The following is a 266049-nucleotide window of genomic DNA, read 5'->3' on the forward strand; positions in this document are numbered from 1 at the left end:
GTTAAAGTCGTTAATTACCAGTTAACTTTCTAGGGTAAAGCTGTCACAGCTGGCTAGTAACTATGCAGATTGCATTACGGCCGTCTAAATTTAGAAATTTGCGTTAATTGGTTAGGTAGGGGTAGAGTCGGTAGACGGCTGAAACGTGAATAACGGTACTAATACAAGTTTCTGTAAATGTCTGTGTCTTCTAGCGTAACTAGACGTTATTCGTCTATGCATTTGTGGTACTAGATGCCAAAACGTCAGACTGATTCTTCGAAGGAACACGTGAGTTCATCTACATCTGAATAATTCCACGACTGCCCAAGAGCAAGACACGACAAAATTAAATTTTATGAATGTATAAATACTGAGAATTTGGGTTAGTTTGAATTGTTGAACAAAATTTAAAAAATTGCCAAATTTGCGTAGTTTAGATTCTTATTCGATGGTTTGGGTTATTTCGGTTAACGGATTAAGAGGAGGACATTTCATTCAAATGTAGCCAAAAGTAGACCTAACCTACACTGAAAACTGAACCCACAAAGTAAAGAGCAAACCTGACAACTGTCCTGCTTGTGGGCTGTTTGATGCTCTCATGACGCCTAACAACAGTAGCCCACAACATGAAGACAATTTTGGTAAGGCTATGTGTAAAACCATAAATATCTCATTAAAATATTTACTGTACAAACTACAGAACCTTGATCGGAAAGAGAAACCAAAATCGTTCGAGTTTTTATACTCAGTGATTATATTTACCACAACAATTGCTTTTAGAAGTTTTCAAAACAATTTTGATATCCAAGTAGGAAGCAAAAATCATGCAATTGCTGACAAGTTTTGTTTGGTCGTTTGCTTTAGTGTCTGCTTGTAAATTAACTGACCAAGTGACAAAGTTGAACATGTGACAAAGTTGAACATGTGACACATTGGCTACCAACAACTATTTATTTATTATTATTGTTGTTGGTAGGATAGGACTTTCATACGACTTCTTTTCATAAAGCGTTTTCTCTTTTCATTCATAAAATTTCAATGTTTTTAGTTTCCTGCATACCGTTAAAAAACCTTTTGCAAAAGTTTTCTAACAGCACTTGAGACGTCAGATCCTCTATTCTTTTCTGTAAAGAAATTGTGCTTTTGAACATTTTCTATTTTTTATTAATTGTAAAATCTTATAATAATAACCTTTAATTCTCTATCTTTATTCTTATAAAACCAACAAGTAATTTATACTTACAACGTGTAACATAGGCCTACGACTTCACAAAATAGTGCAGGCCATTAGGCTACACCTTTATTTTTAGCTCTCAATTGGTATTCATCGGAAAGGTTTGATTCCAAGCAAACCGTTTAATGGTTGCGTCACGTCCTAAGCTGATCTGGATAAGAATTGATTTATTGAATTGATAAGAAGAACTGACAAATTTTAACGTTTGGCGCTGAGTTATAGACTTGGGATTCGTTAATTTCAACCTTTACCTGATATTCACAAATCTCCTGTTGGCATATATTTAGTGAACACCTAAGTATCAACTAAATTCAAATTGCTACACTTTAAAATCTGAATCGTTCTTGTATGTGGCATGGCGGCGATACCATCAGCGGAATTCTTGCATAATGACGCACTACGTGATTATTTTTCTTATACTGTATATATTTACATACACTGTAAAATTCTAATTGTAAAGAATAATAATAAAGGTTGTAAAGAAAACGTTGTATAGGCCTACGTGTCTGCATGTATGAAATCACACATACCGATCCCAACAGTAAATTAAAATAAGATATTTAAAATAAGATTCTACGAGTGAAAGCTTACGTAGGTTGCAGAGAAAAGGTTGCAAGGTTGCTATTTTATTAAATATAGTATTTTTTTATTTTAATAGTAAAGAATGTTTGATTAGATTTTGAAATATCAGCGGATATAATTCATCAAAATCTTTAACACTGTGAGGCGCCAAAGTACTGTATGACTTGTCGATACGTCGATAGTACAACTGCCCATAGGCATATATTACAGGTTATACATTATTACAGTAATGTACACATACATACAAATTCTGTACATATATATTATAAATTCATAATTTCCATAATGAATTACGCTATGCTCTAAGTTTGGATTTTACATAATATTATTTCAAAACATTTTGATAGATAATTTTCCAAAGAATAAACAGGAAAGATCCATTTGGTCAACCAAATAATGTGTTAAAATGATGCAAATGCAAATATATAAGTTACTATGCAAATGTCTAGGCGATGTGAAATATAAAAACTAACAATTAGAATAATCGTAAATTAAAACTTTTGTAACAATCAAACTGGCCAAAGCTCGGAGGAAACAAGTATTAAAAAGTGTAGTGCTTTACCATTTGTGAAAAAAAAATAAAAAAGTATACTGAGCAAAAATTACGAATAAAGTAAGCATAGGCCTACATGTGGCCTAGTCTATTTATGACTGAACAAACTGATGCAAAACAAAACACACAACCTCCATAAGATTTTATTCATTGGCTTTACGTAATAGCTCTCCAAAAACCTATAAGGCATACGAAATATAACTGTTCAAAGTGTGCGTAAAGCGATATCAAAGAAGCAAATGCTTTTGAAATTATTAATATTAAAAAGCAAATTTATGATTAAGAAGTAAATATTGATTATTTTAAAAAGTATTTTCTGCTTATTAAAGTTTTGATTTTAGGGCTCCACTACTATGCTTCAAATAAAATATCTTTCATACATGTGGGTGAAATTATATAGAAGAAAATAACTTTTAATTATTAATATCTTTCGGAGAACGTGCATGTGCATATGCACAAAAATGTTTATGTGGTATGTTCTTTTATTCCGTGTTTTTAAATGTTCCAAATAATAAAAGGTTGTAAAGAAGTTATGTTTCGTTTTACAAATCTTTTTTCAGTTTTATTATCGAGTTCAAAACAATTAAAACATTAATATGTATCGCGTAAGCCGAATCGTAAGCGTAAGCCCAACAACCTATAGCATAATTACAGGTAAGATACCCTGCGGTTAGATGTTTAAATTATTTACTTATTGTATGGGAGACACGTCGCCACATTATAGTTACACTGTATTATGCTATACTAAGCAATGAGTATGTTAGACTAGACAAACACGGGTTGCCAGTGCTAACAATTGTATGGTAAATGCAATCATTAGTAGCCTACATAAGGCCACTATTAAATTTGTTATTCCGTATTAATCTATATGCCATATACGTATTATTCCAAACAACAAGACACCTGCAGGCGTAACTGATTTCTTGTGATAACAATTGCTACAACGAAACATATATTTATTTTTTGCGAGTACAGGTAATATTAATGACGTAAAAATGCAAACGGCAGTTGGAAGCCGACGTTAAATTGTTATAGATCTGGTACAAGACCAGGCCTGGACAACGACAAAGGAGGCTCGGTATATAAACAAAATAGAAAGAAAACAATAAACTAAAAACAATAACAACTAAAAAACGTCTCGACGATATGAATGTTACATCGATGTACTGCAACAGCGTTAAAAATGTTCGCTTAGAAGAGTTTAAGCAGACTTGAGTCATACAACAACATCACTGTAAGGCGTTTGATGCTTGCTAGATGTCGGATGGGCGGACGCTGCCGTAAAAGACGCAGCCTCTGTGTCAAACTTAAAGGAAACTCGGCTTTGTCGCTTTTCGCTGTTTTCCTTGCCATCGCCCGCCTTTGGCGGTTCCCTTGCGGCAGGTCGGAATCCGCCGTCCGAAGACGAAGATGAAGATGGACGCTGGCTCCTGAAGGAACTACTATGATTTGACTTCTTTTCTGGATACGAGGAAGTCTTATCTTCTTGCGTCGATTCCTCGTCGGTTCCGCGGAATGCCAAATTGGTCTCTCCTCCGGACAGACTTGATTTACGCCTGGACTCGAACTGAAATTCTTCTGCTGATCCGGATGAAAATGTGTCAACTTCAATATCTACAACGGCATGAGCGTTATTTTTTCATTCAGTCAATTAATGTATAGTCCGAACACGATTGTATTGACTCCGTAGGTGTTGTTACTTTACCTTCAAGCAGCAAGTCTTTATCGCGTGGAAGGTTGAAGAACCGAGCGACTGCTTTCGAATAAAAATGATCGGCAATAGTAATCGCTACCCCGCATAATATGCAAAAAATCCCTGTCAAGTAATATTTATAGAAGTTAGGTATCCTTAGAGTTATCACACTTGCTATTTGCCTAATAGTGTTAGAATTTTTTTAAAACCACCAATCAAAACCTACCCACGCTCAGACAAAGCCAAAAACACCAGCCAAGTGTTGGCCGGAGTACAACGTCTTTGGTGTATCCAAGATGCACTTCAAGATTGCAGTTATGCGTGGTGATGCTGAGAAAAGAAATGTTTGCCCCAATCATAAGAACACCGCAGAAGACGAGAAGCAAACCTCCATATCTAAGTACGGCGTGAAAGAGCACATTTGCAAGAATCCAGATTGCAAATGCAACCCTACATAAAAATCAAGTCAACTAATGATTGACCAACGCTATATATCAAGCTAACTAAACTAAGATAAAATATCACAGGCAAGAGAAAATAAATTTGCACAATATGTGAGTTAAAAAACTTTGCGTAAGACGCGAACAAAAATGACTCAATGACACGAACAATGATGGCACTATCAGAGTATTATTGTGTTCTTTAGTAAATAGCTACTTCATGATAAGAGACGTACGAATTGACGTTTTTGTTAAAAAAACGTTTTGCTGTTAGATATTTAAAACGTTTTAGATTTTCTTTTGAGTAGTAACACGCGTTTTCTTAATGACTGAAAAAGATAATAGAGAATCTAAAAGTCAAATGACGTAGATAATTCCGGCAAAACAACGAGCGTGCCATAGGTAACAGATAACAGCGAAATGGTAAACATTATAGTTAACGATCGTATTGGTTAACTTTAGTCGAGATACTGACAAACATAGTACAACATTTTAACAGCAATTACGAGACTCACCAAAGCATGTAAATACCGTAATGACCAGCCACCCAGTATCGTCTGCCAAACTTCCAGATCGAGCTTATTTTTTGTACACTGAAATGTTCAACCACATTTAAAATAGGAAAAGGAAGCCCTTTTCGTAGACTATTTGCAAATTCTTCATCTGTTTTCAAGTAATAATATTTTTCACTGAACAGCAATCGGCCACCAAACTCGCTCTTCGAAAAACCTGTGAAGATGTAAAGAGTAACAGTGAAATTAAATAGTATGATCAGAACACATTGAAAAAGCGAGCAAAACTTATAAAAAAACATATTAACTATATAAATTAAGATTAAGTCATTAAAGCCAAATCAGACAAGTGTGTGCACATCTAAGGTGATAATAGCACATTCGCACTTACCACTCAAAGTCACGTTAAAATTAGAAAGTCCGGCCATGAAACCAACTTTAAAATTTACCATCTCTTCGCTCTCAACCTTAAAAGGCATCAGGCCTTCAACAGAGCCGACATGCCAAGAATTTCCTTGTAAACATGCTGAAATATGATCACGCAATTATATTAAGGCCAGACGAGCACAAATGCATATTTATGTTTTATATCTTCCGTTTTTAATGCATTTTATTTTAGTAGCGAAATTTAGGGTATATAATTTGGTATGCAAATTTTGACGTGGGCAATACTGTATGAAACGTGACTATCTGACGATTTCGCAAAAACAATTAAAACGGTGTCGTAATATACGAAAATATCGTTGTCAAAATCTGAAGGCATAAAAATAATAAATGTTGTGTTTTCGGTGACATACTCGCATATACAAATGTGAGTTAATTTGCAAAAGACTTTCCTTTTTAGGAAAAAAGATTTGTTTTTAAAAAAAGATCTTAACATAAAAACCAATGAAAACATGCCACGAAAATCTTTAAGTTAACATCACAGTGGCACATTCAATGGTTAAATCTTCTCGCCATCCCGATCCTTAAATTGCACTTCATGAATTCAGCAAGCAAAACGTGCATTTGTTCTGAGAAGCGCAAAATGTCAACCTAGTCGTTATTGAAGATTGATTAATTTGACAAAATTAATATCAACCACACTTCGCGTATTTTTAAGAATTAATTTAGAAATGACAACTCAATTTCAGAAAACAAAGAAGGTCACATTCTTCGCCAAATTTTGGTTATTACAAGTCGAACGGACAATACCCGATTGTTGAAAAAAACTATTCACATCGAAAGTTGAAAAAAAAACATATATCTTTCAGAAATGATTTTCTGCCCAACAAAAGACAATGTCGGTAAACATTGAAAATTATATTGCTTTGTTATACTTTATCGATTGTTGGAAACGGTTTGCTCTGCAGTGAAACTTGGCAGGGTATGGCATTCGACTTCCTGGTGTTAAATAATATTTATAAATGGCCTACACAGCAGGTAATAAAGCAGTATTGTACTTGCTGCTTAAAACATTTTTGCGAATGTATAGCCTCATTAAATAATAACGTATGTCTATGCTATCTTTTTTAAAGATCAGCACGGGGTTATACGTACCTATAATGGTCGCGCCGATGAAAAAGCTTAAAGACCAACGTAGCAAGAAATAAATTCTCTGCGGAAAAACAAGGCAGACTAAGTGAAATTCAACATTTTTAATTATTATTATTTATTTTATTATTTATTTATTTCATAACCAATTACGAAAATTTTTTCTCTAACAAAACCGCATTATAGGCTAGCCTATACCTTTATACTCAACATACACTTAGGAGTCTATTCAATTTCTTACCTCGCGTCCTTTCACTCCGGGAAGAACAAGAAGGATCCCAATAAAGATGGCAATGAAGGCGTAGGCGAGATAGTACTGGGAGGTTTCACCGAAAACAGGAGACGACCTTTCCACGTAAAACGGAGGAAATCCGTCGCTCAAAGTCATGACTTATTTTAATTTGAAATTTTGTTTTCACGAAGTAGCCTGCATAATGCAAAAGAGTGACAAAGTCATTTTAATCCAGAAATAGACATAATGAATTCTAAAATTATTCCCTCGACGTTGCCAGACAAGATTCAATACTCGCCTGGGGATGCCTTAAAGTACCAGATTATATGTTAATTCACCAAAAATTAACATATATTTACACAATTAACGTATAAAATACGCGTGTCACTCGACATCAGTGGTACACTATATAACAAACGGCTGAAAGCTAATCTAATCTTTAGACAAATTCAGTCTACAGTCTTAACCGTGTCCATACCTTCTTAAGTAAAACATCTCAATAGCAAACTGTAGTGGTTCCAATGTCCTGACACACTGTTTATCAACATATGCCTTAGCAAACAAATTCATCCTGTTCAGTAAGCTATAGTGGTAGGTACAGTAGACCTGTGCCTCAGGTCTAATCACAACAATTTGTTTAGCGAAATTCCATCGGAATCACTCTAAGTAAAAGGACAGCACGATTCTAAAGTTAACGCTTAATTTTGTTTTTCTTGATGAGAAAACATTCAGCTTTGTGCTTCCTGAAATCGTGGTCGAAAATAAGCAGCAATAGGATAATCGATGCGTGAGTATTTGTAGCTTCATTTCTATATCTAACGACCAACTCGACTTAAGTACACAGAATCAATGATAACCTTTTAATCTAAAATATAATGCAAACCCTCAAAATCGTTAAGGAGTTAAATACCGTACTCCACGTAGTTGCTCAAAATGAGCTTCCATTTTAAAGAAGCCCAGTAAGTTAATGACCTGTAAACGTAGTTTAGTCAACAGAACTTACACAGTTTTTTAAATAGCTTGTCTGATAAATGTTGTGAAATGTTAAAAAGTTCGATTTGACACAGTTACTATATATGCCTGACATTGTTGTGCGTGTTACATATTGTTATTTATTATATCGTAAGGAAATAAATAATAATCAATAATCAATTTAAACAATTCAAGTTGTCGCGCAATGAATATATAAGGGGAATATTATTATAAAAATGAAGGTTGTAGAAAAACTAGAAACTACATAGGGAATTCTTGAAAAAAACGTCGAGCGGTCGATAGTGAGGTACCATCAGCAAAACTACATCACATATCTACCAAATGGCGTGGAACACGAATTTTTGATATTGTAAACAAGCGCATGGCATCCTATAATAACCGAAAAAGCAACCTTATTTTGTGTAGATTAGAGATAATTCGGAGGGAAAAACATGTAATTACCCTTATGTCAATTTCTTTAAAGACGTCAGTTCCTTTTGGAGTATTATCGTGACTGCGTTTAATTATAAATCTTTCACAAAAGTATACACATACCTTCACACGGATCCAGACTTACGTAGGCCTGTGCCTATTCGGATATATATTAGGTCTAGCTGTAATCTACATTTTACAGAAACTTAACCTGTCCTACTACCATATAACCACAGTTAGGATTTTCGCAAACGTGATCTTATCCCTTTCTTGTTTGTTTTTCCTGATTTTGCAATAAATTGCACTGGTCTTAGCTTTCTCTTTCTAAATAAAGAACTGTAGCCTATAACTAACCAGGAGGTTCCAGCATACTATCAACTCCAGCTTCGGTTGATGCAATAGAGACCCTGAGACTTTTTATACTCCCCCAGAAACTTTTTCACGAGGTTTGACGTAGTTCTAAAACAGAGCTTGGAAAGAACCTTTTTTCCACGGGACTATAAATATTATTTTCGACATTATCTTGCGGGGCCAAATTTATCGAACTGAGAGCAAGGACTTATCCGTAATACGGTGGAAATACGAAGAAAAGATTTGGAACGTGTATCGCCTTTTTTGTTTCCTGCTTTTTTCACAGTAACTGTTCGATCGCCGCTACACGAAGTATACGTAATCACATCCCCGGTTAGAACCGTCTTGCTAGTCCAGGCCTGATAAAGCTCAAGTGTATATTTCCCAAAATTAACAGCTATTAGACATTAACAGTCGTGAAATGTTTTATAAACAACAGGGCAGTCATGATAAATTACCTAAAGGCAAGTTGCTACATAGGCAATACTAGGCTTGGATTCAGAATTTAAATATGACTGTGTTATTTTTGTTGTGTTAAGCTTTGGTGAAGTCAATTAGTTTTCGTTATTTGTTTTAGCGGCTATTTAGCACGATTTGGCAGATACTTCAGTTTCGATTGTTATTAAGGACCAAAAAATGTAGTTTATATCAGAAGAGAAAAAGTTGTTTTTATGGTCTGAAGCTCGTTACAAATATCTAACTAACTGACCTTAGCAATAATTGGTGAAAGGGAAGGTTCATCTACTGTACAAAGCAGCTAAGTAAACTTTTTTTTTAATCACGTTAAACTCAGTTTTGCTGAAATAATAACGACTAGGTAAAAATTAAATTACATACAATTAAACAGACGGCACGCCGACAACGTACAGACGCAATCAGCGACAGCGAGACCACGTTTCAGACTTATTCTAGAAAGAATTACACTGGCAATGCATTGAGCATCCTATCTGTAAACAAAACGTGTGCAGAAAATGTGGTAGAATAAGATTGCAGACAAAGTGCGTAGATTTTTATTTCCAGGAACAGGTCCTTGTGTTGACTGATATTGGTCACGTAGCAAAAAAACTCAACTCATGCCGACAATATTTTGTCTTCACGCCATAAAGCTTGATGCAAGCGATAATACCTCGTTGGTAACTGGCGATTGGTAAAATAAATCATCTTCTCCGTTTGTTATACAAAGTACATTTCAGCAAGATTGCATTCGCCAAAAACAGTTTTATTTTATCGGTTAAAGACCTAAATTGGAGGTTACTCTGTGTATGTCATATGCTACGATATGGTTGAGCATGAGTTTACCATTTTCATATCTACAGTATTACCTTTTCTTGACTTTCCAGTAGATTTAATAATTCACTAGAATACTAGATGTAATGCTGGGAAGGAAATAAACGCCAACTGAAAATGAACACTCAAGGTATAGTGACATGATATAAGTATTATTTTAAAGTTCTGTTGCTTCTGGTCATTTTGGCTTTGTATCAAATGCAAACAGATCTCGTGACGATTAGGCTACACATCTCAGCGGCTAGTGCACACAATAACCAACAAAACAGGTCCAGTCATAAAGTCCGTTGACGAGACTCTTTATACTTTTCACAAAAACGTGATAGTTTATTTCATGTCAATGTAGAATTACTGCCAACTGTGAATTAAACCCTATTTTTGCCTTTTTTTCCAGACACGTGCATTGCCACCATTGAAATTGCAATGTGTGCATGTAAATGTGCGTATAGAACCTACAATTAGCTTGGCGTTCAAAAGGGGGTAAGCTACGCCGCAAAATATAGAAACTTAAAATTGATTTAATTATCTTGTGCCCAGCGTGATCCAGTCCAAAATGCCGGGTATTTTAAACGCGAGTTTCGCAAATATGGACGTCAAAATGCAAATACCACCCGCATATAGGAATTAGATTATACTAAAATTTGTCATCTAACAGACCAACAGCACATGAGATTTACAATTAGTTTTTATTAACCGCTTTTATGCCAAATTAGGTTTGTTTGTTCATAATTGCAGTATAATTCTGTAGCTAAGAGTTTAGCAAGTAGCCTAACACCGGATGTTTTTTCAATGCATGATTATGATTTATGATGCAATAGTTTCCGAAATCCTAAAGATGCAACAAAAAACATGCTGTTATAAATCTTGGTAGGCCTACTGTATTGCCATTTTTACATAATGAAATGTGCAATACGTTTTGTAAATGCAGGCCTAACTCGAATTTTTATAATTTTTTCAACGATTGTGAATACAGCCATTTAGCATCCTTCATAGTATAGTAACACGGTACAATAAACCTAGAACTACATCCCGTTCTTGAAAGAACAACTGAAAGCACATCGTCGTGAGAAACTGTACAACGAAAAGAAACGAGTAAGTTTCCGAAACCTAAGAGATCGGTTTGCTCGATTCGCGCCTCAACAACTCTTGCCAAGTTGAATAAATTTGAAGTGCCTCCTATGTAACTTAAATATAAACTGTTTCTGCATACAAAATTACTCTCCAAAAGGCCAAACATTTATTACGTTAACCGAAAATCTAACCATTTGCCAACAGTGCATAAAGAACGTAAGATTCATTAACGTTTCTTGACACAAGTATAACTCTCGGCGGGTGAAATGAAAAGCCTTGAAATCAAAGTAGACTTATTAGTAAATTGATATAGATTGCCAGGTGAATCACGTAAAGATCGCGTTTTTAGTGGCAAACTTCAACATCAACTTGATATCCATGACGTTTAACTTTGCTTTAATGAACGCAAGCAATCTTTGTCGAATTATTACTTTCTAACCTCTATGAAGCAAAAAATTGAACTAAGCATGTTTAAGTTACGTAGTATTGCATGGCTTAACAGGTTTGCGGAATGCAGAAAAATCAACAGTTGTCTTTGATTTGAATTATTTAGGCAGTAAATAGCATAATGTTGTTCCAGTGAGAGCATTACAGGAACTTCATTGTTTTAATGGACAAGGCAGGACAATATCTGGAGTGTTTTGTTGTCTTTTAACAACGATTCTTTGGCCTAAAACGTTTGTCTTGGGAGCAAACCTTTCGCTTTGCACGACATAAAACTAAACCTACATTGGTGAGGCATTGGTGACCGAAAAGCGGCCATGTCTAACCGCAAATGCGCCGCCTCAAACAACAAGTTTTACAGACACCGGAACTTTTGAAAATTTAGAGCAAGCTTGTATTTGAACTTGAATCCGGCCCAGAAAATCGTGGTAAACACTCTGAATGACGTGGCAATATGCAAAGAAGACAATGACTACAAAATTCTCGTATGTTTTTTTTTCAAAAAAACGAGCTATTGATAAATAAAAATTACTATTGCGCCATTTAAAATTTATGTCTGAAACGTGAAGTGAAACGGTCGTGAAATAAAATTGTGCGTCATTAGTTTTTCGAGCAATAGCTGGGCTTTGGTAATTTACCACACACTGGAATTTTCTGACGTGGCTGACATGCGTATGTGAATCGAAATAGGCTTCAATAATACCACTGGCGACAAGCATAACTATAACTATCACGCTATTGTGTAAAATCAAGCAAAATTACACTAAAAAGCTTGTTCATGAATTCAGTATTCTCAAAAATACGCATCTATTGTCCCATTAATGCAATCTAAAATAGTGTACGTTAATTGAATTTGTAACGTGAATATTCCTACAGATAGTTCGTAAAGGACGTGAATTAACTATTGGGCTAACCATTGCCGTAAATTGCAGTATTTTATTAAAAAAAAAACTCACAATCATAAGAATTTTCAAAAAGAATCTTTATGTTTATAAATAGTGTACATAAAACTCGGAACTATAACGAGTTGCTGTAGAGTGTAGTCGATAAGTCTGCAAACAAAGTCATAAACAGCAAGTTTTGCAAATGCAATACACGCTCTACAGAAAAACTTCGAAAAAGACTATGTTTGTGCAACGCTTACAAAAAATGTGCGAAAAGAATTCCTTAAAAAAAGCTCTTTTTAGGACTTTTATACAAACTTCTCCCGGAATAAGTTGTGAATATGGGAAGTTGGCCTTTTACTAACTTTCAGTATTTGGTTTTAAGACTGCCATATACTCACTTGGCTAAAATTGTTGCTTCTTTGCTTGCCACTCATATTTTATATGCTATCCTCTGCAAAAGAAATCATGGTTATGTTTTTTTTTATAAAACCTTGTCATAATGTTCTGAATACAAGTTTTTAAAGATAACACGCAAAGTTGCATCACTATTTTTTATTTTTTGCAACCAACTAGGCTATGGGGTATAAAAAACTTTTTTGATCGCAAGGTCATTTTTTTTCCACAGAAATTTGTCTGGCAAAGGGCATCCGGTTTTGGAAAAACAGCTTGCAAACGGTGGTGGTATTGTTGATTGCAAGCTGCGTGGTAACAGGTAAGTGCGTGCAAACTAACGCCATCTTCGAAAAAATTTAATTGTTTCGCAAGAGTAAATATAATACAAACCTACTAAAGCATTAAAGTTCTTTTAATTTCAAAAAAAAAAGATTTTACTGCGTATAAAGTAAATCGTGCGGTAAGTTTTAGGTCGGACTTTACAGACAACGGAACAATGAAAGTGCCAGGTCATGATCTCCATGTCATGTATTTCAGTATTGCATTTTAAACATAAACTTAAAATAAATTACTTTTCTGAATCGGAGTTTCCACTTAAATAACGTACAGTTTTTTTAGGAACAGGCGACTCCAAATGTACATAAGGTCAAACTTTTTGACATTGTGAAACGTGCGTTTCGGATATTGTCGTTTATACATAGTAACATCACGCGCTCAAGCACGCGTTCATTCCTAATGCATGGCCCTTGCACAAACGACTTTATAATTAAACTGATAAGATTTTATATGCAAATGTAAAGCAAAACGATGACGAAATAAATAACGCTTTACCCTTCGGTCGAATTATCACACACCCAAAAATAGCATAAAACACTTTTGAAAAATTTTTTCAAGGAATTGATTCGTATTTCATACGTCAAAACGCATCTCAAAAAAATCGATAATCAAATAAAATCGTTTTTTTTGTATCCTGGCATTGCCTGAGCGCAAAATCAATTTACACCATTTTAAAACTAATGTCTCGACAGACGCAGCAGCACATTAAATGCCATTGTTCCCCTCAAAACTCCATTCGCTGGAAGCCAGTCACCTAAAATCAACTAATAATTTAGTGCGTACCGGTTCAAACCGAAACCTATACAGATAATATGAATGTTAATTATAAAACAATGAAGTCAAAATTTTGAAAATTTTACCTCAGTTTAATGAACATGACACGGTCGACTGAATGGGGATGAGAGCGGTTGTTACGTGAAACCCTTGATTCGCCCTCAATTAACTTTCAAAATTGGTGATTGGCAAGATGTCGCTTTTGTAACGATTTGCAAGAAATCAGTTATTAAACTCGTTTATAAAAAAGAAAGGTTTTCGAATTAACTTTGACTCGGCGGAATTAACCCTTTGTCATGAAAGAAAGAACAATTGACTTGGAGTTTACTGAAAAATTTTATGCGACGTAGCAGACATGATTTTAGTTATAGATATTAAAGTTCTCACGAAATGATAAAATCTTTCCGTTTTGCCGTCAGATACCTTATTTAAACTTTCCTTTCTTCCGAATTTGGACCAAGATGTCATTTATGTGACGCTGATTTGAAAATGTCAGGAATTAGTCACCGACGCACGAAAAAATTAACTTGATAGTAAAACTGAATGAAAATTGGCACGATATTACCAACAGTGTTCCAAAGTAAAAAATGCTTCTCACGAATGTACATCATTTTTGCTAGTAAAACGTCACAAAAAAGCATAAAGCAATAGCGTCATGCCATGAATTCCCCAAGAATGACTTCCCCTTTGCAAATCACGTACGCATAACCACGTAAGCATTTTAGTCGGTTGAAGATTTTGTTATGCGTTTAAACAATCTCCGCAAAAAAGAATCATTAGGAATGGCAAAAAAATCGGCTTAAAACACCTTGCAAGAAGTGTTATAACAAAACGTGACGAGAAGAAAGATCGCATTTGCAAAATTCTTATAATTATATTAAGGCAAGTGCATACCATATGACACGTGACATCGTGACACGATCACATAATGTAAACAGGGACAATACAAAAAAAAAACGTTTACAAAATACTTATTTATCAAGTCGAATCGAAATTTCTAGCATCGCCGTTCCCAAAAACGAAATTCGTTCTTTTTCCAATAATACCGGAATTACATGACACTTGCAAACACCAAAAATTTTGAAAGTCTTTGTATTTTCTCTCGATAAGCACTACTTCACACAGACTAAAGGTTCTCGTATAATCTTTCTCCGTGTGTAATAAAAACGACAAAACGTTTGATGTTGAAACGCTACATGCATATACTTTCAGGTACAAACAAGAATGCGCGATTTGATGGTTGGTACAACAACTTAGATCACCCGGATTGGGGAACACCAGGTAAGAAAAAACTGCAAACTTCTTTTCAATCTTCCTCTACATGTAATAAACAAAAAATGACTTCGTTGACGAAGCAGTCGTGACTTTGAAATGCAGCAATTTTCATCAACGAGCTTTCTAACTAACGAGTGCCTGAATAAATGGGCTATCCAAATCTATTATAGGCCTTGGATTATCCAGAATCTCACCCGCAACGTTTGAGGATGGAGTGCACGTACCAAGGTATAAAAACTTACCGAATGCAAGGATGGTGAGCCATGCTCTGATGAAAACAGATGCCAGGATTCCATCCCCAAGCGGAAAATCAGTTTTTTTCGCATTCTTCGGTGAGAAATTAGTATAACGCTATTTAAGCATATGTGCAGAGCGCCGAAAAGCTAAAGTACGTATTACGAAAACTTTCCAAAATATCTGTTGACTAAAGTCACCCAATTGGTATAATGTTTATTTCTTTATCGAAACGTTACCAGCTGTAGCAAGAGAGTGATAACGACAGTGTAAACTTTACAAACCTTGCACGACAGCAAGGATACTGTTGTTAAGAAACGCAATATTTGCTTAGATACATAACCTACAGAAGATATAACGTGTATATGAACTAAACTTAGCAATAACATACACCAGGACAACATATCGGCGACGATATGGCGGACACCAGACGGGTTACATGTCCAAACGAATACGTCAACGTAGAAATTCCTTCGGATGAAGACGGTAATGCCACCATCGATGGTAACATTATCCCAATCTACAGATCTAGGTTTTTACCAAACACTGGGACATCAACTAACTCGCCAAGAGTTCTGGTAAGAGTCGAAAGCATATTAAACGGAACAAAGATATCAACTAGGTCCTTCTAATAACGTGTTATTTGTAGAGCAATGAGGTCACTGCGTGGTTAGACGGGAGTGTTATATACGGGGTAAGTCAATCCTGGAGTGAGCACCTGAGATCATTCAAAGATGGAAAACTCCGCGAAGAAAAAGGTTCCCCGGGGATTCCTTCTTTTAACCGCAACGACCTTCCATTAATAAACCCTACCATCGATTCAGGGCGACCCCCGCAAGCCCGTAATAAAGAAGAACTGTTAAGTATGTTTTGCTTTCGATCGGTTGTCAATTGACAGTTGAACGTATACGACCAACGACATAAAATCCTGTTAAGGTTTCGGCAATCCCCGTGGTAATGAGAACCCATTTCTCATGTCGGTCGGCATAATATGGTTCAGATGGCATAATTATATGGCTGAAAGATTCAGAAATCAAAACCCAGATTGGCCGGACCAAAAGGTACAATCACTTTTACAATTAAGCTAATTAATTTGCCATACTGCATAGAGTTTACGCGAAGATTGCATGAGAATAGGTCAAAATACATGGGAAAAAGTCTCAATACGGTTTTCAGATATTTGAGATGGCCCGTAGATGGACTGTGGCAACTTACCAGAAGGTAGTTATGTATGATTGGCTGCCGATTATGGCTGGAAGAGGCCTAGAGCCATACAACGGTAATGTGCATATCACTGCTACAATCATATTTCGCGCGTCTGCTTATTGATATTAGGTCTTTAAGTTTACATTTTTCCGCCTAACTTATATGTTTACCTCTAAATAACATTCCTAATTTGCCATTCAAACTGCGCTGCGCAGGTTACAACCACCATCTTGACCCAAGTGTTTCGGCGGAATTCACGATTGCTGCCATGAGAATAGGACATAGCTTAGTACCTCGGGCGGTAGTGCTACTGGAGCAGAATTGTTCTACGATCGATCCCCTGCCTGAAGCATATGTTGATTCTGCTGGTGAACCAGCATTGCGATTATGTAATACCTTCTGGCAATTACAGGTATCAAACAATTTTCAAAGGAATATAAACTCCAAAACGCAATTCCAAAGTTTATACTTTTCAGTTAGTTATTCAAGTTCTTACAGTTAGTATTAACAGCTTGTCATTGCAGGACGCTATATCCAAGCATGGTATAGATTCCATTGTATTGGGCATGACGTCACAGGCAGCAGAACAAACGGACGCAAGCGTTGTAGAAGATTTATCAGGTTAGTGTTAGACAGAACGACTTCACTTCACAGAATAACACTGATTACAGCATATGAGCAGTTTGAAACGAGCAACGTGTACTTCAACCTTGACAGAATTCTTGTATGGCTACTTAAAAAGAACCAGGACCGATTTGGAAACAATAACAATTGATCGTGGGAGAGATGCAGGCTTGTCACCATACAATCAAGCAAGAGTGGCTTACGGCCTCGATCCAGTATCCAACTTCACTCAAATAAACCCAAATCTTCCACAAATTGTACGAAAATCATGTTTCAAACAGATTATTACGATTATATTAATCTTACTACCGCAATTTGCTGTCAAAGGAGTATGACAGTCTCATAAAATCGATTTCCAGGTTATCGACAGACTCCGGCAGGTGTACAACGATCGACTCGACCTAGTGGAATTGTACGTTGGGGGGATGTTTGAATCAAACAACGACATGGTTGGGGAACTTTTTCAAGCAATTATCCTGGAGCAGTTCACAAGGACACGCGGTAGCGATAGATTTTGGTTCGAAAACACCGAAAATGGGTACGACGTTAAACCTTTGACTTTTCAGACCAAAATCTAAAACTTTGGTAATTCATTCCGGTTTTATTTCAGGCTTTTTAATGCAACGGAATTGGAAGAAATACGAAACACAACAATGCGTGACGTTATCACTGCTGTAACGTCACTGCAAACTAGTAATCTCCAGGAAAATATTTTCAACGTAGCAGGTAAAACTTTTGGCTCTGTACAAAGAATATTTTATAAGCATTTCACAACTATATAATTAGAAATCTAATCTATTTCATCTTCATGGTTAGGTAACTGGCAGTAATTAAACTTAAATAATAATAATAGGACCTAATTATTCGGTGTAACACCGTATACGAGGTATGTGTGCAAGTATCTTTAATTATAGTCTCTGTGTAGACTCTGTGTGCAGACCGATGGAAATTCCAAAGGCAATGTTCAGAAAGCCATGTATACCCAATAAAGGAATCGACTTTTTCGAAGGGTATTACGGAAAATTTGCTGGAATACTTATCCTCTTACTTCTATTTCCAGCAAGTAAGGCATAGTTGACTTGCAACTGACTAAAATAAAACTATCAGTTTTCAATTAATCGTGACTTATGTATTCTAGTATCATATTTTGTCATGTGCGTACTTGCCTGGAAACGGCAAAATGATATGGCGGTCATAAAGAAGCGAATGGCAGACAAGCAAGCTTTAAAAGCTTCTTTAAAGAAAAAGAGAACGAGTAGTCAGAGTTCAGAAGACGGGAAAGTCTTCTCAGGTTATTCAAGATTTCCTAAATCTCCAAACAGTTTTGGTACCTGCTAAAAATGAACAAAAATTCATTTATTTTATATTACAGCATTTGAAATTGAAGGAAAGGAAAAGTCAAGACGAGTACTGATTGTGCTTGAAGGTTCTTGCATCAAAATACTCAGTGTAGCTGGGACAGAATTACGAAGAATCTGTATGAAAAATTTTAAAGTAAATGTTTGTCTAATCTATCAACTAAACCTCACCGATGTTTAATGCTTATGCTGACAATGACGATTGTTGTAGTTATTTCCTATAATAATATTGTTGGTCAGATACTATCTCAATGATTTACGAGGATGTATGTTATTTTCATGAACAGAAATCATACCTATTCCTTTCACGCAATAAGAAAAAAGACTTAATGGTAATCAGAGTACCGAAGGAATATGATGTTGTACTTCGCTTCGTAGACGTTGAAGAAAGGTATTGTAACTTTTTTAATACATCCAAAGCACAATGCACAAAACTACTTCCTTAAAATAGATTTTATATAGATGGACGTTAATCGATTAAATCAATTAACTTTATCCGCAGGCAAGCTGGTTTACAACAAGTAAAAAATTTTATGACGAAAAACGATCTGCAACTTGAAACTTTCGAAATGGAAGAGAAGGCTTTAAAGGTGGAGGCAATCACAAAAGAAGCGAGACAAGAGATACTCGAATCCTTCTTCAGACGAATCTTTGCAGAGGTGAGTAATTGAGTATGTAACACCGAATCAACTTAAAACAATGGAGAAGGAAATACAAATAACATGAGGCTTTCATGATTTTGTGCTTCTGTTGTACAGGCATTGCAGCTCGAAGATCTTTCCTTCGAAAAAGGAAAAAATAAAACAATGGAAATCGCCGAGTGTGAATTGACTCAGGTCAGAGATATAAAGAATTCCTTTCGGTAAAAAGATTTGTACACATTCACTGCTACTGTATGTTCAAAGTCAAACTGGTTATGTAGATGGAACTGGCAGAGACAATGGGAATGAAAGCAGATTCGCTATTTGTAAAGCAAATGTTCCAGTTAGCAGATGTCGACAAGAGCGGTTATCTATCTTTCAGGGAATTCGCAGATTTGATTATTTTGCTCATGAATGGTTCACCCGAACAAAAAGCAAAAATGCTGTTCGACATGTACGACCTTGACCACAGTGGAGAAATAAACCGAGAAGAGAGTCATGATATGATAAGGTGGAAAACTTATAACTTATATAAAACTAACTATTGTGTATGCAAAATAAAGTCAGTTCATTTTAATACGAGCAAAGTGGCGTTAAATGCTAAATTCATGATATGTAAAGGTCGTTCCTGGAAATGGCTGGGGCAAAGTTAAGTCAAGAAGAGGTTAGCAAAGCAGTGGATACCATCTTCAGAGAAGCAGGCATTGAAGATCAAGATTGTCTTACACTGAAGGACTTCCAGTACGTAATGCTAAAGGAGCATAGAGATTCGTTTGCAAAAGCCCAGCTTTCGCTGCCAGGTATACGCCAAAGAAATTTTTACATTGCCATTTTGACAGCCTACATTGGTGATGGGGTTTCAAACCCACAAATATTTCATTGGCAGGTGTAACAAGATCAATACGAAAGAAAATGGCGATCAACCAAACTCAAAATACCCCACAAATGCAAAGACAGTTGACTCAAATGCAGGAAAGGTAAGAACATTTTCTAGGCGTTCAGGACCTCACGCTCATTAATGTATAAGCTTGAAAACGTCAAGATAAAACTCCTACAGTGAGGACCGAAAAAGGGTTGCAAATATTCAAATATCTTAAAAATATTTATGTAGCGGAAATACGCAAGTAAACGGAAGCAAGGAAGACGGTCTGAGAAAAAGAAAAAAAAGTGGTGGTGATACTGATAAACAAGGGTAGGTGGCAAATCACGGATACAAAATATGCAAGGTTATGTTTTGAAACCAGCGGTATACAGCACTTTTTAGGACAATAATCAACAACACTATTTGTAACAATCATTAAAAGCAGATTTATATATTGACGTACAGTAGTTTTTCAGACTTGATAGCGTAAATTTATCTTTCTCCTTTAAAGATGTTAATAAGAACACCGGTAGAATTTGATCAATGTGTTTTAATTAAAAAATGAATAAGTTTAACTGCAGATACTCATGCAACCCGCACATTTAACGTAATCCCCAGCAAATATAACATAACTAGGAAACCTAGAAGTATTTCACTTATTAAATATACTGAAACACTTGGCATAAATTTTTACAGTGAGCCATACGTGGACGCAGTTGTGGATCCTGAAGATAAGACGTTTTTCGGAAGAAGATGGAAGAGCCTGAGGAGAAGTATTGAGAATTACAGACGCCACATCTTATGCATGGTAATCTTTTATGGAATAACGATCGCCCTGATGGTGGAAAGGGCAACATGTGAGTATTCAGAGTGATCTTTGCAGTATCGTCAGATACTGTAGTCCCCTAACTTTGGCTTACGTTTTAGATTACGCGTTTGGAGCCGAGCACATTGGCATAAGGCGGGTTACTGAATGGGGAATCATCATCAGCAGATCGACCGCAGCAGCCATATCTTTTCACTACAGCTTTATTTTGCTGACAATGTGCAGAAACCTCATCACCTTTTGCAGAGAGACCTTTCTTAACAATTTCATTCCCTTCGATTCAGCCGTTGCGTTCCATAAACAAATCGCATACGTTGCCGTTGTAGAGGCCCGTAAGTTTGGTCGAGTATGGTACGAGCAATTAAGGCTGATCTCTTACTAATATCTGGCTTGATGTTGTAGTATTGCATGCTTTGGGCCACATTTCCAATGTTTATCATTTCTCCATTCACCCACTGCCCGTGCTTGCTTGTCTCTTTCCTAAAATACTCGTGGATGATGGGTAAGTAATAGCAGTCGGTGAGCTATAACAGATTTCTTGGTTATAAAACATCAATTGTGTTGCGCAAAGGTTACTAGGCATTCGATAAGCAGTTTGAAAATTTTCTTTTCATAACATGACGAAAATAGCTAAAGAAACAGAGTGGTAGATAAAGCATATAAAACAGGAAAAGTAAAATTTTCCTTTTAGGTCAGACGTTCCAAGATCAATCGTCTGGTGGTTCTTTGAAAGCATCCCGGGAGTGACTGGAATTCTCCTCCTGTTAACCCTTTCCATCATATACATATTTGCCAAGCAATTTTCCAGGCGCTACTGCTTTCGCGCTTTCTGGATAACCCATCATTTGTATTGTAAGGAAATTGATAGAGCATACATTTTACAGAAGGTTTGTAAAGAAACTGTCCTCTTTGTAACAACCATCAAATATCACAGCACTCTTGTATGTGTTGATCATTTTCCACGGAAGTATGGGAGTTGTGCAGTCTCCAGCATTCCATTTTTATCTGGTGGTACCGGCTGCAATGTTCACAATCGACAAACTGATCACTATAAGTAGATCGAAGATCCAAATATCAGTAGTTAAAGCGGAACCGTTGCCTTCAGGTAGATTGACTCATACATCTAGCAACGTAAACACGAATATGGTGATCAATGTAACATAAATAGATCCAACTGCATCTTATACAAGTCATATAATCCTGTATTTCTTTCAGGTGTTCTTAATCTTGTATTCAAAAGACCAACTGCATTTGACTACAAATCCGGGCAATGGGTTAGAATCGCATCCCTTGCACTCGGTTCAAATGAATATCATCCGTTTACCCTCACCTCAGCACCACACGAGGTAATCTAATCGCATACAAAGAATTATGCAATTTAAAGGTTACAAAAAACAAGTTGTATGTTTTAAAATAAGATTCAGTAGTGCCTACTGAAGCATAGTGATTAATGTTGTTACTATGGTATATTCTTAGAAACACCTATCGCTCCACATTCGTTCGGCTGGGCCTTGGACAACCAATCTCAGAAACTTATATCAATCAGCAATCGAAAGAAATGAAAAATTTCCAAATGTAAGTTGATGTAAATTATAAAATGTAAGTGGAAATTTCATTCTTATAAATACAAGTATATATGGCAAAGAAAAGACGACGAAAAGTTCCACATACAAATGGTAGAAATGATGAAAAGTTTATTACTGTTAAACCTTATACTATGCATCGATTTCAGCTTTATCTAGACGGTCCTTTTGGCGAAGGTCACCAAGACTGGTACAAATACGAGGTTTCAGTGTTGGTTGGGGCTGGTATTGGTGTTACGCCATTTGCGTCAATTATCAAGGATATTGTCCACCGGTCAACCACACATAAAGGATTTCAGATTACATGCAAAAAGGTGCGACAGACTCATCTAAAGTCAACTCTAGATATATTTAACGTTTTGAAACAAAGGCCTACTTAGCTTGGGTGAGTGTTTAGTCTTTGGGGTGAAAATTTACAGGTGTACTTCATCTGGGTAACAAGAACACAGAGACACTTCGAATGGCTCACCGATATTATTAAAGACTTGGAAGAAACTGAAGGAGGAGACCTTGTATCCACTCACATCTACATCACTCAGTTTTCTAACAAGTTTGACTTGAGAACGACTATGCTGGTAAGCTTGTCAGAACAGGGTAATGCGACTAGCTTTATACACATTAAGAAAATTTAGCCGTTATTCTTTTAATTATACTTCTATTTCTCGAGATAAATGTTATTGCAAGAATTTGATACAAATTCTAATTGTTTGAAGATACAAGCATAAAAAGATTTACTTTGTGTATAGTATATATGCGAGCGGTATTTCCAAAAAGTGGCCAACAAGAGCATGTTTACTGGTCTTAAAGCAGTCACTCATTTTGGAAGACCTCAATTCGAATTCTTTCTGGACTCACTTCAAGCGATGCATAAAGATGTGAGTATTATAAATTTTAAGCAAAAACATTTTATGCTGAACAAAATCCAGCACAACTTATAACAACAAAAAAAACTGAAACTTACTTATCACCAGTACACCAATATCACTGTATGCAGTAACAGTTTATCCTAATCCTAATCTAACAATATCGTAAAATATACCGTTCTAATTTCATCTAAAAGGTGTTTATTATTTCCATGCTTTTAATAGGTACGGACAATAGGCGTCTTCAGCTGCGGGCCACCGGGTTTAACAAACGGTGTGGACGAAGCATGCACAAATTTAAATAAGTTTAACAAAGCCAGATTCAATCACTTCTATGAAAACTTCTAAACAGCATGAGCTTCTTCCTGACATGTACAGAGTATCAAGACTAACAAATAAATAAAACTTAAATTTATGAAGAAATAGACGAAATGAAAAAAGTGATTGAAGCAACTGAAAGAAAGTATGAAATACTTTGCTACACTCACGACTTATGACCATTCATTAATAGTCATGAAGCCATTCTGCTGCATAATTGTACAAGTTTAATACTGGAATAAAGTGATCCCTGCACAGTTCTAAAGCTACGTGCCTAAAAATGGTATATAGTTCCTGATGTATAGCTTACAGTATATGTTGCCTTATTGTATATCAGTACTGCATTACTATAATAAATGCATTTGAAAATTGTGTATTTTTGTCCTGTATTTTTGGATCATGAAAATAGAGACAATGAAACACTAGACTCTAGTGACTAGAGGATAAAGCTTAAGGATATATCTGTGAGAGTATGAGATAACCCCACATAAATTAGATTTCTTACCTGCCGTTAAAGTGGAACGTTTCTAAAGTGGGTTGCTATATCCAATCACCATGCTTTATTTTCGACGGAATAAACACTTGACTTAGGTACTTCTGTGATATTCGAGTAAGAGACTGGATTTCAGCTTTCTTTTTTGTAAGCAACATTTCATGAATCTGGTAAAATTATATTTTGGGATAACAATGGCACATTGTGCTTTGTAAATTTTCTAAAGCTGTTATAGTCTGTTTTGGTTGAACTTAGTCTTATTGTAAACATTCATGATTACAAATGTTTACGACGTCAGCTAATATTATACCTCTTGTTGGATGTCATGGTGAAATGGAATATAAGGGCGAGAGAGCATATCTCTGCATTTCATTTCATCATTAGATGTTAAAGCCTTCACTGCATCATCTGGCAACTGGAGCCTTTGAATAAAGCAAAAAAATAAACAAAACTGTTTACAACTATTATTTTGTACATTATTCAATTAGGTAATAGACAGTATTGTGCTTCACATAAAACAAATTTTCCATTGTGATTTTAACACAACTTGCAGTTAAGGGAAAAACAACAGCATGCATAATAATCTGTTAACGCCTCCCTCTACAAAGCTATCATTAAGCAAAAGATCTCAGGCATTGAAGTGTGTTTGTTTTTTAGCTTAAAACTTTGATATGAACTTATGTCACTTGTTTGCACAAGCACACAAATACACGATTTTCTCTTTGACTAACCTTCTAATATCAGAAGCAAAAATGCCAATCCATTTCAGGAAAGGAAGTGATAAACTAGTAGCATCAAATGATTGCGACTGTCAAAATTAAACAAGATTTTTTGTAAAATTATAAGTCACACTATCGCTTATTGTGTACTGTATATGTAAATTATGTGCATCAAGTACTTTACCAGAAAATTAAAATTTAAATGCTTACCACTGAGCCAAATCTGTACACAAACATAATTTCAATACCTGTAAAATTGATATGAAGAATTAAAATACAATCTAGAAATTGGTTACACATATTTCGTTTGCAGTACACTAAAAAATAAAAGTGTTTTGTCCACCATGAGGGTCAGCATCCATTAAGCCAAACACTGGTATCTCCAACTCTTTCCATATCCTTTTAACCATCAGTCTTGTATTAACATCAGGAACACCTTTACCCTAACAAACATAACACATTTAAAAACGTTGAAAGTTTCACAAAAAGTCAATGTAAATGGTAATATAATCTAGAAAAGTTTTGTTTAGCAGTACTTGCAATGACAGTAATAAATATTTTTAATTAACAATTTAACCAACTGTTAAACCATTTCAACACAAAAACTGATAAACAAAGTAATTACTATAACATTTTTAGCTACTACAACAACTATGGCTCAAAACATACACAATGCCAATCAGTAAAACCTGTTTGCCCATATTTGAGTCGCGATTGTGACCCAGGGCTAAAGAAATGCTGTTTTAAAATAAGACTGCTTATTGTTGCTAAAAAAATGAACTCACTGTTATCATGACGCAGGGCATACTAGTTATCAAACCATCATCAATTAACCTTTGGAATGTTGCGTCTTTTTCAACAACAAGAACAAACTTTGCATGTACAGTTCTAAAGTTATCCAGCTTGTCAATCCAAGCAGGAATCATAACACCCTGAAACAAAACCAAAAACACAATTCGAGCAGATTCAAAAAAACGTAAGTATATTATTAGAAGACAGATCACAGCTAAGTATTAGAGTATATGTGAAACTGGTGAAAATCAGAAAGTTGATACAATAAAAAAACAAACTGTCCTATATTTTCTTGCCAGATACTATTTCCAAACAAACACTCACAAAGAATTTACAGCTGTACTTTGTAAAGAGGTGTCAAATATTTAATAAGAACATGAAAACAAACCGAAGATGCAGATAAACAGTCAACAACTTCTCCATCTGGGCCAGTATATGACAAGTCACCAACTACACAACCCTTTGATGTTGCTACAACATTTAAAAAGCGTCTGGGCACTTCTAGCATGCAAGCAATGTCATCAATAATATGATCAAGCATTGTTTGATTTCTGAAAAGCTTTAAGTAAAATATAGAGTTCAAGCTGACAGTCTCAAAAGCACCCTACATTTCAATTTGCATTCATAGGTTGTTTAATCATAATTTTTAAATATATTTAGTTGAAATATGTCCAACTCATGGCCCGCAGACTGCATGCGGCCCAGGTTAAAGGTTTTCGTTGTTGTGTAGACCCAGTAATGACAACTACTCTTTAAAGCAATTTAAAAAGCAGAAAACACTTGTCCAAAACACTCTGGTTGGTAGAAATCGATTTGAGCAAACCATTTTCGTTAAGAGCTGTGATTTTTTATACTTTTTGCTAAACTTAATCAGACGTAATAAACTATTCAATATTCAGCACTCAATGTACAGCACTCACATTTAAGCGCAGTGAAGCGTTTTGGTTGGAGACAATTAATTTAGTTTATCACAAGTGACCAAGGTTGGGGTAATCGTAATTGTTATTCATAATCAATTGCCAATCGTTAGCATTTTATTGGTAATCAAATTTATTTGAAAAAATTTAAGATTTGCTTGTAGTAATCTGTTGATTATTCGATTGTTTAAGCATCTAAGGCACAGTAATCGATTGATTACGTGATTTGTAGGATACTACAACGAAAAATAATCAATTTATTCATAAGAAGTTTGCAGTTCAATCAAATTGTAATCGATTTCCCAGTCATATGTAACAATTAACTTTTATCCCACGTAGAATTGCATTTAATCGTCAACTACCTGACAGCTTTATACGGCCAACAATAAATAGTTGTTTCTCAACATTTTGTCATTGTCAATCAAGCATCCTTTATTGTAGCAAACAATGCCACTGATGAATCATAATAATGTAAATGTAGAACAACATGCACTGCATAAATATGAATTGTAATGGCAAAACTATTAGATGGGGTTCGATTTATGGACATTTATCTACATTTTGCAATATTTTAAAAACGCTGCAAAGAGTTTTCTAGGTGTGGCATATGTAAAACCTTTCGTAGTCAAAAAATATCGATATATTTCAGTTCATGTCAAAAATAATGTATAGCAATTTTATGAGTTGTTCTGGAGTTGAAAATACTGCTTTATCGATTGATCATTCAATTATGCAATGCAATTGTGCAATTATTCGATTTATTCATCACAATAGTCAACAAAGGCCGAGAGCACATTGAGTAAAACTATCGAAATTAAGGTTTACTTGATTAGTGATCACTTATTTGATTACTTTGTAAACGTAATCGCCCAACCCTACAAGTGACAAGCACACTCACATGAGGTTCTTCATAATACAGATCCCTCTTTGTTGCTACCTGGTCAGACTGAAGTAGCTTGTATATCATAGACATGATCTTCAGTATCAGACCTGTAGATCATTTCCTTTTTTACTCCGAATAATGTGTTATTGTCAAAACTATTTTCTACACAAGTAACAACTTAATAAGGAATGAAACAAAACATAAATAGTAGTGATGAACGAATGAGATAAGTAAGGATAAGTATATTGACAGGTAGTTGCACTATTTGTCCCTACATAATAAAAAGTTTTTCTTCAGCATACTAATTGAAACTATTCTTTCATTGAAAGCCAAATGGTTTTTGGAGTTGTGTCTCCATTATTGTCATATTCCTTTTTAACTCTTCTATCGTCTGCAGCTTCTGCTCTGCATTCAAGTTTTTAACTTGTCCTGATGTTTCGTTTCATTGTGTCACCTTAGTAAGGCTATACTGTATTCATTAATTACCACAAATTAGCACTACAAATAAGACAAACAGATTTTCCCCAGATGTTAGCGAACATATAATCGGCCTCCTAGTGGTTCTCAAAGAACTTGTTCTCAAAATCTAAGTTTCTTTTGGTCATATTAAAAGTTATGTTTCACCTGTCAAAACTAAACTGAAATTGTTCAACACGAGCTGTATTTGACTGAACTATGTTTGATTAGTCTTCTGTTCAGCCATTATGTTTTATTATTCATCTCTTTGTAAAAGCATTAAAGAATTAACATGTTAACAACAAAGAAAAAGGCAGCTGAGCTAACCTCACTCATATTTTTTATTTAAATTAGACCAGATTGCAATCGGTGAAACTAACATATCGTTTGTTGAGCAACTTGTGTGATTAGTGTTTCCAGTTTCTAGCTATCATATAAATATCTAGGTTATACTGTACAATGATCTTGCAGGCCAGAAATAATTCAACATATAAAATAAATTTGCAGGCCAAATATTGTTGCAAGGTGAGCTGAGAGTTTGACGTATGATCATCTAAGCCAGTGTTTCTTAATCTTTTTCATCCCAGGCTCCACTTTTGCTATCAAAAAATTGTACGCCCCACCATCAGTAGCCATGGGGCTGCCAAATGTGTTTAAAAGCTGAGTCTAAAATTCCAGTATTTGCCCACCTCGCCCAAAATGCAAAAACTTTGGTTGTTTATGTCTCAACAACCACTTTAGAACACTCCGTAACAAAATGCAAATCTCACAATTATACATACATAAGCTAGCAATTTATAATGTACAATTTTGAAACGCTTTATAAAACGATTTTGGAAAGCCATATACCCATTTGTTGTACGTTTTTCTCAGTTATACTATCATTGATAAGTGGTCACAAACAAGGGAATGCGATGAACAAAAAGAAATAAAGGTACGCAAAAAACCTATGGCCTCCAGCCATTTGGTTCATGAGGGTATTTAAAACAATTGGTATCATGAGGGGTGGGATGATGGCCCTCCTCCTCAGTATGCTATTGAACAGATATAGTCACATTTTCGCTCAATTTCACAGTGAAAGTTGCAAAAAGTGTTACATATTTCTTTGTTAAATGAATGAATGAATTCACACACTACTAAAAAATTTTGCCAAGCCCCACCAAAATGTCTACAGGCCCCATGTTAAGAAACATTGATCTAAGCACTTAAGTTTTTTTCATATATACGAGTCATGTCAAGTGTATTTATAGTGGTTTCACTTTCCCTTACCATATGTCATTACAGTACACAGTATCCACACATTCCCAGTACACCTGAAAAAGCAAGCTTATGCTTGCGAAAGCTTGTATCGAAAAATATAAAGTTAACCTTAAGAGTGCCAAACTACATTGTGTTTCTTATTTTACTTTAAAATTTGGTTAACATGGTTCAGACAACATCAAGATATGTCATTAGTCATTGCTCTGAAGAATGACCATGTCTATATATATTTGGTTTTTGCATTTTAAGTTCTCACAATGTTGATCTGTCAGCCAACCGCTGTTTATGGCAATTATCATACACCTTTCGCCTATATATAAAACAGGTAATTGAAGCCATTACCTTATTACTTGTTTTGATGCAAAAAAAATGTTTTTAAAAGTAAAAAGTACTGAAAATGGCAGAAGGCTTTAATATCAAAGGAAAGCTTGATTACCCAAGGCCATTGCACAGCCATAAATCAAAATGTTCTTTCTGATTATTACGGAATCTTTTTAAACTGATAATTATGCAACATAAATTTGATTTTGCTTTAAGCAGTACCGCCGTTCTGGAACTATAATCTCTATGTTACTGCGTTACTCTAAGTACAATAGTTAAGCAACAAATGCAACAGAAATATGGTAACTAAGCATAATATTTCACAAGATCATTCACTTGTCTACGTTACACAATCAACATCTGTCCATACTCCTTGACATCAGTATGTACTGTAAGTTTACCAAATTTTTCAACAGAATTTTCCTTGGCAAATGATACTGTGGAAAATGTTGGTGTGGTGACCATCTGAATGCCGTAGTTGGGAACATATCTACAGTTTTCCCAAGTCCTTCTATTTCTACAAAACAGCAGAACTTTATTCGATTTTGAAGGCAATACTTACATTACACATATTATCATATATAACAGCCTACAGCACTAAGAACCAACCGAAGTCGTATGTTTGGGATGGATTCACCAGAAATCTGATGCACTACTTGGACGACAATATCTTCAAGGCGACTTAACACTTCTTCCCTGAGTATAAAAAGTATATGTTTATACAATATATTGTATTTGCTTGATTAAAAAACACTCTTAATTAGAAGGTGCATGAAATGATGCTAAAAATGACTGTACAGTACTTCCTCGATTATCCGTACCTCGTTTAACCGGCATTCAATTATCCGGCCGAGACATTCGATTATGACGTAACAAACTAACCGACTAATTCTAGAATGGAGAATGCATTAATTGTTGCATTTGTACTGGTTACAATTGTTGAATATGTCTCTATGGGTCCAGCAGCATATCCTTCGTAAGTAGTGTGAAGTTAGACCAGCCTAAACAATAAATACAGTATCGAGATGGCTTCATATTCGAGAAGTACTACTGTGAAACGAAAAAGGACAGTTTTATCTATTGAAGACAAGCTGATGGTGTGTGACATGGTGCGAAGAAAAATTCCTAAAACAGAAATTATGTTCAAATACAACATCGGAAAGTCAACTGTAAATGACATTTGCAAGAGTGAAGAAAGTTTAAAGAATTTCAAGATGGCAAAATGTGAACTAGGCATTTCAAAATCAGTTAAAGCAACCAAAACTATGAAAGGAGGAATGTACCATAAATTGGACAGTGCCCTTTATCTATGGTTTAGACAGCAGCGTGAAAAAGGAATTCCAGTGACTGGGCCAATTCTCTTAGAAAAGGCCACGGAATTTCACGACCTTCTTTATGAAGAAAACCCTAAGCCTTTTAATGCAAGTTATGGTTTCCAATGGCGCTTTTGCAATCGTTTTGGGATCAAAAGTCTTGCAATTGTGGGAGAGAAAATAAGTGCTGATGTTATCTCCGCTGACAACTTTGTTCGTTCTTTCGATGAGCTTGCTGATGGATATTCTTTGGATCAAGTTTTTAATTGCGATGAGACTGGTCTCTATTATAAAATGCTTCCTGGACGAACTTTGACTACGAACCACAGTGATCCATCTGGCACCAAAAAAGCTAAAGAGCGTATAACTATAAATGCATGTTCTAATGCAAGTGGCTCCATTAAACTGCCATTATTGTTCATCGGCAAAGCAAAAAATCCCCGATGCTTTCGTGGAATTGACAAATCGACATTGCCCGTTGTGTATCGACACCAGAAAAATGCTTGGGTTAATACAGTTATATTCAACGATTGGTTTCAAAACTGCTTCGTGCCTGATGTAAAGAAAAATCTAATTGAATTAGGACAGGAACCAAAAGCATTATTGATATTGGACAACTGTTCAGCTCACCCAAGCGAGGATGAACTAGTGTCCAATGATGGTAAGATTGTTGCTAAGTTTTTACCGCCCAATGTCACTTCTCTCATACAACCCATGGATCAAGGTGTTTTGGAGTGCCTGAAGAGAATTTATCGGCGGTCTGTTTTAAAAAGGCTGGTTTCTCAGACAGAGGATGATATGTTAACTTTTCTGAAGAAAATTGATATGCTGAGAGTTGTAGAAAAGATAGCAAATGCTTGGGAACAGATAAGTCCAGAGACATTAAGGAAATCTTGGCAAAAACTTATTCCACTCGACGAATCTTCTCTGGACGAAATCGCCGTTTGTTCCGAAAGCATACTAAATGCTGATTTCGTGGAACAATTTGCCGCACTAAACATTGAATTAGAACCCTCTGACGTTGACAGATGGTTTCAAGCTGACGGTCCAGGTTACGAACATATGGATGAGCAGGGAATAGTTGATCTTGTTTCAGCAGAAGAAGAAGAGGATATATGTGATGAAGAAGATGCAGATGAAACTACAGAAGATGCAACAAAAAGAGCACAATGCCCTGTTTCTCATGCAGAAGCAATGCGAATGTTTGATCAGTGTCTGACGTGGCTACGTTTTCAGCCAGAAGCAACGGTTTCAAACACTTCCACGTTAGTACAACTTCGTGAGTTAGCTGCCGAAAAACGTCAATCTTCCCGCAAACAATCCAAGATTGATTCATTTTTTAGTAGATTTTAAGCGTAAATTTTTTGTAAACTGCTACATTTCGATCAGTTTTTTACCATAAAAGTGCTGAGTTATGACATTTTTCTGTACATTACTGCATTAGTTCTCTCTGTTTCTATTTCTATGATGTAAAAATACAAATTCAATTATCCGTTTTTTTTGCTTATCCGGTCAGATTTTTGAAAACATTGACCCAACTTGACCGGATAATCGAGGAAGTACTGTACTAATAATGTATCTTGAAATTGTGAAAATGTGAAGATACTAAAATACTGATCAACAGGAATAGCAGGCCAGTAACTGTATTGCATATGGTATGCGGCAGCATGTTCTGTTAATTATATTACAATAGTTATTAGTAGGGCAACCAGTTTTTTGACCTAAAAATTTTAAATTTTGACTTTAAAATTTGCAAATTTTGACCTCATTTTGACCTAAAAAGTTTACATTTTGACCTTATTTTGACCTAAAAAGTTTACATTTTGACCTTATTTTGACCTAAAAAGTTTAAATTTTGACCTCATTTTGAAAAACGCTATACTGATAGTCTCTACACTGTCTACAGCAACTTTCTAATCCAAAACTTTATTTAAAAATGACAAAATGCTTTTCTAGTGTTGACTTTTTTTTCGTTTCTGCGTATTAAGATTGACAACTTGCAGTTTCAAATGCAATGACGTCACGATGTGACGTCACCAAACGCGCTGAAAATCCTTCCCTCTCTTTGTGGCTTTGGTTCTAAGTAAAATTTGCGGGACTGGAATTGTTTGCGGTACAAGAAAAGAGAAAAACGGAAGAATAATATTACAAAATGGTTACAAAATTACAAGTTTAATAGATTTTGACCTAAAAAAAAAACCTAACGAAACAATTTGACCGTATTTTGACCTAACGTAACATTTTGACTTTATCTGACCTAATAACTTCTATACCACACGTCGTACAAAGCTGAAATTTGTTTTGTGCTTGTTTGATAGCATTCTGAGCAGGTAAAAAAAATTGACCATATTGACTTTTGGTTGCCCTAGTTATTAGTTATTAACTATTGTGCCGCAAAAATCCAACTCTATTTTAATCCTTAAGATATTTATTTATCAATTGGGTATTATTAGCTAATGGTTACTTAGGTTTAACTATTACCATGTCTAACCTGACAATAATTAACAGCCAAGACATTAACAACAAAAATATATTGTGGTATAAAATTAATTGATTCAAATATAGTCAGTATATTGAGATCAATTAAAATGAAAAAGGTAACTTGAAGCAAATATCAAAGCAGGAGAGAAATGTGCTGTGTAAGGCAAAAGTGATCAATAATTTAAATGACAACCACAACCACATTATCATTCACCTGAAAGTCCGGGTCAAAAAACATCACAATCATGCCAATCTTTACAGTGCTAGGTGATCAAAACTTAAAACACAAATGATGGTGATTGTAAGAATGGTCTTATTTTCATTACATGCATTCTAAACAGAGCTCAATTTTTACATGTCTCCTGTTTTTTACATGTTAGTATTTTGATGTAAACTGTGTGAAAAATTAGGTTGCCATCAAATATTGCTATAACAAAATAATATAACTTACCTAGAAATTGGTACTGTATCATCAAGATTATAGGTGCACTTATCAAACTCTTGGAGTTTTTCTAAATTATCCCAAAAATTTCTTGAAAAAGAATCATAATTGTTTTGACTCATTTTAAGAAAAATATGGAAATTCTTTTGCAATTGCTGTCCGTGAGCTTTGTAAGTCAATTTTAATGAAATCTATACAGTCAAATGGGAAAAAAAGATAAATTTGTAAAACTGGCTTTTTAGCTTTTGAAACAATTTTATGCCTATATAAAAATCTTTCCATGCGTCTACATTTGAGGGACCACTTTCAGTTTAGCCTGATTTTTCTGAAAAGGTCCCCAAAATCTATTATTTTTACAAGTTTAGTGTTTTAACCTGCATTTGCAGGAATACAAAACATACAGGAGGTAAAATACTGTCTTGACCTCGGCATGATACAGAGCAATTACGCATCTTTGTGCAAACGTATTGAACTACTTGAAACCGTTATTACACCAATAATTTTTTGAGATTACTATTGGTGTAGCACATCTTTGATGTACCCGTAATGTACTCCAAATTGACCTGGGTAAAGATTTTGCTTGGCATCTATGTCACATTACTTAAACTAATTGGCACTTTGCAAGTTACGGCTGCCATTTTTGGGGGTGGTAATATTTCTTTGATCGCTTATACCTACAGTGGGAGTTGTGGACCCACCTTGATTGTTTTTAAATTGTAAGCATTCTGGGCACCGAATTGTAAAGATTTCACTTAGGTGAGTAGCCTATGAATTCCATTACAATAAAGAAAAATTTATTGACAGCATGCTGCTTAGTTCCGATTTTACAGCGGTTTGAATCCAAAGCACTGGACTTGTCCGACATAAGGTCAAAATGGTTGGCCAGCGAAGTATGCGGTGTGAAATATGTAAGAGCAAAAGTTTGCATGGTTTCTGTGTACTATTTTGCTTTGAATTTCAAGCAAAGTTTAAAATAATAAACTAAGAGTAAATAAAAATTGAATTACAACCCACGCACGCGCATATACTACTTGTATTTTTAGCAAAGTTTATGATACTAGATTAAAAGTAAATATAAACTGAATTACTATACTCACACGCCCCACAGATACCATGCAGATTCTTAGACATTCTACGTTGCCCCTACAAAGAGTTTGCTTTCGATGCCCTGGATAAATATGCTAATAAATGTAAGGCAAAAGTTTGGGCCAAGGCAACATAATACTTATAATATAGAACAGAGGTGGGCAAACTGCGACTGGCCGACATGTTTTTTTGTGGCTATTCTAGCTGAGTAGCGGTTTGGTGACACTTAATCACGCGACACTTAATCACGCGACACTTAATCACGCGACGCTTAATCACCGACACATAATCACTAGGACATTTAATCACGCGACACATAATCACTAGGACATTTAATCACGCGACATTTAATCACACATTTACAGTATCGGCTACCGATAACTAGGTAACAATGTCATGCCTGGGAAATGTAAGCAACTGCACGAAGATAAACTAAAATCTCGCTTGACAGGTAACGGTCAACTGTGTTTTGCACACACAGTTTCAGTGCCTTGTACCGCATTGGAATAGAAGGTTGAGTACCAGCAATTCCTTGCAGAAACGTTGCACGTTGCATTTGAATGTCTTTTTCAATTCCCTGTATGAAAGTCCGCAATGTCGGGTGGTGGCATTGAAAAAGCACTTGGAGACCAAAATGCCAACCTTCGACTGCATTTGTGGTTCTTGCAATGCAACCTGCCCCGGCTTCGTAATGATTCCAACTTTCGATTGGAAAGATGGCTGAGCCGTAATTTTCACCACGTCCCGGACGTCGTCTGCCTCTGATATATGTGTGTTCGAAATACGAAAGCAGCTCAGGCATCTTCTCGTGATCGGGCATGCTATCAGCTAAGATCAGAAATGACTCGACTACGTCAGAGGAAGGGACCATAGCTAAGGCTGGTAAACACCGAACAGTTGTTCTTAATTCGTCATCAGACTCGTAGTCACATTTCATGCCAATTTCATTAACTTTGCGCAGGACGCTTTGCGTTAGGTGAAAATAACAACTCCTAACATTTGCTGTAAGAAATGCTGTGCGGAAAGCACTTACTGTGGCAGTCTCAAAATCGAGCAAAACGCATTCCGGTGCAGCAGTGGGGATCATTGTTTTAATTGCATCAAGGATGCGATCGTACGTTGCTCGCGTTTGTGTTTGTGCTCGCAAGTGATTATGTGTCGCGTGATTAAATGTCGCGTGATTAAGTATCCAAGTCGCGTGATTAAATGTCCTAGTGATTATGTGTCGCGTGATTAAATGTCCTAGTGATTATGTGTCGCGTGATTAAGTGTCCTAGTGATTATGTGTCGGTGATTAAGTGTCGCGTGATTAACTGTCGCGTGATTAAGTGTCGGTACACCCTGAGTAGCAATATCCATTACTGTTCATTATCCATGCATTGTTTACCATATTTGTATTGACACTACTGATTTTGCGGTTCGCTGGTGTTTGTAGTTTTTCGCAGGTGACTCTTCCATTGAACAAGTTTACCCACCCCTGATATAGAATATAAGGCAATACGAAAAATGTGCAGTAGAAAATTGGCGCACAAGCCAACTTCCTGAAATAATTATACAAAAATTTTCCAGTAGAGTAAGTTGCATGCTTTGCTGACCAGTGACCACGTATTGAAACGTCATACCCAACAAATCCAGTGGGTAGGATTCAAAGTGCTGTAAAACAAAAGCAAAGCAAAATTTTTTTCTTAATTAGTAAAGAAGTTCACACGCTGCTCATTTGAGCGAAATAATTACAATCCGATGCGCAGGACGTTTATGTTTACAATCCGATACTCAGAATTAGAGTGGGTCGACAATTTCTATTGCTAAGTATAGATGATTGAAAAAACCTTGCCACTCAGACTGTAACTCAAAAAGGGTCTATTGACAGAGGCTAGGTTACTAGCAAAATTGTTTTTAACTTAACATAAATGTGATGTCAAATAAGCTTGGCTGGCTCAACAACTGCAATCACAATATGAAATCTACTGTTTTGTTTCTAATTCTACTGTACTTTGCCTATAGCTACTGTTTGCTAATAGCTTCATCATGTTCAGTATGGTAAGGTGGAAAAGAATGCCACTTAGAGATCACATGGCTGACTTCCAGACTGCAGAGTTTGACATGGAACAAGTCAATATTATTTTTGATGAGCAACAATAGCGGACTTTAGGTGTGTTTTTTTGCGCTTCATAACTGGTGCAGAACTTCTGCGCAATCAATTGTTAGTCTATAAAGAGATTGAATCAGTCAGCTTCCATGTAATTGCAGACCAAAGTGTGTCTGGACATTTTTGTGCAACCGCGCTTGTCATGTTTGGTGCACACAAGATCTTGCTAAAAACGACCTCACTCTGCAGTCGGAGTTGACATCAAACAACATAGCCAAGCTAGAGATTGCACATGAGAATAAGGAAAACCTATCTCAAATAGCTAGGCAAAGATTGTGTGAATGTATGACATCAAGCATTGGTCACTTACGGTGTGTATTGCAGTAAATGGATTAACAGGTACAAGCAGAGGTGGGTATGATTCCACACCCTTTTAGGAATGATTTCGAGAGCGACGCTCTTTTTTCGATGTAAGATTGAAACCATGAGCATGCTAGATTTTAAGAGTTATTCGCTCATCGCTCTTTTTTGGCACAAACAAGTGCTGTAAACCAAGAGTGCCCGACCAGTCAATCGCGGTCTACCAGTGGTCCACGAACAGGTCCCAAGTTGACTGCGAGGCCTTAGAAAAAATAAAGTTTTTTATGTGAAACAGTTTGTTTTGTGACTTGGGACAACTGTACGTCTACCAAATAATAGAGTAAGAGTTAAATAACTTGTTTATTCAATTTTTAATAGTCGTTGTGGACTACTGTTACAGTAAATTACTATTGTTAATTTGACGGTGTGACCAACACAACTTCTTATTAGTTGCTGTGTCAAACACAAAACTACTTAACCTCAAAATTGAATCATCAACCGATGACTATGTCTTTGGTAGCTAAACAATCCAGTAATCAACAGACTTCCAATGGCGAATCCTGACCAATTTATTCGAATAAAATTTGATTACCAAAAATGCTATTGATTGACTAACTTACACTTTACAAAAAACGAATCACCTTAACTTTGTTTATAGAAGGTTTTCTGTATGTATGCACTTGAAAGAGGTTAGGTTTGTGATGTCATGTCCACCTGCACCTACCTACCCTACCTGCATGGCGGTTCTATAGAAATACTTTTCACAATGAGCCGAGTTATCGTCACAAATGTCGTATTTTGCTTGATGTTGCCATTATTTTTATAACTTAATCAATATATGTTTTGAAAGTGAAGAATAATAAATTGTTGAATGTCAGCAACTGCAATTTTAAAAGGTTCTTAATACTCTAGTCATCTAATAATCATTTGCGGCATGTGTGACCAAAACAAAACTCTTCAGCAGACGATTCCAAGAAATTTTCTGTAACATTTACAACAAATTATGATAAGCAATTCCAGGTGCAGGTAGACGCATGTTTTACAATGCAAATTTGCAACATAGGCCTACTAAATGCGATGGTGTTTGAAAATATGCCGAAGTGAAAAGACAAGGGTGTGAGCCAAAAAACAAACGATCACCCAGCTGGAAAGTACGGCAGTTTTTAACAAGAACTCGTGCATGCAAATACACAAATTTTGGTGTGATGGCGTACACTGAACTAACTGAAGCTCCAATTCTTTGTTTATTTATTATAAGTCTACGTAAAGATAACAAAAGTTCGGCGTGCACGTTGATGGACCTCATGCGTACAGGTGCCACACTTTCCACTAGGTTATGGTTTCGACTTTATTTAATAGAAAATGGAGAAAAAATTAGAGTCTCCTCTTTTTAGAGAGAGATTTCTTCTCTCCTGGTGCGCAATACCGTTTTGGCCAAAAACCTCATGCTTCTGCCATAGGCTACCCCTTTGCTCTGCAGTCTGGCCGTTGCCTACGCCATTTTCGTACTGAAAGTGAAATGAACCGTAACGTTGGACATTTGACGAAACAATAGAAATTATTATTAAAAAAACGGACTTCTCTGGTCTCTGCACTGCAGCTCCACACTTTTGCCTGCTAATGTTGCAATAGCAGTTTTTACTGAGCACATGTTAAAATTGTCTCGTGACTTAAGCAATTGCAGCCTGCTGTAGGAGATATGAAATGCTAGTGGCTAGTGAGCTAGTCTACTGTTCATAACGTAATGAACAGCAGACTGTGATTGTTCGAGTAGCACCCTGCTGTTGGTTGCTGCTCTGTAATTGACAAACTGCTGTTAGTACCTAAATTAACAGCAGGCTGTGATAACTCAAGAAAAACTCTACTGGTGGATTTCTGCTGAAAACGGGACAGCTTACTATTTCGTTTATAACAAAGGTGTTCAAGGTTTATTTGAACATAAAATATGTTGTCTTCACTTACACAACCAATCTTTATATATTATAGCCCATTCTTTTCTAAAAGTCAAAGCATATATTCGGAAAAACACAATTTAACCGCGTATTTTGTTGAAAATTTAAGCTGCTATTAATCACGTCACCAACAGCAGCCTGACAATCACTAAGCAGCAAGCAATAGCAGGATGCCATCGGAAAACAGCGGGCTGCAGAACCCGCTCTTTTTGTCTTTAGGTTTCGACCCCGCATCGAATGCTGTCTGTCTTTGGTTTTGTCATCAGCGACTTGGTCAGCTATGCATACACAATAATTTCAATAAACCTCTTGAAAGGTATGATGGTGGTGTTTATACTTAAACAGTTTAAAATTTTTGAAAAAAAGCGGAGGATTCAGGTAACTTTAGATTTTACACTAGGTAGACTTTACATTTGCAGTTAAAATTACTTACCATTGAACTTTGTAAATCTCTCAATATTGAGTTTAGTGTTGTGATGATTTGCGTCATTGGCTTAAGTTAAGTTGTTTTTCAAATTATTTTAGTATAGTCAGCAGACTAAAATTTATTATTTAAATGAATTGACTTGACTTGAATTGGGTTTAGGTATGCATATGAGACAGTGAAAGGCGTTGTAATAACTCGAGTCATACTTTGCGATCACTTAACTTAACTCAAGTCATTTATCACTACTTAACCCTTCTTGCCCAATGCCCATGTGCCGTAAAAGTAGTAGGATACTGTCTATGTGTGACTGGGTCCCGGCATTCCGCCCAACGTTTTTGGCGGCCTCTATCAGCCAAACTATATTTAAAAGCCAGTGCGTTCATTCTTGCACAATCACACAAACAATTTACTGGCTTTCAAATTATTTGTTTGTACGCAACACTTGTTTCAAACGTTGGCTCTAATTTATCTTTACGTCTCCATTCTTTTCTTGTTCATGCTTGTTCTTGACTTTTCTGCTTTCCCTTTTTGCGACCGCTTACCAGCTATAACAACCTAGAAAAACATGCAATAGGCAAGTAGCCTATACGTCGTCTCAAAATCGTTTTATACGCCGTTACAGATTTGTTTTGTCAGGCTATTAATAACGCTTTTTTATTGATAGGTATTTCAAAGTTGCACAACATAAATTGCCCACTATTGTAAATTTGCGCTCCACGCATTTTGGGCAAGATGGACTAACGCAGAATTTTTTGACCAGCTTTTTAAATTTTTGTAGCAGGTTTAGCAACAGAAGTAGCTGATTTGGTTTGGCTGTCGGGATGCAGATTTATACGGTAATCGATTTGACACATGAATATGTGTTTACAACCTTGCTTTGCGGAAAGTGTTTTTGCATGATGCGTTTTACTTCGGCAAGCAATACCGCTTTGATTCCAGCGAGAACGTTAAACCATATGTTGCTGGCAATTTGCAGAAACACTCAAGCTTGGTAGACTTGGCAGTAGCAGGCTACTGATAGCATGTAGCTAACGAATTGGGCCGAGATTTTCAGGAAACAGGAAAGAAAACAAATATGTAAGCAGCATTAATAAAACTTAGAGTCGTTAACACGCAAGCCCAATTACTCCTAAAAGAAACTAGGTTGGAATAAGTAGCTGTGCTGAAGATACCAAACCATATTAAATCAACCCTGACTACAACAAGTTACTGCCTATGCAGCATCAGTCATATTCACAAGAAACATCGTAATCTATCCCTTAACTACGTTAATTGAATCAAAACAAAGGCGCGAATTTATCTAGTAGGCTAAGTGCAGACTTTGCATTTTGAGAAACATTTATTTGTTCTGTCTCTCTCGTCTTAATCACTGCATTAAGGATCCAAAAAAAATTAGTTTGCACTATTCAGTTTTGTGAAGTAGGCTATTTTTCTGCTTCTATGATGTTAAGCAAAGCTAAAGGTGACTTCCCAATTTTTTATGAACAAATATCCCGTTTTTGTTGTTCATAATCGAAAAGTTGCTGATAAACGTGTATCCAGAATTTATGACAAGGTTTTGTGTATTTATGCTAAGTGCAAACTGTAAAGTACAATTTATTTAGGCTTTACGGTAAAATGCCATAGATGTGCAGCATTAATAATTTTTATAATATATTTGTACGTGACATCTAAATAAAACACAAGAGTATATTTCTGTGTGTTATTTGAGGCCAACAATTATTCCAATAGCCCACCTTGGGCGAGGGACACCAATGAGAGCAGTTGATCACTCCAAAGATGTCTGCGCCAAAAAAAAGCTTTGCAAAAAAACGTTGTACACTATGTACAGTATACTAGTTGCTTTCAACTATCAGTTTATCAACGTCAAGATCCATCTCTTGAGATAACATTAGGGTATCAATTTATAGGCCTACTGCGATTGAAAATTATACACATGCATTTTCAATAGGCTATACTCCTGTTCCTGCCAATGTTTCAAAGAAAATGTTGAATACATGCCAAACATAATCTTTTAACAACATTGCGACCATATACAAATAGTAATGATGGTAATTTGATTTTTCCGTTGTTCCATTTCTTTGATTTTTTTCCATTCTTCTTTATGCTCACGCTTCAAAACGTATAATTCAAATTAATTTGAAATATAATCAACAGACTGAATGTATGCACAACAACGCAATAGAATACAGAAATGTAACAAGCGAAAGGCTCCAAACTGTACACACACAAAATGAAAATTAAAAAGAGAAAAAGAATCAAAATGTTATCGCTACTGATCAGCAGAGCGTTACTGCTTTAAACGCTTTTTTAATTTTCATTTGTGACAAGCGATTTATGGTTATATAACTTGGAGGACGCATACTTAAATATTTCCATAATGACTTCAAAGGTTACAAACAAGTTTTGATTGGACACAATAATAGACAAACAAAGCCTCTTAGTCTCGCTCTAGTGGTGCGTGTATTCAGAGAGCTATCCTTAATGTGCACTTTGAATAGGAAATGCTTTGAACAAAGTGTTACTTAAAATAAAACTAAATACTAGCTGGTGATATAGAACCGAAACGCCCATCGTAGGAAGAAACATTTTACAAAATAAAAATACAAAAGAAAAGAATAGGGTAACATTTGAAAGGAAACAGTTTATTGAAATTTATTTGTGGACAGTTAGCACTGAAACGCACAATCTGAAACGATCAACTTTTTCTTTGACTTTTCATTGACATTCATATAATGGGTATTTATGCCACCTTTGATTGTTTAAAGTGGGCGGTATCTTTGAAATCCTTTGTCGCAGAATAAGGTGTTCATTTGTTTGTTTAGTACACCGAGAAAGAATATCTTTGGCACTCAATATTTCCGAGTGGTCGGCCGCTAATGCTCTTGGATACACTTAGGGATGCACATTCTAGAATAACGAATTCTTAAGAACCGAATCTCAAAAGATTCGAATCCAATTTCTGTATTTTTTTATTTTATCCTAGAAACCGGTTTTTATTTATAGTTGAATGCTTTCATTGGCACACACAATTGATGTTGATTTGAGATGCAAAACCAAGTGCTACACGCGTTAGTAATTATAATTTCAGCTACATCGTGTCAATTTGATTGTTATCAACTTACTTATAACAGTTATCATTTTATTGATAACCTTGTAACCCCATTTGCGGAGGTGTAGAAAAAGCACGGATATATAGGGATTGAATGATTTAACTTTTAAACTGTTCTCGAATAACATTCTTCGAAATTCTTAAATTGTGATAAAAAAAAGTTGCAGAATGTAGTTAAGTAACCTATTCTTGTATTGTAACATCCTGTAAATAATTTAATATACACGAAGACAGATTTTCTTATAATCGCAATAACCTATCGCAAAGGGCTGATAAGTTTCCTTCCACAACCTTAGCGCTCTAGCGTCAAGTCTTGAAACAGAAAACCGCAAAATATATCATCATAAACTCTTTTGAACGAGGCTATACTAACAATCAAAGAGTTTCTGTATAAGTTAAATTTTCAAACATGTTTTAATTTAGCCAAACCTTTACCAATGGCATTTAAATCTGTTGGTTAGTACATGCTGGACCATGATTCAATAAAAAAAATGCTTGTAAGCGTCTTGCGAGTAAAGTCATTACAAAGAAATTACCATGTTAAGGATCAAACCATCAAGGACAAAAATTAGTAACAGAAACGCAAGCACTTGGCCTAACTCCCACGCAAATGTAGTTTGTACAGTTCAAAGCATTTTAGAATGAAGGTTACCGGAAGGTTAACGAGATGCCGCGCAGCTTGAATTTTTCAGCTGTCAATGAAGTAGCAAAACGGTTTACACCAAAATAAATTAATATGTTTTTATCCGTAAGTGTTTGCTAACCATCTGCAGCTAGGCCAATCGGTCAGGTGAAAGAAAGCCGTCAAACTATTGTCGATAATAACAAAAGAACAAAGTACTTACGATACAATGATATGGCTTATTCATAACTTTTTCGTCAAATATAGCAATGTTTGACCAGGTCAATCACAGTAATTACAATAATCGCACGTATACAAGAATTTTTCTTTAGTGTTTGGGGCGTAGTGCACTTAGTTTCTCGCATACACAAAGGAATTAGTCCCTGTACGTGCTGCTGATTACGAAATCCGAGTTGGTTACAGAAGAGATGAGTAAGAAAACGCCGAAGATCTTAACTCTGCCGATCCGATTTCGGGTTGGTGCCAGTTAAAACGAGAAATCTCATCACAGAGATTGTGGGTTATTTTAGATGAGTGCCATGCGGGTGGTGCACTCATGCCTCCATAAAATAACTTTGCGTGGGAAAGAAAAGTCACTCCAAACGATGTAGCTAGTAAAATAACTTTACTGTATAGGTGTAAAAACAAGTTAAGCGCAACGATCGTACACAAAAGTTACTAATTGCTAGTTACTTTCGACTCTACGATTAGTAATGGACTTCTAATGATGCTTTTGTTTTTTTGTTTAGTTAAGAAAACTTAAGTACGTAATGGTAATGATTTTGATGTTTGCTGCTAGTTGTAAATAGAGCTCAGAAAATTCTTATTTTAGTCTTACTTATACGTTTTATCATTTACCCCATAATATTTTTTTTGAGGCATCCCCTTTTTTGACAAAATATGAAATCGTATACGATTTTTGTTTCTTTTCATTAGTAAATCGGCTTAAGAATTTAAATGCTAATAATATTCTATAAAACTCTATTCATGCTCTTGTTAAGTAACCGATATGCATATGACGTTTTTAAATATAGACATTCTGCCCAGTTTAAATCATCTACAGAACAAATTTGTCTTCTGTTTTGATTAATTATTTAGTAGCAGATGTATCATGTTTCAAAGCAAGTAACGTACTCTTCAAAGACCATCAGTTATACGTTTAAAAGTCGTTTACCACTTATTTGGACGCATTATAACCATGTTTACGTTCTGCGCGGATTCGTACCGTTTGTAGTAAATTCGCAAATCGTCGATTTTCTTTTCACTTACAAATGAGCAGGATTTTACGCCGGGCTATTTTCAAAGGTATTTTTGCCTTTCACTGATTGGTTTATTGCTAAATTTCGAAGCGGATTAGGGGCAAGTGTGGCCTACACGATTATTGTATAGCCTCAGAAATGAAAGCAAGGAATTTGCTCTATGCCAGAACTTTGCTCGGTTCCTGTCATGTTTCGCTTGTACAAATGCGTACAAAACAAAATTTACTTGTTTTGAAAAGCCCATCAGACCACCAGAGATAACGTGTTTTTAGATGTAAATTGTTGTATTGCAAACTATGTAATTGTGTGGTGTTGGAATAACGACTTGATCTAAGTAAACATGAAAGGAAAGGAGCGTGTAATCTTTTAATTCTGTTGTTGTGTTTGCTTTGGGTTTATCCTTTTCTGCGCCGGTGCGCGTTCTACGTTAGTTTGGCCTTACTCTTAGTTGCATATGAACCGTGCTATCTCAATGAGCCATGGCAACACCATAGTTGCAGTCGGTCTTGTTATTTATGGATACAATTGGAGTAGTACTAGGTTTAATTGGGAAAAAATAATGGATTTAGAATAAGAACAGGGTAGTTGATAGATCGCATGCCGTAAAACAACTCGGCATTAGACATTGATTAAACCCCTTGAACAAAATGGAGAAAGTAAAAGACTAAAAAAATGAAAGTCAGAGAGAAATTTAACCCCGGCCCATCGAGTACATAAACGCTCGAAATTTGTTTTTTTAGGTGTAGAAGAAAAGTCAGATCTGTCAAGCACAGTGAAGGTACAAGCTACACTTCCTTACTTATCGGCGTAAATAGGCTATATATGCTGTGTTTATAGATTTGTTTGTATTAAGGTTGTAAAAAAATAAGCTTACCGTATTAGCGCGTTAGTAAAGTTAAATAAATGTTAAATTTTGCTCTTTGACAAAATGAATGGTGTTGTTCCGTATCCAGTCACAGAGAAGGGAGCAAGGAAACCGAAATGCGCTAGGTGCCGCAATCATGGTTTGATATCTTGGCTTAAAGGTCACAAGAGGCGCTGTCCTCACCGAGATTGCGTTTGTGCAAAATGCAAGTTGATCGCCGAACGACAACGCGTTATGGCCGCACAGGTAAATATTAAAACGATACATTTTAGAATCGTAGCCTATATACCTATGCGATATGATGTATTGTAATATGATAAATACTGGAATTGTTGTAAGACGTACGAGTATACGGTAGTATAAGTTTAGTTTATTTTTATATTATTATATGTTTTGGAGGTATCATTAGTGAAATAGTGTTAATAAGTTGTAAAAAATATCTCCCAAAAAATGAGCATAAAATAAGATCAAATTTTTATGTGAAGGTAGCCCTTAAGCGGCAACAAGCAGCTGAAGACGCAATAGCGTTGGGACTGAGATTAGCGTCTTCTTCGAGTGAAGAATTTCATGACATTCCACATCTGCAAGAAGATCAAGTTTACATTACCGGTAGGAATGACAGAAAAGGTGAAGATTGTTTAGAGAGTCCTGCCAGCTACAAAACGGAATTTTATGTCAACCAGCCAGGTATATGATCGCTTTCCATTACTATAACTTGCTGGAGTTAATTATACAGTAGTTGTTATTAAGTCCTTCATTCGGTCTTGCACATTGACAACACTTTGAAATACTTTTTTGATGAAAATTGAATAAACTTACTAAAACCTCCATTTAAGACCAAAACCGGAAAATTAGTGTTGTCGAAAAATCGGTTATTTCATAAAAGTAAATATAAGGTGTTATTACAGTATAATATCAAAATATGCGTTAAAGTAAATCGATTGAATTCTACTAATTCGCAAGGTAAAAAGTAAGTCACGATATGCGATGCTGCCGATTACAAAAAAAGTGAATTAGGGTAGGTTATATTTTTCTTTTGGCTTCATATATAGCCTATATCTTAGTTTATTTTATATCAGTTTCACCCAAAAAGAATTTTAGTTTCAAGAAATTTAGTCATTTAAAGCACGTAGCAAAATAAAATACCATAGGTCTAAATGTACGGTAAGAATATGACTTAAAAGATTAACCTTAATCTTTGTTGTAAGGCCATAGTCCGGTTGACGTCTGCGCATGCAAAGCGGATACATTATTTTAAAGCAACAATACATAAGATAAATGGCTCGACCTGTCAGCACGATTTATTTTTCTATGCTTCGTTTAGTCTCCACTCTCCAACTAGTATAGGGTCATTTTGCATGAGAGAGGCTAATTGGTCCACCACAGCGGACTACCGCATCTGACAAGATTAGAAAGTGCTTTTTTCAAGGTTAATTACTCTAAAGTAAAAAATCAACGTAGTTCTTTAGCTTACATATCAGCTAAAATACTTTTTGAAGTGCTTGGTAAAAATAAGAGAAATTCCTCATGTCAGCACACAAAAAAATCCAATTATAATATTTTGTTACAGGCAATGACGAAGGTACAGATTCCCAATCTCCAATAAAAACAACATCTTCGAGAAAAGAATGTTCCGAAACCATTTGGACAAATTGCACAGATAATCGTGACGAGGAAAACGAACTAGGTTCCAGTACTCTTGGAGTCAATAATTCTATTGTGTCTTCTTTCCGTCCCGGCCGATTATCCAAGGAAGAAATTCTTCAAAGACTTTTTCCAGAACATTCGATTTCAGTCCGCGGACTTGTCTTGCAAGGATGCAATGGAGATGTTGTGAAGGCTATTGAGCACTTTCTGTCCATTTCAGAGTCATCTCTAGCAAAAGAAAAGGGTTCCTGTTTAAATTCCCGTTTATCGAATAACACTTCACCTATTAATTCTAACGACTCGCTGCAGCTTGCAGATAAAAACGCAGACCAAGATCCAAAAAAAAGTCTTGGTGCAGTTTCTTCCGAACATTGTTTAAGAAAGACTCCGGGCGAAGAAATCTTGCATAATTTTTCACCAGTTAATGTGAACTTGTCAGCTAAAAATAGCAAGGAATTAAGTGGTGCCGCAAGTCTGTTTGATCGCGGCTTGAAACAAATAGAATTCCAACAAGGTCAAAAAATAACAACTTCTACAACTTGTTGCAACAAGGCTGTAATGGAATCGAAACATGTCAACCACAGGCCGTCAGTCGCAGACAGAGAATGTCATCTGCCTCGACTTTGTCAAAGAAAAGTTATTAAATCTTCAATCAATAACTTAACTATAGGGCAAAGTATCGAAGGTTCTCCGTGGAAGACAACGTTTGCAAAAAATTACCGGGATGAAAATTTTATTTCGGCGGATTTCGAACCCGCTTTTCCCGCCCATATGAATTCATTCGTCGATGCTTTAAAGTCGAGGAGTCAAGAAGATTTTTTTCGTTTTCCTGACTTGACATCTACACTTTCAAATTCCTTGGGTTCCAATGCAAAATTTAGGATTCCTGTTGCTCCCCTGCAACATTCGATAATTGATCCGTGTTTCCAATTTCCATTCTATTTTAATCCAAATCGTTATCAGCTTTTTCAAAACGGTGTCAATCCAAGCAGTGATCTTCAAACAGCGAGACGTGTCAGTGAGTAGCAATGACCCTGATGTAAGCAAGTAATACCGCTGGTTTAAAACATCTCAAATTGCATCGTTTAATTGGCTGCGCTATCTTTATTGCCTCTAAATATGTTTACTGGTATTCGGAAAACTTGTTTCTTATCAGATAAACGACTTGAAGTATCAATGGTATCCGCATACGTGAGGACAAAGCAATGGGCTTATAGTTAAAAAAATACCAGCCAGCATTTTTCACAGACTGCTTTGAAATTGCTATTTTCTACCTAAGATTGTGTAACGCTTTTCGCACAGTGTTGACAAGGCGGGAATGCGATGTGTAAAGTAATACTTTTGTGGCAAGCTCACAGCAAGTTTTCATTTCGTAAAGAATTGAACAAACACATTCAAGTTTCAATGGGTATTGAGCAGACCTATACTTTGAAACGTTTACTGCTATTTTTTCTCTACTAACTTCCCTTACCATGAGTTTATGTTACCTTTGCAATTATTGATGTAAAGTAGATGTTTATAACGCAAATTCATTCGTATATTTTTCGTGGTGAATTAAAACCGTCATGTTTAATCACTATTTTTGCGACATGGGATAAAAAAGAAAAACTCCAGTGCAACTGATAACGTTATTATGAAAACCACAGTTTAGGTTTTGTTTTTCGTAACTACGAAAGCCAAGCGACTTGCATATATACAAAAGAGCTTGTTATTTTTCTTGCTTCACACAGCAGACACCAAACGCATTAAAGGTCCATCATTCAAAGACATTTGCGATATTCAATCATGCAGGGCATAGTTTCTTCACAGCTCTGAATGGGTGGTTTTGGTTGTGGTTACTTCAAACGGTTTGTCCAACAAGGCTTGAACTAACAAAATTAAACCAATGCTTAAAGATAATATAAACATTAATACCCTTCAAAACTACGGGCTATTTCCAGAATTCAAACACGACTGTTTGATTTTAATTTTGACAAATATTTTATTTCCTGATTTCAAACAACTGGCTCAAACTTACCTTTCTCAAAAGTTTCTTCGTCTTGATTTTCTCCATAAGTAAAGACAACTGTGGCGGAAGCGTGAGGTCCGATAATAATATCAAACTCCACAACTTCCTCGCTCGGTTTGATCTCGGATGGAAATACATCGTAGCTGAGCGGAAGTTTTAGGAGGAGAGCTTCGGATGGATCACTGGCACCAAGTGACACGGTTCCGTTGTTATAAGATAAGGTGAAAGCTGTAATATAAAGTAATCGTGTCTAGAAGTGCGCTTACCAATGCGGTTATCAGGATTGCAAAACAACAGTTTAAAAGTGATTAAAATTTCATGCGATCAAAGTTCAAAGCCACAATTTAGTATAGCACCACAAAATATTTTTTAATAAAAAAAAACAATAGCAGTAACATACGTAAAATTAACAAGTTTGCAAATACTACCGTCTGCAATTTTTCCAACATCCAATCCAGACAAGCTAAAGCTGCGAGCGCAAGATGCTTTGGCCGGATTCGCTAATCCTATAACTACAGAGGATTTGGATTTAAGCATAACGCTGAAACATTCAGCAGTGTTTTGCCATTGCTGACGTACAACGACGGCATCTAGAAAAATTATAATTTCGTCAAATCTCTCATTAATAATATCATTTAAAAATTTTATCAAATTCAGTCGCGTATATGAGCCAACACCTCGAAACGTGTTCATATCTTAGGCATGATTTTGCCAGTCAATAGGCTATCATCAGGCAAGACCTTACCTTTTGGAAGATATGGCAGAAAACTTGAAAACGCGACGAGGAGTTGTTTTTGCCTGTCAAATCGATCAAATAAACCGTCACAAGAAAAAGACCAGGGCGTGTCGTGTAAAGTTTCGTAGATTGAGTGCGTCAAACCACGAGAATATTGAATGAAAAGACTCGCCAACAGACGAACCGCTGCAGTTGAAATAATAAAACAAACAGTTTCGGTTAAATTCTATTCGCTCTATATTGAGCGTTGGAGTGACTTGTCCATTCTCTGTTATTCTTATCCAATGAATTGATACCCAGTACTTATATAACCCGGACCAAGGGTAACTATTTGGTGCCTGCATATGGGCAGGGTACAAAATCTACATTAACATCCGAGGACATTGTACCTATTGCCGGGGACTGCCCCATAGTGTTGGGTAGGTCGTCTTCAAATTTCTGCTTAACGCCATGTATTTTCTTGTAGCAAGTCTCCATGTCGCCGTTAAATTCCACTTCATCGAAAACGTGGAAAGTTTCATCAGGAGAAAAACTGAAAGAAGTCACAATGATGGGTTTAGACGGCCACGACGGGGGAACTGCGGCCTGCAAAAAAATACAGTCCAGCAATTGTGTAACAAATTACCGCACATCTTTCATTTATAAATTGGACACATACGGTTTGTGTAAGTTACATATAACGACCTTTACAAGCTGTTTGAAGCCTTGTATCTGCTGGTCTATTTCTTCCAATGGTCCCCCGGTATCCTTAACACGTATGCCCCACGCGTGTACTGCGTCATAGGATTCACGATCTTTGACTGAAAACGACAAGTAGTGTTTGCAAATAGATTAAGGTTAATGTGCAATCAAACGTTGTCGAAGGTGTGACAAACAGGAGAGTCTTGTCTAAACCGGCCTTTTTAAAAGTAAAGGAAATGTCTTAATGTTTAGAAAAATGTTGAAACGCAACCTATGGCTTCAATATATGGCTTCGCTGCCATAGGTGACGATGTTCCAGGCCCGACAATCTTGTTGGTATCGTCAGCAATTCCACGTAAACGTATCTGCTGACGAATTTGTTTTACCGAGGCGGCGTAGTCATCCGGAAAAATGAGAACGTTTTGTTTTAAATCGGGTTTACGGGTTAATTCAACAAAGGGCATGGTTAGATCTACAAAAGATGAAACAATTATGAAATACTTACGCGTTTCCAAAAGCATAAAGATAAAAATTTCAAACGCTTTCATGAAGATACAGCTTTACCAATGCAACATAAAGCTAAAACATAATAATAACATAGAGCAATTACAGGAGAACTATATACTTACTTAGCTCGTGGAGTTTTTGAATAGAAGACGCCCAAAATTTAGCATAATCCGGCACCGATTCGGAAATAAACCTCACATATCTGTCGTCCTCTGTCTCATGTTCTTTCATCCACTGCCCCATCTCCGGTGTCCATTCCTCTTCTTCAATTTCAAGACCTTCCTGTGAGCAAAAACAACTTGTATCAACTTGATTTCCTTTTAAATACTTGTAGAAACTCGAATTCTTTGAACCTTTCGTATCCGGACGTATCAATTGTTATACAGTATCAATGAGACACATAATACGAAATATGTAAGTTAAGCAAATCCAATAGTTCCAGCACTTGGTTAGACGTTCGTTTTGTGATATGCAAAAAAATCAATATGGTTTCTGCAGTTGTTGCCTAGATTGCAACCACATGATATTTGACATCACTTCGACTCTTCCTACATTGTAATTACTTTGGAGTAAAACTGCATGCCACCGAGTTTAGGTGGTGCAACGACTTACCTCACTCCGAGGATAGAGATTATGATATCATACAAACACAACCAGGACAAATAACAAATCCATAGTCATACCGGAGTCTTGCTCGCCGATTAATAAATATAATTAATTAATTAACTAGGACAGCTAGATTCTGAAATGGCATTACAAAGCTTACAATTTGCACTTGAACTTGACATTTAAAAAATCACGGATAGCAATGACTTACCGCTTTCGCCTTTTCTCGTTCCTCCCTTTTCTTAATTTGATTCGGTGTGGCGTAGTATGCGTTGGGAGGCGCCTGCGCAGCAGCTACCAACTGAATGCTGTTGTTGACAAGTAGGTTGCTTGTGCGCTAAACGTTTTATAAAATATATCTGATACAATTTGAACTGTGAAAACAAAGACCATTTTATACCTGCTACGAGCACTAAAACTCTACTCCGTAGTATAGACTTTCCTTACGTAAACTTGCAAACGACTAAGATGAACGAAGAGAAATAAAACAATCAAAGTATTACACTACATCAGTGAGGTAGAAATACAACAAAAATATTCGTTCAAATCAAAGCAAGTACTCCGTAAGCTCGTACCTGTATAGATGAAATGTCCCCGGCAATATTCCAGTAGATTGTATTCACCCACCTATCCATACTATCGTCATCTGCTTCAATTGGGGCTGGGGCAGCAGCGGATACATCCCAGACCGTATTCCAAAAAACTAACTTAAAAACTGGTCCGAATTTATCGAACATTTTTTGATACCTGTAAGAAACGAACGGAAAATTCACCACTGGTACAATTGTCTTTCAGCTGATCAGTACATGACTTACCTGTCGGGAAAATGTGAATAAATTTGAGCACCGAAGGCAACAGTTTGACTAGAATCGACTTTCCGAACATCCGCTTCTAAAAAATCTTCATTTGCTTCATCTGCCTTGCAAAGTGCAGCCACCGCGCATAGAACAACTACACGGCTAAACATGGTGCTCTGCCAACTTTCAGAAACTACAACTTTCGCTCGATTTAATTAATTCAGGTCTGAATAACGCCAATCTATACAGCAGTTCTTCTTCCGGCTCAAATGAAGTCCACGAAGTTTTTTCAGAAACTGAGAAAATTTCCATAACCACAACGACAACGTGGGTTAAGAGATAAAAATCCATGGCGACACGTCACTGCGCTAGGTTGGTTATTTGCTGATGACGTCACTGGGGACAAACAAGGCTGAGAAATCATGCACCTGGTATGAGGATTATATTATGCTGACGTATCAACGCACAATAATAATTATAATCGCTAAAGAATATTGTTGAATACTGAGGTTATCGCAGCATGATGTTTATTTAAAGTCTTTTCAATGTAACACGCCAATGCTGTGAAAGGCTGTTCAGCAAAGCCCAATATGGTGTACCAATAAGATGAAAGTAACTTATTTTGTGGCTAACGATTAGTTTCCAGAAAAGAAATGGAATAACATACGCGGGCTTTGAAACAAACTAAGTTAAACCGCAAATGTGCCTCAAGGACGAGGAACCAACAACAAAGTTTCCCAACGCACGTCTCGTTTAAGAACATAAAAATAATTGATTATCACGTCACGATGTCCGAAGGATATAGCTTCAAGACACGCGGTATAATGACGACAGCCGTTTGAAATAGCAAAAAGCATGTCTTATATACACTGTACAGTCAAACATATACGATAATAAAGCCACGTCAGGAAGACGGCATGACTAAGCATGCCGTCAAGAGCTGAACAAAACTTGTAGAACAGAAACGAACTTTCGTCAAATGAAGGAAATTGTTACTTTTTCGCATGCACAATAACTACCACTACGTAAAGTCTGCAATGCAAAGTGATTAGCTGGCAACACGTAATACAAATATCGTTTAGATTAATTTACGAAACTAAAATAAATTTAAAACACAGATGAAAAACAGCCCAATATTTGTAAACCTGAAATTATAAAATACCTGCCAGAACATAGATACAGGACAGGCAGTAACCCAACTTAAACGTTCAAAACAAACGGCAGGCATAGGGATAGGGATAAAAATAATTTTGTGCATATTATACCGTCATCACTCATCACCATACATACTTACATAGTACTCAGAAAATTAAAAAATAATGCAACGAACAATCAATTCTTCCGCAAAACCTGTACTAATTGAAAATTTTTAATCAAGTGATTCGTCTGAGGTATCACCATCTGTAAGGTTTCCTTGAGACACCTCACGTATTGATCTTCTTGGAAGAATTCCACGCGCACTACTTGAAGAGCCTGATGTTGTTGCCAATTGCATCAGGTTATCTTGAAAAGGAGGATTTTGAAAAGACGTTCCCGCATCAGCATTTGCTTGCCCCAGCAAATTAGTGTTTAAACTACCTATTTGAAACGTGTGTTCAGTTGAGGAGCTTGGTGCCACTTTTGATGTGTCCTCCTCATCCGACATTGGTAGCTGCTTTTGATTGTTCAAGTACTTAAGCCTTGCCTGACGCACAAGCATTTCTCTCCTGCTACTCAGAACAATCTCTCGTTCATGAGGTGCTTTTGAAAAATGTCCACCAATTGCTCCACCTGGTGTTATAGGAGCTGTTACAGGAGAAATGCTGCTCGAAGTGCCAACATCACCAGGAGCTGATATGCCTGTCAAGGTAAGAAATTTAGATTCTTATCACAAGTTTTGAGCAGTCACGAATAACAACCTCATGGAAGTAAAAATGAGCAACTCACTAGGTGTCAGAGGATGTGCAAGAACACTAGATGGCAGTCTAGGAATCAAATGGTCAGATGTGGAAAAAGTTGATACATTTCGTCGTCGCAACAAAGAATCTATTTCAACACATTGTAATGAAGTGTAAATTAAAAGTAATATAATAAAATTAGTAAAATATACTTGAAAATGGTACAAGAATTTTTTCCTTGACATCACTAACCATATCAAGAATTCATTGCTCATGAATTTATCTATCACATTTTCAATAATTCTATTAATAATATAATTTCTGTCAATGAAAATCTTTATCATACCTAAACCCACTTCATAACACTATCAAAAACGTCCACCCTTTTTATCAAATAAAAGAGATATAGCCAGGTTGGTCAGCAAATCGTGTCATTCGTGTCTATGCTCTTAGGCGCTTGACTATGGGTTGGGCTACCTCAAATAAACGATGTCATGCTACTTGATCTACAACAGGATTTACTGACCAGGATTTTGATCCGGGTTGGATGGCATTGGCCTTTGATAGTCTGACTGACTGTTAGTTGGTTGCAGAGATGCCTGTCGAGTCTGAACTAATGGATCTGGAAGAGCAATGTTTCCTTCTAAAATGTTTTCCGAAGTAACTTCCACAGAGCCAGTGATCCGTAAATCGTTTGCTATAGCTCGTGCTGGTATCTGGTGTAAGTCAGGCAAAGTATTTTTGTTAACACTAAATACAAGAATAAGCCATGACTATCGTACTGTCTATATAAATAGATGTTAATTTTATTTTCAATGTGTGAAACTTTAGCATTATCATCGATGCCGATATGTCATAACATACTGTTGTAGTATCAACCTGGGGAAATATTTCTTGCACTTCCCGAACCATAGTATCCAGCTGGGAATTGGACATTTCCTCATTGAGAGAGTTTTGTCTGGTTGTTGTAACTATAAAATTTAACAGTCATGCATTTTGGTACATAATGATTTAATCTTGATTTTTTTCAAGCTCTCCGACAAGAATCCTCACCACAGTAATTACAAAGAGCAACTTTGCAATATTTTTTAGTTAAGTTGTAATGGTCAGTTGCTCAGTTGTACTTGTACAGCTCATTACACACCCATTGCCTGTGCTCCATGGGCAGAGTGCATTACTTCGACCGAAAAGCTGGGTAACCAACTCGCAAACCTTGACCCATCAAAATGCCAGAAGTTGCGATGACGCCCAATGCGTAGAAGAGGGTTCAAGCCAGCAGCTAATTGAGGCGGAGGCACCCTTCCTCCAGGGACATTGGCAGCTAAAAACAATGACAAATATGTTACTGTTACTACATATTTACAGATTATGTGTGAAAAGTAATATGGTGTAGGCCCTACATATTCCATACATTCCATATTCCCTACACTGTAGGGAATCACACACAGCTCACATAGTACTACTATTAAGTGTTTAAAATGCCGCATTGCTTCATTTACCATTATCATTGTCGTCATTGGGAATAATATTGTTGACTCTGTTAGCCCGAACATTGTTTTGTATATCCAGCTGTTTTCTGAAAGTAAAATTCAAATATCTGTGACACTAATTTTATGTTAGTAATACAAACAAACATAAAAACAACTTACCCGGCTACTTTATATACAAAAGCAAACAAGTACAATATTTTTTTACAGCAAATAGAAGTGAACAATTTGGTTACCAACATCTCATTAACATAGTTCCTAGTAATAAGCTTACTTATGAATTATTTACCTGCAAGTGGGACAAGTTGTGTCTTGTTCCAGCCAAGAACGAAGACACGCAGCATGGAAAAAATGGCCACATGGAAGTTTCCTTGCACTTTCCATTTGGTCCCAACAGATTGCACAGCGATCGGCTGCAGGATTATCAATAAATTTTCAGATTGTATTTTTTTCCAAATAATTTATCACAAATGGTGAGGAATGTATTTCTTCTTATCTTATCACAGTCTTATCAGATTATGCTTTTATGAGCAAAAGATAAAAAAGCAAGCCAGTATCATATACACTAAATTGGAGAACAAACAAAAGTACCAGATTACAGAACTATTTTAACACAATGGCAATACACCACCAAACAAATTAATACCAAGTGTTAGAAACTGTAAGTTATTTAAGGAACAAACACTAAAGCCAAGAAACGAGCAACTGTTTTATTTGCAAACATTTCGAGTTGTAATTTTAACTTGAATCAATAAAATCATTGCGAGGTTCTTGGCCCTTTCTGAATCAATACCATGAGTATTTATTTCTTCTTGCGTAGCAGCAGGAAACTGTGCTTCCATATTTGCAACAACTCTTCGATAATTCTTGTGTTTCAAAAGCCTTTTCCGAATTTCGGAGAATATATATCGCAGCTGAACAAAGTAAAGTTGCATTTGTTTTGTTGATTTGCAAGTATATGCTGCTCATGATTCATTACAATCATCAAAGTATTGGTGGTAGTTGTATCAATAACTTTTATAAAAGAATTTTTTACTGTAAAATTATGGTTGAGAAACATTTTTGATGTATCAACGAAAAACGTCTAGACTAAGGTTACAACAATTAATAAGCCATTGATAAACGGTGATTGTATCTAAATTCGCATTGCAATTTTCGCAAAAAATCCATAATTAATTATTGTTAAATAATTCTTTAAGTTTGCTGCATGCATGCATGGTGCCGTATGAATACTCTCAACAGATATACACCTATATATGACACCTCATATTATTCAAATAAATTTAATAAAGCACTTTTCTACCATGTAATTAAGGCTTAAAATATGAAGGTAATTCAACAACTAATTGAGCTTAAATTAAGAAATACGTAGTTGTAAGAATATAAGAGAAAGAATTTTGGATCAATTATGTAGTGGTTATGGTTCAGTTACATATTTAATCTAAGCACCAGCATTATGTACATTGTGACATCATAATTGGAATCAAATACATGTTATACGGTACATAGTGTCAAATTTACCTGTTTTGCAACACAATTATGGTAGTATCTGCTTAACCACAACAACTTTTTGAAAATATTACTTCTGATGTGTAAATGAGCACATACTGACAGCTATTCTTTAATTTAAGCCTTTTAAAATCAATTTATGTTTAGAAATCCCTCCTCACTTTCAATAATAATCAGTGGCCAATGTTATTGTTGGTGCATCCTACACTAGATAATACACAAACAAGTTTGCTTTGTTTATGGTGCTATACAACTTCATTCTTAACAATAATATAAGTACCTGCATGCAAATAACCAAACTAGCCATTGACAACCAAATATTTCCAGAAAATAACATATGTAAGTGATGCAGAAAATTCACAAACAGAGAAAGCAGTTCCATTATGAGGTCAGTGTGGTATACATACGTTGCCTTTCGCTCCCATAATTCTGCATGCTGCACGTCATATAAGTGGATAGAATAACTGTGACAAAATAAAGCAGTAACAACAACAACACTACTGCACCTTGACTTAATGGAACCACACGAAAACGTTTAACAAGTGTGGATTTATAAAATGCATTAGTCAATCTCATTGTACAAAGAGTAAAAACAATAAAACATAGTTTGAATTAAGCAAGGTTTCTTACCGCAGTATAACATGTGTAGTCTTTATTGACAGGATCACACACTCTGCTAACATAAAAGTGATTGAGTGAATGTCTTGATTAATTGAAGAAGCAGCAGAGAAGGGAAATGTACTTGTGACACAGGAAATTGCCAGAAGGATGCATGAACATAACATAAACATCAGAAGGACAACAACCTAAAATGAATGAAATTCCAAAACATGTACAAGTGCATTTCAAACAGGGACAATAAATTCAATGCAATAGTATCCATAGAAATTAAAAACAAAAGAATGCACCAAAAACATTCGGAATTTAGTGATTTAATGAGATTTGATGGAAAAATTTAAAAAATTGGTCATAATATCTGAATACTGGTCAAGAGTAAACGGAGAGTATTATACAGCAAAATTTGGGACCACATATTAATAAATAAAAAGGCAAATATCTCCCACTGCAATTACTTCAAATAAATACTCTTTCACAAAAATAATGATTATTATCTACCTAGAGTATTTATGACACTCTGCCATGGGGATTAAAATATAAGAATGCTTATAAATTCAGTCTTGTGCTGTATACCATGTAAAAGTTATCAAACAATAGGTAATGATGCATATTTTGAATCAACTTACTTTCCAGTGAAAACTCATTGGTGTATTTGGAGAAAAGGAAAGAAATTCAAAACGATCCTTTGATAGTTTGGTGAGAAACAATAAAAATGCAATCACAGTAAACCAGGAGACCCATACCAAAACCTCATTCAAAGATTGGACATTCATAACACCAAATATGAAAATGAACTTATAGAAGACAAAATTCCAAAATTTGTCCTGAAAAAAAAAGAGAAATTTGATAAAATTGTATGGTTTATGAATGCGATCAAAGTTGTACTCATATGCAATGACTAATGATGAAGCATGGTTATGAAGTGATATCTAAGAAACAAGCCAAATGAAACTCTAATCCGAACACTATGCACAAATATCAACCATTCTTGTTATTCTCACAAGTTCCGCGAATCTTGCAAGGAGATTCGAGTCAAATCCTTTATAATGCATTTTGCATAAAGTAAAAAACCAAGAGCAAAATGTTCAAGTTTTCGGCTGTACTATTTATCGACCATAAAAACAGTGGTTTCGAGAAATCTAGTTTTTGTATTACTTCTTTTGCTCATCAACAAGGTCACAAGTTTAAGGAAAACTTGTTTGTTCATCAGTTACCAAGTCAAAAATAAGCAAAGTCGGCAGATTTGCATTTGACAAATATCAAAATCTATATATAAAATATCTGTAATTTGTATTCTCACAAATCCAAATCTTTTTTCAATTTGGCACAACCTTATCATAAGTATATATATTAATTGTACGACTGCAGGTCTAGTTTTAGTCATTAAACTGAATAACACCTTCAAATGCTGTCTTTCAATAGGCCTCAGTTTTCCAAACACAAGTGTCTGGATCACTCGCATCACAAGAGCAAGAACACAGTATGTCGCATTTACTACAAGTATAAGACACAATGGTTCTTCCATCATTAATTTGAAGACCCCTATACAAATAGGAAATAAATTTTTTTAATTTAAATTTTCTAATAACATCATTCCAAATTAATATAATCAAACTAAAAAAATTAAGATTGATTGGGATTAATTAATTATTATTAATTTAATATTTATTGATTTATCAAAATTAATTTAATCAAATTAAAACAATTTAAGATTATTTGGGATTTTTTTCTGAAAAAAAAATACCATAGGAAAAGGAGTAGTTGCCAGCATTTATCGATTTTGCAATTTCAGTTCCAATAAAAGGTTCATCTGGTGATTTAAGGGTGCTCTTTTTGACAGAAAACGTTATTGAAGATTCACTATTTTTGCCAGATTTAGCACTGGGATAGTTCCATACTTCTGACACTACAAGAATTGAATAAAACAAAAAATATGCTGACTTCTATTAGTACATGTCACACCCTCACAGGTACCATAAAAGTTTTTAAAGTGTACTAAGAGTTAGTTATATTATCATTTGCCATGGTTCTTTAGGCATAGGTATAGATAAAAAACAAACTTAAATGCATTACATTCATCCTCTTTAGACTCCTTATCATTGTCATTAGGTTTGACTGGTTCACTGTGCATTAGAGATGTAGATGTCTTGTTAAGAGCTATGACGTCCTGTTCCTCAATGAGTGTGTTATTGGCCCAAATAACTGACAAAACCAACAAGGCTATACTTAGTATGACATATAATGATATGCTTGGCAGTGGAAATCTTCGGAAAACAATGGTTGGCATTTCTTCCACGCTTTGAAAATTTGACAGATATAAAACAAATTTCAAACTTAAACTTTTAACACTGCACAAAGAAAAATTATTGAGTTATAACACAGACTGCCAAGAAACAAAACAGAACCTAAACATAAATTACTTAAAGATGTTTAAACAGGTAAATAATGATTACAACTATGTTTGCTAAACACTGATGCTTGATATGCTAAATGTACACTACCGTTCTTAGCAAACAGCAAATATGCATCAATTCAGCCTTCGACTGTTTTGCAAATGGCAAATATCTTACAGCATCTTGTTTTTAAAGATAGGCGAGAGCGAGATACGTGCACCCACATTGGGTCAAGTAAACAGCACACCCATGAAGACCTGAATGGAGGAATGGGAAGGACATAGGGTTCCATTAGATACACAATTTATATTTGTATTTTTATTTATATTTTGGAACGGTCCATCAGGACCACTAAACAGGAGCAAGCATAACTATGCATATCAGCAGCAAGTCTATGCCCCAACACCTGAATAGTTATACAGACACAGACCTAAAGCCATATACAGCAGACCTCGCATAAGGGACAAGCTATACATGTTCAGTCCAACTGTATAAACCATAGGTCGGCAACCCGCAGCTCTTTTATCTCTGTGCTCTGGCTCCTGCGACTCAGAGCCAACGAGCTCATTTAGAAAAACTTAAATGTGAATAAATATTGGTGTTTATTAGTGTCACAATGTAATAACTTAATGCGTTTGTGTGATTATTATTCAGAATGTTTTATTCGGATGTGGAAAAATCTTATGTAAATACTACACAGTGATTTTCGCGGGCATAATACGCATGACTGCTTGCCACTCACGTGATCCCAAGTTTGGTTATGTTCGAGGTCGCATGTCTTGGATATTGGTCTTTGTTTGATGACTATGCGAATTGTCATCGTTGTAGTGAGAACTTTGTGAGGGTAACTACTGAAGTTTTTACGGGTAACTGTAAAGCATTAGTTCGAATTATATATCTAGCGTTAGGTTTTTTGTTTTAAGTAGTCAATTAGGTGCTGTGAGTAGGCTTTAGTTTGGTGGAAACGACATCAAATGGCTCTTTCAATGCTAAAGGTTGCCGACCCGTGGTACAAACCATCATAGCAATAGGTATGCATACTTCTCAACCCCTGCAAAATGACTCAAAATCCGGTAGATGAGTGACACTACGGGCCAGTAGACAAAAGAATCAATATATACTCAATCATTTGTTTGTTTCATACATAGAAATTGTTCAGTTTTCAAAGTTTTGGTTCAAATAGCTAATTTGCTTGATAAAGGCTTAAAACCTGCATCTGACAGCATGGTGTACATCAGGGGTGTCCAACCTTTTTGGCCAAAGTCGATTTACGAATGATTGCGCGGGCCACTTGAGTGTTTACTGCTAATTTCTAATTAAAACCCTCACACCAACATTCTAATCTCAGAAACACGTATTATCCTCTTTTAGAATTATAAGAACAATAAACATACCAAGATATAGTAAAGTCCACAAAGTTTCTACTACACGTCGACATTTTAATGTGAAGTTTGGCACCGTTTTTCTCTAACAAGTTTGGCAATATTCGGTGAGATGGACGATGTAGTAATGTGAAACGAGTTTTCCAAATGGCTATCAGAAATTAGTAAACAAACAATAAAAGTCAATTTCTCGGAATGTAAGCGGGTCATTCGGAACCTTCTCGCGAGCCAAATGTGGCCCGTGGGCCACGGTTGGACACCCCTGGTGTACAATGTACATAGTGCGCTCATAAGTCCAGTGTGTATGACTCAAAACTGTTGTAAAATACGAGCTATGCTACACTTTTTCAAAATTCCTTAATTGTGTAAACCGTGAGGAATCCATATGCTACTCACCTGAGCAAAATCTTTTAATCAAATGCCCAAAACGCTTGTAATTTAAAAAAGAAAAATCAAAGTGATTCAAAAATTTCCATTGTTAAGTATAGGCAATCGAAAAAATCTTCCCACCCAGACAATAACTTGTAAAGGGTCTACTACACCAGATCGTAAAGTTTGCTAAGTGCGCAATGTGGGATTAAATGCGTGTCTAATGGCTATTGTTTCATCTTGATTGAGCGGGGGATTTCTAACTCAAAAACAGAAAACTTTCCAATCTGGCTATTACATAATAAATACACAATTTGACCAGTCCAATCTCCGAATTAATTAGAAATTGAGTGCGTAGAAGTTTTGTCTAAGTCATTTAGTGCAAAATCACTAAGCATGGGTCGATACGAACCCAGAACAAAATAGATTTATTGAATATCGCTTGTACGGAAGATTCGGGCGAACACAAATACCAACAAAGGCAAACCCAAATACAACATTACTTACAAATTTATCAACTTCGGTAAGAAATGATGAGCTATTTTGCTGGCAAAGCTAGGGTCAACATTTTTTGATGAAGGTCAATTACTTGAGGATTGTGTTTGTCAAATCACCCTTTCATCAATAATTTTTAGCAATTAAGTCACATTACAAGCAAGATTTGGCAAATTTTTGGTAAAACTTCATCATTTGGTGCTGATACAAATAGATTCGAGATTTGTTCGTGTCAACCTTTATGATATTCGGATTTGCACGAATCCAAATAATCCCTAAAAATAACGCACTAAAAGTGTGCAACTGTAGCTCATAGAACTGTACAAGAAATATTGAGTGCGCCTATGCCAAACTCCCGCAGTCTGGCTGTAGGCCTACAGTTGATATTTGAGGCAAATTTCAACTTATATGCAACGATAATGGTTTTCTGTTATTGCCTATTGGTATACCACAAACCTAATATTCTTCGAAAGGTTAGGCCTAGCCTACTAGACCCTTTTCGAGTTACAGCCGCCGATTTTTGGGGCGACCTATACTTAGCAATGGAGATTGTCAATCCATTATGATTTGGCTCAAGTGAGTAGCACATGGATTCATTTATTCAAAAAACAAAAATAAGTTGTCTAGTTCTTATTTACGCACTGGAGTTGTTCGATATGGCGTGAGGATCCGTGGTTGGCGAAGCCTGCAACGTAAAATGTGTATGAGTTTGTGTGTTACCTGCGGTGCATGTGAATCTAGTAATTTAGTTAATTTAGTTAATATGGTCAAACGTCCTAAATCGGTGGTACACAGATTTGTCCCGAAAAAATGCGCACAAGCCATTATAAGAAACAAACAAAAAATAAACTATCGTCTTTTATGTACTTTTGTTGACCTATCTTTCATCTAACCATATGCTAAAGATAAGCTCATTGTATGTGGTCTGACCTCATCTGAACGTATTTTGTCAGGCAATTGATTTTAGGCCAATAACATGTTTCGTATTGGCTGTCTGAACTTTGTTGTGGCACGTTCTACGCTGGTAAATTCAAAAAACTTTTTATGTCATTTACTAATAATGGGTCTTAGTCTTCGATCACCAGTAAAACATTTTTAAATCTTCCGCAGAGTCAGAAGCAATAACGTGCGTTTGAATTTGGTAGATATTTATTTATTTCCTGTCTACAACATATCAGAGGTCCATCGTGGATAGAACTGGGAAAATAGAGCAAGTGGCGTATTTGCTGCAGTTAAGCGAATATTTAATGATGTCAAGTCTATAAATAGACGAGATGGCAACGAAGCTTTTGATGTGAATAGCTCGTGTGTTGTTGTTTGTTTGCTTTGCAACCTTTTTACAACAATCTTAGTGCTATTTATTATTTGTTAATGCTTTTTTTATCTTTTTTATCAGGTGTTGTGCCCCACATGTTTTGTTTAGTGTGCCAAGTATCTTGTCTTTTAATTTTTCTCAGGTGTTACGTCTCAGGTGTTACATCGTTTTAGCCTATTGGTGTACTCTTCGATTCTATTAGGTTAAGCAACGCAATTCGATAAGGGTTTATGAATAAGGTCATCTGATACAGAATAAGTTGAAAAAAGGACACACGCCAAAAAATTCAAAGAGGCAGATAATTGACTTTGATATTACACGTGCCTCGTGAAACAAATTGAGCGAATCATTTTTTTTAACATCTATACTCACCGCGTATGTTTTGGGGACCAGTGCGGCTAATTTGATGTTTCTGGTCCGCAATAAAAATCGCAGTGCAAATTTTTAATTACACGAAAAGTAGTTGCTATTATTTAAAACTTTTATTATTACTAAGTGCGGGTAGGTACCATCTTACCCCCAAGTGTGACTTATTGTAAGTTGATGCACAAGCAAACTTATAATTGGAAAGTTTCCAAAAAAGTGTGCCTATTTAGAACGTTTGACCATATTTACTTTTAGTTGTTTATTTTATACGTTGTTTGACATGTCAAACAAAATTTGCCTATCTAAAACTATGCAAAAAAATGCAAACATTATCTATAAATTTTACGTAAACTTCCTACACACTTAAGTCTGTAAAATAAATAGTCAGCTAATAATTTAAGTTATCTTCACAAAGAGGTTTGTTTGTTTTACTATTTGTTTAAATAATATGTAGTCTTATGCCACGACTAAATGCATTTATGGTAGGCTACCTACCAATGCGAGACTCTACCTACAATCCTGCAGTTTAAATAGGGACCACAAATGCAAAGACTATACACAGCATATTAGTGTATATATTCGACCATGGGTAGTTTTTTTCAAGGTGTAAGTCAGTCACAACTCTTTGAACATCATTAATGGGCAGGCGAGTACGATTTCTACAGCTGTCTGACTGTATAACGCTTTGCAGAACACAGAAAGTATGTAACTTAAGTAAGGAAAGTATCATAGCAGAGAAAAGGTCACAAGCACCACTGTGAAAAATGTTTAAAATTATTGTAGCGTGACAAAAAAGCTTCACTCATATAACGCCATAAAGAACGCCGAATTTCGATTAGAACCAATGAAAATTTTCTGGACTACAGATGAGTCATTCCATGTATAATCAACCAATTTTTTTAAAATTTGTAACCACTACTCTTGGATTTTGATAATTTCAATATATGTTATAGACCTTGGAAAAAGCCGAAGATTAAAAAAAAATTTTGAAAATATCTCAAGGCGTTTTCGAGTTATTCAAATTTGAAATTTTCGCCACACGATGGCGTTTGGTTAGTGAGTACTGGTCACGCTTCATGATTTTCTTTAATATCTTTATTTCTGAAGGTAGAATAATGAAACAAATGTCGAATTCACCATTTTTGGGGTCAAGGAATTCATTTAAGCACATAAAAAACCTATATCACCCCTCCTTCATGGAGTAAATTAAATTTTTTCATTAATGTCAAAGTTCAAGTTTACGATGCAATTACAAAAATAGCAATCGCATTGGAAACATAATTTTTGCATTTTTGTGTAGCATGGTTCATGTATTTTCATGTATCCAAAAATTGGAAACTTGTTTTTTGTGCTTTAGGAGTAAAGTTGGTTTTAACAGTAATCACTATTTTAAAGATTCTTATAAGATATAAAATGCAGATTTTCGTATAACTGGTCATGCATATATGCAAGGTTGCAATTCCAAGGCACCAACTGCTAGTGTTTAAAGATTATTCACCAAAAACATTAATTACTGCCTGCTAAAGGTGCACTCTGAGAGAGGTTACAGTAAATTCGAGTTCCTTTTTGAACTTCAATTTTGCCTACTCCTATTTTGATTCTTGACCTTAGTACCATACCCAACAAAAGATCTGGCACACAACAGTATTTAAAAGCTATTGCTCAAGCTAGTAACAAAGCAAACCAGTCACGGGAAATCTCCATGTGATGGTGTTGGAGGTTCTGTTAAACGACTGGTTAAGACAGCTAGCTTACAAAGACCTACATCTGACCAGATTACAACCACACAAGCATTCTATAAATATTGTTGTGACAACATCAATGGAATTGCATTCAAGTTTTTGCATTCAGAAGATTTACAAAAGGACAGGCTTGCAATGGCATCAAGGTTTTTATTAGGAAGCACAATACCTGGAACACGATCTTTCTACCATATTCAACCCCTTTTGAAATCTTCAATAGGATACAAGCGAACAAGTGATGATAACAAATTCACATGCATTCATTACTTTTCATATTGCAACAGAGATGATTTGCAAGTTGCTGTGAATGACTATGTAGCTTGCAACTATGATGGAAAGTGGTGGATGGGATTAATCGACGGAGTCTACAGTGCTCAGTTGGATGCCCAAGTGAAGTTTATGCACCCACCAGGTCCCACAAATACATTTTTTGGCCATCAAAGGACGATGTATGCTGGGTTCCTTTCCAGCAAATTCTATGCAAAGTTGCTGCACCGATTACAACAACTGGAAGATCGTACAGTATCACTGCAGAAGATTTAAAAAACAGTGATGAAAGCCTACACCGATAGAGAATGACAATTCTTTAACTTTGGTATAGTGACATGGGCATTTTATGAACAGTATGTACAATTTTGTACAGTCATGTTACTAGGCCTACATATTGACTTGGCAATTTTATATTGTGTTAAGTATTGTCTTGCTCTCTTTTTAAGGTATTCTTTTTACATTTAATATGTGAAAACTGCATAGATGTTAGAGGTGTACCCATTATGCTTTGGGAGGAGGAAAGACCACTAATATTAAAAAGTTGTGGGGGTTGATAACTTGGTATAAAGTATTTAAATAAGGGCCAATCTTGCATACAAATGATCGTTACAATTTGCTTTGTTACTAGCTTGAGCAATAGCTTTTAAATACTGTTGTGTGCCAGATCTTTTGTTGGGTATGGTACTAAGGTCAAGAATCAAAATAGGAGTAGGCAAAATTGAAGTTCAAAAAGGAACTCGAATTTACTGTAACCTCTCTCAGAGTGCACCTTTAGCAGGCAGTAATTAATGTTTTTGGTGAATAATCTTTAAACACTAGCAGTTGGTGCCTTGGAATTGCAACCTTGCATATATGCATGACCAGTTATACGCAAATCTGCATTTTATATCTTATAAGAATCTTTAAAATAGTGCTTACTGTTAAAACCAACTTTACTCCTAAAGCACAAAAAACAAGTTTCCAATTTTTGGATACATGAAAATACATGAACCATGCTACACAAAAGTGCAAAAATTATGTTTCCAATGCGATTGCTATTTTTGTAATTGCATCGTAAACTTGAACTTTGACATTAATGAAAAAACTTAATTTACTCCATGAAGGAGGGGTGATATAGGTTTTTTATGTGCTTAAATGAATTCCTTGACCCCAAAAATGGTGAATTCGACATTTGTTTCATTATTCTACCTTCAGAAATAAAGATATTAAAGAAAATCATGAAGCGTGACCAGTGCTCACTAACCAAACTCCATCGTGTGGCGAAAATTTCAAATTTGAATAACTCGAAAACACCTGGAGATATTTTCAAAATTTTTTTTTTAATCTTCGGCTTTTTCCAAGGTCTATAACATATATTGAAATTATCAAAATCCAAGAGTAGTGGTTACAGGGTCTGGTTGATTATACATGGAATGACTCAGATAGCCTAGGCCTAGCCAGATCCGATTGATAAATTTGTAGACTAGGCTGAGCCTATCTAGCCTAAAGTCTTAAATAGGTGCACCATTGGTTAGCCGTTGCACACCTACACACTTGAGTTAGCACGTCTCTAAACCCTAGATATATCAGGAGATCTTAGCGAATACTGCCAAGAAATCTACAACGATACAATACGATGCCAAAAACGTTTACAACAGAAAATAGAATCAAAGTACAGATAACCACCCACACAGTAACTCTAAAAGGGTCTATTCTGTAATATGTTGAATCAAGGCTAAGGACTCATTCAAGGACTGTCGGAATAATGTTGGCGCAAATTTTGTACGGCTGGATGATGGAACCACACAAAAACTCTAGAGAATGATTTTTTCACCATATGGAGCATAGGTCAAGCAGTCCGTTGTTAAAGATAGGCGGTTAGGTTAGGAGTAAGGCCATGCAAAAGTTGATTTGATTTATTTAACTTATTATAGATTTAGGTTATAAAGCAAATTTAGGTTACTAAGCTATGTTATAACATTTACGTTAGATTAACAAGAAGCTGTAAAAATACTTTCAAACGCACGATTTTTTCTGGTGAAACAGGTCTAGCCTAGTGGCTGTCAAAATTTAAGTTTACTTTGGCCAGCTTGCTCTTTCGCGCGGCTAAAATAAACAAAACTGGCACTCGCAACGGCTGAACTCTGAACAACGCATTGTAACTAGCCTAGAATCTGAGTAGCATAGAGGACTAGAGGAGTAGACCTAGGCCTAGCCTAGACCACTGTCATTCTGGAAAAGTTCTAGCAGAATCATAGTTTCCAAACGAACAAAAGTGTTTCCGAACCAATTACCTAGCGTAGTTGACTATATTATTGAGCAGGAGTTAGCCTATCCATTAATTAATTAATTATTATTTGTTGAGCCTTTAAACCAAATGCAGCAAAATCACAGTTACGAAAAGAACAACAGTGTTTTTCACTACAACATTTAGTGCATTGTTTCGTAAACCTATGAAGGAACTCCCCCGGAGTATGTGACATATTTAGTTTATCTTGGATTACGAGCTCAATGCTTATTTGGTTTGGAACTGTTACCTTAAAAAATACCATGGCAAGCATATTATCATATTGATATTTTTAGTTTAAAATTGACTTCGCGTAGAACAACAACAAGCAGGGACTTACCATTTTAGCAATACTTCATGCTATGGAAATAAGTAGCCTGCAGTTGTTTTATGCTACAGCTTACAGTGTAGCAAAAAGTGGAACGTCAATCACGTCATATATGGAAAAAATGGCCAGATGTTTATGCTATACACAGCACAGAAGCTAGGAACAATATAATGTTATATCTAGGAAGACTAACAACCTCTCGGTTGTGCATAACCGACCTGTGTAAAAGTTTCATAACGTATAGGCCTACTTTCCAGGCCACCTGAATGAGACTCCGATTCCTTGGATGGAGTTTATTTTATTGGGGTTTTTCTTCTTCCATTCAGGAACGCAGGTCGGTTCCATCTTGACGGTGACACAACGTTTATGTCCTGCTAAACTTTCAGCTAAATTCTTGTTTTATGGGCTAGTAATGTGTTTAAATTATGTTTTTTTGTAATTTTGATTTGGTGGCCATGCTGATGCTATAGTAACGTTTTTACGATCTCTTTTTATTCCGTAATGCACGTTTTTGCCCTCGAGTTCCTGCAACATTTACCTGTCTAATTGTGGAAATTATTATCATAATTGCTAATATGTTTGCGACCACCTGCGTAAGCACAATTTTTCGTCCCCCACATTGAACCTAAAACCTAAATACTCGCGAAGTTGGTTGCACGACGGTCGTGGAATATGTTACAATAGCATTTAATACTGGCGCATTTTACTTTGTTCAGTACGAAAGTCTGCTTAAAAAATACTTCACAGGTAGATAAAATTTAAGGCATCGTTTTTTCAAGTAGGTTCCAAATGTAAAGGTAGCAAAATCATTTTGATTGTTGATAATTCTCCAATAAAACGACTCTAAAGTTAGGAACGTGATGCAAAGAAGAAAGGTAAATCCTAATCGGCGTTAACTCAAATACGCTAGTGTTCGTTTAGGCCAGTGTTTCTCAAACTTTTTGCGATCGCGTACCACTCATTCGTTTTTTTTACTACACTGCGTACCACCTGGCTCCTGAATGACTTATTTTACTCAAATGTACCGGTATTTATAGTTATTACTATAGCATAACACCAATGAATAGCAAGAAAACACAATTTAGTTTGATAGATTCAACTGTTTCTTCTGCACAAGCTTGTCTATCCGGGGCAACTCATTACTCATAGCACTTCGAAAATCATGTTCAGCGGTACTCGGTACCACTTAAAAAGCTCTTGCGTACCGCTAGTGGTACGCTTAGGCTACCACAGGTTGAGAACCACTGCTTAGGCCTAAGTGGATTGTCATGAGGTCGTGCCCCGACATATTTCTGATGAAGCACTCAGTGAACGACGCATTATTAGCTTTCATTGCATTATAAATGTTTATCGTTCAGTCTTATTAAGCTAGAGTTAGAACATGGGAAAGCCGTTAACGAATTTTAATTTATTTCTTCGGATTTAGTTTTGATTTCCCATTACGCAAAAATGTGCACCGAACAGCCTAATAAAACCGTTGTTATTAATGGTCCCTGGGATGGTGTTTCTTTTGACGGTGTTTTCTTTTTACCATCCAAGTTGACATAATGCAGCAAGACCTTAAAGTTTTTGTCTGCATATTAATGTAAAAATGTAAATTTATTAATATTGTCATATGTTCGCTCTTTGTGTCTTTCGTTTTTATTTCTCTTTTAAATTAATATGCTTAATATGCCAGCTTTCCACCGTTGTTGCACCACTGAAATTTGTAACTTACAAGTTTCAAGCCCTCAGGGCTTTGAGTGTGGTTTTTGTCTGACAAGTCCACAACGAGGTTAGTAAGTAAGTCTATACAATACCTTTCGCACCCCCACAGTCAATGACGAAAAGTAAACGAAATGATACGGTACAATACGAATAATTATAATTTAATGTAAATAAATTAGATATTTCATTGGATAAGGAAAAAAGCTGGTGGAGCCCCACGGTTACCTCGGGAATTCCGGAAGCCACATACACCACACCACTGACTCGAGCCATTATGACTCTGATATAAATTTCCGTCACTTCCAACAACCACATCCATTAAAGATGAAAATAAAAGGCACTTGAAAGGTTATGGATGACTGACGCGAAAGATATTCTCGGATTTACAACTCGAAAGCATTGAGATTTTGGCTGTCACTATTTGACCGGAATAAATCCTACGTATGAAGCCATTTTTCACAGTTTCTTGTTAACCTAGCTTTAATGTTGCAACATAAACCTAATCCAAATCTATATTCTAATCTAAATGTAACTTCAACTAAACCCTAAATGCATTATAGGCAGGGTTGCCATACGGTCCTTATTTCTAAGATTTGTCCTTATTTTGAAGGTCTGTGTCTTCCAAAATATTTTTGTTCTTTTCTCTACGAAACGTCCTTATTTTTGTCTTATTTTTGGAGCAGAGGTTTCTATTTGGGCATTTCGACACCTATAGTATACCATTTTGTACCAAACAGATAACAAAATTAAGAACGTGCAAATACTATCTCGTTTTTTTCCTTTTAGGAACATTGATTGCCATCTCCTTTTGTGCACTGTGGTATTATTCTTCTTTCGTTTCTTAGTCGTCCTTATTTTTGAGTCCAGACCGATGGAAGCCCTGAGTATAGCTAAACTACCGTTATTTTCTAGTACCGTCATTTCTAAGATTTAAGACTGGTTCGATGAGAACGACAATAAAATAACAACCCTCATCAATACGAAAGCACTAGCTAAAAATGATATGGAAAATGTCATCATCCAACGAGAAAAGACAACGCTTTAGAACGCGAAAGCCAGAGCACAGACAAGAATCTGCGAGATCAAAAGTCCATGGTGGACTGACAAAATAAAAAGGTCTAAGTTCACGCAAGCCAAGATATAACGTTAGAAGTTTTTCTCAAGCTTCACAACAGTCTATGGCTATGCCAACAGGACAAGTCTTCTGTAGTGGCACTAGGCTAACTTATACGACTTTCACCATCCAGAATGGAGTGAAATAGGGCTGCGTCCCAGCTGCAATGCTTGTCCCCTTGAATCTAGCCGCTCTCCACCAAAGTCTTCCTAAGACAACTCTAAAACTGACCATCACGTATGGGGTTTGGTGACCATGCTCACGCTACAGTATAGCATCAGTGTTACCGTGATGCGTGACGTGAGTTTTGTCAGTCATGAAACATGGATGAAACAAAATGAAAGAATCTCAATATTTCCAACGGACGACGTCGCAATGGAATCAAATTTTTTTGGGAGAAACACAAATATCGCGTCAGGAGGTGAAACGGTGAATGTTCGCTTTGTACTGGCAGACAAGTAAAAGGTTTGGATAGAGAGTAGGTTATTACAAAAAATAATGTTTTGAGTGGATTTTCTCTTGTTGACTCTTCTGAATTCCTAAGTCTGGATGTTTTTGCCTTTCGTTTTATGTTAGTAAGTTGTTAATCCGTTATCACTTCTATGGTAATACCCGGTATTGTATATCCTTATGTCATATTTACCGAAATCACAGATATGTAATTGTTTGAACAAGGCGTTTTAAGGAAAGGCTTTCAAAAAGCATGTATAGCGACTTGGATCCGGATATAAACAAGGCAGAACTGTAGATAAGCAAAAGACAACAATAATTTCATTTTCCACACAATTTGCAGCCTATATTGTCTTATTTGATTACATTATTTAAGTATGTAAAGTAGCTCAGAGGTTAAGCTTTAAATCTTGTTTCGTTAAGGCATAAACTGGTTTCGATAAGGATCTAGTACGTGCTGGACCCTTAGCACATTTTAATCAACTAAAACTTTACTCAATTTACACGACGGCAGGGAAATGCGTGTCGGACACACCGTAGATTACGCAATCCAATAGTGTAATAGCGTAGTAAGTTGAATCATTCAACAAGAATATACAGAATTTCGTGGATAAAAGTACTCAAGGTTGTTGGTCGTTATAGAAGTAGAATACTAACAGTACACAGCGGTTGGAAAAAATCCTATTGATTACCTATTGTCCGTGATCGTAATTGATATCAACAGAAATCTAATTGAAATGCTTCAGTTTATTGTTTCGTACTTACAGGGCTTGAATGAAATTGTCGTAATACAAGATTTATTCAAACTTTTAAAGTCTAGTCACTCTCGTGTATTAATTAATGTGTAGTGGTTATAATGCGATTACTGATATAACTCCTTCAAAACAACAAGCAAATTCGACGAATTAAAACAACGTTGTCGCACTATTATCAGGCTCATACAGGCAGGATACGCATGACGTACTCATACACTTTGTTCTACAGTAGTCATACAAGAAAAGTTACGATTTATTATTTGCTTTGTACAGTCACTGCACTGACTGCAGTAGCTACATGACAAATCTATGAACGTGTCGGTCTCAATGAAGTTATAAACGTGCACCGGCACCTACACTACTCTGAAATGTTAATTCAAAGTATGTATATATGTACGTATGAAAGGTATGTAAATTATTGTGGCGGGTAAAAACTTATACAGCAAAACGATAAAATCAGCCGTCACTTAACATTTACAACACAAAAAATTAGTGGTTACATGACTGTACATAAATTCCTTTCTCATTAGCAATTCTATTTAATTCTTTTAGTTAACACAATCTTGCACTCGTACATCTCCAGAATTAAGCACTGTAAGGAGGAGGCTTATAGTCTACAGCTTCAACATCACTCACCAAGGGCACCTTCTGTATGTCTTCGTATTTAGGAGGCTGCAAGGGAGATTGTGTTTCAACATAAGCGGCTTCCAATGTTTAACGATCAACAACCCACAGTCATTACAAGTTTACAAGAAATAAAGTGCTACCATCTCCTTACCTTGTAAATTGGACCATTTCCTGGGTCTGCTACGAAGCTGATTTCAGGGTCACGTTGTAAACGAAGAGCCTAAAACAGCGTTTTGTCTTTACTATGTTCACCACAAAAATAATACTTTTTTAATTTAGACATTTGATATTATCTTGTCACCATCCACATACAATGCCAAGTAAATCATTCACTAAGTTTCCTGTTTAAATAAAGTAAAGAAACACGGATAGACACTGAATAAACAATGTTATGGTTTGCTGGAAATAGCTCCTTTGGTTACCTGTGTAGTAATGTCCTTGTAGCATCTGTAGACCATGGAGATCAAGTATGACTTTATGAAGAGCACAACAAAGAGAATGCTGAATACAATAACTGCTAACCAACGATCATCAATACTCAAAAACCAGTCCTTCCATTCTTGTGGCATATGACGACACTAAAAGATGAAAATACGCACTTACATGTCATGACATATATATATACTGTATATAGTTTAAACTGAAGGAATGAATAACAATAACAAGTTCACACACATTTATCTCAAGCTTTCCATGAAGCTACTAGTAAAAAGAAATAAAAATCAGTTAAAATCGTTTCGATTTAAATATTACAACAAAAAGATGTGAGGCTCATAAAAAGGTTGGGAGAATTTCTCACAGAGCAGTCAAGTTCTTACCAGAAAAATACCCCTACAAACCTCAAGTATGTTGATCTTGACATTTGGCCAGTAGAACATTAGGCTTCCAATGTACACAATTGTGCATAAGAAATTGAAGACTTGAACAATAAACAATGGAAGTAGGAAGCCAGGACGATTCTATTTGAAACCAAGCAAAACCTTATTAGATGAGGTAGAACTAAAGGCTGGAAAAGATAACTTAAGAATAAACTATGGGACCACAGGGAAACTGATTTTGTTCCTTCCAACCATTAACTACAAAAAAGGTTTATCACACACACATTGCGCTTGATAAATACCACTTTAAACATTAATGTTTTTAAGTTTTGATCTTAAGTGCTGCACATAATACAGCTAAACGACTTAGGATCTAAATTGTGGCTTTTGATGATACGATTATTGAAATTAAATACGCAAGAACAGCTTATAAGAAAATCAAGTATACATAATTACCACCATATAAGAACTAGAATGACCTTCTAAAGTTCTAAGTGTCACTTTTGGGCTTTCATGCTTGAGGAAACACTGATATGCCAGAGCATACATACCTTAACAAGACCATAGATTGATAAGCTTGATATTAGAGTAATGAAAACACCGTTTCCCAAACCAAACCAAAGAGCTGAAACAAAAAATAATAATTCCAATCAATGAAAACACATAATCCAACTATCACTCATATATTAACCAGTAAACAGTGCTTAAAAACTGGGCTGATGATACTCCATGTTGATGAATCATACCTCACTCATACCATTTATATCGCTCTTTACATCACAATTACCATCAACCATGAGCAAACAGAAAATATCGCAAATCTAGGCGGTTACCTTAAGATGGGGTGTACAAAAAGTTAATTTTAGTTATTTGGGGTTAAACTAAAAGTAAGTCCAGAATTGACAAAACATCTATATATGTTATGACTTAGATTTATCAAGCAACCTAGGAAAATATGCTTGAACCTACATTTTCATGGGAACAGTGGCAGCCCTAAATAAATGGTTTTTGCTTAGTAATATATTTATTATTAAAAGTAACAACCCCTTAGTTATGTTACAACGCTGTTATGTTATTATTTTATGACGAAACAAAGTGGTCCGGATTAACGAGGTCTGACTGTATACATATAAATGTAATTATGCAAGTAAAGTTATGATACTCCTTCTTACTTGATCTTTTGTGTGTATGCCAGTATTGATACACATCATCCTCAGCCATGTCATCTGGGAAAAAACTTTCAGGCTGAACAGCGTTTGACAACAGAAGTGATGACATGACGATGCTCACAAAGCCGCCCACCTGTATATTTAATCATTGAGAACAGAAGTTCAAAACATCATAAAGCGCAGCTTGCAAAAAGATTCTCAATTGAATGGCTAATATGGAATATTTTCCAGGGAAATGCACAAATCGCATTAACCAAATATATACACATGGCCTGCTTGTTTAAGTCAAACATACAAGATTGACTTGGCCTATGTTTCAAACTGTGTAAGCGAGTTCTGATGATAACAAGCCGAAAAGTGAAGATATAGCAGCGGAAAGATTCAAAATGAACAGCTATAAATCAGCAGCACATTGCAAAACCACTTACCATAAAGAGGACCGCCAGCATAAATGGTCCAACTTTCACATGCAAACAACAACAACATGTTGGTCTCTCACTCCTCATTTTGCTTTTAAAATGACTTTCTCGAGCAATACAGTAAGGACAAATCTTTTACACAATTGACTTATAACAGAATCTATATACAAATTAACTTGAACACAATCAAAATTGTAAAACCTTGGAAAATGATTCAATGTACAAGTACAGTTGGACATGTGCTAGCATATTATAGTTCACAAATTCAGGCTGATTTATGCCTTTTATCAGCTTATGGCAATGTGACTTGTTATTCTTTCATGTTAACCAACTTCCTAGTTCAGTGGTGAAATTTAACCATCTGGAACATAGGGCAGACCAGTACTATAAATGCTTTAGGCGCAAGTTAGTAACCTATTAACCTCAATCTACATGCAATTTAATTCACAAACAGCTAAAAAGAACATTTTGCATATAATCTTCTAACCAAATCCGCCAAACCTATATGAGGGTTATATATATAATAACTAGTGCTGGTTTTTGGACATGAGCGAACTGGTTTTTTGCGAGCGAGTGCACTCACATTTTTTTGGTCTTCAAATCGAGTCTGTTTATTTTGCATTATCACTCAGTTTTTATCCGGCGTTTGTCAGAATGCACTGAGGCTGTAATGTATCATTTTTTGTTAAAAAATGTATCATTTTTTGTTTTTTATTGAAAAATAGTAATTTCATTACATAAAAGTAACAAAAACAGTGCCTCTAAAAAATTCACATGCATTTTCCGCTCATGTACACAAAAAATTGTGCAAAAGATGTATTCCAGTAAAGCGTCGTGGATGTAGGATGATTCACTATCAAGTCAGCAAGTAATCTTCTTGAGCTGCCAGTGGAAAACTCAAACTTGTTCTTTAAACGTTATGATGACAACTTAAAAATGGAAACAAGTTCTGCATCACAAATTTTGTAAAATTCCACTCTTCCAGGTGAAAATACAATGAGCATTTATGATTTGCTATCGCTGGCCATGCTAACGCTATAAATTTGTGTCAAACTTGGGTTACAAGTACTTTTTTCGACTTCAATCGAGTGGATAGAACGCTGGCTTCACATAAATGTGGTTCATGTTCTGTGTTCGATACACAGTGACGACTGGAAAGTTGGCTCATGTATCAATTTTCTGTCAAAAATTGCTATTTTGCTTGATTTTCTATAATGTAGGCAGTGTTTTTTTTAGGTATTATGAGGTACCGAAATGGTTTCTTGAATTTCTCCAAACGGTCTCTTAAAAATTGTTTTTTTGCAACTACACCAGAAAATTAGCAATTAACGTATATGCTAGTGTTTAAGTTCATTCCTTGTTCCAATTAAATGTACAGGTGATTTGATGTAATCATAACATGCATTTTTTCGTGACTACATCTTACTGTGCCAAACTTTTGTTGAGACAGAAAAGGGAGAGAAAACAAAAGAAGCGATGACGTTTGAGAATAGGCAATCCTATCATGCACAAGGTTGCCATTTTTGCGTTTTTCCTGCCAAATTCTTTAACATTGGCAGTTTTATTACGTTTGGCATACAATTTTTGGCTAGGCATTTCGATATTTATTTTGAAAATGTGTTTTAAACCAACTTACTATTTGAAAGGAATGCATCGTCTGGAAAGGTGCTGATTTTAAAGGAAAATACTTAACTTTTCGGTAAACTTGAAAGCCGCTGAGTGAAAATTTGTTATCAGTGAGTTGTTGTTTGGTTTAACTTTAACCGATGTCTTGGGGCAGATTTTACACCGCTAAAATCCATTTTGTAAAATCAGCACCGTTAATAATAAATAATTTGTTAAAGCAGCCATGATTAATATCCCTAAATTTCATAATTTAGACTACAGCCTCTTAAAACTTTTCAGTGGTCACAAAAGTCAAACCTTAAAAAACCCTGATTGTAGGTATTACGTTGGTATAGCACACACGTTGGCATTATATATATTGATGCACCGAAAGCAAACTTTTGCAAAAGGCCAGACTGCATTTTTTGAAAGGATCCTGGGTGCATGAAAGGTCTATAAGCACAGTTGAAGTAAGTTATGACAGGTGCGAGTTTTGATGGTTTAGCAAGTCCCTGTATATCCTGATTGCTACAAAATCTTTAATCAATCATGTAAAACACCTAAAATGCAAAAAAACTGAAGTCCACAATTGAATAAATTGTTATAAAATACATCAAAAGGTATATTAGTGCTTTTGAAGTGCGCTACCAAATCCAATAAAAGCCACACTTGAGTGCGCCCTTGCCAAACTCTACAGACCGGCATAGGCTGATAAGGGACACATTGGCTATAGTGGCAAATGTGGCGCCTGTACTCACAAGGTTTATTAACGTACTCCCTGAACTTTTTTATCTTGACGCCGATTTATACTAAATAAACAAAGTAAAACTGGTTGCTTGGCAGCCAATTTATAATAAATTATAAAGAGTTGAGGTTTCAGTGCGAACCATCAGCTAAATTTGCATCTTCACACCTTACACGCGTGAGTTCTCATCAAAAGCTGTGGTACTTACCAGTCCACCGGACTGCAGAGTTTGGCATAGGCGCACTCTACACTGCTTTTGATGAAATTCAGTGCCGTACTTAAAGTATGTTATTTAGCACTTATGGACTTGGACAGAACTTCTGTGCACTTAAATTTAAATTGATTTAAAGATTGATTAAGTAAAACTATGTACATTACTGTGTAATTGTTACGTTTCTATTGTGTCTGTGTGTTTTTGTGCACCAGCACTTGTTATTTTTGGGTGTTTGTCGCATCCAAGATCTTTCTAAATACGACCAAACTCTGCAGTCCGGCCAGTCCAGTGACAGTGGTGCTAATACAGTTGTAATGCTCTTGGGTAATGCATTGACAACGCTTGCTCTTGTTCATTGGACATGGTGAACAGTTCTAAATTCGGGTAACATAACAAAAAAAGTAAAATTGAACTACATAAAAATGTATGACATACGGAACTTGCGCAAGGGCAAGCTCATGCAGTACAGCAGTAACCAGGGCTCAAGTGATTAGAAATCATGAATCAATCATCATCAGATTTAAGTCATGCGAAGGCTTTCCTCAAACGGAAAATAACTACGTCATAACGTCACCAGGTTTATGATAGCCTAGGCTAGGCTAGGCTATAAGCTATACGTTTTTAAGGCCTTGTCAGGCATTTTCCTGGTTTACTTATGGTGAAAAGTGTATGTTCATTGTTTCTAATACCTTCACGACCATCCGCTGTAGCCTATAGCACATTTTTTTCCTTGGTAATTATGGCTAAAACTAAAATTAATAAAAAAGCATTCCAAGCAAAGACAAAAAATAAGCCACATGAAATACGATTATTAGGCCCATACGGCTGTGCATACTCGTATAGCCTACGTTATACTATATACTGATAGTCCAATATCTGTAGCCTAGTACTACTGAGGAAAAGTAACTAATTCATATCTATCTATGTCTACCCGGTCTCTAGCGTACATTTACCAAAATGCAACACGACTATCATGAAATATTAAGCTTTTAAGAGCTACCAGCACTGAAACATTCAACTTAAAACGGTATTACTGTAACATGGCTACCGTCCTTAATTGTTTTCTTTCTGTCTTGAGACCAAGTCACCTGACCTAAATGAAATAGGCCTAGGTAACACAGAAAAAGGAAATGACGAGAAGAATGAAATAAAGAAAAAAGTGTTGCATCACACTCAATTCCGACATATTGATAAAGATCTTTTTGGTTGACAAAGCAGATTAGATTGGCTTCTAGAGTATTCTTGCGCATACAATTCAAATTGTATCATTTTGAAAAATATAGCACGTAAAAATATTTAAAATATTTACACAAGTAATACACAATAAAAAAATACACAAGGTTTGAAAAATAGTTCAAAACTCAAGGTTTTCTCAAGCTAATAATTTATTTAAATCGTTATTGCTAGTCGCAGTAAATAAAATGTACTTTTACATCACTGGTAAAATAATAAGGAATAGTATAGTTCTAGTAGGCCTACTTTAATTCTAATTTCACTGGCTGAAAGGCATTTAAAAAACAACCAAGTTTCTTAATTACCTTATTTGAATATATAGGCTTTCTAACAAATAGTCTGCGTCAGTTTTTATTACAAATCTAAACAACGGAGCTAAGCGTAAAACGGTGTTCAGCAAAATAGCAATCTACATGTATTTATTTCCTCCCATGATTGACGTTTCTTGCTAGAACAGAGCTTTTCTCCCAAAGGTGAAATAGTCACTTCGTATTTAGAGGGTAGGAAGCATTCGCAACTGCGTTACGTTCCAATACAGTAACGTTGGTGTTTGGTCACTCATGACGACTACGCTTGTAAACGATGTTTGACCGGGATTGAATTAACATGGAACCGTTTGGCTGACTGGTAAGTTTCATGATGTAAATATGAGCGAAAAAATCTTATTTTTGAATCGTCGATCTAAGATAAGCTCCCTAACTAGCTACGTATATTGCTTGGAATAGCCTACTGGTTGTAGTAAAGTATTTTGTGTTACTTAGAGTTTGGACGGCAATTCGCAAGAGCAGTAAAATGCAGGAGTAGTTTTTCGCTAACTTTGCACAGAAACGCAGGCAAAACAAAAAAATGGTTGAAACTCAAAAACGGGGCAAAGTGCTTTTTCGGTCGTCCACTTTAAACCGCCTTCCACATGGGGGAGAATAATATATTTATTTATCAGTTTGACTAACGAGAATACAAAAGAGATGATTCGTGTGTATACAAAATTAAGTCTTTCCAGCAATTTTGGAGCACAGAATCTGCGGTGGGGGTTATGCGAAGAATGAAGACCACTACTTTGTCAGAAAAACGTGCCCGTAATTGCTGGGCTCGACTGCTCACTCTATTATGCGTGTGCGTGTTGTTTGTCGTTGTGGAGTTTTTTTGTACAATTCTAGCTGGAAAGAAAGATTATTTATTTTCCAAAGTTTATGTTTGCGGCATAAATGGGTTACGAACCACCTTTCCCATATGATCGGGGCAAAATGGACTTTTTTGCGATTTTGATTAGATCAAGCAAATGCTTGTAAATGATAAGCAAATGTAACCTCCTATGACATAAACAAAAACCTATAATTGCCCAGGAAGCTTTATCGCAAACCACATTTGAGAAACTGTCGTAAAATGCTTGCAGTACAGATACGGGTTAAGTGTTAAGTGATCCGCTTTGCCTCACTTTCCCCTATAGATTATGCCTTGACATTTACCCAAACAAGGACGTTTTGTTTTAATCTTTATCATTTAAACCTAATGCTATATTTATATCTCCAAGAACATACAACATTATGTTTCTCATTGAACGCACTGCTATAATTAAAGCATTTTTTGGACAGTCTGTTATTTCTGGTCTAGAGTGCCGTCTTGATTACCCAAAAAAGTGCATTAATAGCTAGTTAGGCTAGTGCGAAAAGTTTGCCAACCCCTGAGCCTTTAGCCTACCTAGTGTGTTCTCCTCTTCATGCACCCAGTGCATTTAAGGACGCTGTAACAGTTTGTATGGAAAGTAAGAATTGTAGGCTATTCCCGGACTGAGCATTCTATTGCAGAACAATTGGCGACAACTCCTCAGCTACAGTACAATTCAAGTCTTGGTTTTGAACCCAAACATTGCCAACACTCTACAGAATAATTGCAGTGGAGTGGCTTTTAATTGCGACTGTTTACTGTAGCCTACCGCTTTGCTAGCGTATAGGCTACTGTAAATTATAGTCAGTGGCTAATCTAGAGAATTGTTAATTTAATAAGTCAGTTTTTAGTAGTAATTAGAATTAAAATACCGAATGCACTAGAATTACTGCGTTGTGGACCTACCTAGAATTACCGCGAGCGGTCAAAATGACCGTTTGTCCAATAAAGGAAAAAAAATGCTTAATAATTTAGCTTTATTTTATGCTATAAGTTTCTTTTAACTTTTGAAAGACTTAAATCTTTGTAGGTGTGAGTTTGATGCGCTTTAAGCTCCATTATAATACCATGTCCTGGAATATACTGCATAGGCCCTATCTCCGAATTGCATTGTAGGCCTTCAACCTGGTTTTTAGCTGCGTAGAGGAAATTTTCTCGAAGTTTTTGTTGTATTTACAACTAACATGAACATTGAAATTGAATGAAAAACAATTAACTTTAAAATCAGCTAAAAACAACAAGCGTTATTTTTCATCATGCCGCTGGTTACGTGGACCACAAGCACCTATTCAAATGCATACAAGAAGAAAGAAATTAGCAGCGCACAGCACAATCCACACATTCAACTTTCACATAACTTGCGCACTTTCCGCAAACTAATCTACAGCATCCACACCACGTTTTTGTAGTTTTGTTTTGTTCACAGTTCACATTAATTTGGCATTGCTTTCGCTTTCTGCTTCCGCCAACCATCGAATTTTGATAAGAATTGTTGGAAAGAGGGGGAAAAACTGTGGCTGGTGCAGCTGTCGTTCCATGAACATGAGCTTGTCTTAGTTCAGTAGCGAGCTGAAATATAAAACTTCCTTCTCGAAATACTATCTCCAGTTTTCTTCTTGTACAACACAAAAGCGTTGAGACAAGCAAGGACCAACATATTGTAAAAGATAGCTAACGGGCTTTGAAGTCGGAGCAAGAGCCGGAGCCGGAGCCGGAGCCGGAGCCTGGAGCCCCGGAGCCGTACATTTCCAACGGAGCTGGAGCTGGAGCTGAAGCCAGAGCTCTACGTGAAATTCAAATACAGCTGGAGCCAGTTGTTTGAAAAATAGCTCCGGCTCCGATGTATTTCATAAGATGCTATGCTAGTAGCCTACTACCATTGGCTGAATTTACATAATTTAACAGCAACCCTTCACAAAATTAAGAATTTTTGCCGCTTTGGCGCCACCTTTTCTAACTAACTTCATTGCTTGGGATTTGACAGCAGAGCAGTCACATGTTCATAGCTGCATAGTTTTAGACGTAATGGAGCCGGAGCAGTGGTATCAATGAGCTCCAGAGCTGGAGCCGGAGCTAATTTATGATAAAAGAGAGAGCTCCGGAGCTGGAGCTGGAGCAATTTAACATTTAGGGGAAAGTGGGGCAAGATGGGACTCAGGGCAGGACGGGACATGATGGATTTTTCCAAAAGTGTTGGCTTTAGCGCCCTCTATCCATTTGGATGGTACAGGTTACCACAATTCTTAGTGACTTGCAAAAAATTGAAAAGTTTGCGTGAAGCAGATGGTTTAGGCAGCGGTAGAAGTGTTTGTAAGCCACTTCTTATAAGAAATTTTCTTAAAACTCTACTATTTTAGCTAGATTTGACAAAACTTTGGAAAATGAAATGTGTTTTAGAGATGCAGCAAGACAAGTAATTTTAAAAGGTAGATAACTTTTTCAGATCTGAGTTACATATAATAAGCAAACCAAAAAATTCAAAATGTTGGTCATTGGGGCAAAACGAGACAGGACTGCTTGGGGCAAGACGGGTCAAATATCCCGTCCTGCCCCATTGAAATTATTGATAATCTTTGTTTAATATCTAATGATATATTAGCCTAAATTGTCGTCTAGGCTACTGCAATGAAATGCAAATTTGAATTTAACTAGTCTAATAATGTAAACAGCCGGTGTTCTAATTTTAGCTCACTGTTTTGGTGTTATTAAGTAACGTAGTCTGGTCTAATATGTAGCGTATAACACTTGTTTTTTTGTATTGTTTAGCTGGTGTGTTGATGCTTATATGCTTAAATTTCTGTGTTCTTACTTTTATTGCTACTTATTGACGGTTATTGAACCATGGTGGGGAACTATGTACGAAAAACCCAGAGGGGTAAATGGTCAGAAGAAAATATGAAAAAAGCAATTGATGATATCAAAAATAAAAAGTTGTCTATTCGTCAAGCTGCTGAACAGCATGGAGTCCCAAAAAGTACTTTGGAAAGACATTGGAAAGGAAGAGTAGTTCACCCTGGCAAAGTAAACCTAGGGAAGTACAAGCAAGCTCTTAATAGCGACTTAGAAGAAGAGCTCGTGGAACATGTTAAGAAAATGCAGGAAATGTTTTTCGGATTAACTGGTGAAACTCTTCGTGCCCTGGCCTTCCAGTTAGCAAATGCAAATGGCATTCCAGTACCATTCAATATAAACAACCAGAAAGCAGGCAAAGACTGGTTGTCATGTTTTTTGTAGAGACATCCTGACTTGAGTCTGCGACAACCAGAGCCAACAAGCCTGTCAAGAGCAACGGGCTTTAACCGTACACAAGTTGGTCGTTTTTTTGATTTGCTCAAGGGCATTTATGAAAAAGAAGCAATAACTGTTGAAAATGTGTACAACGTGGATGAAACTGGAATTACCTGTGTCCAAAAGCCAGGAAAAATAATTGCAAAAAAAGGGATGAAGCAAGTGGGTAGGATTACAAGTGCTGAGCGGGGAAAAACTATTACTGCAGTTTGTGCAATGAGTGCCATTGGGAATTATGTCCCCCCTATTTTTATTTTTCCTCGAAAACGGATGGCCATGGGTCTATTGCAGGATGCCCCACCAGGTTCTCGTGGATTTGCTACACCGTCTGGCTGGATAGATTCCGAAATATTTTTGGATTGGTTGAAACACTTCAAAAAATATGCAAATCCCTCCATTGATAAAAAAGTTCTTTTAATCCTGGACAATCATGCGAGCCATTTGAACCTGCCTGCGATTGAGTTTGCTCGTCAGAATGGAATCATAATGTTGTCAATTCCTCCTCACACATCTCACCGCTTGCAACCCCTGGATAGGACATTCTTTGGGCCTTTGAAGACATATTACAATCAGGCTATCGACCACTGGATGGTTACCAATTATGGTAAACGTGTTCAAAGTTCTCAAGTCTGTGGATTTTTTTGCACTGCATATTCCAAAGCGGCTACAGTTCAGAAAGCTGTAAATGGATTCAAATCGGCAGGTATAATGCCCTTCAACCCGGAGATTTTTGACGAAACAGACTTTGCTCCGTCGATGGTGACCGAGATCCATGCTGTTGGTTCACCGGAATTGGAAGCTCATGGTGCAACCACCAGCTCTCTGGCTGAAGTAGAAGGGGTTACGAGCATTCAGCTGTGTAATAACACTATCACTAGCTCTCAGACTGCTGCTGAAAGAGAAGGGGTTTCGGGTATGCAGCGGAGTGGTGACTATGCTCCCAGCGATCAGGTTTCAGGCGAAAGAGAAGGGGTTGCAAGCATGCAGCGGAGTGGTGACTCTACTACCAACGATCAGGCTGCAGCTGAAGGGCTCAGGGGTATTCTGCTTAGTGATGGCCCTACCACCAGTGCGCAGATTGCAGTTCCATCGGAAGTGCAGCTGACTGATGGCCCTTCCACCAGGGTGCATGTGATGGACATCTCTCCACTTCCTGCTGCGAAACTGACTACTCGGAAGACGAAAGCCATGAAATCGCAGGTGCTAACCAGTTCACCTTTCAAGAAAATTTTACTTTCAAAGAGCAAAGTTCCTTCCTCAAACAAACGTATCCATAAAAGGAACAAGAAGCAATTGCAATTTCCCGGAAAATATGAATGTCTGATTTGCAGTGAATTGTATATACATCCACCGAAAGAAGACTGGATCCAGTGTTCTTTGTGCAAAAAGTGGTGTCATGAAAACTGCTCTGCTTATCCTGAACATGGCAATTTTGTGTGTGACTTTTGCGCTAAAAAGTAGCCTGTCATTCTGCCTCATTGTTGGCTAATGTTATTCGCCTATGTGTGCTGCAAATAGAGACAAATCGTTTTTTGATATGACAAGATATTGGCAGTGCTGTATGTATTCGTTATTACAATTGATTACTTGTTTATTGTTTTCAGTTTTCACGCAATGCTTTAGTGGCAGGCATAAATTAGAGTAAGATAATATGAAATATTTCAGAGTATTAAGCACAAAAAACATACAAAACGGCTTCAGTGGTGGTTATAGAAGTCCAAACCTTACAAAATACCTGCATAATTAAAGCTCAAATTGAGTTTGGTATTAATGGGGTAGGACGGGACGGGTGTCCCGTCCTGCCCTAGGTGTGGGGCAAGATGGGACAATTTATTTTAATTTTATTTTTTTAATTACGGCGGTGTGTGATTTTGGCCGAGTCTAATATTATGGTTGTTGGTAGTGGTGTACCTAAGGTATATTATGGTACCAAAGTTAGCAAAAATGATGAAAGGGAATTCTTTAAAATACTGATTGAAGTTAAGTGTCCCGTCTTGCCCCACTTTCCCCTACGCCTGCTCCAAAACCCTGGTTTTTACCAGTGGCGGAACTTCTTTTCGGATTTTGTTCAGGGCCCTGACAAGTGACGTCTTTTTTTTCTGGAGCTCCGTGTGGAGGTAAAAAAAATTGTCAGTTGTGACGTTTCTTACTTTTCCCCAGTATGGCTCCACTACCTTCATTACCACACTCTCAGACACTCTTTGCGTAGGTTGTCTTCATCTTTGCCAAGATATGGTACTGCGTTCACTATATAAGTTATTTAGAATCTACATCAACACTTAGCCAAAATTTGATACCGGATTTGTCCGGCCTGTTGGCCATGTACTGTGTAAATCTGCTGCGGGCTTTAGTTGGGAATAATAAGATAATTGTTCCATGTTTTTTTTTTAAAGCAATAGCACAAAAAAGACTATTGTTAAGGCAATTTTAATCATGGAGGAATTAGAAGTTGCTTTGCAGTCAAAATGACCGTTAGGTAATTTAAGGTATATCGGCTCCCACCCCCCACTGTGCTTACTCTAATGTAATAAAAATTTACATGCTACAAGGTGACCAAGACTTTGGAAAAGTCAGGAAGTTTTAATATTCTAACAGTTATCTAAGCAGATATAGGCTATAGGGGATTAAAAATAAAAAACGGTCAAAATGACCGCACCGGTAATTCTATAGTGTTAAGTAGTAATTATCTTGATTTCATAAAAGCATCGGAATTTAGCCTAACTTGAACTGATGCATTCTCTGTATGGTTTATCACTGAACCAATAACTTTTTTTCGTGTCTTTGCCGAAATATGTAATGGAGGTAATATCCACGATGTCTGAGACATCTTACCCAGTCCGTCCCATTTTTGACTGACAACTTGGTAAATGTACAATCTTGGGCTGTGAAATGGATAAAAGAGGGATTTGGTAGAAATAAGTAGTGGTTTATCAATGTAAAGTTTAGCACAAAACGCAAGAAAATATATTTTACAACCAATTATACGCTATAAGAAATGGATCTGTAGGCAACTGCCGTTACCTGTAAAGTATATGATTCAGAATTAGTTAACATAAGCCATAAATACTTCTCCAACTGTTTTATTACAAAGTAGATGTCGTACGTGTATTGGATTATTGCAGACGAAGATAAAATCGCTCGAACAATTTAAAGTTGTAGGAAATCAGACGAGATTAATTGTCGCCTCTACACGTACGTTAGGCCTGGCGAATTAAGTAGGCTATCCATGAAAAACACTATTTTATAGGATATAAATGATAAGTAATGTCAATAAGCACATATAAGTTTCTTGTATATCGTAGTTTTCTGCGTCCACTTTTAATCAGAATGATTTTTCACCACAACGTCTATACAGCACCCAAGCACCAAAAAACGTAATAGAACACTTAAAACTTTTATTGCGTATATGGTGGATTACATAATGAACGTTATTACCCTATATAACTTATTATGTGGCAGTTTGAGCTATGACAGTCTATAATGACATTTTTTTGTTCATTCTAGTATGGAAATGCAAAACAGTTATGTTTTCATTGAATGGATTCGATTGATCTGGCAAAGGTTTCGGGATCCAGGTCTAACAGCTTCACCATCTTATTCAATTTCTCTGTGAATACCAACGATTGTTGTTAATAATCGTTTATAACAGTATTGTCGTTGTCATTGATCGTACTGATTGCAATTACCCTAATTTCATAGGTTGGGATTAAAATGTAATAAATTTTATTTTAATCAAAAATAATAAATGATTGCTAACTATTATACCTTTCACGATTTTGTTGGCAATACGCGTCGCTATCTCAGTTATCACCTCTTCTTCCGCTTCTCTAACCTTTATTAAACAGAATTTGGTTCAAAAATCGACCGCGTGCAGGAAAACAAATGCTAAACCAAAATTTTGACTGACCTCTATAGTTTTCAGTGCCGGTAAACATCCGCAGTTATCGTCGTCATTATTAGTAGGTGAAGTTGAACACTTTAAAGGTGACATTAATTATTTAGCCTACAGTATAACTTTCTTCAGAGAATACGAACAAACGATGTTTGAATAAGCTAATTACTTGCCATCAACAAAAACATTTTACAGCGATAAAATGAAAAATTCATGTTATAAAGTACCTTCTTTCCTGGCAATTCGCAACATTGTTCGGCATCATTCGAACCGCATACAATTGTCAGATCTTGAAGTTCTATTGTCGTTCCTAAACGTGTTGACTTGATAAAACTGATTTGCGAAGCTGTGTAGTCCGGCGGCAAAGTGTCAAACTTCATTTGAGATGGTACTTGCAGGCAGTCAATCATAATGGTAACCTGTAAATTACGCAGAAAAAGTGAAAAACATACAGGATTAAAACAGTGGCTGTCAAAAACGCTTGACGTTTTAGTTTTGACTTACGGTATCGCCTTCTACGATGGCCTCCATTTTGTGGAATTTCCTATCGAATAAAGTCGAAATTAGGCGACCTTTCAACGCGACTGTTTGAACTGGTGAGGATGACCTTGCTGAAGCGCGTGATATGTACAAAGACCGATCGCGTCCCTTTGGATTAGGAATAGATAGCTTGAAACTTGTTTTGTGTTATCTCGAAATGCAAAGTGCAGCTTACGTTAAAAGTTATGGAGAAGATTGTAAAATTTGAAGAAACTATCTTCAGCAAAGTCCAACGATCTTTAATGGCACGGCCGACCATGCGGAACACGGTGATGGTAGAAAAGTGTGAAGGCATCCCAGAATGAAAAACGGTTCTGAAAGAAACAACTCTAACATTGGCTCAGTACTGCTGCATGAGAAACGAAGTGCAATATTAAACCGCTTTCAAATCTCAAAGCTTTAAATTCGTTTTTCAAAGACTTGCTTTTTAAAGTTTAATAGTTTGAGAAATATTGTTTAGATAAATTTTTTTAAGTATGTTAAATGGATCAAACTAGTCTTGATATAGATATAACTGCATAGGCCTGGTGAATAAAATTCACCACGCATATACTTTAATAAGGTCCGTATTTGAATACGTATTATTAATCGTTTCACGAAAATATGTGAGATGGTTGAGTGGCTCAATTGCTCCGCAATATGAAATATGCATGTTTTTATTATAAACGCATCTTGCTCCAAAGTTTACAGTTGGTGTGGCGGTTAAGCCTAACCATAAATGTGACATCGAACTATGGGGTGAAATTGCGTAAAGGTTTACCGTTGCACGTATGATACTTTTTGAAAACATATGATAGCCAATCATTGCTAGTATGCTAGAAAAAGTTTTTATATGGGCCTATTACTGTAGTGATAAATCAAAATAGTAGGCTATGAAACAAACAATTAGAAGTTGTCAAATTTCTTACTCGAACGGAATTACAGGAAGGGAACCTTGTTGCAATCGATAAGCCTCCAATGTTTGCGTTGTTCCTCGCCTAGAAGTAACAGGCAGTGCTGAAGTCGCTTTGCTTGAAAAGCTAGAATCCTTCAAGCCCAAAGAAGCGAGAATATCGGCACCTTCAGTTACAGGCGATATGTTCATACATTTTCACACGTCAATTATGGTCTAGCATTTCGTGAAGTAAAATATTATCCGAAACATTGAAATTTATACCTGTTACTTTCTTTCCGTCCCGCCGGAAAACAGGACAACTTACATCAACTGGTAGAAAACATTAATATATACCAGGTAATAAAAATAACAAATAACTTTGTCTTTTGTCTAAAAGCTAAAGTGATAATGAACATAACAGCTTGAAAATATGATGGATATACATACCTGGTGCTGTTTTTGGGGCAGATGTTGAAGCGACTGAGTTAACTAGCGGTGCTGGTGAAGCGACCACTTTGGAGTTCGCATATCGCGATTTCGTGTTACTGGTTATATGACTTCTTAACGAGGCTGGAACTTGTAATGGTACTTGGGATCAATTATAATTTTAAATAGAAAATTATCAACCTTATGAATAAACGTTTTCATAAATAAAATGTAACTTATTCTCAAGGTTTTGCTCAATAAATAAACTTGAGGAAAAACTTTACCACTACCGCGGCTTTCTTGGTAATTGGTTCTTCTTTCCTGGCTGCTTTCCAGGAAAGCGTTTAGGGAATTTCGCACGTTCACAAACGGATTTTGGGTCGATCTTTCTAGATCTTCAACACTTGGATCGGAACATATCAGACGAGTAAGACGGCCTTGAAATTTCTTCGTTGAGTTGTAATTATCTGCAAAATTGTAATTCATTCATATTAGGATTTTTGTTTCATATCAAGCGCTTGTTGGATCAATCAACCTTAATAATTTCTCTTCTGAAAGCTACTTACTTGCATAAAAAACGTGGTCTGAGTCCGGATTCGAAGCTAAATCTCCAAGCTCCGAAAGCACAGCCTGACCAACACCAATTGCGAAAATGCGCCATCCGGACTCATGAAGATCCCTCACCGCCTAAAAGTGCGTAAGCATCTAACCAAGAGCAGGAAAAAGATAAGGGGTGTGAAATGATCAAAGCTTACCGAGACAACTTCAAGTCTGTCTTGGGGTTGACCATCGGTGATTACGATCAAAAGTTTCTTTGCTTTTCTATTGCTTCCAGCCGCAGCCCGGTTGTAGGTACTTTGTACGTATCTGTACATCAAACGCCTTAGTAACTTTTCGTTTTCAACAATGTCTTTCCTCACGCCAAACGATTAAAAAACTCTCAGACAGCTTCTTTGATGTTTGGTTGATCACACAAAAATTTTAAAAGTATTTTATGAACAGGATACTGCTAAGTTTATTGTTAGCTTACCTGAGAGCTCGAGCTGTGTAAGTGTCTCCAGTTTGCCAGTCCATTCCGGTAAGGGCGTCACGAAGGTCTTCTTTGTCGTTATAGTCACCCATGATAATGCTGGTCCTTGGGTAAGTTGAATATTGGACAACTCCAACATGAACCAGGTCGCTGCCGATTCTAAACCTATAATTTGGATAGGAATTTATGCTAATGCCGTTGCAAAGTTTGTCGGAAAAGGCAGAAGATGTTTAAACTTGTTAACTCACTTTTCTGTAATGTTCTGCATGAATGACTTGACAATGGTCCAATCAGCATGACCAACCGATGTCGAACCGTCGATTAAAAACATGATGTCCGTGCTGGTTGTGCTATCACAATCTATATAGAAATTTGTTAATTTAATTCATTACTTAAAATAAAGAAATTTCAAAAATGACAACAAGGCCCCAAACGCTCACCTGGTTCCACGTCTTCACATACACTGCGCAAAAGATGACTCTGGACTGTTTTAATCGAATCGAAGTTTTTCACATGAAGAACGTTAGACAAGCCGGGTTCGTTCAAAATCATTGACGACTTGAGTTGACCCATGTTTGCCCGTCCAACACCGATTGCGTAAACTCGGACACCTTGGTAACAAAGTACAGGTGTACGGTTTATTCCATCCATGTAATTATGTCAGAATAAGCAACTTGGCGAAGGTATAGGCTACTTAGGAAACCTACCAACTCTATGCAGTGATCTAGCTGCCTCAGTGACCTGATCTTGTGCGTTTCCATCAGTAAGAATGATAAGAACCTACAAGAAAGAATTTTTAAAGTGTTCGCTGTGGATTACTGACTCAATATCAAGCAAACGACTGAGATAAAAACTTCTACATGAAAATGGCAATTTACCTTTGGTACACCTTTCCTGGCTCCGTGACGAATCGAAAAAGCAACGCTTCTTACGTATTCCAGAGCAGAACCGGTGTTTGTACTTCCAGCTGCAAACTCGATTCGGGTTATTGCTCGAATAAGTTCCTCCTTGTTCTCGTAAGCACCAACTTCAATCTCCGGTCGTACTCCCGAAGAATATTGCACCTTCACGATGATGAATGATATGTTAATAATTAATTTTATGCATGCTATGCCCTAAGCACTGATTAAATTATAGTAAATTATGGATTACATCTGGTTTAAATGTTAGATAATTGTCTTTCTGCTAAGACATCGGTTCTAGGCAACTTAAAAGAATGAATACCACGCCAATTTTGCTGTTATATTCGCCGATTTCGAACTCGCGAACAAATGACACTATCCATTCCTTGGTGGTTTCGAAGTTTGATCTTCCGACTGAGTTGGATCCGTCGACCAAAAAAATGAGGTCCATCTCAGTGTTTGGACATTCTGAAACAATTGAGATGTCGCTTAACAATCGTCAACTTTGTGAAGTATATTGGCTAAATCACTAAAACAAACAATGCTGCGGGATGGGTATAAAAAGAATTTGGCATTCCAAAATGCAAGTTCCGATTGCAATTAGTTATCGGTTTACAGCTTACCGGGTTTGGTCTCCCTGCAGATTTCACCGACTAGATCCCGTCTGAAATTATTGATGACGTCATAACTGGAGATATCTTGGACGTGCGGCACAACAAATTCAGAACCAATCATCTGCAGCGCAGACCTTGACATGTAACCCGCTCCTAACATGCAACAAAACAAGTTGGCACCGTATAGGCTAGATACAATACACATGGAGCTAAGAAATGTAAGTATAATACTGCATGATTGACGTAAGCTTGGGGAACTTACCAACAGAAAAGACATGGATTCCTGATTTGCGAAGCTGCGCAACGGCGTTTTCAATTTCTTCACCAGATCGCCCATCTGTTATGACGATCAACACCTTGACAAAACAATAATCAGACAACGAAAATACAATAAACACCACGTCACGTTGATCCAAACGCGGTAAACTTTACAATCCTCTGTAATACATTTGGCGTCTCATCAAAATTCGTATATCAATCAAGAAAAGGTTTTAAGCTTGATGTTTATCGTTTGGAGTATAATGGAAAATTTGATCAACCAAGCAACAGACCTTCGGTGCTCCCCTTCTCCCTCCAGAATCTTCTGCAAATCCGCTCTGTCTGATGTAATTTAAAGCATGAGCAAACATGGTGGGGCCACCTCGAAGACTAACTTGGTCGATTGCGTGAGCCACTTCTCGCTCAGTGCCGTGGGCTTGTAAGTTAAACTCGGGATACACAGCCGCTGAGAACTGAGTTAGGGCTGAATGAAACGTCAAAAAACTGTTGAAAATGGCGCGAACAAATGTAGTAAAAGGTATATGTAGGTTATCGCATATAAAATGAAAGTTATATTTCTAATAGCCTATGGCTGAAAAAATTGCAAAATAAACTTAATCAGCTCTTTATACCGACTCTTGTTGTGTATCTTCCAACGTCAAAAGACCGAACCATTGTTTTAATCCAAGTCTTGATTTTATCGAAATTCTCCTCACCAATGCTGCTTGAACCATCGACAAGAAAATGCAAGTCTAAATCCTGCCTGGCACATTCTGCATATAACAAGATAAAGTCAAAACATAGCCAAGAATTCACGGTACAAGAGAGATTCAGCAAAGTATCCTGGAACGGGTTATTTGACTTCTGTTCTCCGCTACTCACCGGGTTCAGCCTCAACGCAAATTAGGGACACTAGTTTGCGTTGCACGCGTTGAATTTCATCAAATCCAGCAGCATGGAAAACGTTTTCCGATGCGGATACCATCTGACGTAATTGGCCCGCCTGGGCGCTAGCTACTCCGAACACAAGGGTGTGAACTCCGGCCTATGAAAAGTCAAAACAGGTTAAAACAAGGAAAAAGAAAGTACGTTTGTGAAATAATATACTGACATGTATTTATGTGCATATCTGATTATTTCTACCTCCCTTGCTCTGTCGGCAGCCACTCTTGCGTTGTCCCGAGATTGGCCATCAGTAAGCACAACCAATATTTTGGGCACATTGGGCCGGGATTCTGACAAAACCTGCTTCAAGGTAAAATCTATTGCACGGCCAATGTTAGTAGAGCCTCTTCGGTACCTATTCAGCAAAACGAAATCAAAAGCAATTATAAAAGCAAAAGTCATCATTTCCAACACAGAGAGAGTTTATATCAAAAGAGATGTTTGCTGGAACCTAGTCGGTTAATCTCAACTTGCAGGGTAAAACCATTAAATTTTTTTCTTTTGCACATATTTTTATTCGTGGAATTTAATCAATGCCATTCAAGCCAACGCCAAAGAATCTTTGTAATGCTAACAAGTAATTACAATGTAAAAGTAAAACAAATGAGAATGACCTAATATTTTGTATAGCTTGCAGGGCGCTTTGTGTGCTTCGATGTTCGTCCAGGCCGAACTCCAAATGTGGGTTTTCGGTGAACTGAACGACGCCAATGCGAGTGTAATATTGACCAACCTGAAAGGGAAGGAGTAAGCTGATAGTTTAAAAAATATAAAAAGCTTAGAGGACAAAGCATGGTCAAATATTGTGCAAAACTAGTTATATAGCTTCTGGAAAAACAAACTGACAGTTAACCTGAAACGCGTCCACAATAGTTTTTAACCAGGTCTTAGTTTTTTCGAAGTTATGAGATCCAATAGAGGTTGAACCGTCGACCAAAAACACTATTTCTGCGCTGGCAGTAGGACAAGTTGGCTCAAGTTCTTGGCATATACTCTGGGAGAAAATGTCAGGTAAGATCACTGATTCAAACAATTAGGGACTGTACAGGGAAACCTGCATATTAGGTCAACGAAGGTTTACCTTTATCAAACCAACGCGTTTTAGTTCAATAAGATCAAAGTTTAAAGCTTCCATGACATAGGTTTCATCTGGATCGGACGCAATGACCTTAACCTCATCAAGACTATAATCCGCAACCCCGACCGCGTAGACAGTGATTCCAGCCTATATAGCGATAACGCAATAGTCTCTGACAATTAATACAAACAATCAAAAATTGGAATTGAAATAAGTTGTTTGAAACTTTCTGAAGGAAAAAAGCTAATGAAGTCACCACAGACGTACCCGTTGTACCCGCTGTGACGCAGCTTTCACGTAATTTGAATCTTGTGCTTTACCGTCGGTCATTACGATGGCCATGTCTGGAACGTCAGGCCGGTCACCATTTTCTTCGTTATAAATGACGTTCTATATCAATAAAAGACAATTCCTTATAAGAAGCCATGAGAATTACAACTATCCAAGTCGAATAGAAAAGATTTTTTTAAAGCTTGGTGTATAAGTCCGTTGTTACTCACACTGGAAGTACTACTTGAACAAACAAAAACAAGCGCATATCCGCAAAACAAACACAAGTCGATTGACGAATGTCTCGACCAGGCCTGATGAGGGATATTTCCGAAGTCTTTGTTACATATACGCGTGAAATGAGCTATGTGCTAGGCTTATCTTCACGGCTTATGCATTTTTTCTTTATACTGTATATAGAAGCTCACCAGCATATGCATTAGAGCTTCACCAGTTCTAGTGTTGCCCATCCTGTATTCCATAAAGTCAATTGCATCAAGAACCTCTTGCTTTGTAAGCAGGTCGTTGAAACTGTCGAAAAACGCAAGTTGACTTTAATTAAAGCAACGCCGTTTAGTTTACAAAAAATTTGGATTTTTTGATTTGTGAATACTTAACTTTCACGCTTCGAACATTTTTTATAGTTTCATTTATTTTTTTAGATAGAAAATAGGCAATGCAGAAAATCTCACTTAAATTCTTCCTGAATAGTTGTGCTGTATTGTACCACAGCCACCCTCGTTTGGTCGGGACCGATGTCAAACGCATTAACTATTTTTTTCATCCAATTTTTAACCTGTTATGTGAGAAAAAACGTCAACAATTCATGATTTGTTTTACCAGCAAGAAAGCTTAACGTCCAAGACAATAATACGTTTATGAAACTGTATTCATTCATTCATAAGATGTCTACATCTTTAAGCTTTAGAAGGGTTATGTATAAAACTAAAACGATACTTCATTAAGACCATGAAGACAATTAAGATTAATTATCCTCTTTTACAACTCTTTTACCTTTACAAAATCGTCATAACCAATCGTAGACGAGCTATCTATGACAAAGGTCAAATCGTGTTTTGCTGTCGGGCATTCTATAGAAAAAAGAAAAGTCATAAGTCAGTTGTTGATCGTATGAGGCAGAAACACAAGAAATTTACAGTTCTTTCACATAAACCTTGCACGGTCTGTTCGCAAACTGCATCAATAAGTCGCCTTTGTATCCTGCCTATCGACAGGAAGTCTTTTACCTTGATACACACAGAAATATAGTGTTATTTTTGTAAACATTTTACAAATATCATTAAATTTTCTTGCTATTGCATCTTTTATATCAGCACAATAACTGCTTATACTACTTTAAAAATCTTAACATTAGATGTTTTCAATTGCGTCATGACAACATTATCCTTACATAGATGACACTTACCATAAAAACATTGTCGTTGCTTTGCGGGTGTGAGGAGGATATTGCGCGCAGTTGCTGAACGCGATCCGAGGAAGACATATCCCCAACTCCCACCGCAAAGATTGAGATACCTGAAGTTTTTAAAGCTTGTGCTGCTTCGTTAACCTAAAAACAAAAACAAATGCTATAAACGCAGCATTCAACAAACGTTTATACAGAATCCGTGTATTTGAGCTAAAGCCCCATGGGAAAACCACATTACTCTGTCTTGGCTTTCTCCATCACTTAGGACGATTGCCACTCTAGCTGATCCGTCCCTGGCTGCTATAAACACCCTTTCGATTGCGTAGCGTAACGCCATACCAGTCAATGTGCTACCTATATAAACACATTAAGGTTAATCAGAGCTTGTTGTAAGTTTTATACAACAGTGACGCACCTGACATGTATTCAATGCCGCTTACAGCACGTCGAACTGATTCGCCATTGTCATATGAAGTGAGACCAAATTCTGTTCGTGGGTAGGAACTAGAATAAAATTGTGAGTTCAATATTAACGCATTGCGAATTTAAAAAATATTTCTGGAAATATATTCTTTAATAATTTAATATTTTATTATTAATAATATGTTGTCCAATTTTTCTAAAAGGTTTTTCCCAAAAACGATTTTTTTCAATATCTCGCACTTTTAAATTTTTCGTAAAGAAAACAATTAAGAAGAATAGGAAAGAGAAGAAATTTAGCAAACCTTGCATAAGATATGCTCAGAAACAACTCATTCTGAAGCGACGAAATCATAGATTATATGAAAATATATAGGATATCTTTCAAAACGGCAACAAATTTTAGTCGCCATTTTGCTGGTATAGGTTATAGTTTGGTTCGGGGTCATGTTTTAAAAGTGAAACGATTCTTAATTTTGTTAGTCATACATCAGTGACCACTTGCAACAACCGAGTGAAGTAGAATAAGAACGAGCACGAATCCCTTTATTTCATCGGTTCGCTTCATGCCCGCCCCAAAGTCGTTCTCACGATCAAAATAACAACAGTTTGACGCACGTAAAATAACAATGAAAGTGGCTATAAAAGACCCAACGTGAACAATATGCCACCAAGGTGGACTGAAATACAAACTTTGTGTAAATTAAAAATGACTATCCATAAAATTGAATTTCAAAGGATTTCCGAAACAAACTTTTTTAAATATTTAAAACATTAATATTAACTTTTTTTTTCTAATTATCACTATAGCCTACTATATTTTTAAAAGTGGAAACGTATTAAACAATATCATACTTACCTATACTGAATAACAGCCACTCGCGTGGTATATCGGCTGATGTCGAAGTTGAAGGTCATGTTTCGAATCCATGATTTTGCTAAACTGAAGTCGTGGTGGGACACGCTGGTGGAACCGTCCACTAGAAAAACCAATTCTAGTTTCGTGGTTCGGCACCCTAAAACAGAAAGTATTTGTCATTGATATATAGGTTTTGAACCTATACCCAAGCGTTTTACTCGTTGACTTTTCGAACAGTATTATTTTTATGATGTTTTTTTTTTCAAATAAACAAAGGAGACCGGGGCATGACGAAAAAGTTTTTCAAAAACAAATCGTGTTTTGGAGTAAACTGTTAGGCCTTATTAGACAAAGTCGTTATTCACAGAGGATTTCAGTTCAACAGCTAGAACTACATTTGTGGCCTGTTTGTAATATTTAAATCAAAATGCACAACTCCAGCGCCGGTTTTAAGTAAAATTGCTTTCACTTGTTACAGCCTGCCTCGACCAGAGTGCTGCAACTTGCCTCAGTATGCATACTGTATGTTTTAATCTGGCGCTTTTTGAAATCTCTGGCTAATCATCTGAAGTCGGCACTAGCTTTCGCTATTACTTTAACAAGTAAACCATGGTCAACACAATAACCTCAGAGAGTTTTATTTTAGACAGACTTGTACTAACATTTAAAAAAGAAAATAGATGTTTTCGAGATTTATTTTTGTTTAAAGCAACAACAAAAAATGCTATTAAAATTTTACTATTTATGGAAAAATACTAAAACTAACCAGCATTTTGTAAGGCTAAGAAAACTAATATCGGCTAGTTTGTGTAAATGTTTGTTGATTAAAAGCTTTTTTTTATAAAAGTTAGTTAAAATGGAAAGTTACAATTTTAAAGCTGTTATACTTACAAAACAAGAATATATTTATTTGCATATAGGTTATTATACAACTTAATTGCTTGAGACCTCTTATAAATACTTCCAGCACTAAAACAAAATTTGCTTTTGTTTAAGCTTAACCACCATTTTATAAGCTATAATTTTTTGATTAATTTAACAATTTTCAATACCACTATGCAAACTTTGGATGCATATTTTTAGATATATATTACCTGGTATGCCATCAAACATTTGGCCATTCCCGAAATGAAAGGTAATAAACGCAGTGAGAATAAACAAAATTGCTGGTTTCAAGTGGAATGCCATTGTCGAATTCTCTGCAAAACCCACAGAGCCTATATGACACCTGTTCTGTTACGCTCTATTCAACAACGTGGGAACTTATTAACAACAATTTGAGTATTTATAAACTGCCTTCCAAGCAGTTTATTGAAGAAACAGAAAGTGAAAGATTCTCTGAAGAGCGAACTTTAAAATGGGCTGCTTAGATTCTAACCTTAGATTTACAAAAATAAAAGTTTTAACATGGCCAACTTCACTCTGTATTTTCTCAGGTTATGTCCTCTCTCTTATAACTTGACACTCAAACGAAAGTTGTCTGCTTATTTTTCGAAGGTTAAAAGCTCTTTTAAACCTTCACCAACCTTTTTTCACACACCTGCCGATTTCCGTGAAAAAGTGCTCTGTCTCCTTGAAGCTATCACAAACAGACATTTTGATACACGTGCGACAAGTTTTTCGAAGTCTGCCAACTTGAATACCTTCCTTTCTTGAATGTTTTAGCACATCAGCGCCACACAGGATTTCAGCTCCGGTTGTTCCGGCAAACCATGCAATCAACGGCCATCGGTAGCACAAAAGTTCGCTTGTCTCGACAATTTGTGACCTTGCGCTGTCACAATATATCCGCTTGTGAAGCCGTTAAGCCCTGCTATTATGACAGCACGCGAACAGCTTTTTAAACTGCTACTCTTTCAACTTAGAAAAGAAACGGAAACAACAGACAATAAGGTGTTATGCTATGTCGGTTTAGGTCTCGTAAATTTCAGTGATACGCTGTGCCACCAGGATGCGAACTTTTGTATGACTTAGTAAATAATGTTTTGGTCTATTATGATCCAGACAAGTTCTTTGGCATATTCTCTATAGTCACAAAGTAAGTATTTCATATGTCTTATTGGAAACTTTACTACCCAAGATTTATGAACTATACTTGTGCCTAAGAGTATTTTAAACCAGTTTACAAAAGCAAAAAATCCTTAAGCCAAATCACAGTGAAATCTTGCAGCTTAATGATGGTATGTAGAACTCAAATAACGATAGGTTTACTGCCAAATTGCCTCTTTAAATTACCGTTCCCTGCAAAGAATTTACAACGTCGTTTAGAGAACGATAGTTCTAAAAGTAGAGGATCAGAGTTTAAGTTTTAGATGCAATTATCCAAGGCTTAATTGAGTGACGTAAATTCCGACCAAGACGTAAATCACAACTGGTGCAAACATCGCCGCCAACACGGAATTTTGTACCTAAATGACCTCATTAAAAATTGCTGAACTGCTACATGGGGTATTTTAGAGCTTTAAAATTAACTGATGCGTCATTTAGCCGACGTCATTTTTGTTTGCAATTAACCAATAACGAAAAATAGGCCTTTACTTTCATTGTTCGGAAACGTTGATCCACTATTATAATTAACTTTGCAAACTAGGCTGTAAGATAATTTTTTTGCATGCAACAAAAGGCAAACCTATAACTTTTTTGCCACCTTTTTCACTTACAGTAGCTTATTTTATCCCATCCTGCTAACCAGAGAAAATAAATTCCCAACTACATTACTGTTTACTTCTGTGTTGTGTCGGTTTCCGAACTGCCATTCATTAATATTTAAGCCATATGCAGCTTTTATTCAGAAAACGCTTAGCCAACACACATAACGTTGCACCTCTAGAAGTAGAATATATATCAATGACAATGAGCATTATGCAATGTGGTAATATGTGTGCAAATATGTTATCAATCCTCAATTAAAGTGCTTAAAAATGATTCGAAAGAATAGATCAAAAGCAGACTTTAGTTGAAAGCGTTTTGAAGACAGGTTATCCTTAACGTTAATTAAAGGTAACCTGATTTAACGTGGACCACGACGTCGAACCCAAAGGCTTCGTATTGATTTCAAGCAATATACCTATAAATTGGGTTTGAGACATATCCTATGATCATGACTAAACTAGATTTTTAAGCGTGTTGGTTATAATGTCAAGTGTTTGTACTGCAATAGATTTTGAGAGTAGCTCTTTCATAGTCAGTATTTCAAGTAGGTCACGCAGCCTGTTGTTCCAGATAGGCATTTAGGTTAGGGGAAAAGCAATGCAAAAAATTGATTTTGGCTATTTAAGGTATTATTGGAGTTAGGTATAGATTAGAAGGTAGATTTAAATTAGGTTTATGTTACATGTGATCTTAGGCTATAATATTTACGTTAGGTTGAAAAGGAATTGTGAAAATGAGCTTTGAATGTACGATTTTGTTCCGGTGAAATAGTGGCAGCCAAAAGCGTTAGTACAACGAATAAGTGTTGTTGGAAAGCACCGTGTAGCACAGCGCCACAACACGGAAAACAGTGTAACGGAGCGGTACCATACACCCAAAGGCATACGAAATTGTGTATTGTCTTTTGGTCCGATAAATAAACTTCTGATCAAATTCATCCCCAGAATACTGGTAGCAGTCAAGGTTGTATTACTGTACATTGAAACCTATCAATTACTAAATCTTAAAAAATATTTCGAAAATAAACTTGGTGAAAGTTGGTGGTGAAAGTATAGAGTTGCGGATCAACGCTGTTTCAGATGCTGCATTGCTATTGGTTAAAATTAACAGCTAATCAACATAAGCTACGTTGCCATATTGTTCCTATACCCACAAATAAATGTCGTCAGAAGTGGGCATAGCCTATCTCAATCTCTTATATGTTTGTATTAAATTTTAAATATCTTTATGTACAGAGCAGACTTAATATAAGGCTGCGTTTACATTTCCACATTGGCTTATATCAAAAGTTCCTGAACTTTTTTACCACGTCGGGCTGTTGGACGAATATGTTGTGCCAACTGGTTCGGATTATCCGCCATCGGACTATTTTGTGTATTGTGCGAATAGGCCCTATGTATTTTTGGTATTATTTAAGAACAAAAAAAGCTTTCACTATCACAAGTGTTTTTTGTTCTTAAACGGACCTTTTCTTTTTTTAGAGGCAAGCAAAAATGGCTAAAAAGTTGTTGTTCGCCGGCCAAAAACGGTTTCAAAGTTTGTTTTTGTTGAGGAATTTTTGAACTTGGCGTCGATTAGACTTAAACACGGGAAATTTTCCTTTTGGGGAAATTACTTCAAAAACCCCTAAAACTTATGATTACCCAGTTAAAAAAACCTTGCCGAGAAACGGTAGCGTCACCGGGTGTTGAACACGACCTGTATTAATGCTAGCCTTTAACGACTCGTTAAAGGATGCCGGCTGCCGAGCAATAACTTAGACGCTTCTTTTAACTTCTTTATAGCCCTAAGCCTTTGAAGGATTCCGTAGTATACCTCACGATACAACATAAAATATAGGATTATATTAACATAGAAAATCATGCCTATTCCTTGCTGCAGATACTTCGCTATAAATCGCCTCAATTGTGTACCACAAGTTCCACAACGCCTCATCTCAAATGCTAAAAATAATTAATCACATTGTTTTTACTTTGTTTGCAGTTTTTTATGTTTTTCTTACTCCCCATATTATTAAATTTATTTCCAGTATTTTTCACATTGCGCTTTGGATACAACACACATATGTTTCATCGCATTTGGTTTAAGATCAACATGCCCAAAACAACAAAGCAGTTTGCCTTACGATGCGTGCAAATTGAACACGTGATTATATTAAGAGATGAATGTATCCGAGTCAAGCTTGCGAACAACGCATGGTAAACACTATTCGCTCGATGTACAAAAGTAAAGTTGCATTTTTTCGTATTTTCGCTTGGTCGCAGGTGGTCGTCCTTTAATTTGACCACCACCCCATCGAAATTGGTAGTGTTGTTTTTTGTAAAGTCATTTTATTGGTATTTTCGAGTAAACTGACAAGGTTTGGTGGAATACAAGTATATGAAAATGGTCAGTGAACATGAATATTAAAAGGTTCAAAAAAGGGCATTTTTGTATTTTTTCATGGTTATTGGTGTTTATTGGTTTTCGTGTAAGATTGAATAATTGTTTTACAATATTCTTGAATTTTGGATCCTTGTTTTTTGTGTTTTTTTTTAACTTTTTTGGTTTTTTAGAAAATAATTTTTGCATTTGCTAGCTTTTGTTTGCCCACTTTACTTGCTTGTGAGCAATGTTCGCCAGACACTGTTTGGTCGCTTGACTCAGGTGATGATTGCGCCTCCAGTGCAGTTTTGCATTGTTTACGTTACACTTGAAAACCGAAAAATTAGGCTAGAGACTTGAACGTGATTTTTTCGTTAGTTAATGCTCGTTGAATTGGCAAACTGTTTTATACACTTGTATACTAGACCCGACTATTACCCTGTATGATGGTTTTCAGTGGATGTCAGCACGCCTAGCTTATGCTATGCACACTAGCCTATCATGTCAGGCTTAACTTTGTCGCTGCATGCTGGATTGGAAAGTTTTCTGTTTTTGGGTGAGAATTCCCCAGCACAACAAGATGAAAAAATAGCCATTGTACTCGTGATTAATTTTAATCCCCCACTCACTTACGCTACTTTGCGCTTACTTTGCGATCTGGGCTGCAATAGCTACAGCCTGCATGCATGATTTTCAGATTGTATCCTGTTTTTGCCATTAACTTCTAATTTTGTTAACTTTCCAGTTTGCGCACTAGCCTATGCATACGGCCAAAAATTGAAATCCAGATAAGCATGCTGTGAAGTGCAATAGGCTACTTCTACTGTGCAGCTTGAACATTTTATTCACCAATACTCTAAATAATAGTGTCAGTCTGTCAATATTTAACTAGGCTACATGCCTTTTCAACGACAACTTTGAACGTGTGTGAATGGGTTGAAACTGTAAAATTTAATTGAAACTGTGCATTTATCTAGGGTGCTTCGAACTCTTTTCATAATACCTGTAAAAAAATGTGCCAATTACTAAATTAGGTATGATCAAAAAGTGCACATAACGCTGCAAAATCTGTTAACAGCCTATATAATAATCAAAATGAAAAGACATGTGCATATAATTACATGCAAAAAGTCCAACAATTAACATTAACAATACTTTAAAAAAACACCCATTCGATTTATTTTAAAAACTTAGCCCAAACAAAAATGAAGCCGATTTGAAGGCTATTGGCTTCACCCTACGTATCTATGCCACTGTCAAGCTACAACTAGTTTGGATTTGCTGGCTGTACTTACCTTTCACCATTGTAGCGCCACTGTAAGTTACACATTGCACGTTTTACGACCTCTGGGCTTTGCCTCTTTTCCCACTTTGATGATTGTTTTTGAGTAATTTCTTGTTTGACCATTCTACTTCAAGGTTAGTAGCATGGTTTTTGCTCCTCACAGTCAATGGCGAGAAATAAACAACACAATACAACTGTCTCGAGATAAAACTAAAGGGAATTTCACTGCTGTTGCAATCTTTATGCATGTTTCCAGTTGTTGGTATTTGCTCTTTCGCCATGCTGGAGGTCTTTGGTGTACACTGTACATGTTCGAAAGGCAGCGTAAAAAGTTTGTTTTTATGTCTCGGATCAGGGGTTCTTAAACTTTTTGAGACGCATTCCCCTTTGCCAAAAAAAATTTATTGCAAAATCAAAAAATGTTAAATCGAAAAACAATTTATTTGTATATAACTTTCAATGGGAAGGATGTAGCTGCTTTTTGGAAGCCAAATATTTGACTGTCCAGCTTGGTTGTGAAAGTATTTTTAGTCATAACTCATAGATAGTTTGTCATTTCTCCTCCCCCCATATGAACCTCATGTGCCCCCCAATCTAAAAACCACTGTCTTAGATATAGGATTTTAATGACTCGATTTTTTGTTAATCTGTTCAAATTTCTAAAAATATTGTCCCAGCTCAACCTGATAATTGAGAAAGTGCTGTGTCATAATATAAGATACACATTAATTCATTTGTACGAAGGTGACTTGTTTGATTGTTGGTTTAACCATTTGATTTCAAATATTGACTGTATATATATATTTAGCATTTGCATGTATATACAAAAGATAATTGGTTGTAAACAATTGTATTAATTTGTGCAAAATGAGAAATGCTTAGTGCAACAGAGTAGTAGGCCAACTGTACAAAGAATTATAATTCCTGAATGTGTGAAAAAGAAACACACATTTTTCACAAGAGCTGATCCAGCAATCTTCTTCGTCGTTTGAGCGTTTTTCTTTCCCCAACTAGATTTCTGGGCATGAGGTCATCAGCCATGTGATTGTGTCTTTGTCCAGTGTTTTCAGACCACGCACACCATGTGGGGGCCGATGGATTGGGCAGTCATTGATGACGTGGTCTGCTGTCTGCTCTGTGGCACCACACTCGCATCCTGATGACGGAGCCAGTCCCCATTTGTGCATATCTGAGCGAAAACGTTCTACGCCGGTGCGCAGGCGGTTGAGCCTGACCCAAGCAGGTCTTGCGAGAGACATTCCCGATGGGTTTGGGTCGGCGTCGGGATGTCTTGATTTCAGTCGCTGCTTTCCAGATGGTGGTCGCTGGAGTGGGGTATGGAGAAGGTGTTCGGGGTCCAAAGCGCGGCGAGCGAGAGAAATCATGGCTCCTTTGCGGCGTAGCTCAGCAGGTTGGATGCCTGCAAGGATTGGTAAGTAGTCCGTTGGAGTGGGACGCAGGCAACCAGTCACAATACGCAGCGGTGTTGATGTGGCGGGTGTGAGAGCTACGACACCACACTGGTGCGCAGTACTCGGCGGTGGAGTGGACGAGTGCCAGAGTGGCCGTGCGAAGGGTTTTTGCGCCGGCCCCCCAGCCTGAACCCGCCAGCCGCCTTAGGAGTGCGACGTGCGCAGATAGTTTATTGCGCAGTGACTCCAAGTGTCGACGATACGTGAGTGCCCTGTCCAAGGTCACGCCGAGGTAGGTAGGCTCGGCGCTGTAGGGCAGGTGTTCCCCGTCAATACTGATGCTTATCTCACGCTGTGCTTCCTTGTTGTTAAGGTGGAAAGCCGCCGACACTGTCTTTGCCTTGCTGAGCTGCAGCTTCCATTTCTGGAGATATGCAGTTAGTGTTTGCATGTCTTGGCTAAGATACCTCTCCATCGGCTGCCAGTCTCCGGCAGAATGCAGGAGTGCCAGGTCATCTGCATAGGCATACTTCCTGGAGGTGGTGGTGGGCAGGTCATAAGTGTATATGTTGAACAGGAGAGGAGCCAAGACGGAGCCCTGTGGGACGCCGTTTCTGAGTCGGCGTAGTTTACTTTGTGGGCCGCTGCCGGTGGTGAAGGTGAAACTACGGTTTTGTACGAGTTCCATGATCATGTGGACCATGTGCCTGTCAGGAAGTAGACGGAGTAGCTTGCAGGTAAGACCGTTGTGCCACACGGTGTCATAGGCAGCCAAGAGATCAACAAACACGGCGCCGGCCTTCTTCCTAGCTGAGAAGCTGTCCTCGATGTCTTGGGTCATAAGTGTGACCTGGTCTACGGTTGATCTTCCGTGTCGGAAGCCAGCTTGTTCCCGAGGGAGCTGTGGGTCTATTATCGGTTCGACACGGGCGAAGATGAGTCTTTCGAGGATCTTGAAGGGGATGCAGATGGCATTAGGCGAGACAGGGCATTGTTGACGGGATCCACGTGACCTGCCAGTGAGATTGTTCAATGTATACCATGCTGTGCGGCTAGAGTGTGTGAAGTCAATTGAGTTGACAGCCTCTGTCCAGCGGTGCTTCCTCTTTTGATCAAGCCTTTCCAGTAAAACTGTGGCTGATGTGTTGGTGTCGTCACCCTGAGGGGCACCAAGAAAGTCACAGTAGAGACTTTGGCACTCCTTATCCCAGTATGGCGAAGGTAGCGCTTGTACGTTGCCGTTGCGATGCTGCGTTGTTACGATGCTGACTCCTTTGCTCAGAAGGTTGCTACTCAGTTGTTTGTTACCTTCGCTCATATATTAAAGGAAAAACAAGTACGACCTTCTTACTTCAAGTCTTTAATCGAACTGATGTCCTGCGCGCAGGCAGTGCAAAACGAAAAAGAGAACGGTAAACGAACTAACAGTGCTTATAAACATGTGCTGGGAGCATCGTGAGAGCGCCATCCAGCGACAAACAAACAAAACACCCAACGGCTACACCAGCACGGTATGTAGATCTTCCGTCGGCCGCGGGGGATGGATTTTTTTGCCGCAGATGTTATTGCGTCGCAGAAATCCTGGTAGGCTTCGTCCACATGGATGGTGTGTGGGGGAGGTAGACGCTTAGTGGCTTTTTTTGTATGGAAGCCGTAGCGTTTCCAATTGGCCTTTCTGAAGTTCCAACGCTTAACCCGCTTGCTCGGGACAGGCAATGCGAGTTTGGGGGCGGTGACAAGCGAGGGTCGATGTTGGGACCTAGGGAACTTCTCTAGCACGCGTCTGTGCGGGTGTCGACTCTCGGAGCCCATACTTGCGAATGCCAGGTCTGGGTTTGTACCAGTGTTCCAACGCCCGGAGAAGAAGCTAGCAGCACCCTTAGGATCGTGGAGTAGGGTGAGGTTGTTATTGGCTGCCCAGGCAGCCAGGCTTTCTCCGTCGTTGTTGGTTGTGTTGTAACCCCAGTCCGTGTGGTGGCTATTGAAGTCGCTGACGTAGAGGCTGGGGTGGGGGAACACTGGTATGGCTGATGGTGTAAGTCGCAAGGGTGGGGGCTTGTAGATATTGATGATCTTGTAGCCTGTTATGTCTACACAGAGCCACTCGAGTTCCGATTGGGCTGGGGATTGTTCTTCTAGGGTCCAGCTCAGTTGATCATGGACAAACGTGGCGAGGCCGTGTTTCCTGCTGAGGATTGCGCCTGCGAGTTTGAAGTTGGTTATTACCAACTTATCCATAGATGTGCAGTGGGTCTCTTGGAGGACGATGATGAGGGCTTGATGTTTGTTGGCCAGGTGTTCTATGACACTGATTTTGCTGGCGGTGATGCCCTCGGTGTTCAGCTACAGGACGGTGGGTCTACGGTACTTTTCGACAGAAGAGCCCTCGCCACCCTGCAGTGAGCTCTGGTCTGGGTAATTGCTCGGTTTTGACAATCTTCGCTTCGCATATCTTCTTGTTAGATATGGTACTGACGGAGGGGACCACGTGAAGGTGCTTGTCTCCCCCCCCCCCCATCCAGCAATCAAATACATTACATGCGAAAATTAGGTCACACAACACGCGGTTAGTATAACGGAACCAAACAAAGCTTTTAAATTACTCATATTTTTAGTAAATGCATTATCAGTTATCACTAACGGTAATAATATTCTACCAAAATGAGATTCTGTCATTAGAATTCCATTAGGATTTGTTAAGTACTGATTGGTGACCTTCAGCACAGGACATAACACAGGTGTAGTGAAATAAAAAACCTCATATTATAGTATTTCACATTTGTTGTTCTTTAGGTATGTTCTAATTTGCCACTCTCCATTAAAACACATAGGGTTTTAGCAGCCTGATGAGATTATGTTGCATCACTTGCATGTGATTATGATGGAATTATTTGTTGTTGTGGTGGTGGTGTTTAAGTATATATATAAACTACTTAAGTCAGCGGTTCCTAAACAGTTTTACGCAATGGACCAGTTTTATGCAAAAGAATTGTTGTTCGGATCGGCAAAGATGGTTCGCACAAACAACAACAGCTGTGCGTTCAAAGCACTTTGTCATTCATTAAGAGTTTAAAAAGTTTTTATTTATACTAACTCAAGTTTAATGTTATATATATATATATATATATGTAATGGTGGTATTTTGAATTTACCTTATTGTTTTCATTTAGCATAATTGTCTACTTTTGACAATGCTGTAACAAACACTTAGCTTTGTCAAAAAAGCATCAAATAATGCAGAATTGCACTCATAGAAAGCAAAACTTTGCCAAAGTTGCATTAGTGCTAATATAGCATTGTTTTGCCACATTGCCTTTCTTACAAATATATATAATTGCCATTTCGTGTTTTAAGCGACAAGTAAGCTAATTCTGCTGCTATGCATCTGCACATGTTTCTTTCATTTTATCTCGGAGAAAAGTTGAACGAAAAAACTGGGTGCTTATGTCCCTTGTAGCTCAACTCTCAGTGTCCATTTATTCTTATTTGTATTGACACACAAAGTGTACTTCTTCTGTTTTTTTTTTGTGCAATCGAATATTGTGTTTGATTTTCCACATTTAATGTGCGAAACCTTCATTGCCCAGCTGAAAATTGTCCACAGCCTGACGGTGGACAGCCCACCGTCCAACTCCAGTCATACAATTCGTCAAAATATTATCAAGATGAGCTGAAGACTTATGTTCTACAGCATCGCAAGTGTATACAGCAAAATTTTAAGCTTCCTTTTTTTAAGCTTGTTTCTTGTGTGATGTTGTTTATTATGTACATAGAATTGTGTGGACACAAAGAATGACATCACATGTCACACACAGGTTGTACGTCATCAACCTCCCTTTCCAAAATTTAGTATGTTGGATACTTTCTTGCTTTGGCATTTTTCAATATCACTATAATTGTTTCAAGTAGAAAGATAAATGTAAAGTTTTTACCATAAATACAAGCCTTACTTTTACAGATACATTTTTAACTATCTTGCTGGTGTTATTGGAAAATATTGTGGGTGATGCTCACTGAAAAATATTTGTTAAGTTATCAATAATAATGGGGGGTGCAGTAAGTGCTGGAGAGAACAATGATGAACTGATTGACAATTTGAAGGATGCAGATTATATTATCTCAGATGAGGTTTGTTGTTAACTGTAATACCTATGTGAAAATAAAGCTTTTGTAGCGCATTATCCTGTTATCTATTTTGTGAAATACATATACAAGAACAGAAAATGCTTTTAGATTGAAGAAATATTTCGTGCAGTGGACCGCGGTGCATTTTTCTTGAAAGAACACAGGGAATCTGCTTACCAGTAATTTTTATAAAACATAATATAAAATTTTGTCTATTAAATTCTAATTAGATTTTCATTAATTTGTTAAAGACAGTGAAAATATTTTTTTTTACATATATATATATATATATATATGATGTCCTGATACCTTTAAAATACATGTTGCAGTGATATGGCTTGGAAACACGAACATCTTCATATATCGGCCCCATGCATATATTCAAAAGTAATGTCATCGCTTGACCTTAAGCCGGGCTTGTCCTTTCTTAATATTGGGAGTGGCACTGGTTATCTCAGTACTATGGTAGGACTCACACTTGGTAGGTTTGCTATTCTTTTTTAATGTACATATATACTTGTTATCCAATTAAGTTTAATATGGTTATGGACTAATCGTTCTGATATGGGTGTAGACTGAAACGTATTATTTGTTAGTGTATTTATGCACAGAACAATACCAAATCACCAGTATTGTAAATTTAATGCCAATACACATTTCAATAGAGAAAATATGTTCATTTGGTTTTTCATATATTTTTTATAAAGTTCTCCATTTTCTTTTTTTGATCATAAATAATTTCTTTCCTGTGCAAAGGAATAAATGGTATAAACCATGGTATTGAACTGCATGAGGATGTGGTGGAATATGCAAGAGCAAAAGTGAAAGAATTTATGATCAAGTCTCATGCCTTTGACAAGTAACTTTACATTTGGTTAAACGATTGTATCTTTGCTTTTAAGAAGAAAGATTTTATATACTCCATTAATATTGACATTTAGGTATACATTCTGCATGCCTGAATTTGTGGTGGGCAACTGTCTACACCTATCCCCAGGTACAGTCATATTTGCTTGCGTTATTATTCATTTTGAAAGGAAGTTTCTTTTTACTATTCATGGTCACTCCAAAGATATGAACCAAAATTATAATGGAAATAAACACCCTCACCTCTCATTTCTCTGTTTGTATTGTTGTATACGTTTTGGGGAAAAGAAATTGTAAAAAAGTCTTTCAGTGTCCTAGCTCAACTAGGTTTTAAGAAATTTTGAATTTTAAGGGTCTATTTTTCAGATGTCAAGATTTCAAGGACCTAAAATCCAGCTTTCTTAAAATCCAGTTTTACTAGAATGCTAAATTTTTTTTATTTTGTTTCAAATTTTATAACCTATAACATATATAAACACCAAAATCTGAGAGGCAAGGATGTTTTAACTGGTTGATTTTGTATGGAATTACCCTTACATCGAGACAAATTGCTATCAGTTAACATTCAAAACAATGTTGAAAGGCACAGATGGCACAGTAAAACTGGCAATCACATGTTGTTTATGATGTAATATATATAAAGAACAGATGAAAGAGTGTTCCATGAGAAATGAAGATTTTAACTTGATTTGTGCACTCAGTTTGTTAATGATTTTAACAGTTGTACAGTACGGGTAATTAAAAAGTCTGTATAATAGCCCGTTTATTATAACGAAGTGATTTTATGCAAAAGATATCCCTGGTTATGATCGAATATATTGTGGAGCAGCATGCCCTGCGGAATATGAATCATTTATGAAAAACCTGTTGAATATTAACGGACTCTTGGTGATGCCTTTTAATGATCAGGTTTGTTTCAATTGCTGTTTTCTGTTCTAAATTGCAACCACCTATTGCCTAATTCTCCACGAGTAGCAATTAAATAAAGCAGTTAACATGGTGTCACCACTATCTAAATACTGTTCGACAAACTGACAATAAACTAGTTTTACACAGTGCTAGCATCAATGGTATTATCATAATATTGCATATATTTGTTATTTTAGCTTCAAGTGATAAAGAGATGTAGCCAGACCAAGTGGGAATCAAGAAATATCCTTGTTGTCAATTTTGCAAGTTTGGCTGTTCCTTCTGAGGAAGACAGGAGTGTTGCAATCCTTCGTAAGATAAATTTATTGGTTGTGGACTGTGAAATCTAATACATACACTGATCCCAGCAGAACTCTAGTTATTGTTTGGTAATTGTTTGGCAGCCCTTAGTTCTTGTATTTGTGAAATATTGTGACCAATATGATAAATCTACTTGACCAAAAAGTGCTATTACAATACGTCGATGTAAATCATACTGAATAATTTGAGCATAAAAATGGCATGTTAAAGCTGCTAAATATGTTTTTATCTCATCGTATTCCAAATAGCTTTCTACTTTGGTTTGTGTGCTTAGGTTCGGATAAACTATAAAAGCCACTTCCTTCCTTTTCGTTTTAAAGTTTTACATTATTTAAACTGGCCCAGTTTTTCTCCAAGTGTGGATAATGAAAGCATTGTCAACGTCACAGGAAACTTACCACTTTACATTTACACCATGCTCTTAGCTCAGACTTGAAAAGATTATAGTCATGTGATGTGAACATTCATAGTATAAGACAGGGGTCGGCAACCTTTTGCTAGTCACGGGCCAAATGTCGAGTGTTCAACTCTTTGGCGGGCCGGAATTTTCATTAATACTACAATTCACACTCACTTCAGTATATTACGCTACATTGCTGCAATCTCAATCATACCAATCACAAAACAAGCAAAATATATGTTTTCACACTTCAAGAACACAGCATTAATGTGACACCGCATCTTTCTTTGTATCTATAACGACTAGTCTAGTCTACTCTACAGACAATCTCGTACTTAGTACGAGATACTAGTGTACCGCCTTCGCACCAGTTTTATGGCGTAACAATAGACTAGTACGACGTACTTATGGCGTAACAATACCACAATGTTTTCAAACAGTGCTAACACTGCAGTTTGAAACTCTGTAAGAAAGGTGCGGGCCGTATTCTTGTGATAACTAATTAATATGTCTCGGGCCGGACAATTTCGCATGGCAGGCCGTAGGTTGCCGACCCTTGGTATAAGATATTAAACAGTCTGGAATAGTACTTGTGTATTTCTAAAAGTGTTTGTTACAATACAACACTTTGTTGTGCGCCTGCTGGCTTATGGCTGACAATTAAATATAATTTGCCTCAAAGGTATAATTAGGCTACAATACCATGAAACCTACGCGTTTTGCCTTAGTCACTGCGCTTACAGAATGTGTAATATTTCTAATTATCATTGTATGATAAATGTCTATTTTTCAAAAAGATAAATGAATCTACTACCAAACATGTTAAATAATTTGCAGCTCAAAGGGACCCTCAGTCACTGAGATCTATGTGTCGTGCCTGCATACGGAAAGTCCTCAGCAAGAACTTTCATACCGGCTCAAATAGAAGATACAATAAGAAGCTGAGGACAGATTCAACTGGTCCTTATATCTATACAGAAATAGGCATTACTGGTAGCTAATTTATTTTAAAGGGTATGCAGTTTGTTCGGAATCAGTGTGAATTGTCATGAAGGTAGCGTATGCAACTAATCTCTTTTAATCAAACAGTAGTGTGGACATGTTTCACATTTAAATTTTTTGAAGTAATTATTTTAACTGCATGACATGAATGAACCCATGTTAGGTTAGTTCAAACAATTATTAAATTCATTTCTGTGAGATACTGTTTTGGTTCTTAGGAAACCCGTTTTTTTCAGGGCTTTCATTCCTCAAAGATTTTACAACTATTTGGAAATAATTTATAAAAGTGTACAAATAAAGTGGAAACTTGTTTTTTCGAAGTTAAAGAGATCGATTAAATTACGTTGAGTTACTTCAAATGACCATGGTAATGAGGCTGATGTTAACAGAAACCTTTTTTGCCATTTCAATTTAAGCGCAGTCGAGTTTATGAGCTTCCACTTTACAATTTTTAGGACACTTACTAAGCATTAATGGAAAATTTTGTTTTGGCCAGAATGGTTAAACTTCCACTTTCTTTTGTCCTATAACCATCCAGCTTACTGTTACTAGTATCAGCTAACTTGGTCTAAATCTATATGTGCAGGGAGTTGCATGATCTTAGTCCTTGATTTCAAACCCTTCTGGCTAACCACTTAATATTTTCTTGCACCTTTATAAAAGGAAATGGTTTGGTTTGATTGAACTAATCAACTGAAATTATAAAGTATGCCTGAAATTGCAAATTTATAACTCATATATTATTGCTGTATTTTGATTTAGCTTGGTTATTGAGTATTTATTTTTACATAGCTGGTGGAAGAGAAGCTCGTATAAGGTCTAGGAGATTACCAGAACCCGTTTCAAGCAACAGTGATTCTGATATAGACATGTCAGGTGATTTATTATATGATAATTGGCAATAGGAATTCTTATCCGGTTTTAAGATAATATTAAATATTGACAGTTATTTCTATAGGTAAATTTAACTTGTTTGAGGGATTGATCAGTTTAATAGTTGGTTTAAATTCAACTAGTTGGAATTCGTTCGGCTTATTATGCTTATCGTGTCTTAATTTAGGTGTGTGTTTAAGTTTATGGAAATTTTTTTATTCGACAAAAGATTTTTGCTTCCGTTTCAGTTGACCATGCTGATAATACCACAGATCGCACGAAGGGTACTGATCAGGAAGATTCAGACAGAGAGAAGAAGAAATATCCTGAAAAAGTAGCATATTTTGATTATATATATCTTATAAAATTTCTTTTTCTTTTTCAAATGTAGAATTTTAGTGTATTACGATTTGATCACGTTTGTATTGAATTATTTTTGCTGGATACACATGAAATGATTTCTTACAACTGATGTAATATTATTGTGTTATCTTCTTTCCTCATGTACTGTGCTGTTGTATTTTTAAAGATTAAATAATTTTGACTTTAGGTGTTACCTGCACTTCAGTAACCTGTTAAGTTTTATTTAAATGAAGTAACCTTGTTACGTTATTATTTTGGCAAAGAAACGAAGCAGCATTTTGAATGTGGCAACTAATACACTTGAAACAATCGGAGATGACCAGGATAGAAGATCAAGTCTAACTCCATCATCATGTAAATAAGGATTGGGATATGCTAATAAAAATCGTTTTTGTATTTCTTTAATCAATAGCAAACTCTTTGTTTTTTTGTATGCAATCTAGTAAGTTATGATTTTTGAACAGCAAACCGAACGTCATCTTCCCAATCAAGTCGTCACTCAGCTAGAGGAGACGATTCTTCCAGTTCTTCGTCATCACTTCGCAAAAGTAAGGGCAGTAGAGAAACAAGACCGAGTAGGAACGACCGAGACGATGCTGATGACAGTAGCAGTGCTAAGTTGAAGCGTACGAAGCTTTAAGTTCAATGATTGTATTCAAGAATCTTGCATGTTGTCATGGCACTGCATGGAAACAACTTTTGCTTTTACAAGGTGTGTCACAAAAGTAAAGGGTCTTGCCACATAAAATTTTTACCACAAAGAAATAATAGTCAAGACTGCACTTATTCATTTGCTCAATAATAATTAATCTTTCCAAAGGTCGACCGTTTCATGAAAGTAGCAGTATAAAACGAGTTGTATCTTTTAAAGTCTTTACAAGTCTTGCCTACTTTTTTCATCTATGTTTGCATCCAGAGAATGCATTTTGCAGAGTGCTTTGAAATGTCCTTTGCATCAGGAAACGCATTCCTTCAATGGTGCTCCTGATTTTGGAAACAGAAAAAACCACAGGGTCAGGTTTGGGAAAAACACGAGTTGTTGCAATATGGCAATACTCAGTAAGCTTGATACCTGCCGAATATTAAAAACATTGTGATGAAAAAGTCAGTAGTTACTTTATGCAAATTTTTATGGTGTCAACTTAACCCTTTGAAAATATTTTAAACACATATTGGTCTATTGTCTGACATAAGGTCATACTTAATGTTGAATATAAATTTCTTCTCAAAAATACGATAAGTCAAAGTCTAGCGTGCCTCAAAAAATCTTCAACATTTTCATGACCACCTTTCTACATTCAAAAGACTTGAGTGTGAAGAGTGCATAACATAGTGGTTCGGCATAAACAACGCGCAATATTTCTAAAATTTTTACAAGAATTCTCGTGTTAGTTTGTTGTTCAGAGCGTATAACTATAAAGTTATGACAAAGGAAATGACAGTGTTGGTCGATAAAAACTGATATTTCACTGGAAGATCACAACCAATGAAAGTATAGAGATGATTTTAACGGATTAGTTACAAGGAAGATAAACAACAATATGGTGAAAGTCGTTTTTTTTTCCAATCCCAAATATGCCTTCAAATTCAGCGCAATCACTCCCCTTACTTCTGTGACCACCTCATGAACTTTAACTGGGCTGTAATGTAAAATGTTGTGCTATTAGTATACTTCACAGAACCGGATTTGTCGCTAGGCTATGCCCCGGAGCCCACCATCTTTTAATGGTTTAATGACAAAAATGTATGTTAAAATCACACCACGTAATTATACCCCATCAATGGAACACTGGGTCTGCTTATGAGTCACTATATGCCTGGACGTGTTCACTACGAAAATAATAGCAAGGCAACATTTGACGTTAATTCATATGATCATAGCAAGTTATGATAATTGTGTAGATACAACTTAATGATTTGCTTAAATTTGTTGTGATACCGGAATAATTTTTTTGGTTCAAGGAATAATCAAGATTCAATATTCAGTTCAACATTGCACGACCTTGTTTGTGTAGATTTTCCAATGAACGCAATTTTTACAATTTTAGTGTTTATAGTTTTGCCCAAATTTCGTATTGCTTACCAGCGCAAGCTATCAGGAGAAACGTTGGTGTGATACTTTGGACGATAGACCTCAAATCAAATCACACTTAAAGGTTTTCCCTATGCAATAGAACTGCTCAACACAAACATGTCCATAGTGTCTTACGCATGTATTGTATTGTTTATTTTTCGCCATTAACTGAGCGGAGCGAAAGTTTTGATGCTAACCGTTGTAGTTATAGCACAATAAAACACATGCTGATGAACAATTAACGAGCAGGAAAAAGTGGCAAAGCCATATAGTATATTGTGTATACATATAGTATTTTGCGAATTCAGTTATATTTGCCAAAACATGGTGGAGTAAATAGAACAACAAGCGATGTAACCTGCTTCGTAGCTTGTTGGATACTAAAACATGACAAATTAGCGAAAAATTTGGGTGCCAACATGAGTTCGGCCTACAACTCACAAGTAGACAAATCCGATCCTGCTACACCATCACGTTTTTACTGCTGTATTTTTGTTTTCCTTTTTTTCTTTCATTATTTACTCAATGTCATGCTGTTGTAGGTGCCAGACGTGGATGGGCTTACATCCGACATCGATTTAAAAATCGGAAAACTGAAAAATCAGTATTTTCTTCAAAGCAAAGTAATTCCAAGAACATTTCAAAAAAGAAGTAAGAAAGTGTATTTTATCTGAACCAATTCCTTTGTCGTATAGCTTTGCACATCCATATTTGCATACCATAACCATTATACGTTTGTAGCGAGCAAAGCACAAGTGCAGCACAACAGTCAGATTCTGATGTACCCCACCACTCTGATTCGGGTATGCACTGCGTTTCTTATAACTAGGGCATTTTTGTCATAAAAGTTTTGTTTTTCCACGAATTCGGGATGCCATAAAATGATCAAAAATCATATTAAAACTGTCACAAGGTGTTCAGTATCTGAGTTATGAAGTTATATTTTATACGGTAGATCATAAAATTTATTTTCAGTCATAAAGTCGTCAATAAACAAAATAAATCCTGTGATCTGACATTTTTTTGATACTTTTATTAATTAATTTTTATTGCGATTGTTGCGTGATTTGATATAATCTGCTTCTATATACACCGATGAAATCACACTACCATTATCTTCGTCGTTTTAGATGATCCGGATCCTCCTGTCCACCAAGTGTCAATCCATGTGAGATCAGATGCAACGTCGCTTCGTTCGTTTTTGGTTGGCATGTCAACCCGTATGAACAGCTCGTTAACCAGTCCCTTATCACGAGAGAGAGTGAGAGATATTCTCCTTGGTCCGCAAAGACAGGAGGAAGAAATGCAGAGACTCCCATATAGAGTTGATGATGATGATGATGTTTATAGTGCGAGGGACGATGATCCTCTGCCTGATCGGTTTCGTATCGCTGTCTTCAAGCTTCCTATACCTGAAATGATCAAGCAGTATCTCTTGTTTTACCGGGTGCCAAACTGAATTTTAAACCATACTAATCGCAAACCTGGCTTATACAGTAGTTATCATGCACACAACAAGACTCTACGCTACGGCCTACGCTTGTTCATGAATTTTTCGTGTGAAAGTTGCTTCTTAATACGCTGTAAATAGTGGATCAATAAAAACACATGACTGTGTTTGGAAGGTTTTTAGACACGGACCAAACATTTTTCTCCTGTGTTTTCTTTCCGAACGCAGTTACTTGTTTTACATGCTTCATATCATGTCCAAATAATACTGTTGTTTCCTCTTAGAGAGGCTTTAAAATGGGATCTTCAATGGACGGTAGTTAAATGAATCCATACCAGCTTTGTAAATTTTGTATTGTTCTATTACGTTCTTTCCGCTTTATTTTATGCTCGTCCAGTTCTTCGTTTGTATGTACAGTTCGACCGGCTGACTTGCCCAACAAAAACAGGTGTAAAATTTCTAGATTCAGCTACAGTAAAAAGAAAATACATATTGTAATTGTTGCCCTCTATGATTTCAAATGCCTGGTGTTACAAAAACGTTTTTAACCTGGTAATAAAGATTCTTATGTATGATGCCACCTAATGTTATTCTCCTAATCAGAAGTAACCGGGCTGCCCGACCGTCGTCAACAAACCATAACATACAATGCACTAAATTTTCTTTTGCAATCACGACAGTAAAAAATGAGCTACAACAAACACATTAAAAGATAAAATATTAAAAACAATAAGTTTCATGAGTTCGCAGGTATAGAGAAAAAGTAAAAAAAAAACGGCAGGTAAACAATAAAATATTTAAAAATCAGCGTCTAGTGTAAACTTCATGTCTTCTGCCTTTGCCATGACGCCAGCTTTCTGATATTCACCAACTCGCTTTTCAAAGAAATTAGTCTTTCCTTCCAATGATATCAATTCCATGAAGTCAAAAGGATTTTCAGAGTTGAAGACCTTTATACAGACAAGTTTTAAAAATATCAGATTAATACTAAGTGAACGGTGTCCTGCAAATAGTAATCACAACATACACAATGTGTATTACACATATCCACAACTAAAGTTACCTTTGAGCACCCTAATTCAACCAATAGACGATCGGCAACAAATTCAATGTACTGCTTCATCAGCTTGTTGTTCATTCCAATGAGTGCAACTGGGAGAGCATCCGTCAGGAACTCCTGAACAAAGTAGAAATAGTGTTATAGTAAAATGAAATACTTAAAAGCATTATCTCATGATGAACAAGCATCCAACAGCATGTCGCAGGATGTGTAAAGTATAATGTAATGCACAGAAGTAGCAAAATTGAAACGTTTTTTATGGAGCTCGGCTGGCAAAGCGGACTGATCATAAAAACAACAGACAAAACAAAAAATTAATCATTTATAACACAGTAATACCTGTTCGATTTTCACCGCATCCTTCACTATTTCTGCAACCCTTTCTTCACTTGGCTTGTTTACCAAGTGTTTAAACATGAGGCAAGCAAAATCACAGTGAAGACCCTGTATAAACAAAACAAAAATGACAGTAGTGAGAGTTGTGGAGATGAATGCTTGGATCAGCAGCAATTTCTAAGGAGCAGGAGTCAAAGCTCTCTCAAAATTTAAGCGGAGAAAGTAGTGAAAGTAGTTTTCATAAAAGCTCCATCAACAATGACTGAAGAAAACCACGATTCCTACATGGTCGTATATTTCATACCTTAAATATCTCATATGAACAGAATAAAGCTGGAGCACAGCGTTTGAAGGAATTCTACAACTGGAGTGCTTATTTTTTACCATCAACTTTAAAGCTTGCCCGCTAAAATTGCACAGTCTGCATACTCTCATAGAAGATTTGCGAACTAGCAATCTTTAGGTACTTAAGATTTCAACAACTGTATAGTAGTAGTGGTAGTACACCTGTATGACTGAATTTAGCAGATTAAATTATCCTTCAGACTCCTTGAAAATATAGTGCTCATTATTTCTATAAATTACCTCATCTCTACTGATGAGTTCATTAGAAAAGGTCAGCCCGGGCATGAGACCTCGTTTTTTCAACCAAAAGATTGCTGCAAATGATCCACTGAAAAAGATGCCTTCCACAGAAGCGAATGCAATCACTCTTTCAGCAAAAGATGCATTCTTATCATTTATCCATCGAAGAGCCCAATCTGCCTTCTTCCTCACACAAGGCATAGTTTCAATAGCGTTGAAGAGATACTCTCTGCAGTAACAAAGAGAAATTGTACAGGCCAAAAAACTTATAAAACCTTTGCTAATGCCACATTTAGGACTTAAAATAAAATATTCATACGTTATGTTAATGTATAAGCTATTCACGATTTGAACATTGCTTAATTGTCTAATCTTGTTTGGTAAAGCTAAAAAAACAACCTTTCATTGCGATCACGAACGTAAGTGTTGATCAGCAACGAATACATTTCAGAATGAATGTTCTCAATGGCAATTTGAAATCCATAAAAGAATCTCGCTTCAGTAACCTGCACTTCTTGAGCAAAACGTTCCACCTAAAAAAAAACAAAAGGTTTAGTGAATAGCAATATATCTTTGGTACTCTCAATATGCTATATTTAGTACCAGGTTTTCATTAACAATCCCATCTGAGGCGGCGAAAAATGCAAGAACATGCTTAACAAATGTTCGTTCATCAGGCTTGAGTGCATTCCAGTGCAATAAGTCCTTGCTAAGGTCAACCTGTTGGTAAATGTCGAAGGAAAATTACGTTGGAACTCACAGGTTTGTGATTGCTATGTTGCTGACCTCTTCAACAGTCCAAAACGACGCCTCTGCCTTCTTGTACATTTGCCAAATGTCATGATATTGAATAGGAAAGATCACAAATCGCTGAGGATTTTCACGTAAAAGAGGTTCGACTTGAGTTGCAGTCTACAAAGTTAGCTGTAACTTCAGTTTATTGTTGCTGTAATGTGTGACCAAATGTGAAATAATAACACAAGGCGGCCGCTTTTCTTGGCTTTCCATACTCATTGTTACTGCTAACCACTATTATATAGCAAAATTTAAGGAAATAAACTACAATGTAATTGTAAATAACCAATTTTCGGGCCAAAAACAAGAGAGCTTTGCAATAAAAGTTTGTCACCGAGCCCATAAGTATATATTTACCTGGTTTGGCTTGTTTTCTTTAATTGTTTCGGTCTTGAAAGCTTTTCTCTCCATTGTCATTGGTGAAAGTGTGTTCTGCACTTCACCAAGTATCCGTTTGCTAGTTTTCTGAGCCAGCAGCTTCGTTTCCATCACACCAAACTAGTAAAAAAGAACATAAGTCTAGCCATAGATCAATGAATTACTAGAAGCAAATTCTCTTGTATACTTATCTCGTTATTAGCTTGTATAATGTGAGTTATTTAAAAAATAGACTACGCGTAAATTTCATCTCTAACTAACAAATAGAACAGTGGTTTCCAAACGATGAGCCACAAGAGGGCGACGATTGGCAAGTGAGGTGGAGGAGTTTCAGAATAAACAATTTTTTTTTCTAAATTACAGAGCAGCTTTTCATCATGTATTATTTTATGCTTTAATCTACCAATGCTGTCTCATTAATCTTTTTTATTCGTTCATTGTAGGCATAACGGCAATTCTGCTTCAGACAATTTGTTCTCTGCCGCATCACACACACTTTCTAGTAGGGCCAATTGTCATGCTACTTAAATACTATAATACTGGGTGGTAAGTTAACAAGGATTTCCAGACAGGGCTGGATTAAAGGGGGGGGGGGGTTGGGACCCCACCAATTTTTTTGACCAGTTACATTGTATCACAACTGAGCAAAACTAAACTGATGCAGGTCTATAATCAAGGTTGCCATCTGGACTCAAAAATGAGAACGACTAGGAAACGAAAGAAGAAATCTATCTTAAACAGTGCACAACAGGAGGCAATCAATGTTCCTAAAAAAAACGAGACACTATTTGCATGTTCTTAATTTTGGTATTTCTTTGATATAAAATAGTATACTAAAGGTACCGAAATGCCCAAAATAGGAACCTCTGTCCTAAAGAGAAGGACATTTCTTAGGAATAAGGATGGTATGGAAGCCCTGTCTATAATGCAAAAATAGATTTATCTATCAAATTTAAAGCAATTTAAGGCATTTTAAAGCAGTATTTGCAGATGCAGAGGACCAGGGCATTTCACCACGTAAATCCGGCACTGATTCCAGGGTCTAGTATACGAGTGCACAATCAGATAATATCACAATTTGAGTAGCTGGGGTCTAGTACACAAAGGCATCCTGTGATTATGCACTTGTACACTTACTTCTCAAATGGCAAATAGACCCTTTCCAAGTTATCACCACCGCAAGATTTTTTCGATCAGCTATACTTAACAATGGAAATTGTCCGACCCACTTTGATTATTTTTTAAATTACAAACATTCTGAACAATGGATTGTAAAGATTTCGCTCAGGTGAATTGCATTTGAATACTTTTACGCCAGAGGTGGGCAAACTACAACCCGCGGGTCGCTTGCGGCCGAAAGCAATAATATAAACAATAATAATAACATTGCTTGAAAAATTTAATTACTACAATGACTTAATTAAACTTTTTCTTCATATATTTCATCTTGATAAAGATAAATTATAGTCTTTTTATCGCATTGTAGTGGTTTGTTCCCTTCAGCCACATTGTGTTCTTTAGTGGTGTGCAGTTTTAGCAATATGTGTCATGTCATTTGTGTACTCAGCAATCTTGCATGGCTATTAATGTCAAAGTAGCCGATTAAAAAAAATGCAATTTATTCAAAGAAGAAATAAATAAAAACTTTTGATTGCTGGGGCATTAGCATCTTTTATGTAATATATAAAATCTCCATTTCTTATAAAAACAAATTTTGAAAATATGTTACCTAGATCTTATTTTACTGTGCTTTGAATCCTACGCACTGGGCTTGCCCGGTATGACGTCTAGATACGTGGTAAGCGAAGAATGCGACGTAAAATGCTTAAGAATTTGAGTGTAATTGGCGGCGCATTACACAGGCTAATTTTGTTTGGCATGTCAAGCAAAGCTTAAAATAATCAACTCGAAATAACTGCAAACCGAATTATTACATTAAAACGTGCCGCAGACACCGCGTTTTACGTCGCATGCTACACTGTCCACGAAAAGTGCCTTCGTATCGAACTAGTCCAGTGCGTATGATTCAAACCACTGTAAAATAAGAACTAGGCAAAACATTTTCAAATATTTATCGCGTAAAGGAGTTCATATGCAACTCACCTGAACGAAATCTTTACTATCCAATGGCCAGAACGCTTGTATGTTAAAAAAGGAACAAAGTGGGTCGACATTTTCTATTGTTAAGTACGTCTATAGGCGATCGAAAAAATATTGCCACTCAAACAGTAACACAGAAAGGGTCTATTCTGTTAGTGCAGTACTGTTAGGGTATTGCTTAGGCTAGGCCTATCGACACCATAAAAACATAAACGGGTGGCCTGGTGGCAACAACAACATAACACTAGGACTAGCCTAATTTGTAAATACCCAAGGTTGGGTCTAAGTCTACCGTAATAGGTTTGAAATTACATAACAATAGCATAATCAGCTTAAGTTTTATTAACTTACAGAGTTTTCATTAATCCGTGCTTTCTTCAGCATTCGGTTCAAATTTTCGTCTTTTCTTGGTGAATACATTATAGGCTAAGTCTTCTGCCCAGCACTTCACACTAAGTTGTAAATAACCTTCTGTAAAAGTTAACTTGATTTAATGTCAGCCGAGTTAGCAGGAACTTTTATGTCTGCCTTTCCAGAACCGTGTCTGTGCCTTCTACAGTCTACACAATCTGATTTTATTGACGTTATTGTGCGACCTCGAGGCTTAAAATTTCCCGCGAGAAAAGAATCATTGTTAAATTTGCCGCGTCTCATGACCTAGATAAGTTGACCAATCCCGTCGCTTAGCGCACGGCGAAACTAATGGACCGTGTGAATGTTTGGGTAAACAATAGCACCAACTAATTTGCAAAAAGTTGACGTGGTTCGCGCGCTCATTTTCATTTAAGTTCTCAAAAGGCATCGCATCAACGTGGTGGAAAGTGTGGCTCTTATGTAAACCCTCATCTAAGCTGCTTATAACTTTTTTCAAGTCTTTGTTGCTTTTTTTTGAAAACAGCAACAGCCTAAAATGACTATCTAAATATGAAAATTTTCTGGGTCTCGCTGAAATTTTGTCACGGGCCATGCAGTTGGTTAATTGTTACAATCCACCCCTGCTCAAAAGCCTCCAAATTAATGTAAAACGTTACAAACCATTATTGTTACTGATAACAAATTAGAGGTTGTAGGAAGTTTTTCCAGCTTCAACAACATATTATACTTATCGAAAAGTGATGGCGTTTGGCGTAACAGCAAATAATTATTTTGTAGAATTTTCGTTTCAATTGTTATCACTCATTCAAATTTGCTCAAAAGTCACTAACTTTTCAGACTAGGTCCGTAACCCGACACCTCGACACGGTTAATGTATTTTTAGAAAGTTTAGAGTGTTGGTGATTGACTATTATGTTGACTTGACGGAAATATTGGCAATTTGGCGGTTTTCCGCTCAAATTTGGCCTGCTGCAATTGCATTTTTCCCAGGTAGCGGGTGGGGTTTTCGGTGTACTTGTCAACACTGTTTCAAAATTACGGGAGACTTAATAAACTATCCTAGGGCCTAGGGGGTCAGGTATGTCATGTTCTCCCAGAAAAAATTGAATTTACATGGTCTAAAATGCATAAAATTTTGCTTTTGTTACAAAAAAAAACTGCCTGAGATTTGTTTGTGCACTTCTTTTCTGTTTATGACTCCCTAAATTTTTCTCAATGGCCCCCACGATCTCACACGCTTCATTTCTTTGTTGCTGTCGAGCGCCTAATATTTCCGAGGTTTGGCTGCAGAGAACATAACTTGATAACATTTAAGACATAGATGTCTTAAATCACGTGAGCATCAAGCTATATGAAAGCACAGTAATCTCAAAGCAGGAGGGGACGAATTTACACGGAGGTTCGATTTGCACAGCTTTCCCCTATTCTAAATACAGGTAATTAGCATGAACCGGTGAATAATTCCTCCCCTAAAACCGTGTGACCAGTTAACTTTATTGATCGTATGCAATGTTTGTTTTTTTTAGTGCGTATACAGAAATTGGGTGGTCCCGAGGCGACCGCCTCACCCAATAGCCACTACTGTTGTTTATATATTCTTTGATAAGAGCTTGAATTTAATTCTTCAGCCTTCCGATTTTTATGGATTTGGTCTTGGTCAAACGTTAATTTAAGACTACCGCGAAGTTACAGTCTCGTTGTAGTTAATAAACTATAGTCAAAGTAGAGTAATCAAACAAAATGTTCATGCTAATCAACATCCTAACTACAATACATAAAAAATCCCGGTTTTATCCTGTTACTCGTAAAACCATAAGAAATCTAACTAGCGGTGTTACACAAGTTTTTAGTATTGCGATTCGAGAATCACATGTTTCATAACTTTTATTAAAGGCAGTAAAAACATAGGAAAAAATACATTACAAGACATCATCTGGAACGAATGACACATTACACAAAATAATATAGCCTAGTAAAATCATTAGTTTAATGGGTTATGAAAAAATTAAAATACATTAATCTTGCGAGAAACTGTGTGACAAAAAAAACACATACAGATAAAATAAAATATTTAAAAATCAGCGTCTAGTGTAAACTTCATGTCTTCTGCCTTTGCCATGACGCCAGCTTTCTGATATTCACCAACTCGCTTTTCAAAGAAATTTGTCTTTCCTTCCAATGATATCAATTCCATAAAGTCAAAAGGATTTTCGGAGTTGAAGACCTTTAAACAAACAGGTTTGAAAACGTTAGGTTTAAGTAAACTTTCATTGCCAAGTAATTGATGTTCTATTTAAAAATAACAATATACAACATATAAAAGATTACCTTTGAGCATCCCAATTCAATCAAAAGACGATCAGCAACAAATTCAATATATTGTTTCATTAGTCTGTTGTTCATTCCAATTAGTGCAACGGGAAGTGCTTCTGTCAAGAATTCCTGTATACAACAGGAGTAAAGAAAAATACGTAGAAAATATGCAAAGCATTAGAATGAACCTTTCAATTGAAAAACTTGTTTTAAAACTGGCCCAAACCCAAGTTAAGTTCACCATGATAAACAAATATTTTGTCAAATATTTACGTACTCATGAACGATTGCAAAGAGTTTCTTACTTTACAATTTACACTAATACCAATGGCATATTGTAACCGTTGATGACTACAGTACAACTAATGCCAAGACAAAAATGTTTGTATTGAAACTGCGATAACAATGGTATTTTCATTTATATACAATGGTAAAGTGTCAGGTAATCATGATCATAGCCTAACGTCAAAAACAAGGGCAATTACTGGAAGTTGTGCTGTGCTTAATTTTGTCATGCATCTGTTGCGTATTTGCTGTTAGCAAAGTCATCCATCTTGGCGGTATTACCTTTCATTAACTCAATATCGTGTTGGATAATATGGTTGTATTTTATGTACTACTCCAATGGACTTATGCAAATCCTATATAAACTCAAATTCGTGCATTTCTCAAATACCTGTTCGATTTTCACTGCGTCCTTCACAATTTCTGCAACCCTTTCTTCACTTGGCTTGTTTACCAAGTGTTTAAACATGAGGCAAGCAAAATCACAGTGAAGACCCTGTGTAAATAAAATACATACAACTACAGATAACACATTTGACACTGAGGCTTAACTTAAATGAAATAATGAAGTACCCATTTGTGTGATACACAAATTGTTAAAGATAGGTGTCCGTTTGAACTAGTATTTTTGAAATCACTTTCTATGCGATAATTTTTTATTTTTGACAACTTCAAATCCTAATTACCTCATCTCTACTGATGAGCTCATTAGAAAAGGTCAGCCCGGGCATGAGACCTCGTTTTTTCAACCAAAAGATTGCTGCAAATGATCCACTGAAAAAGATGCCTTCCACAGAAGCGAATGCAATCACTCTTTCAGCAAAAGACGCATTCTTATCATTTATCCATCGAAGAGCCCAATTTGCCTTCTTCCTCACACAAGGCATAGTTTCAATGGCGTTGAAGAGATACTCTCTGCAGTAACAAAAAAAACAACTTGTCAACTCCAAACTTTAACATATTGTGTAAATTACACATTTCAATAAATAAAATGTTTTCAACTTGAACACAATACGTAATTAACTATCTAGATCAGGGGTGGGCAAACTGCGGCTCGCCGGCATGTGTTTTGTGGCTCTTCTAGTCGATACGTAAAATTCCCAAAAAATTGTAAAGGCTACAAAGAGTACCGTTTATGAACGTTTCTGTCTATTTTTTTCTTTATTTAGGCCAGCATTTCGTTTATGACGTAACACTATACATAGAATCCGACATTGTTTTCAGGTATAGATTCTATACTCTATGAGTCTATGGCAAAGGTGGTCAAAGTACGCCTCGCCGACATGTTTTTTATGGGTCTTCTATCTGAAAAGTAATATCCCAAAATGACTACTAGTAATATAATATAACCAAATTGACAATCATTACTGATTTTGCGGCTCGCTGGTGTTTATAGTTTTCCGCAAGTGACTCTTTCATCGAACAAGTTTGCCCACCCCTGATCTAGATACTCGGTTTAACTAAGTTAGGTAAAATGACCTTTCATTACGATCACGAACGTAAGTGTTGATCAACAGCGAATACATTTCAGAATGAATGTTCTCAATTGCGATTTGAAATCCATAAAAGAATCTTGCTTCAGTGACCTGTACTTCTTGAGCAAAACGTTCCACCTTAAAAACACGTATATGAAATGACAGACATTAACACAGAAAAGTAACCTTTGGATATACGTGGTAAGTATTTGCATTTTGATTCAAAAGTATTTATGTTCATACTAGGTTTTCATTGACAATTCCATCGGAAGCAGCAAAAAATGCAAGAACATGTTTGATAAATTTACGTTCATCTGGCTTCAACGCGTCCCAGTGAATCAAATCTTTGCTGAGGTCGACCTGTTGTTAAACGGACAAGCATTTGTATACAACAGCTTCGGTATATAGTCCCACCGGGACTAGCACATAACCCCTTAATTAAATGATATGAAAGTAAAATCAATGGCTGACCTCTTCAACAGTCCAAAATGAAGCCTCTGCCTTCTTGTACATTTGCCAGATGTCATGATATTGAATAGGAAAGATCACAAATCGCTGAGGATTTTCACGTAATAGAGGTTCGACTTGAGTTTCCTTCTACAAAATCAGCTCTAACTTCAGTATATTGTTATAAACGCTGAGAAACAACACGTAAATATGCTGTAGTCTAAAACCTATTTTTTTCGGCGCTTCTGTGGTAGTCAGTGTACTGCAAAGCTTACCGTCGATATATTACGCGACTCCTTATCAATCATAACGATAGAAAGCAAAAACTGAATTCACAATCAGATGCCTTTCACTGATAAATCGATGCTACTTGCGAGTCATACTGTGCCTACACGTAACGACAACACTGCTGGTTTACATTGTGAAGTAGCGTTGTATCACGTGACATACAGAACCATTACGTAAGCGTTGTAAACAAAGGCTCGGATTGGTGCGCACTGCTGGCAGCACATTGCGCATATGTAAATAATTTTCATTGCACTAAATTTAAAGCAAACGAAGGAATGGGCCAAATTAAAAAACAAGCCCTACACACATAACCTTCGCTAGCTGCTTGTTTAAGTCCTCAGCCATGTGGCTTGAAGACTATTTTGTTATTGAAATCTGTAAAGGAGTTTTGTCGAACTGTTGTGTAAAACGTCGCATACTGAGTTTAGAAATAACTTAATATCCACTTTACACATAGTTCATATGCGGAAATATTTTTCCTAAGTTGTTTTCACATTTTTATAAAATTACGAGCAATAACCTGAGTTATCGTACCTGCTTAGAGTTGCTTTTCTTGAGGTTTTCGCTCTTTAGCGCGATCTGTTTTTCCGTCGTTTGCTGTGAAAACGTTGTATTTTGCACATCACCGAGAATTCTTCTGCCAGTTTTGTGAGCTTGCAACTTCGTCTCCATAACATTGAACTGTCAAAAAATAGTGTTATTAACCGATGGATAGAGCGGGGCATAATCGCAAACCGTAATTCGCGATAAATGTTAGGCGTCAATTTCAGGTATTTTTCATTTATGTTTTGTAATGTATTACGTATTGTAATGTATTGTTGAAATAGTGTTGAAGGTTGAAATGCTAGCGATACCAAAAAAATATGTATATAAAAATATCGATGGTGTCGACAGTTACCAAAACAAAAACGATTTCATCCGTAGCAGGCCACGCAACCCATCGCTACACACGAACCATTAGGGTAAGTAATGAATCAGCAGATGACGATCGAATTAAATTGGGGGTAAAGTAAAATTATTGAAGGATTGATTAGTTAGTAATAGTATGTTTCTTGATAAATACACATTTGGTTTACATTTAGTGGGTAAAAATGGCTTCCCAAGCATGATTTAATCAAGCGAAATATCACGGCAGATTAGAGTAGCCTAGTGCAATAGCGAATCAAACGTAGAACCGAAACTAAAACGTAATAACACTCTTACGCGAAGTTAATCATAAACCGAAGTAGAAGGATCTTAGTGAACACGCGGAAGCGACCCACAAGTTTTCCGTTAAACGGCGTCAGAGCTACTGTTACGTAATATCTCGGCGCGAAAGCTACATAGTAAAAATTTTCAAACGTTCAACTCTACGGATGGGTGTCGTGACTGACAGGAATGAAAAGAAATGTTTGAATTGATCGCGGTGCAAGCTAAAAACACAGTCAAAAGACATTACCACAAACAGTAGAAAGTTTTTTCTAAACCGCCAAAAAACTCATGCATTGGGCTAAGTCAACTTGTCTAATTTATTACTTTCTCAACTGGTTGTTCATTATGCTTAGTTGAAACGTAACCTATAGTGTTGTATAGACATTTCGAAGTTTATTTACAAAAGTAGAAGTTGCTCACAGCGCTCGAGACTCACTTTTAAGTACTTTTACAGTTTAATGCAGGTTACTGGCAGGATACATCACCGTTGAAAACATTACATGGGTAAAAATGCATTACACATCACACTTGAGACGTTTTCAGAAATCCGCCTCGTGTTACGTTTTCTATTTTCTTTTATTATCTCGTTTCACACTTTGGGCTTTCTTGTCTCACTTCGGGTTTTCTGTCTCGTGTGGCGCTCTTTGCTTTCGCAGCTGTTATCTCTTTAACCACAAGAGATAAGGAAGATTTAAAAGTGTGAGATCCAAAACTTTCATAACATTTTCTAAGAACTATTGTTTTCGGTTTAATATCTAACAAATAGTACATACAAAGGTAAGTTTTAATGAGTAATGGTTCCTCACCAGCCAAGCCCCATGCAGATTATTGTATTATTATTCTTAAAATCTCCTTAGTCACGGGCTCCTCTCTTATGATATTGAATAATAATAATAAAACAACCCCCCAGCTACTGACCTTTCTGTAAATGTTTTGTGGTTGCTCGATGAACTTTAAAACTTTTCACCAGAACCACCAAACAGAAGCAAGTTTCAATAACGCCTCCCATAAAAGCATTGCATTAGTAGTGCTGCTGGAATTGATCATGGGTTTGCACCATTGCACTCTAGTTGCTTCATTACTGAGCCATTATATATGTCTATTTTGTGTTGGAACTTCATTTAGAAACCAACTACTTACACATAATTGTGTTGTTTTTAACTTTTCAGAAATTATTATTGTGAGTTGAGGGTTTGGGACTTCTTTCGTAAATAACCAAAAATCAAAACACATAGCATATCATATATATCGTATATAACATATAGCATATCACATATCAAACTTGATAAAACAATATCACTATCATTTGGGTTTTTAAGTATGGTGGTTCTTACAAATGAACATGAATAACATGATCACTGTTGATGTTGTTTTGATTAGGTTTTTTTGTCTTTTGTCTCATAATATTTATTGGTGCAGATGAATTACAATGAATATTGCTTGTCATGAAGATTAAAGTGTCTGACATGAACAAGGCCCATTATGAGTTTGTGAGCTCAATACATTATAAAAGCCCATAGTGGAAAGCATGGCAACTGCAACCTCAAGCTTTTAAAAGACTGTGCTTGCTGCACTCCAACGGTTCACATTTACCCCTGGAAAACAGAGTCTACAAGCTCAGCATTTTACCTACTAGATTGCAAAATGCACCTGGAGCCTCATTTTGTGCCCAGATTTTAGCAGTCTTGCACGCCTGAGATCTCACCATGCTTTGCGGTGTGGATAAAAGCTACAGTAGGACATTAAGAAGTCCAACCACAAATTGGGAGCAGTACTTTCACACCCATAGGTTAAAACAAGATAAAGTGAAATATTTTTGCAGGTTCTTTTACATTTACATATTTTTCAATGTACAGTACATATTCTTTGAAATTTAATTACTTATGTGCATGTCAAAATATTTTTTCAAGGTAATAAGTTTTCAGTAGCTTTCTTTCTACCTTTAAAAATATTTTTATATATCCATTTTTTAGGGTATTATGTTGTTAGTTGCACTTCAGTGTGCCCTTTCAAAGAAATAAAAATGCTAAATTCTAACTATCAATAGTTTTTTATTGTAGCTTAGTAAGGTTGGCCTTCCCTCACTGACTGTGAAGCATTATGCCATAAGCAACAAAGATAGCCTGTTATGCTACTTAATTGTAAGGTGTAGGATATTAGTTGTTTTACCTTACGAGCTGGCATAATTTGGTCTCATAAAACTGGGAATTTATAAAATTGCAGTCCAAGAGCAATTTGTAATGAAAATCATTTAAGACATGGAAGGAAACTTTTTAGTTCAACTTACCCCCAAGTTCTTTTTAAAATGATAGAGTAAACTGAATTAAACAAATACTTTACTGAAGCTTTTTCCACTACTAAATTTATACACCCAACCATAAGTCAGTGCTTATTAAGACAACAGACCCTTCAAATTAATTTCAACAGATTAAGCTATATAGGCACTGAACAAATTTTCAGCTTGTATGCAAGCCAAACAATGCCCTCCCTTGCGTTTTCAATGCGCAGACTGATTTTGTCCGTTATTTTTAAGATAAAAAACAGTATTAGGCTAGTTCACTTTTCCTCAGACAGTTACAGTGTAGGCTAGGCGTAGCTTACATTATCTCGTCTTACCCTATTAGGCCTACTGTATCATAAACATGTAGCCTAAAGTGCGAAGTAAAAAAAAGAGTTTTATATTGCAGAGGTGCTCAACCATGCTTCCCAAACTGTGACGTCATTTGATAGGGCCCTTCTGCACTAAACTCGAAAAGTCATCGCACCAATACTTCTATATAGGGTACACAATGTCAGAATGTATACGGAAGCATTCATCGCACGACTTTAAACTTGGCGGCGATAGACACAGAATTATAGCAAACAAACTTACGTGCCAGGAAAGAAATAAGTCAAACATAGTAACAACCAAAATAAATAAAATACTTATTGTTGGTGCATCGTAGCCTATTTAGCCCAGTTGGCTGTAAACTTACCGAATTTTCATCTATGTGCGCATTCTTTATCATGGTTATCATCACATTTCCTGCTTTCTTTGGTGAATACATCATAAACCTTAATGGGTATTGAGTCTTGTTAACGACAACAGTACAACACCTTTCAGTAAGAGATACACAGAGTTCGTGCTGCAGCGGCTGAGTTTAGCTGATCTGTGTAACGAAGAGGGTTATGCAACTTTGAAGCTTCAAAGTTCGCGCGAGAAAATGAAGAGCTTTGTTAAATTTGCCGCGTTTCGCGACACAAGATATATTAGCCAATCAGATGGTTAGAAGCAGCATGAACCAAAGAAGAAGGGTGCTGAGAAAAACTCGTAAACATTCAAATCAGCTGATTGACGTCACATTGCGTATGGCGCGCGCGGTCGTTTTCTTTTTGTTTCCTAACCGTATTCAAACCATGCAGTTTTACATCGTCGAAACGGTTGTCACTTGGCGGAACATTATGAGAAACAAACAATTTAAAATATTAAAATCTTTTGATACATGTTGTTCTGAAAACTTTCATGTATTTTTAGTAGGGTTTATTGTTGTTGATCTGGTATTTCATCTAGCCAAGTATTCTAGAATCTAGCTAGAGCATCCGTTCTAAACTTGTGGGTAATGAATCATGATGACATAACCCATAAAATGGTCAGTACTCACAGAAGCAATCTTTTTGGGTCACAGACACCGACATTTTCTTTTACCAACAGTGGTTCGTACCTTGTCTGCTGAATTCTATTGGAGTCAAAGCACTATGTAAAAAAGCAGTCACTCCCAGGTAACCCTGCTACGCATGAATTAACTGAAGTTGGGGTTGTATCTGAATTAAAATAGTAAAACATTGAGTAACGGTAGATGTTTTTCGTCACATAATGCAAGGCAGTTATGTAGGCTATGGTGAATGGTGCAACATTTATGGCTGCCACTATTTCGCAGGAAAAAAACGTGCGTTCAAAGCTGTTTTTCACAGTTTCTTGTTAACCTAAATGAAATGTTATAACATTAACAAAGCAAACTAACCTAAGTCTAGCTTCTTATATAACTCCAATAGAACCTTAAATAGCTAAAATCAACTTTTTGCATAGCTTTTTTCCTAACAGCCTATCACTAGTACCGGGCTGCATAACCTGCTGTACACATGGTAAAATAGTTGCTCTCAAAATTTCTATAGATATGTTATGGTTCCCACACGCTTTCATGCAAATAGTAACGCGTATACGTATTGCGCAATGGCGTATTTAGGATTTGGTTCAAGGATGGCCAGAAGTTTATAAAAACCGTTTGTTCATTGCCCCCAAATATTTCAGTTTTTGCACTTTAAAACGCGTCGAAAAGAACTGAAATTCCACCTTTATACGCATAGTTGTAGCAAGGGGCATGGCTAAATTTCTAACATTTGGTTTATCAACAAGTAATTATATTTTCGAGCAGACGGTCAGTTATTAGGTGGGTCTTTATTACGCATGCTCAGCTTCAATACAGTGCTACGTCACAGACCACCTGTGAATCAGTATGCCATCTGTGAAGAGCCTCATTTTTTCTCTTCAAAACGTTCTCGATCAAGAACGCATTGACAATAGTACGTCAAGCATTTATCAAGAAGCTTGTGAAATAGCTGGCGTAAAAGAGCTGAAAGTAGTTGAGTTACAGGTTTATCATGAAAACGTTTCTGCTGAATCGGCCTCACAGTTTTTCCAACGTTCTGTATATCTTCCATACGTCGACGGTCTAAATTGAGATAAAATTGGATAACACGCCTGGTATAGCCTATAGCAGATTCGTAACCAAGTCGTTATAGTCGTTTCGTAAGTCAAGTCATTTCCTCCTCGTCTAAGGTTAAAGCCAAGTCGAGTCATTTGGTAAATAAGACTAAAGTTCAGTCAATTGATATCAGAAACCAATCCATAGGACTACAGAAAAAATAATATTTTGGTCACCAAGAAATTACTCGGGCTTTAACAAAATTTGCTTCATTTTGCTGCACTGTAGCCTATGCGTTTAAAAACAAACAAACTCAGGTCAAGTGGAGTCATGTCAAACATGGACTGTAGTCAAGTGAAGCCTTTTTGTATGTAATTTCCTTAAAAATAAATTCAAGTCAAGTCTTTGAAAAACGTAACTCGAGTCATTTGTTCATGTACGACGTCAATGTTTATAAAAAAGGTTTGTTTATTAGTAAAAGCGAAATCGAAACACTGCAATCATCGAAGTTTAACCAAGAAAAATATAAAGGTATGGGCTGGATTACAGTAAAGAATATTACGTGTTTGTATAGGCTGAAAGTACGACAAAAATCTGTCAGCACTAAGCTGAAATAACCTATACTAGAAAAAGACGTTATAAGTTCGATCACAGGTGAACTTCAAGAAGAATGTACAATCAAGCAGAATTAAAAGCAACGTTTGACGTTTATTTTATTCTTTGCTTGGCAAAATAAAAAGGCTGCGCTTTTTTAAAGCTCTGCTTAAATAAGATGTAAATAAAGTCAGCGTTTTAAAGGGTCGTTTTTTAAATCACGGGTCTACGAGAACCCAAAATTGTATATACTAAGCTGGTCTCCAAAGTTTCAGAGTATGCTGCACCAAGTGGTAAAAATTGACTTTATAAATTACAGATAATTTTGTTAGTTTTAACTTAATGAAAAACGCGAAAATATTTCACAGGCCCTTTTTATCGGTTGTGGCATATTAGGCCTTCCCAGTTGGTCGCCGTTAAACTATCCTGCTGCGCATTGCCGTCAGTCTTTGCTGCATTAACTCCTCGTAAGTTGGAAGATCGTCGGCATGATTTCCCTGCCCATCTGAAGAAAAAATAGCTTTCCAATAATAACGTTAGAATGATTATGAACAAAATAATAACCTAAGTTTAACCCCTTCATTTGAGACTCTCTAACAACCTATTCAGCTGGTTAAACGCATTACTTGTTTCGTTTGGTACATATTCAACACCGCTGGCATCTTCAAGCAGACTTCTGGTAACATGCATGGGACTTCCCGATATCGTGCTCACGGCAGTGGTAGGGCTTGAAGCAGTGGTCGACGACCGTTCGTTATGAAACCCAAATATATCAAGAGATGGCGCAGTGGGATGAGCAGAATTGCGCGGCAAACGTTGATTGTTTTGAGAGCGTTCATTACTAGGGTGTCCTGTCCACGAATAATCGAGCGTCTCCGCGTCTGAGGACAAGGAAATATATTAAAAAGATCTTTTAATTAAGCTAAATCGCGAAAAGCATATATCATTATGGATACAGTAAAAAATAGATTGACTAAGGGGGGTTTCAGTTTAATTTATATTCATGGGAGTTAAAATATAGTATGTATAGCTATATGGTGTTTACCGAATGGATCCACAGGAAACTCATCATTTTCCTCAGCGCTGTTATCCGCGCGTTTCTCTAAATTTCTCTTTATTTGCTTGATACAACACTTTCTCCAGATGATGTATGAAAATAAACAGATCAGACCCGAAATTATGGCGGCAACCAACAAAAACACAAGAATTTCTGCAAAAAGAAGGTTTAAGTATCCTTACTTTTGCCTTGCGAGTTTCTTTGCCATTTTTACGTTTACAAATATATCACTGATTAACAATTTAATTAAAATTGATCGCCACAACTCATCGTCGTAGCTCTTAAAATAATAGCTTGTATGAGCTCATATCTATGAACCGATTCATGTCATATCCTCCCATTCATTTTTTACAACGCTCTCGTTGAAGTAATTGCTCCATATACGTAATCCAATGAAGCTTAAATACTTCTAGTGCTTGCGTTCATCTTTAGCAACTATAAATGGGTTTCCATAATCCAATGTCGCCATATGCATTACGTATTTTAACAGTAAATTTATGATCGAACAAGAATATGCCACTGTGGTCTTGTGTTTAATTATAAGCCCGTTGGGTTTTGAATTGTTGGATTTAAGCTGAAGTTAAATAACATATTTTGTGAATTGAGCTAATGTTTGTGTTCAGTACTAAGCACCGAAGTACTACCTAAAGTACTCTACATTTAAAAAATATGGAGCAAGTGTAGTTAGTAGTTACGCACATCCGCCCATTCTTTTAAAGTAATTGTTTTTGCGAGGTTGGACCTAGTTGGCTAAAACGTTCAAACAAGCATCAAAAATGTTTTATACACGCCTTTTAAATTGTTCTTCTAATCTAAATAATGTTACGTAACGGAAAACATAAGTTTTAACATTTTGGTTATACGTTTAACCCATGTAATAAGGAACTATGTTGTGGCATTTTGCACTAAGTACATCACTTATTTTGAACTAAATACCGTCTGATAGTAGCTAGATTGACCGTCTAATATAGTTGTTCCCAAATTTTTTAAGCTTGTGGCACAGTAAAAAGAAATATAAAACGCTTACGGCACACTTACAAGATAAGAAAAGTTGTTTTAAAAAAGTTTTTTTTCACGGGGTAATGCGATGGATGTGCTTATTGGGTGGACATGTGCTTATTTATCAGCTAGTGAAGCAGTTAGAGCGCTTTTAAGTCGCATATGCTTGTCTGCATGCCTTATTTTAAATATTTATACAGTTCTTTTCCAAAACTCCAAAAAGATTCGCGGCACACCTGAGAATCTGTGGCGGCACACAGTTTGGGAATCACTGGTCTAATACATCAATACCATTCTTGACAAACACTTTAAAATCTGCACGACACAGTTACCGTCGTTATATGCATGCATTTGTGAAACGTTTCGGTGCAAATGTTATCAAACCTTTTATCATAATAGATAATACAACCTTTTGCAAACAATAACTTATTCTGCATCAAGCTATACTTTGAACATTTATAAATTAAATTTGTACTAAATCTATTAACTACACATGATTTAAACAAGTTTTGGTTAAAAAGCATACATCTCTGACAAAAATAAAATTGCGAAAGATAAACGTGATTTCTACATTGGGACGTAACATCATTTCGTTATCTATCAAGGGTAAAGCACTACAACAACAGCCAGGATATAGTTTCATCGCATTTAACTTGTAACTGCGTCAATGTGATACTATATGCTGCATATTGTCACTATTTATAGTGTGGTAAGTTACAGTATATATGGAAGCATCATCAACCTATATGCTATATTATAGCCTCGTCATTGCAATCACAAGCCATGGTGTAATTTCCGTGTTTCGTACAAATATTTAAATAACCAGAACTGAAACTATATGAAGATCATCTTCATTACGTTACGCCCTTCTTACCTTTTTGGACCTCCGTGAGCCCGATCATTTTGAAATTATTGTTTTTCTTGTCTTTTGTACGAAAGCACAGAGCTAATCTTTCACATTTGGATAAACAGCTCCTTTTTAAGCTTTGTAATTACTTTTTTCTAGGCAAAAGTATACACAAATACAAAACATTAAACATATGCGGAAGACAGTCTTTGTATGATCCTTGACACTGTCACAGCTAAATAATTCTTAACTCAAAAACATTGTACTGGACTTGAGAATTGATAACGCTCAACTGCAAACATCAGTGTAGTAACCTTGCGATCCACAAAACAACTCACTCTGTGATGCTTACATGATTTTCTCTATTCCACCGTCGTAAACAATGTAAAAAAACTAACTCAGCAGTCACTCGTAGTTATGTTTATCCTCCTATTACTTAGACTGCAGATTTGCGGTCAGCAATAATCTATCGCTGCAACTCTTCCTTGAGGCCGACGTCATTATATGTCACCCTCTCCGACCCACACGCAAATTGTGTTATGTAAAGAGGAGCAAAACGTATATGAATCACCAGTGAGAACTGCAGTATGGATGTCGAAATGTTAACAAGCAGAGCAGGTATCACGAACCAAATTACATATAGGTCCGCTGAAAAGAGAACGGATCTGTTTCGTATTTCCAAATTACATAAACGCTGTTTGATACAACAGTGTCGTGCCGAAGTGAGCTCACAGATTCGCGCAACAATCAACATTGTGATGTAACTGAACGATATTGAATAAAAACAAAGAAGCACGGTTTTATCTTGTGGGAGTGCAAACGTGATGTCACGGCTAGAAACGCTGTCAGGTATCACCCTGGTGAGACATTCAAAGTGTACCTATAGTTGTGAAAACTACGGGAAGCCGATTCGGATTATGCAAGATGATGTTATTGCAAACCTTGTCTAATCTACGTCTAAAACTTGCAAGTATGGATGTGAAATTACACTATGACTGGTGTAGGACTACAATCAATTGTCCAAATTAAAAGACCCTCACCTTTAATGTTTCAAGTTATTTTTGTATGTGTATGATTTAAAACTTGTAACTGTACCGTAACCCTTTGTAGAAGAAGCATAAAAGCTACAATCAGCGATTTTTCATGCAAGGCTATCACACGTTTTTCTATAATTCATAAATTATCTTCTTCCTATAATCTCAGCATACGAAATTTTACGAAACATGACGGGAAAAAGCAAAGAAAATGTGAAAGTAATTTAAAACTAAAAAACTATGCAGGGCAACTATACGAGCTTACGCCATATCAGACCATCCTATGATAAAGTACTTTTAAACAACCTTTCCTGTTTCGTAAACACGCAACAAACAAACTTTGCAAATCAGTCAATAGCCTTGACATGACGCAAGCTTCCGATTATTGCTAGCACCCTTTCATCACATAGGCCTCCGCTTCTATAGCACAAGTATTTTTTAGGTCTATACAGTTACAACCTGCACTGACCGACCTCACTTCATTTTTTTTCTCGTGTAATTACAACTAAAGGTGATGTCTTGCGATAAATGGTGCAGTCGACACCCTTTTAAGTATTTACTAAGCCAACATTGTTTGAAGTAACAGCTTTCTCTCGAACCGGTCCTTTTAATCAGTCAAAACTGCATTAAGTGGTCTCACATCGTCGAGTCAGTCATTGTTTATTGTATTTTTGAAAGAAATAAAATAGGCTACAACCCTCTCTCATTAATTTACTGAAAACGTAACATCCTGGTGACGCTTTCGAAGGTTCGAATTAAAGTTCTACTTGTTTTGTTAGGTTTAATTGCTTCCTACTTTTAATCCACAAATATAGGCGCTATATTTAACCATGCTTTGCAAGCTGCCAGGGATTTAGTTTTACCTGAATGACGTCTGAAGTTAACTGCATATTGTCATCTGTAGTGGAGTTAATGCTGTAATCCCCACGCATGTATATAATTATTCATGATTCACAACCATAAAGTGCAGACGCGCTCATTGGTTTGAAACGTCACTATATCGTGACATGTGTTATGATTACAACGCAAACATATGTATGCAATATCCGTTAGCAGTAAGTCACTCCTCAACAAATTGGATTTAAAAGTTTAACCTGAAGGGATTTTCTCAGCAAAATAATGCAAAAGACGGGACAACACCGAAAGCGGAACCAGGAAGTCACGCTTTTCTCGGTCATATCCTTGTCATGCACCTCAATCAGGTCACGGAACGGTATATCAGAATGCACTTTTCCAACCACATTAACTAAAAAAAGGATAAGAATTCTTAACAACGTGAACTCGCCTACTGAATAAAAATATTGTAGTCATGTCAAATAATAAGTAAACACAGTATTCGAAAAGAACAAATCACGAAAAATATCAAAAAAAAACAGGTTCACTCAAACATTTGCAAAAAAAGAATAATTACGACAAACAAAAACATGCAACGTTGCACTTTGTGAACAAAGCTTATACACCACACAGCTGATATTGTCAGCTTTGTGGTTGCACCACATTGACAAGAAAGTAAATAGATCCGATGATAAGAAATATGCACTGACAAAGTAAATGAGTTATACAAAGGACTACAATCTACTTTGAATATCAGGAAGTAGCAAACAGTCCAAGTAAAAGAAAAAGCTCAAAGACGGAAATGCAAGTGAAGACATTTTAAAATTCGACATTTTTAACCATTAAGTTATAAACTGAAATGTTAGCAAAAAGAATTCTTAAACGACGGCCTTAGTGAGCCCAAGCTGCGAGTATCATGTCTTCTATACCACTTTCTTTGATTCCTCGCTTGATTCGAAAATATCCTTTTTCGCCCCATTCTTCGCCCCAAGAATTTTGGGCAATCTGTATTTGACGCCATAAAAAGTCAAAACACCTTCAGAAATTTTATTGTAACTGAGATACTTTAAGTAGGATAGAATATTGAGAAATATACATCTAGATCTATATCAAGCAGAACCGTATCTATATTTTTGGTATAGTTAGTATATATTTCAGACTGTGGTAATCTATAGAATTTAAAATAGGCTTTTTTGTACCCAATACTTGGTCTCTGTTGCTGGTGTGCGATAACTTCCCCATCTATCAAGATAAATATTTAAATAATTATAATATAAGAATAAGCCAAGGTATAAGAATTATGTTCAACGGCACTTTCTCGTCACACGGAGTAAAAAAAAAAACGTTTTCGTGTGTCACATAATTTTTGCAACATACGCACCCGACCAGTTTCACTGAATGGTAGTTGTTGTCTTCATACTCAGATGGAACTTCGTTTTCCACTAGCGTTGAAGAATAAATTCCTGACTTGTAGACAAAAAAATCCGGCCGAACTTTCATTATAGCTAAACATTTTTGATAGGTTTAGGTATATTAATATCAATTAAGGCATACGGTAAATTAGACCAGATACTATAGTCGATTACATGCAAAAATGAAACTACAAAATTCTGGACATTTAACTATCACCCCTATGTTCACGTAGCAATGGACAATTTATCAGTCGACGGAAGAAATAACATGCGCTTACAATTACCATTCGATCATATTTACCTTGGACAGGTCCATTGTGCCAAATTTCCTCCATGATAGATGACTCGTCTGAATTTACTCGGTACGCTGGACTTAACTTAATTCTCTGGGATGATACATCCTCGGTTGTTGTTGGACATTTTTCTGAAGCAGGATATGGAAACCGACACGAACTTAACCGCTGTGTGTCATCGGTAAAGCCAATTGCGTATGGATAACAAAGCGATGAGACTAGCCTGGGAAATTGATTATTATATTGACCACTTTTCACTGTCTGGTATATAAGCTTACGCCTAATTAAGCTAGTCTTTCTGAATTAGTTTTCTTTGTTAAAACAAAATTGTAACAAGAGAACATGAATTTTCTGAATTATTATTAGTTATACCCGTGCTTTCGAAGACACCACCAGGCTTTGTCAATGTGATCGCCCTGACAAGGAGTTCTTGAATAGCATGACATCAAATGCTCAGGAGACAGCTCAACCAAATTCTTGCCAAACTGTATGGCAACTCGGTCAGAGGCGACCCCTAAACAGATCAAAAACTGTTGGACATATTACACCTCAGATATTTAAGAAGTATTTTATTTATTAATAGACAATATATCGTCATGTTCAAGGATTTTCCCCCAGTGAAATATTAACACTTTTACCGAACCTGTTGCAGAAAACGCCCAGGAAGCTGCACAGTTGCCTTGATCGCGTGGTTGAAGTATCAAGGAAGGCCATTGATGACGTGCATCAAACGACTCTGGTATATTGGGTGATCTGTTCAGTTTGCTCATAGCTGACATATTTCTACGTAAGTTATTAGTAAGGTAGTTATTTGGGTCCCAGCAGAGTATTTATCTTTTGTTAATCGAAAGCTGCATTTTATGGAAGCAAGGAATGAGAGAACACAACAAATGTTTCATTGAGTTGCGAAGAATAAAAAAAGTTGGATACCTCCGCCCAGTAAGATAACTTGTGACTATACAACGTTTTCTTAAAAATTACTTTTTTTACTGTAGACCTCTATAGTTACCTTATTACTTCTGAAGGCTTGAGTGTACCCAAACGTTTTGCGTAAGCATCAGAAAGGGTTAAACTAGAAAGGAAGTTATAGTTTGCAGCTTGCCAACCATAACCACCTAAAAATACAATAAAAATGGAAACAAATGATTACCAAAGGTTTTTTTTTAATTAGAAGATTAATATAGGCTAAAAAGGAATAGGTATGTAATTCTTTTGTCAAGCGAAAAACTTATCATAATGATTTTATGCAGGCCTGTTGTATAGCCTACAACTATTCCACGAGTCATCCACATTTCACAATCTTAATTTGCAGAATCTGCTAAAGCTATAGGAACTCTATAAGATTTGGTACATCGACTACTATACGAATGTTTAACAATGGGAAGTATTTGCACTGCCATTGTTAAAGGTGCTTTCATCTTGACTTCAAAAAAGTTATTCGATCATTGTTTGCGCGCACTTTATGTTTGCATTTTTTAGTTAAGGCTACTACTTTGTGTAGGCCTATGTGAAAACAGAGATCAACAAAATTGTTTTGGTACCAATGTTCCCTCTAAGCTGCGCGCGTGCGCAAATGCGCACTGCTGACACGGTCTCCGCGCACAGAAAATCTGTGCTGCGCACAAGAAAAAAATCCAACCTGAATTGAAAATAAAATAAACGCATAATTATGGCCACAGTGCGCACGTGGCACGTCTGATGTTGCTCACAGTGGTCCAAGGGACCGCTCAGGGAGTTAGTGTGTTTGCTCAGACTCGTGAAAAATTAGAGGGAACATTGTTTGGTACCTATACTGTTGTTAAAGTTACAGTAATACAATGGAGACCCTTTATGTACACACAAATAATTGTTTTGCGTCGTTTCTACACACTCACCTTCGTTTATCGCTTCAATGACGTTTGGTCGCATTATACATGGCAATTGTGAGCAGTTGAAAGCATAATAATCTGCAGGCATTTTTTCACAAACACTAAACATCGTTAGATTGATTACGTTTCCATATGTTTAAGTTACAATAAACAAACAAAACAAACAATGGCTTTGCTTACCCTCGATTTGATTTACTTACCACCGGTTGCAGTTTATCGTGATAACTTGTCCGGCTTGAAATTTGAAGTCATCAAAAAAACACGCTAAAACACAAAGCAAATATTTGGCTTGACATATCCGTGGAAATGGACTGGTGCGCAGTTACTGCAAGTGTAAGGCTTCATATTTATGTTAAGAGCTTCAAGACTGAAGGTGTGAAACCCAGCTATTCAGCCTTGACTATTCGCGTTTTATTATATCTGAGTCTGAGTATACGTAACAAGATGTTATAGATTACACAAAGTGCTTAGCACACAAAACACAACTGGCTCCCATCTTACGAGCTTCCAACGGTGGTATTTGTATATAAGAGGGCAAGGGAGTAGAACCAGCATCGTTTTCACTTCCTTCTCCACTTCCGCTGCCGTCTCCGCTTCCGCTACCTTCTCCTCCCCTGCAGGCGTCTACGTGATCTGGACAGCAATCCCCTCCACTGTCTACTATCGCACAGAACTCATCGCAATAGCATAAGGTGCCGTAATACGGTAGAGAGCAAGTATCATTTCGACCGGGACAACATAGTACTTTTTGACTGGTTGTTGGATCACGCCGTTCGGCACAGTAACTTTCCGAACTGCCCGAATAGCCGTAGTCTTCATCATCAAACGGTGCTAGATTGAACACTTCTCGGCGATGTCTTCGTATGTGGTAAACATTTTCCTGGTCAAAGTTTATAGGAAATCTCTCACGCTTAATATGATTTTCTGTAACTGGGAAGGTTTCTTGTGCTTTAGTTATTTGAAGAAAACAACAGAGAGTTATCCACATTAACAGCATGGTCAAAATCGTCTTTGCTTTTACTTATCTTTACAAACCATAGGACCTGTTCTTCTTGTCTCTGCTCTGCCCAGTGATAAAAACTAAAATAGAGCATGTTTTTTGTTAGGTATTAGTCCCAATGATCAAAGTTTACATGAGCAACTCCTATACAAAAAGAATTGATGTTCTTATACTACCTAACGCTATTTTGGGTAGTTACGAAACTTTATACATACAGTTTAGTGATTTAATCGTTCACAATATTTGTATGACGGTGCATCGTATAGTTACAATCCCAACACATAAAGCCGGAAATGACCACTAATAATTTTTTACAAGTTGCCTTTGACAGTATATCTCCTACACTGTAGGACATGCAGTATAGTAGTTATAACTACATAACAAACATCTTAAGTATATACTAGAGTACTAGACTATTAATACAAACTTAGCCAATATATCGTTCTACAAATACACAATCAAAGCCATAGTTGTTTACAAACGTTTTGAGCACACCTTTGCCATAAAAGCCTTCAGGTAAAATGTGTAGATCACTTTAAACCTCGCATATCAACCAACGCCGGTGGCACGCCAAATTCAATATTTGCTGTCTCCTCTGTATAACAGCATTATAAGCTCACAAAAACTTCAATTTGCCGAAGTCTATTAATGCCAAACAAAATGGTAAATACTTATTTTAGTTATGAGACGATTTCAACAATTTTACAAACAAAAACGGAGGATGAGATTTTTGCTACTCCTACTCTTTTTATTTCTAAGATTACCTGTTATGTTACTACTTTCATGTTTCCTTAATAAATCACTCGGCTAAGTGGTGGAGCGGTTGAAGCGCTGGACTTGCAAAAATGCAGGTTCAATACCTAGCGGAGCTAAGGTTGTAATGTTCTTGGATAAGGAATTAAATACGTTTGCTCCTGGTAAACTATTTTAAATTTGGGCAAGACTACATGAAAAAAGACAAAACGCCATTCGGAAAATGCACACATCAGACAAGCTGATAGCAAAGACTGGAGAGATCTAAAATTATTACCGTGTTTACATTGTGCAAAAACGTTCATGTTTTGTATTTATGGTATTGATTTTATTTGTTTTCCTCTTATAACATTGGAATCGAAGCGTAGCGTACTTAGGTGAATTTTTCTAGACTATAATTGATTTAGTTGTCGTGCTAGATATCATTCATTTTTATCGAGTTTAGGCTAATCCACTGGCTTGTTTGCTGATTCCAAGAAAGCTGCGTATCCTTCTCCGTAGCACTGAAAAAAACATGCAGATGGACGCGGTCGATTGACCATTGGTCGAATCCGTGCTTTCATACCCGCAGGTGAATATAGCAACTAAGTAGTCTAATCAGGACATAAGAGGAGTAGAGGACACATAAGAATGTTTAAAATTATATGCGTGAGTTCAAGCTCGGGCGAATTAGCGAACTGAAACAGCACAAGAATTCAGAAATATAAAGCGATGTTAACAATAATAGGAATAAAGGCCTGATCCAAATTTTGCATTCTCAAAATTTCATTAAAATAAAGTAACTTTTTAAAAACCGGGTGTATGTGGAAACTACGGATGTTGTTTTCTTTTTGGTTATTTTCACTTTCTATTGTAAGTGCAACGTTGTCTGCAGAATGATCTTGACTTTTTGGAACTGGCAAAGCGAAATTTCGAAGTGATGCTAATTTCCTGACAACCTGCTATAACTTTCGCAAAACTTCTTTTCTATGATCTGCATAGCATAGCATATAGCCTACACTGAAACGCAATTTATTTTAGTCTGTTCTTTTTCTCAGCACCACCTTTCATTTTTTTTTGTATATTTTTCTTTCAAATCTTATAATAAAGAAATTAACTTTGGTTTTGGGCTTATTAGTTTTGAACCAGCTTAGACCATATATATAGTTTGTCTCGATTCCACTTCATGAAGCAACGAATATATGCTATAGGGCTAGGCTATACTGTGCTAGAGTAGGGTTACCATACGTCCGAAATTTCGGTGTCGAAATCTGTGTCTGGAAATAATTTTTAAAAGTGCTCTAATGTCCGGAAATTTAGCATCTAGTAAGTTGTGTTTAACTTGAAATAATTTACACGTGTAATTGTGAAAATGAAAATTTCAACTTTTTACGGATTTCTAGGCCTTTCGGGTAAAAGGCCTCGACCTAGCGCTAGTATAGTGCGATTTTTCAGTTAACTTTGCTTTGTGACATAGTAATTTTCATTATTTTGTATTTATGCGAATTGGCTTTTTTATTTTTCGAGTCATTCGACAAGATTAGTGTATTTTGTAGAATCAATTTTGCTGTTTGCTTTATAGTGACTAGCTTTTAGGTAGTGTATGTAGCCAAATTGGTCTTATTTTAGTTAAGCGGAAAAAGGTCTAATATTAATAAAACAGAAAGTTGTTGGACTAAACAAATGTGACAATTCTATGCTTTTTTCTCTCTGTGACAGTCTTGCGGAAAAAATGAGCGTTTGGATTGGTAAGATGTAAAAACATAAGTTATTGTAAAATGCCATATAGCGCTTGTTTGGTGTCGCGAAAGGTGGTCATTGGAACCGTCAGGAATTTAGCCTTTTCAGGCATGGTAACCCTAGCTAGAAGCCTGTGTGGCGAACGCAGATTCCTTCAGTGCAGAATGTTAGGCTATCTCAATTGCGCTCTGGCTCCATAAAGTGCCCAACTGAGTAATGTTTCTCAATGCAGTTGTATATTCATTGAAACGGTATTATCGTTGGAACTGCAGCGCAACGTACTGTGTTACTCTAGTAGTCTAGTGTGATTATTAACCAATCATCATCGCGGAATGAATTTGAAGTAAAAATCGAGTAATTACGTAATAACCCTTCAGATATAAATTATTTATTTTGGTCTTTTTCGCTCTCTTCGGACCTCGCTCAATCTCTATTCTGATGTACTAATTGGGTGTGTCAGTCGTTCAAGTCGAGTGTGGTAATTAATACAAGGTATTATGTTGAATCATATATTAGATTACTCAGAGATTATGGTTGTAATGTGTTATTTTATTAACTAGGCCTACTAGCTAGGAAGGCAATGCTGATACACAGATGCCTGTGTACGAGTGCCGCAATACTTGAGTCTTCTATCCGCATAAATCGCATCCTTCTGATAAAGTATTTGTAACGCTTAGATATAGCACCGTTGCCATATCTGCCTCATATCAATGATCTTATATGGCTTACTTTAACGTTATGCAGTGTAACAGTAATTCATAAAGTATGCTTTATGAATTTGTCGGCACCATAGCATTTCTGGCCTCGCGTCATTTCTACTTGAGAAGCTGCCAGGCCCGTAGCCAGCTTGAATAGTAGCTTAGTCTATACGTGCAAAACAATGAAATAAACTTCAAAACAGAATGATTTAAAGTAATTAGCATCGGCATCACAGACACAAACAAAATTTCAGTTTGGCTACAGAAATAAAAAATCTTAAATCATAAGCTACATTAAAGGTTGCCTACGAAAGCCGTTTCATAATAAGCTACACATTAGAAAATGTGGTAGTGTTTAGTTTTCGATTACAGAAGTTACACCAAAAGCAAGTGCTATTACTAACACAATGTTAACGCCAACACCATTGTTATCAAGGAGATTGTTTATAATTTCACCACCAAACACAATCCGCCATTTGCCCTCTGTCGAAGATGATATTTTCGTCTGGTATTTTTGCTATTTGTTATGATTATTTTTGTAACAGATGTATTAAGAAGCTTATTGTTAGATTGTTGCTAACTGTAAATAGCGCCAATTGTGGTTAATCTCTACCCATAATGCCTCAACTTGCTTGCCAACGTGCTAACATGCCAGTACGTATTCATTCCAGATTATTTGCTAAATTGCTATACACGCGTGTTATCTTTTCATTTTCGTATTAAATATGCTGTTAAAAGCCTCAAAGCCTGAGTCACTCAAAGCAGAACATTACAATTTTGATACATGCTCTCAAATCAAATGCGAAAAAACCTCTGACTGATGTGGTGAAAAAGTTTAAGGCTAAATTAGTTGATATAAAGCAAATTAGACTGAATTTGGCGATGGTGAAAATGTGCTGGATTATTTGCAACGTAATTTTGCTTTTATAATATTCTATTTCTGCCTTCCTATATTCACAAAAGCTGAACATAACTTTTAAAAACTTAATTGATAAACGACATAAGGACATTTGGATGTTTCATCTTGATTTTTTTGTTTTCAAAGATTTTGCTTTAAGTTAAATTATTTTAAGTAAAAGATAAGTTCCATGAAAGCGCAAGTATGACAGCACATAAGCTAAACCACAATTATAACACATAAGGTTTTAAAAGAATAATAACACAAGCGTATATTTAAGCTTTTACAAGACAAGCAACTGCAATGTTCCCTCTAATTTTTCACGAGTCTGAGCAAACACACTAACTCTCTGAGCGGTCCCTTGGACCACTGTGAGCAACATCAGACGTGCGCACTACGCACTGTGGCCATTATTATGCGTTTATTTTATTTTCAATTCAGGTTGTATTTTTTTTCTTGTGCGCAGCACAGATTTTCTTTGCGCGGAGACCGTGTCAGCAGTGCGCATTTGCGCACGCGCGCAGCTTAGAGGGAACATTGCAAGCAAGGTGTTAAGCAGGTTGCAGTTGGGTTAAGTAGAGCAAAACAATTACATAAACAACAACAAAACATACGCATTTCTTAGACTTTAAATGTGATGTGATGTATTGCACTGCGCAATAACTTTTATCTAAATAGTTAAATTATGTTTTAAACTTTAAAGCATGGACACTGTGCATAAAATAGCCCAAAACCTTTGCTAAGAAAGACAGGCGCATTGGCATGCAATCTAAAAGTTGTTTCTTCTTATGTCTTTCTTCTCGTCGTTTCTTCTTTTGTCCATTAGTTTGCCAGTTCTTGTGGTTCCATAAGTTTGCCAGTTAAAAAACTGTTATAACCATATAAAACGCCAAGCATACTTGTAGTACTTTTTTTTCAAAAGTACCGACGGTACCGATATCATTACTGAAAAAGTACCGCGGTACTGCCCACCTGTGAAGAAGGTTATAAGATGTTTGTGCTTGCCATAAATTGCGCAATCTTTGCTCCCTTTGGTTCTGTTGATCAGGTCAACCTTCAGGTCTTTTGAACAGAGCTTCTTTGGGGCTAGCATGCAAGTGCGTAACGAAAATGGCCTTTGTATACTAAACCCCAGCTACTCAAATTGTAACGTCATCTGGTTATGCACTTGTATACTAGAATCGTTTCTTGCTGACTGGCTTTTATCGTGATTTTGTCGCTGAATTGTTAAACTTATATAGGCCTATAGTTGTACATTTGTTGAACAGAAGTAGAGTAAGATTGGTAACAGAATTTAGTTTCATTATATATCCGACTGGAAAGTACGGTAATTGTGAACGAGAAATCTTGCGTGCAAAGACGTAAATTTTGCCGTGATGGCAGGCACTGATACTTCAATTCTTATTTATAACTTGGCGCTCAAACAACTTTTCTTTGTTTATTATAAATCGGCCTAAAAATTAAAAACTTATCATGCACGTTAAAGAATCCAAGGTGTGCAGATGCCACGCTTGCTAATATATGGTGCTTTGGTAACCGGTAGCAGGTGAAGTAAATACTTTTTTACCAAGCGAGCATTCACAGATTCAACAAAGTAGAAAAAATACAAACACCCTGAAAACGGTAAACAGCAATTAGGCTAGGCCTAGCCTAGTCTGTGAATTGAAATGTATGCTACCATCAACTTATCGCCTAAAACTGCAAAAGAGTTTGTGTGTAATCTGTGGCGTATTACACATGCAAATTTTGTTTGACATATCAAGTACAGCGTAAAAAAACAAATAGGAGTAGCTACAAACCGAATTATTACATTCAAACGCGCCACAGATCCATGCAAACTCTTGGCATTTTATGCCGCATGCTATGCTGACCTTGTAATGTGGTTTCGCATTAAACTAGTCCAGTGAGTAAGACTCAAACCACTAATAAAAGAACTAGGCAACATATTTTCAAGATTTTGTTTTTATCGCGTAAAAGAATTAATATGCAATGACCTGAATGATATGTTTTCATTCCAATTGCCAGAACGCTTACAATTTGAAAAAGAATCAAAGCAGATCAACATTTTCCATTGTTAAGTAAGTCTATTTTATTGCAAGATTTTTTTTGTAAAAATTGAAACTCAAACTCTCACTTTTCATGATTGAATTACTAAGATAGACTGCGAATTGTAATAGGCTAGACGCTAATTTTCAACTAAAAATGACATTAATTTTTAAACATATAAAGCAGGAGACACCATACACTGTATATGTTAAATCGGTGATAATCAAACTTATGTAGTGTTTGGCACAATAATGAAACATGTGTTTTTTCACTGAACATTTCAACTTTGAAACTGAAGGCACAAAGGTTCAGTTTTAAAAGACTTTGTAGTGTATTTTTAATGTACACTCTTTTGCTTGCTTGTTGCTTACCGCATTGTTAAAAACCATACACCGAAAGAGTGCACTATAATTAATTTCACACGTTCATGATTAAAATGAAGTGTAGAAGTTAAACCAACTTTAAGGTCATTATTTGCCCCAATTTAGCAATTGTTATGGCACAAACTCACACTAGACCCAATGACCCAATAAATTATGTTCTCAAAATAAGGAATATGGTCAGATGGCAGTTGTAGTATTGCTTATTGCATTGAGGGTTCTACAGTGGAATCCTTATAGGATTTTTGGCATATAATTGGGCATGCTTTTCAAAACTTAAATGGCACAGTAGTGTGTCATTGTCAGCATGTACAGTTTAAGAGCTACTTCAATAAAGACTGTAATTGATTAACTGATAACAGTGTTTGATTGAAGAAGATTGCTAAGTATACAGATACTGTAAAACCTCTATTTCACCGCCATGGCGCTCTATTTTTCAACTCTTGTTTAAAAGTGGCGTTCTATTAGAGGTGACGTTCAATCAGAGGTTGGCGCTCTATTTTACTGCTGCTTATTGTAACGTGATACTGCATTGTTACTACCGGTATGTTGGTTGGTATCTTTTAAATGGCTGCTTTAACTGCTAGATTGTGAAAACATAATCAATTGTATAATTAATTATCAGTAGAGACCTGCTAATACAATTCCGCCGCTAAAAGTGGTGTTCTATTAGAGGTGGCGTTCAATTAGAGGGAGGCGCTCTATTTTTCTACCCTTCTTTAAAAGTGGCGTTCTATTAGAGGTGGCGGTGAAATAGAGGTTTTACGGTATGTGCAGATATATGGATGGTTAATAATAATATTCAATTTTTTGTAGGTATTGTCCTGTATTCCCGAACTAAACGGAAAATAGTTGTATGTGTTGGTTGCTTAGGCAACTAATGAAGAACCTAAAATTTTTATCTCTGTTTAAGTGAAACTATAACTAACAAAATTCCGTCGATAAAGGAAACAGAGTCCTCATTGTCTTCAGCAATTATTTCTGTAAGTTATGATTTGAATTATTATATTCTGGAAAATGTCAGATGGCCTAGTAACTGCCATGATTTAGTCTTAATTAATTAGGTAATTTTTTTATACTATGCTGTGTGGTTATACCTTGTTATGGAAAAATGCAATATAAAGCATGTTTTGATGTAACTTGGTATGGGCTATAAGCCTGTCTGTATACTATAGTCAGATTAAATAAATTTTACAATAGAATTTGAATTTATTAACAATATTTTCCTTTAGTATTTAATTATATACTTATGTTTTGTTTTAGTCTTTTGTCAAGACAAAATACCTCTCTAAAGAAGAGGGTCTCTGCCTCTACCGCGAAAACCTAGACTTCAACTTTGATCCACCGTGGGACCCTAGCTAGCACCCTTGGGAGAAAAGTTTTTTTATACCCTGTGTCTTTTTTGCCTTATGTAAGAATGTTTGAAATTATAATGTTTGATTCAATTATTACTTTGCAGTACTTATATTTTTGACAGAGTATTTGTATATATACTAGGCTACATGGCTTTTGGTTGGACTGCAAAATATCTAATTGCATTTATGCTTTTTTATTTCAGTTTGCATTCATAAACTTTTGCTGACCCCAGTTTTAATTTCAACATACCCACTTTTTCTATTCCTCAAATTACTGCAAACAAAATGAAGCAAGTTTTAGCTTCTGGTGCAATTACCTCGGTGGAACTTTTTCCTTATGTTGACACACACTCAATTATTAAGAATAAAACTCTTGAAAACTCTTCTAATGAGGTACGTTGTAAATGATTCTTTTCAATAAATAGGCCGGCCCTGCATAAAATAATTCTATTTCTATGATAGCTGCAACGGTGTTTTTTTATATTAAAACGTCAGTGCTGATTGAAAAGTAGGATTTCATTTGAAGAAAATGTAATTATACACAGTATATATAATATATATATATATATAGTTATCATAATTAGTAAATTTTGATAAACTAATTTTAAAAAATTGTACGTTTTTGTAGAATTGCGATGATGCATTTTTCATCTGTGATCTTGGAGATGTTGTTAACAAACATAACCGTTGGCTTCATGAATTTCCACGCATTCATCCACATTATGCCATCAAATGCAATCCGGACCCGACTATGTTGAAAATGCTTCTTGCCTTTGGAACTGGTTTTGATTGTGCTAGCAAGGTAGATTAGCGTGGCTTTAAGGATATGCCTGTATTCTCTTTGATATTTTTTATGGCAATGCCGTTATGGTCTAAGAGCTTGCAATAAGTTTTATCGCGTCGGTAAATATTAGGGATGTGCCACGAGAAATATTATTCGGGTTCGTGCTAACCCGAATATCATGAAGGTCGACACAAACGAATCTCGAATCTATTCGAAAGCTGTCAAGTCTTGCTTGTAAAATGATGTACCGTATTTTACGGACCATAAGGCGCAATTTAAATCCTTTTTTTTCCTCATAAATTGATCGTGCGCCTTATAAGCCGGTGCGCCTAATGTATGGATCAAGTAGTGCTTTATTGCCTACACTCAAAACCAGTACCGATACTATTATTATATAAATAAACCACCGTCTTACACAATAAATTACGGTAAAAACAACTAGCAACTGTGATATTCACTAGGCTCATTTTTTCGTTTGCTCATTATACTATTGTGACTTGCTTACATTTATTATGTAACAAGGTGCGCGGTGCGGTGCGTAAGGCGCAATTTAAATCCTTTTTTTTTTCCTTATAAATTGATCGTGCGCCTTATGTATGAACAAAAAACTAATCAAAGCAATTTATTGACAGTGCGCCTTATAATCGGGTGCGCTTTATGGTCCGTAAAATACGGTAATCGTTAAACAAATCGCTTTGTTTCGAAAAATAGTGTTTAAAAACGATTGAAAAAGCAAAATCGTAAGAAAACTTGACCTTCATTGTAAGTACTATTGACCCTAGTTTAGCTTTGTCGGTAAACTAGATCATCATTTTTAACAAAAGTCAGTCAATTTATAAGTAATATTGTATTCGGATTCGCCATTGTTGGTATTCGTGTTCGCCCGAATCTTCCATAAAGGCGATATTCGGCGAATCTATTCGGGTTCGTATCGGCCCATCCCTAAAATAATAGTTGTATTTACTCGTAATACGAATGAAGACGGTACTGATGCGGAGCAATATGGCGTTACTGCAGTAAGGTACAGTGTATGAACTAAATTTTGCTTAAAATAGGATGGCATAACGTCATTAAACCCCCCAGTGGTTGTTAGGGCTTCCCAAGAGATACTTTTTGATTTGAACACCATTAATTGAAATAACTCCTCACAGATTTTGTACTCAATAGAGCAAAAAAATCTGTTGTAAACTCTTGGATTATTATGAACTATTACTGTAAATGTACAACAAATCAACTTGTAATTGTTGTATACTGTATAATTGTAATTTAACTTTGCTTATTAGATTAAAATATCCCATGTTTAAGTATCCCTATATATTGTTTATTGAGATGGTTATATTCCAGTGCCATGTGCAATTTGTGCATGTTATATAAAAAGTATCTACTAATTCACTTGAAACTAAGTCGTGTCACTAAGTACTAATCATTCAATTAAATTACAAATCTATATATACTGTACATTCCATTTAGTTATCTACTACAGTACAGATAATAGATCTACAATTTCTTCTGCATGTTTTTTAATTAACAACGTATTACTGCTATTTGACCATAATTTTGAAAATGATGTATTTCCTGCATTTACCTAGACTGAAATTCAACAAATGCTTGACCTCGGTGCTACACCTGATCAAATCATTTTTGCTAACCCATGCAAGCAAGCCTCTCACATTCGCTATGCACGAGACAATAAAGTCAAACTCATTGTTTTTGACAATGAGAATGAGTTGGTGAAAATGAAGAAAATTTATCCAAATGCTGAGTAAGACATTGTTTTGTAAAACTCTTCAAGTAACATACTTAAAAAAAAACTTATAACAGCAATAATGGCATGCAGTTTTATTTTTAAACAAACTAGCAATAAAAAGATAAGTCTGTTGCAAATGTAACTGGTTGTAACTAATCATGAAACACACTTTGTAGAAATACAGTAAAATCTATTCCAGTTTGACACTAGTATTAATGGTTTTGTCTTATTCTTTTGGCAGTTTTAATTTTTGCACATACCTATAAAGTATTCTACATATTTTATGTAATCTTTATTGTAATATTTTTTCCATTGCTTGTTTATAAATACTGCCCATATCTACAAATTTTGCTATAATGTAAATGATAACAATATTCAGCTTGTTTATGTCTGTTGTGATGTCATTTCAGTTTGGTACTGCGAATTCAAACTGATGATTCAAACTCAGTTTGTCGCTTCAGTATGAAGTATGGTGCTCATCCTGATTCATGCCCACAACTAATTGATACTGCATTCAAAATGGGTTTAAATGTTGTAGGAATTAGGTATAACATTAGATTCAGTATTGAAATATTTTCTTGCTTCAGTACTAATTAATTATTCTTTTGGTAAAGTCTGTTTTAAACACATGCTTTCATTTTGTGTTTTTGGTTACTAAATTCTTGGTTTGATTATAGCTTCCACGTTGGAAGTGGCTGCCAAGATGTAAATGCATATATGAAAGCTTTGCAAAATGCTCAGACTCTATTCGATTATGCTGCAAAACTTGGCCATCAATTTACTTTACTAGATATTGGTGGCGGATTTCCAGGAACTGAAGATGTTGACCTAACCTTTGAAAAGGTATGTGAATCTTGCCTTTTTTAAGGCAGATTCTTGATAGGAAAGTGACCAAAGGGCTTGATTGGTTTAATATATTATAACTACTGTATTTCAAAAAACCCTCATGGGGCTGTTTCAAAAGTTGATCAGTATCTAGTTATTCAGATTGATTTACTGATTCTTGTTATTGGTATGTTTACTATGAAAAAGTTTAAATTAAATTAATTAAATTAAAAACCTTTTCAACAGATTGCTGCTGTGGTTAACCACCAATTAGACGTCTTGTTTCCTCAAGAAGAGAACCAGCACGTTCGTGTGATTGCTGAGCCTGGTCGGTACTATGCTGCTTCAGCATTTACTCTTGCTACAAATGTCATTGCAAAGAGAGATGTTGCAAGAGATCTTCCTACAGATGAAAATCTTGCTGATGGAGGTGACTTCATTATGAGCCTTATGTATATGCCAAAGTTCATACTTTTAGATTCCAAAATATCTACAGAAGATTGTTTCAATCATTTTGCAACGAATTTGAAAAGAGTTTTGTTTAATGTTATGTTTATACATAATGCATTATTGCTATGAATTACTTTCGTTAAGATTTCGAGAGCATAATTAGAATAGATGACATTGACCGCGTGACTATTCTTGCCAGTCGCAGCCATCATATAATACACAAATATCATTGTGCAAGTCGTTAAAATAAATTACAGTTTGCTACCTTTAAATGTGCTTTAAACAACAATCAGTCATTCAAAACTCCATGAACCTGTAGCACATTTTTTATATAGCAGTGGTTAAAAGGGATGGGCTATGTTAAGCTAGTTTGAACAACAACTTACGTATAGCTACAAGAAGATATGGTTGTGTCATGTGTGTATATATGTACTGTAAAATGATTACTGGTACATTTGTGTGATTTCATACTTACAGGTATAGGCTATATATAGCGGTGTATGTTTGTAAGTAGATCACAAACAAAAACTTTCATTCACTCAGCACAGTAGAATCCACTTAACATGACCACCCGCTTTAGCAGCTTTATTATATGACCATTTTGGTGCGGTCCCAAGTTTTGCCATATGAAATTCTCAGTTTATTATGACCAGTCTTCGGTATCTATTATGACAACTTATCAAATTTTTCAAGCCATTTATGCAACTTGAAATTGACAATTGTGTATTCTCAGTCCACCTGGCATTGACTGTTTAATGTTAATAAAAAAATTTGTTTGATTCGATGTTATTTGTCATTTTGTGCTTAACTGTATCGATCCTGGTGTGGTTAAACTGTCCTGTAACAGCTTTTGTTATTGTGATCACTCAGCGGAGCCTACGGTAATTTTCCCTTGTCTAATCTGCGTCAGTTTGTGCAGTCTTATTAAAGATTAAGAAACCTTTTTTCAGAAGGTTTGTTTTATTTTATAAACTAATGAACGTTTATGTATAACATTTAATATCCTTTTTTTAATAAGGGCTCATGCTATATATTCTAGTCTTGCAGTAGCATTTGACAAAATATGTCACAACTCATGGTGATTTTATCCTGTTTTGTTAATTTTTAACAAAGAAGTAATTGTTACGTATCTGTGAGGTTTCATCTATTGTGATGTTTGTCAACATAAAACAATTGATATGACTGACATTGAGCATCAATCTGATTTTATACGAATATTTTTGGTGGGCACAGAAGTTGGTATAGTATAATTTATAATATAATATTATAATTATATAACAACATTTTAGTTACTGATTTGACAGTGTAATTAAGCTTTTTGGCACTTGTAAGTTATTCAAAATTACCCTCTCCATGTTAAGAAGCTTTGTTGGACCTTCAATGTCCAGCGTTGTGTATATATATAAATTTAAACTAATAAATGGGACTCGCAATGAAAACATTACAGAAAGGCAACCAGCTTTTATCTATCTCCTATGGACAAGGTGCTAATGTAAATGCCAAAAATTTTTAATCCTGAAATGACTTGAAGCAAATTTCTATATCTCCTAAGTAAATGAAATCCGCAACATAATCCTGAGTCGACAACATTTACATAATGGGACATCGTCACTAATAGCCAAAATCTCATAGAATTATGTCTCAAATTTAATATGTAGCATGAACCTGACCGACTTACAAGTCACACATGAACACAATTCTGGTTGGACAGTATCACAGCAAAGCTGTTGAAATTGATTACGGTTGCCACTCCCATCATTGTCAGTTTTGGAAAATAGTATAACTTGTGGTTGATATTTTGTCTTTGATTTTATAGGTAAAAGCATATTGTTTTTAATGGATTTTTTTGCTAATGATTGTGTTTATGTACAATTGGGTTCTTCAAAGGTTACTGGTACTTAATAATATTTATTCATTTGGGCATGTCTTCACATGGAATATTAGATTGTGTCATTGCGGGATGTTGTTGATTATGGAAAGTGCTATTCAAGAATTTGTTTTTAACACACTTTCCTGTATGTTTCTCAAATATTTCATAAATTTAACATGCTAGTATTTTGCAAATAATATTATGTTTCATTTAACAACAGCATTATGTTGTTGGGGCACTAGGAACCTGAACACAAATAGATTTGCTGAATAGCCCGTTGTTCTGAGATTTGAGCGAACATGAATATTATCTCATGTTTACCAAAATACATGATTGCATGCAAAGTTTTCGGATTTGACAATAAAGTGAAACAATTTGCTGGCGAAGATAAGAATGTAATAAAATCTTTGCTCTACGTACGACCATTCACCAAGTAAAGTCATGTATACTATAGCTTCTTTATTTAAATGAAAATATTAATTACTTATCTTTTTGTGGCACAAATAAAGAAAAGTACTGGTCTTTGTAAATAAATTTCAATTTAATGTATGCTGATACAAATCGATTCAGGATTTATTCGTGTCATGATGCTCAATATTCATGCTCACACGTTCTGAATAATTGTTTTTAGGCAACCTTTGAACTGAAATTTAAAAGTTTGTGAAGACATTATTTGTTGACAAGGATCATTGTTTGTTGGTTTTAAATGTGTTTTGAGTAATAATTTAATAAATCATGAATGTTGGTGAGTTATCGTAAATATTCAACAGAAACAATTTGTACAAATCAATATATTCATTACATTTCTAACTATTACATTCAGATGCGGTGTTAAATGCCGTCATTCCGCAGAAGTGTGACGAACCAGCTTACATGTATTACGTTAATGATGGATTATACGGATCTTTTAACTGCCTTTTCTATGATCATGCCAAAGTGACTCCAACACTTTTGAAGGTAAATATCTTGCACATGCCGTTTGCAAATACTTTTACAGCTATGTATTATATATATGGTACCTGTTATTCAATTTCCTATTTTGAGTTTTACTGTAATGGATGATGCTTTAAAATGTGGTATCAAGAATTTAACAATTTATTTTTTATTACAGAAATTTCACTATGACACCCTAAAGTTTTCATCCAGCATTTGGGGGCCAACATGCGATGGTTTAGACCAGATTACGAAACATATTCTTCTTCCTGAAATTGACACTGGAGACTGGATTATCTGGCATGGTTAGAAAAAAAACACATTGAATTGTGATAATTTTTCAAATGTTATATTTGTGAAACATCTGGTTGTTATGCAGTTAGCTTTTAAATTTGAAATACTGTACACTGTACTGTATCATTTACTTATCAGAAGTGGTTTTGCTTTTTCAGCATAGACCTCATGTGAAAAAATCTGAAGTAATCTATTTGTGCTATGCAAGTGTTATTTTTTTATCCCAATATATGCCCAATAATGTTTTTTTTATCCATATGGTTCAAATGTTTATATGGATAGCGGAAATATGCCCAATAATGTTTTAATTTGTTCGAAATTCAGAGTTTTGGAAACAGGATGTGCTAGGCAATCCCGGGATTTTCAAAATAATTAAGATAACACACACACACACACACCAACGACTTGTTTTTATTAGCTGTAGATATGAACAGACCTCTCTAAATACCACTGGAGGACTAAGAGAACTAAGAGCATTTACACAACTAAGAGAAACTAAGATGTCTGTTGCTTTGGTTGGCTTATACACTTTTTGTCAGACGCTAATGTGATTCACAGATAAACATAATTACATGCTTTTAAATTTAGGAGTTTGAAAAATTTTGTATGGTCAACATATTTAGGTTGCACTGGCTGGCGGCCGGTATTCGATTTGCATTGGACGTATGCAAACACCATGCTTCACTGGACTCGTATTTAGAACATTCACACAACATTAATCAAACCGTTCCATGCACCACTTGATTTACGACCCTTTACAAAGAGTTAAAATCCTATGTCAATGTATACTAATTAGCAAAATTAGAACGTTCCTTTTTGATTTTGTTGCCTCATTTTAATCCCTTTACAGGTTACATTTAACAAAATACAATAGCCTTGTAGATTAGCATTCGGTAAACAAATATGACAAATTCCTGTAACTGGGACAGATCAGATCAGATCACGGTTTCGTTTTCCGAGTGAAAACTGCTGCAGTTACTAATTTTGTACTAGCAAAAAACATTCCTGACGACCAATCAGTCTGTTTAGTTGTTCGCCAATGGTGTGATTCTACTATTGCTTATACTTGCTTCAAAGTTGCTTTCTAGTTTAATATAAGATTTAAAATGGCTGGGGTATGTGGTATAAGTCAGTCTCATCAACCACTATGCTTTGGCATTTACTTGACTTTCAGTAAAAGATGATTTTTTTGGCATTTTCCTTGTTACACACCATATATATGAGAACTTGTTTCAGCAGAAGCTAATGCTAACTCCTGCTTAATTTTTGTTTCAAGATATGGGCGCTTATACGGTGGCTGCTGGGTCGGCGTTTAATGGATTTAAGACCAAGAAAATGTTTTATGTCATTTCCGATGAGAACTGGTAAGTAGTGTTGAATGACAGTAGTCCTTTATTAATAACAAATTTGAGTATTTCATATGCACAATCTTGAATTTTGCAGTTTGTTGATGAAGAAGATAATTCTCCAAGATAGAGTTATGTCAAATGTGAGGTTTGTTTCGTGCTCAGACATGCAAGTAAGTAGTTCTGCATGTTTTATGACTTAATAAAATTTTCTGTTGTTATAATTACACGATTATTTGCTACATTGCTCTTTCTGTTTCAGAAGCCAAACAGGGATAATTATTACATGCCAGAAATGTATGATGATAATATTGATGTTGAAAGAATCGCGTCCGACCCTGCAGCAGATAAGTGTGCCATTGGTGCCCGCACAGAAGTAATTGTTTCTGTTTAATTTTCTAGTTAATTCGCTTCTAAGGTGATGTGTGCTTAAACGTTAATTCCCCGCTTGGTTGCTTTAAAGTCTTAGGCTACACACCTAAATGTTTTGAACAAAAATTTCGACGTGGGTAAATAATAACTTATTTAAATTTATGTCTGAGATCAGTTGCTTCATTTTGTTTCCAGTTGGAATAGAATAAAGTTGGATATGTTTTTGTAAAAAATAAAGCATTATTTTTTATTGTTCTGGTTTCACGTACGCGTTCTAATTGACGCTTTTCTGCGTTTCCAAAAGTTTTTATTTGCATGATTTGGTGATAAGACACAGGATATGATGCTATTCAACTCGTTTGTTTATATATTGCTTTCGTAATGGCCAGATTGAAAATGTCACGCATTTATCAATTATTCTGTGTTGTAATGACTAATTTTTCACTCTGTGTTGACAAGAAACTTGAGTTAGAATAAATTAAATTGTCGATGGATTTCTTGTGTTTTTAAACAACGTTGATTAGAGCTTATGTAGCTGAAGCAGGTGTTTATTACACTCAAATTATGTCGATGTAACTGGACTGTTAATATCGTGAAAGTTCAATGCTATATATGGTAGGTTGACATCTGGTGTGATTTTATTGTAGTTCAAAGTTAGATCAATTTAGTTTTTGATAAAAATTGCATAGCTGAAAAATAAGGAAATAATTTAAATTGAAATCGATCTAGTTCTTTTATTTTTTGACGCCGGTATTACTTCAATCGAAGAAATAACGTCAAAACGATTACTTATTGGAATAAGACTTTGACGGGATTTAGTTAACCGTGTTTTTCAATAAAAGTCGTTTGTCGCGGAAACGCCAAAGATTGGAAATGCATTAGATTTGCCTCAATCCTGCTAAAAAATGGATTGGATAAACCTCCAACCGTAAATTTCATTTGTTAAGTAGAAAGCTTCACATTTACGTCTTAAGCACCACATAATCAATTTAATATGGCCCATGCAAATAAACTGACCCTCGGTTGATTTAAGTTGGATCACCTTAGTTTAAATGAACCGGATATATAGGCATAGCCTTGGAAAAACTGTGTCATGGTTGGAAGCAGTATGATCAGTCATTTGCTGTTTGCAGATGACATGGTTCTTCTGGTTTCTTCCGCACATAATCTTCAACATGTACTCGATTGTTTTGAAACTGATTGCAAAACACGAACCGAAATCGAACATTTTTCGATTGTAACCACTTTTTAGTGCAGTAATTTATCTAAGAGTTATTTTAACGTGTTTGTAGTAGGCGATGTCCATTTTTAAATGCAGAAGTCCTAAACTAAGAAATACCCACTTTCGATAAATATTTTTTAGTTAACAAAGTGTTACTTGGGCAATATACTTCAAGAAATTAAGAAGCAATTGGTTTGAAAATGTCATTCGAACCTGGAGCGAACCGAATATTAGATACATGCTTACCATCGCCAAACAACAGATTTGGAAACATGGAAACGATATTTCCTTCCAAGACAAAACCTTTAGTTTACCCTTCCTCGTATCTTCTCAAATCACGATTGAATGCAACCACATAAATTAATCCAGTGCATTTTGCATTAAAACCTTACACAGGATAAGTGCATCCTGATAGGTAATCATTATTTCACGGACCAATTCAATTCGTAAATCGAAATACTGTATTGCTCGTATTCGTTTTTTCGTAAATATTACTTTCGTTCAGTAACACTTCATCACAAACATCATGTAATTTATGGGGTGGAACTGCTTTTTTTATCAAACCGGAACCCCCCCATACCTTTGCGACAATGTATTTAATGCATTTACATGCATATTTCTTCGTAACTTTTCGTACGGTTATATATTCCAATGCTCCATTACAAAGTTATCATTCAATAACGAAAAGTCGACTTCACCTCTTGAATTCAAGATTACAGAAAAAGTTTCGTCACCAGCTTGTTCGATTTCTGTAAAGTGTTAAACACCAACTTTCAATGTGCTGTTTTTTGTTGATGACATGTAACAATGAGTATTTGCATCTTTGACAAACATAGCGGCAATAGTGTGGGGGCACTTATTTGACGAAGTGACATTAAATCGTGATGCCTTATGGCTGAATCCATATGGTGCTCAGATATGCGGAATCCGAATGGCTTCTGTTGATAGGTATAAAGTACTTGTTAAGATTTCTATGTTGGCCATGCTGCCGACATGTGCTTTCTTGGTTGTGCATTGTGATTCAATTGTGGAGTATTGCGTTCATGTTCATGGCTTTCTAAAATACAAGAGATTCTGCCGAACGTCTTATCGACTTAGATCAATCAATAATATCATGAGAGTAGCGATATTAACAGCTTCCACTTGTCATATCCATTTACATGCCAAGCATAATGTGGCCCAACATTGTTCTATTCTCTACGGTTCAAGCCACGTTGTCTGCGTAGTTCACAGCCATCAGGAACAACTTCCTAGGGTATCAAGTTCCGATGCATCTGCTACAAACAACCACGGTAGTGTAAGGCCTTCCTTTTGTAAGGTTATGCCGCACAAGTCTGTATCCTTCACAATATGAAGGACCTTGTACCATCTGTACGATGCGCTCCTCAGCACACAAAAAGATGTCAACATTTTTTCCATCTGTTGATAGGTATGAACTATGAAGTACTTGTTAAGATTTCTATGTTGGCCATGCTACCGCCACGTGCTTTCTTGGTTGTGCATTGTGATTTGTGTGTGAAGTATTACGTTCATGTCCATGGCTTTCTAAAATACAAGAGATTCTGCCGAACGTCTTATCGACTTAGATCCATCAATAATATCCCGAGAGTAGCGATAATAACACCATCCACCTCTTCTATAAAGACCCATGTCATGAAAACGTGTTTTCAGATTTGCCAGGCTTAGTATAAAACCATGATGACTACTTAATTCACACCAACTAAAAATGTAACTTCAACGTCCGGCAAATCAGAAACTATAAAGCGACCTTCTCTGTAACACGTGCACATGGAACTCACTGATGAAAACGAACGCAATTAAGAACACGGAAGGTCACACAAAAGTAAAAATTAAAGATACAAGACCAATTTTATCTTTTAAAAACAAATAAATTTAGGTGTGGGTTACTTGTGTCTCACTGACCGTCACAGATCTTTCACGCACACAATTTCTTACCGAAAAAAAAACCTTCCCAACCTGCTGGCAGACCGGTGTGCGATGTAAACTTCTCTGTGACGTTTGGCCTATTCTATCCACAAGCTAAGTTAGCCTATAAAAATTATTGAATCAAATAAAACGTTAAAAATCATATGGGCTACTGATGTATCGTAACAAAAAATACAAGCCGAGGCTACACCGGGTAGCCTATACTACATTACCTTTCTAGTTTACCTATGACCTAGCCTATCACAGTGTACACCTACTCTGCCGAAGTATCTCATACGTCACCATAATGATAAGAAGCTATAACCCAAGTCCTTTGCAATTAAATTTTGAGAGATCGAAATACATTTGGCAAAGCCGTAAAATATTTGGCGATGTGAAAATATATTTTGGGATGTTACAAAATGTTATTTGTAGCGGTTTTTAGTGCAATCAAAATATTTTCAACGACCAATTTTTTTTGGCAAAAATGCTGCAAATATTTTAATGAAAAATATGTTGGATGTAAGAAATGCGTTAGGATTAGTAAAAATATTTTTAAAAAAGCAAAACTATTTTTGGAGTGATAAAAAAATTTTGTTATTTTAAAAATAAAAATAGATGAATCGCAAAAATTATTTTGGCAGTCTAAAATATATATGTCGGTTTCGTTAAAATCTCTTGAGCCTGAGTAGCTACGAAATACAGAACGGCTTAGTTCACCGTATATACGTAGTTGAAGCAGCCTGTTACTAACTGTAGGAGATTAGGTTAGAGTTAGGCCCTAAGACTCCTAACGGCCGAACCGTTAGGAGAATGGCTATGCAAAAAGTACATTTTAGTGCAGGGGTGTCCAACTTTTTTCGCTAAAGGGCCACATGCGATTTATGAATGATTGCGCTGGCCGCTTGAGTGTTTTGTGGCGTTCGGACAATTTCATAATTGCAATAATTATATATATTGGCATTGCATAAAGTTTGATTTTTCTCCAGGCAGATAATAATGTGCAAAGCTTGTAGCGTGCTGACGGTAGTTGCAGTATTTCAAGTAGCGTTGTTTTACGGCGTAAAGTTTGAAGTGTTTCAAGTACCTTGTTTTCGTGGTGTAATATGCGACACGTGGTTTATGGTAGCAGGTATTGTTCTAGTATCTTTAATCACAAGCGTAGTTTCAAACCAATATGTGATATAGTAAGTGTGTCAAGTGGTTTTTTTGTACTGGTGTAAAGCGGTTTGAATGCTTTGTGAGAAAAAGGCTTAAATTGGAACTGACACGTGATTATGGGCTGATTGGCTAAAAGCTGATTGGTCAATACTTTAGTATAAAAAGAAATGTTTTGTTTAAAATCGCTCTCTTGGAAATTCTCTCTTCTCTGAGTTATTTCCCTTGTTCTGCTAAATTGAAGTTATTACTGAATTACTATGAAAGTGGGATCATGGTGTAAATATTGCTAATTCGATACAACTTATTCGGACAATATAACAACTAAACTTTATGAAGTTGGTGTTGATTTAAGAAGCAGAATAGAGAGAGCAAACGCAACGGAGTCAAAGACAATCATAGGAGTCAGACAATAAAACTGAAAGACTGGGTTTGGCTTAGGCCATCCCAAAACCATTACCACACCACCCAATCCCATAAATGGTAACCCCGTCTTTCTTCTGCAAACGAAGAAGAACACATGCACTTCTGAAAGATTCGATTATAAAAGGTGCAAATTGGAGTCAGATTAGGATCGAGAGACAAAATTGCATTCAACCGTCTGTTAGCGAGAAAATTGCGGCAGACATTTCAAAAATTCTCGAAGTAACCAGTTGAAAGAAATCTCGCTAACGAACAATGACTATCATGCTACTGGCATTATGGATTACGATGATGACGACGCTAGCCAACACTAGCCAAATCCAGCAACCAACACAGACCAGCGTCAAGCATCGCTTAAAAGAAAAATGGAAGAAAAATCATCAAGAAGAACGAAGTTATCAATCTGTTGTGGACACTTCTACATTTGATTCTGCATCCGATTAATTTTTAGCCGGTAAAGTACATTACTCATTTCTGAATAAATCGTAGCATGTTATTGGTGTTATTAGATATTAGCTAGCGCACATATATCATGATTATTAATAACAAAAATATTAAATACGTTTCTTACTCTGATTTTACCTGATAAATTTATGTCCCCAAGGACAACGCGCATATAAATTCATACTGTAGTTATATCTTATTTGTTCTGCGTAAACCACGCATCATAATCATACTCGAGAAATTCAATTTGAATTAAAAGTTAATGTATTCCTTATCCCCATGTCGACTTCTATCTATACTTATTTTTCCATATCATGTTTTGTGGTAGATGATTTTTTATTTTATTTTATTTGCACGGACACAGGCTAACTAAGCCAAATACTTATCAACGGTCACTTTCACCCCATTGTCTACCTACAAAGCATTCTTTTAATCTTTTCTTACGCTAAACACTTTTAGCTACGTTTTATATTAACCCACCTTTATTGCTTCATAAATGACTTACATAAGTACAAGCGTTAACAAAAACGCCGTACGATTATTTTGCCTGTTTGTCATAATATACCAGGTTGCAAACTGCCAGCCTGTATAAGTCAGAATCTGTTGATTTGTGACTATATCCCGTAATAACCTCGATTCACAAATGGGTACCGCATAACTTGCATACAACAAAATGCAAGCAGAAAACGAGTTGGGGCGAATCGCGATATTAAGCATATTACTCAGACTGATCGAACTTTTATTTTCTTCTCCTGCATTATGCAAACCCTCTTAACCCTTACCCACCCTTGTACTTACATTATCTTGCTATAACAATTCGGTAAACCAAACGCGTTGTCCGATATCCTTTGTGTCAAAATATTGAAATGCATTTAGTTATCATGGCAATTCTTTCATTCAAACTGTTTGTACTAGGTTTTGTGTGAAATTACAATTAGGATACTTGTATGTAACTTTGGTTTATGGTAAAAAGTATATAACAAAAACATCTCAAAATATTTAAAAACCCTTCTATATAACATAGCATTAGTAAAGAATGTTTACTGCTATTTTTTCTATTGCATGTATCAATTCGTGTGACCTGTGATGACTGCACAAATATGACTGGAGAGAAAACAAATTCTGCATTCACATTGCAAGCTGACAACAACCATCTTGCAAGCTGCCAACGCCAATATTCCTACCTCGAAGCTTTTTGGGTTGGGGGAGTTAATTGTGGCGTTCGGACAATTTCATAATTGCAATAATTATATATATTGGCATTGCATAAAGTTTGATTTTTCTCCAGGCAGATAATAATGTGCAAAGCTTGTAGCGTGCTGACGGTAGTTGCAGTATTTCAAGTAGCGTTGTTTTACGGCGTAAAGTTTGAAGTGTTTCAAGTACCTTGTTTTCGTGGTGTAATATGCGACACGTGGTTTATGGTAGCAGGTATTGTTCTAGTATCTTTAATCACAAGCGTAGTTTCAAACCAATATGTGATATAGTAAGTGTGTCAAGTGGTTTTTTTGTACTGGTGTAAAGCGGTTTGAATGCTTTGTGAGAAAAAGGCTTAAATTGGAACTGACACGTGATTATGGGCTGATTGGCTAAAAGCTGATTGGTCAATACTTTAGTATAAAAAGAAATGTTTTGTTTAAAATCGCTCTCTTGGAAATTCTCTCTTCTCTGAGTTATTTCCCTTGTTCTGCTAAATTGAAGTTATTACTGAATTACTATGAAAGTGGGATCATGGTGTAAATATTGCTAATTCGATACAACTTATTCGGACAATATAACAACTAAACTTTATGAAGTTGGTGTTGATTTAAGAAGCAATAAATAAGACAGTAAAAAAGCAACGGAGTCAAGATAACTAGCTCGGAGTCAACAGTTAGACTTGGCTTAGGCCAGTCTAAAACTAATCCACCACACACCATATTCCCATAGTTTACTGCTAATTTCTACTTAAAACCCTCATACCAAAATTCTAATCTTAGAAATACGTATTATCCTCTTTTACAATTATAAGAACAATAAACATACCAAGTTATAGTAAATTCAACAAAGTTTTTACTACACGTCGACATTTTAATGTGAAGTTTGGCACTGTTTTTCTCTAACAAGTTTGGCAATATTCGTTAAGATGGACGATGTAGCAATGCGAAGCGAGTTTTTCATATGGCGGTCAGAAATTCCTCGGAATGTAAGTTCACCATAAATTACGTAGGCGATTCAGTTGAGAATATAAGTCGTTTCGACAAATAACGCGCGGCCCACTCAGAATTTTCAGGCGGGCCAAATGTGGCACGCGGGCCTCGGGTTGGACACCCCCGTTTTAGTGGTTTAGTTAGTATACAAGCGCACCACCACATGACGACACAATTTGATTAGCTGGTGTTTAGGATACAAAGGCATCCTGTGATTGTACACTAGGCCTAGACCCGATTTTAGCTATTTAACGTTTTATTGGAGTTAAATTAGTAGGTAGATGTAGGTTACTAGGCTATGTTACTATATAATATTTAAGTTAGGCTAACAAGGAGCTGTGAAAAATAGCTTTGAACGCATGATTTTTTCCGGTGAAATGTGACAGCCTAGAATTTTTTGACACAACGTTTCAATCATTTCAAAGTTTATTCAAACCTGATTAAATTGGCCAATCTTAATTTTGTTTAACCTTTGGCAGTTACAGTAGATGAACTGGCTGTGCCTGAATTTTCTATGACGCATAATTTCTGTATACTGGACTGTCATGTGTAGCCTAATACTTTGTAGGATGATTAAAAAAGCAAAGGAAATTTTGGAAATCAATAAAATGTTTTTAAAGATAATCAAGTAATCAAATGTATTTTAATAGGATACAAGTAATGTATTTTAAAGTTGAACTAAAAAATGGTTTTGTAATTAGTTAAAAAGTACATGTGTGTAATTTATTCCTTTGCGATGAAACTACAATGCATAAAATTGAATAATAGCCTAAGTATCATACAATATTTAGCTACATTGCTTAATTCAATTTTGCTGATGGTCATTAACTAGGATATTATTTCATAACAGACCAGCATAATATTTAGGTATGACTTGAAAATGTTATGGTAATTAGTTTTATGAATAACACAACAAACATGTGATTTCTGGTTATTTTTATGAATGTAATAAAACAGTAAATTAAGACGACACTCTGGGGTTAACTTTTTGTTTAATTGCTCAACCTGAGCTTTCGCAAGTAAAAGCTTGCTTCATGAAGTGTACTATGATTTGGCAAAATGCACTGGTTGAAAAACATTGGTTTTGTGCCATCTTTTAGTAAACTTGATGAAGCAAGCCTATGCCTGTGAAAGCTGTGTTAAGAAATTAAAAATAAAGTTAACCCCAGAGTGTTGTCTTATATCTTGCTTTTTTAGTACTGATTATACTGGGTTATCACGATTCAGCCACCATCAAATTTGTAGATATTATTGTGAAATGATGTATGTTATGCATATTCCATTGCAATTTTATTTGTGTTTAACTTAGAATAATATTAAAAATATTGTTCCAATGTAAATTTAAGCTTGTTTACATCTAGTCTCAGTCAAGAAACATTTCTTTCCATTCTATCTCACCCTTGTTGGTAAAACATAAAGCAGTGTACAAGTACATAACCTTCCCTTTTATGACACATGTGTTAGGTGGCTTACTTTGTTTAAATACTGAAAGCACGAAATATATGTGTACCTGCATAATGAAAGATTACCCTTAAAGCTCAATGTCTTTAAACAAAGGTTATTTAAATTGAAATTTCATAAGGTGTGGTCATAGGGTGTAACATAGCGGCCACCTGCTGCACATTTGAAGAGTATGTGTAAGTAATTCATATTATGATTCTTTTGGCATAACTCACAATATCTACATATAATGTACAGTGTATTGAATTCTATCTTGAAACTGTTAAAACTATACAATTAATAGTAATTTTTATTTGAAATATGTTAATTGTTTTGTGTATAAGCTGTACACTGTATGTGTGCATGTGTTGTGTGATACATCATTTATTTTACTTTTATTTATTTCTGATTTTGGTATAAGCACAGCACCAATTTGCAGCTTAAGTTAAGCTTGATACTAACTAAACGTTTAATATGGCTTTGGCTTGGGATGGTTATTGTGCCGATACAAGCTGCTCAAATGATTTCTTGAAGTTAGCTGTTTGGGGTGGTGGAGGACAACAAAAGTATGGACACCATCCATCTGGCTTTGGTATCTCGAACCTAAATGATGTAATTGCAGCCGTGAGAGCTGGAACCCCTGAAGACTTAGCCCCAAAAGGCATCTTTGACAATGACAAAAACAAATATATTTATGTCCGTGTCATAACTAATGACAATTGCAATATTGTTATTGGTAAAAGACTTGGTGCAAACCATAAAGATCGTCTTCTTATTGCAATTCATGATAAAGGTGCTGCGGCTGCAGTTGTTTCTGATGAAAATAAGGTTTCCAAAGCTCAAATATGCCTTAACCAGTTAATGCCGTCTGTTGTGTAGAGTTGCTAGTATTTAGCCTTTTTTGTTAGAAGTTGTTAGACCATTAGAACTTTTCTTTGAAGTTATTAGAACCTAATGTCTGTTTAAGCATTGTAAGTAAGTTTTACCTTGTAAAATAAAATGATAATTTATTTAACTATTTATGTGCATGCTTGCTTATATTTATGTTTTCCATGGATAAAAACACTTTCTTTTCATGTTTTCAGTTTGGTAATTTACTAATTATTATTTTAGTTTTTAGTCATAACTAAAATTTGGAAAATAAAACATGTTTCAACACCGATTATTTAATTGTGTCAACTACACATATTTGAAATATTTATAACAATCTACATTGTATTTATTGTTTCCAATTTTCATTCATGTCGTTTGCAGGTATATTGCAAGAGTATGTTTCTTTGTTTTTGTTTTAGTGGTGTGTATACAGTATCTACCTATATTCTGTGGCTATGTAATACATTATACACTTTACATTGAAATTCGCTGTTTATGTCATAAAATGGATATTACTACAGTATTAATTCAGGCATTGCTGTAAAATCCAGATAATTTGGATATTACGCACATGGTCAAACTAAAAAATAGTCATTTAAAACTACGCAAAACGAACTAACCATTGTTTTAATTATTATGGGGATTAGTGACTACAGGCCATACTGTTTCAAATGGAGTTTATTTTAGTGACACAAAACACAACGCTAATGTCTTGCCAAACTATCAGCTTAACTATATGTCTATAATGTGTCTTGTAATTTAGATTCGGTGGCCGTGCGGACACTAAAAAAATTATTCTTACACATTATGCTGTCATAATGCCTGTTTTTGCCTTTTAGGCCATGCCACATTTGCCTGATCTATTTGTGGTAAATATCGTCGTTATTGCTGATAATTTTTCCACCAACCGTCCACCTGTGTCAACACAATTTTTTGTCCCCCAAATTTAAGGTGACAAATGAAATGAATGAATACAAACAAAATAAAATACTGTTCATTACTGTAGCTCACTTGTTTCGCCCAATGTTAGTGTATCATATAGCCTTACCAATTGCATGTAGTATCGACTGAATTGTTTCCTAATTGCTCTGCGATTGCGTTATGCAGTTTGGTGTTGGGCAGTAGTAGTCTTTGGAGTACCTTCATCAATTTTGGTTTGGAGAATTAAAAAGTATAATAAATTTATACAACACACACCATGGGCCTATAAGAATATTTCCGGAATACATGACTAACTTTTTGCAAAAAAAAGAAAAACACTTCGCAGCCAGAGTTTGCTCAGCAACTGTAAATTACCAGAGTGAGGTAATCAGAGTAAAGGGTTGTAGACTCAGCTCCAGATCTGATGAAACCTATCCTCCTCTGGAAATCTATGAAAGTACTCATCCCCACTTTTAGTAGAACCCCAAAATTAGGGGTTCATCGAACAAGTTTTTACATAAAACCTGAAATCTTATAATTGCTATTGCATAACAAAACTCTCTTAAGTTATAGCAACTAGTGTTTGTTTAGACTTACGCTTGTTAACAACCGTGGTGTAGTCTAAATTGTTTTATTCAACCAAGTTGTATTTGTGTAGTAGGCTACTATTACTTGCCTGTGTTGCCAAGTTGTCTTGAAACTTTTTTCCGAGATAGCCTATATCTTCATTCAGCCATTCCCCACAAAATTCAAATAGTCGGTTTTAATCTGATAGTTAAATAAAAAAGAAGTAAAAGCAAGACATGGAATGAGATATTTTATTAAACTAATATTTAACTTAATTAAATTCTTTGTTTCCGCATTCCATTTAACCTACTATAGGGGCAGTCAAAAACGTGTTTTGCGTTGCTTAGTATATTACTATTAGGTTCCCATAGTTAATTGGTTAATCAGCAAAATTTATTGAGTCGATTATGATTTAAATCTGTCTTTTTATGTTATAATGAAAGATATTTAAGTAAGTCGGTTATCATTTTAACTTCAGATTCAAACATGATGTTATCATATCATTGCATAACTTCATAAAGTCGGTCAATTGATAAATTTTTAAGTCTTAAATTTTGAATAAAATTTCAAAAAATAGAATAAAATTGAAAGTGCTTCCATGGAATATGGTAGTTAGGTAGTAGACTTTTTCCAAATAGCCGCGATTGATAAGAGTGAGCTGCAATAACTAAGTAAATGCTTTGCGTCTGCTTGTTCTATTTGCATGAGGCAATTGCGAATTGAAGCTAAGCGTCAAAACTAAAATGCAAGCATTAACAATCACCGTCTAGAGAGCCAGGGACCCTGTTTATGAATCTGGTTTAGATAAAAGTTTCTGACCATGATAATGCATACGATAATCGTATACATAATCTACAAGAAAATCATCGGTTGTTGCTTAGTGTCATGTTATTATACATTATTTAGCTTCTCTCTACCACGTCGTCAAATATACCGTTAAAAAGGGACGAGCTGTCTAGCTACTTAATCTTAATTACCAAAATTAAAATATAGCTATAAGCTATATACGTGGATTCAGGTGATTTTGAGGTTTGTTCAAAAGCGACTTAACGCAGACTTTTTACCTTCCTGGCATCTATATAACTTTAGCCAGACGAGCGACAAATAACTCACTTCCTTTATTTTGCGATCACTGCGGAACAACAATATTTGCTGTTGCTATTTTTGACTTGTTTGTGTGCAACGTTGTCTATGATGAGATGTTAAAATATGCAAGGTGATCTTCAGCTGCACTATCAAAGCTGAAGTAGGCTGGATATTGCTTTATTATACAGTAGTAGCGTGTATTCTCTGTTTCTTGTAAGCATATGCAGTTTAAGCTCTTCGACGTACAGTAATAACCTTATATGTATAAGCATTGGTAAATAATTTTTTCAATGTGCCCAAAAATAAATCGATTTTCGTACCAATAATACCAAAGAACAAATTTTGATTTTAAAGTAATGCCACTCTTTAAACTAGTTTGACTGAAGAATTTTCGCTTCACACTTCTGAAAAGGCCGCACGTGGCGCTAGGAGGTATAAATCACTTATACGGTATAGAAGTGCAAATATCCGACGCTTGGAATACTTTAATACGATTTCGAACAAAATAGCATCAAACGATATATCCAGCCTCAACTAATATTGACTCAAGATGGGCGCGATATCAAGGCAAGCACGCTACACAATCTTTTTGCACTTCTGTTTAGACAAAGCAAAAAGCTTAACGATGTATGTAATTGATTACTTATACTGATTTTATCTTTAAACTGTTTAACATCAACTCAGTTAGTTTTATATCACCAAGTTATGAACAGTACTATAATAGATCGCCTATCGCTACAACGAAACAACTTTTACACTGTTCCAGGCTCAAGTTTTCACACATTTTTGCTATAGCCTGTCGGTATCATTCTGAGAGATAAATATTTGAGATGCGACTTTGTATAATACAAGGTTTTAGAATTGTCTTAATTAACACTTCTCATTTTACTAGTTGATGGAAACATAAATCCAAAACATTCCGGTGTGAATCAATCACGGTTTTACGAAAAGGAAAACCCATTAAGACGTCACCAGTGACGTCTTAATATTTAATTTAAAATATATGTAGTCTTGAATATTGCAGGGGGAGTGTGTTGCTTTACTGATAAATCAATTATAAACAACAATTTTCACGCTAACAGAAACAAAAAATTCGCTTTTTTAATTGACACGCGTCATAGGGATTTTTAACGCAATTTCATTGAGTCTATTAACGTTAAAACTATTTAGCATTTAAGAGCTATCTTGCAATTTCTCTTTAATTTTCAATATACCGTTTTTAACAATGTTCATGCGGTATATAAGCTATCACCGAAGAAGCAACCGAACGAGCTCAGTAATGGAAGCGTATGACAGCTGCCCATCACGTTGATAATAAGAATAGTTCCAACTGACCAAGTGATGAAGCGCGGTTGGGTTGCGTCCCCTTAATAACCGAACCGTGGGTGGCAGACAGACGATAACTCGAAGGTATTAAAAATGATTACGGAGTTATGAGGCCTTTTATTGTTTCAGAAGAATTAAAAAACAACGAAAAAATGCGCGTTTTTATGGAGCCCTTTCGACTTATTTCCCATTAGTCTTGTCATACAGGAATTGGCGTGAAAGGTTTTCTCGAACTGAATTCACTTTGACAGATTCATTTTGTTATCAAGCACGCGTCTGTTTATTTTGATGCGTCAAATTTTTAATGCTCACTGTCGATATAGTCGATGGATAGTAGCCTATATATAAAATGGGTGCACCGGTCAACCTACAGTGTATACTACGTGATTCATGCTGAGACTGCCGTAAGTGGAAAATGTTGGTCAAAACTTTGAAGCCACGTTTTTTAATTACCACATGAAATGCTTATCTTGCCTGTCGTGTCACTTCGGTGATCGAAAACATAACTGTGATTTGCAGTAATGACAGGAAAATGTCTTGTCAATCCAGTCGCCCCTCGTCAGCCAACACGTTTGTTGTTCCCACAGTAGAACAGACAGTTCAGACGCTGAAATGATATTCGTATGGAATTGGAACGTCACCAGGGTAAAGAAGAATCAAACGCTAGTTACTTTTTCCAAATAGATTTGGTTAAAAAGTAGTTAATGAGAAATGCTAGTGTAAGGTCATTTTTACTTGTGGAATTGGCTGGCTTTTGGCTAACAGTCAAAGATTATACCCTAGAGATATGGCGAAACTTTTCACTTCGCTAAGTACAAAAGCATAATTTGTAATCGATGAACATTTGTAATGCAAAAAGGTGTAATTACTGAGAGTCCAATTTTAAGTAGAAGTTTTTCAATTCTTGACTCTGGTTAATGAATAAACCACCACTGGACCAGGATAATCGCTTAGCAAACATTGAGGTATTTATTGGCGCGGTATTAGACGTACGTGATAAAAATCATTTATTTAAGGCTTTGGAATTGTTTAGCCAAAATGGGAATGAGTGCAAGTTAGGTTTAGATCGGTAGGCGTATAACACCACGCTCTTATAGCCCTATTATCTCGTGCGTCAGGATAGGTCATTGCCCTTCTCTTTTAGGTGTACCTTGAAATTAATTCAGACTTGAAAACAAATACGAGCAGTACGAATACATAGTGATTGAAATCGGGGCTTTTCAGATTGTTGTTGCTGCATATCGTTAATTATACGAAAATAGTTGAAGCATATTTTCAACGGCGTTTTTATAAAAACAAAACCGAAGTCTTCAGTTAATGTTTTGAGTCAAGTAAAAAAATACACGCTCACGTGAAAGCTTACATGCGAGGTCTTATGACGTAATAATCACTGGTGTTGATTTGAGCGGGCGATTCTTTTGTTCACCTAATATTTTTGCAGAAGAAATCTACCGAAATGGTTGTAAAAGTGAAGTAGTACGAACTGGATATTTTAGTGTTGCGCTGCTGAATATTTCCGTGAAGTTGGCAAAGACCTGTCAAAGCATTCTGGATAAAAAGTAGAACCTAAGTTAGACGAACACTGGATGGAATTAATGGTGGCAAGAAGCCGTGCTGGAAGCATATTTCATCCACACAGCATGTGGGCTAGCCAAAAGTCAAAACCACGCATAAGGACACATATCTGCACGTGTTTGTCCTGCGAAATTTGTACTAGCAAGGCGCGTTGCAGACATTCTAAATTAGATGACACTAATTTGTCAAAGATAAGGAAACGAAATTGCAATCTTGGTGCTGCTTGCCGTTCAAATGCGCTTATTTTTAATCTTCAAGTGCCAGCTCAAAAAGGATTATCATTGCCTGCCTGCAATCTATTTGTCTTCAGTCTCCTAGTGACGTTATTGTGCACTTTGAAGTGTGTGCATTCTCAAGATGGGGTTGTGGATGTTGTGAAGTTCGAGCATGCTGATGGTAAGTTATTATGAGCGATATATAAACAACAACATGTATTTTTAGTATAAGTTTCTAACGTTTGCTGTGCTATGCTTCATAATGCATTGTGCTATTTCTTAGCTACTAGTTTTTATGTGACTCAGTTTGCTGCATTATATTGTATGCTTTGGTAAGCTTTATAACTAATTTTGTTTGTAACAGTAACGTTTACAGTTCAATTCCCACTTGTGTTTATCCAAAACGCGTTAGAGGTTAGGGTTGGCACACGCCGCGTATGGGTTACACTTTTGAGACGTTGTGAGCCGTCCCTAGTGGAAACAACCCGGATACATAGTATTTACACTAATGGGATATGCTTAAATCGGCCTCCGCCATGGCGACTGATAGTAGCATAGCTATGCTAATGCTCATGCAGTACTGAGAGATTGACAGTGGGAAAACGTCCTTTGGTTAGGCATTCCAGAATGCCGGTCCTTAATGACGTGGTAATATGATATCCTAAATGTTACCTTAAAGGCCGCTTTGAAAGACACAACGCTGTAATCTTCGCGCTGCAGAGACAACAAAGAACGCTTAAATACAAAATGTCGATGCTAGCTTGGGTTTCACAGGACCCTTGTATATTGCGACGCTTGTCATTACCTGTAACATTACGTCAGTCTTGTTCCACTACGGTCTGGCATGTTTTCAGTGCGTCGGCGGCACGCCTTCATCGCATTGTAATTTACAACAAATCCTTTGGAATAAAAACCAGAGTTTATCCGAAAAGCTTACCTGGGCCACCTTTTCAACGCACTCCATCTAAAGCCATTGATCTCGGCGACATTTCGGCTCGTGCGGCCCCATTTCAAAACACCCATTGCCGAGTTTTGAATGCGAATGTAAACCGCTTATAGGCGGCTAAATTTCAACCATCTCCGCCTTCCAAAACATAAGCCGAGAGGAAAATGTTGTTCTAAATAAACGAAGTGTGTTGCTTCAATTGGTGTTGATTTTTTCATAACACTGTAAAGTTTGCTCTATACACAAACACCTTTTGTAAAAAGTATAGGTGTAAAAAATTAACCGAAATAGGAGATTTCAGACGGTCGAACAATGTGGTCGTGTGCCGATTTCGATCTGTCCTGGTAGCAAAACGAAATTTTTCCCATTTTATTTCATATTATTTTTATTGATTTATTTACTTGCCTGTATACGGATATCAACTGGTCTGGAAGTACTTAATTTAGCTTATGCCATCAACAGACGACGCGTGTGGTAAACGAGTGTGAGAAAATTTATCAAAATGTCGTCAACTGTCAACTCCAATTTGCGACGTGCTTGTCTTTACCAAAAAATGTTTTCTCAAGAACCTAATACAGGTTTAGAAGAGTCAGTCATGTTATGTACACTCAACATTACAATCAAACATTACATCCGAAATGACCAATTGTTCACCACTAGATGATGCTATGATGTTAAACACTGTCTTTGGGACTGGGTTCATGCCAAATCGTTTCGATTGATTTTAGCATCATGTTTCGACGCCCCTAGTTAGAGGAACAATTATCGGTAAGCTGATACTACTTGTAAGTGATGTTTGATGTTTGCGCTAATCGTGATAGTTTGTTGCACCACCATTTCCAAATTTTGGGGCAAATAAGTAGCATTTAGGATAAGTTGCCATAGCTCCGCTTGATAAATTGAAGTTTCAGGGTTGCAACCTTGCATTTCAACTTATTTTCTTTGACACCTGGCTTTCGTAACAGCAGTACAACGTCTACATTGTTCGTTTTGGGTTTCAGGAGTCCAGTTGCGAAATTGAAAATTCTTTTAATTCTTTGATTTGGCGTCTTTGTTATCGCGTTCCATTAAACCAATACAACAATTCATGCCACCTAAATCAACAATGCTGCAAGAAACGAAAACGAGTCGAATGTCTTAAACAAACACATTTGATCTAACTTCAAAACATTGACGACACAGAAAACCTACATTAACATTGTTTTAGCAACATGTACTGGGGGTAACGTCACAAAAAAGGACTCCACCCGCGGTTTCCTGCTGGTTTGATTGGAAAGTTTTTTATTATTTTATATATTTGTGTCATACTTTGAGATTACACTACCGTTAAATTAAACAAAATCCAAAGATAACGACAAGAATCACACGTTGCTGCCCTCAGGTCGCGAGTAGCAGTTCGGCGTTAGGACTTTCATGTACAGCACATACCTCAGTTACTATACGGTTATTTTTTAACATCAACAAAAAGCTGTATGGTGTATACTTACTGCCTCAACGAATTTTCGAAAATTGGTTTCAATCAACTGAGCAACAATATAATCTATTTCTGTCGATAGCTTTGTAGGTATTGCGTATTTGTTCATATTCATAACAAATCTGAAATAATTCCAATATTTCAACTGAACAAAAACCGAATTGCGTTAAGCCATTCAATTGGTGTGATGTAAGATCACAATGTCGGATTTAATAGGCCAATTGCCTAAAATGAAAGGCGATCAAAAGCGTCTTTTTTGAAATAGGAATATTTCGGTCTAAATCAGAGACTAGGACTTTCATCTTTTCCAATGCGACATGAAAAACCTGATTTCGCTTTTATATAAACGTATTTTCACCTTTAAGGTAAAAACGATCAAAAGCTTTGCGGGCCTCGTGTTTTTACTAAGCCAACTTTAATCGGCGCGGTTTGCTTTATTCACAGTCCAGCGTCATACAAGATTAGATTTTAACAATTGGCTATTACCATCAACAGTCTATCCTATGACGTGTTGTTGGGTTAATAAGCCATAAGCGATTTTAGGTCGAAAATGCCCGCCCTTGATCTTCTCAAAAAGGGAATAATCAATAAAAGCGCAGTTTACAGTTTGTGTTTCGGCCGTGGTTATAATCGGTCCTGTATCGCATATTTTCCTTCTGTGAATATGTCTTGGAGTGGTCCCTAAACAAGCAAAGGTCCGATTTTAGGAAATAAAAGGTTGTCAGGTCCGTGTGAAATAATAAGGAGCGACAACTAAGAACCAACAATCGTTTATTTTTGGTCGCGTTTAACGAGTGATTGTCCCGGACTATATCTTGTTAAATATACAATCAATAATTTTTGAAACTTGAGAAGATTTGATAAGTTGTTGGAAGTTTTTATGAATTAAGTCATCATATTCCTTCAGATCGTTAAAGCCAGAAATTTTTACCAAGCTTTTTTATTTTGAGGTAATTTTTTAAGCATAATTATTTTCAAACAAACCGTTAGTAGGAAGCAGAAAAACATTTTTAGCTACCAAATTGCCGCACCTAACAAAACCCTTGAATTGCCTGAGTTGGCTTATTGTTCTGAACGAAGAAATGGTTCCCAGAAAAGATATAAAAATTGTTTGAGAGGAAGGTCTGTGCTTTCCTGTGTTTCTATCTGATGTCAGCAAGAAAAAGGCGATTTTGTAATTAAACGATGTAGTATTTCACGGGTTAAGCGCGGTTCTTCTCCCTGTTTTGGAGCGCAATGTAACTTTATTTAAGCTTTCTGGATTATCGTTTGGTCTATTGAAATTCGCGCTTCGCTTAAATGCACGTCTGTGAAGGGGTACAGGTGGATAAAGCAATTATTTCTCCTACGACTTTGTTTGATGTCGGAAAAATTTTCCGAAAGTTAATCTGGGCAAATTCTGCAAACTGTCCTTGAAAACTACAAGTTTATTAAGTTACCAGCGGCAATCTAACAAATATAGGTTATATAGTCGTTATAATTATGGGGACGATCTTTGTGTCTTCTATACTACACGTGAAGTGAACTTATCATTTCCTGTTCTCATTCGTGACTAACAGGAAACCAGATTTACATATCAACACATTTACAACTTCTCTCGTTTTTGGTGCAAAGTCTATGCAAACACATAACACACTAAATTTCTCGCAGGATGTTGGTATAGAATTACCAATGTTGTCTAACGTTGGTTTAATTTGATTTAGCAAGTTTTGTGTTTCTATCATCTGCGTATACACACATTCGTGGTTATACGTAAAGATGCCATGTTATCTATATGCACATCGATGACGTCTGTGTAAAAATCATTATTTACTCATATAATTTAATACTTTTATTTTCTACATTTCATACTTGTCAAATATGTTTTTTCTGTTCAAGGCATGAATAACTGTTTGAATGCTATTCGCACAGCATGCTTTGCCTGCACATAGTCTCCCAGACACGATGATATGACGTTGTTCTTGTAGGTGAAGGTTAAATGCAAAATTGCACTCTTCTCAGCGAGTGACACCAAATTGATGGGCAGTTCGCGGTTTTGTGCCAGCTTATTTTGCTCACCCGTATCACGATCCCATAACCGAGTATTGTTTTCGCTTTATAACGTGTAATTTACCCATAAGAGTTTATTTTTCGGAAATTCTTGTTAATTCTCGCAGCTTTTACGATTAACCTTGATGTCAAGTACAATATAAAGCGTTGGCAATACAAAAGCTTGGTCACGGAAAAGCAGGTGCTTTGGATTTGAATCATAACTTTTAGCTGAAACCGCGTATTTGTGAACAAAATAAAAGAGCAGGGAACATTTTGTTTTCTCAAAAAAATTGCCCAAAATTTGCAAACTGCTAAATAATATGACGTAACGTCTATAAAGTTAACCGTACACTTAATGAAGTTGAACTAACACAGGAAATGGTTTTCTATTTAACTTCGTTCACCTCAGACTTTTCTTATTAAATGGAATTTGTACGCCGGCGTCAACCACCTATGCTATGTCTTCTATTCAGACCATTAGCGAGCACTCCCAACGGCACTAAACGTTTTGACAGTGGATAGACCGAATAATTTAGATAGACCACGTGATTCTTGATCTTGGGAAAAGATAAATCGTAGATTTGAAGAATTGAAATGCGGAATGTGCGAATTTTGTATTTGTGATCATTTCTTTGCAATTTGTCATGTATTTTAGTCTTACGTCGGAATAAAGTTCCAGTGTTATTGTTTCATTGCGGTTGAGAGCAGATTATTATTAACCAAAGATTTCACTCAAACAAATAAAGCTTAACATTTTGCAGCAAAGTTAAGATGACTCTTGAACTAAATTGCCAGTTAAATCGTGCCAAAATGTTAAAAAAATTTTTATAACTTCTTTAGAAAGCTAAAAATGCTAATTCACCGAATTACACTTTGTTTTTGAAGAGATTTTTTTATTTAGGCTCATGTCTAAAAAAACAAATCCAACTTTTTTTACAACGCGATGATAACAAAGTCAATATTATTTTATTTTTGAGTCAGAATTATGACAAATGTATGTTTTTACATGGCCAGATGCTGAAAAAGACACTCCTAGTTGTCCTAGCAAAAGCAAGTTTAATAGATTTGCGGAATGTTTATGCCTATGAAAATGCATCAAGGTAAATTTCAATCTGGATATTGGCTCGGTCATAGTTTTGTTAGAAAGACATTTTTGTCTTTCAGAGTCAAAGCGTATGAGTTTTAGAATAACTTTGGTTTGGGACAGACAATTTTCAATGGTTTGTGTTTCTACTAGCAGGTTTTATTCCCTCTTTTTGTAAGCAACTTAATTGTTGGCAGTTTTACAAGTGGTTACCGATAAACAAGATTAACATTTCCGTCGCATGAAACAAGGAGTGTTTTTCAACATCTGCTTGCAGGTCGGTTCCTATTTTTAGACTTGTGATGTTGGTGGGAACGCTGCAAATCTTTTCAGTCACGTGACTTTTCTTTGATAAGTTCAACAAACATGCTACCAACAAACATGCGCTTAAACGAAAGATTGAACGGCAAAACTTAGAAGTAAACGGCCACCTCACAAAATCAAACAGTGTGTGTAGGTGAGGTTGTAATTGTAAACTGTTTCTGTACTTTATAGTAGATTTTATTGCAGCTAAAGCATTCTTTTTTGTCAAAAGCTGGTACTTTTCAGGAATAATTTTAGTTAACCGTCTTCGTTTTACAATGATTTGTAGCATATTTAAGGTACCACAGTACCAAATTACTGTACCGCGGTACTTTTTCAGTACCGATACCGGTACCGTCCATAAATTTGAAAAAAAAGTAAAAAATCTCTGTACTGAATTACTTTTTTCAAGAAATTTCAGTCGGTCCCGGTATTCGGTAGTTTTCACGTGATTATTTCAAAATTCTAACAAATATGTTTTCAAACATACATGTTAATGAATCCCTAATACTAATTTTGTTGATCTAGAAATGGCAAGTAAAATTGCAAGCGATTAACGTCACATATGTTTTCACCCGGAATAATCTTTACCGAGGGCATAATAGCAGCAAACATTTCATTTTCAGCAGCTTCTTTTACACGAAAAGTACCGGTACCGAGTACCGACAAAGTACCGAACTACTTTTTTAAAATAGTACGGAATACCGGAACCGTCATTACATTTTTTTGCCAAGTACTGGTCCGACGGTACTTTCAAAGTTCCGACTGCCCACCTATGTTTATAGTCTCCTCAGTAAAACGACTGCTAAAATTTAGCTAAACGAAAAGTGTTTCTCAAAGCCTTAACACAAAATGTGCAAGACTGAGAAGTTTTGTTGATTGTTAGCCAAACAAGCGCATATAATCGGAACCTGTTTAAGCTGGTCATTAGGCTCGCTTCAGCATTGACGGTGCTGTGACATGAACTTGCGGCAATCATTGGGAATATAATTATCCAATCAAATCCCCGATTACAGGCATTTAATCTACTTTAATAAGATATCATTATTCCGAGCTGGGCAGACAAGCTGTTGAATATGCGGATGTTACTCTGTCTGTCTTGTCTGGGATATGTCATAACAGTTCTATGTTGGGCAAGTTTTACCATAATTAGCCTGGAAATCCACTTCAGATACCTCAAAACCATTAAGGCGAGTCCGAGGGTTGGTGTCATTGTTTTATTTAATATTACATCACACGCATTTGAACTCTTGTCGTGAAGGGAAACGGCACAAAATACGGATATGACGAATTCATGACGCCATTGTGTATTAAAATAAGATCGATTTCCTGACGAAAGAAGTGAGTGTGCGTATACACGGCCACGCGGATGCAGCTGTCCATCTCGTAAACATATATACAACAGCAACGTATGACCTTGCAGTTTTCTTGCTTGTAGTGCCTTTTCTTGTAGTTTTTACGTAGCATGGTTTATGGTCGTCATTTTTGTATACCAGACCACCATACCAGACATATTGTGGTAATTATAATATACACGCATTCTTGATACACGTTAATGCCATGAAACTAGCCAGTAATCCGTTCCGTGACAAGTTAACGTATTATCACAAATAGTTAATAAATAATGCACAATGGAGACTACATGATCGGATCCAGCTCAACGGGGCATGATATCAATAAATAGCAGAGCAAATAGCGCTTTTAGAAAAAGAGAAAATCGATAGAACTCATTCCTTTGTAAACTGCATATTGGTCCAAATCCGATAAACCCGTAGGAATTCGGTAATTCCTAGAATTTATCTATATTGTACCACATAATCTCTAGTCACACTTTCGCCTAATACTTTACGAGCGTGCTATGCTATTGTACTATAGGTTATGCTATGTCATACGTTTGCCATGGTGGAGTATTCATTTATTTCCAGTCGTCCAATACTATCGATAAGAACGGCCTCAGTTGGGTAAATCGAATAATCTTCTGTTAGTTCAAAACAAAAGGTCGAGTAATCGGTAGTTAACCGCTAATCCAGATTTTTATCGGGCTTTCACACGAACCACTGCGGCACGAACACTTGGCAGCTAAACCTAACCTTGTCATATTCGGAAACAGTTTTAACTTGCTTTTGCTGTTTAAACGTTTAGTATTGTTTTGCTGTTTAGTTTGTCTCTGGGTTTACGCACAGCTGGTAAGTGAAAATATTCACCAAATGAAGAAAATTTTGAATTTCTTATAAAAAAGCCAAAATCGCGGTGTAGTAAATAATAAAACATGTACTTGTTGTACGTAAGAGTTCCGTTTAGACATTCGTATTAAGCAGGGAAGTCATTTTGGAACGATTTCTCTTCTGTAAATCGTTCACAAAATTTGTTAATTCGAGTGGTCCTTTATTGTTACCCACTCGTCGTTTTTTACAAGTGTCTCCACATGTACAACTAGTGTTTAGCTTTTAATTTTCCTTTTATTTCCATACACAGAAAGAGCAGCTGCTCAGAAATTATCCTTTAAATGCTTCAAACCTCATCGAGTATAATAGTTTATGTATTGAAAAGTATCCCTGGTTAGTTTCTAGAAAGAACCGCGTGTAGCTGATCATAAAGTTACTATATCAGGCTTAGGGAGGGTTTTCATGAAATGAATTCTACTTTTATGTATCTATTGAAATCTGATGGTAAAAGATTGCGAGGAATACAAGTCTTATTGATCACTTTTTGTCTCAAACTAAGTTGGTTGAGTTTTAGATGTTTCCTGTGATAATGTTTTTTTGACCTGGGCCGGATTGTTATGTACAAGACTAACGATTTATAAAATTAGTAACAATGAAAGTACTTTTTAATCCACATCCACACGACAGGCAAACGTTCCTTATTCGATTCTTAGTTTCTTACTTCTTGTTCTATCGAAAAGGTTAAAGGTCACTTATGATTATAAACACATCAGCTTGAGTAGCCCATTTAAACTTACAAAATAAACAGAAGCAACTGGAATCCTTTTTTCGTTCACCGGCAAGCAATGGCGGCTCCAGAGTTTCCAGCCAACATAATCGCAGTCTTCTGTGCTACTGGCGGCACGGTTTGTTGATATTTACATATTTACAGTCTGCTAATATACTCTACACACTGTGCATCGTTTTGTCTCACGCGTACCAAGGCGACTAGAATGTTTTTTTGAGGCTGGCCGAGGCGCCGCTAAGAAGGTAACGCCGGAGAAAACGCACCGGGTAACAGTTTTAAGCACACCACTTCATCTCCTAATCAAGCACGCACTAGAAAAACTAAATTCGCAACGTTTGGACCGTCTTGGAGCTATACGATTGTTTCTCACGAACTTAAACATTTTCACATGAACAACAAGAATTGTTTCAACCTTATAATGAAATGTTAGAACGCTATCTCAACGTATTATTATTGAAAAGGCATAACCTTTTCTTAAAAATTACTTTGTGCGATATAACTCAAACATGCATTTAAAAAGCATCGTTTGGGGAACAAGGTTGGGGAGATGAATGCGCGCATTAGGAATGAAATATTGAAAAATGAAACCTATATTTATTTATCAGGGCGTGTCGTTTACCGGCTTACGACCGTCGCGATATACAGAACGCGACACAGCACACACAACTCTCGGTTCCGTTCAGTCATACTGAGGCTACAATAGGTTAAATACGACTGTATTGTTGATGTCGACCGCTCGCTGGATTTACAAGTTAAAGGTAACACATTCCATGTGAAGAGTCGGTGGAAATCATTTCCCCGCTTGTCGCAAGACGTTTGCTTGAGCGACACCGGCAGGATGTAAGCTTGAATTTCAGGATTGTACTTAATCGACTACTGATATAAAGTGATTGTAAAACAGATATTAATTTGCAAGCTTTTCTTGTGGATTTAGACTTCAAGTCAGACGAATAGTGGTTTTTATGCTGCTTACATGCACGGGCTCGAGACTTACACGGATATTGGATAACCCTAGGACTGGATTAAGAGATGGCACAGTGTCATACATGATACAGATTTATATTTCTGATAAAGCTTTTAAAGATTGAGTGCCGAGGTAGAATATTTGTTATTCAGAGACCCTTCTTTCGTAGTGTAACGTGAAATGTGTAAAAAAGATCTATTTAAGGTTTCATGCCGAAATCGTGACGACATAAACCTAAATGTTAGTACAGGAGGATGTAATTATGTTGTTTCTTTGATTTTACATTGAAGAAAATCTATAATTGTTCTCATTAGGCGGTGTAAAAAGGAGGAGTTTGATCTTATCGAGGTGTAACGCTCGTAAAACAGGTATCGAAGGTTAAACTTTTTATTTCTTTGACCAACTATGCAATTTGATCATTTTCGTTCAAGGTCACGATTGTTACCAACTAACCGAAACTTGTGCGGCTGCGCCTCGCCAGATTTGAATTACCAACATGACGTGCTCAAAGCGATAACGTCATTATTTTCACCCTCAGGTTTAGCAGACTTGATACATTTGGTCGGCGCAAATGGTTTGGCGCTCCCGTTGAAACATTTGCTAAATTAAAGTGTATGATTGTTTACGCTTACGCACCTTGGCTTAAAGATCGGGCACGCAGGAAACTGTTACTCATCACTGCTGCGCCATAACAATAGTACCTGTAATTGAGTGAAATCGTCACCCATTGGTGGGAACATGCTGAAACGATTCTTGCGTGTCTAATGGGAAATGCGTACATAAACCCTGTCGCAAAACAAAAGCCAAGTTGCCGAGCAAAATTTGGCCGGGACCGAATGCTGTTTCTCGGGCCGATCCATCTCAAATTATCGATGTTTATGCTCGGGTTAAGCGGAAGAAATAACGTCGTTCAGTTACGACTTCTCAATTTGCAATCTTGCAAATAAAGATATGCCGCCACAAATTTCTTTGTTTCTAAGCAAACGTGTATTACGTCGAAAACAGGTTTTAGAATATCTAACCCCAATAAAACGCCACAAAAAATTATTTTAATACATCATCAGAAATTATTATTATGGCAGTAACTTGCACTTGTAAGCTCTTAGTCGGCGCCTTAACTAAAGATTATCTTCTTGTAATTTTGCGATTAATTTAGCATTCATTGTTATCGTCGAGTAATGTTATTGTTCAATTTGATTGACACGTTTGACTAAAGCCTATGGTAAAAAATCACACTTCGTAAATTCCCAGACTGGCACCATCATAAAATACTCAATATTTCAATTTCAAGCGTAAGTGATTTTGTTGATTTGCGTTAAACTTGTGTTAGTTAAGGTTTCAATTTTTATTTGATTTCAGTTTGTTGTGTTAACGCCGTGACATTTGATTAGTGTAGAGGGATAAAAAAGCGGACAAAACCCGCTTGGTTAACGTTACAGATTATTATGCCATAACTTTAACGACGGGTGGCACATTACCTCCCACATGTAGTTCGGGTCTCACACGACAAAGGCATGTCGTCGCACTTCTGCGATCTTGACTGCTTTAAACTGGTGGTTTTTGGGAAATATAACTACATTGTATAACGCCCTATTCCTTCTGTATTTTCTTTTCCAAGCGTCGTCCATTGCAAGAAGCACTGACCAGTGATCATCGATACTGGTCATCCAATTAGACGGCGGTAAGCGGAGCAAATGTGTGTTTTGAGTGACATAAATTGCTTTACCTCTGCTGTGGATTGTTGTCCTTCATCGCAGTTTCGGTCTCCTGCTGTATTATTTTCTTTTGAAAAAGCGCAAGGCAATAGTAGGAGCAACGCTTGTGCTGAAACTACATAATAATAATAATATGTAACAAAAATATATCAGTGAGCTCATCCTAATGACTTTTAATAACATTGTCTTTCTGGGGTTCCTTCTTTTGTTCGACGTTTCCTGCTCGGCGTCGAATAGTCTGGTCTTCAGTTTTTTTATCCGTTAACTTTCTGTTGATTTTGCGCCGGCCTTGACGAACATACCCACCTCCCAGCGATCCCAGGCTAAGCACTGAAAGACATTTATGGAACAGGTGCCCACTGCCTAGTGGAGCAGACTTCCTCGTTTTGACCCATAAACCCTCTGTTTTGCACCCAGGTCCGAAATCTCCTAAAATCGTTTAAGCTTGAGACGTTACACTTCTGAAGTGCACGCAAATCCGCTGACAAATACAAGGTCGAACAATAACGACCAAAAAATAATGTTTTTATGCTATTTTAAAACGGGCAGGAAAAGGTAGAATTTCGTTGACCTTTACCATCAATGTCCAGTTTAGGCGATTAAAGTGTGAAAAGAGGATGGCCTGGTTAGCTAAGAAACGTGCTGGTGACATTGTGTTGACTGATTTTAATATAGTTTCCCAGTGAGACCATAATAAACCGATTTAGTTGTTTTAAACGCAACCAATAACATCTAACATAAAGTATATATATCTGTAGTTTTTTAAAAATAAATTTAAACATTAAGGCGTCAAGTACAAGTTGAGTTTTTGAAATGTGACTTGAAACGCAATATGAGCAATCAAGCAATATGACTGCCAAGTTGGAATTGAACAACATTATGCCTTCTGTGGACAAGTTACTCCTGCGAAATGTGCATCACAGCAAGTACGATGCTTTCAGTCTATCGCAGGTTGCTGTAAATGCAGGTGTCCTTTTCTCAGAATTCGGCACAAGAGCTATGCACATAATTAGGCAAGACAGTTTTGCTAACAATCCAACGCAAGGAATTATATGCAACGAAAGGTCTGGGATAAATAGTGGATTAAGGAACTGTTTGCTATCTGTTGCCAAACAAGCTCGCAAGATGAACATAAAATTTTCAAGATGGAAGGAGCAAACCTTAAGAACGCCTTTTCTTGCACCATTCTCACCCACAAGGGAGAATAGATTCATTGAAATATCACAGGATGACAATGCCTTTGCAAGAACAGGAAAGAACTGCATTCCTGGTACTGTAACAAATGAAACGTGGGCAGGTTCCAAACCAAGATGTATTGGAAGCTTTCCACTTCGTCCAAGATTTTCAAACTTTAACCATTTCAAGGTCATTTGCAAACGTGTAGATCTGAGTCAGAATACGACCACTAGGGCTATATATTCTCAACAATTTTACTTTACAAGACTCGTCAAACTTAGTATTTTATTTTTAACCTTGCTTTGTTTATTGCAACCATCCACCGCACGTGTTCGGCGATATAACAGACACTTTTTAAGACCGTTTTCGAAACGAGGAATTTCAGGAAGAGCAAACTTATTTGACATATCTAAGTTAAATACGATGCCAGAATACTTGGCCCGTCCTGTCATGAGAAGTTCTCAGAGATCTCAATGTAAGTATAAATTTAATAGTCTGCGAGATAGTTAACAACATCATTAGGTGATTAAGGTCTAAACAAGGTGTTCTTGTTTTGCTTCAAAAGAGCAGTTGTGAGCAAAGTTTTGATACAATTGTTTCATCTGTTTCCAACGCTTGTAAGTAAGGAGTCTACTGCCGGTATAACAACAATAACAAAGTGGTTTTATCATGAGGACGGACAACTCTCATTGGTCTACGTCAGAAGTATGGCCTTGACGAAAGATGCTCTCCAAATTATATTATACCACTTGTTTGCTTAAAAACGATGTTTTGTGATCGGAAGGTATTAGGCGAACCCATTTCCTCCTTTTTATTAGAAGCTGAAAGAAACATTATTGAAATAAATTCACCTCTCAAAGTCAGTGATTACTTACTTACCGTGTAATAACAAAGAAAATTTCTATTTGCGTGCATTGTTGCACTGTTATTTTCTGAAATCAACTGGTAATTTGCTATAAACAGGAGACTTGACAATAGCAAATGGCGCTGGTAGAACTCCTTTAGTTGAACAATAGCGCAATAGCATTTTACGTAAAGCCTTGACAAACTGCGTCACGTCTAACTCAGACGCAGTGACGTCTTGATCATGTGGTTTTTGAACGTTTTATCTCGATTACGTTATGCTTGGCGGTTTACGAAATGCTCGTTTAAATGTGAGTTTACATCAAATCAGCTTACAGAGGTTTGTGTGCGCTTGCTCAATGGATAATCCTCATAAATTTACCGTGTTTGATTTTATTTAGTTAACGACTGTACACTGTTGCGGTTACAATACAACCTACGTATATGTTTGGAGCATAGCAGGCTTCAAACTTTATATTTTAAATGTTTCATGAAATTCAAACCGATTAGATGTGCGTTTTCTCTTTTACTATAATACGTGCAAAATTTTCATTGCATACCGTCAGAATAAAATACATGTGTTGTGTAATTAGTATGCTGTAATCAAGTGTAAAATACACGCAACTATTGTAACTTGATATATCTTAGGGCTCTACCCATCGGTTGTTAATCTTGCCAGCCGGGCTCACATCACATCAAATGCGACATGCGGGCGGAATGGGCCGGAAAAGTACTGCAAGCTTGTTGAACATGTGGACAGGTTTTGGCCAACTTACAAAGCAAAGGGATGCTCGGTGCGTAGATCCAAACCACACCTTTAAAATCTAAGACATCTTGCCATTAACATACTGTTCGTTTCCAGAGATTATGTTTGTTGGGATAAGATCAACAAGGTCTGTTGATGCTTAACGTTGATATGGATGCCAAATTAACGCGCCGTATCCTTTTCTAGATTTGCAACGCTCGCAGTGGTGACCCATCCGAAAGGCACGGGATTGAACACGCCATCGACGGCATTGGAAGCCGGTGGTGGCAAAGTCCTACAATTGAACAGGGTTACCCCTATCACTGGGTCACCATTACACTTGACCTGAGACAGGTATGCTTGACATAAAAGAAAACGGCTTGTCCATTAGCGGTCTTTGATGTGTTATTTCGATACTGGTCGGTCATTGTATATTGCACATTTGGTTCTGTTTGCGAATGATACTTGCAAACGCACTTTTCGTTTTTTTTTGTGCGAAATTTTATGCGATATCAACAAAATACATTGTTCAGTGCAAACTATTGTATCTCATTTTCGTCCACGCAAAATTCTCACGCCTTCCTTTTTTCGCTATTTTTGGCTCGTGATATCATGAGCTACGATTTTGTCGTGTTGTTTTTACCGCCTGAGCGCCAAACGAACTTAAGATTTGAGCAGGCATGAAAGCAGCCGCCTTTCCTAGATCAGGCCGCATGTCGGAAATGCCTTCGCTTTCATGCGCACAACGCTCAATTGGGACGTCGAGTGAAAGGGGCTGCCGGGGTGGGGTGTCGTTGACTGGGTAATTTAATAGGAACAGTTAAAGATATGATAAGCCATATAGTTAACGCCATACAGTTCTTTGTTACGGTTGGTGTTCGAAAATGATTTGTTGTCTTGTCCTCACTTTTTTGGGAACGCTCGATCTTCTCCTCGCCGTAACATGTAGGTGGTGTTTAGTTTAACGTTTCAGTTTTTAAATAAAACATGTAGGTAAGATAAATATAAAAATGTAGGATGTGGGAATTATTTGTAAATAGCAACCTTTTCAAGTAACTCTATCGAATATGTATTTGCGCTCACGCACGCTTTGCTTTGCATTTTAGAGAATAAACCTGCCAACAGTTGAATGTAAATTTCTGTGGGGAATGCACTAAATACTTTTCAAAACTTGTAACTGACACAGTTTTACTACCAACCAATGACCTGAGAAAGTGTGAAATGGAGATTAGAATAACATGAGTCTGTAAACTTAAAAACGAAACTCGACACCAAATGAAACAACAGTCTGATCAGTTGCTACACGACGTCTGCGCTAAATGCCACTGGGTGAGGGCGAAAGGCAATTTCTCGCCCCAGCGCAAGTCAGTCGTAAACTGCGACTACACAAGCCGTCGTCATCTCTTTAGATGTGTCGGTGTATTTAGACACAAAATTCTTAAGAAAAGGGCAAGTTCAAACCAGACTGACGCCAGACTGTAACCATTACAGCACATTTTCAATTTTTGCTGGTTACATGCTATACTTAACGTATTCCTGCGTCGGGCATAGTGCAACAGTTAACGATCTATTGGTGCTTAGTAGAGGGAAACTCAAACTACTTTAAAAGGTCAATTGAGTATTTTCACTTTGCTTATTCGTATTGAGCGCGGTCGACTGTTGGAATAATTTTCGCAAATATTATGCCAGAGATTTACATACATTATACGAGTTGTCACCTTTGTAATGCGTATTTTCTGTTGAGCTCAATAAGTCAATTAATTTGAAACGCCTTCAGACCAATCGATTAAAATACTTCATGCAATTTTTGATGTTGCTAGGTCCTCGAAAAATCGTTTTGAATTGAAATGGTAACTCGCTATGAACTATAAGCGGGGTGGGTATCTTTTAAATTGTTCGCCATTTCAACCTGATTAAAGAAATCAAAATATTATTGCGCTATTTGAGTTATTCGATATTGCTGTCATCGTTCTAATCTAAACAACATGGATCTCACGCAACGTTCAATCCATCTGGGCGTCGGCCTTCGAATTGCATCACTCAAAATAGTTTGCGTTTGCCAATAATCGTCGTCCTATCATAAGGCACTTATTTTATATTAGTTTCACCAGAAATATCTGCAAAATGCAGATGGCGTAGACGCTCTCATATAATAGTAAATGCCACATTTACTTCCTATATTGTTAAAAAACGCTCTCATTACGCTGTATCAATTCTCAGTAAAGATTGTATTACAACCTACTTTGCCATTAAGGTCGGTTTGGGCCACTCACTAAGCTATTTAAAATGGGTATCGGTTAACCTTGTACACATTACGGTGTTTGTATTTACTACTTTACTGACAATTTATCAAAAATTAGGGCTTTGATATCCAAATTTTATATTGCTTTAATCAAAAAAATATCTTAACCGATCAAAGCAAAACAGATTAGCGTTTTTGGATATGTGCACCGCCCTAGATTTAGCTAATATTGAGCTTCGGCCATTTCGAAAATTGTCGCAAATGAGGGCTTTACCAATTACGCTTACTTGAGCTTTGATCGTCCGTGTAAAATGTCAGAAAACCATTTGACGGCGTCTGTATAAACACCATCTTCAAACAACTGCCCTGTTTGATGTAACATTTAGCGCAGTTTTAACATTGTCCTCACTTTGAGACTGTTACACTACGCGTTTGGTTGTGTTGAAGTTTCCGGTGCACTTGAAGGCTGCTGCTGGCAGACAAGAGCGCCGGTAATTTGGGCGAGAGTATATGATGTAGTATCATGCACAGGTTTGTAGTATTACGTCATACTCGCCGTTTTCTCACGCACCAAAGGTGATGTCATTATCAATGGTTAATTTGTGTTAATTTCGAGTGTAAAGGATTGACAAAGTGCGCACGCGAAATGTATTTTGTTTCGTGTCCCGAAAATACAATTAGCGATGCTTCCAGCTACAGTTTTGTCCAAATATGTCCAAAGCTAATTTCCCAAAGTTTTTGCAACAAACTGCATTTAGTATGTAGTTATGTCAGGTTAGCGACATGAAGTGAATCATCAGCAGACTAATTGCCATTCTCAAGTTACTCACGGTGAAATATACAAGTATATATTCTAGTATTTTCTAATTTTACTCCGCTTTTTGCCACAAATGTATGGACACATAACACGTAAACTTCCTCTGGTATGGCGCCGGCAGCAAGTTTCTGCTGTGCCGAAGCGCCACGTCTATTCAGGTGAAAACACAAACGTGTGCTCGCCGCTTGGTTTAAAAACGGTGCGTTTAATTACCGACAGGAGGCGGTTAAACCCTTGAAAACAGTGTCACTGTGTTCTGAAAGGACCCTTCAATTGGCGCTATAGGATCACTTTAAAAGCACCTGTAAATGGTTTAATAAAAGCCTATAAATACCTTACCAATGCGTTATGGCCACCGCAATTGCTTGATGTTGTAAAGTTCCCATAAGAGATCTTGTGTCGTGATTGGTATTTTTGTTAAAGGATATATAAGAGGCCCTATAGGTCTATATACCGACGCTGAATGTTTTACCGAAAACTGGTGTTTGATTTCTTTTACCTTTGATTTGCTGTAATGGAACAACTAACGTCTTGTAATACATTTCATATCAAATTTACTAAACAAACACTATACGTTGACCCTTGATAACTCAAGTACTATTACGTCAGGGATACTTTATGCAGCGCTTCGGCGCCACCTTCAAGCAAAACCCAATTTGGTTGTCTTGTTAAAGTGGTCATAGTTTAATATTCGTAACGTTTCACAAAAATGAATTTATTGTACCTTAAACTAATGTTTAAATATCTTTAAAATGGGTTACAAAATTGGCCTTAAAGCTGTCTAAATGGAATCGTACGCGCCTTGGAGTTTGGCAAACAATTCAATTTTTAACCACATGAAAACTTTTACTGTTACTTTGATCTTTGTCAGATATGATTGTGTCTGTAGAGGAAGTTGTTTTTGAAATTTCGACATTATGAATTATTGTTGCCAGAGCGAAAACTATTTTTATAAGATTCACTGCTCATTTTAAAAAGGAGTTATTAAATCAATTAAGGTTGAGTGTTTACCATCTGGTTGTGCAATATTGTCAAAATGGGTGAATGGTGGCCGTACCTTGTAAAGGTTTACGTTTCATTATTTGAAATTTTATATTTTAGAAACTATTTGTATGTCTCGTATGTCATAATATTTCTCCCTTGAATGAAGAAAGGTAAACTTAGAATGTTCTATAAGGACGTATAGATTAATGAATTTTCTGAAGTACTTAGTCATACAGTATTATTCATCCATGCAGGTTAATTATGGCCATAGTCATTTATTCATAACAATTGAAAATTTTTATATCGGTCAGGTTTATTCATGATGTGCATTTCACCCATTTGGCAGTGGCGTGCAAACAGACGGGTTTTTAACAAAATATACCTATAAAATACCACCGACCGCCTATTTTGTTGTTTTCCGAATGACACCTCAAAAAAACGACAAAATATTCGTCATTTGAATATGACGTAGCGCTCTTATATGGTATTAAACTTATTACGACAAGAGGATGATTCTAAGTGAGTAACATTTCAACTAGTTTCAAGTATCTTTCGTGGAAAAGCAACTATAGGAGTGGTGGAAGCATCGGTTTCCTTTAAAAACTATTAATCAAATCGATGAAGCCACCGCTGTTAACAGAGCTTGCAACAACACAGAATCGTGGTAACGATTCTAACCTGATTATTCAAAGTAACGACGTTTTGTCATCTTGAAGGTAATCCGGCTAACTCGCCAATCAAGACGACCTTGTGCGCCAAAACTACGTGACCTGTCAACAGCTGTTTCGCTTATGTTGATGTTTGTGGCTCACAACACTGACGCCGCCCGAGCATTGAGAAATGATCGAGCATTAGAAATTTTTGTCGCTTAATGAGAATTTCACAAACGTGGTTCACACCTTCCATAATCTCATCCAAGGTTTTAACTGTAAAACGCGCGGACATGCGTGTAATCCAAATACAAGAAACACAACCGAAAAAGTTAAAATTACCTTATTTGGTATGGAGAATAGTTCGGCATAAGCTTGAAACGTGCTGCATTTCTTTCTCCCATACGATATTACGCAAGTTTTAGCGAAGCTGCATAAGTTCTGCGCACTCCTATATAATCTATATAACTTTTAATGCCGATTTCAGGTGTTTCAAGTTGCATACGTCATAGTTAAAGCCGCTAACTCACCTAGACCTGCCAATTGGATTCTGGAAAAGTCAACAGACGGAGTCACGTGGTCTCCATGGCAATACTTTGCCATAACAGACAGGTAAATCTTTCTTATGTCACCAAACTTTTACAAGTCTTGGTACACGTTTGGGGGGAGCAATTTCTTTCTTTACTTGAGAACAGAGGTTTTGGAAAATGTTTTATTTGCACAAATTTAAAGATTTTTCTTCGCATGTTTCGTTTCAAATGACCAAGGTAATAAAACTCGCATGAAGTTTAACTTTCTTTAAAATACTCATTTTAACTAAATAATCTGCACTTTAACAGTGAATGTTTCAACGCATACGGTCTAACCCCTGCCGAAGAGGGAGCTCCCAGGTATACCACCGACAGTGAAGTGATGTGCACTTCGTACTTTTCGCAACTGATTCCATTCGAAAATGGCGAGGTAAGATTTTACATAGATTACATGAACTGCTTTTTTGTGTTTTCCTTACTCGCAACCTACACTGCATAGTTCGTTTGTATTTATTTGCAGCTTAAATTCTTTTCCGTTATCAGATTCACGTGTCTTTGATCAACGGACGTCCAAGTGCTGAAAATCCCTCTCAGGAATTGATTGACTTCACCTCAGCACGGTTTGTTCGCCTCAGCTTGCAAAAAATTCGAACCCTACACGGTGACCTTATGACACTCAGCTCGAGCTCTGCTGAATATGCTGACCCTCTCGTAACCAGAAGGGTAAGTTAATTGGAAGTTGACTGAATATGAGCAAGTTTCAATTTCAATAAAGCAAGACCGTTTGAAGTAAGCTAGTAAATAAGTATGAAACGTTGTGTGCTTCAAAATTGAGCTTTCTTCAAATATACCCATTTTGCTTCGCTACGGTGCGTATTCTTCATAAAATTACATTCAGAATAAAAGTTTTATGAAGTAGCTTGTAGTAGCATATAATGGAAATGAAAAAGAGCTTTGGTTATAACTTTGCGGTTAACTTTTGACCGCACTTTATAGGGGTCAGAAACGTAACAATTGCTCACGTTTACCCACAGATTAACTTTTAGCTAACACGTTGTTCATGGTTTGTATATAATCTTGACTCGGGACATTGAAAAGAAAAATTTTTTACTTTTTCCTTGTACTTTTTTGTTTGATCAAAGTGTTTTAAAAGTTTTGGGATACGTCGAGATAGTGTTTGATCATATCTGAACTAAATGCTGGATATTCATATTCGATACATACGAAATTTATATTAATTGTGTAAAAATGGGACACAGCATAAAACGTACATCACGTAATATATAAATGTAGAACAAGTTTTTATGTATATTCACCACTGTAACTTCTCTTGTTGAAAAATTGTACAGTTCGTAATTAACGTTCTTTGTTTGACAACTTTGTATTCCATATTGAAAAATTAAGACAGTATCATTAATAAGATGCCGCTTTGGCCAATGACCACCAACCGTGACGTATCCTTATTAAAGGTCAATGTGACGTAACTCACGCGCTTTGTATTATCAAAATCAATATGACCACACAAACTGCCGCGACATTATTTTCTTCTCTCTGATCGCCTTTTCGGGGTCGTCTCTCCATTGTCACTCAGTTGCGGGCGTAATGAGACTTTTAACTTAATTTTTGTCTGATTGAGTGGAGTTTGCAATGTCGACGATTGTAGGCATGACGGATTCTGTTTTTGGGTCGAAACGCGAGCATATGGTGCAATGAGCAAATGCGTAAGGAAAAGGCAAAGAACTTTATAGAAAAAGATGACAATAAACGCTTAAGGCGCAGGGCTTGTTTTGATATAATTTCGTACGCAGAAGGTATAAGTTGCAATCTATCAAATTAATTCAATTATCCAGACCTCATCCAGGGCTTGTGTAACAGTGTAGCAGTGGCACCGACAAAACGTGTTCAACAAAACCAGGCCATTTAAGTTGGCTTAACACGCGAGTTTCGACGTCAAATCGACACTTAACGCCGAAAGACGTCGATAGCCACAACGCGTGTGTCACTTAGGCGTAGGTGGCCAAAAAGCAAGAAACGGTTTTCAGTTGCTCAATGGGGGAGGTGACACAGCAGGTGTAAATAAACGTCAATTGAAAAAAATTGCGGAAAAACGGAAAACGTGTTGACTTTAAGTTGAACTGACTAAATTAAAGATTTTCTGGAGAGTGTTTTAGTCAGACAGTACGATTTTTATAGCAGTTTATAACTTTGGAAATTTCCAAATAAAAAACATTCTGCAACAAAGGCAGATAGGCCGTAACAAAAGAAACCGTTCTCAATTCAACTTGTTTTAACTGTCGCTTAGGTTAAGAATACGTTGATGTTTCATATCTGATCTTCGTTGTGTCGTTGATGGATTACTTGACGGACATTGCATGCAAAACCCTTTTTAACGTTTAACGGAATAGATTGATGATTCTTCACATAATCACGACTTCGGACTTCATTCCGTTATCTTGGAATACCCTCGGAGACTTGGACATGTGGATATTTCAAGCCAGCGTTATGATATTAATAGCTTTTCTTTCCTTAAACATGATTTATGCCGAAAACACTGCAACAGCATTAACAAGTTCAGCTGGAAAGCTTGACCTGGAGAACCCATATGACTTAACCAGCAGTGATTTACATGCGTTACTAGCTCAACGATCAGACGCTCTGCATCTCAGACAGTACGTTCGTCGCTCTGTGGTACGCAGTCATTTTCTTCCTAGAAGACGCAGACATCGAGTCAGATTTTTATCGCCGACCGGGTATCAGGAGGGGAAATCTAGCCGAAAGATAGGAAGGCGCCGAAATGGTCTTACACTAGGCGAAATGCACCGAATTGCATCTGACACGTGCTCATGCGGAGCTCAGCCGCTCATAAACGTCGTTAGACACGCTTTGAAGCAGGTACAATATACAGGAAGTGATTTGTCATATTGTATAGCTCTTTATAAGACTCTCCCTGCATTGAGTTGTAATCGTATGTTTTTATTGCGTGTATTATTGCCCCAAAAGTACGATTTTCTTCAACTTAGTAAGGTATGTTTAAATCATGTAAAATGCGTTCTTGCTTAATACATGCGGGTAGACTACACACACACACAATGTAAAGAACTTATATTTACGTTACGGAAAACCGTCGATTTTACGGCCACCCTAGCGAAATAAATCCACAGAAACGACCTAAAATTAAATGGGACGTCGGCGGTTAACTATCAACTAGTTTTAATGGTTTGATGGCCTCCAGCATTTCCATTGATGCTGGCGAGGACGACTGTGTTCAAACGAAACACGTATACTTTTACAACCATTAATGAGCAGTAAAAGCGTGCAATTAAGGCCGTTACGGCAAACGGCCACACTTAAACCCTTGTTTCGTGTTTTCTCGAGACAACTTTACTGTCCCCATAAGATCATCCATTGACCGTCTTAATAAGATATCACCGCAAAAAACTCTAAACTGCAGTTATCACGTTGGTAAATAATGAATTATAGTGCAATGTTCCATTTTGATTTCGATCTTTGAATACGTGTAAGTTTCCAGTAGTATACCATTAGAATTATGTCTACATTATGTGTTATGGGCGTGTCATTCATAAGCAAAGCTCAGACAATCCACATTTGAACGCATTATTTACTTTATTTGGTCTTGTTAACCGCACGCTAACTTGAGGAGTTGGGTAAAAGTTGTTGTAATCGCAGCAAATTCCTTCTTTTAGTTTTCTGGTGGTTTGGCCTATAACATGACGTAATGTTTTTCAAGGTCGTGTCGTAATCGCATAGTTGTGCTTTTTTAAGTTGACAAGTAATGTTACTTCAATTTTCGCCAAATGACAAGAGTCGCGTGACGATAACCACAGCGGTTTGCATGCCCAAACAATCGAGGCTAATTTTTTTAGTCCACTGAGTTAACATGGATTTGAACTTTAACCACAAGTGGAAATGAACGTGTTTTGGCTTAAACCAAAACAACATCCTCTTTTAGCGAACGATTTTAACACCGGGCGTACGTCACCGGAAGATCGCACTTCAGCTAATGGTGGCCTGTGGTGCGCTAATTGCCAAGGTAATTTCTAGCGTTCACGGCTCTGTATTGTGGCCGGAATCCTTTCTCTTTTCTCCCGCAGATGTTAGGTTTCCACCCCGTCTTAAACCACTTGCATTTTGAATGTTTTCCTTAAACCACAGACGTAGGCTTGAAGTTGATCCACTTTCAATCGTTGAAAATATTTCACTGATTACAGCAATCGATTTCCGTTTAATGTCATTCAAAGAATCTCGTTGGCATAATGACCTAATCGTCAATTACAATCGCCCGATATCCGTGGGAAATTTGGCCTACTAAACGGAAGGGTTTTCTGAAGACATTACTTATTTAACCGCAACGCTTCCCTGGTTAGCTAAAGATCAAACGCTTTTTTTTTAGTACTACTACTCGATCAAGGACATCAGTATTGGGGGAATGTGTATATGCTACGGTCACGCCAGCACCTGTCCTGCTGACGTCCGCTCTGGAGTAAGTTGTGTTCCTTCTGGATATAATTTGATGACAGAATACATTCTGACAATGACATAACCATATTAACCGTTAACGTTTAACCACGCTGATTGCTTCTGTTGATATATTATCATGAAATTTATGATTGGGATGCGAAATGATGATCGTAAATTGTGTTGGCTATTGCGATGCCGTTAGTAAAAGAAAAGAAGAACACGACAAATTGTTGTTTTCTTTAGCTGTTTAGGTGCGAGTGTGAGCACGACACAGGCGGTAGTAACTGCGAAATCTGTAAACCTGGATACAACCAATATGCATGGAGGCCTGGAAATTTCGGGTTTGAATGCCAAGGTATAGAGAATTTGGTGGTTACACAAAAAGGTTTGCTACATGTTCTTAAATCACCATTTTAAATCTTGGTTTTGTTTAAAAGCCTGCAATTGCCATGGACATTCTAAAGAGTGCTATTACGACCCTGGTGTCGAAGAGAGAGGAGAAAGTCTTGATATTAGCGGAGATTATCGCGGCGGTGGAGTGTGCGTTGGCTGCAGGGACCGGACACAAGGCATCAACTGCGAAACGTAAGTGCACGTGGCACGTTAACTAAGAAAACTGTGCATTCAATCGAACAAGAATGGCAATCTTGCTTGAATTAGGTGCATAGACGGTTATTATCGGCCAATAGACGTGGAGCCTGATGCACGTGACCCTTGCCTATCATGCAACTGCAATCCATACGGTGGGGCCCGGGCTGATGGAGAAACGGGACCTTTGGCTTGTGTAAAAGATATTACATTTGTCAACGTCGACAGAAATCTTTTTCCAGGCTCGTGCTACTGCAAGGAGGGCTATGCAGGACAGCGTTGTGACGAGTAAGAGTTACCAAATATACAACACTTTAGTAAAAATCCAAACAACTATTCCCTCGTTTGCAAGTGATACAAAATACAAATGAAAAATGGTGTTAAAACACTGACTAAGTACCTGATACTTTGGTTTATTACCACAGGTGTGCATTTGGATATCGTCATTTTCCTCTTTGCGAACCATGTCCATGTAACGTTGCCGGTAGTCAGAATGTTGATCCTTGCGAGGGAGACTGCGAATGCAAGGTTACTCCCATCAAAGCGTTGAATGACCTGTTTTCTTAACTGAAAACAAATTCAATATCAACAAATTTTGTTAAGATTTTACAAAGCATTGTTGTATCTTGTAGGAAAACGTTGAAGGAGCAACCTGCAGTCAATGCAAAAAAGGTTATTACAATTTGCAGCAAAGAAATTCTCAAGGATGTGAAGAGTGCTTTTGTTTTGGTGCTACAGATAACTGCCAACCTTCAAACCTTACCTGGTAAAGTTTTCTTACATCAACGATTTGATTAATTTATGTGCCTTATTATATTCACTTTTGTGCCACAAGTTGCCTGCAATTCCATTTATAAGGATTTTTCTCCCTTTCACGTTAGGTCGAGCATCCAAACAAACCGAGGATGGGAAGTACGTGACCGCTTCGGACGACGAAAAAGCAACGCACAGTTGGATGCTGGTTTGGGTGAACCGTATGTGGACCACGCTCAAACTGCGCACAAACTTGCTACAACTATGTACTTCTGGTCTGCTCCAGCTGATTATTTAGGTATTGGAATAAGTACCTTTTATATTTAGAAACCAAGTTTGCAGTAAATTGCATTGAGGGTTGCCATGTGCCGAAAGTCGTGAAGTTACCCATTTATATTTGTTGAAGGTGATAGGCTTACTTCATACGGCGGAAATTTACGGTATGTGGTATCATACGATCTCCTTCAGGGTGCACAGGTCTATCCCATGCAAGATACCGATGTCATTTTGGAGGTAGTTAATTTAAAAATTTCTCCATTGTAAGTTGCTATAACTGTTAACCTGCACATCGACATATACTAAGATGTTTCCTTCTGGTATCAGGGCAACGGGAAGACACTACTCTACAAGCCCCGAGGAATGCTTCTAGAGCCACAAGTCGAATTGGAAGTCAGTGTAAAACTGGAATCTAATCACGATCATGCTGATGACGGATGGGTGGACTCTACAACGCGTCAACCAATAAACAAGGGAGATTTGATGACTGTACTTCGTGACGTCAAACGACTAATGATTAGAGCAGTCTACAGTCGTAATAACGAGGCAATATACAGGTATTTTCGAACAGTGTGCTAACAATTCGTAGTGTGTCATGGCCACGATAACAACGGGTTAGATTTGGGAGGGATATCACTGGTGTGTAATTAATGATGACGTGAAACTTTGTAATAGTCGTTATTAATTGTTCAATCGTAATTAGATGTTCCAACTTACCGGAAAATTTCTTTTCACATATCCAGAATTAGGGATGTGTATCTTGACACGGCTGGAACATCGGGTGATGGTCTAAGTGCTGAGTCGGTGGAACTTTGCAAGTGTCCACCTGGGTATTTCGGTTATTCTTGCGAATCCTGCGCAGAAGGATACTGGAGGTAACTTTTAGCACCGCGTAAAAATACTCTTAAATCCCCTTTTTGCTTCTTTTATTTTTTTATGAAAAATTGTTGTAGTGCTAATTTCGTTGAATAGCTTTTATATAACTTTTGCAGAAATGGAAAATACTGCGTACCGTGTAATTGCAACGGGCATTCAGACATATGCAATCTACTCAATGGAGCATGCCAAGTAAGAGAAATATTTTATCAAGTAGCAAAAAAGTTAAAATAGTGATATTCCCGATTGACGAAGACAAGTTTTCATCTATGCGTTAGATAACCTACCTAGATATATTTTACTCCGATGCTCTGGCCAAATGCCGTTTTGGTAACAATTAATAAAACGTATGAAATTCATTTTATTCTACTTCCAACTTTGCAGAATTGTCAACATAACACAATGGGAATGCACTGCGAAAGATGCAAGCCCAGTTATTACGGCGATGCCACTTTGGCGACACCTGACGACTGTCAAAGGTTTGAAGTGGTTACTTTTTATTTATCTAACGATTACTTATCATTCGAGGCAGGGTCACGTGTTTACATGGGTGCATATGTAGATATAAATATGACTTAATGTTTTGTCAGATGCGCTTGTCCGTTAACGGTTTCCGGTAATAACTTCAGTCCATCTTGCCAACTGGAACGTCCAAGTGGAGATCTAGTTTGTTTGGAATGCCCAGTGGGGTTCGCTGGAAAAAGATGCGAAATGTGAGAAGAAAAAATGGTGTTCCCATTTAATATGAAGGAACTGTTTTCAAACCCCTTTATTTATAGATGTGCGGATGGATATTACGGTAACCCCGCCATACCAGGTGGAACCTGCACGCGATGCCAATGCAATGGAAATGCAATATCATGTGATCGAGTTACTGGTAAATGCATTTCATGTCGAAGTTATACGGCTGGCGATCACTGTGAACGTTGTCAAGCAGGTAAGTCGCTGATGTAGTCTTTTTCGATTGGTTCTGTTAAAATTGGTAGTGATATTATAACATTGTTCGATATGCTGTGAGATGTATTCATTTGTAGCATATTACGGAGATCCTATCGTACGCAAGAACTGCAGCCCGTGTGATTGTAATCCAGCTGGTTCTCTTAGCAGGCAATGTGATGCCGAGACTGGACAATGTCCGTGCGGGCCCAATGTTTACGGGAAAACCTGCGACGCATGCGCAGTGAGATGACTTTAAGTTTTAAAGTTTGGTTTTCATTATACTAACTATAAAATGCATTCACGAACTGCAAAAATTTGTTTTTTCTGCAGAGCAATTACTTTTTTAGCGATGAAACGCGCAGCTGCATTTCGTGCAACTGTGACTCTGTTGGGAGTGTAACCCAGCAATGCAGAAGCGATGGCTCTTGCACTTGTCGCCAAGGAGTTACAGGACACCTGTGTGATTCCTGCGATAGCGGATATTTTGGTTTCAGTTTAACAGGCTGCAGGGGTACGTTTGAAACAATCTTCATTCATGAATAAATTTGTCAAATGTCAGTTCGTCAACCAACAACAGTTAAGTTGTTTTGCTTTAGAATGTGATTGTCCTCGCACAAATGGTAACTGCGATCGAGTATCCGGGCAATGTATATGTCCCCCTAATACTGAAGGCCCATATTGCGAGAGATGTGTAGACGGCTCATACCAATGGCACCCACACGATGGCTGCAAGGTTTGAACGAGTTCAAACTCAAAATACTTTGATATGTCTAAATGCTTTCTGTTGCTTAACAGACGATATTCTGCGTTATTTTACAGATGTGTGAATGCGACTCGTTGGGTTCGACTACCCCTTCCGTTTGTCACAGTGGCACTGGACAATGCCTTTGCAAGAGTCAGTTTGGTGGTCGACAATGTAATCAGTGCAAGTACGAAACTTTTGCTCCTTTCATTGAGCAATATGTCGTATTCAGCCATTTTGCGAGAACTCAGTGCTATATGTGATATATGTTTACATGGGAAGGAAGCGCTGGTGCAAAGCTAACTGTTTATCAATTTCAGAGAGGGACATTACGGATTTCCTGCTTGTCAACTCTGCAATTGTGACCCTGAAGGAACAATTCACAGTACATGCTCCAGCTCCTTTTCTTGTAATTGCTCAAACGATGGACAGTGTTTGTGCAAGGTTAGGTTCAAGTCAATCTACTATGAAGCAGGTTTAAGTTTGTAAATATCATATTTAAGCCATTCGTCCTATTGTTTAAAAACAAAGGCGAATGTTGTGGGAAGAAGATGCGATCAGTGCGTGGAAGGATCTTTCGGCCTTTCACGGGAACAAGATGGATGTACCGAGTGTTACTGCTCAGGAGTTACTGACCAATGCACCCAGGCTGCTTATGTCTGGGGACCACCGGTAAATGCTCTTTGTTTGTCTAATAAGACGCTTTTAGAGTTCAAAATAAAATATGCCACTTTCATAAATTATTGATTAGATATTTGCGTATAGTTGCGTTAATATTGTCCGTTGAAGGATCTATATTCTATATAATCTCTCTGTGTATCAAAATAATTGACAGTTTTGTGGTAATTTATGACAACCGTCACAGTTATGGTAAAATGCTGGTGCTCTTAACTTGACGGCATTACGTTGGATAGTGAGTGAAGCAATGACATCATGTTAACTCCATTAGTGTTGTTCAATTAATATTAGGTCATAACTTCTGTATAATGTCATTAAGCGCTCAAACTTGTGATTTTCGAATTAGATTGAACTCGCGGACCCGTTTGAAATTGTGGTGAGGATTCGGTGTGTGCCATGATTTAAAGTTAATCAAAACTCGCAATGCAAGCTAAACATCATTTGCTTAATTACAAACATAATTGGTTGCGCTTAATGTTCCCGCGTAAGAACTATATCATGGCTTTAACTTTTGGCAAGGGCGACTCTGCTTTATTAAACTCTTCAACATTCTGCAAGTGCTTTTCTTACTTTTACTAAAACAAATTCCTTTTTAATATTTACGTTTTCAGTAATTCTTAATGCCGCCCTTTTTCAATACATTATGTTCTTTTTGTTCCTCTGCGGTAGAGTTTGTTACTTCAGCAGTAATTGCATAATAAGGTGATCTGCATGATGTCAGTAACGCTGATCAACTGATGCATGGAACAATAGCCATAAATTAGCATTGTGGTGACTTCTCGATATGTTTAGGCAAGACCAGGCAACAGATTTCATAAACAAGCCAACTGAATTTTTATTTCATATCTTTGTATCACTGGTACTTGCGAGAGAGAAATTCTGCTTTGTATTTGCTAGGCATCTCTATATACTTCCAGGTATCGTTGAATGTTGCTCCGGTCGAGGTCACTCACGAAATAAATAAAAGATCGATCGCTGAAGAAGTAGTTTTTACTCAGGGTATGGTGAGCGCTGACCCCGGTCTGTTAACCCCAAGTTTCAGGTCCCAGCCGTATTTTTGGAGACTGCCATCGCACTTTAATGGCGACAAAGTGAGTTTTGATTTTCTATTCTTTGCAAGAAGGCTATAGTACCTGTTACAATTTTACCACTAAACACGGCTTCGTCATAGCGCTTGTCATACGGTGGCAAGTTGAGGTACACGATCCGATACGTGGCGGGAGTATCATCAGGTCCAGGTATACCGTCTGGGCCTAATGTTGTCATTCGAGGTGGCATTGGTGATCCTCTAACGATACAATACAAAAATGATGATCCTGTCACGAGCCAATCGAAGCCATATGTCGTGTTAATGAAAGAGGTGAGTTTTATAACGCATATTCAAGTTTTTATGACCTTATTAGCTTATGCAATGAATCGTCGATTTTCAGTTGGGTTGGACTCATTCGGATACTCATCGAAACGTCACACGTAAGGAGTTCACCAAGGTTCTTGAGGACATCCAGTTTTTCCTGATAAAGGCTTCGTATGGTTACCTTATGGATCAATCCAGGTGTATATTTTTTAAGATTTAAACAGCAAATAATATCAACACTTATCATACACATTTCTCATAGTTCTATGTAAAATGTAACTTCTGTTTCGCAGGTTAAGTGATGTACTTCTGGATGTTTCGCAACCAGGGATTCACGGAAGAGGAGATGCAGGGTCTATTTATCCTCTTGCAAGAGGGCTAGAGCAATGCTTTTGCCCACCAGGATATCTTGGGCTATCATGTCAGGTTTGGTTATGTTTATATTGTTTTTTCTATATACCGAAATGTCACTCATACTATAAATAATTTCCAGGACATACTCTACATATACCAATGAAGATTGTACGATTATTAATATGTGAGATTGTAATTGTTTGCAGGATTGTGCCGAGGGTTATATGAGAGTCCAACAAGGCGTCAACATTGGAAAATGTGAACCGTGCAACTGCTTTAACAGAAGTGACACCTGTGATGAACAATCTGGCAGATGCTTGGTAACTAAGAAATCAAGTTTTCTCCAGTTGCGTACGCATAACTTATTTAATTACTTTGCTCAAATAATATCCTGTTTTTTATAGAACTGCGCCGACAAATTTACTGGTTACCATTGTGAAAAGTGTATAGCTGGTTATTACTTGTCTGGAAAAACCTGCAAGAAGTGTGCCTGTCCAGGAACAGAACCTGTTAACAATTTCAGCCCCACCTGCCAACCGGATGGTGCAGATGGTGTCGGGGACTATACTTGTGACGCTTGCAGACCAGGCTATGTTGGAAATCATTGTGAACAGTAAGTCAAAAAGGATACTTGCAATAACCAAAAAAGAAATATTTTTTGTTCTAACTTTTTGATAAACCATTTGTTTCTCACGAAGCGCAGCCTCTCATAATGTATTAGCTATACCGTTCATTGCAAATTGTTTTGTTGTGCTGTAGATGCGCAGACGGCTACTATGGTGATCCAAGTGCTCTTGGGGGACACTGCGCAAAGTGTGGTTGCAATGTTGCAGGATCGGTAGATGGAGTTTGCGATAAATCTACTGGGCAGTGTCATTGCGATGTCGGCATCCGAGGTCGGGTGTGTGATCAATGTCAGCCACGCCACGTCATCACTCCCCATGGGTGCATAGGTAAGACTGACGAACAAAAACCAATGTGTTTTGACCATAACTTTCGTGCGAGAAATAAAACTTACTCTTTGCTATCTCACCATAGAATGTGACGATGGATGCTCTGGGGAACTTCTCCATGAAGTGGAAATCCTTGCCAACAGGACAAGACGCGTCGATCTGAGAAACATGTTTCCTCCTCCCTGGAATCAATTGATCACGTCGAGAGTTTTGTCGAAACGAATTAATGTGAGTGTCGACGTTTGAATTGATCACTGATCCTTTTCTTATCTGCTATCGAAAATTATGATATGATTTTACTCTTACTGTGTGTATGTTGATTTGAAAAACCTTAGACTCTGCTGGAAACGTTAGAGGCTTTCCAGGAAGCTTTGTCAACCAATGAGGTTACTTCGTGCAAATTGTTTCAAACATTTTTCATTGATATTTTTGATCATTTTAGATCACTCTTTAATCAACTACACAACACGAATCTCATTTCATATTTTAAAATACCTCTCTTCTGCTCATACAGGTTTTCTGTTCCATTTAATGATTTCATTTACATGTTTTGTTTTTTAAACATATGAAATTTTGATATCAGCCTGAGTTCTGCTTAAAAATATGCAATTTTGAGGCTCAAGTTATGCTTAATGTATGCTTAGCCTAACACTCGAGATAGCTTAATACTGACCGAGTCTTCTTTTCGAGTTCCAGTAATTGTTTCTATTGTACAACACGCTAATCTTTGCACGGTTACAGTAACAGAAATAATAAAATTACTACCGTCTATCAAAAAAGATATGAAACTGGTTGACAGACCAATATGTGTATTTGCATAAATAGAGATACCTACTTTATGTACTCTAGCCTACCTAGTAGTGCGTGTGAGAATAAACATGGCTGGCTGTTTATTATGTTTAACATATGGTTTTATTTTCACTAATAATCAGACTGCGTATGTTCATAAACGCTATGCTTATAAAAACATGTAATGCCATTGCATGTCATTTTACTTTTTCTCAGGTCAAAAACAGTAAACATCAGTAGGCTAACTATTTGGCTTTACCGCTTAAATATAGTAATTTATCTAAAAGCTGAGATTGTGCTACATGCATATAAGTTACCCGTTTGGTTTTTGTTTTTCAATGTATTTATACTATTTACATGCAGCTCTATATACAACTGCTTCTGCACAGAAAATTAAACCATTTCGTCGTGCGGCGACTTGTCGCCAAGGTACACAGAGTGACTAACTCTGGCTTATTAACTTTTGAAAAGGAACTACTGTTTTGAGTTGCAGCTTTTACTAACCGAACGGCTGGCGTGTATTTGCGTTTTTTTTTAATTTGTTATTAGTGGGCTACATGTGCCTATTTGGAGTAATATACAGATATAATTTATTTAAAAAAAATTTTTGATCTTGATTACATTTGCATTGTGTAAATACGCTTGGACTTTTGTGATCAATATTTTGGGCATGTACATTGCATTGGAATTTTTACCAGGAATGAGTTTGACTCCACTCGGAAATGAATTTTCATCACCTATTCAGTATCCCTATCTAATGGTACATTTGCGCACAATGTCCAACCTTGAATATAATTGTATTTCAGGAAAGCCTGGTTAGATCTTCCCGGAAGATAATGGATGCCATGATTGCACTTATGGATGCCCCGATGCAAATCAGTGAGGTCACGGATCGTATGACGCCAATTTTAAGTGCCGTAAGTTCGCTGTAAGGCTGTCACTTCACTAAATTTCCAGAAACAGTAAAATTTTGTGAACTTCTCAGTTGCATAAAAATACATTATGAGCCCAAACTTCCTTAGGGGGATGCTTGTTTAGACCGAATGAGTAAATTGTCATCAACTCCTACCGCCAACAACTTAGTAGGGAGAAAAATTCAAGATTTTCGTGATCTACTTAATCAAGTTGAAGGTACTTTGCCCAACGCAAGTGGATTTGCTCATATTTTCCACTCAAATAAAAATTTTGTTGAAGATGCGTTAGTAAAATCGTACGTGCAGGTATGAGTCGGGGCGCCAAAAGATTATTGAGCCACCTTTCCGATGGAAAAGTTGCAGACGAAGAGAGGATGCATTATGAAGCTCTGCAATGGATAGCAGATATAAGAAGGCGAACGCTGGGCTCACCATTGTTGAAAGCACAGAAGGAGTTAGAGTGAGAAATAGAAGTTTTACAAGACCATCTTCTTATCATCTCAATTTGCAATCAAGAACATTATTTGACTCGTTTTTATTCGTTTTCTACAGCTCAACGGAAGCGCTGCTGCAAAGATTGACAAGTAATTTTACTGCCCATACAAATCGGTCGCAAAAAGACTTAATAGCACATCAAAACATGCTTTTCAACCAATACAACACTGTTATGAATAAATTTGATGACATCTCTTACCTTGTTGGCAACAGCACTCAGAAAGTTGGTGCTGCTAATGCGATGAATACGTTGAACCGACAATTATTACGCCAGACGACTGTAAGTTTAACAACTAGCCTCTATACGTATGAACATAAATACGTTACTCTACAATACAGTATAATAAACCTAAAAACTTATAAAGTTTAAAATATTTTATTTACCCAAGTTTAGTATTATCATCCGAAAAACTTATTTCACATCAGTTTTAATCTGAAACAAAACAGGAAATTGCTTATGCTTACTTTGCAGAGCAATATTGATCGTCTAAACAACGAAGCGATTTCGACAAGGATGATGTTGAAAGAAGCAAGACGCATTCTTTCGGGAACAAGAAAGTCGTTTAAAACAGGAAGAAGACAAGTGAATGTAAGTTTTTCTCTACATAAACTTAAATGCTCAATAAATGTCTTCCAAATATTGTAACACCAAACGTATTTAATCAAATATATTTCTTTCTTAGAATTTATCTGGGCGAGAATCCCTGAAGACTAAACTTATAAACCTTACCGCTGAGCTAAAGAAAAAGTTTGAGTCTACACACCTAAATCTTGAACCTCTTATGAATTATGTTAAAAAAAATGTTGAGTACCACGTAAGGAATAACCTTGAAGGGCCTGCAGACTACATGAACAGGTACAAACCTTCTACTATGTTTCTTCATTTATTTTTTATAATGTTGGGTGCATGCAACTTGTTTTTTTATTGCATAACTACTCTCAATTTTTCTTGGTAATTCCCAATTAATTTTAATAACTTTTCAGGGTGTTTCAAAACATCAGTGCCATGTCCTTTAACCAAACAGAAGCTGCCTCTAGGTGGACTACCATAGCAGGAGCTTTCTCCAAGGCTAACAAAAATGCAGAAAAGGCTTTTGACAGAGCAGTAGACGCGGTTGAGGCTGCAACCACCGATCTTAGAAAGAAGGTGAATAAGTCGTTTCGTACAAGCGAAGATGTTCAGGACAGCCTGTATGACATGCCTCTGACCATCAACGGTAATTTCTACATATCTTTTTCACGTTCTCTTATGGATTTCTAGCTCTTGTACGCATGTAAATTTATTAGACTTTGACTTAAATTCCATACACGTTTGCCAATTTTATGCTGCAGCTCAACGTGATCTCCTGAAAAATCTAAATAACGAAATGAGAACGGTTAATCAAAGTACAAGGAGCCTCACTGCACAACACGAGGGTCTATTCGCCGACCTGAAAAATATTAAGCGATGTAAGTAATTTGTTCATATACGGCATTGCTGAATATTTTTATTTGCGCTACTTTACGATTTCAAGTTTAAGATGAGAAACTTGAACCAAAATGCTTTTTTAGCCCAACAGGTAAAACCAAGCCAGGTGAGTATGGCAACAGAAAAGTCGTTGAGACTCGTGAATGTGGCAGAAGACAATTTTGATAGCGTTTCCAGCACATTCAGACAGCTTGAAAAAACTGAACAAGATGTATCAAGATATCAGTTCATGAAAAAAGAGATTCGTGATAATCGTGAGTAATGCAAGGTTAATATTTTTAAACAATTCCTTCCTATTGTAAAGTTGATTATTTAAAAAAGCTTGTCTGCTTAAAAGCTCTTCTTACCAAAACTGTTTTAGTCATCTTTCATACCTCTTGTTTTCGTTTTCCATTGTGAGCTGCAATAAATTTAATCAACAACGTATACTAGTTCGTTAATATAATCTAATTCTTTAAACGTGCTTTCATTCTGGTCCTGTTTTTCGTCACAGTTGCTGCCATACCGAAAGCAATGAGGGACATTAATGCTGCGTCAGACAGGGCAAGCCGCTCGTTGAATAGGATAAAGCTGCTCAGCGACAGCATGCGAGATAATATATCCAACATTAGACATTTGATTGCAGACGCCAGACGCAAGGTGGCGTCGGTGAGACTTTTCTGCTACCATTATATAACATTAAAGATTAAAGCAATAATCATACGTTACAAGTTTTTAGTTTAATATTTTACTCATCGCCTTTAATGACGTATTTATCCACAGATTCGAGGTGTGTCTGTTAAATCTACCGGGCGCTGCGCCATGAGGTACAAACCCGTTATCACACCCGGAACAACTACAGAAATAGTCCTCAACGTACAAACCACTAAGCCTAACAACATGCTATTTTACCTGGCCAGAGAAAAGGTACCACTGTAATTGTTAAAAGCCTTGCAACGGTATTGATCTAATACCCAGTTTACAAAAGTCATAGAAAAATTGTCTTTATTGGATTGTTTTATTTTGCCTTGTAGCAAGATTATATTGCCGTTGAATTGCGCAATCATCGTGTTGTCGTCACTTGGGACTTGGGCGGTGGAACAAGTTTTTTAGAAAATCCAGTGCAAGTGATCAGTAATCAGTCTAATAATGACTGGTTTCGTATTGAAATCTCGAGGTTTGTCCTGATTCAAACGTCAAAACTGAAGCTTCGACTGTAGTTTATGTGATATTTCGAGCCATTTTTTTCCTTCACGCGATCTTAAGTTGATGAACATTTTTGCTTCAGAGAAAAGAGGAATATGAACGTGACAGTGTACAGAGCCACTGAAACTTCTGAAAGTGCGATGTCAACTGTTGGAACTTCTCGCGGCTTGTTTTCCAGTCTGGACATCAGCTCGGATGACAAGTTGTTTGTCGGCGGAATCGTGAACACTACTGATGTACGTTCACATCATTGTTAATTCATCTTAGTTTAACAGACATGAGCAAATCATTTCCTTATATTTCTAAGGTCGCTTTATTTTTATATCTTACAAAATATTAAGGTTCATGAATCAATAATGCATCGCACTTTTGATGGTTGCATGGGTGAGGCCTTTTTGCAAGGTAAAAGTATCGGTTTGTGGCACTTTAAGGAAATCAACAATGCCGAAGACTGCCAAGGTTGTACTGAAAGGTTCGCGACTTTAGCAATAATCTTAACAACTCTTTTCAGTCACTTTCTGGATCTGATGAAAATTCTCCTTGTTTAGTAGCTAAAGGAGACGCCGCTTTTCAATTCTTTGAAGTTTCGTTTATTTTGTATTGCAGTCTTCGAACAGAAAAAGAGATTGGAGCAAGTAATCTTTACAGCTACAGCGGCCATAGTTACTCCGTCCTGAGACTTCCATCAACTTACCGAGCAAGGAACCTGCGCATTGGGGTCAACTTCCAGACTTTCAGCTCAGAAGGCCTAATATATTATCTTGGTGCTGCTGACAGGGTAAGTATGTATGTTTGGTCTAGGTCAAAACCCTCGTATTGGTGACACTGACAAGGTGCTTTGCATTGTACGAAATCCCTGTATTCTTTACAATTTTCTTTTTCTTTGCAGAATGACTTCGTCTCTTTGGAGTTGCACGACGGCCGTCTTGTTCTTAAACTCGATATGGGCGATGGGGTGCACAGCGTTCGCACCGCACACCGATACAACGTCGGAAAATTTATGTCCGTCACTCTTAAACGACACTTGCGTAATGGTAAGCAACATACTTTTTCTAATCAAAAGCTGAATATATTACCAAATTCCGTTGAAAGGATTTTTTCTATTTTATATTTTGCATAACTTTCGCAGTTTGTAAATTGCTTATCAACTAAACTAATTCTTTTAGCACTTTTAACTGTCAAAGACACGGAAAAGCTTTCTGAAAAGCTATGGTTAAACGTGACTGGAGCTACTGACCAAAAGATCGACCTTGAGCCAAATGATGTGATATGTGTTGGAGGGTTTCCAACAGAACGTGTCATAAAGTAAGTCATTTTTGGCATTGCTCTCTACTACAGAGTATTATACAGCAAATTTTCCAATGTTGTTATGGCATACGTATAACAGTTAATGCCCTGTTATTCATAGCAAACTTTACTGCACAGCTGACTGAAATATTAACGCATTTTTCCTTATATAGGGACCACTTTGGGTTCACTAAAAGGTAAAATTTCAAGGTTTTGTCCCGTGTTAGCATGAGCTTAGCTTTTCCATTTTTCAGCTTTCGCTTAGCCTCTCATAGTTTGTTTAATGTTTGCTTTAACGTGTAACGTTATTATTTTAAATTTGCCGTGAACGTGCAATCATTAACTAGCAGAATTTTGTGCTTTGCTTTTCATAGTATAATGGCATGTTATAATTTAAACCTTTTCATTTTTACTTGGCTTGGAGAAAAGGGACATATCGTGCGTTGTCTGAACCAGTCACCTTATACTAATTGTACATTATGTAGAAAATGAGACTTTCCTGTTAATTTATATACAACTGGTAGTGTAGTTTATTTTTTGATTAACTTTGACCTCATAACTTTGGCATGGCAGTTACTTTTATCACGTAAAAATGATGATAGCATAAGTAATTAAGTATATAATATGTAGTATACATCAATCATGCTGCCAGTAACTGCTGCTGAAAGAGGCATTGTTTGTTGTTTGAATTTCTCAGCAGTTTCTTATCAATAATACTGATGCAAATATTTCAGGGCAAACGTAACAAAAGTCCCTTTCAATGGATGCGTTCGCGAGTTCACTTTTGGCAACGCAGAGCTCGCTTTGAAAGGAATGGGTGTTGTCAGGGAGGTTGGAGTTTCTTCGTCGTGTCCATCGCAGGTAAAACAGTATAAGAATGGTCCACCATTAGAAGGATGGTGACTACTAGTACTAGTACTGTACTACTGAAATACCGAACTAGTAAGTCCCTTGACTAGTTCGGTATTTCAAAAGCGTAAAAGCATATGCGTTATATAGAAGGTAAAGAGCACACTTCTTTTCAGGTGTATCGGGACATAGGTATTGCCGAGGGAGGACATGTCGAATTACATCCTGTCAACTTGTCAACTTCTGGATCCGTTTCAATGACTTTCAACACTCTCCAGTCCGACGCTCTTCTTTTGCTCGCTACCAGTAACGATGGTGAAGCGAAAACACGCAAACAACGAGATGCTGAGGTATTTCGTGCAGTTAAAAAGGATCTTATCATTCCACCTATGAGCAATCTCACATCGAAATGTTTTCTACTGTTAACTGTGGTTATATAAATTCACAGACCTTTTATTCGATTTACCTGGATGGGGGAAGGATGTACGCTTCAGTATGTTTGTCACCCGAACGAATGGTCAATCTTTCGTCACGTTACAGTAACTACGACAATGGTGGAGCACATGTAGTCACACTGAAGCGCGATGGTCAAAAGTAAGTATAAATACTTAAATAGATACTTGGTGACTTTTTGTCATATGCAAAACTGATTACGAATTACCAGAAGCGCTGTCGGTTTGATTTTTGGTTATTAGTTTATTACTGTTGATGCAAATTTGTTGCAGTGTTACCCTTCAAATTAATGAAGATACAGACGTGGTAAGTGCTATTTTATCAAGCTCGGCTGAAGAAGTAGTGCAAGTTCGACGCATGTATGTTGGTGGAATCCCAAATTCCTTTGAAGGGAGCAAAGCTTCACCAGTGAAGGCTTCTCTTAATGGCTGCGTGCGAGATTTCATGATGGAACAGTGAGTTAGCCGATTTTACTATATAATTACAAATGAGAAAACATTTTAGGTAAAGTGCACGGGCTTAAGGCAACATTCATCTGAACAACTAACAGACACGTTTCTTAAGTCTTTGTCGTACTGCTTGTTTAGCCTGGTGAACTTTCAAGAAGCGATGAGTGCAACCAATTCCCATGTTGGAACTTGCGCTTTTGTAAACATCACTTCCACTCAAACAAAGCAAGTCACAGCTACGAATGATTCTGCTGATCTATTGCACAATCCCTTGCAAGAAACTATTACTCCAGAGACACATATAAATGAAGATGATGGAATTATTATTCATCTGGACAAGGAACCAGCTCCTTTAAGGGTAAGTCAATAAAGAAACATAGATTTAATTATTGTTATAAATACAGTAGGCCTACTAGTTTTTTCCACTGCTAGATGTATAAATGTATGATGAAATATTATTTTCACATATTTGCCAACAGGACGACGATGTATTTTGCCGCCGATACGGTCCACCCAGCTTACGTAAATCAACTGTTCATTTTGGTGCAAACGAAAACAGTCACTTAAAGTTTTCTTTAAAGAAAAAGATAATAAACAAGTATGTTAAACAGTTTTGATCAATCATTCCGGTTTTGAAAAGTTGGAACTATAACATTCATTTTATTGTATTTTTTCATGACGTAGTCGTTTTATTCGTACTTAAGAAATTCTGAAAAATAGTAATTTTTCTAACACCATTTTTAACATTTGTGCTTGAATTCACGTTTAGATTCACGTTTGAGATGCGCGTTCGAACGTTTGGAAGCAGCGGTGTGCTGCTATATGCAAGCCACCCAAACCAAGGTGAAATGAAAGATTTCTTTGCTTTAAAACTTAAAGAAGGCCGTCCTGTCTTTCAGTTTGACAACGGACGGGGTGTAGCCGAAGCATATGGTAACTTTTCCATCAATGATGGATCATGGCACAAGGTATACGAAAACACGTGCAGTTCATCAAAGCAACTGTTAACATCGTTTGAAGTTAGTTGATTAATTATTTTACATACCTTTTGATAAATCGTTTGTATTATCGTAGATACGCATCAAAAGATCTAAACGGCGCGGTTGGTTAACAGTGGACAAATACAGACGTAAATTTCGGTCTCCAAAGGGTGCCTCGCAGATGAATGTTGCCAACGTTCTCTATGTTGGAGGAGTTCCTTCCCACTTGGCTAAGGGAAGAATTGGAAAGGTATTTTATGTAGAGTAGGTTAATCATTACAGAAAACAAAAGTCTTGCCGCGGGCTTGCTTTACAACAATCACAAAATTGGTGACTGGTAAGTTTTAAGGTGAAGTATAGCAACATTTTTTTCTTCAGATCAATAACAGTATGGATGTTTGTGTACGAAATCTTGTATTTAACAAGCGCGGCAAACTTAACATGGCGACAGCTACTGCCACGAATCAAGTGCAAGAATGTTACAAGAAAGTAGAAAAAGGAGCTTATTTCAACGGAAGCGGATATGTAATTTATGGTAAACATTTTTGTTGTATTAAACTTAGCCATATGACACAGCTTGCCAACTTTAATGCATTCACTTATCCGTATGCAAAACGGAGTGAGTCGCGTCAGAGTTAGACTTTTGCGTTTGCTTTCCAGACGAAACATTTCGTGTTGGGCCAAACATAGTTATTGAGATGGAATTCCGCACAACACGCTCAAATGGTGTAATCCTTAGTGTTGCCAACAAAGAGAAACCTGATGGACTTGCTTTGGAACTTGTTAACGGAACGGTTGGTTTACGTGTATTTTCTTGGTTATGACAGAATTTGTACATTGGATAAAATTAGTAAGATTTTGCTTGTTTCATTTTTATCGTTTGCAACACTTATATTTTCGACTTGTACAGATTTTCTTCCGAACCGACAACGGACATGGATCGTTTGAAACGAACTTCATAGAACGAACTAAATCCAAAACCTTTTCAATTTGTGACGGAAGGTGGCACAGTTTAAGGGCAGAAAAGAAGAAGAACGTTCTCACCTTAATGGTCGATGGTGTGAATGCCACTACCGTGGAGAGCAGAAGTCCCACGATGTCTGCCGATACAAACCATCCTCTTTATATTGGTGGTATTCCTAGTGAGTTACATTTTATAATTTATATGAAATCGAAAACTAGCTTTGTAGGGAGATTTTATATACTAAAACCGAATTGTGCAATTCTTTTGCTGAAAAACTTGTTTTCAAATTTCTTAAGAAAAGTTATGGAAAAAGCTTCAATTTACCCCGTTACTTTAAAGTCACGGTTTTCTGTAAATTTCATTTTGCGTCAAAACGTAATATATAAAGAAACAGAAACTTCTTCATGAAACCATGTTTAAAATTTTCCAGCTGACGCTCACCTACAAAAACAGTTGCGAACAACACAGAATTTTGAAGGATGTATTAAAAACTTAAAGTTGAAAGATAATCCAAGAGTTTCGTTTGAAGAAACTCTTAAACGACATGCTGTATTTCCAAGTTCATGCCCGGTATTGAAAGCAGCCAAATCATCTGCTGCAGCATGATGCCTATCCGTTGTTTACTGATTTATTCATAATCATGACATCATGATTTTTCACTGATCTATAAGATCCACATCTGCGTGTCGCCGCTAAAACATCGCTCTGCAGACTGAGGTATCGACCTAAATGCAGGTGTATGGACATTGTGCTTTGTGCTAAGCTAAAGGGGCAAGACAATGAGCAAGTTATAAGCTAACCTATTTCTGAGAAAATTTTATGGCTTTGCAAATTCTCTTTTTTTGGCATCAGCATCGTCTTGTCAGCATGTTTTTTTTGGTTTGTGTTATGTTATATTTTCTTGGAGGTGTATTGTAATAGTTGCTTCGAACATGTATCATGTCATACGTTACAGTTTACCAAATTTCGTTGTGATTTTTGTATGATATTTTTGATATTTGCCGTATTTTTATTAGCCTTGATTTATTCAACTTATTTAAAACTTTTTTTATCGAGCGTACTCTTGTTTTATGACATTGGCGAGGCAAGGCAAATTTTATATTGCCAAAAACTGTACAGTTTTGTCACGGCGTGTTTTGTTTTTTCCAAAGTTTGTTCATTTCTTCTATTCAGCATAATAATTTACAACATATGATTATATTGCCTTGTTGTGTTTTTTTAAAAAACATTTTGTGTGTTTTAATGACGCACTTTAATCAAATGTTGTTTTAACCATGTAATATTTGATTATACATTCATTGCAATTCATTAAGCAAGTCCATTTCACCAATATGGGATAATTGACATGGGCAACGTATAGCGATTATTCTCACTATTCTAATCACGTTTTTGTTTTTGTCAAGATCACCCCACTGTGAATTTTTTTGCAAATGAAATTGAAAACTTCCACAATTGGTGCTTCTTAACAAATAATATGTACTATACAATAGACGAGAGACTTATTAAGGTGTGAGGCGCTAAAAGATGTGACCAAACGGGTCTGCAAGATTTACGCAAATAGCTGAAAAATTGTATTTTAGTTGAAAAATCAAATCATTGTGCATTAAGAACACCTACAGTGAAATCAGGCAAATGGTAACTTTTGTTTTTGAACGATTTATCAAATTAAATTTTCAAAATCTAGCAGCAGAGCATTTTACTATACCTTAGGTAAAAGAAGAAAACAAAACATTTGATCTTAAAAATGAACAAACCTTGACCTATTGTAGCATCATTGTTTTTCACAAAGCAAGCGATTAAAATCTTGATCATTGAAAAAAAATCCAGCTCAATAGTTGAAATTTGCAGAACTATTTTTTGTCACTTTTCAAGTTTCGTTGGTGATCGGGGATCCCAAAACTGTCCTCAGTCCAAACAACTGCTTTGTTGCTTGGCCAACAGTCATATTTCAGCTGTTGAACCAAACATTTTTACTCACAAGCAACAGACAGCATCTAAGTTTAATGTGGTGCCACATTGCGAGAAGATCATAACAGTTAACTATAGCGTTTAGTATTTACCGGCTAGCATAATACTCACTTTTTTAAAAATATTTTTGATTTTATTAGGTAGATTGACACGATAACAAAAATACCAGCAGTGCATGGTCTGGTGGAGGCGCGTAAGCTACCACTCCACTGGAACAAGACACAAAACTTAAAATGGCATTCATTAGGCCTGCTATTAAAATCAACCCAATTTTAGAAACACCGATTGTATTATATATTTTAACCACTTCAAATCTTTAGAGGAATTTGCTTAACTATTAGAAGAGACCGGGACAAGTCTTTACGATTTTTTAAAATTTTGTTTTGCGTTTTCGAGCAAACTCTTTGGCCATATTACGTAGACTAAGTCAGTTTTTTTAGTAGTAACCTGTTTGTAACGCTTTGCAAGTTTATTGGCCAATTCCATTAAAATTCAGGTCGCAATTATGAAGTGTGTAAAATCAAGTGTTTCTGTGAGCCAGTTATCGATCCAATTTTTAAATAGTGCTGGTTGCATTGGGTCTAGATTTTATTTGTTCAAAATTTGTTGTTGATTTATCGCAAAACACAAGCAACTTTAACAATTAACCTACAATTCTTACCCCTTGTTAGAACCTGCCCCGACCAAATTGTGGCAACTTGCCCCAATATAATTTCCAATCCGTCTGTGTCTAAATTTTCTGGCTTGTCATCAGCAATCACTCGCTTTCAAAATTTCCATAACAAGTTTACGTTTAAGGTCAATCTAATACTTCCAAAAGGTTTTGTTTCTCTCCGACTCGCTGACATTTTTAAACGCCAAAACAAGTATTTTTGAAAAGTTCATTTTTGTTCAAAAAATAGTATTAACGCTCTTAAAATCTTACTGTATTCATAGTGAAGTTGCAAGACTTCAAGAAAATTTTGCATGAAAATGAATGCTAACACCAGCTGATGCAAGACTTTTGTTCAATAAATGTTTTTCTTATGAAAGTTTTAGGAAAACTTACAATTTATTTCTGTTACTTTTGCTCCTGGTCTCTCCTATGGCCTATACCATTGAATAAAAAGTAATTGCAAATGCTTTTAAATACTTTTAGAATGACAAATATTTTCAATCAAGGAAAGCAACTGGGGGTGAAAAATGCCATCTTGTCAGATGCACAACAGCGGGTCCCACATAAAAGTGAAAATGTCTCATGTAAAGTGCAATAACTAATGATAAACTCGAAGCTAGGAGTTTGATGAGTTACTACCGGTGATAATCTCCCAGTTAATTGTCATGGGTTATGATATCGTATTCTCATTTCACAATATTTTTCAATAATTATGTTGCAAACTGTATACAGCAAATATGTGACGATTAAGCTACCCGTACACATGAAGCGCGTCGCATATTTAAAGCATAAAAGCGAATTTTGTGGCCATCTGGATCCACAATACACTGCATATACCATCAGAGTTAATATCTACAATGTGATTTCACTAAAACGGTGCTAAAGCGTTACTGAACAAAACTAGAACCGAAACGTTTTTGAAATCGAGATTACTCTGCTTTTATTCTGTGAATAATAACTTGCTGTTTGTGTTTATACGTTCACGACCTTGTTCCTTTTACAGAACAACTACACTGATGATTGCGCTGACCATGGTGCTATCAAATAGAATATAGACAATTTGCCCGCTGTTAAAGGTAGGCTTTTAAGGTTTTATTGGAGGCAAATTTAGTTGAAAAGATCGATTTAGGTTAGGTTTAATCTGCGAAGTTGTAGCATTTACGTTACTTTAACAAAAATCCTTGAAAAAGGGCTTCGAACGGCAATTTTTCCCCTTGAAATATTGCTTTACTCGCTCAGGTGTTTTACCCGCTTTACCCGAGCGTCTGGCTTGTAGAAATCGAGAAGTGCCAGTCGGATTTGATTCCCAGATGCGCTACCATTGTTATAATCTTAAAGTGATGTGCAAGTCCAAATACAAGTTGATCTTTTATGAAAGAATACTACTCACTGAATATTTTGGTAAAATGGTTTTGAAAAAATAATTCTTGTATTTATAAGCAAAAAAAATTCGTAAAATTTGCCTTAATTGTGGCGTTATTTCTTCGAGTCTCTTTTTTCGATAAAGCAACGTTTGCACACTTCCTGTATAGTCGTATGGTGGTCGTGGGTAATTAAGTATGTTGTTTTTTCAGCATCATTTCGTCCGCCTTCTAACCAAGGGCGCCTTTTAACCAAGCAAATATTGACTGCAGTACTACACAGTACGAAATATTGTAACCATACATAATGTAGGCTGATTAAAAATCTGTGAACATGGTTGTGTCATCACAAAAATGATGATTTCCTTTTTTGATAGTTGATAATTTAAAACACTAAGATGCAGAAACGGACAAAGTTTGCGTAATACTCGACGGTATAATAAGGTCATTAATCATGCCAAAACCTATTTTAGAATCTCAATAGCACTGCTAATACAACGTCGTTGTCTTTGGAAAAGTTAGTGCAAGGAAAGAAATTAATAATTAACAAGAATTTATGAGAAAATTATAGAAGTGTGAACGTAACTGTTATACATTTAGCGTACTATATGTCGATACGCAATATAAGTGATTTTATTATCGTATAAACCGACTATTTTTAAGGCACTTTTTGCAACTTACCTTACAGTACTTTAGGGTTAAGTATTGCATAATAAGATGTGATAGCGCACAAGGCAGGACAGCCCAGTATTTTTTGTTTGCAAACACAGGTATTTCAAGTTATTTCAACGTTGAAGGCGCGTGTCATTTCCAATACATTTTTAGGGCGTCAAGTTGAAATATTGTGTGTTAATACTGTAATCATTACAGTATTTACACATAAGTTAATTACTTTATTTCAAACAACGTTTGTGCCTATTGCTAGTTTTCAAAATATGATTGAACTATAGATCTTTATATTTAAAATATGTTAGAAAAGTCGGTAGAAGAAGTAAGTTATACTTGTGCAACATAGATTTTTAGATTAAATCATCTGCTGATTATGTTTTTCTACATATTTTTGAAATGCTAAAACACAAAGTTATATGCTACATGGGCTAATGTACAAGCTTTAGCCTTTTTCTTTCCTACTATTGGTAAAAAATGAAACTTTCATAACGTTATGTAATATAATTAAGCTCATGTTTATATGGATCTGTACTGTATAGATCAATACACAGGGCTGCCATACCGCCCTAATTTCTAAGATTTGTCCATATTTTGAGGGTCTGTCTCTTCGAAAATATTTTTGTTTTTTTTTGCTAAGAAACGTCCTTATTTTCACTTGCGCCTTTATTTTTGTCTTATTTTTAGGAAAGAGGTTCCTATGTTGGATATTTCAAAAATTTTAGTATACCATTTTGTATCAAAGAGATACCTAAATTAAGAACATGCAAACAGTGTCTCGTTTTTTATATGAACATTGATTACCTTCTCCGGTTGTGCACTGGTTAAAGTAATACTGTATTCTTTCTAAGTCGTCATTATTTTCAGTCCAGAACGACGACAACCCTGACTATACAGTAATGTAAATGTGTGCTGAAAATTAAAACAGATTAACCAACGGTTTTCCATGCACAAGTGAGTATAAAGTGTCGTTTGTTGTCCCAGGGGCGTCTCAAGCTTTCGACACAATATGTTAACATTGTTTTACGAGGACAGTTATAGTCTACTCAGCAAAACGAATGCAACCTCGCTTATACGTACCAGACTGGTTGTATATCATCTGAGTGACAGTTCATTTGAGTGACACTATTTGAGTGACATAATTAACCCTAATCTTAACCTTAACCCATTACTGTAGTTTGAACAGTACTTACCAATGTGTCACTCAAATGGACTGTCACTCAGTTGATCAACTACCCCCAGACTATACATATGGGTGCGCGTAAAATGTTGCTGTTCAAAGGTTATATTCAAGATTTATGACGTAATGATTTTAATTTTGTGCTTAGTGGTCGTTCTAACGAGTCGTCTGACTCGTCTTCGGCACCAAATTTACAAGTACCATCTAATATGTTTAAGTCTTAGGCTTTGTACTGTTTTTACCTTCCATGGTTTGTGTATTTGTGCATATTTTGCGCGAAATGATTGATGGTTACATGATGATATACAGTAATATATATATATTTTATATTTATATAAATATATATCTTTCATACGTTGGTTATAATCCTAAAAACATTACATTTCGCTGAGAAGCATGTTTATCACAAGCGGGGCTGAAAATGTTTTTTCTTACATAAACTATAAACTGCTGACAAAAACAAAGAACAATTATTTACGTATTACATGCAATTATATGCACCATATTTGGCCTCTAAATATTTTCTTCGTTATAAAAGAGCTAAGCTTTCTACTCTGATACGGTATTACGTGTAATTTGTTGCGATAACTCCTAATGTCCGGGAAAAGTTTATACGTTGAGGAAAAAGTACTCAACACAGTGTTTTCAAAATATAAAAGTGCCGCAGTTGAAAATAACGTTTTGAATTAACACAAAATCAGACACTTTTGGAAATACATTTTGAACCACTAAAGTTTAGTTTCAATCAACATATTTACCGTTAACAAATTAATATCGTAACGTGTTTCATTGTTACAGGCAAACACAAATGCAAAAATGCATTTTCTCTCAATTATTTATGTGCTGACTGCATTTATGATTTACAATGTTCAAGCAGAAGGCATTACGTCATCTCCAGCCCAAGATGCTTCTACTACAATTATATCCACAATTTTAGAAAACATGGAAACGTTTTCTTTCTCAGAGGTTTCAGCCGGAATATCATTTCCTACAGCAGCAAAAAGTGCACCATCTTCATCAACCGATGTTTTTACTACTAAATCGTCAACGAAAACAGCAATCACTGCAACATCTACATCTACAGATGATTCTAGTAAAACGTTATCCACAACAACAGCAATCACTGCAACATCTACAGATACCGATGATTCTAGTACAACTTTACCCACAACAACAAAAATCACTGCAACATCTACAGCTACAGATGATTCCAGTACAACTTTATCCACAACAACAGCAATCATTGCAACTTCTACAGCTACCGATTATTCTAGTACAACGTCACCCACAACAACAGCAATCACTGCAACATCTACAGCTACAGATAAATCTAGTACAACGTCATCCACAACAACAGCAATCACTGCAACATCTACAGCTACAGATAATTCTAATACAACGTCATCCATAACAACAGCAATCACTGTAACATCTACAGCTACAGATGTTTCTAAAACAACGTCATCCAAAACGACAGAAATACCTGCAACATCTACAGCTACAGATGACTCTAGTACAACGTCACCCACAACAACAGCAATCACTGCAACATCTACAGCTACAGATGATTCTAGTACCACGTCATCCACAACAACAGGAATCACTGCAACATCTACTACATCTACAGATGATTCTAATATATCGTCACCCACAACAATAGCAATCACTGCAACATCTACAGCTACAGATGATTCTAGTACAACGTCATCCACAACAACACCAATACCTGCAACATCTAGACCTACCGATGATTCTAGTACTACGTCACCCACAACAACATCAATATCTGCAACATCTACAGCTACAGATGATTCTAGTACAACGTTATCCACAACAACAGCAATCATTGCAACTACTACATCTACAGATGATTCTAGTACAACGTCTCCAACAACGACAGAAATACCTGCAACATCTATAGCTACAGATGATTCTAGTACAACGTCATCTACAACAACAGTAATAACTGCAACATCTACTACATCAACAGATGATTCTAGTATAACGTCATCCACAACAACAGTAATACCTGCAACATCTACAGCTACAGATCATTCTAGTACCACGTCATCCAGAACAACAACAATACCTGCAACAACTACTACATCAACAGATGATTCTAGTGCAACGTCACCCACAGCAACAGCAATCACTGTAACTTCTACAGCTACAGATCATTCTAGTACAACGTCATTCACAACAACAGGAATACCTGCAACAACTACTACATCTACAAATAATTCTAGTATAACGTCATCCAAAACAACAGCAATGACTGCAACTTCTACAGCTACAGATGATTCTAGTACAACGTCATCCACAACAACAGTAATACCTGCATCATCTAGACCTACCGATGATTCTAGTACTACGTCACCCACAACAACATCAATATCTGCAACATCTACAGCTACAGATGATTCTAGTACAACGTTATCCACAACAACAGCAATCACTGCAGCTTCTACAGCTACAGAAGATTCTAGTACAACGTCATCAACAACGACAAAAATACATGCAACATCTACAGCTACAGATGTTTCTAGTATAACGTCATCCACAACAACAGAAATACGTGCAACATCTACAGCTACAGATGATTCTAGTACAACGTCACCCACAACAACAGAAATACCTGCAACATCTACAGCTACAGATGATTCTAGTACAACGTCATCCACAACAACAGTAATACCTGCAACAACTACTACATCTGCAGATGATTCTAGTACAACGTTATCCACAACAACAGCAATCACTGCAACTTCTACAGCAACAGATGATTCTAGTACAACGTCATCCACAACAACAGAAACACCTGCAACATCTACAGCTACAGATGATTCTAGTACACTTTTATCCACAAAAACAGGAATACCTGAAACAACTACTACATCTACAGATGATTCTAGTACAACGTCATCCACAACGATAGAAGTACTTGCAACATCTACAGCTAGAGATGATTCTAGTACCACGTCATCCACAACCACAGAAATACCTGCAACATCTACAGCTACAGATGATTCTAGTACAATTTCATCCACAACAACAGGAATACCTGCAACAACTACTATGTCTACTGATGATTCTAGTACAATGTCATCCAAAACAACAGCAATCACTGCAACATCTACATCAACAGATGATTCTAGTACAACTTCACCCACAGCAACAGCAATCACTGCAACATCTACATCAACAGATGATTCTAGTACAACGTTATCCACAACAACAGCAATCACTGCAACATCTACAGCTACAGATGATTCTAGTACAACGTTATCCACAACAACAGAAATACCTACAACATCTACAGCTACAGATGATTCTAGAACAGCGTCATCCACAACAACAGTAATACCTGCAACATCTACAGCTACAGATCATTCTAGTACCACGTCATCCAGAACAACAGGAATACCTGCAAAAACTACTACATCAACAGATGATTCTAGTACAACGTCACCCACAGCAACAGCAATCACTGCAACTTCTACAGCTACCGATGATTCTAGTACAACGTCATCCACAACAAGAGAAATACCTGCAAGATCTACAGCTACAGATGATTCTAGTACCACGTCATCAACAACAACAGAAATACCTGCAACATCTACAGCTACAGATGATTCTAGTAGCAACGTCATCCACAACAACAGAAGTACCTGCAAAATCTACAGCTAGAGATGATTCTAGTACAATTTTATCCACAAAAACAGCAAACACTGCAACAACTACTACATCTACAGATGATTCTAGTACAACGTCTCCCACAACGACAGAAATACCTGCAACATCTATAGCTACAGATGATTCTAGTACAACGTCATCTACAACAACAGTAATACCTGCAACATCTACTACATCAACAGATGATTCTAGTACAACGTCATCCACAACAACAGTAATACCTGCAACATCTACAGCTACAGATCATTCTAGTAGCAACGTCATCCAGAACAACAACAATACCTGCAACAACTACTACATCAACAGATGATTCTAGTGCAATGTCACCCACAGCAACAGCAATCACTGTAACTTCTACAGCTACAGATCATTCTAGTACAACGTCATTCACAACAACAGGAATACCTGCAACAACTACTACATCTACAAATAATTCTAGTATAACGTCATCCAAAACAACAGCAATGACTGCAACTTCTACAGCTACAGATGATTCTAGTACAACGTCATCCACAACAAGAGAAATACCTGCAACATCTACAGCTACAGATGATACTAGTACCACGTCATCCACAACAACAGAAATACCTGCAACAACTACTACATCAACAGATGATTCTAGTACAACGTCACCCACAGCAACAGAAATACCTGCTACATCTACAGCTACAGATGATTCTAGTACAATTTCATTCACAAAAACAGGAATACTTGAAACAACTACTACATCTACAGATGATTCTAGTACAACGTCATCCTCGACGACAGAAATACCTGCAACTTCTACAGCTACCGATGATTCTAGTACAACGTCATCCACAACAACAGTAATACCTGCAACAACTACTACATCTGCAGATGATTCTAGTACAACGTCATCCTCGACGACAGAAATACCTGCAACATCTACAGCTACCAATGATTCTAGTATAACGTCACCCACAACAACAGCAATCACTGCAACATCTACAGCTACCGATGATTCTAGTACAACGTCATCCACAACAACAGCAATCACTGCAACATCTACAGCTGCCGATGATTCTAGTATAACGTCACCTACAACAACAGCAATCACTGCAACATCTACAGCTACAAATGATTCTACTACAACGTCATCCACAACAACACCAATACCTACAACAACTACTACATCTACAGATGATTCTAGTACCACGTCATCCAAAACAACAGCAATCATTGCAACATCTACAGCTACAGTTGATTCTAGTACAACGTTATCCACAACAACAGCAATCATTGCAGCTTCTACAGCTACAGATGATTCTAGTACAACGTCATCCACAACAACGGCAATACCTGCAACATCTACAGCTGCAGATGATTCTAGTACAACGTTATCCACAACAACAGCAATCATTGCAGCTTCTACAGCTACAGATGATTCTAGTACAACGTCATCCACAACAACGGCAATACCTGCAACATCTACATCTACAGATGATTCTAGTACAACGTCATCCACAACAACAGAAATACCTGCAACATCTACAGCTACAGATGATTCTAGTACAACGTTATCCACAACAACAGCAATCATTGCAACTTCTACAATTACAGATGATTCTAGTACAACGTCATCCAAAACCACAGCAATCACTGCAACATCTACAGCTACAGATGTTTCTAGTACAACGTTATCCACAACAACAACAATCATTGCAACTTCTACGTCTACAGATGACTCTAGTACAACGTCATCTACAACACCAGCTGTCTTGGTTTCAACTTTACCAGGTAAAATAAAACAATTAGGTTATTTTGTTCAGGCTATTCTACATCATTAGAGCTAAAATAAAGCATTTTAAAAGCAGTATAGTGCATTGCATTTTGTGGTGTACAAAGAATATCTGGAAAGTACCGTATGCAAGCAAATGTGCGTTTTACAGATAACGATAATACTAATTGTTTGGTTGCAGAAAACCCCTGCTTTGAGGAGTCCTGTAAAGATCCTGGAAGTTTTTGTGTAGCAAGAGGAGCACAGTTTGATTGTCCTTGTCAACCTGGATATTACAAATCGAATGAATTATGCAAAGCAGGTTTGCTCAATTGTTTTAAAGCTGTATGCTACTTAGTTGTTAACTTTATCCTTTGTTGCAAAGCAAATAATGTGAACTCAGCTGACAAAAAATAAACTAAAACGGCAGTGCTCATAATATCTACCGGTATCAGATGAAAGTAATTAAGCGCTGCAGACAGTTGTATGATTTCGACGTTGATTGGCATCTTAAAAGCGCTCGAAAGAACAACACTGTAAACTAGTAGAAATAACACAATATATTTTGTAACGGATTAAGGATTTCAAGTTTATAGCAAGGAAATACGTGACGTTGTACTATATGTTTGCATGATTTCGAACACCGTTTGTTTATTAAGACAATTAAGCTTGTATTGTAACCATAGCTACTTACTCGAGTGAAATATTTGACTCGAGAACCAGTTTTGTGGTCTTCGAAAGTACTAGATGGTTTATTTTCCAGTATAAGAATGCACTTGATTGTTTTTAAAATACTGGAATTGGTATGCGTTTGTTGATTTTATAGTTGATTTGTTATTGCATATTTATCTTTCTTAACTAGGTTTATTAAACCATAAACAATATACAACCTTGATTATGACTGTTGTTTATCCAAAAATTTATTAGAAACTGTAGCATGTTTGTAGAAAACTCAGATTTTAATAGTTCAATGAAAGTTAATTATTAAGAAATTCCTTCGTTTATGGTAACCTTGAATGGATTAAAGGGTTTTAATCATGTGCTAATAAGTAACGATGGCGAAACCTTTTTCAAAATGGGCGATTTATGCTTAATTTGCAACCCAAAATTCGAGACGCAACTTTAGTTGTTGGCCTACCACTTTTAAACACGTTTGGTTTTTATAGTCTTTGATTGTGAGGAATCTGTAAGCGTTTCATGGACTAAATATCCTTTGTGCATTATACATCCAACAAGATGTTCCACAAGTCTTTTTTCAGTTCAAACAGTGCCAGTCTAGTGATATGTGTCAAAAAAAGAAGTCCTGTTTGTTTTAAAGACAAATTAGTGTTATGACCACACCTGTGTGAAGCCGGTTGCTGGTTTTTTATTTATTTATTTTGTTACTTATTCGCAGTTAGAGTTGGTCACCGGTTCCCAGGTTGTATTCAGTTACTTATTTGCAGTTTAAGTGGGTTTCCTATATCAAATCACTCGTTACTTGTTGTCAAAACCATAATTATGGTTCTAAATAAATTCATACGAATTAGTATAAACGTGAATAAATTTTGTAAATAAATCAAATGTACGAAACAGTTGCATTGTACTGTATAATATCATATGAAATTAAACCTATTAGTGCATGCGTGCTTTGCATATGCTTATGGTTTCATGAAAAAACAACCTGAGTATATGTTTATAGACATTATGCCGATAAAAACATGTAAAGAGAAAACCTTAAAAACTTACATCGTAGTTGTGACACTGTGTTATTATTTTTACGCCCGTCACCTAATTAGAATATTCTCCATACTCGAAATTTATAAAAATCCAACACTGTATTCATATTCAGCATTCTTGTGACGTGGGACTTATACAGTACTATACTGTACTTATCAAGATCAACTATAGCAACTTCAAACTGAGTCGCGACCCACAGATTAAAAAGCTCGATCTGTACTACATGCACATTATACTTACGATCATACGACGAAGAAAACATAACCATAAAATTTATTTTCTTCAGGTAAAATATTTGGAGGAAAACTATTTTTGAAACAAATGTCACCAATACCAAGCATGAAGCGTGATAAAGCGAACGATGATGCTGCACAAGTTTGGAACTTGGTGAGAAACTTAGTAAGACATGAAGTTTTCTAAACAGATAACCGTGAAAATCTCTGATAAAACGCTAATTACTTACGAATATTAACTAAGTTTTAGTTAATTTCCGTCATATATACATAGCGCCGAGTTTCATCATGAGATTTTAAATTAAACTGACGTAATTCGTATCACGACTTTTCTTGTTTTGGCGGTAGCTTTTTGACGCTTATAGCAACACTACCGGCTTTCTCAACATAAGCAACCTTGACAAACTTCCTGAGAACGTTTGGAATTACGAGCACATATACGAATACAACGCGGCTGTCAGCGAAACTTCACTTGAAGACGATTTGAGTGAATATTTTACTACGGTGAGGTTTTGGTCATTTGGTAGCCATTATGATAAACATAATCCTACCACACACATAACTATAGTCTCTCTCTATATATGTATGACATGGCAGAATTGCCCTGATCCTTGCACCGTTGGTACAATGGAAGTTGATATCGAAAATTCAGTAGAGAATGCAGCAAGTAAGAACCTAACACTTGTATTTATTTACACGCACTGTAGAAACTAAAGGAATATATACACATGTACATTGCCGTATATTAAAAAGGGTAACCACTAATAGATTCCATCTAACAGATCAAGGAGATGTAGTATGTCAAAGTTACATCGATTATTGTGATCAAGTTACGAGTGTATGCAAATCGAGTAACGGAACCACTAATTGTCAATGCAAGCCTGGCTACACTTACACAGAATGGAGCAAGCAAACATGTTTAGGCAAGAAAAAAAGCAACGGATTATCAGTAATATATCTAAAAAACAATCTTGAAATAATTTGGTAGAAAACTTTGGTTGCAACAACAGTTGTTTTGTAGAAATCATTTGTGAGTCAGACCTTAACTGCAATTCGCCGTTTGGATGGTGTGAAAGTGATAGCACTAACGCTGGAAAATGCTTATGCATGTTTGGATTTGAAGGACCACATTGTAAAAATGGTAAGTTTTGTTTTGTATGAAGTGTAAAACAAACTTTTTCCATATTAAAATGTTTTTCGAAATACATTTAATCGAAAATATTATATATATTGCAAATTTTCTGTTCCAAAATGATTTTGATTTTAGAAACACAAACGATAATATAAAGTTATAATTACAGAACATATACATGTTTTAATTACAAAACAAGAAAAAACAATTGAAAACTTTTGTATATAGTACGCAACATTTACTGCAACTATTTTAAACTGGTTTTTCTTTTATAGCGTGGCTATTCATTTTGGTGGTGGCAGGAAGCTTCCTTGTTCTATTGGTTACTTTACTAACGATAATTTTATTCCAGTCTTATATCAGGAAAAGATCTCTTCCAAAAAATACAAAGGAGCTTCATACTCTGAAAGTAAACGTATATATTTGCTATCTTTAACAATACAAAAAACAGGGACTGTTTAATAAAGCTTTTTACTTTGCTGCTTTTGCAGAACAAGCATGTGGAAGAATTAGCTGGTGCTACTGAAGTTGATGAATATACAGAGACAAAAATTGATCTTGTTAGTAATACTTACTTTTTTGTGGTAAAGTACTAACACGTACTAGCATTGTTATTTAATGTTTACCTTACAAGATAAATGTGGTAACAACAGTATATGCCATAAAACTCCCTTTACGTATTTCCCAATTTTTGTATTGCTGACTTTACAGGCAAAGACAACAATTTACAACTATAAGCCTAACTCAAGGATGAGGGCAACTGTTCCCGTCAACATTTCCAACTCTTATTGAAGTAACTCATGAAGATGTGGAACAGCACCTCTGTGATATGCAACATTTTGTGCTGACATACGCATAATGCAATATGTGGCGTCTGTAAACATTTAACAGAGATAAATATGTTTTTAATCATTTATTATTTTAGCTTTAAAGGTTTAAGAGCAAATTATAAGTGGATTATCAGACAAATCGTTAGATGTCTCTTGTAATACTCATGATATTTGATCTTAAAAAATTATAAGAGATATTATGAGTAAATTTGGATACCGTATTTTTTTGAGTAGAAGCCAAGGCTACTATTTTTTAGTTTTGAACGTTTTGTGAGGCTTCTATTTGAGGGCGGCTCCTATTCGAAGGCGGCTTCTATTTTTATAACATGAAGTACCGATAGTGTTGATTAGGTGACAATAAAATTCTGCGCTCTCTTTTGACAAAAAGGTTTTATTTTATTACTATCCGATCACTACTGTAATGTGACAACTGCTGTTTTTCGCATGTGCAAGCTCTCAATGACATTATATTACAACGAAGCGATTTAATCATTGTATTCTGTGGCTTCTATGCGAGGACAGCTTTTATTCGAGGACGGCTTCTATTTTTTATTTTTAATCAAATCGTGCGGTTTCTATTCGAGAGTGCTGTTACAGTGTCGACATGTTGGATGTGTGTACTGCACACCAAATCCATATACTGTACTTGGAACTTGCAAGTTATTTCATGTGAACAAAATACAATAAAATGCATATAAATGTTTTTAGTTACAATATTACCATATGACAAAGGCTACACTCACAACTGCTAGCACACCTAACTTTGTCTAAAATAGTGATCTATTCTGATAACTTGTTCAGCAAAAAAGAAAATAGAATAACGGATGTCAAGATTCCTCAGGAAAATATTGTTTGTTAAGCTATTTGTCGGTTTCTTGTTAACCTATAACCAAATGTTGTAACACACTTACCATAAACCTAACCTAAATGTATTTTCTAATCTAAAGTAACATTTTGCATAACGATTCTGACCTAATTAAAATTTTGACTGACATTTTGAGTGGATTTTATCAACAAAATGCGTTTAATCAACTGATAAGTAAACCAGCGAACCCAACCAGCTCTAAGTTTACGCTATTACCGCTACAAAACGTGATGTTTTTTGTGGCAATGCCTGATGACATAAAAGTTTCCAACCAATTTTTTGACTTTGGAAATAGTTATCTCTGTAGCGTAGTAGGATTGGTCTAGTCTTACTCAAAAGAACAAGTAGAATCAAAAAATTCTATTATGATTTTAGAAGTATATCCCCTTTAATCACATACCATATAGTTAATTGATAAAAATGTTTTTAAACATAAAACACATCTAACATCTAAAAGTTGAAGCTCTCTAATTACAAATTTGAGTTATGTAGGTTGCACTATGAATCACGTGATACCTGCCACAAGCTCAGGTTTTCCTTGTTCGCTTTTACAGATAATACTTTTTGCAAACTACACAATCAAAAAAATGAAAATTCTTTCTATAAGAAAAACATTAATACTTACTAATGCTGCCTTTTTCCCACAAAATGGTTTTGTCTTGCTTTTTTATGCTGTGTAGTTATATTTATATGCATATCGTGTAACTTTTGTCTCGCTTTCTGGCAGAATTTTTCTTCCAAATGCATCTTTGGTTCGATGAAAATTGACACCGAGAAGTCAATGGAGAATACAGTAAGTAAGAATACATTGGAAATATATACAAAGTAGATTAAAAATCACAACAAATAATTATGCCAATTATGCCAGGCATTATGCCAAGCAACGTTAATTACAAGTACATTTATTTTTTCAGAAATCATTTGTGAGTCAAACCCTAATTGCAATTCTCCGTTTAATTGGATGGTGTTAAAGTGAAAGTACAAACGTCGGAAAATGTTTATATATGTTTGGATTTGAAGGACCACATTGCAAAAGCAGTAACAGTGTTTTTACACAAATAAAACATTGCAGTTCTTAATATTAAGCGGTCTTTCACTGCGATGGATTTAGAATCACTGTTTTAACTTTTCAGGGTGGTTGTTCATTTTCGTGGTTGTAGGAGGTTTTCTTGCCCTTCTCGTAACAGTATTAATCACGATTTTTTGCTCATTGATTATTAAGAAACAAACCGTATTAAAACAGTTACAGCAAGCTCATACACTAAAGGTTAGACATGCAATGCGTAAATAAACAAAGAAGGATACCATTACCGTATTTGCTCGATCGTAAGCCGCATGTAATCGGTACAGTACGCCAAACAGGTATACATAGGGTACGGTAAGTCTACGCATAGAATCCCTTCATTCCCTATGACAATATCACGAATAGAGGGAAGAATAAAAACGAGAAAAAGAGTTATGTCGATTGTCGATTAAGTGTAAACAACAAAAGACACCATATAAAATTTCGTTTCACAGAAAATAGTGCGCTCGATTGAAAGTCGTCCTTGAGTGTAAATCGCAAAAATGATGATGCAAAAACTTTATAAGCCCCGGCTTACAATCGAGTAAATAAGATGCTATCAAATAATGAAGTAGATTATAACAACATCAGAAAACGTTTTCAAATTTCTGCTGTTTAAAACAGTGTGTTTCTCAAACATTTTTTTCAGGATCTCCCTTAAAACCTAGTTTAACATCCCAAGTTAAACAGACGAGCTGGCAGTGCGTGGCAAAAGATGATTGAAAATTGCTTTAAAGCTGTACATCGGCAAATGCGAAAATAAAACTCTAAGTGAAAGAAACCCATTCCATTTGAAAGCCCGGTTCATTTTTGTTTGGTTAATTTTTGTTAATAATTTGCAGAACCAAGACTACACATGCATTAAAATACAAACCGTGTGATGATGTGACGTATGTTGTAGTAACTATTTTGAACTGTCGTATGTTTATGGGTTGGTTTGACCTAAAAACACTGAGTAGCCGAAAGGTCGATATCTACTGCAGGCAACTGAGTGACTCTCCTTCAAAGCAGTTGCAACACAAACACACGGGGAAATCTACATCAGCAAATTTTTGTCACCCAACACTGTTATGTTGATCGTTTGTAGTACCATTTGTATACAAGTGTAAGGAAATCTGTAATAGCAATTAAATTTGACCGACCGGCGATCCTTACTATTGTTTCCAAAGGACCAGCTTGGTACGATTCGTACTTTTGCAGCCTACTTATTTTAATGGCACATCAAATTGAAATTTTAATAACACTGAACTGCTTATCGAGCTAACTTTGAACAAATGTGCAATGGCAATATCGTCCACTTTGAGAAACACTGTCTTTAAAGTGTGCTTGTTTACAATAGACTACAACACATTACACTGTATTAATACTCGGGACATTGATACGTTTGCAGAACAAGCTTGTTAATGGTTACATTGATGTTGCTGGTGGGATTGACTATATGAGCAAACCGAAATCGATCTTTTAAGTAACACTTCCTGATGGTGAAATTAAAGCGTATTCTTTATGTTTGTTGGATTTTAATGGTAGAGTCCTGCTTTATATACTTGGGTGCTTTCTTTGCCTATTTAGGTATATCATACAATTAAATCTTGCTGTCTCTAATTACCGGTACCAATACTTTTACAGGCAAACACAACGATTCAGGATTTTAAGCCTACCCATAGAACGAGAACAACTCTTTCAGAAAATGTTTATAACTCTTTCGAGGAATTTCTTGAATTATTGGCTATAGGCTGTATGCGCGAGTAGGCTGTATGTACGATATACTGCTGTAGTTCATATTCCTGAAAGATCAATCACACAGTTTGTGTTGTGCCTGTCAAATGGTTTAATTTCATGCAAACATTTCAAGCGAAGGTACGTGTAGCAAGGATGTGTAACCGCGACGTAGCCTATATACAGTAAAGTATAACGATAAAAGCATTTTGCACAGATTTAAATAGTGCTCTAGAAATAATAGATAAATTAATAGGGGTCTTGATATATTAATCGCTGTATCAATTTCGCTGCTGAGTGGCGTTGTGGAGCCAACATAGGCAGCTAAAAAAAGACGGCAAAATCTTACTCGGAATTGAAAAAGGTAAACGTCCTCCAACGTTACTATTAACATTATCGGTGGTAGTATTACATTCTCTTAACCTATAAAATTAAAGTGAATAGTTTACAACGAGTTAACTCAAACAATACGCCATTCAGACAATCGTCAGATATATTTGTACGTTTTTTGAAGAGGATCAGAGAGCACATATTGTCTTTCCTTGTAAAACACTATTAAGGTGTAGGTACTATAAGTAAGGAATAGAGAAGAGTCATCTGCATTTAGGCCGCCAAACTTAAGCACTTCACACATATAAGTTTGCAGACATTTACTGCTTACCTGAGTTGGCATAATTATTGGCAATGTCTGAAAGATCTTTGCTTCAAGATGGGAAAAGTTATCAGAATAGTCATATTGCAAGAATTCAATTCGCGTATTTCAGCCTGTGTAGCGCTTTTTATATATTAGATACTTTATGTTTTGGGTCAAAAAGCAGATTTACTTACAAAGGCATTATATAGTTTAAAAAAAACTAAAAGAAAATCTAAAAATGTGTACACAAGAAACGACTAAAGATAAAGGAAACTGAAAACGAAATTACGTTTTTGACGACGTGTTGATTTCGATCGAATAGTTTTTTGTTAGGAATACTTCAAGTAAATATATAATGAAGCAAAATATTCTTAAATAAGATTTACTTTGGCAACAAATTAAGAATCAGTGTTATACGAGTAAACCGAAGGAAAACTTTCTCAGGTTTTATAACTTTTCTGTTTCTTTGTTTGCCGTACTGTTTTTGTTCATGTTTAACAGTGTTGTATAGAAAAAAGTATGAAAGTTTAGTCATCTTAATTGAGACGTTTACTAACTAATAACTAACAAAAGTTTTAATTATAGCCAGCCTATTGAGCACACAAATGGCATTAATGAAATTTAAAAACCGCCAGTTGTTATATTTGAAGAGTCGGACAGTAGGGCTAATTGGTCTGGTCAATTCTGATTAATAAATCAAAGTATTTTAAATGTTATTGAGATCACACAGTTTGCAATATTTTATTTAATATTTTGTCAAAAGTAATAACATGTTCTAAATTTTTCTTTCCTATGGCAGAAACAAATAACAATGGTGAATTTTCTTTTATTGTTCGGCATACTAACTGTGCTAAACTTTAGATGCAATGCCCAAATCGGAACTGACTCGCATACAACAGACGAAAACAATGCAATCACTTCTTTTTCGGTTTTATCCACTGGAACAGAAACATCAACTGAAGGAAATACTACATTTACTACTTCTTCAGTTCCATCCACTGGAACAGAAACATCAACAAAAGAAAGTACGGTATTCATTCCATCTTCAGTTCCATCCACAGGAACAGAAACATCAACAGATGAAAGTACTGTATTCACTCCATCTTCAGTTCCATCCACTGGAACAGAAACATCAACAGATGCAAGTACTGTATTCACTCCATCTTCAGTTCCATCCACTGGAACAGAAACATCAACAGCAGAAAGTACTACATTTACTCCTTCTTCAGTTCCATCCACTGGAACAGAAACATCAACAGATGCAAGTACTGTATTCACACCTTCTTCAGTTCCATCCACTGGAACAGAAACATCAACAGATGCAAGTACTGTATTCACTCCATCTTCAGTTTCATCCACTGGAACAGAAACATCAACAGAAGAAATTACTGTATTCACACCTTCTTCAGTTTCATCCACTGGAACAGAAACATCAACAAAAGAAATTACTGTATTCACTCCATCTTCAGTTTCATCCACAGGAACAGAAACTTCAACAAAAGAAAGTACTGTATTCACTCCATCTTCAGTTCCATCCACTGGAACAGAAACATCAACAGCAGAAAGTACTACATTTACTCCTTCTTCAGTTCCATCCACTGGAACAGAAACATCAACAGATGCAAGTACTGTATTCACTCCATCTTCAGTTTCATCCACTGGAACAGAAACATCAACAGAAGAAATTATTGTATTCACTCCATCTTCAGTTCCATCCACTGGAACAGAAACATCAACAGAAGAAAGTACTACATTTACTACTTCTTCAGTTCCATCCACTGGAACAGAAACATCAACAAAAGAAAGTACGGTATTCATTCCATCTTCAGTTCCATCCACAGGAACAGAAACATCAACAGATGAAAGTACTGTATTCACTCCATCTTCAGTTCCATCCACTGGAACAGAAACATCAACAGATGCAAGTACTGTATTCACTCCATCTTCAGTTCCATCCACTGGAACAGAAACATCAACAGCAGAAAGTACTACATTTACTCCTTCTTCAGTTCCATCCACTGGAACAGAAACATCAACAGATGCAAGTACTGTATTCACACCTTCTTCAGTTCCATCCACTGGAACAGAAACATCAACAGATGCAAGTACTGTATTCACTCCATCTTCAGTTTCATCCACTGGAACAGAAACATCAACAGAAGAAATTACTGTATTCACACCTTCTTCAGTTTCATCCACTGGAACAGAAACATCAACAAAAGAAATTACTGTATTCACTCCATCTTCAGTTTCATCCACAGGAACAGAAACTTCAACAAAAGAAAGTACTGTATTCACTCCATCTTCAGTTCCATCCACTGGAACAGAAACATCAACAGCAGAAAGTACTACATTTACTCCTTCTTCAGTTCCATCCACTGGAACAGAAACATCAACAGATGCAAGTACTGTATTCACTCCATCTTCAGTTTCATCCACTGGAACAGAAACATCAACAGAAGAAATTACTGTATTCACTCCATCTTCAGTTCCATCCACTGGAACAGAAACATCAACAGAAGAAAGTACTACATTTACTCCTTCTTCAGTTCCATCCACTGGAACAGAAACATCAACAGAAGAAAGTACTGTATTCACTCCATCTTCAGTTCCATCCACTGGAACAGAAACATCAACAGCAGAAAGTACTACATTTACTCCTTCTTCAGTTCCATCCACTGGAACAGAAACTTCAACAGAAGAAAGTACTGTATTCACTCCATCTTCAGTTCCATCCACTGGAACAGAAACATCAACAGCAGAAAGTACTACATTCACTCCTTCTTCAGTTCCATCCACTGGAACAGAAACATCAACAGATGCAAGTACTGTATTCACACCTTCTTCAGTTTCATCCACTGGAACAGAAACATCAACAGAAGAAATTACTGTATTCACTCCATCTTCAGTTCCATCCACTGGAACAGAAACATCAACAGAAGAAATTACTGTATTCACACCTTCTTCAGTTTCATCCACTGGAACAGAAACTTCAACAAAAGAAATTACTGTATTCACTCCATCTTCAGTTTCATCCACTGGAACAAAAACATCAACAAAAGAAATTACTGTATTCACTCCATCTTCAGTTTCATCCACAGGAACAGAAACATCAACAAAAGAAATTACTGTATTCACTCCTTCTTCAGTTTCATCCACTGGAACAGAAACATCAACAAAAGAAATTACTGTATTCACTCCATCTTCAGTTTCATCCACTGGAACAGAAACATCAACAGAAGAAATTACTGTATTCACACTTTCTTCAACTTTATCCACTGGAGCCAAAACATCAACCGAAGAAAATCCAACAATCCCTGCTTCTTCTGTCACATCCATTGGGACATCAACAACAATAGAAAACAATTCCCCTGTGTATATTTCAACTGAAGTAACAAAAACAACAGATAAAAACATTGCGACTTCTTCATCTTCCAATGTTGTCACTGAAACAATAACAACAAGGAATAACACACTAACACCTTTATTTTCAAGTATATCAACAGGAGTTACAGCTAAAACCGATGAGAGCACAGCTTCAACGAAATATGTTGTTGTAACACAAAGTTCAACAAGCACAGGTTTTTTATCTTAAATTGATGATACTGTAAAAAGTGCATGATAGATAAAGAAATTTCTTCTTATAACTCCCCTAAACAGTATCAAACATTAAATGAATTGCATAAATGTTCAATTGTTATGTTTTGTCAGAAAATAATTGCTCCCCAAATCCCTGCAAAGATCCAAACAGTTATTGCAACGAGACGTCTACTTCTTTCGATTGTGTTTGCAAACCTAATTATTATCAACCTCCAGGAAATAGCCCATACACTTGTTCAGGTAGAATTCATAAATTCTAACTCTGGTTGGTATTGTTTTCGAAAAAAATAGAAATAAACGTCAACTTTAACACAGTTGGGATTTACTTGTATAAAGTACAATCGTATTAAAGGACTTTTCTACTTTCACGGTGTTAAAATGTGTAAGTATATAGTACATTTTATTTTCAGGAGGCAAAGAGTTTGGTGGTATACTATTTACAGAAACTGTGACTGCACGCACAAGTAGAAGTATCGACCAGGCGGAAAATATTGAGACTTTGGTAAGATCAAGAACTCTGATAAATGAAAATATAAACGGATAAAAATATTGCAGAATTCATATCAATGTTACAGAATATTCCTAAGCTATAAAATTTTATTCGTCATGGATATCGATCAATTGAAAGCAACTTCTTTTTAGTTAAAAAGTGCCTACAATGAATCAGAAGACTTTATCGGGGTAACAGACGTGACCGAATATACGACAACCGAATGGAACTACGTGCTGGTGTACAAAAGTACAACAAATATCACTAACGCTTTGATTTCAAAACATTTGGAAACCTATTTAAAAGAACAAAATGTAAGTAGGTAAAATTATTTTCAAAAACATTTTTTTTCTAGAATCCACGAAAAAGACGAGCCCTCTAGCATACAACGTGTATAAGATTATTTTAATGACGTGTTTTATGTCTGCAGTGCAGTAAATCCGTCTGTGAAATCAACAATATCAATATTAACTTCGAAGAATCTATAAAAAATGCAGGAAGTACGTTCTATTTGTTAACCCTAATTCTAATTGTAAGCATCGATTATCTTGCAAGGCATGATCTTGATCAGTAGGATCACGTTTACTAGTTTGCCTTATTTGAAGTATCATAACCAGCTGTACAAAAGTTTCATAGTATTGTACAGCTTGTACGATACTATGAAACAGTACAACATACAGCATACTTGTATACATTTTCGTTTATGGTAACTATATATAAATTTTAGATGTGTCTAGAGCTGTATGTTTAACAAAAGAGGGATATTGTGATGGTGTAACCGCGATCTGTGAATCCAGCAAGGGAACCACAACGTGTAGTTGCACCGATGGTCATACAAGGCAAAATTATGATGGTGACCGAAGTTGTTCAAGTAAGAGACAGAAAGCCATGTGTCGGGCTGCGGTTTTAATAAACGTAAAACTACAGAATATTTCCTACGGTTGAAGAACATCATAAAGAACAATTAAGAATTAATAAAACATTAAATAACAAACACTAAACAAAAAATTGACTTGAACGATTAAACAATCTTATGAACTAAACTAAACCATGAAGACAAGAAGCAGTTGGAAAAGAGACAACAGCTGAGGGTATCGAATTAAGTTTGTAAAAGGTTTTGTGCCGAATGCGGGCTTACGAACAACCATTTTTCACAATATTACGAGAAAATATTTAGTTTTGTGATCCGGTCATGCAGCAAACCATCCGTTTTTCGAGGCAAGTAAAACTTCTAACACAGCAATTATTGCAACTTCTCTCCACACGTTTGACTCATTCGATAAATTACTAAGTTCAACTTTTGGGTTTAATCAGGTTGCAGAAGTAAATGTTCCATTTCGGATTAGGGCCGTAAGAATCGGACGCGTTTCGAATATTGAGGTAGCGATTTGCATGTGAATCGCATGCCAAAAGTTAAGGTACATCGCTGGCATAATTCTGAACTCATTACGCAAAAAATGCAATAACTGCAGATAGGTTTAGAGATTATTGTTGAAAATCATTTGAAAACGTAATATAAAATGTTTTTGTTTAAAGTGTAGTTACAAATCTAAAAAAATATTTTTGTCTTTTAGAGATCATATGTGCAAGTAATCTCAACTGCAATTCACCGTATGGTTGGTGCGATACAAATGCAAATGGTGGGCTCGGTCAATGCACGTGCATGTTTGGTTTCGCAGGAGAAAGTTGCAATAACCGTAAGTTAAAATTACATTTTTGTGTAAGCTAATTTTTTTATCTATCATGCGACTAAATTTGTGTCTGAAGCATTTTTTATCTGATGTCATAAAAAACTGAATGCACAAGTTACACGAGAAAATAAACTTAAATGTGGTATACGCGCGTCAAAGAGCGACGTCGAAGAATATTTTTGTTAACTCCTGAACTGTATAATGAATTTTTTGTTCTTTGTGTTTACAGCATGGCTGTTTGTATTTCTAATCGTTGGCATTGCTCTACTGTTGATCATATCAATGTTGACTGTTACGTTGTGTTTGCGAAAATTCCGCCGCAAATCGAAGATGTATGACTGGGAAAGCAAAACCCTTAAGGTGCTCCTGAATTGTTATACAAACAGAAAAATTTAATATGTAGAAAAATTAATTATTAGTCAAGTTTACCACTCCAAACGAAATGCACTCTGGAGAAATAATAAACGTTTTGATGGTTTACATTTCTGAATGATAAATTATCATACATTGAGATTTCTTTAATATTGGCCCACTGTAGTTCGCATAACTTATTAAAATTAATTACTTGTAGTAACAATCTTAAAAGTATGCATAGAAATAATTTCCTGAAAACCGGTCTTTCGTATTTTTTTAACGTTTGAAGTCATTAATAAGAATTATTGCAAGTTTGATTTTCAGAATGTCAACTCAATCAACTACTTGGATAAGGATTCTCACGAATCAGCACGCCGTCTCTACGTAGATATTTTCACTTATTTATTAATTCGTATTAATATTTTTAAGGCTATTATAAAGTATAATGTACGTGTAAAGCATATATATACATATACACATATCTATACCGATTGTTTGGGTTTACCGACGTTTAATCACGCGACAATTACACACCTAGTCACTTCAACCCTTGGATATTTAATCACCAAACAACGTGATTAACTGTCGCGTGATAAAATGTCTGTACACTATTGTTTTACCTTTAACGCTTTTCATCGAAACACAACTTTATACAATATACTTGCAGGGTATACCCACCTATAATTCCAACGTGAAAATGAGAGCAAAAGTTCCAGATGATCTGTTGTTAGATGTCTTATGAAGAGAAAAATATTTTCATTAAAATGAAGAAAATGTACCGTAAATAGAAAAGAATGGAAGTGACCAATCCTGTTAATTAAGTTGTCTAACTCATCATTATAGCAAAACGTGTAACTTCAATACGATTTATAGCTATTATGTGAGATAAAGTTTGAAAAATTGAAAGCAAAATTTGACACATATTTGCTGGAAGCAATAAGTTTGGTCAAAAATAAAATAGTCTTTGTATTGAGTTCTCTTTCTAATAAGAAAATTCAACCAACCAGCTACAACTGTTCAGAATATTTTTCACTGCATGGTACTGATATTCCACCACCAAACATATTTTTATAACATATTCATAAGAATTTCTTTGGCACGAATAAAATTGCAAATTATACTACGGATCGAATAACTATCTCAGAAGAAATATAATTGCAAGCAAGTCTACGTTAGTATAAGTTATTAGGAACATAGCCACAAGTTGTCACGCCGAACAGAACTAGTAATAACTATAAGTTAGAGCATTCCTAAACTATCAAGTAAATGTTACAAATTTGCATCTTTGGAGCTTTGTTTTGCAAGTCCTATTGTGAACAGAATAAACTAATCCAATCCCAACTCTAACCAGCACAGTCGCAGGTTTTCTTTTGTAAAATATCATTTTTTGAACATCAAAATACAATTTTTAATATTTCATTCAAGACTACTTATAATAACTTTCATCGCAGGAATGGGTTGCACCACATCGTCCTGCGGAAAGCAAAACAGCTTTGCTCTGCGAACAAAATATGTGTTTGCAAACCCAAATACTATTATGAAAAATCCAGTTGTATTGGTAAGAGTGTAATGCATAGAATGCAACACCCCCAATCGTTGAGTATATATCAGCCGACAGAATACAATCAATAGAGTTTCAGTAATGTGTGTATTGCACGCACGGCCAACATTAAACAAACCATCTTATCTAATCAACTGAAAGATTACTTGAAAAACCAAAATGTATTATTACACAGAAGTAAGTAATGAATAGCCGTTTAACGTTAAGTACACTCGTGTGTAAATTCGAGATTTTGCACAATAGCTAACGTATACTTACAGTGTAATGAGACCTACTGTCTGGCCAATGGTCTCAGAATTGATTTTACGCAGTCAATAAAAAACGCAGTAAGTAAGTTCATGTTTAAATTTTAGATGTATCTGCGGCAGTATGTAAATCTAAAGAGGGATACTGTGGTAACACTAGCGCATTCTGTCACTCCAGCAACGTAGTAACAATGTGCGAATGCAATGATGAGTACAAGAAGGAAATTTGTCTAATGACAGAAGTTTTGCAAGTATCAAGGTTTTATTTTTAACTTTCCAAAAGCAAATATAAAACCTTGAAGACACTAAGGTTTGAATTATAAGCTGTTGTAATGATGTTATAAATATAAGAATATTATGATATAAATTCTGGAAAGTGGCTATTACTTCAAAGGTTAAATTGTTTTTCAGAGATCGTTTGAGCACGCAACTTTAAATGCAATTCACCATATGGTTGGTGTAGCGTAACTGCAAATAGTGGACTTGGTCAATGCACGGCTATATCTGAATATACAGGTTGCATTTACAAACTTAATTTGTCACGGTATTCATTGAAATAGACGTAAACTTTACATAATATTTTTGGCTGCAGAACATGCCCATTGTCCAAGTATGAACCGAACAAAAACTTGACAGCGAAAATTTTAAATGCCGATATGGTCACACTGATGAAATGATGCAGTGGAACCAAGAAAACTTGCTTTTAAAAACTGTTTTAATGCAAGGTAAATCTTAATTGGTTGCACTCGTATATTTCTCAGTAGTGTTACTGTAATTTGGTGACAAAGGTCTAATTATATGACTTTTTTGTAGGCTACATTGAATTTATAAATGTGCGAATGGTACATAAACGTGTTATACTTTTTTAGCGTTTGCTTTGAATATTTTCTAATGAAACAATCGGGCGAAAAAAGTCGAATTAACAAATTTTTGTAATGTCTATTAATCTTGAAAATAAAAAGATGGCAAAGTTTTCCAGATAAAATTTTTACTGTGATTAGACAATTGCAATTAGATTAAAAAATTTAACAACATTTAACCACCCGAAGTATACCGCAAATGCTGAGTTTAGTTTGCTAACTTACATTGTAATACTTGTTTGTAAGACAACGTTTGTAGAACACTACACTACGGAAATTTCTTTTTGCATTTACTAAGCTTACAGCAAGCTTTACACCTGGCTAATAAAAAAGTGTGTATTGGAAACACATTTTAGATAAATTCCATTCTTTCTCAAATTAGTGTAAAGGATGTTTACACTTTTCAATTACAGTTCAACTGTAGTAATGGCAACTAAAACACCAAAAAATTTAATAGTTTTTCATTCATTTTTTGAACGCACAACCCGACAGGATTGCTCAACCCACATTAAAAATAAACTTGGTTGAAACAAGTACTGTACGTCATTTATTAAAATAAAATATGATTTTATGATCACAGGAGAATTGTTCAGAACTAACTGCATATATCTCACGTGCATTAAGTACATATTGACTTATGTACCCACGTCCGCATTGAAAAGTAAACATTACGTAATCTACCCTGTTTCTTCGGCGTTATATACAAACTGCAAAATCTAAAACGAAACGCTCATTAATGCATTATTTTGTTTTTAAAACGTGTTTTTAACATTGAAACATTTATGTGATTTACGGTTAACGTCAAGTGAAAAGAATATGTATTCAGGTATTAAACGAAGCTCTATGGAATACATAGCCGTTATTTACATACGTTCATCACATTGAGCATAAAGCTAACAACGTTGCCGTAATTTAAGAACTCAAATAATGCGTGTCCATCGGTATCATCATAAACGGTAAACAGAATACAAATGCCAGTCAGCAAGCAATCTCTCTTGCACAGCAGCTACATAGTTGGTGATACGCCGGTATCGCTTGAAATGTCAATGAAAATCTTACAGGAGGTTAATCTGAAAGGCGTTTAGAAAGATGCGTTTACCGAGATGGTAAAGATACGAAGAAAGTTACATTTTCGTAAATGATTCAAACCAGTGACTGCTGACTATGTATCAGGCATGCAAATAATTTTGAGGAAAATTTGCCAGTATATGTATACAAAATACAGTAATAGATTGCATGAGGAAGAAAATTTTGTAAAAAAACTCTTATTTCATAGCGTTTTGACAGAAAGGTACTCCTAGAAAATGACATAGATATGTTTATCTTGCGACATAAAAGTATTTGACTACATAAATGGCTGAAAACTAAGATTATATGTAACATAATTGCTATAAAAGACATCTGATTCATACAGAGTATGTCTTGAGACTACGATCTTGGATCTTATACTGTAATGTGCAGCCATATCCGGCGTTATTCATATTACGCAAAACGATCCTATTTTAATTGACACGCTGAAGGTTAAGCAGAAATTATGACTTTAAGTTTTTTATATGATATGTTCCTGTTTAAAATTTTAAATAGTATGGGAATAGCTTCTTTAGTTGTGAATATACAATATATTGTGCTATGAATTCACTAAAAATTCTCCAGTCTTATCAAAAATAAAAACAATCAGTGTTAGCGATGCCTTATCTTGCAATCTAATCCAGCATAAAAAATATCAATATAAAAATCTAAAATAATAAAGATCTAGACTGGTGTTGTCATGCAACTTCTCTTTTCAGTGAAACCGTTTAAATAAATAAGATAAAAAAACAAAAGCATATGATGCAACTAATCTCGACAAAATGGACTTGTATCGCCTTGTTTTACGGCGTACTGAGCATAGCTGCAGCCACGGAGACTACAACAACGAGTATGTTTGACAGCTCGGGAGATGAAGAAACAGATACAACAGCTTTACTGGACGAAATAACGGCAACCAACTCCTTTGCTTGGTCGCAATCAACGAATGATGCAACTACAAAAGTTTTACTCACAACAAGCGGAATTTTAGAAACAACCTCTGTCCCTGTTGAAACAATGGGCACGACTACAACCACAGAGAGCCTACAGCTTACCACTGTGATGAACCCGAACACAGTGACGGCCAGCACAGAAATAAAAACGGCATCAACTGTTGCGGAAACAAAATATTTCACTATGCAGGAAGAAACCACTAAAACAAAGGTTTTAGCCACGACGGACGCAACATTTGCCGCGGAAACGTCTCCTAAAGCAAGCACGGTGACACCGCAATTGACGACATTACCGCACCCGGCTATATCCAACACAGCTTCCGTTCAAACAGAAATGGGAACTTTAACAAACACGTCAACTCATCATACAACTGTGAGAAGCAAAGGTACGGAAGGACAGGTAACAACGTTAGTGGCCACTGCACATCAAACAAACACTGAAACAGTGCAATCAACTGCAACATTATATACAACTACAGATTTAGAATTCCCTTCTATAACTGTTAATACCATATCTGAAAGCACAGAAGCCTTATTTACAACAATTACAGAGAGCACCAGCTCGGAAAAGAAAACAACATCATCTGCAGCAGATACAACACAAAGTCAGTCAAAAGCACCACCTACCACGGTCACAATACCAGACGCAACTATATCCTACAGCATTTCCACTCAAACAAAAGTTGAAACGCCAGGAAACACAAAACTTACAACTGTGGAAAGCGAGTATACGGAAGGACAAACAACATCTTTTGAAACAGAAACCACCGAAACTGTAACCGATCCAAAAACATCGCCAATTCTGACAACAAAGGAAGAATCCGTGGCCACCTCGCATCAAACAAACGCTGAAACAACACAATCAACAACAGAACCTGGGACAACTACACATGCTGAATCTACTGATATCACACTGAGTACCATGTCTGATACCACAAAAAGTATATATTCAACAAATACGCAAAGCATGATGACCACAGATATGCAAACTACAATGTCTGCAGCTGATATTACAAAGGGTCAGACAACAATTTTAGCAACTACCGCTAAAATACCTAATACGGTCGCATCATCAGAAGCAAGCGCTAATACATCGCCAAAAACGACAGTACAGTCAAGTTCAGTCATGCGAACTACGGCAGAAATAGATATAACATCCATGGCCTCAGAAAGCACACTTATTACCACTGCAGATGGTACAAGCACAAGTTCGGGAGTCACTGAAAGCCAATCTCCCAGCATCCCTACAAGTACCGAAAGCCCAGTGCCCACTGATTCTACAGTTGATGCTACTACAGATTTAGAATTTCCTTCTATAACTGTTAATACCATATCTGAAAGCACAGAAGCCTCATTTTCAACAATTGGAGAAAGCACCAGTTCGGAAAAGAAAACAACATCATCTGCAGCAGATACAACACAAAGTCAATCAAAAGCACCACCTACTACGGTCACAATACCAGACGCAACTATATCCTACAGCATTTCCACTCAAACAGAAGTTGAAACGCCTGGAAGCACAAAACTTACAACTGTGGAAAGCGAGTATACGGAAGGACAAACAACATCTTTTGAAACAGAAACCACCGAAACTGTAACCGATCCAAAAACATCGCCAATTCTGACAACAAAGGAAGAATCCGTGGCCACCTCGCATCAAACAAACGCTGAAACAACACTATCAACAACAGATCCTGGGACAACTACACATGCTGAATCTACTGATATCACACTGAGTACCATGTCTGATACCACAGAAAGTATATATTCAACAAATACGCAAAGCATGATGACCACAGATATGCAAACTACAATGTCTGCAGCTGATATTACAAAGGGTCAGACAACAATTTTAGCAACTACCGCTAAAATACCTAATACGGTCGCATCATCAGAAGCAAGCGCTAATACCTCGCCAAAAACGACAGTACAGTCAAGTTCAGTCATGCGAACCACGGCAGAAATAGATATATCATCCATGGCCTCAGAAAGCACACTTATTACCACTGCAGATGGTACAAGCACAAGTTCGGGAGTCACTGAAAGCCAATCTCCCAGCATCCCTACAAGTGCCGAAAACCCAGTGCCCACTGCTTCAACAGTTGATGCTACTACACCACATCAAATAAGCACAACTCCAACAACCCTTCCAACCACATCTGGTCAAGTCATAACTACTTTACCTTCAGATTGCGACGATGAAACTTGTTGGTGTGACGAGAATAAGCAGTGCCAATGCAAGCCGGGATACAAGAAAAATGGAAATGAATGCAAATATTTAGGTAAACGAGTTAATCGTATACTAAAAAATAAAATAATTTCCCAGACTGGACCAAATTGATAACTTTCATTGTGCATGTGCGTTGAAAAGGTTTGGAATTCGGTGGAACTTTGTATGACGTCGAACAAATTACAAAAAAATTACAACGGTCTTCCGTCAATATTGCTGAAGTGCAATCACTGGTTAGTTAAGTTTTATATGCTATTTAGATGATTTAAGTTGTAATAATGTAATGGTTTGTTAGTAATAAAAACCTTTATAATAATGCCATCTCACAAACGTTGTCATAACTTGCAATGGTACTTAAGTGAGCGCTTAATGCTGCTAGTACCGATGGTACGACGTTTTACCTCACAATTTTGTATCATAAGCTTACTTAAAAAGCTAAGTCAAAATGAGAAATGCTATGCTCTTGTCATTCAGCTCAATAATATCTACAGTGAGATTGTTGGATGCGCAGAACCGGCCATAGTTGACAAAATGTACGACGATGGCACATGGGACTACATCTTGTATTGCAACCAAACTGTTACGGAAGCCTACATACAAGAAACTTTTACTGATTTTGTTGAAAACAAGGTCGGGAATGTTCCTGGAAAAAATACAATAAAAAAAACATATATGTCTTTCTGTAGGCCTATATGACATATAAAATCAAGATAAAGAAGAGTTTACAAACTAACTAATTTAACAAATACAATACACTTCAGTGCTTCTTTCATATGAACTTTTCAAAATATCAGTACAAATGTACATGATTTTAATCATACTTCTAGTGTGGCAAACCTTCTACAAGTTGCACAGTTGGTAATTTAACCATCAATGCAGAAGAGTCCATTGCAAGTGCAGGAAGTAAGTCTCTCTTTACTGTATTTGTATATGATTGTATGAATGCCGTACAATCCAACTTATTTACACGTGTTCTGCCTTTCAGCTTCTGTTAATGTAGTTTGTGCAAAAAACAATGGTTACTGCAATGAATCGAGCACTGAATGTGTATCTTCGCAAGGCTATACCACATGCTCATGCAAGAAGGGATTGCACATATCAAGTCAAAGCGAGCGTGTCTGTGTTGGTAAAATGACTAAAACAGCTGGTTGATGCATACTTCTACATTTCTTAAGTCCAATGGAATGCTTTATTATTGCATTTGCTAAAACTTATCCTTTATGACAGTGTGTGGAGAAAACAGCCATTGTAATTTCCCTTTTGGAACCTGCGACTTGTACGCCCCAAGCGGATTGCAAACATGTCAGTGCATGTTCGGGTTTTATGGAAAAACCTGCAACAATCGTAAGCAATCTGGAGATATAAAAACTTGTATTATCACGTTTTTTAGAATAAGTAACAATCGCCCAGAACAACATTAAATTGTGATGTTTCAAAATTTGTGAGGGATAGCCTACACTGGAAATTGACTTATGTTGCAATAAACGCAAACTTAAAAACTTTCACTTTCTTTTTCTGCATTGATATAGTGCTTATCATTTTTATTTCAGCTTGGCTGTTTGTCTTGGTCATTACTTTACCTGTGCTTTTAGTTGCAGCCATTGCGGTTGCTTTTGCATATGCACAAAAACGAAAGAAAACCAACTCAATAAAGCTATGGATTGTAAGTATTTTAAGTTTTCCTACAATAATGATCATATCTTGAAACTTAAATTCTGGAAACACAATTTCCACAAAGCTTCACATTCTGATAAGCTAGCCTATGTAACTCGTACGTAATTGTAACTACTATTCATACCAAGTTGCTAAGTTAAGGTTAAGGACATTAAAGCACAATACTGTGCAACTGTACATTTTTACAGGACGACGGCGTTATGTTTCGTGATCTGTCAGTGTCGTCGTATTCATCGCATCATGTAAGTGATAATCATAATAAATATCATTGTACTGGTTGAACAAATTCACAAAATTTTGTGTAATTCTTAAGTAAAATAGGGAAACTGTTTTAAATACTTATCCTGTTTAATGATGTCTTCACAGAATACTGTATGACAATTACTATAAAAACTGGATGAATACAGCACTTTCATTATTGTAGAGTAATGAACATTATTCGACCGAAAATGAGAAGATTGAAATGGACGAAATAAACTTTGAAGATAAATGTTCAGAGTTCTGAGAACGTAAAATAAAACGATTTAGAATCACAGCGTAAATGCACTTCAAAGACAAGTTGGTAAAGAGGCAAATTTGTGCCACCACCTCAACCTTTGTAGCAACCTGATATACAGTATTTATTTTAACTCAATGCACTTATCAGTGTTGGTAGTGCTCACTAATGCTGTTTTGAAGGTGTTATTATTTCTATCAGCATGTTCGTTAATTATTTACTATGAATATACATTATTACTACCATACAGTTATTTGTGGTCGTTCGTAATCATAATATTATTTACTGTCGACATTTCATCCTGTTCAATAATAAATTCACTCCATTTAAGCATTTTTAGCATTACAGTTGATGAACAGCTTAGAAACGTGCGTCAATTTCTTTACTATAATGTACGTGAGAATTTTGGCGTATGTGGTAACTTACTCGATTGGACTTAAACAATGATACAACGCCAGCCCGGTTTAATAAAATTGACTTAGATACACAAAAATGTATTTTGTTTTCCGCACAAATTCTGAGTCTATCTAAATATAAACAGTAAATTGAGACAGCAAATGGTTAAACAGTAAACCTATAGTTTGTAGTGCTGCATGCTCCCTGCAAGCAATTCGACTACAATTCATTAGGCTTAGGTCAAAAATGTAGAGTACTTGAAGGTACACTTATGTGTAAAAATGGATTCTATTCCTGGTGATAATTTGACGGCATATATAAAAGCCAGCGCGTTTGGTTTTAATGTTGGACGGTGCAAATATAACACAATCACAGCAAGTCATACTAATTACACATATCACGATAAATATGTGGCACAAAAACGAGGTGATTTTCAGCACTCTGATCAACTAAAAAAAATTTTACCTGTAAGGTAAATAAGGTATGGATTGTTAAGTAAACATAACAGGTGGGTATATGTAGTGTACGCAAGAACACAGTCGTGACCATTATGAGATTCTGAATTTTCATATGGGTTAGATTGTTAGAGTTTAACTAAACTAAATTAAGTATTGTTAACTCGAAGATAAAAGGGGCACCAATAAAGTAGTTTCGGTAATTTTATGTTTGAATTATTCAAAATTCATTAAATTCGCGGAACATATTCACGGAAATGAGGCTAGGTAGAGTGTTGGCATTTTCTTAAAACCGATGCATCAATTAAATGTTATAACCTATTGGAATGAGCCAAATTTTGGTTAATTTATTATGACACGGTGAGTTTTTGAAAAAATGTCCACATAACCACGGCTGCTCATGCCCTGGAGCAGCAAGACACTTTGAGGTAATCGGAATTTCGGAGGGATTTTGAGCTTTAAATTAACTTATTGCTTATCGTATATTTAACTTAGTAGGCATTTTGTCGGGACCAGTTTAGTTAGGAGGTTCTACTGAGTATGTATGTAGGTTGTTGTTTTGCAATATACGTTGGCGCTTTGCAACGTATAATATAACTGCTGTAATATCTGTCACTCGGCAAACAGCAAAACAATATTCAAGAGCGTTTGACTGAAACGTTTGTATGTTCAGCAACACATTTATAGATTAAGCGATATTGACGTCATTATATTAATGAAGACATGAATTCATAAAAACAAAAAATTTAAAGAATCTTAAGCCATTTTCTGTTCACTAAAACACAGCTATCATGTTAAACTAACTTTTTCGGCTAGTTCTTCTTCTCACCCCAGGTACTGCGAACAGCTCTTTATCCAACATAAATGTGACATTGTTTGTGATGTTACGTAATTTATTGAACAAAAGAGTAATATTTCGCTTTTCTACTGGGCTATAAACGTTATCGTTGCTCACAATGAAACTCGTAACTAACCTTAGCGCCATGAAAGAAGCGTAAAATTTTTACAACATAATGTTCTGTAAGATAGCCAAATAACATATGTAATAGAACGAGGATTGACAAGGAACAAAACAAAAGTAGAGAAAAAGTCTAATCGATACTTTATGCCATTTTCATTGTATGACATGAATGGGCCAAAAACGGCTGGAATCAACAACAGCCAGCAACGACAACAACCAACGACCAACAACGACAGCCAGTTAAGTCAGCTATTATTATCCAAGTTACAGTAAGGGTTAGACGAAACTTTGATGTTTGAATACTTGTGTACTTTCAGCGATTATTGACTGTAGATTTTGAATTAAAAATTTCTAAGCAAAAAGTGCTGTTAACGTTGTGGCAGTTGAATACTTACTTAAATTTATCTAGTATACTTGGCTTCCCATCCAATATGTATGATGACACAAAGTAGAAACAAAATGAAAATCGCTTATAGCTTTACATAACACAAAGCTCTATGTTAGCATGCGAGAGCGTAAGAAAAGCCAATATAAAAGAGTTTGGCCAAAATGTGTTTCAGTGTTCTCTGAGTATAAGCATTAGGTTTATTTTTGTTCAGTATCAAGAAGCAGTTAAACCGGGAAGTGTCAAAAATATCATAAACAATAATGGAAATGCACTATAGCAAATATATGATGGTCTACGTCTATAATAAGAAACAGGTCTTTCAACTAAGTAAAAGTGAAGTTTCATTTAAAGTACCGTTTATTTCACTCCTATAATAATGTATTGTTGTTTTTGGCAGTTTTTTTTTACAAATATCACTTGTTGTTTAGTTCTCATATCTTCAAAGTATATATAACAATGACGACAATCGTCTCATTCACGCTATGTGTATGGCTAATTTTAACCTGTGGCGAGAAAACAAACACTGTGCGCGCACAGTCCACAACAGTAACACAAACAGGTTCCAATACTGAGGATTTGACAATGCAACCATCAACGGATTCTTCGGTTTTGGAAACGTCTTCCTTACATATTGCTACTGATATAACTGAGACTGTCGGGAGTGATTCTACAATCAGATCGACAATGGAAACGACTTCAATTTTTCTTACAACAGCAGGTGCTGCCGAAGAAACAACAGGAACAGATACTAACGCAACCTCCGAAACAAACAACACTGAAGTGACAATGACAGAAACCACCCTTACTTCGAATGTTAACTTAACAGAATTTACAACAAGTATAGAAGAACAAACAGGTCCAGGAACGGAAGAATCTAAAACAACAAGCTTTGGAACAACTCCAGTGAGCTCCACAAGTTCACCGCTAACGGAAACGGCCAATACAAGCAAGGAATCTACAACACTCGAAGGCGACACAACAAGTGAAAGCATGATTACTACAGCAGACGGATCGCCAACAACATCAAGCACAGAATCGACAACTCAGATTATCGATACAACGCCAAACATTGCAAAAACCACTGCATCAACAGCGACTATAACGTCGCCAAGTGCCACAGTTACAGTATCCGTTGAAAACTTTACCACCACGTCCGAGATGACCAGCGAAACAGCAGTAACTTTAACCACAAAATCAACTACTTCGATTATTGATACAACATCAAGCATTGGAGCAAGTGAAACCACTGGTGCCACAAGAAGCACTGCAATGACATCGGTATCTTCAACTGAATCAACCACACGAAGTGTAGTGCCGGAAAGCACGGAAGCAACTGTTACAAAATTGCCAACAGAATCAACTGCTACTGAGGCGAATGCAGATGGAAGCACTGTAGGTGTTACTGGAGTTGAAGAAGCCAGTCCAACACAAAGCAACAGCGACGTTGAAACATCACAAAAAACAACAACTGCCTTTGCAATAACCGCACCCGATGACATAAGTACAGCTACCAATACAAATGCTCCGAACGTAGTAACGGACTCTGCTGCGTCTACTACTTCAGAAGACGAAGCAGGTAAAGTTAATACAACAATAATTTTATCGTTTGCACATTGGACAATATAACTTATTTCAACCAATCACTCTTTGCACGTGCTACAACAATTGAAGCAATGTTTGTAAGTCTTTTACGGCGTATCATAATTCATACGAAACATAAAAATTTCACATAAATACGCTCACTGCTCAGCTATATAATCATAATAATTACCATAAACGTAGCAATAGCGAGAACTGCACAACCGAAAATCTATAGATTGTGTCTTGACAAATCTGTTTTGATCATCGACAGGATTTAACTTTACCTTCTGTTTGTTAAGAATGCAATGACAACAAAATATGTACTGGAATGTATCAATATTGTCAAAACGAAAGATGCCAATGTGAGCCAAAGTATCTACTAGTGGAAGGGACATGCACTGAAAACGGTAAAGTTAGCTTTCAGGTTCACATGAACATGACAAGGTGCCTGCAATAATTACTTTACAGATGTCCAAACATTTGGAGGTATCCTGTATTTGAACACAACTGAAACGTCAAGAAAAAAACGGGCGACCACAAACGAAACAAGAGAAGAAGCAAAAGATTTGGTAAGCCTTGCTAAACGCAAACATCACAAAATGCCACAATGCGTTATAAATATGGCCATTATCATGCACTGGTAAATGAGTGTCTTTCTGAGCGTGTACCTACGAAGAGCATACTCGTGTACAATACGTTGAGCAGGTATTTCTCTACGTGAAAGCAAAGCGTAGATTAACAAAAATACTTACAACATAGCTTACAGATATCTATGGTGAAATTCACGGCTTTTACCAAGTACAAGTTGCAAAGGAAAGGAGTGCCGTCGGTTGGAACTACATAGTAGTTTTCAATGGTTCGAAAATAACGGCCCAAGATGTTCAAAATGCATTCGAAGATTACTTGAATAACAATACCAACGTGAGTGACAGTAAATAAAGGCATATAATTAATAAGCTAATACTTGTAATGTACGGGAAACTGGACAGACTTGGGTGGTGGGTGGATTTAAAAACAGGTTGGTTTTATCAAGGAGATCATGATTAATTACAATATATTCTGTCTAATTCAAAAACCACAACAGTAAGCGTCTTGAGCTCAAAGTATAAAGACCATACTGATTTAGTAGTACCACGTTATTTAAATTTCAAACGGTTTAAAGTTATGAAATGCGATAAAAAAAAAAACGGTAAACTTTTTAACATTTTAAAAATCTAAAATTTTATGGCAAAATAACCTTGGTCGAACCATTTAAGTTTTGAACAAATAAGCAAAGTTTTTGGACGTATCACGGACCATCACATTTTGTTACTTGATCTAAAATTGTTATAAAACTATTTGCTTATATGACGCCATCCATCAAAAACCGTTGTAGATGTAGTGATTTAACAACTGACGTAGAAAGCTCAAATATAACCTATAGTTGCAAGGCTTACAGGAGAATCACGAGAAACAAACTTAGGGTAAAGTAATTTTTATTTTACCGTTTAAAAGCTTCTATACAATGTACTTTGCTACTAGTAAACGAATCAACGCATAGGCCAACTTGTTGACAAAATAATTTTGGGTTTACATGCTAGTGTTGTATCTTTGAAATGGGAAACTACTGAACAATGCACATACAGATATATAGTCACAATAAATGTTTATCGTAACTTGGATATTTTAGAATAATTTCCGGAGTGTGAGTTAGTTTTTGTAGCAGTATTTAATTATACAATTCGAAATGTACCCATATTTGCACACCATAGAATCTTATGACGTAACTGCATTATTTTGGTGTTGGTATTTAAGGTAGAAAACCTGTTTAATTTAACGGAGTAATACCTTTAAAAAAGGTTTAAATTAAGTGTACTTTTCTGCGAGCGTATTAGCATTTAAAACTGTTTGACCAATCAACAAAATCACTCTAGTATCATTGTGAATATAGCCGTATGCAAGCAATACTATATCTAATAAGAACGCAAGTCATTTTTGGTGTATTTCCACAGTGCACGAACACGTCATGTCAAATTGGAACGCTTTTAATTCTCAAGCAAGAATCAATTGAAGCAGCAGGAGGTATTTAACGGTTACTGAATATAGTTTACATTACCACGTTTACAGTATTCCTTAATGATTTTCCATTTAACAATCTAAAATAAAAAATACAGAAAAGAAATAATAATTAATCAAGAAAATTAATCTTGACTGTTTATTTTCAAATTTACAGTGATAGGTGATGTTGTATGCATCGGTTTTAGCGAATTTTGCGACTCCGATACAACGCAGTGCACGGTGGGCAATGACACTGGTCAAATTACCTGCGAATGCATGACAAAGGAATATAAACCCCTCGATACCAGAACGTGCATTCAAAGTATGTAATAGCAAGGAAACATTAACAAATAAAATATTTGCTTGAATATATACTACAAATATGTACTTAACTAAGCATACTTATTGTTAAGATTATTTTCTTCTTTTTATAGGATTTTGTTCATTCTCCAATGATTGCAATCCACCTTATGGTCAATGTGACGAAAGTGCCGACGGAAGTGAGAGGTGTGCATGCTCGGTTGGATTTCAAGGTCAAAGATGTAAAGATGGTATGCATTGGGTTCTAAAAATTTTTCCCATACTGCGATATTTGTATTTCCTTCAATAAACCCTTGCTACTGTTACTTGACCTGCTAAATTGGAGCATATTAGAGAATACATGAATTGCAAGCATTTAACGCAAAATATCTGCTATTTATGCGCTTACAATGAAAGGCATTTTAAATTTTTTTTTTCAGCTACTGTCTTCGTAGTTATCATAGTCGTACCAATCGTGGTTTTCTTAGTCCTTGTGGCGGGAGTTGTTTACTACATGAAACGAAAAAAAAGAAGATACAAATATAGCCAGGTATTTCCATCAATCCTAATCTCTCCGAATATACGTATATATACTACTATTACGTATCACGTTGAAAATATACGAAAATATTCGTTCATTGAAGTCCTAACGACGAGTACTTTTCTTTGCTGTAGAATTCTTATCATTCTTCTCCCACTCATCGGGTAAGTTATCATTCATGACCTTGTATGTAACAACTGACGTTGCACGTACAAGCAAATATAAACATCGCAGTACGTGCTCGAAATTGAAATGATCATACTTTTGTTACAGAAACAGAACCGCTACGAAGAATTTTCACCACTAAACAACTTTAACTCTGTAAGTGACTTTTTCTAACAAAACTAAGACATTACTTTTGACATTTTGACTTGGTATTTACTGTACTAACAACATGATAGCTGCGGGCAGGGTTTTTTTTAAGGTTTGGTTTGGGTGACCGCTAAGTAGTTTTAAGAGACCGCAAGTGTTTCATTTAAATACCAAAAAATTAAAAAACACCTTAACACCTTAAAAACAAAACACCTTAAAAAAAACACTGGCTGCGGGTATAATCACCATAAATTGCATGAAAATCTATGATACATTACAGCTCTTTGCGTGCATATAGCTGACTATACCATACTATTTAATGCTCCAGTATACCAGTGATCATAACTAAATGAAGACAAGTAATAATTCTGCAGAATGGCAAGAGTGAAGCTGGCAAAGTCAATGGAGCCATGGTTGAAGGCGAAGAAGTTGTAGAAATCGATCGTTTGTAAGCAGCAAGTAGCAAGTGTTTATAGATTTTAAAATGCACGCATCTATACTGGATAAAAAAAGAAATTCTGGCTAATTGCAACTTTTGCAAGTGCTAACTTTACGGAGAACAAATGAATGATTAGAATGTCACACACTTTGTTGCAATTCAAAAGACAATAAACGTAATTTTCTGTAGTTTTTGTCACGTTATATATTTTCTGTGGAACCAGTATACGTCCAAGACCACTTTGAATCGTTTTTGCTTTGCATGAATATATCTTGGCAATGTGAGGCGATATATAGCAATGCGATATGAAGCATCACGATACGTCTAAGTGGACTGAAGGTATAATGCCGATCGCACATATTTGATAACATGACGTTATAAGACTATATCATTATTTGCATCAGAATAAACTTGCACGTGATTCTCTTGTTGAATTATTTTGACCGGCTTGGTCACTGAGCGTCTTTTGTACAAGAACGTTTCTATTTAAAGGGCGAATAAAATTCCAACGACTTTTATTGTAACAACCTCGCCCGAATGCGCTGGACTTTTCGGTAAATTCATCTCGTTTTAATCTATGCGGTATTCATTATAAATTGAAGTTAAACTTTTTAATGTAAATATGCTTTACATTATTCTTTTGTTAAAAATTGTTAAACTTGTCTTTAGTCCTTCCAACAATGAAAACACTTGACGTTATATTTTCCGACTCCCCAATTGTTTCCAGGTGCGTCATTATTTGTTCTCCTTTTACGTTTACCTTATACTTGATTTCGCAATGTAATGAAATTTAAGGTATGCAGTGCGAGAAGCAAAGCCAATATTCCACACCCCTTACCAACGTCACACCTTACACATAAGTGATCGATTATAAATAGCTACGTATATCCGCAACCAGCAAGGCTGATATACGACGACAAAAACACTAGGAGAGACTTCGGGAAATCATAAAGTTTACGATTTGTACACACAGTTTGGTTGGAAATGTGCTTGTAAGAAAAGAGCATCAAAAGCATTTTACGGCTTTATACTTCAATACGTATGTCCGCCTGTCCGGTCTAAATGGGTGATTCAAAGGTCTGAATGGGCTAATAGCTCCTTTAATATCGAAAATGACGTATCAACTACAAAATGCACCGGCGATTTACACGTTCTCCTTAAACAAATATTCTGAAACACTTGAATTTTTCTTTCCGCAGCTTGTGGAACTCTAAATAATACTTAAAAATACACTTACATAAGCCGTGAATTTAAGGAGTCAAACAATATAGATGCCCAAACAAACAAACGAATGCTTTTTATCGTGTGTCAATGGCAGTTAATCTTGCGGAGAATACAACTTAAAAAAACAAACACAGACATGTCTGAACATAGATCTTGGTTATGAGAGCAATGTAAACGTCACTACTTTCTGTGTGGCACCTTATGTACCTCCAACGTCGAGTACAATTTAAGAGGTGGAATTTGTAACATAAAATTAAAGCAGAGATAAATTTATTAACACACGCTACACGTTTTAATCAGCAACATACAGGTATCACTCTAATTAATGCCTTTAAATTTTTATGGACAAAAATGATAAGGTTTGGATCATTGCTTTGCCAAGGGAAAGTTTTTTTCTAAAAAATGTTCAGGTAATTTTTCAGATAAAATATAGTTTTATTTTGTCCTTTTTCTTATGTTTTATTACTTCCGCACATCGTCTTTCTATAATAAAACACAAAATAGACAAAATAGGAGGCATAGACTACTGTCGGATATTGTTTGTTTTAAACACAGCCTTCATAAGCTTTCATAAGCGAAGCTTTCTAGCGCCACCGCTTGAAATGCTTTAACGACACAATGTTATTGTTTAAGTCAAAGGAGTAAAGCCGTAAAAGATAACGTTCCAAAACCATGGCACTATTCAAATTATTAACGTAAATTACATGAAAGTATGAAAATGGTTGTCAAAGGTAAAAAAACACTGTGTGGTAAGGTAATCGTAGCTTAAGCAAAAGCATAACGATGTCAAAAATGCGTCATCTATCATGAATATAACTCTAAATACTTCATCACAAAAATCCAAATGTATTACCTCAAATTAATTGATATATAATTGTGGTAATCAATGGATCAGCCGGTATTAACAGTGGTAATGATATTAACAGAAAGTGGTTGCGACTCTAACAACTTATGGATAAATTTAAACAAATAAAACTATTAAATCACGCAGAAACAGCTATTTAATCCTTAACAACTTGTAAAGCAACAATCAAAATAACATATGGTTGTTGATGACGCTGACAAAGCAGGCGACAAGCCGCATGGAAAGTATGTTATGAAAATCCTAAAATCCAATCAACCAAGCGCAACAAATAGTGTCCATACTTGAAGACAATGTTATGGTTAAATGATAAGAAATTATTTTTATATAAAAAAGATATGTTTCAACGTGTCGTGCTACAACTTGTTTAAATACACGAAGTGTGCGATGTAACAAAGCACTGGTGCAAGTTGAGAAATTTTTGAAGGTACATATTAGCAGAAACGAAGAAACATTTATCAAGCTGCAACCCAGCAACCATTTACAAACGAAGTGATTGGTAGATTTGAGAGGTAATGATCATTTTAAAGATTTCTCTTATTTTCGATAAGATGTCCGAACTTTAGTTAAAATAAACATGCTTTTATGGCCCAAAATATAGAGATGGTTTACGGATCTCAACCCATTTCTTAACTAATTTAATTCCTACGATGCGAGTGTCAAAACGACCCAGTAGCATGGTGTTATAGAATGTGTAATTTACCAGTTACCTCAACATTTAATATGGAGAGCGATAGGCAGTTATTCACAAATAGTCAAATGATGAATTGAAAGTCAACAGGACCGAAGTTGCTGCAAACCCATCCACAATAAGTGGCTTCAGTCAATCGCAGTTTCTCGCCACTGGCCAAAATTATCGACAGAAATCATAAAATAGACAGCAAGCTTCAAACTACACTCTATACTCTATAGCAGGGGTTCCCAACTGGGGGTACTCGTGTAACCAAACTTTTTCTCTACCAGGAACCTTCCCGCTTTACGGCTAGTCACTTAGCTCTTTTTGTCTCATTCACTTTTAATCGCATATCTTAGGTAAAAACATCCATCTTTTTACTACAAAGTTAAAACGTAGACTGCCCACAACGCTCGCCCAGTCGAGCGCAACAGCCTACCAAAACAAATTCCAAGCAATTAGAAAATCAACGTGGAACGCTAAACACCAATTAGGCCCTAGGGACCGCGATGTGAGACGTCACAAAAGATCGACCAAAAACACTTGGACAAATAAATAAGTAAAATACAGCAGCACGTGAGCAAACCTAAAACCTGACAAGCATGCACACAAAAGACACAACGCGAATAAAAACAGGAGCTGACCCACACATTTAACCAAATCAAAATATAAGAGTGGTGCAAAAAAACAATACGATGGCTATAAAGTGGGTGCATAAAAATAATCCCGTGACACTCGTACCCCTTGGGGGTACGAGATTGAACATCAAGGGGTACAGAGATCCTTGGGCCACAGAGCAGCTTTTCAAACAGATTTCGAAGTACAGTTTTATTTTGGAATTGTAAATGATGTTATGCCATTACGGCCTTTGCTTTGAAAAAAAAAAACAGTAAAATACATAAAAATACATACATAATACATAATTCTGTGTGAAATACCGGTTTAACGTTTAATTGAGCTATAAAAGCAATTTAATTTAGCAATATATATATGAAAAATTCCATCAGAATTTTTTTGGGGGTACGAAGAATGCTCTGACCTGACAAAGGGGTACGAGCAGCAAAAAAGGTCTTGCACATACGTATATTCTTTTTGAAATTTCCTTTTTTCTCTTACCTGACTCTCCTCAGTCGTCTGCAAGATTTATTTCTCTTACTGAGGAGGATAAGTAGGTTATACTGTAATGCCGTTGAGATTGCTTTTGCTCGTAGCACCACCCTGAGTGGGTTGATGAACTACAGAATTTAATCAATTTTTCTGGCAAAATAAAAAATACTAACCTGAAAATTTGATCAAACAAAATTCAATAATCAGGTTTTACGTTTAACGTTGCTAACAAACAAACAAACCCAAGTGAAAATTAATAACTTTATTGGATGAAATAACAATAACATACTGTAGTTAATGACTCTGTACCAGAAGACAGAGTTTTGTTAAGCTTATTGTATCATGCTTTCAGCATCCGATTATTGCTTCTTGCTCGATTATTGCTCTTAGGATTCAACATCAACAACCGACTGCTTATTATATTTGTTGATTTATGAGTATAAGTTTTGTTTTGCTAAACAAAAAACCGGGATGACTAATTTTTATCTTTACTAGGCAATCTACAAACAATTCAGAAATAATTTTCAAAAACATTAAATAACTTATAAATCAACAATTTCAATCACGGCGTATGTAGCCCGGCACACGATTTTTCATAATTACCTTGGCGCAGTAATTCACCATTACATTTACAACTAATACAAACTATTGCAACTGTTGTAATAAACGAGATAACAGAGTTAATGTTTAAAGCACACTTAAGTTAGTTTAGTTTGTATGAACATGTTTACCTTGAAAAGAATTTTTTTTAACGGTCAATACAAATATTTCGCAGCTCTTGCGTATAATCGGAATGCACCGTTTATGTAACTTTGGGGCTGAGTGTCTAATTGTACGTCTACCTTCCTCAAACAGCAAGTAAAATGTTTGCACCCAAATGTGCAACCTTGAACGCGACTTAATGTGTGAAAGAAATCCTTCGATACAAACAAACAGGTACAGGACTTAAAATCAAGCCAGTCAAAACAATGATGAAACTGAGTAGCAACCACAGAGCGTGGTGTTAGGCATATAAACATATTAGGAACTTTAATCATTATTTAGGACAACATAGAGAAGCACAAATTTGGCGTGAAAATTGAGCACATTCAAAGGAAGAAGACGACCGCGTAAAACGTATCTGCTGTACTTCATATTCATATTCAACTTTTTTGATTTCTACTTCATATAGCAGATACCTATAAATCGGGTCGCTCATTGAAAATCAAAAACTTTCTATATTACCAGCACAAAAAGTAAAAACAACAGCATTTTCTTTTTGGACAATTTCTACTATGCTCAACATGAATGTATTCACGCTTGAATGGCTCACTACTCTAACGAGTCACTAAATGCAGAAAAGCGAAAGCGTGAGGCAGCCTACAGCCATTGTACTTGACAAATATACTCCTGCCGTACCATACATATTAGCAACAGTATGCAATATTTATGTAGAAATTCGGTTCTTTTTTTAAAAATTTAATAAAAGTCGTTAAGCGAAAAACCACTTCATAAGTAGCCTATACTGTACGTTTGCGAAACAAGTCATGATTTAATTCAGGAAACAAATTCAGATAATTGTTCTAATATGTGCTTATTCTGCAAAAATTCTTGTTGGCTCACTAACGTTTTACAACACTGCTACAACTGTACTGAAAAAAAAACGTATATCGTTTAAGAAAACTACGCAGCGGATATGGTTTTTACCAGCAGCTGATCTAGACGAATAAAGTAATTATTCTCAACATATCATGGTTCGCTAAAATGGTGCTTTTGTGTTAGGTGGTTTCCCTCAAGTAGGACAAAAGTGTTTCTAATGAGTTTCAAATCACATAAAGGGTTTCGGTGACACGATCACGATTTCTTGCGTATACAAATATGAGTTAATTGATTAGGTTCAAGTAATTCCCACAGTTTATCACCACATATGCATTTCCAAGCTTAGTTCCACAAATAGCTAAACTAGGGCCTTCGCTTTCAAACGTATGTATTAGGAATAGTGAGGTCATGAGTATTGTATTATCCCGATCATTGTACCTTTTCATAGGATATTAGCTAGAAATTAACCATTTATATGCTCATAATAACTAATAATGTCAACCTGCTCTGGATCTGACTCTGTATCTGCCGCCCCTTAAGCCAAGCTTTAGTTACGTAATTGGTTATAATTTTTCATCAAAACAGGTCGTACAACTACTCGTATTACAAACTCACTTCAAGTTATTTTCCTTCAGGATGTTTTTCATTCACACACGACTGGTTAATAATAAAGCGTTTAGTGAACTTAAATTCTTTGCGCGTGTTGTCAGACTTGAGGTGTAAAGTATAACGTAACGTAACAACGTTGTTACTTCTCCCACTTCATTACTAACAGAAGTAATCAAACTTGTTCAATGCCGTTACAGGTATTTGTAATAAGTAAAACATTTATAAATGATAGAAATAGCGCGCAATTTTGTTCGTACCCTTACAGCACATCGTGGGTTGTGTTAGTAACGATGTAAGCGTTCGTACATGTTAATTCATTTTAGCTGTTAATCGATGATTCGTTGCTACAACCATCATGCTAATCGGTATGCAGATATTATCTGCGACCATGCCTTACAATAACTGACGCATTTGTTTTTTGAATTCAAGGACTCCATAAACTGGGAAATTTCCATCATTATCGCACTAGAGTCCTTACACGTTTAAAGCATTCTATTACAACACTTGACCAATCGTTATCTTGAAAAAATTCCCTAAATTGCGACAACCACAAAAGCGAGTTATCTCTTCAAATAATTACGTAATGGTTATAATCGTGGTGATGATACTCTTTCTTTTCTACGTAAGAGAGTTTTTTCCACTTTCAACTTTCTACCCAGATAGTTCCTTTAATCTTATATTTACATTCTGTGATATCAATACAAAATCAATCTCGACTTGACTGGGAATTTTGCATGACCAGCAAAGCGGAAGAAGTATTCGTAACATACAGACATGGAACGAAAGTGCGATTATATCCAATGTCTGTAATTCAATAAGATGTGATGATCATTGCAATATCTCATATTGATTTAAGTTT

At 36.3% G+C, this 266049-nt stretch overlaps 20 protein-coding genes and 1 long non-coding RNA gene across 43 annotated transcripts; 10 read left to right on the top strand and 11 right to left on the bottom strand.

Moving 5' to 3' along the window:
* Window positions 1–3290: 3290 nt before the first annotated feature.
* On the bottom strand, window positions 3291–8539 carry LOC143448539 (dual oxidase maturation factor 1-like). Its single transcript, XM_076948334.1, has 8 exons — window positions 7240–8539; window positions 6771–6956; window positions 6536–6593; window positions 5388–5522; window positions 5000–5213; window positions 4271–4494; window positions 4057–4167; window positions 3291–3965 (listed from the first exon to the last, which is right to left on the bottom strand). The coding sequence occupies exons 2-8, from the start codon at window positions 6915–6917 to the stop codon at window positions 3568–3570; spliced, it is 1287 nt and encodes a 428-aa protein (XP_076804449.1). The 5' UTR covers window positions 6918–6956; window positions 7240–8539; the 3' UTR covers window positions 3291–3567.
* A 1315-nt stretch (window positions 8540–9854) lies between these two features.
* Window positions 9855–23872, top strand: LOC143448538 (dual oxidase 2-like). Its single transcript, XM_076948333.1, has 34 exons — window positions 9855–9933; window positions 12831–12917; window positions 14921–14989; window positions 15154–15315; window positions 15614–15795; window positions 15867–16080; window positions 16154–16278; window positions 16394–16496; window positions 16639–16835; window positions 16948–17044; window positions 17141–17304; window positions 17407–17585; window positions 17658–17773; window positions 17973–18110; window positions 18186–18338; window positions 18420–18541; window positions 18693–18796; window positions 18908–19064; window positions 19164–19241; window positions 19328–19557; window positions 19668–19846; window positions 19933–20023; window positions 20158–20238; window positions 20605–20765; window positions 20836–21066; window positions 21137–21236; window positions 21426–21586; window positions 21669–21839; window positions 21950–22080; window positions 22211–22309; window positions 22467–22631; window positions 22737–22892; window positions 23064–23192; window positions 23406–23872. Exons 1-34 carry the CDS (start codon window positions 9921–9923, stop codon window positions 23526–23528), a joined length of 4668 nt encoding a protein of 1555 aa, XP_076804448.1. The 5' UTR covers window positions 9855–9920; the 3' UTR covers window positions 23529–23872.
* On the bottom strand, window positions 12262–34722 carry LOC143448540 (meiotic recombination protein SPO11-like). Of its 5 annotated transcripts, XM_076948338.1 has the most exons (13): window positions 33585–33658; window positions 33348–33410; window positions 29949–30035; window positions 29741–29856; window positions 27318–27409; window positions 25891–26061; window positions 25496–25642; window positions 25054–25153; window positions 24921–24958; window positions 24723–24799; window positions 24302–24413; window positions 24004–24158; window positions 12262–12656 (listed from the first exon to the last, which is right to left on the bottom strand). In XM_076948338.1, exons 4-12 carry the CDS (start codon window positions 29802–29804, stop codon window positions 24039–24041), a joined length of 921 nt encoding a protein of 306 aa, XP_076804453.1. In that variant the 5' UTR covers window positions 29805–29856; window positions 29949–30035; window positions 33348–33410; window positions 33585–33658; the 3' UTR covers window positions 12262–12656; window positions 24004–24038. The 5 variants fall into 5 exon arrangements, with proteins under 5 accessions (XP_076804453.1, XP_076804454.1, XP_076804450.1 ...); XM_076948339.1 differs by lacking the exons at window positions 33348–33410; window positions 33585–33658 and adding an exon at window positions 34673–34722; XM_076948335.1 differs by lacking the exon at window positions 33348–33410 and having other exon boundaries at window positions 33585–33762.
* Window positions 34723–45329: 10607 nt separating this feature from the next.
* LOC143448818 (uncharacterized) lies at window positions 45330–48607 on the top strand. 2 transcript variants are annotated; one of them, XM_076948708.1, is made up of 3 exons: window positions 45330–45593; window positions 45833–46034; window positions 46918–48607. In XM_076948708.1, the coding sequence occupies exons 1-3, from the start codon at window positions 45411–45413 to the stop codon at window positions 48018–48020; spliced, it is 1488 nt and encodes a 495-aa protein (XP_076804823.1). In that variant the 5' UTR covers window positions 45330–45410; the 3' UTR covers window positions 48021–48607. The 2 variants fall into 2 exon arrangements, with proteins under 2 accessions (XP_076804823.1, XP_076804824.1); XM_076948709.1 differs by having other exon boundaries at window positions 45415–45593; window positions 45837–46034.
* LOC143448817 (uncharacterized) lies at window positions 48510–52660 on the bottom strand. The gene is made up of 11 exons (XM_076948707.1): window positions 52348–52660; window positions 52108–52279; window positions 51744–51869; window positions 51049–51208; window positions 50691–50891; window positions 50423–50538; window positions 50128–50323; window positions 49748–49924; window positions 49431–49592; window positions 49012–49230; window positions 48510–48862 (listed from the first exon to the last, which is right to left on the bottom strand). Exons 1-11 carry the CDS (start codon window positions 52497–52499, stop codon window positions 48798–48800), a joined length of 1746 nt encoding a protein of 581 aa, XP_076804822.1. The 5' UTR covers window positions 52500–52660; the 3' UTR covers window positions 48510–48797.
* A 179-nt stretch (window positions 52661–52839) lies between these two features.
* LOC143448816 (E3 ubiquitin-protein ligase AMFR-like) lies at window positions 52840–60186 on the bottom strand. Its single transcript, XM_076948706.1, has 14 exons — window positions 59894–60186; window positions 59565–59726; window positions 59220–59362; window positions 58447–58644; window positions 57833–58008; window positions 57483–57666; window positions 56487–56607; window positions 55983–56106; window positions 55706–55782; window positions 55351–55527; window positions 55086–55177; window positions 54733–54922; window positions 54256–54354; window positions 52840–54168 (listed from the first exon to the last, which is right to left on the bottom strand). Exons 1-14 carry the CDS (start codon window positions 60105–60107, stop codon window positions 53699–53701), a joined length of 2427 nt encoding a protein of 808 aa, XP_076804821.1. The 5' UTR covers window positions 60108–60186; the 3' UTR covers window positions 52840–53698.
* A 12558-nt stretch (window positions 60187–72744) lies between these two features.
* Window positions 72745–75993, bottom strand: LOC143449760 (lysosomal-associated transmembrane protein 4A-like). Its single transcript, XM_076950075.1, has 7 exons — window positions 75815–75993; window positions 75390–75519; window positions 74769–74842; window positions 74239–74358; window positions 73822–73977; window positions 73551–73619; window positions 72745–73444 (listed from the first exon to the last, which is right to left on the bottom strand). Exons 1-7 carry the CDS (start codon window positions 75890–75892, stop codon window positions 73358–73360), a joined length of 714 nt encoding a protein of 237 aa, XP_076806190.1. The 5' UTR covers window positions 75893–75993; the 3' UTR covers window positions 72745–73357.
* Window positions 75994–87118: 11125 nt separating this feature from the next.
* On the bottom strand, window positions 87119–98986 carry LOC143450527 (collagen alpha-6(VI) chain-like). Of its 4 annotated transcripts, none has more exons than XM_076951107.1 (37): window positions 98686–98986; window positions 97592–97748; window positions 96728–96816; window positions 96551–96666; window positions 96310–96453; window positions 96058–96130; window positions 95898–95974; window positions 95576–95679; window positions 95312–95414; window positions 94881–95003; window positions 94617–94760; window positions 94389–94529; window positions 94150–94268; window positions 93734–93890; window positions 93473–93635; window positions 93223–93363; window positions 92884–93074; window positions 92595–92688; window positions 92342–92485; window positions 92041–92186; window positions 91695–91880; window positions 91524–91596; window positions 91257–91427; window positions 91065–91176; window positions 90817–90981; window positions 90542–90653; window positions 90353–90473; window positions 90077–90253; window positions 89808–89930; window positions 89643–89690; window positions 89395–89545; window positions 88662–88800; window positions 88451–88594; window positions 88174–88365; window positions 87962–88030; window positions 87820–87886; window positions 87119–87661 (listed from the first exon to the last, which is right to left on the bottom strand). In XM_076951107.1, the coding sequence occupies exons 1-37, from the start codon at window positions 98777–98779 to the stop codon at window positions 87585–87587; spliced, it is 4647 nt and encodes a 1548-aa protein (XP_076807222.1). In that variant the 5' UTR covers window positions 98780–98986; the 3' UTR covers window positions 87119–87584. The 4 variants fall into 4 exon arrangements, with proteins under 4 accessions (XP_076807222.1, XP_076807220.1, XP_076807221.1 ...); XM_076951105.1 differs by having other exon boundaries at window positions 89808–89936; XM_076951106.1 differs by having other exon boundaries at window positions 90071–90253.
* A 7749-nt stretch (window positions 98987–106735) lies between these two features.
* Window positions 106736–107542, bottom strand: LOC143449837 (uncharacterized). The gene has a single exon (XM_076950165.1). The coding sequence runs from the start codon at window positions 107540–107542 to the stop codon at window positions 106736–106738; it is 807 nt and encodes a 268-aa protein (XP_076806280.1).
* A 1748-nt stretch (window positions 107543–109290) lies between these two features.
* Window positions 109291–118268, top strand: LOC143448280 (protein-L-isoaspartate O-methyltransferase domain-containing protein 2-like). 3 transcript variants are annotated; one of them, XM_076947936.1, is made up of 15 exons: window positions 109291–109432; window positions 109538–109608; window positions 109759–109910; window positions 110186–110288; window positions 110371–110426; window positions 111090–111205; window positions 111403–111517; window positions 112764–112919; window positions 113721–113804; window positions 114050–114135; window positions 114428–114518; window positions 114629–114790; window positions 116781–116889; window positions 116980–117041; window positions 117369–118268. In XM_076947936.1, the coding sequence occupies exons 1-15, from the start codon at window positions 109349–109351 to the stop codon at window positions 117695–117697; spliced, it is 1776 nt and encodes a 591-aa protein (XP_076804051.1). In that variant the 5' UTR covers window positions 109291–109348; the 3' UTR covers window positions 117698–118268. The 3 variants fall into 3 exon arrangements, with proteins under 3 accessions (XP_076804051.1, XP_076804053.1, XP_076804052.1); XM_076947938.1 differs by having other exon boundaries at window positions 114629–114712; XM_076947937.1 differs by having other exon boundaries at window positions 112764–112886.
* A 64-nt stretch (window positions 118269–118332) lies between these two features.
* On the bottom strand, window positions 118333–123500 carry LOC143448281 (ribonucleoside-diphosphate reductase subunit M2-like). Of its 2 annotated transcripts, none has more exons than XM_076947939.1 (9): window positions 123294–123500; window positions 120822–120962; window positions 120456–120581; window positions 120273–120389; window positions 120069–120202; window positions 119670–119898; window positions 119088–119192; window positions 118752–118865; window positions 118333–118638 (listed from the first exon to the last, which is right to left on the bottom strand). In XM_076947939.1, the coding sequence occupies exons 1-9, from the start codon at window positions 123360–123362 to the stop codon at window positions 118486–118488; spliced, it is 1188 nt and encodes a 395-aa protein (XP_076804054.1). In that variant the 5' UTR covers window positions 123363–123500; the 3' UTR covers window positions 118333–118485. The 2 variants fall into 2 exon arrangements, with proteins under 2 accessions (XP_076804054.1, XP_076804055.1); XM_076947940.1 differs by lacking the exon at window positions 123294–123500 and adding an exon at window positions 121104–121246.
* Window positions 123501–125183: 1683 nt separating this feature from the next.
* On the bottom strand, window positions 125184–132682 carry LOC143449756 (ribonucleoside-diphosphate reductase subunit M2-like). Of its 2 annotated transcripts, XM_076950071.1 has the most exons (9): window positions 132292–132682; window positions 128660–128806; window positions 127862–127987; window positions 127634–127750; window positions 127395–127528; window positions 126602–126830; window positions 126307–126411; window positions 125646–125759; window positions 125184–125541 (listed from the first exon to the last, which is right to left on the bottom strand). In XM_076950071.1, the coding sequence occupies exons 1-9, from the start codon at window positions 132364–132366 to the stop codon at window positions 125389–125391; spliced, it is 1200 nt and encodes a 399-aa protein (XP_076806186.1). In that variant the 5' UTR covers window positions 132367–132682; the 3' UTR covers window positions 125184–125388. The 2 variants fall into 2 exon arrangements, with proteins under 2 accessions (XP_076806186.1, XP_076806187.1); XM_076950072.1 differs by lacking the exons at window positions 128660–128806; window positions 132292–132682 and adding an exon at window positions 128113–128268.
* Window positions 132683–134447: 1765 nt separating this feature from the next.
* Window positions 134448–137680, bottom strand: LOC143450088 (uncharacterized). Its single transcript, XM_076950494.1, has 4 exons — window positions 137523–137680; window positions 135638–135802; window positions 135219–135473; window positions 134448–135097 (listed from the first exon to the last, which is right to left on the bottom strand). Exons 1-4 carry the CDS (start codon window positions 137548–137550, stop codon window positions 135009–135011), a joined length of 537 nt encoding a protein of 178 aa, XP_076806609.1. The 5' UTR covers window positions 137551–137680; the 3' UTR covers window positions 134448–135008.
* Window positions 137681–139817: 2137 nt separating this feature from the next.
* LOC143450086 (tubulointerstitial nephritis antigen-like) lies at window positions 139818–144790 on the bottom strand. The gene is made up of 12 exons (XM_076950493.1): window positions 144701–144790; window positions 144432–144578; window positions 143438–144016; window positions 143137–143200; window positions 142943–143037; window positions 142078–142183; window positions 141712–141851; window positions 141441–141582; window positions 141077–141291; window positions 140745–140868; window positions 140563–140605; window positions 139818–140368 (listed from the first exon to the last, which is right to left on the bottom strand). Exons 3-12 carry the CDS (start codon window positions 143931–143933, stop codon window positions 140255–140257), a joined length of 1539 nt encoding a protein of 512 aa, XP_076806608.1. The 5' UTR covers window positions 143934–144016; window positions 144432–144578; window positions 144701–144790; the 3' UTR covers window positions 139818–140254.
* LOC143450089 (uncharacterized) lies at window positions 141393–142533 on the top strand. Of its 2 annotated transcripts, none has more exons than XR_013114645.1 (4): window positions 141393–141632; window positions 141721–141855; window positions 141936–142007; window positions 142319–142533. It is a non-coding gene; the product is annotated as an uncharacterized LOC143450089 (long non-coding RNA). The 2 variants fall into 2 exon arrangements; XR_013114644.1 differs by having other exon boundaries at window positions 141940–142007.
* Window positions 144791–151227: 6437 nt separating the features above from the next.
* Window positions 151228–160900, top strand: LOC143448855 (ornithine decarboxylase-like). The gene is made up of 13 exons (XM_076948772.1): window positions 151228–151413; window positions 151694–151841; window positions 151989–152178; window positions 152414–152587; window positions 154159–154331; window positions 154727–154861; window positions 154994–155159; window positions 155388–155571; window positions 158285–158418; window positions 158573–158699; window positions 159965–160052; window positions 160132–160207; window positions 160297–160900. Exons 3-13 carry the CDS (start codon window positions 152071–152073, stop codon window positions 160426–160428), a joined length of 1497 nt encoding a protein of 498 aa, XP_076804887.1. The 5' UTR covers window positions 151228–151413; window positions 151694–151841; window positions 151989–152070; the 3' UTR covers window positions 160429–160900.
* Window positions 160901–175428: 14528 nt separating this feature from the next.
* Window positions 175429–218799, top strand: LOC143449090 (laminin subunit alpha-1-like). 7 transcript variants are annotated; one of them, XM_076949160.1, is made up of 66 exons: window positions 175429–175952; window positions 189908–190053; window positions 190212–190358; window positions 195185–195309; window positions 195537–195657; window positions 195771–195950; window positions 199639–199728; window positions 199950–200061; window positions 200144–200291; window positions 200367–200582; window positions 200720–200822; window positions 200927–201060; window positions 201176–201345; window positions 201454–201560; window positions 201651–201880; window positions 202067–202198; window positions 202316–202391; window positions 202584–202678; window positions 202790–202912; window positions 202979–203136; window positions 203234–203379; window positions 203469–203649; window positions 203735–203871; window positions 203958–204067; window positions 204201–204324; window positions 204412–204552; window positions 204905–204934; window positions 205476–205649; window positions 205730–205918; window positions 205989–206110; window positions 206206–206338; window positions 206473–206586; window positions 206671–206879; window positions 207026–207219; window positions 207305–207447; window positions 208372–208437; window positions 208815–208925; window positions 209031–209139; window positions 209229–209382; window positions 209475–209697; window positions 209890–210006; window positions 210101–210273; window positions 210402–210634; window positions 210750–210866; window positions 210969–211139; window positions 211379–211533; window positions 211648–211791; window positions 211899–212041; window positions 212153–212306; window positions 212412–212542; window positions 212677–212848; window positions 212960–213104; window positions 213237–213375; window positions 213531–213554; window positions 214092–214218; window positions 214383–214556; window positions 214655–214800; window positions 214932–215114; window positions 215247–215466; window positions 215588–215706; window positions 215878–216076; window positions 216183–216338; window positions 216467–216623; window positions 216749–216882; window positions 216999–217230; window positions 217483–218799. In XM_076949160.1, exons 1-66 carry the CDS (start codon window positions 175568–175570, stop codon window positions 217656–217658), a joined length of 9849 nt encoding a protein of 3282 aa, XP_076805275.1. In that variant the 5' UTR covers window positions 175429–175567; the 3' UTR covers window positions 217659–218799. The 7 variants fall into 7 exon arrangements, with proteins under 7 accessions (XP_076805275.1, XP_076805271.1, XP_076805270.1 ...); XM_076949156.1 differs by lacking the exon at window positions 175429–175952 and adding an exon at window positions 187960–188891 and having other exon boundaries at window positions 211379–211524; XM_076949155.1 differs by lacking the exon at window positions 175429–175952 and adding an exon at window positions 187966–188891.
* A 4899-nt stretch (window positions 218800–223698) lies between these two features.
* On the top strand, window positions 223699–232189 carry LOC143449838 (uncharacterized). The gene is made up of 12 exons (XM_076950166.1): window positions 223699–226546; window positions 226605–226726; window positions 226812–228333; window positions 228516–228635; window positions 230319–230419; window positions 230614–230769; window positions 230863–230932; window positions 231048–231214; window positions 231305–231406; window positions 231750–231806; window positions 231889–231957; window positions 232109–232189. The coding sequence occupies exons 1-12, from the start codon at window positions 223699–223701 to the stop codon at window positions 232187–232189; spliced, it is 5415 nt and encodes a 1804-aa protein (XP_076806281.1).
* A 5119-nt stretch (window positions 232190–237308) lies between these two features.
* On the top strand, window positions 237309–243443 carry LOC143449282 (uncharacterized). The gene is made up of 10 exons (XM_076949404.1): window positions 237309–240086; window positions 240217–240345; window positions 240516–240607; window positions 240748–240909; window positions 241026–241095; window positions 241323–241466; window positions 242170–242292; window positions 242516–242646; window positions 242965–243024; window positions 243308–243443. The coding sequence occupies exons 1-10, from the start codon at window positions 237317–237319 to the stop codon at window positions 243380–243382; spliced, it is 3756 nt and encodes a 1251-aa protein (XP_076805519.1). The 5' UTR covers window positions 237309–237316; the 3' UTR covers window positions 243383–243443.
* A 3657-nt stretch (window positions 243444–247100) lies between these two features.
* Window positions 247101–252203, top strand: LOC143449283 (uncharacterized). Of its 4 annotated transcripts, XM_076949408.1 has the most exons (10): window positions 247101–247713; window positions 247879–249609; window positions 249699–249790; window positions 250032–250187; window positions 250385–250460; window positions 250543–250683; window positions 250785–250901; window positions 251108–251220; window positions 251420–251473; window positions 251656–252203. In XM_076949408.1, exons 1-10 carry the CDS (start codon window positions 247134–247136, stop codon window positions 251734–251736), a joined length of 3141 nt encoding a protein of 1046 aa, XP_076805523.1. In that variant the 5' UTR covers window positions 247101–247133; the 3' UTR covers window positions 251737–252203. The 4 variants fall into 4 exon arrangements, with proteins under 4 accessions (XP_076805523.1, XP_076805520.1, XP_076805522.1 ...); XM_076949405.1 differs by having other exon boundaries at window positions 247101–249609; XM_076949407.1 differs by having other exon boundaries at window positions 247101–249609; window positions 251598–251719.
* A 2126-nt stretch (window positions 252204–254329) lies between these two features.
* On the top strand, window positions 254330–259836 carry LOC143449284 (uncharacterized). The gene is made up of 11 exons (XM_076949410.1): window positions 254330–255503; window positions 255808–255915; window positions 255977–256077; window positions 256268–256429; window positions 257500–257569; window positions 257721–257867; window positions 257980–258096; window positions 258286–258395; window positions 258521–258550; window positions 258660–258707; window positions 259073–259836. Exons 1-11 carry the CDS (start codon window positions 254384–254386, stop codon window positions 259148–259150), a joined length of 2091 nt encoding a protein of 696 aa, XP_076805525.1. The 5' UTR covers window positions 254330–254383; the 3' UTR covers window positions 259151–259836.
* Window positions 259837–266049: the final 6213 nt, after the last annotated feature.

This window comes from Clavelina lepadiformis, chromosome 3 (genome assembly GCF_947623445.1).
Source record: "Clavelina lepadiformis chromosome 3, kaClaLepa1.1, whole genome shotgun sequence".
NCBI classification, from domain to species: domain Eukaryota; kingdom Metazoa; phylum Chordata; class Ascidiacea; order Aplousobranchia; family Clavelinidae; genus Clavelina; species Clavelina lepadiformis.

Excerpts from the sequence above, each read along its gene's own strand:
- LOC143448539 (XM_076948334.1), bottom strand. The coding sequence starts at position 6,917 with ATGACTTTGAGCGACGGATTTCCTCCGTTTTACGTGGAAAGGTCGTCT. Across the intron at positions 4,168-4,270 it reads TTGGCTTTGTCTGAGCGTGG|GGATTTTTTGCATATTATGC; the intron begins GTAGGTTTTGAT and ends ATTACTTGACAG. Across the intron at positions 3,966-4,056 it reads TAAAGACTTGCTGCTTGAAG|ATATTGAAGTTGACACATTT; the intron begins GTAAAGTAACAA and ends ATGCCGTTGTAG.
- LOC143448538 (XM_076948333.1), top strand. Across the intron at positions 21,067-21,136 it reads CGTTGCCGTTGTAGAGGCCC|TATTGCATGCTTTGGGCCAC; the intron begins GTAAGTTTGGTC and ends TTGATGTTGTAG. Across the intron at positions 22,310-22,466 it reads GAAATGAAAAATTTCCAAAT|CTTTATCTAGACGGTCCTTT; the intron begins GTAAGTTGATGT and ends CATCGATTTCAG.
- LOC143448540 (XM_076948335.1), bottom strand. The coding sequence starts at position 33,697 with ATGAGTCAAAACAATTATGATTCTTTTTCAAGAAATTTTTGGGATAAT. Across the intron at positions 26,062-27,317 it reads TGTATTATGAAGAACCTCAT|CTTTTCAGAAATCAAACAAT; the intron begins GTGAGTGTGCTT and ends TTTTACTTAAAG. Across the intron at positions 24,414-24,722 it reads TTTGCTTCTGATATTAGAAG|GCTCCAGTTGCCAGATGATG; the intron begins GTTAGTCAAAGA and ends CTTTATTCAAAG.
- LOC143448818 (XM_076948708.1), top strand. The coding sequence starts at position 45,411 with ATGAATGGTGTTGTTCCGTATCCAGTCACAGAGAAGGGAGCAAGGAAA. Across the intron at positions 45,594-45,832 it reads AACGCGTTATGGCCGCACAG|GTAGCCCTTAAGCGGCAACA; the intron begins GTAAATATTAAA and ends TTTTATGTGAAG. Across the intron at positions 46,035-46,917 it reads ATTTTATGTCAACCAGCCAG|GCAATGACGAAGGTACAGAT; the intron begins GTATATGATCGC and ends ATTTTGTTACAG.
- LOC143448817 (XM_076948707.1), bottom strand. The coding sequence starts at position 52,499 with ATGTTTAGCCGTGTAGTTGTTCTATGCGCGGTGGCTGCACTTTGCAAG. Across the intron at positions 50,539-50,690 it reads GCCATATATTGAAGCCATAG|TCAAAGATCGTGAATCCTAT; the intron begins GTTGCGTTTCAA and ends TGTCGTTTTCAG. Across the intron at positions 49,231-49,430 it reads TGTTGGAAAAATTGCAGACG|CTTTCACCTTATCTTATAAC; the intron begins GTAGTATTTGCA and ends TTTATATTACAG.
- LOC143448816 (XM_076948706.1), bottom strand. The coding sequence starts at position 60,107 with ATGCCAACCATTGTTTTCCGAAGATTTCCACTGCCAAGCATATCATTA. Across the intron at positions 56,608-57,482 it reads GTTTGGTTATTTGCATGCAG|CTGCGATATATATTCTCCGA; the intron begins GTACTTATATTA and ends TACTTTGTTCAG. Across the intron at positions 55,178-55,350 it reads CCATGGAGCACAGGCAATGG|TTACAACAACCAGACAAAAC; the intron begins GTGTGTAATGAG and ends TAAATTTTATAG.
- LOC143449760 (XM_076950075.1), bottom strand. The coding sequence starts at position 75,892 with ATGAGGAGTGAGAGACCAACATGTTGTTGTTGTTTGCATGTGAAAGTT. Across the intron at positions 74,843-75,389 it reads GCATACACACAAAAGATCAA|CTCTTTGGTTTGGTTTGGGA; the intron begins GTAAGAAGGAGT and ends TTTTTGTTTCAG. Across the intron at positions 73,620-73,821 it reads ACAAGGACATTACTACACAG|GCTCTTCGTTTACAACGTGA; the intron begins GTAACCAAAGGA and ends ACGCTGTTTTAG.
- LOC143450527 (XM_076951104.1), bottom strand. The coding sequence starts at position 98,779 with ATGGCATTCCACTTGAAACCAGCAATTTTGTTTATTCTCACTGCGTTT. Across the intron at positions 95,680-95,897 it reads GTTATGACGATTTTGTAAAG|GTTAAAAATTGGATGAAAAA; the intron begins GTAAAAGAGTTG and ends CTCACATAACAG. Across the intron at positions 90,982-91,064 it reads ATGCAGAACATTACAGAAAA|GTTTAGAATCGGCAGCGACC; the intron begins GTGAGTTAACAA and ends TCCAAATTATAG.
- LOC143449837 (XM_076950165.1), bottom strand. The coding sequence starts at position 107,542 with ATGGATAAGTTGGTAATAACCAACTTCAAACTCGCAGGCGCAATCCTC.
- LOC143448280 (XM_076947936.1), top strand. The coding sequence starts at position 109,349 with ATGGGGGGTGCAGTAAGTGCTGGAGAGAACAATGATGAACTGATTGAC. Across the intron at positions 109,433-109,537 it reads ATTATATTATCTCAGATGAG|ATTGAAGAAATATTTCGTGC; the intron begins GTTTGTTGTTAA and ends AAATGCTTTTAG. Across the intron at positions 110,427-111,089 it reads CTGTCTACACCTATCCCCAG|ATATCCCTGGTTATGATCGA; the intron begins GTACAGTCATAT and ends TTTATGCAAAAG.
- LOC143448281 (XM_076947939.1), bottom strand. The coding sequence starts at position 123,362 with ATGTATTCACCAAGAAAAGACGAAAATTTGAACCGAATGCTGAAGAAA. Across the intron at positions 120,390-120,455 it reads CGTTTTGGACTGTTGAAGAG|GTTGACCTTAGCAAGGACTT; the intron begins GTCAGCAACATA and ends ATTTACCAACAG. Across the intron at positions 118,639-118,751 it reads TTGAATTAGGGTGCTCAAAG|GTCTTCAACTCTGAAAATCC; the intron begins GTAACTTTAGTT and ends GTCTGTATAAAG.
- LOC143449756 (XM_076950071.1), bottom strand. The coding sequence starts at position 132,366 with ATGATGTATTCACCAAAGAAAGCAGGAAATGTGATGATAACCATGATA. Across the intron at positions 126,412-126,601 it reads AGCTCATCAGTAGAGATGAG|GGTCTTCACTGTGATTTTGC; the intron begins GTAATTAGGATT and ends TTATTTACACAG. Across the intron at positions 125,542-125,645 it reads TTGAATTGGGATGCTCAAAG|GTCTTCAACTCCGAAAATCC; the intron begins GTAATCTTTTAT and ends GTTTGTTTAAAG.
- LOC143450088 (XM_076950494.1), bottom strand. The coding sequence starts at position 137,550 with ATGATCGGGCTCACGGAGGTCCAAAAAG. Across the intron at positions 135,803-137,522 it reads GCTCACGGAGGTCCAAAAAG|AAATTCTTGTGTTTTTGTTG; the intron begins GTAAGAAGGGCG and ends TTCTTTTTGCAG. Across the intron at positions 135,474-135,637 it reads GTTTCCTGTGGATCCATTCG|ACGCGGAGACGCTCGATTAT; the intron begins GTAAACACCATA and ends CCTTGTCCTCAG.
- LOC143450086 (XM_076950493.1), bottom strand. The coding sequence starts at position 143,933 with ATGCTGTTAATGTGGATAACTCTCTGTTGTTTTCTTCAAATAACTAAA. Across the intron at positions 141,583-141,711 it reads CTGGGCGTTTTCTGCAACAG|GGGTCGCCTCTGACCGAGTT; the intron begins GTTCGGTAAAAG and ends TGATCTGTTTAG. Across the intron at positions 140,606-140,744 it reads CATTCAGTGAAACTGGTCGG|ATGGGGAAGTTATCGCACAC; the intron begins GTGCGTATGTTG and ends TTATCTTGATAG.
- LOC143448855 (XM_076948772.1), top strand. The coding sequence starts at position 152,071 with ATGAAGCAAGTTTTAGCTTCTGGTGCAATTACCTCGGTGGAACTTTTT. Across the intron at positions 154,332-154,726 it reads AAAATTTATCCAAATGCTGA|TTTGGTACTGCGAATTCAAA; the intron begins GTAAGACATTGT and ends ATGTCATTTCAG. Across the intron at positions 158,700-159,964 it reads AGACTGGATTATCTGGCATG|ATATGGGCGCTTATACGGTG; the intron begins GTTAGAAAAAAA and ends TTTTGTTTCAAG.
- LOC143449090 (XM_076949155.1), top strand. The coding sequence starts at position 188,090 with ATGACTGCCAAGTTGGAATTGAACAACATTATGCCTTCTGTGGACAAG. Across the intron at positions 195,951-199,638 it reads ACCCTCTCGTAACCAGAAGG|TACTACTACTCGATCAAGGA; the intron begins GTAAGTTAATTG and ends CTTTTTTTTTAG. Across the intron at positions 208,438-208,814 it reads TGCGGCGACTTGTCGCCAAG|GAAAGCCTGGTTAGATCTTC; the intron begins GTACACAGAGTG and ends ATTGTATTTCAG.
- LOC143449838 (XM_076950166.1), top strand. The coding sequence starts at position 223,699 with ATGCATTTTCTCTCAATTATTTATGTGCTGACTGCATTTATGATTTAC. Across the intron at positions 226,727-226,811 it reads CAACGTCATCTACAACAACA|CTACAGATCATTCTAGTAGC; the intron begins GTAATACCTGCA and ends CAACATCTACAG. Across the intron at positions 230,770-230,862 it reads TGAGTGAATATTTTACTACG|AATTGCCCTGATCCTTGCAC; the intron begins GTGAGGTTTTGG and ends ATGACATGGCAG.
- LOC143449282 (XM_076949404.1), top strand. The coding sequence starts at position 237,317 with ATGGTGAATTTTCTTTTATTGTTCGGCATACTAACTGTGCTAAACTTT. Across the intron at positions 240,087-240,216 it reads ACAAAGTTCAACAAGCACAG|AAAATAATTGCTCCCCAAAT; the intron begins GTTTTTTATCTT and ends ATGTTTTGTCAG. Across the intron at positions 243,025-243,307 it reads AATCAGCACGCCGTCTCTAC|GGTATACCCACCTATAATTC; the intron begins GTAGATATTTTC and ends ATATACTTGCAG.
- LOC143449283 (XM_076949405.1), top strand. The coding sequence starts at position 247,134 with ATGATGCAACTAATCTCGACAAAATGGACTTGTATCGCCTTGTTTTAC. Across the intron at positions 249,791-250,031 it reads TTGCTGAAGTGCAATCACTG|CTCAATAATATCTACAGTGA; the intron begins GTTAGTTAAGTT and ends CTTGTCATTCAG. Across the intron at positions 250,461-250,542 it reads GTCCATTGCAAGTGCAGGAA|CTTCTGTTAATGTAGTTTGT; the intron begins GTAAGTCTCTCT and ends TCTGCCTTTCAG.
- LOC143449284 (XM_076949410.1), top strand. The coding sequence starts at position 254,384 with ATGACGACAATCGTCTCATTCACGCTATGTGTATGGCTAATTTTAACC. Across the intron at positions 255,916-255,976 it reads AGGGACATGCACTGAAAACG|ATGTCCAAACATTTGGAGGT; the intron begins GTAAAGTTAGCT and ends ATTACTTTACAG. Across the intron at positions 257,570-257,720 it reads ATCAATTGAAGCAGCAGGAG|TGATAGGTGATGTTGTATGC; the intron begins GTATTTAACGGT and ends TCAAATTTACAG.